The 288,358-nt window shown below is 38.5% G+C and overlaps 5 protein-coding genes across 8 annotated transcripts; 3 read left to right on the top strand and 2 right to left on the bottom strand.

The window, feature by feature from the left end:
* The first annotated feature begins 311 nt into the window (after positions 1 to 311).
* SRP14 (signal recognition particle 14) lies at positions 312 to 4,105 on the top strand. The gene is made up of 5 exons (XM_051622337.1): positions 312 to 387; positions 884 to 956; positions 1,675 to 1,787; positions 2,856 to 2,888; positions 3,227 to 4,105. Exons 1-5 carry the CDS (start codon positions 364 to 366, stop codon positions 3,314 to 3,316), a joined length of 333 nt encoding a protein of 110 aa, XP_051478297.1. The 5' UTR covers positions 312 to 363; the 3' UTR covers positions 3,317 to 4,105.
* Positions 4,106 to 4,936: 831 nt separating this feature from the next.
* Positions 4,937 to 43,235, bottom strand: EIF2AK4 (eukaryotic translation initiation factor 2 alpha kinase 4). Of its 3 annotated transcripts, none has more exons than XM_051622326.1 (39): positions 43,069 to 43,235; positions 41,033 to 41,148; positions 39,740 to 39,842; positions 35,626 to 35,799; positions 34,699 to 34,779; positions 33,376 to 33,524; positions 32,706 to 32,821; positions 32,149 to 32,306; positions 31,202 to 31,737; positions 30,718 to 30,827; positions 30,036 to 30,193; positions 29,276 to 29,691; positions 28,467 to 28,536; positions 27,312 to 27,395; positions 26,940 to 27,062; positions 26,397 to 26,501; positions 26,124 to 26,181; positions 25,361 to 25,440; positions 24,584 to 24,685; positions 23,941 to 23,991; positions 22,750 to 22,986; positions 22,073 to 22,148; positions 20,326 to 20,447; positions 19,181 to 19,230; positions 18,920 to 19,088; positions 18,318 to 18,434; positions 17,606 to 17,671; positions 16,917 to 17,087; positions 16,177 to 16,311; positions 15,944 to 16,051; positions 15,074 to 15,202; positions 13,939 to 14,025; positions 12,571 to 12,683; positions 10,799 to 10,857; positions 9,824 to 9,921; positions 8,500 to 8,568; positions 7,854 to 7,898; positions 6,607 to 6,731; positions 4,937 to 5,437 (listed from the first exon to the last, which is right to left on the bottom strand). In XM_051622326.1, the coding sequence occupies exons 1-39, from the start codon at positions 43,159 to 43,161 to the stop codon at positions 5,383 to 5,385; spliced, it is 4,914 nt and encodes a 1,637-aa protein (XP_051478286.1). In that variant the 5' UTR covers positions 43,162 to 43,235; the 3' UTR covers positions 4,937 to 5,382. The 3 variants fall into 3 exon arrangements, with proteins under 3 accessions (XP_051478286.1, XP_051478285.1, XP_051478287.1); XM_051622325.1 differs by having other exon boundaries at positions 43,009 to 43,235; XM_051622327.1 differs by lacking the exons at positions 4,937 to 5,437; positions 6,607 to 6,731; positions 7,854 to 7,898; ... (1 more) ...; positions 9,824 to 9,921; positions 10,799 to 10,857 and having other exon boundaries at positions 12,571 to 12,704; positions 43,009 to 43,235.
* A 3,551-nt stretch (positions 43,236 to 46,786) lies between these two features.
* Positions 46,787 to 94,903, top strand: GPR176 (G protein-coupled receptor 176). The gene is made up of 4 exons (XM_051622328.1): positions 46,787 to 46,948; positions 47,285 to 47,816; positions 86,670 to 86,922; positions 88,629 to 94,903. Exons 2-4 carry the CDS (start codon positions 47,594 to 47,596, stop codon positions 89,734 to 89,736), a joined length of 1,584 nt encoding a protein of 527 aa, XP_051478288.1. The 5' UTR covers positions 46,787 to 46,948; positions 47,285 to 47,593; the 3' UTR covers positions 89,737 to 94,903.
* Positions 94,904 to 96,827: 1,924 nt separating this feature from the next.
* Positions 96,828 to 178,169, top strand: FSIP1 (fibrous sheath interacting protein 1). 2 transcript variants are annotated; one of them, XM_051621252.1, is made up of 14 exons: positions 96,828 to 96,907; positions 97,652 to 97,776; positions 98,177 to 98,314; positions 99,684 to 99,870; positions 100,720 to 100,818; positions 102,117 to 102,289; positions 103,215 to 103,299; positions 105,405 to 105,503; positions 108,536 to 108,627; positions 109,366 to 109,473; positions 115,674 to 115,835; positions 125,015 to 125,152; positions 174,374 to 174,920; positions 177,893 to 178,169. In XM_051621252.1, the coding sequence occupies exons 3-14, from the start codon at positions 98,189 to 98,191 to the stop codon at positions 177,913 to 177,915; spliced, it is 1,839 nt and encodes a 612-aa protein (XP_051477212.1). In that variant the 5' UTR covers positions 96,828 to 96,907; positions 97,652 to 97,776; positions 98,177 to 98,188; the 3' UTR covers positions 177,916 to 178,169. The 2 variants fall into 2 exon arrangements, with proteins under 2 accessions (XP_051477212.1, XP_051477211.1); XM_051621251.1 differs by lacking the exon at positions 97,652 to 97,776 and having other exon boundaries at positions 96,830 to 96,907.
* A 6,779-nt stretch (positions 178,170 to 184,948) lies between these two features.
* On the bottom strand, positions 184,949 to 200,995 carry THBS1 (thrombospondin 1). The gene is made up of 22 exons (XM_051621807.1): positions 200,824 to 200,995; positions 200,568 to 200,659; positions 199,245 to 199,822; positions 198,617 to 198,692; positions 198,174 to 198,370; positions 197,861 to 197,986; positions 196,254 to 196,347; positions 195,758 to 195,931; positions 195,193 to 195,369; positions 194,704 to 194,877; positions 194,388 to 194,515; positions 194,121 to 194,273; positions 193,373 to 193,591; positions 192,700 to 192,807; positions 192,188 to 192,347; positions 191,667 to 191,785; positions 189,798 to 190,032; positions 189,214 to 189,441; positions 188,781 to 189,052; positions 188,273 to 188,370; positions 188,024 to 188,163; positions 184,949 to 187,327 (listed from the first exon to the last, which is right to left on the bottom strand). Exons 2-22 carry the CDS (start codon positions 200,632 to 200,634, stop codon positions 187,320 to 187,322), a joined length of 3,531 nt encoding a protein of 1,176 aa, XP_051477767.1. The 5' UTR covers positions 200,635 to 200,659; positions 200,824 to 200,995; the 3' UTR covers positions 184,949 to 187,319.
* Positions 200,996 to 288,358: the final 87,363 nt, after the last annotated feature.

Here is a 288,358-nt window from a genome sequence, read left to right on the forward strand (position 1 = left end):
GCGCGCGGCGAGGCGGGGCGCGCGGCGAGGCGGGGCGCGCGGCGAGGCGGGGCGCGCGGCGAGGCGGGGCGCGCGGCGAGGCGGGGCGCGCGGCGAGGCGGGGCGCGCGGCGAGGCGGGGCGCGCGGCGAGGCGGGGCGCGCGGAGCCCCCTCCGCAGCCCCGCCCTGCGGCGCGTGGGGCGGGGCAGCGCGCGGCTGACGTGGCGCTCCCTGCGCGGGGCGGGGCTTCCCGCCCGCCCCGCTTCTCGAGCGTCGCGAGCGGCCGGGGGGCGTGGCCTCGGGCACGGCCCCGCCTGGCGGGGCGGGCGCGCGTGCGCGGGCGGCGCGGCGCGGCGCGGTGCGGTGCGGGGCGCGCGGCGCAGGATGGTGCTGCTGGAGAGCGAGCAGGTGGGGCGGGCCCGGCCGCTCCGCTCCCGCTCCCGCTCCCGCACGGGCCCGGCCCGGGCCGCGGGGCCGCGGCGGCTCGCGGGGCGTGCCCAGGGCCGGCCGCTCCGGGAGGGGGGCCCGGCGGGGCCCGCGCCTGCCCCGGCCGCGGGAAGCGGGGGCGGGGAGCGAGCGGCGCTGCACCCGGAGACGTGGGCGGGAGGGCAGGAGCGCCGGGGCCGCGGTCGGTCTGGGGGGTTAGACCTGGTTTTCCGGGCTCGGAACCTCGGGCTGGGCCGCTCCTGCCTGGGGCCTTGCGTGCTGCAGCCTCGGCGCGGGAGCCCGGGAGTTCTCCCCTCGTGGGCGCTTCTTCCCTCGGGGCCGGGAGGGCCCGGCCTGCGGGAGCGGCGCCGGCGCAGCGAGGCCGGGCGGCGGGCAGGAGAGCGGGGCTGCACGCCGGGCTGGCAGGAACGCCTGGCTGGTGCCCTCCAGCCGAGACCGGGATCTTTCTCTCTTGCAGTTCCTGACAGAACTTACCAGACTCTTTCAAAAGTGCAGAACTTCGGGGAGTGTTTTCATAACGCTGAAAAAATGTAAGTTTTGCGTCTGTTACTGGATGAAGTTTTGATTCCCTTCGTGTAGGCTGAGGGCTTGGCTTGATGATCCAGAGGTTGTTTCCAACCAGAACGGTTCTGATTCTAAAGAGGTGTCCATCCCAGTGGGCGTTGGTAGCATGTGTTTTAAAATATGCAGCTGTAATTCAGAGTATCTGAAAACAAGAGTAGCTTACGGACAAACCGGTCATCTTAGATGCAGTAATAATAACCTTGAGGTTAAGACTGTATTTCAAACTGCAGGAAATATTGAGGCCTTCTAATTATTAAACAAGCATTGGAAATCCATAGATTTCTATACAAGAATTTTAGTATTGGTTTTTTATTTTATGTTTCTCTGGTTCCTGCCTAGCTGGCACTACTTGAGAAGTGTTCTAGGCTGCAGTTGGATGGGCCGCTGAAACATAACTGCTGCTGAAGGAGGCAGTTCCCACAGCATGTCAGGGGAAGGATTTGTATTTTTTTTCCCTGGCAGTTGCAGTTTATGGGACAGATCCTTCTGGGACTACAGAGGAAGGGGTCTGTGAACAATTTGGCAGCAGTGTCAGTTCAGATGTTCTTAAATTCCAAGGTGTTTTACACATCTTCTCATGTGCAATTCTTAACATCTCATGTCAGGAGGCATCCAGTGATTTTAGTGAATAAACACATGTAGTGAATAAACATTTAATGAATAAACCTCTGTCTTTCAATACAGACGATGGCCGAACAAAACCAGTCCCACGCAAAGGCCACGTAGAAACTTTTGAGCCAGCAGACAATAAGTGTCTGCTAAGAGCAACTGATGGAAAGAAGAAAATTAGCACAGTGGTAAGTGGTAACTTTGGGTTAGAAAGATTAGTGGCCCTACTTGTCTTTTGTATAATGCCACATATTTTAAGTGAAGTAACTACCCTCTTAATTCCAGAGAAACCATATGGTAGCTACACACACAGCTGAAGCTGGGCTGTTGGTGTTGCAGTTAGTCTTAAGGCTTATACTCAGTATTAAGGCTTATACTCAGCATTACAAATTAAACCATTGTTCATAATGTTGCTCTGTACACTGGATTTTGCTTCAGAAGGGTATTGCAGGGCAGCAGAAAGGGATCCTGCTGGTTTTCAGCAACCTTGGCTGTTGTGTGTTGAGCCAGGTGGCATTGTTTGGAGGGAAAGGGGAGACGGGCAGAAAGGAAACTTGCAGTATGAGGACAAATGGTGTGGCTCCAAGGAGAATAAAGGTCTTGCAGACTTACACTCAAGCCTCAGGTGACAAAGAGGAGTTTCCTATAGACCACGATGGAATTACTGGAGGTTCTTAAAACCCAGGAAAGAACTGGATGTTCCCAGACTGAAACAGCAGGAAAGGGATCCTTGTTTCCAGGCAAGAACATGTGGAGATTGCTAGACTCTTCTAAGCCTTCCTCTTGCTTAGCATACCTATTGTTTTTTCCTCATTTGCAGAGCTATTTGTATTTCAGAAAATGTTAACTAGAAGTTGAAAACCTGATGTGTGTTTACTTTGAATGAAAGACTGGGAAAGGCTTTAGTTGACTGTGATGTAACCCAAGGAAAAAATGTCAGTTTAAGAAATGGTTGAGAGAATTTGGGCTACAACATATTTTTATGGCCCTACAAGTAAATGAAACCTTCCTTAAAATGTTTTCTTCACATTCTTCCTGTTTGAAAACACTGATTTGGGACAAATGGTGTCCAGAGGATTCTAAATTGGTGAGGTCCTCTGACATGTCAATACAGCCTACCTACCACTGAATGTGACAGGTTGATCAAACTGTTGATAAGTAGACTAGATGGTAACGAGTGAGTAAACACATAAAGATACTTGGTTTTTAAGAAAAGGCAGTGTTTTCTTGATTAACCTCCAGTATTGCTTTTGCAGGTGAGTTCAAAGGAAGTAAATAAATTCCAGATGGTAAGTTTTGTATGCCTTTTATCTTCCTTTTCTGTAGGTATTGGGGAGGGGTCAGGAGGAAGCACTGCACAGCTGTGAATGGGTTGATTCAGTGCTGAACTGCCATACAGATTAACCTAAGACTACCCATATGTGTATTTGTTTTTAAAAAAAATCCCATTGTATTTTATTTAACTTTCTGCATTGCTTTAGGAACAATGGTTTCCCAGAGTAGGGTGTAAAAGCATCTATCTCTGAGAAAATACAGATACCTTTCTGTTAGCATTATTTAAAATGTTACCTCTAGTATATTGATATTTATGAATTCATTCTTTTAATGGTTCCAATTGTTGTTTCAGGCATATTCAAATTTGCTGAGAGCTAACATGGATGGCTTGAAGAAAAAAGACAAAAAAAGCAAAACCAAGAAGAGTAAAGCAACCCAGTGATGGAAGAATGTCCTGCTGTCAATGTAACAGACTTGATCCTTGCTCAAAGCAAAGTCCATTTCTTTTTGAGTTACCACTTGTCTTTGGCTTTCCTTCCAGCAGGATACTGGGATGTGATCAGTACTTTTGTTTAAACTGAAAGCAGGGTGCTTTCTGTGGACTGTTGTATGGCAGAAGTATTTACAGGTTTATACTGAAATAGCTTTTACACTCAGCTACCAACTAATTTTGTACTTAGACTGCTATTTGTTTTGTGTTATACAAGCAGGCAGTGTAAAACCTGTTTGGGGGAAACACAGGGTGAAGGGAAATGCACTGTACCAGGAGCAAAGAAAGACTGGAGCAGAAGTCTGTGATAGATGCCCAGAGTTTTAAAGATAAGCCTCAGCAGTACTAGGGAAAGCGGGTGCCAACATATTGTCAGGAACAGCAGCTTTCCTGTTTCTGTCTTACTTTGAGGGACATGGCTTATGATGCAGTGCAGATACCCCTAAGGCAGCCAGCACAGTGCCTGAGCTCTTGCAGAGCCAGGCAGTGCCTTTACTCCATGCTGATCCAGCTGTGATGAGCCTGGCTCAGGGTGGGGGGAGGGCAAGACTCTCATGTTCCCTTCAGACATGGCTTAAAAATGCTCATGTCACCTAAACTATTTTTTTGTAAAGCTTCATCTTTCAGTATATTCAGAGATCTGAATTTCCCCATACTTCACATCTTAAAGTAGTTCCTTTGTGTGAGCAGATGTAAAAGGTGAATACTTAATTGTTCCTATTAAACACAATGAGAAATGGATTTGGTTGTAATGACTGATGTGACTTGTCTTGGTGAAGGGCCAGGACTGCTACAGGTAACTGTGCCTTTAGGACTGGCTACCTTGATGCTACTGTTTCAGCTTTCACAGTTCTCAGAAGCTCTTGGTTTTGTCTTTCAGGTTACCTCTTTACACACTTTTACTTTAAAGAGGAAGACAAAGTGCAAGGGCAGGAAAAGCACATGTTTTGTAATGCAGTGAGCCTGCAGTGCTAAAGGCCATCATTTGAGTTAGAGAAAGAGACAGGAGTAAGCTATTTAAATAGAAAGTACCAGGTAGAGAAGGTGGGGAGGGATGGTAACCACCACTATACTAGAAATCCCTAACTTTTCTGCATATTCACTCCAGTATAAGAAGTAGTTTGCTGTGAAATACAGTTAACCATAGTAGCTGTAATTCGCCTCCAGACTTGCTCAGCTTCACATTTCCTGATGGAGTTGTGTTATAGTTTAGCTCCAAGATTATAATTACAAGATTCCCCTCATTACTATGACTTCAAACTTAATCTGACAACCCATGTGAAGAATACTGGTTATGGCTCTAGCACGTGCAGGTTAGCGTTTCTCTTAAAAGTCTTAGGTTTAGGTGCTTTTGGTCTGAAACAAGTTTTCCCTGTATCAGGTCTTCTTTCATCTCCCAGGAAGCTGCTGCTTGATTTGACTGCAGAAGTACAGGCAGGACAAGTATAGGCAGCCAGGCTTGCAGCAACTCTCTCAGCTTGAAATCTACCATTTTTATATAGAAATTAAAATACTAGGTTTAAAAAACAACAAAACAAAACATTAAACGTGTAAAACATCTATCAATAAAGCTCAGTAGCCAAACATTTTATTACATAAAAACGCTTCTTCAAAAAGGTTTAAAAATTAGAGTTGAAAAAGAATTCATCCCCTCTAATCCTTGAACTGAGGTTCTCATTTCAGTACTACTGCTGCATGTTGGTATAAAAGGCATTCTAAAACTGTATAAAAAAAACCAAGTAGTTTTACACCTGCTGGTAATCTCTTGTGGCATAAGGGGCAAAAACTACATGCTAATACACATCTGTGGCTGTAGTCAGACTTGCTCCTTAATTGCCTATAAAACATTTATTTCCACTTTTTGACATAAATTTACAGTTTTACCTTACATGAAATTCAGTCTGGACACATAAAAAGGCATTAGTTGTCTGTCTTGCATTATGACCACTTTTTGAAATTCCTTTTGACAAAACACTGTTGCCTGTTACTAAAAGCATTCCAAAAAGATGCTTTAAAGACTAAAACAAAACCTTGTATTCATCTCGGGAACTGTACAGGATAAGTGCAGGAACCCTGGGGAGGGAAGAAAAGAGACTTTTTAATCTTTGAAACTGCAGGTTCAAAAGCTACAATACCTGTGGCAAATCTTAACAATAAGCTAACAGCAAAGACTGACTAGAAAAGCAGTAAGTCTAGTTCCTTTGGCTGTGACTGCAGTGTTCCCTGTCACTCTCTGTCCCATGTTATCTAGCCTGTTTAGTTTTCATTTAGTGACCTGAAGGCTTACTGCCTAAGCAGTGTTCTGCACACAGGCAGCAAATGGGAAGACTTTGTCAGGGACTGCATTACATTCACACCCAACATCATATGAAAGACTGTTTGTCTGTAGTAATTTGGTACATTAGCTCAGAGCCTTGTGAGCCCCATGAATTTAAAAATAAAAAAAAAAAAGTTTTGATTGATACTTAGTTGCCTTAGTAAAAATTAGCAAACCTGAAGCAATTTTGGTGCATCTCTAGGAAAAAGAAATCAAAGTAAATTTTTAGTCTCATTTAAAGGGTAAGTAGTACCTTCAAGCTGAACATTGGTTTAAGAAAACATGTTATAAATGAAACACACAACAGGATATAAATACCCAGGTCTCACTTAACTGTACTAATAATGCAATTAGAGGCTTAAAATTGGATGTGGCCAGACTATCTGTTTCAGCCTTGCCAAAACCCAACAAGGAGACTATGAGTGGAACATAAAATGTTCTTATACTTGGAAAACAGAAACAAGCTTTACTGTACGTGTGGGGAGAGCATGCATCATGTTTGCTTAAAGCTGGGCAGTCTGTTAGCTGTGCCAGATTCCCTCCATTTTCCTTCAAAGCAGGAAGGCAAGCAGAGTTGCTCCCATCAGGGTTATGTAGTAGAATAGCAGTATATCTGAATGTATATAGTTGTTTGCTATTCAGTTTTATGAACAAAGCAGCAAATGGGGTCACTGTGGGAATATATTTTAGAATTTCTTGAAAAGGTGTATAAAAATGAAGAATTTACATTTTACAACAAGTGAGGATTAAATGATCAGCAAACTCTTCCCATAGTACTCAAGGAACTGCATGTCTCCTGAATATTTCCTTTTTTGTTCAGGGAGAGGGAAAGGGGAGGACAAATGAAGAACAGCTTATTTGGTAAAATTTGAATGCAGAAGTAATTGAGATGTTTTGTGTACCTCAAAGAGCTTAATCAATTTACCTCTTTTCCACTTTGATATTGTAAATTTCATCACAAATTGCCTGTAAGTACGAACATCTCTGTTTTGGCCATCGTGACATCAGTTGTCCTACAGTAGCATCAAAGGCTTGTTTATCTCCATCAAACTAAGAAAAAAATAGACAAGGAACAACAGTACAGTCTTACATTCTCTTGTGAAGAAAATACTTCTCCCAGTAAGATTCATTCTTTGGCAGGAACACTGTTTAATGTCAATGCGCCTTGGTTTCAGACAAAATTCATACAAATAACAACATGTCCAACTTGATTTTTAATTTTTTTTAAAGAAAATTTAAGAATTTAGTGCTCAGTTTCTTAACACAGATAGTTTAGCCATAAAAAAAAAGCATAAGCAATTAAAAGGGTTCTACCAGTTTTGCATTGCTGGATAGAATGAGAACTGTGCTGTAGTCAAAAGTGACTGATGCAAGCTGATCAGGTACTTTTATTTTTTAAGTAAAAGGCGATAAACTGTCTTCATGATTTGGACAGACTGGATTAAATTAAGTATTTTGAAAATGTTTTAAAATGTTCCGCTGGGTTCTGATAACCAGCCAAACACTGCTTCAGAGCAGCAGATGTAAGGTACAAAGGTACTAAATCCACTTCCAGGCAGGATGCCATTCTTGAGTTTGTTCTTTTGAAGGGTGGGGAGGCATCCATCCCTCCAGTACTAAGTTCTGACTTTAAAGCTACTGCCATCACTGGAGGAAAGAAAAAAGCTTTGTCTTTGGTGGTTTTTTTCACCTCATCGAGTAGTTTCTGACTTGTTAAAGGTGTCAGTGTAAAGATTTACATATCCCCTTTCTATCTTTGCTTTACTAAAAGATGTTTCAGCTACTCAAAACAATTGCCTCTGCTTTTCGGTCCTCATTCACTAACAGCTTCTAGAAACACCTCGTTGAAACTGCTATTCATTTTCTTAATGGTTTCTGAAAATGAGCAGTAAGACAATTTTTGTTCACTGGTCTTGGGGAAAACCAAACAGAGCTTTGGGTTAGGATTTCCTAATTGTGTCTTTTATTACTTGGGCTTTTGACAAAGACGTTTGTCTAGCCTCAGCCAAGCTCGTTGGGTAAAAAAAAGTCCTTTCAAGTTCTAAAAACTAATTCAAACTCCTGGAAGGAGAGAAAACTACAATGGGGCAATTTTACATTCCACTTCATTAGGATCAGAATTTATCATATCATTTTCCATTAGAGTTTTAATAACAGTACTTAATTGCTTACCTCCAATGATAAGAAGTGTATCAAAGCTGCTTTTGGCAGATCTACCTGTAAAAATATCAAGAAACCAATACTTAACAGAGTTCTATTACCAGTTTGCCAACTAGAGATCACCTATACCAAAGGGAGTTATACTTTCTGATTTCCAAAGCAGCGCTTGTGCTGATAGAACTGGGTATTTACCAAGGTTTTAAGCATGTTACACAAATTCTTAATGAAAGATTCCATTATGAAAGTTCCAAACAGGCATAGGCAAATAGGCATTATGTTTCCTGAAAAGCATATACCATTTTCAAGTCCCTTGTGACATGGTCAGCAAAGTCTAAAAGCTATATACAAACAAATGCTCTGTTGGTTTAAATGTAAGAGCAAATCTTATTAAATCTACCACAGTAATTATCTTAAGTACAGCTTAAGAATTTACAACTAAATACTTGCTAAATTTCCTTCTATGCAACTGTTCAATACACACAATCTGAGACACTCTTCAAGTATTAAAGAAACATGCCATGCGTCTTATTTAACAAGAAGTTAGATTCATTTGGTATCTAAAGTGAAGCTGCTGGCAGTAGTTAATTTCAGATAGCAACTGCATTATCCAATTCAATCAAGAATTTGAAAAGAATTCAGGCTTCTGCCAAATACTTACTGCTAAAATCTCAATCTCACTTGTTTTCTGTTGCAAGCTAGAAACAAATGTCTGAAGTCTTGTTTGCACCTGCCAACAAAAGACGGGCAAAAATAAAATACACTGCTTGTCTGACACAGGTAGGGAACACTTACTTTCTGTTTCATAGATGATGAGAACAGAAGAGGCTGCTTCTAACACAAGATGCAGAACTACATAATATATAAATTAAAATTAATGTTTAATGTAATTTTCGGTAACAATTCTACACTAATCCTTGATGAGTAGACAGGAAGGAGACTGGGGCTGAGACACTCTTGCAGCAATGGGTGAAGACTTGAAAATACTGGTACTGTACTAAAGCAGGTAAGAGTGCACCTCATAATGAGAATTCTCACTTACATAGTTAAAAATGGCCTTTCTGCTTCTGGGTGTTAACTTTTCAGAGCAATGCGAGAACCTGTGACTGGACACAGTGAATCAGCTGTAGAAGGGCGACTGATTTGAAAGCCAAACCAAAGTACAGGTTATACCTTCTAGCACTCTCTCAAGAGCAAGCCAGTGATGCCACAAAGACAAGCACTTCACAAAGGTAGTTGCAGCCTTGCACTATACTGTGTTTTGACCCTTGGAAGATGCTTTTATATATTAAAAACCCAGAAGCAGCAAGTGTGTTTAGCTCAAAGCTCAGAGAATAGCATCCACTTCTTTATTTAGGTTCCAAGAACTATTTATAGGGAGGATTTTTTGTTCCATACCTAAATTTGGACTAAAATCGGGATATGATTACAGTTCTGTTTACCAAGTACTCTAAATATCTCAAAGCCAATAATTCTAAATGAGCAAACTCTGACAATTTGTTTCTATCATAATTTAATCTTTCATAAGTTTATAGAATGCCACAATTCAGGCAGGGTGGGTTGTTTTTTGTTTTGTTTGTTGTTGTGTTTTTTTTTAATAAGCAATTTTTTCTTAGGCCGTTACTTTGAGACAACATAATGAAATACATAGAGTATCTGTTACACACATACTACAAATCAGAAGTATGTTGAACTTGCACCTTTAACACACTTCAGCATTTATTTAAAAAAATAAAAAAGGAAAATTCCAGAACCATGTTTCCTATTAAAGTAAGATTTCTAATATATGTACAATGATGGCTGAGCCAGAACGTCATCTATAATGCCCAAGATCCAAAATGTTAAAAAAAAGGAGGTCTTTTTAGTTCACAGTCTCATTTACAAGTAAAGAACAAACAGGATGTATTTCTGTAAATTAGGTGATGCTATCATTCAAGTAACTTGTAAGAATCACTTCTTGGTTAACAACTTGATGTGTGTGTTACCTGAATTTCTTGACGACGCCTGGCACTGGCAGATAATTTTTCAGGAGCTATAACACTAACATTAGGCACTACAAGAGTCCCATGTGATTCAAATGCACCTAAAATATAAACATACAGTTTTAAATTATACTCTTTCTTTATATAACAAGTAGCCAGAAACCGAAAATTCACAAATACTAGGTAAGCTAATATCTGTATAGGATAGGGTTCAAAAAGTGGCTAAAAAAACCTGGTTGGTCAAGTAGTTGAGAAAGTGAAATGTGCATGTAAAAATACTCAGATGCTCACTTATGACTTTGAAGAACTGGTCAGTAAGACTAAGAGATTTAGTATTTTAAATCAGTGTTCCCTGAAACTACTAAAAGCTTCCCTGTGGTCTGCAGAATTTTGCAGAGGAATGTATCATACCTAACAATAAAAAAAGAAAAGCTATTATAAGGCAGCTATTTAGTGGTCAGTGCCATAGCAGAGGCAATGACAAAACCAAACAATAAATCCCAGGTCCCCCAAGTAACAATAACTGAAATTTGAAATCGCTTATTTAGCAATCCAAATTGCCATTTCTGCTAATCACACACACACAAAACCTAAACCCCAAGTTAAGCATGTCTCACCACTAACAATCACAGGTCACATCATTTTTCATGAAGATGACAATTAATTTCTCCCCAGCTAGGGAAGATGGTTTCCGGCTCCCCCTCTCCCCCGAATCACTGCATCATCAAATGCTTGTATGGGGAATATTCTGACTGTTGGTCTGAGCACTTACTTTGCTAGTTTGGAGAAAATTAAAGTTTCAGATCACTTGGAACAACTTCTGAGATAAGGAGTAAGTGTCTCTAACCAGAGGCACTGCTAGAAAACATTTTCTTGCTCTGACTTTGGCAATACTTTTAAAATTTAAATTCTGGCAATATTTTCTTATAAAACAGTTTTTAAGCAGAATGAGAAACAGTTTGTCTAGAGACTCAATACCTGAAATATTAGTAAATGATCCCTTTTGATTTGGTACTGAAAGATTATCCGAGTTTTCTCTAAAAATAAACAAAGACAGTTAGTGAAACAACTTTACAATAACGCAGAAATACTGTAATAATATATGGTTTCAGACTATCATACAAACATACTTATTTCATTCCAACAGATAAGAAAATTTATGGAGACTTCCCAGCACATATCTGCAGATTAAATTCTATTCTGGAACAGGCAGGAAATAATACAAAATTACATCACAAAAATCAATCTAAATGCAACCTTTCCTTCCTATGGATAAAACAAATGCACTCCCCATCATGCAAGTGTGATTTAGATCCTAATACTAGAATGTATTGTGAGAATATTTTCTCTGAATTGATTCTACAACTTCTTACAGGTTTCAGTGAGATAATACTGAAGTATAAAAGTAATATTTATACTTAAGATCACACATAGTCGAATAATCTTCCCATAATTATCATAGAATGGTTAAGGTTGGAAGGGACCTTAAAGATCATCAAGTTCCAACCTCCCTGCTATGAACAGGGACACCTCACACTAGGCCAGGCTGCACAAAGCCTCATTCATCCAACAGGAACACCTCCAGGGAGGGGGCATCAACAACCTCCCTGGGCAACCTATTCCAGTACCTTACTACCCTCATGGTGAAGAATTTCTTCCTAATGTCTAACCTAAATCTACCCTCTATTGGTTTAGATTACTTTCCATATTCAGGATTCATTAGCAAAGACATTTGACTGTTACGACAATCATGGTCATTCCATTTCTCTGTTTAGTACTGCCAAATAAGGGGTTTTCTATATTGTGTTCTCAGGATCTATAAATAAGGTAACTTTTAGAAATAATTGTTTTCTTTCACAGCTTCTAATAGATGCTGTATATCTGTCACAAACCACATGAGAACTGGGTTATTTGCAGAGTTAAATGCCAAGACTGGCTGAGGCCATAAAAAGAGAATGAAGAGGTGTGTAGCAGATGTCAACCACCTGCACAACTTACTGCTTGAGTTAAGCATTTCTCAGCTTAATCATCTCCTTTAATGTTAAGTCTATTCAGAAATAGTATTCGGAATTCTAGTTTGTATGAATAAACTGTGTCTGTTCCTGCTGCCAGTATAGACATACATAAACACACAGATGTATATAATTATACATCTACAAAGGGGTATGTGTGAGTAACAACTACAGTGCTTACACACACAGGTTTGACTGGTGCCTCTCCTGTGATTTCCACAATAATTTCTATCGGTGACAACAAATAGCAATCTAACAGAGACAGGATGATGTGCTGTTGCTGTGTACCCCAAGTCTCTGCCAGGCATTACTTTCACTAGTGCCAAAGTGTACAGGTGTGCTACAGTTACACGTTCATTGTTACCACGTCAGCACTGCCTCAGAATGGAAGATTTGCTGCTTTAGTTCGTTGACTATACAGTACACAAATGTAACCAACTTCTGGTCAGTAACACGGACTTGCAGGCAGTCCTGCCATACAAGCAATATAGTTGTTCCAGCAGTATTTGAGCTGGATAAGCAGAGGGCCTTTTCATTTATGAAGCACTATGTAACGGCAGCCAGGGAAATCAGTCTCTTAAGCTCAATAAAATTATATAACCAAGCCTTTGCATTCTTTTCCCCTCAAAAGGCTCTTTATCAAATAAAATCAAGGTTTAACTATGTATACCTCAAAATTCTTTCATTAAAACAAACATATTATTTTGACTATTCACATGGCTATGTTATCCTACTTACCTACTACATCTTTCATCACAGATTTTAGTTTTCAGTTTCTGGATCAGGTGATCTACTAAGTCAGATTCTAAAATCCTTTTCTCCGTCTGTCTTTCTTTCTCAAAGGATTTCACCTATGGTGTAGTTCAGTAGTTCTTAAAATTGTTAAAATGGCATATGAATAAACTTCTCAAATTCAATCAAGACCAAACTGGATTATTCACCCAATAAACATGCAGCAGTCAAAGGGAGGAAGCTATCATCATTACCAGTCAATCACTGCCAATTAAATCTTTGATTAGATTTTTTTTTTTCAACTAATTTCCTTTGCATTCCCAAAGTTTAAACTAGCTTGAGCTTGGCTTCTTGTATTTAGTATGAAATAATTTTTACCAGTATGGTTTATAGATGCAAATAGCATATTATTGAAAGTATATTTGGTTTGGGGATTTTTTTATTTTTTTTTATTAGTTAAAGAATGAGGTTGGCATAAGGCTTGCCTTTTAATTTGCAAGAGTTAGACTCAAATGTTCAAAACTGCTCCATCTTTACTGGGAAGAGATTAATCAGTAACACTGTTTGCCTCATTAGCATGTTCTTTTTTAGTTTTGCTCCAATAAAGCCATGTTTACAAGAATGCTCTAGAATAGTCTTGTGGAAGATATATCACATTCTTATCACAAAAATCTACTTGTTCATACAGTTACTGCAGAGTTATTTGCTAACTCTGTTACACTGACAAGGAGAGTAACAAGTGAAAAGTATTTTAGTAATGCACATTGGCTAGGTAACATGGCCATGCAAGATGGTGTCAAATGGTTACTTTTTTTCAGTCAAAGAATGCATCTTTATTCAAACAATAAAGATCTTTTTCCTAATTAATAAGGAATATTTTAAAACTTTCAACTTCTAAAAAGGTACCAGAACTACAGGCTGCAGAGCACAGAGGTGGTAATTCGTGTTGTGACACAGTTGTCTTTCCACCTTAACTTCAGCTTACAGATGAGAAGTGTGGTTCAGACTCTGGCCATTTGAACTTCATGGATTTTTTTCTATTTATGTTTTAGTTTTGTAATGTGGAAAGCTGTCAGCTAATTCATTTTGTAAATTCAAAGAAATCAGAGCCAAAGAAACCTTTTTCCACTTAAAGACACACTGATGACTCAAAGTCAAGCAATGTTTGCACTAGACATCAGACTTGCCTAGATAATGAGGCCAGTGAATAACAATGTTATGGAGGTATGAAAAGCCTTTCTACTACTTAGCAACTGAAACTGTATTCACCCAAATTCCAGCTACTTAGTTTATTGAAAACAACAGTGATCTTAAACAAAACAAAATGAAATGTAGAATATGAAATACAATTGACATCCTCTGGTCCCACATTACCTTCACATGACTTCCTTCTTTATCTGACACGAGAGCCACATACGTAATCCCAGAGCATCTGCAATATTCCTGCAGTTCTTCCTGGGACTAATGTGGGAAGAAGGGAAGGGGAATGGGACAGAAGTTTTAGAGATAAGAAATTAATCACTTAAATAATCAAGAGTATCCTGTCCTTACCTAAAATAACTTGGTATGCAGCAGTTACGCTGGTCATATAAACTTCTGACTGAGGAAAGAGACAGAGAATGCCTAGGCTCTGGGGCTGTGATTCCCACATGGAAGGGTTAGCTGGATCAAGAAGTGCAGGGTCTAGTTAACTGCGAAGGTTTGCAATGTGATGTCAAACGGTTACCACCCCACCGTGCAGCTTCCAGTAATGACTCAGTTTTGCATGACTGGTACCCTGTCACCACAGCTGACACCGGCGTGGTTCCCTGTAAACCCAAGGCTGACTGACATAATTCTCAGTGCTGAGCTTCCTGAAAGGCTTGCTATGCTAACTTAGTGTGCGTGTAGTTGTTTATGTTTGCTTGGGGTCTTTTTCTGTTGATGGTTGGACTCTGTGACCTCAGAGGTCCTTTTCAATGATGACAATTCTGTCATATAAAAGTTGATACTACTGCTCTGTTCCAGATTTGCACTTTATTAAGGATTAACTAATTAAGGGATCCTACTTGCAGCCCTCAATGAAAGGAAAATAAATTGCCTTCACTGGTACAAAATAGGCTTCTGCTTTGAAGCGTCTTCATGTCACTTAAGTGACACTTCAGTTAAGCTGACATGAGTCAACTGACATTAGGTCAGCTAACTGACCTAATTTTAAATCCATTATGCCACTCTCCCCCTTGATTTCAATAGGCCTTGGAATTCAAACTCAGTGTGTAATTGGGGAATACTGTTTAATTCCTCAGTGCTCTGAGGAGTGTATAAAGATCTCCCATGACACCTAAATAGTCTGGGAAGTAGAGAGAAAGAATGCTACAAGGCCAGTGAGACTTTCTTAACGTTATTCTATCTACATAGCACCCTACATGTCATTAGAAACTTGAAAACATTGGAAAAAGATTGTCTCAGTTTCACAGTTTAGCTGCACTCATCTTAGAGAATAGTTAACACGTAGAGACAGAAATTCTACCTGGGACCAATCATACATTATTTCGGCTGGAATTCCTGCAGTCCAGAGCTTCTGAACAATATTGATAGCTCTGCCCATTGACATCTGACCAACACTTACAACCAGCAGGTCACACGAGCTGACAGAAACCTGAAGGAAAAGTAAAAACCAGAGGACAGTATTAGCCACAAGGCCACCTTTTCCCTCTCATAAAGCAGTTAAAGTAACAGAAGAGGGTAAATATACTTATGTTTTTCAAAATACATCAAGCTGAAAATAGGGGTTAGATCCACCTCTTTCTAGAGCCACTATCTACCTAAGCAGGTCTGAAAGTTGCTGAAGCTTAATCTTAGATGAAAAGCATCTGCACAGCCTCAGCTTGCAAAGTACACTAGCCTCCTGTTTTTTCCTTCTCACTCTCCTTAGAAATGTTAATTCATTCATACTAAAAGTTAATAAAGTACATATTCCGCAACCAAGTGAAATTGTGTGACATTGTACAAAGGTGTCCACTTTCTCATGTTTCCTTTGATCTCTACTTTCTATATACTTTTATAAAGGGAGAAATGGTAGGGGCAAAGTCACACTTATTAGATAAATATCTACTGTTGTACTCTTCCATCACAAACAATCCACAGGCTGAGAAAAATGTCTCACTAAAATTAAAAGGGTATTGACCTGAAGATCCTCTCTTCCCCCAGTTCTTATTTTGCAAAGTAATTTTATGTGGAGAAAACCAGAAGAAAACATGACATCTTGATGCTGTCTATTTCAGTACGCTAGTATTTCAGAACACATCTGAATATCTTATTTTTGACCCATCTGTGGCTACAATTAAGTTACGGAGCTGTCAGTAAACAAAAATCCCCACCTCCCAAAATAAAGACTCACAGAATCTTCCACACTGGAAACAGCAGCAGTTATTTTATCTATAGCTATGCTGACTCCAACAGCTGAAGGAACTGGTCCTACGCTCTGCGGGCCTCTGAATTGTGGAATCTCAAAACAAGACAAAAGCAAAATGGAAGTGGTGAGTATTTATTTTTGCCAAATGTCAGAAGGGTTTTTCATTTTTTTCATGTTTTTAAAAAAATCTACATTTATTAAAAGAGATGAGCACATACCAGATGATCATATCTGCCCCCTGCAGCAAGAATTTCAGGCACAGTTCTCTGTCTTCTTTTGATGTATGCTATAAACTGAAAGATAATACCGTTGTGCTGCTGTATTTTGTAAACTAGTCCAAGATTTATGGAAACCTGTAAAATAAAAATGAATTATGTGTACAAGATGTGTACAGATATTATAGGTTAATAGAAATAATTTTGTATTAGCAGTATGGACTGAAAACACTACTCTGACATAAGGAAGACAGACGGTAACACTCATTATCTCAAAAAAGTTAACATTCAAATAAAAATAAGGAAATGTTGCTTTAATCTTAAAGTACTAAAAGAGACCTATAGCACAAAACCCAAACAGCAAGCCTCAAGGAATGGTAGAGAGACCTTTACTAGCAATCAGCCTTTTGTATTTTTAAAATATTGATACTTTGTTTCAACATTTAAAATTCCTATATGCTTTAAACAATGCCTTCAATCTTGGCTGAAAAAAACCCCACAACAAAACCCACAAAAAAACCCCTCTGCCATTAGATAGAAATTAAGCTAGAGACTTCTGACTGGGAGAGGTCTTCAGCCATGTTTTTAAAACATATAAAAATAAACGGCAGTATTACTTGCCACCAAAAGACACTTTGATGTGTTTCTTTCTTTTCTAAAATATCATTACTTTGTTTCTGGGCAAATTACAAGGCCTAGCAGTCTACAAATGCATTCATTTATTGGCAGAGTATTTTACAAACCTGAAGTTTTATTCCAAGTTGCTTTAAGAGACCAGTGATTTCCTCCAAATCCTTCATGCCATGCTTCAAGAGCTGAGTGACACCTGGCTTTTGTTTTATCATTGTGTTTAAAAATGGAAATACATTACTTGCATCTCCCTTCTGCTCAATGAATCTGTAGAGTCGAGAAAGCTAAAAACAAATATAAAATAGAAAACCATAGGTAGTACTAGACAGTGCTCATAAAAGGTCACATCTAAAAACATGAAAAATATTTGACTTGGTGTGAATAAAATATCTGCAGTCTGTTTCAACCTAGTGAGTTGAGGAAAGCAGTGGACAGGTACAACTCTCATCAGTGTGTCCAGAAGTTAAGCTCAACTTCTTATGCACATTCATCAACACTTACAATACGTTGTTTTTTTTAAGTTTCTCTAAGTTTGTTTAATAACCACCACTGCACAGTATTCCATTTACCCTTTAATTGCTTCTACAGTCTGAAAACTACATTTACAAGAAGAGAGAGAGCTGGACAGTCACAAAACTGACATTCAGAGAGAATAGAGAACAAATTTAGACCACTTGCAAAGAAAACAGCAGATGTAACAATTTGGTTTTCTTCCTCTAGTTTATTAAATTGCAAAGTAAATAAACTATTACTGACTTACAACAAGTTAAAGGGAAATTAACACTGAATTAAAATTACTTACACTATGTGAAGTGAGAGAAAGATTACAGAATTTGGCTTCTACTTCTCTTCTTGTTAGTTTTTCAGTCTACAAGAGAAACAGATTCAAATGTATATGACAACTGAGTTACCAAAAAAAAAAAATAATACTATTGCTAAGAGGAATTAAAATACAAATGTCCAAGACTAATTAAAGGTTACATTTATGAACTGCAATAATACTCCAAAAGAAAAATAACAATAAGTAACACATTTTCCACCTATCTTCTCATGAGGTGATATTTGGCTTGGCTTTAAAAAGCAACAAAAAGTGCAAAAAATACCAATTTTTGTTGAAAAGCACTTCTGCATTAAAACAGGTATTTTGATTGGATTTAAGTACTTATTTAAATGAATTTAATCTGTTTTCTTTGCTTATAAGGTAGAAAAGCTCAACATGCTATTAAGATACCTCTTAGTTTTTTTGAATAGCTTATCAGTTCTTCATCATATGGGTGAAGAATTCACTCATAAATACACATTTAAAAATAATTTTGAAACATCACAATCTAAAGTAACAATAAAAAAAAATAATCTAAGTGTACAGGCCAAAGATAACCAGTCTTTTTGTATATCAACATGATATTCCTTGTTATCCTGGCAATGGGCTGTTACTCATTTTTGGAGATAGCTCCACAAAATAAGGTACTCTACAGCAATGACAACAGAGATTAAGTTAGTAACCAGTATCTTACCACAGCATCATAGAGAATGATGTAAACTTGATTGAGTTTATCCTCTGGTATCCCACAGTGCAAAAGTATAGCTTTCAGTAAGGCAGTGTGGTTCAAGTAAATACTGTAATTTCTTTCCTAACGGAGGGGAAAAAAAAATAAAAGAAGCAAAAAGAAAAAAAAAAGAAAAAAAGTTTTACTTTCACTCCATTTTGCTTAAAAATAGAAAGTTTCCTAAACATTTAATAATATTTGAACACCAACTTCAGACCTTTCCTTCCACCACCTCACTTTCCATCTAGTACTGAAGAATGGCAAGGCTTGTCCCATTCTACAATAATCACTTACCTGACAGAAGTAAGACATGATTCCAATGGCATGGTAAGGATTAAATTAATATTTTATTTGCACACAAACTTATGCTTCATTTTATGTTTATCTATGAAACATATTTTTGTTTAAATGACAGTGTTCTATAGCTGACTATCAGTAAAGTATGGAAAGAGTTCTGTATTTGTTAAGGTTAAATGAACTATCTTTTTTAAGCATATTAGACTATAGATTTACTGAGATTAAAATTTCAGGGTGGAAAAGAAAGCAAAAGGGATGAACAGAGAATCTACCTGTAGTACTGAAAACTCTTGAATGATTTCTGAAATGGCATAAATTGTTTCTGCAATAGGCAAAAAGCTATTTCCAGTAGATGTAATAATGTCAAATGCACATTCCAGGAGCTCTTTGGGATGACAACGGTCTAACTTCCGAGGTCTGAAAACTCGCTCTATACAGTATCTAAAGGAAACATTGAAGAATGATCAGCATCTTCAGCGGTTGCTGCCATAAAGCACAGCATCTGTGCAAAACCTCATCTCTATGTCCCTTACCGTTTCAAGTTTGATATGTTATTCCTAGCTACAAATCTCGCAAAAGGAATCTGAAAAATAAAATATAAGCAACTTGTTGAAATAAAACATTGAGTCTGACTAGACTGAAACTGGATACGAGTTACTACAGGGCAGAAATACTTGTACTCTCACACGTGTAAAAATGCCTTAAATATTTGACATAGCCAACTAATATTAATCAAATCATTCTTGCTGCAAATTTTAAATAAAAGCCTCCTGCCCCCCATGTTCCTACAAAAGCTTGGCGAAGGACACAGAGACTCTCCTTAATTACCTGAATGCATGCAAAATGCAAAATAAATTGACTATGAACTTTTACAATGTACAAACAGGTATTCTGCTTTTTATAGAAAGAAGTACTTTAAAATAAATCTTTGGTCAACACATTTTCTAAAACAAGCAATTCTAATGGAAAGATCAATTTTGCAGATCCTGCACAAATCCTTAATTGTGAATCCTATTGCATAGCTTGATGTTATAAATGCAAAGGAAGGATGAGTTATACTCACCTTAAATTAATGAAATGGAATATAAGAAGTCAGGTTCCTTAACCATCAAAAATAAACAAAAAATATCTAACAAAATGTTTTGGTGTTAAATTAAATGCAAGGTAACTAACTGGGCCAACATTGCATATAACTGTGTAGTACTGATAGAAGAATCCCACAGTGAAATTTCACCTGTGTAAACAGCAACTCCTGTCAAGAGAAAAATGATCCTTGACAACATCTGTTTGAGGAACATAAAACTATAACCCGCATTCTCTATAGAGATTCATAAATGAGAAAGGAATAGGAATATTAGAATTTTCACTGGACATTAGGAAAGTCTTTTATTATGCACAAGAAAAAAACCACAGAAAACCTCAGCAGTGACACCTACTGCATTTATAATATGGCATTATTTTCACCTGTGTTAAAAAAAAAAAAAGTACAGTTGTCCTGGTTGGTCTTTCCTAGGTGGTCAGGGCTCCAGCTGTCCAGACCAGGAGTACTGCACAGGACTACAAGAACAGATACCAAAAGACATGCTGCTTCAGCAGTCAGAAGAAACATAAGCCTAAACCAAATTGTGGCTAGTCAATTTTCAAACCCATCTTTGCCTGTAGAGATGATAATACTTACTCTGAGATCATAAGGAAGCATTACCAGCATCCCACTGTGATCCATGAAATACGAAGCTTCATTATGTTCGTACAGTTTTTTATTTCTGGGCATGAGCAGTGGAGTATGCAGTTTGATGGCTCCTACATAACAGCAGTAAAATACTGTTATCTTCAATTTCAGAAGCAGCACCTTTTTACAAGCTCACGAACAACCTTGCAGGGTATGATATCTCAACAGTACCTTCTAAAAATTACATTATTTTAAGCCTTCTTGATAGACTTCCCTCTTCCTCTGTTTAAAGAAGGCTAGAAAACAAACTTTGATTTTCTACCCTGCACACCTTCTGGGCTCATCAGGCAGCCCACAGAGAAACAGAGAAGTGAAAATGCCACAGCGCCAGCAGAATCTTCACTTTGCCCTCCCTCTTTAAATACCACTCTTCACAAAAGCATGCATACCAAACAGATGAGAAACCCCACAGATACCAGTAGTACTGTTTTGGTCTAGAGGCACTTCCATAAAGAACAATTACTGTTCAGACACATATCCTATGTCTCAAAACCGTACTGTAAGTGCTTATTTTTTACTCTAAAATCTCATAAATACCATTTTTGCTGGCTGTATTTTGCAACCATATATCTGTATGAATCCAATGTTCATAGAAAACTTACTATTAACAATAATATCACTAATAATAAAAAAAATATTTTCCTGTTTTAAATCATCTACTGATTCTCAGTTATTTTATTAAATAAACTTTTCTCACATCTTCTATCAGGTTTAAAAATAAACATTTATATCAGGAAAAAAAGCAGTCCCAAATCCAAGGAAATGCTTCTAACCATTACTGGTGGCAGATACAATCTAATGGAAAAAAATATCAAAAAATCTCGCTTTTTTTCCAAGACAGTGAAAATATTTCAGTATGTAAAATGCTGACAGACACTTTCCAAAGTATGTCAAGCTTTAAATGGTGAAGATGGATGTTGGGTGAGTAACTTCTCCTTACTTGACTTTGAATTTCTCAGTTTCTCATCCTTTTGTTTAATCAAACCCTGATCATGCCTAATCAGATTATGATATATTAGGAAGTTTCTCAGTTTCTACTTTAATATTCCGTTTTTATATAAAACAGTATCACAAACACCTATAAACCAAAACCATTTGTAACATTTCAAATGTGACAGTGTGTGCATCAATCTTCTTCCTCTCTTATAAAACTACTTTTAAGCAAAAAATATTACTAATGATTGGGGAGAGTCCTGGAAAGGAAATCCAAAGACTATTAAACACCCTGACACCAGCCCTGGCTCAGGAAGTTCCTGAACAGCACATCCTTGCTATACACTTGCTCTGTTTCCAGACTGCTAAGGCCATTCCCATTCTGGCTATGTCCAGAGAGGGAGTACTGTGCTACATGGATGCTTGGTCTTCCATTACAGAGCTATCCTTCTATTCAGACTTAGCTTTTACATAACACTCTACCTCTAAAAGCTCATACAGACTTACCAGACCAACCAAATAGATTCAAAGATTTAATTAAGATTTTGCTGTTCTCCCTACATAAAATATAAATCATTCAGATTTCAAGTTAATGGCTATTACTAGGATGCCAAAATAACAGCAAAAAACAATGTACAATTTCAAATTATATACAACTATTGAACATACATTCTGACTCATGTGACAGCAGCAAAACCATTTGATTCTCTTAAGTCCATTTGATCACAATAAGGAAATGAATGACTTGTGTAAACACACCCACCGTGTCTTTTAAATATCCGGCTGACAATCTCGCATACATGCTGCTGTATCTTGGCTGCCCAAATAGAAAAATTACCCTGAAACCACCACAAATAAAAGATATGTATATAACTCACATGCCATGAACGCTTCCATGTAATATAGACAGTCATTTCATATATTCAAGACAATAAGCATTCTGATGTCTCATCCCACTATAATAAATTATAACACTTACATAATAAAAAAATAACTACAGCTATACAAATAATTATTGTACTGCTACCTTGTATTTCTTTAGATCTAGAAAGATTTAAGAGCTGAGAAACCAAGAAGGATTACTTTGATCACCACTATTAGAAAGGGAAGAGAACAGTCAGAGACAACACATTCTGTCAGCAATCAGGTGCAAGTACCATTAGTTTGACAAAAATTCAGAGTTAGGAAAGTAATCAAATGGACAGAAGCTTAAAGCTTTAGGCTACTACAATCAAACACTGCTTGTTTCATCAATGAAGGATGAATGTAAGGTATAAATGAGAAGTGGTACAGATTTGTAGCTTTAAATGGGAACTAATGTGAAGGTTACTCTTTAAGAGATAACGCAGTTCTCTTGAGTTCACAAGTATAAACATTTTTAAAAACCCAACAGAGGTAAAGAACCAAACCAACCCATGTATCCCCTAAACACCTACAAACCTTCAGCATATCACTGTCATAGGTGTAGTCTATAGCTGGAGATATACACTGTGAAAATATCTGACTCATCATAGTCCGGTAGGCCTTTCCATCCACGTTTGCCAAGGTATGGTGGAGTACTTCATGGAGTTCAGACTCCTCCATTTGTGGTGGTGGAAGATGTTCACTTTTTAACAGCTCCACAGCTGTTGGTCGTGCTGCAGGATCATGGTTCAGGAGCCATGTAATAACAGACCTCTATAAATTAAATCCAAATTTTATGGTTTAAGAAAACTGTGTATCTTAACAGTAGCTACAACAAATTTCTTTGTGACATTACCTTAATACAAATTATGAGTCTCTACAGGGGATAAAAAAGAAAGCAGGATCTGAATCTTTGGGGTGGATATTCTTTGGTTATTACATTATGTATTTTGTTGTGTTATCTGAATAAAATTTAGTAAAATACAAAAATTATTGGATGACAAAGTATGTAGTGTACTTTGTTATGCTAGCTCTGGCACCTCTTTCTTAACGAAGTTAAGAGAAAACAGAATCACATGCATAACAATGAAGATTTCATAGTTAGAGATACTAAAATAAGAGGGAATCTTCTTGGCATATTTCAGTAAACTGTACAAGATGGAAACACTTTTATGTGACTAGTAATGGGCAGATTGCTGTTCCACAGGCACAACAGGCAAAAAGCTGATGGTAAAGGTCAATGAATGAGTCTACCAGCACAAGAAAAAATTTATCTGGATGGTCCAGGAAAGATTACCCTGCTCCTTATCACTTCATTTCTCTGTCATGAAGGCACCCAGAATAGCTCTTGGCATCATCTTTTCAAACTCAAAGCAGTCAATTTAGCTTGCACACCTCTTTCTGCTTTGTGACACAGACTTCTCTCAACAATTTAAGGGTTAAACAACATAGCTGCCATTGTCTGAGCCTAAAACAATCAAAATTCTCTCTCAGAGCTTAAAAGGTTTGTCAGTGAACTGCATTTCTTTATGACAGCTCAGGGAATCTACTAAGTATATTTCCATGGCAACTTAGTGTATTCTTCTGAGATTATTTTTTTTTCCTTACTTTTTTCTAATGTCATGTAGAAAGAACTTGGAGATTGCTAATTTAAAATTAAGTGGGAAAGTTAATAATTAATATTTCTTGACAGGGAATACTTATTAGTTAAAATGTCCACAAAATTACCTGCTTTGCATGCTTGACTTCATCAAAGTCTTGAGGAAATACAATAGCAGGCTATAAAAAAAACAAACAAAAATCACATTGGAATTACAACAGGAACTTCAACTTGCTCAGGCTAGTCTTATTTTTAAATTCTACACATTTAAACAGATAAACTAAGCAGTTTTGTGGTCCATGAGGAAAAAGCGAACAAAAAAAAAAAAAAAATCCCAAATGGCAAATTTAGGTTGAAGAGCTAACAGAAAAAAGAATGTCACTGAAATGCTTTTATGACATTTTGTAAAATGAAGATACAATCCATAATCCCAGCCATTTATCAACTACAAATACTGACCTGTTCCTGAGACCCTCCAGGTCTAAACTCAGGTGTACTAAAACCATTTCTGAAGTTTGCACCTGTAATGTTCTGCACTATACAAATTAATTTTGCAGACAGTAAGCTGACTGTTGGTAATACCATTAGGAAATCCACAATGCATTAAGAAAATGTCAGTATCAGCTCCTCTTTTATTCTTCACCTTTCACTATATATCTTGTAAACATTTTTAAGCACTTTCTGTGGAAACAATTCTGCTATGTTTTGCATCCTTATCTTAACAAACTGTGTGATACACAGAATTAGCATCTTTTTTATCTCTATACTTACCAGTCTTAGCTGACCAAGAACAAAGATCCTTTCTGATGCAGTATTCATGGGATGGTAAGACATTTCAAAGAATATTATACCCAGACTGAACAAGTCCACCTTCTAAGGAAATAAAAACAGAAACTTAAATATAATAATCATTAATTCCCTGCAGAAAATGATTGCAGAGAAAAATAAAGTTTCAGTTACATTTAATGGTGTGATACAGCTGGAGAGAGCGGTGTTTTTTTTCAGGAGTTTGTTTTTTGGAATTTTTTTTATTTTTTGTTAAATAACACAATCCATTAAGATTTGTTAGGCTCCAGCGCCCTCCATCATCATTGCACTGCCATGACGTAAAGGACGCCCTACCGCTTCAAAAACTTTCTGCATATAAACAGGATCCTCTTTGATGAAAAAAATGCAACCCGACCTCCCAAAATCGCAGTCTAGAAACCCAGGAGAACAATATATACTTGATATTATTACATTTTACCTTTGCTAAAGACTGTGAGATTTCTACCCTATCCTATTAATTTATAAAAGGTTCACCATGACTACCTGCTTTCAAGTTGAAGCCACTTGTACCTAGTCATGGTCACAGCACATGTAGAAAAACTGACTTGCCCATACCCTTCTACCCTTGGTCTCCTCTCAGAGGAATATCCCTTGCTTATTGCAGCAGTCTCAACACACCCTGTTCCACCTCAAATTCATCTCTGTTGAGCACAATGACCTAAACTGTACCTTGTTCCTTAGATCCTAAGCTACCTTTTTATTAATTCTGCTAAATCATACCTGATTGTATGTAGACTTAGTGCTACCTTGGACTTCTGGGCTGACATACAGTGCAGTGCCAACCATCCCTGTTAAATTACCTACATGGAAAAAGATGAGAGTATGAGTTTCAAGAAAGCAGGAGAGAATTGCAGCATCAAAGTAAAGAAAAAACTCACTCCTCTTCTGTCTTCATGTCTTCTAGGTTAGAATGCAGAGAGAGACCTGGTTGAGACCAGTTTGCAAAAGAGACTGTTCTTACCTTCACATGTCAAATATTGTGTCTATCTCTAGTACCTAAACCTATCCATTGCTTTTCAGAATTGTAGGTCAGCACAAAAACAATACAACTAAATTTCACTTCCATTACACTAATCTTAAAATACACAAGTGTACAAAAGTCTTCTCAAAACACAAAATTCAGCCTGTTACAGAAGTTGTAAAAAAAACGACCAACCACCAAAAATCCCTGAAGTCTTGAAATTGTCCTGTACAGGCAAGAGAAGTACAGATGGAACAAATATACAAGAGCTCTATATACCTCACCACAGGAAAAGCACTGATCTGAGGCAGAAGGCTCACAGTGGAAGCAAATTCAGTTTTAGATAAAAGTCAAAACTGCCAGATTATACGTAAATTATCTACCCAAAAGTTGTAGATTGTTTCCCCTCTGCCCACAAACAAAAGGATTTTAGAGAATGAAAGGAAATTCTAACAGAGTATATAACACTGCAAAATAGTGTTTGCTTAAAATAATTTAGAACAAGCTGCTATGTAAACTAACCTGATGGGTCAGACACAGCAAAACTATCCAAGTGATTTTCTTCTTGTTTAGAGACCACCTGAAATGAGGAAGACGGATATTGTAAATGGCACTTGAAATGCTTCTGTTGCCTTTTCTTGCTGCTTTGGTTGGCAGTACGTGGTTTGATTCTAGCATCTTAGAAATAAGGTATAAATTTCAATGAGTTTTTATGTTTTATCTTTCATGTTATTGGAACATCAAATTCAAGGTTTTTTTTTTCATTCATTTGAATTAATTTTCATTTGTACTTACTGCACTGGCTGGATAATCCGTAGCTAAACCAAAGTCACCTATTTTGACGTGATCATCTGAATCTAAAAAAATGTTGACAGGTTTCAAGTCTCTGTGTATCATTCCCTGTTACAGCAGGAGAACAAAATAAAAAAGACCCACAGAACATTAAATTGTAAACATAATTAAAAATAAAACTCTCTTTATAATAGACTAGAAAATCATATTACATACTTTCATTACAGTGGGAAATCTTCTGCATTAAGTCACTGATTATTAATTTTTAAGACTGCTTCTAGCTTCTGGGCTAGAGACTATAGTCTCTGGTGCTACCAGGTACCTAACAAAACATTCTTAAAGGAGTAAAAAATCTGAAGTGGTTCACTATAAAATTCAGATTTATGATAAAATATTTTAAACTCCTAGAAGAGATTAGTAGTGGAAAGGCCAAGGAACAAACCTTGCTAATAAATGCCCCAAAATGTACAGAATATGAAGAAACCCATACAGAAAGAGGCATAACACAGGTACTATAGACAGGTTGTAACTATCTTATTTACTAACCTTTTCATGGATGTAAGCTAACCCATCTAAAATTTCTCGGAAAAGCCTCCAAAGCCGACTGGTGTCTTCATATAATCCCTGGTCAATAGTATCCCTTAACGTGCTCTTCTCACAATACTCCATCTTCCATTGTGCGGACACAGGGGACAGCGGGAAGAAAGAGCAGTTTTGTCAAGAAGAGAGACCAGAAATTTGGGTTTGTGTGCATATTTCACCAAGCAAGCCTTTAAGAAAACCAGTCTGTTGCAAAAACATTGAACCTAGTCTCATTTACATTTTAAAGGTCATTATTTTCTCATTAAAATCAGCAATTAATCTCTGCAGGTTGGAATAAACAGTATCTTTTATCTGAAAATGCAAGCATGTTTGTACCTGAATGTAGAGGTAATGTACTGTCTGAATGACTGCTGCCCCATCTTCTCCTCCATGGCTATTCTCTTCATTGCCTTCTACATCCTTTATCACAAGAAAAGTAATAGAACAGCCAGTTACGGAAAGCCAATCAGAGTATTTCGATACATACTACTATTTTTTAATGGCTAGAACACCTTGATGAGAACTCACCTTTTATGGCTAGCTTTGAACAACAGCAAAATAATATACTGACATTTCTGTAATATCACCACTTCTAAATAAACTAGAAAAACAGGTGGGAATGAACCCTCATTTTCAAAGAACAAGTAACATTTTGCCATCACTAGACAATGGAGGAAAAACAATCCAGAAAATCTGGATGAAACCTAAATCTCTAAAGTGTGTAATGTTTAAAAAATATTACAAAACAGAAACTAAAATATACAAAGCTTACTTAATGCAATTAATAATGCAACTCCTGCCCTCAACCAATTTTCATATAGTGTGTGTATAGCTATCGTGACAAAAAAACCACCGCACTGCATAAGTGCTATAATGAAAGCATTTTCATGCCAGCACATGTTACAACAGAAAGAGGAAGGAGATGAAGCTTTAACAAGAGCATTTTACAAGAATCACACTCTAGTTCTTGTAGAAAACAGTACTTTACTTTCCTGTGATACAGCACAGATGGTTCACAGTAAGTGCTGTGATACAAATAATAAAATCAGCTAAAACCTTACACTTTATTTTGAATTCCTCTCTCTTTTTACTGCTAACAACATGTAATATCACCACTTTTTAAAGGTGGGTAGCATGAGCAAATATGTTGGTTTATATCATCTAAAACCAAAACAATTTTCAACTTTCAGATGATGTAAGGCAATCCATATGACTAACTGATAAATCACAAATTTGCAATAACCAGGCTTGTGTCTATAAAAGTGAAACTCATATTTAGCTCAAGCAACACTATGGAAAACAGAATCTAGATCAGCTTTATCAGACCATGATTTCTTTGGAACGCAGCTCATGATGGGACAGTATTTATTCTGATGGAATGAAACCTCATATGGTTCTGTATTTACTCCAGAAGTGAAACAAAACTTCCCAACCAACCTGTTTGCTTTTTTATTATCTTTTTATTTTCACTAGCTTTATCTTTATACTTACTGGGGAATGAGCTTTACTGTTTTCATCCTCATTATCAAAAATTATTTCACTTTCAGAATCTGTAGTTGGCCTGTTCAAAGAAGAGAAAGAAAAAAACCCCAAATTTTGGTTCTCCTTAAGTAAATGTTATCAATTAATATTAACTAAGAAATCTGGAAACTGTTCATGGAAAAAAAGAAAAACTAAGCTTCTGTTGAACACCTTCTATACACCTTAAGTAAAAAAACCAAAACAAAACTCAAAACAATATTCTTCTTGCAAAGCAACAAGCCTTTGACAGCCCAGTCCCTTCAAGGGAAGGTATATTTCTGCATCAGCAAAATTTAATTTCTACAGTCAATAAGCAACACTGAGATAATTTTGCTTGCTTGCTTGCACAAAAAAAATCCCCACGAGTGAAAGAACCACTCCATACAGAGAAGCAGGCATAGACTGCGCTAACAAAAATCAAAGCACAAAAAAAAATAACAATTTTGCTATTTTTCAGGATTTCTAGTATTTCTCTTCTAGTTTATTAAAAACTTTTACTCTCAAAGTTGGAAAAGACAGTACAATATATATTAAACAGTCATGCATTCCAACACAAATGATTATAAACTTTTATCCCAAACCACAATTTTTCCTTGTACACTTATAGTTTTTAGCTACAGATTTTCCTCTTCTGGGCTATCTGGCTACTGGCAAGTACACTGTTATTAAGCCAGGGAACAAAATGAAAACGCAGTTAGTCACCTCTGATAAAAGTGCTAATGACAAAAGACACAAATTTGCTCACGTTCCCTACAGTGTCAATACTGAAGCCTCCTTACAAAAATGAATGTGAGAAGACTCCATCACCGTCATCATCATCATCATCACTGGACTCCTGATCAGCTCCACTGAATTTGTTGCTGGAGGACCTTTCACATGAAGTGCTCCACTCAACCGAACTTGTCAAAACTGGAGGAGGGGCGTTAGCTTCCACATCATTTGTCTCCTCAGAGGTAAGGATGAAGAGACTGGCTTTGGTGGGCATTCTTTTCTCTTCGGTTGCTTCAGATGACGACACAGTGGGAACAGGACTTTCATGTTTTTCTATCCAAGCATTGTAATACCTCACAATATTCTCATGGTTCAAGCGGGAAAGTAAAGTCACTTCCCCCTTAATCCTCCGAAATTGCTTGCTGGCAGGGTTTACACGGATACGCTTCACAGCATAATAGCAACCATCAAGCTTATTTCTCACCTGCAAGATTCAAGTAAATCCAAAGTCAAATGCTTATAAATACCTTACCAAGTAGAGCTACAAGTAGAAAGACCTTGGAAGACAAAGTTTTCCTTCAACATGGGAAATCACTACAATTCAAATGCAAGCTTCCCTGTACTGACAGGCTTCTCCTCAGATTCCCAGCAACTTCCCACAAAACTTATCAGCCTATTCAATTCCAGATAAACACCATGACACAGCCACAGAACACTAGAAAATAATAAACAGAACCACGAAAACATTGAAGACATTGCTTTGTTTCAGAGGAAACAAATGCATTCCCAAAAAGGATTCCATAGAAGGAAATTATTTGTATACCCTACCTTGATGACTGCTCCAAAAGCCCCTTTACCGAGTAACTTTAGCTCTTCAAACTCATTGTAGTAGCGCGAAAATTGTCGCTGTGTTTCCGTGAAGAACAAAGCGCTGGACATCTGGCTGCTGGGTACAACTGTCTCGATGCAATCTATACCTGCTGAATCTGTCACAAGGACGCCAAAATTAACACTGCTGGTAGTGTGGGGGCATAGGGACAAAGCACAAGGGACTGTCAAAGAGCATCAGGAAAATGGTAACGACCTAACTAAATTCCAGTGTAACTAAACACTAAATTACCAAAGTGCTCTGCTGTGTAGACTTTAGCTCTGGTACAAACCTAAACCTTAACACAGTTTTTTATTACTAACATTAACTACACTGAATAAAGGAACCAATTCTTACAAGACATAACGAGGGAAGAAGTCTCATTGGTACAGCATCTTCCAAAGACAAAGTCTGATGTTTACACCATGTAATATGTGGATTAGTTTACAGGCTTAATTAAAGCATCAGCTTCTTCTACAGATGAGACAACAGTCATCAGTCTTCACCAGCTAGTGATGGATATAAAAATGTGGTCTTTGACTTCTAGGTTAGTTAATGTAAAACATTTGTGCAGTCTTGTGAAGTTCTAGCACAACTTAGCCCACTTATTTAGGAGATTACAGGAAGAACCGAGTTTCTTACCATCTAAATTTTCTTCAGCTACAGGTATTTTCATTCGTGGAATGTTTATAAAACTATGTTGTAACAGCTGCTGAGGTGACCATCTTTCCTTATCTTCCAAGCAAACACATCTGTTAGCAAACCAAGAAGAGAATTGTTTAAAGATCTATTTGGTATCAGGCCTTAAAATTCAAAGAGGTCTCCTCATATTTAAGAGATCATCACCTTTATAATTCAGATGGGCATCAGAAGCAAAGACAGACTAAATAACTTATCCACAGTGACACACACAGTTGGTGGCAGGGCAGAGAAGAGAGCATCAGACATGTTTTTCCAAATCTCAGATTAGCAGCCTGAGCTGTGAGTGAGCAACCCCATCTTCTCTAAAAACTATTTCTAGCGACACGGGGGGATTTAGCTGTTCTTTAAAAAACTGTTCAAGTCTTAAAAAAACCAAACACAAAACAAACAAAGACAAAAAGATACAGGAACACAACAAACATACTTTTCCAGAAAGTCTTGGAAGTCAGCAGGTAAATTGGTAGGAATAGCAACTGGATATTCCTTGATTACTTGGCCCTGGCTGAGTGAAAGCAGAAGCAAGCCCAGACTCCACACATCTCCTTTTTTTCCAGGTTTGCTGGGAAGACCATCCTCACTAAAATGAACTTTGGTTTGCTCAAAAACATCTGCTTTGCAGATATCTGCTAAGCGCTTGGAAATGCTGTAGTCTGTCACCTTGATGTTTCCTTCAGCATCTACCAGGATACTGGAAGCACAAAGAACTTTGTGCACTACTGAATTATTGTGCAAGTAGTCGAGAGCTGACAAGACCTGGGTCACATAATGGCGCAACTGCTCAACTGGAACTGGAGTTTTCTTGTGCAAGTGCGTAGAAAGGTTGCAACCACTTATGTGCTCCACTAAAATGTCCACCACAATTGAATCGTCCCGTTCTTTAAGGTTCATACATTTATAATGTACTATATTTGGATGACTTAGCTTCGTCAGTGAGCTGAACTCTGTTTCTGCACCCTGAAGCTGTTAGAGAAACACAACATAACATGCATGGTGTCATTCATGAACACGCTACTAAAATATATAACATACATGACAGACATAAAATTCTCATCCTTTTCTGAAAAGGAACTACTGTACACAAGGGGCAAGAATAACCTTGGTTTCTGCCAGGATCTGCTTGATTCCCTCTTTATTCAAAATTGTAGCATTATTTTACTTATGCATATTTGCAAATACACTTTATTGCATTTATATTATTGTAAATAGGGTGTATTGTACCACAATACACCCATGTTCTGTGGTGCAGATATGCTAAACACTAGCATTTTCAGTCATCACCACTCTCCCAAGTTCACTATAAAGTAGCAGCCTCAAGAAAAGCACTGAGTCCCACCTAACCTTTACTAAGCCAAAGCAAAACACAGACATTACCTGTTTCTTACACTTCTCAATCTTTTCTACTTCATGTGATGTAAGAAACCTTCCAGTTTTTTTTTGCCAGTGCAGAACCCACTCATACACTAAAACAAAGTCTCCACTGCGAATTTCCAAGGCATTGTAGACTGATTTACCAAGCTGTTCATCCTTTTCTATACATAAAAAGAGAGAAGAGGAACATGGTTTCTTTTGTTTCTAAGGACTTGACAAGAGCTCCTGCATGTAACAAACTAGGCATTTAAATTTAAAAGCCAATAGTTTTCTGAATTATTTTAGTTATGTATTAGAGAAATATTTAGTTATGTTTTGAGAAGGTGTGGCGTTTTTTGGTACAGCTATTCAGTTACGTAACCGTATCTGAAGAAGCAAATTTTTACTTAAAATAGTCCAAAGAATGTATAACATATTTACCACAAAGCAAGTGTTCCTACTACTCTCTCCCACTCTCTCTCCATCCTTGCTCCTTGTACCCATTAAGTTTTCCTTCTCAAAAAAAGCAATAGCCCAATACCCAACCCAATATTTCAAGCTGCAATTGCAATTTTGCTTACCTAGACATTTTCCTTTATGGACAGTAAGTTGCCCAGAACCACTTGTGTTGAAGTTCAAAACCTCATAATTTCCAGGGGACTTCTCATTATCACTAACAGAAAGCTCACGTTCTCGTCTGCAATGTGAACAGAACACTTTTCTCCAACTCAAGAAGATAGCATTGTTATAGTCTCTAGTACCTAAAGATACCAATTCTGCAAGAGGATTAACTTTCAGAGACTGCTACATCCAAATATAATACCCATTATTTTCAAAGAGAATGAGTTAGTGCAAAGATAAGCACCTAATTAGAAATTCAGCATTTTAGCAGCAACATCATGCTGCACTGGGGCTGTGCATTCAAAATGAGGAGTTGAATCCAAAATCTGGAAGTTCTGCATCTTAGAATGACACTTCCAATTTGCAGAGATTATGCAGAATATATTATAAAAAAGTAAACATACCATGGCTGTAAAAGACGTGCAAGTTTGACTTGATTTGCATTCTCTTTCAAAACATCACAAAAATTAACAGAGGGGGAGGAATAGGCAGTGGGAGGGACCAAAATGAACAGCCGGGTAACATGGCACACCACCTTCTTGCCTTCAAATTTCACTTTGAAATCTTGTTTTTGGTTAAAACAACAACAAACAAACCCACAATACCCCAAATACAAACTGACATACTTACTTTGAACGTCCAGCTGAATTTGGTCGGTATTTATTGTTTACTCCTTGTTCCAAACAGCTCCCATTTAAACTGGAAGCAACTCTACATCCTGCAGCATCTCTCCTGGCAGAATTCTCTTGACTTGTCAGAGCAGCTATTTCCAAACGTTCCTATAAATCAGGAAAAGCAAGAAAGTACAGAAACTGCTCCTATCCTCAAAATATGCAAGTGCTTGACTATTACTCTATGAAGTCACCCAGATCACAGAAGAAATACGCTTTCATAAGAAATGTACATATGAATCTGAGGAGGAAGTGCTGAGCTTCGCTAACTACCTTTCAGCACTGTCCACAGGCAATAATGTAAAGACTCTTTACAGTGAAACTGGAAACATTAACATACTAGCTGTTTTCTATGTCTGTTTGAAAATACCCATCTCAGTACACTTAAGATGCTAATATATTACACTATTTTTCCCTTACAGTTGATTTTATTCCAGAAATAAACCCCATTTGATCAAGAACCTGTTTTGACCTAAATCTACTAGAAGCACTGGATGAGAAAAGACATCCAGGATGTTACTGTTCTAAGATAGCTCCCGAAACACAAAGAGACTACATTTAGGAAGGAGACATTGTTATTTATTGCAGGTTTGTGCAAAGCTGAGTGCTTGGAGCCTTCCCACAATCAAGCACATCAAAAGAGATTTTTCATGATGTATTTATAAGCAAAACTACAGTTAGTAAGTTTCCAAGTCCATGCTCCTTATAGTGATTGGTTAACAATGAACATATAGTGACATCACTTTTCCGGCTATCACGCATTCTCAGGGTCTTCACCTGCGCAGGGTCTTTTTGACCTGGGGGTGTGATTTTTAGTATTATAATAACATTATAATGAGCTAAGTTTACCTAAAGAACACAATCTTGCAGATTCTACAGCTTCAACTGCCCAAGACTGGTTTAGCCATCAATCTTCTTGATTCTACATCTTCTTTATCACCTCCTGCATTCCGTAGGTCCAATTATCCATACAGACCTCAAGTCTTCTCTGCCAAGTTGGTGATTTACATGAGACACTCCTTAAACCTCCTGATTAATTGACTTCTTCAAGGCCTAGTTATTGCAGGATGTCCTTGCTCAGTGATAAGTGTGGTACTAATTCTGTGCTTCTCTGACTGCAATTTTAACTTGTACAACACAAAATAACCACATTATTCTACATCTGAGTTATTTTCCAACAAGGACAATTCAGTCATGTAAATATCTCAAATTCTTACAGGCATAGGCTAGAGTAACGGGAAGAAGCTACTGCAATGTTTTTTGCATGCCTAGTTAGAAATACCTGTTTGGCAATCTCTTTCTTTTTTCTTCCTTCTCTTTTCTCTTCCTCCCTTCTCTGAATCTCGTTAAGGATTTCACGTTGCTGAAATGAATTTCAGGGTTGTTAGGGACACAACAGTACATGCAATACAACTGCTATGCTAATCTTAACCCTGGTTAAACAAATAAAAGCTATGATGCTTATTTTTCAAAAGCAGTAAAGAGGACTTGTGGATCTCACAAGAATAAAAAACTCAGCTTTCCTGAGGAAGTTACCAGCCTCAACTGTATGATGGAGAACAGAGTTGTAGACAAAAGAAAAATACTTCTACTGGCAGACCCAACAATAAAGCCTCATACCCAGAAGAGACAGAGGAATAAGCTAAAATATTATTTTTCAAAAAAGAGCTCTTCTATCCATATTCCCAAAATGTGGAGACTCCACACTACTAGTCTCTGTGAGACCTAGAGGAATCAGTCCCCTTGCCTTCTCATGAAGAGTATACGCAGGTCCAGGGTCTCTTTAGTTTGAATTTATTATACTCTAGAGAAGTCTGTAATTGTGAATGTTCCAGTCACCATAAGGGTGGAGGAAGGTATCATCATCCATCTGTCCAGCGAACACTTTCTAGTTTAACATGGAATGCACTTTATATACACACTTGCTTACACTTTTGTATAAGGTCCTCTTTATAAGGGATTTTCATAGGATCAACACTTAGGTTTGCTTCAGGCACAAATATTTCTCTTTTTCTTATGTGTTAAAAACACAGAATTCAAGTATTATAATTGCAGCAGCAGATAGTTCATATAGTACATATTGACTGACTTACACTGACAGGTCTGATAATAATTCACTAAAACCCATTGCTATGCAGGATGACTTGCTGAATCATGATTGGTTATGTTATTTTAAGAATACAGGGTTGTTCACATTTTCATTTCTCACCTCCTGCTCCTCTCTTCTCTTAACTTCTTGTGCCTTACGCAATTCCTCCTGAGCCAGTCTTTCTTTTTCTTTTTGATGATTTTTTAGCATTTCCTCATGAAATGACCTGGACGGTGGTTTATTATGTTCACTGAGAAATGACTGTATGTGGTTGGCAAGTTCAAATATCATCACCTGAAAGAAAATAAATATGAATGACACGCCGAGTTCAAAGAACAAGTAGATCACATAGATATCCCACAAGAAAAAGCAATACACCAGCAGCATGGCTGCTGATTTTGTTACTTATCGGGGAGAATTTACCATATTTTAATATTTTTTGTCAAAACTATTTATTAATAAACTGTAACATGAAAAATTCCTAACAGTAGCAAAGATGGCAAAAATCACTGAAAGACTGGCAATGCCATACGTCTTTAAAAAAACAAACCTGAAAATAAATCCTCCTTCTCATCTTCTTTTAAGTGTATTTTTCTATTCACAAAGATAAGTTTATGACGTACAAGCTACAACAGAATAAACCCTTTGCAATTGTCTATTACTGTAGCTACTGCTATGAAATAGTTACTTGTTTCACTGCTAACACAAAATCCAGTCCATCCTCTGCAAACTGCCCCCCCAGTTAGAACTGTAAAGCCACATATATTCATATAACCACAACTAAAATAAGAACTGCACTGAAAATGCAGCTGAATTCTGCTATGTGGTTTGCAAGGCTGGAATAAATTTACAATTCAGTTACTGTTTACTTGAACTGGGTATGTACTAACAATCTATTGACCTTGTTAGGGCTTAAGCTTTCATCAGTCTAGTAGCATCCCTTTAATAATTCAAGCAATGCATAGTGCTAATAGACCATCATATTTCCAAAATTAACGAACAGTACACGAGAAAGATGCATCCCAGTAGTTAGCTGCAGCCAATGAGCTGGATTTGCATGTATAGGTGGGAGAACAGCCAAACTGAATTGTACCACCTGCCTGTAACAGGCTGACATTTAGAAGACCCTCAAAACACTGAATCCCCTGTTTGAAATAAAGAATGAAGCCAGGAGATAATTCAGAATAGAAGGAATAGGACAATATGCATATACTTGACATGCAAACTAAGATATTTCCCAGGTTACTATTCAGAAGGCAAGGCAATCATGCATGCACACACATTAAAAAAATAAAACATTAAACGTGAGAATTAAACGTGAGAATTAAAACCACAAACACTCTGCTGTTCGGTTTTACAGATAACTGAGGTATTTTCAATTTTTCCGTATTGTAGAATACACTTTATTAAAGATTATCTGTCAAGGCAGGGAGAACAGATATCTCCCTTTCTTGGCAGAGAAAGTAACTCAGGATGGCATTGTGTATGTCATTCCTACATGTAACTCACATCTGTATTTACACATTGCTGGAGCAAGTGTGGTTCTCATTTCAGAAAATTAACATTAAGAAAACCTATGACACATCTGTAGCTCCTTCTAATGAGATCGGAAATCAAACTGGGATTTAAAACGCTACAGGCCAACAACTATCCTGAGGACAGCTGTCAGCAGACAGCATATTAAGCACAGTTTTGTTGTTAATTAGAGAAATAGAACTTTGTCTTTCCTATCAATTGTCCACAGCACAGTAACTACAAAAAAAGAAAAAAAAAAAGAAAATCCAGAATACATTGTTAAAATGCTAATTTCCAAAGATATTGAAAAAGCTGGAGAAATTCTCTATTATTTAATAGAATAAACAAATTAGTATCTGGCTAAACCAGTTATTTTCAAAGTATCTGCATTAAAATTGGCAATCAAAATAGAACTACAGTATAGAAATGAATATATGATGTGGCAAGACTGAACAATGGGCAACCCTGCCAAACCTGCAAAGTTGACAGGGTTAGGAAACTCAAACCAGAACATGATCCCATTTCAGCATGTAACAACTTCCACAGCTGTGCATTTCTCACTTTTAAAAAGGTAAAATGACCAAATGTGTTCACCTGTAACATTTCCAAATAGTGATAAGAAGCATAGCATAAACCTTGCTTTCACCAAGAAGTAAATGTTTGCTAGTCATTCTTTGAATCATTTTAGTCCTCATCAATGAGGGAAAGGTACCGTTAAAACCAAACATACCTGGGGACTTACAAAATCCCTTAAAATTAATACAAGTTCTAAGCTTTGTATATTTTTCCATTTTTGTCTTTTTACCCTGTTCAGGGCGAAGCCAAGTATCACTGTTAATAAACATCACAGAAAAAAAGGTGTTAACAGCCCTGAGTGACTGTGCTACTGCCACAGAAGTCAAGTGTTAAGCTAAGATCTCTTACCCTTCAGTTCAGCATTAGATGAACAAGATCACACCAAAAAACTCTGCAAGTAACCACTGTTTGCTTTAATTTTGCCACTTATGATATTCAAATTAACCCAAAAAGTGCAGAAAGCTCTCAATTTTAGAACTAGTACTGCCCTTCACACTGTGAAATAATTCTGAAATAATATCATAGGATCACAGAATGCCAGGTTGGAAGGGACCTCAAGCATTATCTGGTCCAACCTTTCTAGATACTACTATAGATTGTATGAGATGGCTCAGCACCCAGTCAAGCTGAGACTTAAAAGTGTCCAACGTGGGGAAATCTAGCACTTCCCTTGAGAGACTATTCCAATGTTTGACTGTCCTCATGGTGAAAAATTCACCTCTTATGTCCAATCGGAATCTCCCCAGGAGCAACTTGTGCCCATTAACCCTTGTCTTTTCCCTGTCACTCCTTGTAAAGAGGGAGTCTCCATCTTCTTGGTAACTGCCCTGTAAGTACTGGCACATGGTGATAAGGTCTCCCCAAAGCCTTCTCTTCTCAAGGCTGAACAAACCCAGTTTTCTCAGCCTCTCCTCATATGGCAGGTCCTCCAGTCCCCTGATCATCCTTGTGGCCCTTCTCTGGACCCACTCCAGCTTGTCTGCATCCTTCTTGTAGAGCAGGACCAAAACGGAATGCAATACTCTAGGTGTGATCTGACAAGTTCCAAGTAGAGCGGGATGATGACTTCTTGATCTCTGCAGATGATGCCCTGGTTGATGCAGCCCAGCATCCTGTTGGCTTTCTTTGCTGCTGCAGCACACTGGTCACTCATGTTGGGCCTGTTATGCACCAAGACACCCAGGTCCCTTTCCATAGGGCAGCTCTCCAGCCAGGTGGATCCCAGTCTGAACTGCACTCCTGCATCATGCTTTCCTAGGTGCAGGACCTTACACTTCTCTCCACTGAACTTCATAAGGTTCCTGCTAGCCCACTCCTCCAGCCTGACCCCATCATCCTGCAGGTTGGCTCTCCCTTTTGGAGTGTCTACCTCTCCACTCATCTTGGTGTCATCAGAAAACTTCACCAGGGTGCTCTTGATACCAAAATCCAGGTCACTTATGAAGATGTTAAATAGCATTGGGCCCAAAATTAATCCCTGGGGGACCCCACTGGTGACCAGTTGCCAGTTTGAAGAGAAACTATTGACCCTCTAGCTATGGTCTGTCAGTCAGTTCCCCACCCACTGCACAGACCACTTGTCAAGGCCATAATGAGTCAGTTTCTCTAGGAGGAGGCTGTGGGGGGTGGTATCAAAAGCCTTGGAGAAGTCCAGGTAGACAATGTTCACTGCTTGTCCTGCATCAACTGAGCAGGTTACTTTGTTGTAGAAGGCCATCAGGTTTGTCACGTACAATTTGCCCCAGGTGAATCCATGCTGGCTTTTCCCAATCATGTGCTTCAATTGACTTGTTATGGTTCCCAGGAGGATTTCCTCTATGATTTTCCCACGGACTGAAGTGAGGCTAATGAGTCTATAACTACCCGGTCCTCCTTTGGACCCTTCTTATAGACAGGTCCAAATATGAACCTTTAAATCTGCCTTTAAATAGGTATAAAGCTTGCACTATTTACATATGCCCGGCATTTTAAGAGCGTGCATTGACTAGAAACATACTTAAGAAAGAAGGCAAGTCTCTCCTTCCTTAGCAGCAATGCAACATATACTCCAAATGTGGATGTATTTCATTATATTATACCACACATTTTCTTAGAATTATTCAGGTCCAGAGTGTATTTCTTCAAGGAAATTAAAAGCTCTTACCTCTCCACAGCGCTGTTTCGCCAGTTCAGCTAGTCTGGATTTTAGTTCATTTATTTTCTCATTTGACAAGCCTTTTGAATTTTTCAGTTGTATTTCAGGGACACTGGGGGAACAGCAACAAAAGATTTTAAAAGTCCTAGTTAGAAAAATTGAGTGTAAAAATCAGTTGTGTAAGACAGAGAATGTTGATTAAAATGGTGGGTGAGGGAAAAGGAATGGAGTTCATAGCCACTTGACAATTAAGTCAATGCCCAAATAAGCAGTACATAATTATTACACATATAATATAAAGCCATAAATACTGGTTTACATTCCCTGCCATTGAATTTTCTGGAAGCAGATTATTTATCAGTTATACTTAAGAACTACTAAAGAAAGCCTGCAGACTCCTACAATTCAGCTTTTTATCAATAATCTACATAACAGTCCTTTAAAAATATTACTACCATAACATTTAGGTGTTTAAAATTTATTACCATTATACAGGCTACATAAACTTAAAGAAGCATGTGCAATAAGTAAGTAACAGCTAAATTAATAAAAAATGCTTAGAATGAAGCAAACAAGTAAAACATATGTAGCTATGCTATCTTAAAAAAAAAAATAGTAGAGTAGCTGTTCTGCCCCATGTTACTGGATATAACTGAGCTTTCACTCAGTAAGGAACAACACTTCCTGTTCATGTTGTTCATGCCACAACACAGATGGACAAATGAAGGGGAGTTACGCTGTTGACACAACCAGTGACACAGGGACTGAACAAAACTGTGCTCACAGAGCAACATTTAACCCTGAAATTACTTGCCAATCCAGAATGCTGGGCAGGCTGATCACCTGCAACTCTTTTTACATATTGTCTGTAGAACTCTTCCAAAAGGCTAGCCCATTAGAGAAAAGGAGCAGCAGATACAACTAAGTCAGCAGATTACTTTCCAAGATAATATTCACTCCCTCTCTCAGGAGGTCATAAGATATAAAAGTTTTAAAAGGGCAGTTAGATGCTAGCTTGTACACCTGCATTTACACCTCTTCAAGCTACAAATGGGGGCTGCAGTCTTGCACTGACAAACACATCCCTCTTATTCTCCATTAAACGAGAGACCACACTGAAGTCAGGTGTCAAACTTTATAGTCACCTATTTTAAAATACCACAGGCTTCAAAAATACTGACATGAAGAAAGCACAAGCAAGACTGGTGAATAAAACTACTTGTTTTTTTCAGCTTACACTTTGCTATGGAAAACACACAAAAATATTCAGAGAAAAAAGGTTACATATTAACGTTGACTCACGCATCTGGGTAAGTATGAGGACACTTGACCCACAGATCAACTTTGGCATATACTTCATTATCACCAGTCAATCCCTGAGGACGCAGAACTAAATTAATTTCTGGAGGCTGTCGTACCTGAAACGGAAAATAAAACTCTTGATTCAAAAGGGGTTTTTTGGGTTTGTTTTAATGAAAAGCACAAAACTCACACAACCCATATCATGGCAGAATTGAGGTTACACCATCCAAACCGTGAAAGAAAAGATTATTAATGTATTGACACTGCTCAATGAGAGTGAACTGGTTCACTGATTATCACAGTTTATCCAACATATTTTTAGAACTTCTCTGTATAATTGTAGTTACAGTTATTAGAAACATGATTCAGATTAAGAAAAAAGGGGGGTTTATTATAAAACCCTTGTATTCTGGCAACTATAGCCTAGTATGAGGAAAAAATTAAATAAACATAACACAGGGTATTTATGAAATATCACAGTGTATTTCTCATAAGAGCAATATTGTTTCTTTAATGTTTGTTTTAGAACACTAACAAACATCAGTCAATATTTTATTTTCCGTCACGGCAACATCACATTGATATACATCTTATGTGGCCAAACAAATGTATTGTAATTCTTTTGTACTTATATATTTGGGTTTGGCATAACACAGAATTTTAACAATCATTCCCCCTCATCCTGCTCAAACTGTCTACTCAAACTCCAAGTAAAAAATGCCCATAGACACAGTCTAAACTCTTCAATTAGAATGATTTATTTTTTTTCTTTTTTAAACCCAAACAACTCTGACCTCAGTAACATGACAAACAGGTACGGAAGTAAGACCACATGAAATAATAAACATGAAAACAGGTTAAAAGATGGTCACTATCCCCTCTATTTTCCCTTTGCATTTCCAACAGGGAAAAAACAGGCTAAGTCAAGAGGATATCAGTTATTAATTTAATAGGGAGTAAGATCTGTGACACTCTGAAAACCCAGCAAATGAATTGCATCAAACTCTATACAAGAAACACAAAACAAAACCCAACCAAACCGCCCCCCCAAAAAAAAACCCCAAAAACCAACCAAGAAAAAAAAAGTCATACATTTCTGCAAGAATTCTAAGTTAAAATTTACAGCAGAAAATGACAGCAGGGGCCATGACATTTTGCAAAAACTGAAAGAGCAAAGAATGTAAACAGAGATGACAGAAACAGTGAACCTGGGGAACTGAAAAGAGTGACCAGTACCTCCAAGTCCAGGAAAACAGTGCCACAGATGTAGCTGGGAAAAAAATCCTCTACTAGACATTGTGGACACGAAAGAGGAATGAAAAACAGTAGTGAGTACTAGACCTGAGTATTAATTAGTTATAATTTTTTAAAAGCCAACTGAAAAAATAAAGTGAAAATGTAAGTTTCTCAGGGAAACAGCCAGAGTTTCAGCAAACCCACTCAAGTAATAAATACGCAAAGACCAGCAACATGTTTGCCGATGAGGTGAATTAATTAAGCAAGTATGCAATTAGCTGGTGAAGGGCAATTTAAAAAAGAGCCCTGACAATTAACTGAAACGAAGTGACACGCACAGCACTAATTACAGTGCCAGGGCACCGATCCTGGCGGGCTCATTGCAGCGGCGGGCGGTTACACGGGAAGGACAACGGGAAAGCAGCAAGAGGCAAGATGCGACGGGCAAGAAAGAAAAGGACCTGGACACCAGCGAAGAAGCACCAGCACCGTCCCCACGGCCACCACCTAAACCCCCAGACAGCGGGGACTCGCCCTGCCTCCCCCCGCTCGCTCTTCACCCGGGCTGCAGACCGAGCGGCGCGGCCTCCCAGCGCTCAAGGGGCCCAGCCGCGCCAGGGGAGCCGAGGGACCAAGCCCCCGCGCCCGGGCCCGGGCCCTGCCCGGCGGCCGCCCCGCGCCCCCGCCCCCGCCCGGCTCCACGCAGGCAGCGGGCCGGCCGCAGGGGCCCCACTCGCTACCTTCCAGGCCCGTCTCTGCCGCAAATCCTGGAAGTCCTGCCCGTAAATGGACTCCAGGACCTGGAGCTCGTTCTCCTGCCGCATCTGGTAGCTCTCCGGCGGCTCCGCGGCTCCCTCCGCCCGCAGCTGCTGCTCGCCGCTCGCCCGGGCCATGTCAGCTCCCCGGGCGGGGGCGGGCCGCAGCCATCGCCAGCGGCCGCACGGCGCTGCCACCCTCAGCCGCGCTTCGCAGCGCCCCGGTACCGCCTCCGCCACGGGGGAGGAGGAGCCGGGGCCGCAGGGGGGCCTGGCGGTGGGTCAGGGAGCGGCGGCCCGGGAGAGGCGGGCGCAGGCCCGCAGGGCTCTCCGGAGCCGGGCGCTGCGGTGCGGGGGGCTGGCGGCGGCCTGGGCGCCGCCTTAGCCCGGGACCGTGTAGGGCCTTGGGCCCGACGGCCCCTCTCGGGTCTGCTACCCCGTGCGCGACCGTGGCGTGTTTGCCGTCATGCCCTGCTCAGCCCCTGTGGCCACTGGTGGACCCGCCTGCCTTGTCCCAAACGCCTCGTCCTCACAGCCGTGCAGGCTCAGAGTAGCTTCGCCTCACGGAATCCTAGATCTCGAGTTGGCAGGGACGCACAAGGATCATCGGGTCCAACCCCCTGCTTCTTTCAGGAAGGCTTTAAACAACATCCTGGTAAATTCATAGATACAAGCTTATGTGTTAGGTGTGCAACTCCCAGGCAAAGAAAGATGCTGCAGTAGTTTGTGGCTTGCTACCATGCACCCGTAGACTGTCCTTGGGTGATTTCATTTGTGAGGAAATGCAGGAAACAAGTACGGCCCACTGAAACTGCGTTACCTGAATCGTGGGGGTTTTCCTCCTGCCTTAGTGCTAGTCAAGTTCATAGGAGGGTTCCCTTTAGTTATCTTTCCCCTAAACATCAGATTCTGTCATCTTAAAAACAATTAAAATAAGTTTTAGAGCCATGCTTATATTATTTTAAATCACTACTGTTGTAGTATAATGGACTCAATTTTTCTATACTTTCATAATTGCATGAAAACTCTTCTGATATTTCTCTTTCTTTTACTTAAAAAGTTTGTATCAATAAGTTTTAGTGGTCTTTACTCCCAGACCTTCAAGTACAGACTTTTTTTTAAATAAATAGACCACTTAAAGAGGAACTTCCTCTAATGAGTAGTTTTTATAGCCCTGAATATGTCCTTCTGAAATCGAAAACTTGCTACATGCATGCTTTTGTTGATCTTTCGGTTTCATTCAAACTAAATTATGAGGGTCTCAGCTGAGATTAGAATTTATTTAATAACTGGTAGTTTAATAATGTCATTAGTAGCTATTAAAAACCAAACCCTAAGCTGCATCACTGTTGTGATTCTATACTCAGTTCCTTACCATGTCTGGGAATGTCTGGAATGTGCCGTTAGTGGTAGGGTTTTTGTTTTGTGGTGGTGTTGGGTTTGGGTTTTTTGTGTGGTTTCTTTTTGTTTGGTTGGGGTTTTTTGTGGGAAATAGATGACCCAAGCTGTGTAGTGTTTATCTAATGAGAGATCTCCTGCACAGTCTAGCAGAGTTTCTTGCACCTTCTTAGCAGTAACTGCTATTTTTGACCCATTGGTGCAGTTGGGTATGCTCATCTGATAATTTGTATAAATAGTCTGTGTTAAAGACTAGAAAAAAAAGTTTCTAGGTCATGCATTTGTCTTCTCTTCCACACAAAGACACAGCAAGAATGGCAAATTTGAAGAGATGATGCAGTAAGTAATTAAGAAATGTCAGTAAAATTTGTTTAACAGACATGGGTTTACTGTTTCCAAACATGTTGTGTGCAGGACAAAGCCCAGCACATGGGAAGCTTCTCCTGCGTTCCATTGTGTAAGGATGGGTGGGTCAGATAAAAAAGCATTGTTAAAGCTGCCCGAGTTTTCTTGTCCTTCATTCTTTGCGACTTTGCAAAAATTTAACCAGTTGGAATGCAATGTCGTTGACCACATGTCCACCTCAGGCTACTTTATTTTTTATCTTACTTTCTTCTACAATGATTCATTGTTTCCAAGAAGACAGCCAGAGAAAAAATAACATTGTAATTAAGATACTCTGAGAATTTCTTTTAAAAAGCAGAAGTGTGAAAATTTGATGGGTGAGGGGGAAGTGGCAACCCCTTTTCAGCACTGTGGCTTTGCTAGCTAGCCTTGTGAAAATGCGTGTAAGGTAAACTAAATTATATTGGAGGGGAAGGAAGTATTCACATGCTCCCCACAGATTTACAGGAGTACAATTAACATCACGTAAGAGTCAACCTGCCTTAAACATGTGCCAGACTGCATCTGGACAGGTTTCCTTCCAAAATTTAAAACTCTCACATCCCACAACATTAATTTTAATCACTAGAATTAAATGTTAATGTTGTGGGATGTTAGTGTGGTTTCACTTCCTCCTGTGCATGGTGAGGGGAAGTGAGTGGAGGAGTAGTCGGCTCAGGTGAAGTGCAGGACAGAGGGGGAAGGGTCCCAGAGGGAGAAGCTGAAGAAAGGGGCTGCTGCGTGAGGAAAGGCATCTTGCTTGTTGTGGCTGGGAAGTGGAAGGAGGTTGGAGTCTGGTCACAGAGAATGGCCAAAATGGCCACAGCGGTGTTAGTGGCTGAGAGGAGGCAGAAGCCAATTTGGGAGTCCCAGGAAACAGGAGGGGAAGACACAGTAGAAGCTGCTGACTCTTTCCTGGGGAAGGTGGGGAAAAATGAACTGGCTGGACATGGTGAATGAATTGGGAGTAGGGGTAAGAGGAAAGAGTAGGAGTGTGAGAGAGCATGGGGCCAGGCTGGGAGTGGGGAAGCAGCAAATTACTAGAAAAGGGCCTGGAGCAATAATTTGGGACTACCAGAGAAGTGAGTGGAGGCTGCAACGGGCAGGGCCTGGGCGCAGGAGGCAGAATCAGAGGTCGCACAAACAGCCTCCAGAGCCCAGGTGAGGTGGTGGCCCTGCCTGCTCCGGAACTCACAGCAGGTAACTCAGCTTGTTCCTGTATCGTCCGAGTGCACAGGAGACAGGACACCGATGGCAGAAATGCATTTTGTTGATTCGGGTCCCTGAAAGAGCCGTGCTATGCAGGGGTTATGATGGGTAGCCGTTCTTCTGGGGGCACTTCCAGATTCACTGATCAGCACCTGAAAACCCGTTTTTGGCTTGATTTTTAGCTAGACACCCTCCCAAAATGTTCAAATGAAAGGCAAATGTGCACCTTTTCGCACCTGGAGGCACACGTTTTGCACAGTTAAAAGCCCAACTTACTACCCCTATAGAGGAAATTTCCTGTAAAATTAAGCATTTAAAAAATAAATATTTTAGCAAGTGTATATATAGAAGTTAGCACTGTTTTTTGAAATGCTGTCCTCGAAGTGACAAGCCTCTTCAAAAAACGAAACAGCTTAGCTTCTAGACGGCGCCCGAACCCCGAGGAGGAGCTGCGGGCCCGGCCCGCCCGGCCCTGCCCCCGCAGCCGCGCAAAATGGCGGCGCCAGGCCCCGCGCGGCGCCGCGGCCACGTGACGGCAGCGCGCTCCGGGAGCGGGGCGGCCCCAGAGCCCCGCGGGCCCAGGCTCCGCCGCCCGCCCCGCCCGGCCCCGCCCGGCCCCGCCCCGCTCGGCCCCCGCCTCCCGGGGCTCGGGGCTCTGCGCGGTGCGGAGCGCTGGGGCCGCGGGGCAGCGCCGCTCGGCGGGATGTTGCGGGCGCGGGCAGGGGCAGGCGTGTCGGTGCCAGTGGCAGCCGCAGCCGGTGGTGGTGCCGGGCGCGCTCCGAGCGGGTCGCGCAGGATCGTCCGGAGGCTCTTGGGTTCGTTGGAGGCTCGAGTGGCCCCCGCCTTGGGGTTCAAAACCAAATTAATTTTTCCCGAGGAATAGCTGGAGGGCAGTGGAAGCCGCTGAGCAGTCATTTACTTCTCTGGACGCCGTGTAAGGGTCTCTTGGTGTGGCCAGCGTGGTGCGGGGCACGGGGGAAGCGGGACGGCGCGGTGGATCCCCGCGGGCGGTGGCAGGGGAGGAGAGGAGGCTGGGAGATGTGCCATGGGCAGGGAGATGACTTTCCTCGCTCCGGGTTGTGAGAAAAGCTGAAGTCGAGGCTGAGAGTGGGGTGGGGGTCAGAGTTTGCCGTCCATCAACTTTTCCGAGCGGGCTTTCATGGGCAGGGAGTTCGTGCGCGTGCGAGCGTGGCGGGACAGCGGGGACCCGGCGGGTTGGGAGGATGAGCCAGGGTGTGGATTGTAATTCCCTCCCTCACCTTTATTGCAGTAAACATGCTGAGGAAAAGCTGTGTTGTTGTGGAGCAAGAAATCCGAGACAGCTAATCGCAAGGAGCAGCCTGCGTTGTTTTCTGCTTTCCTTTACTGGCTATCATGGTTTACAAGGTAGAAACGTGAGAAGCCGACCCTGCTTTCTGGGACACAGCAATGTGGTGAAGATGTCTTCGAGTGTCAGAGATGGGGCGTTATCCTCGGAAGTGCCTTTTTTGCCTGTGGGCTTCATTCAGGCAGTAGAGGCAAGGGCTTGGTAGCCTTTGGTTATTGGGCGGCAGCAAGGGAGGAAGGAAGGAGCTTTGCCATGGGGAGCGACAGAAGCTGGGTATCGAGGAACGAGAGCGGCCATGCCCCGTACCAGGCTGTCGGCAGGGCTGTGCTGCTGAGGAACGCCTCGGCGGGGCCGGCGGTGTGGCAGGCGGGGAACGGCAGCGGGGCCGCGGGCAGCCCGGAGCAGAGCCCCGAGCAGACCTACCGGCATTTCACCACCACGGTGCAAATCGTCATCGTCGTGGGCTCTTTGCTGGGTAAGTGAATGTTGCTGGAGCTGTTGGTTGGTGTGGCTTGTTTATCCTTACGGTCGGGGACTGTGCGCCAGACAGTAGCTAGCATCTTTTGCTGCCTTGGTGACTTCTTGCATTTTAGGTCCTCGGGTGAATGATTTCAAGTTTCTTGTGGGTTTTTCGCGTGTAAAAGCTATTGCTGTAGAATGCTATTTCTCACAGTACACGTTACATTATATGTATGCACTACTTAGTAAACTTTTCTGTCTGAATGTAATTGATTACACCCTTGTTTTTAAATGTAATGGGATCTGTTCTCTTTCCCATATAAAAGGGTATGGAGCATTTTAAACAACTTTTGCTGAATTTCTGTTTCACCCTGCAGTAATCCTGTATTTGTGTCCTAGAGATTTTTAATGAGTCCTTTGGAAGTACATTATGCTGTAAATATGTATAAACATATGCAGTCTTGCCTAGCTCTTGCCCTTTAATTAAGAAACATTAACTTTAGATGTATGGTAGTAAACTAGTAATATAACCTTATAAATTTGTGTACATTTGCTTTCTAGGTTTCTTATAGTTTGTTGGTTTTTTTTTTTGTTAGGAATATATGTGCATTTCATACCCCCAAAAAAGGCAAAATAAGCCTTATGGTAAGGCAAGTTAGCACTGTTTTGGAGATCGGAAAGCTGGACTTCAGTAAGGTGTCACTACTGTCTAAATCATTCAAAGCTGCTTACTGGCAATTATGAGGCTTTTCACACAAGGCTTGACTAAGAAAATCTCCAGCCGGCTCACTTACTAGTGTTCAGTAGGACTTCAGTGATAGTATTTGGCTCTTATTATCAAGGATTTATTTTTGGTTTTCCTGATCTTGTATAAGCCTAACATCCATTTCTGCGGTCATGGTAATTAATTCTAATGTTGATTTTTGTCTTTGTAATATTTAATATCACTTAAATAATTTCTAAGAAGATGGTAAGCATAGTCTTGGAACAGCATTGAACTCTGAGCTAAGTGATACACATATTGGTTACTACTGTAAATCACTGAGTCTTTTGGCCTCAATTATTTCTCTCTCTGGTGGGGGTAATACTTACGGTTCTTGCTTTTTTTCTACTTAGCACATAAGTAGCTGGGGAAAGGACTGTCCTTTTTTGTGTGTTGGATAGCACTTGGCACAAAATCATAGCCAGCAAATAGTGTCTAAAAAAATAACAAGATTGGATAAGAAAGTCAGAATTTTAGTTCTTTATCTTTCAAGTTTTGAATTTTAAAAGAGTGTCACATTTGGGTTACGTGTCCAGACTTAATTTAATGAGCCTGAATCCTTCAGTTTCATTTCAAGAAAAAAAAAACCAAAAACTAAAAGGCTCATGTAATCATGCCTTCTGCAGCTTTGAATTTTAAAAACAATCAATCAACAAAAAATATCATAGCTGTAAATTTTGTAAGGCTATCATAAGTCATGGTTTGGTGCTCCTGCAACTTGTTTTCAAGATTTGGACTCTGTGAAAAGATAGGGACCTGTTACAAGGAGTTTATCTGCAGGTGGGATGGCTGGGAGGCTGATGAAACTTTAAGATCAGTAAATTCTCCAGGTCTATTGGAGAGGAAATAATGTGTTGTTTGTTTTTTTAAATGCAAAAGTGCAGTAGTCCAGTGATAAATGATAGTAGCAGGCCTTGTGAATTTGAAGTAATGGAAACCAATTTAAACTATTTTTTGAAATTGCATACTTTTCCAGTGTCCCTGCTGCCCCAAAACACTTTTTAAAGAACATTTATGACATAAACTATTGTAACAGCTGAAAACTTGAGTCTTTAAAAATGTCTTTCTATGTCATCCCTATGAATGTACTCCTGTTCCCTCTTCCTGGAATGGAAGCAAAGCCACAAAGAAGCTGAAGCATTGACCTCCAGAAGGTCTCAGGATTTTTGTGTCTGTACACTCAGCCCTCATATGTGCCAGAAGTTTTGCTGCTCCACATGCTGCACACTATCTCTGCATCAGTATGGGAGAACAACTTGATATTTATCTCACACTTAAGCTTGCACGAATGCCATTAATTAAGTTTTCCTCTTAATTTGTTCTCTGCCATGGTCCTTAGAGCATGGGTGGCATCCAGCTCTTCTCCCTTTTTCCAGCCCCTCAGTTGAGCTGCAGAATAGCAGTTCTTTGATCCAGTGAGTCTCAGGTTCCCCTTTGCAGAGGGGAAACCCGTCAAAGGGAGTTAGGACTATTCCTCCCTCTAAAGCATGAGATGGGCTGCAATCTCCTCAGAGGCAGGGTGTGTAGGTTTGAATCCTTTCTGGTTTGGGTGGATGTGCAACTTGTACATCTCACAATGTCACTGCATGCCCAAGCCACTTTACAATTGGTTAAAAGAGCAATACCCTTTCAAAAAGAAGAAATTCTGCTTCTGGCTTTTAAGAGAACAAACACATATGCCCCAGTCTTGATAATAAATACTATGGTCTCATATAAGCAGCAGCCTACAGATGAAGTCCAGGAGAGGTCCAGGTCCTACAAGAGGAAATAACCACAGTCAGGGAAGTCAATTGAATTTGTGCACATACTAATAGTTGTGAGAGAGATGTACACTGTTTTTTTTTCCCCTGTTTAAGACCCTTATTTGAGACTTGGGGGAGACTTGTAGGAGAAATTCTCCTGTCAGCTTTGCTGTGTTATGTGAAAGGACAGTGCTGTAGTGAGTGTCCCATCATACCTCTTAGGGGCAAGAAAGAGTCAAACTGTTCTTTTTTATGGTTACTTTACAATACATTGAAAGCAGCACATCCTCAATTTTTTTTTATTTATTTGAGGTAGCAATAACAATGATACTAGATTCTATATTTTTTTATTTTTTATTTTTTTTACACTTTAAAAGGGGTTATGTAGTTGTTACAAGCTTGCCAAAGCTTGAACCTGGATGTGTGACCTTAACATGCACGTTGAAGGATCTAACTGGCAGAAACAACCAAAAGTATCAAGAAGAGGATTGCTAACTGGCATTTTTTCCCTATTGTTTTTTGTCCTAATTTGTAGAGAGTTTTCATTGTTTAAAATTTCTGATTTTATAAGTAATCCATTTATTCCATGTTTGGAATGGATAAAACAATTACTAGTCTAAAAATCGCTTATCATTTAGGACAGTTAGAGATGAGAGTTCTTCAGATAACTTGGTCATGAGTTACTGAGTTAATGAAGCTATAATGTGCTGAAATGCTACAGTCTTTAATAGCTATTCATGTGACTTTGACACTGTTTACACAAACTTCCTAGTGCTCTTTCAGTGCTTGTGTGCAAGTTCTCACTTGGCAGACTATGATTTTAAAATTCAAGGACTGAGAAGTAAAGAGAGGGTAAATCTGCCTCTCTCTACTTCAAAGCCAGCTGGTACTACTACCTGTTGTGTGCTCCTTTAGCTGTAGCCTACCACCAGCCTGTGCAGCTCCATCGCTAGCAATGGCAGTCCTTACAGTAATGGCATTTCCCAGCATGTAACCTATTAACTTAGGGCAGAACTGGAATAAAACTGCAAATGCTTGTCACGGGTGTTTCTTGTTCCACTCATTGAACTGTGCTTGGATCAATACAAGCATGGGAAGCATCAGCAGAAGAACTAGGAATAGACACATCCCTCTCACTACCACTTTTCTGATCGGCACAGTACTTGGTACTCCCTGAAATCAAGAGAGTGGGTGCCTCAGGAACCCTGGAATGACAAATACGTGTGTAGAAATGTGTTTCTGGTGCAGGGTCAGCAGGTACACTATGATTAAATCTACTCCTTCTGAGAAAAGTTACTACAGGAGAATAGCAGCAAAAATAATGATGCTGCTTCTGTCAGCCCTCTCGTATGAATGGCTGCTTTTTGGACCCTTCAGTTGACTGTAGTGGGCTTAGAAAAAGAAGAGTCAATGTGTTGAATTTCTGTGTGTAATGCAGCAACTTTCATTATCTTAAATATGAGGAAAGAGAAAGGCACTGGTGGGAAGAACTAGCTCATTTTACTGGCCACTAGAATGATGCAGATGGGAGCAGTGTGACATGAAAAAGCAACACATGCTGTCACTACTGATTCCCTTTGGTTGACTTAATCCTGTATAGTAAAAGGTGTCAAGAGATTTGAGCTTTGCATGTCCTGACTTGTTTTGAAAAGATATAGAAGGCGTCAGTGGAAGAACATGGGTGGCAGAGATTTGCTTTGAGATTGATTGCTTCACTTCCACTGATCCTGCACAGATCTAGCTGCTCTGCCATTCCCTGTGTATTCTGTCTGACTCAGTTTAGAGAATTTTTTACTGTAGGAACTGCTTTGTCTAACCTGTGTTTCAGGCCAGTTTCTTCCACCTGCCAGTAAATGTATGTGGCTCAGATGACAAAGTCAGGATTACTTGTGGAAGTGAATCATTATTTGCAGTCGTGGTAATACTGGCTAGGGTCCTTAGCTCGCAAATTGAAATGGCTGCTATCAAAGGGATGATGTTGTTCATGTGGATTTGATAAAAGGAAGGATAAAATAAAATTTAGGTTTCGAACTACTGCCTTGTCAGTTACTAAAGTTTGCAGATGGAGACCATATTCTCCATCCTTTTTTTTTTTTTTTTTTTTGGCATGTAATCAGTAATACATTCATACCAAAAGCACAGTTTTTCATTCAGTTTCAAGAGTTTCTCTTCTCTGAGCAGGAGTGAAGTTCTGCTTGGTTTGTTGTTTTTGGGTTTTTTTTTTTTTTTTTTTTCCTTCTTTAAATAGAAAACATATGTGATGACTTTTTCTGATTGTGTAAAGGTTTATTTGGAAGAGGACTGACAAGTACCATTGGAATGGCAGAGAAGGAAAATTTGTTCCCATGTCCGTGAGAAGTTGATTCCTCTTGCTGGAGAATAGTTAGGCTTCATCTTTTGTGTGATTTGTTGTGATCATAATGGTCAGCATGTCCTGGAGCAATGCGGGCCACTGATGATTGTGACCATGGCTCTCACTGTGATAGATTGTCTATACCCTTGCTGTGTATGGATAGGACTTGTTCTCACAGGGCAGGTACAGAAATTAAGAAGTTCAGGAGCCTTTCAAGAGAAGGCAAATTTTTGTTGCCTATTACTACAGTGAAGGGAGGACTGTGATTTGACTGACTGAGATCCATGGGCCAGGAAAGTGAGACTCTGCTGGCATCTCCCATAGTGACTGGGAGCTACATCTGGCTGTGCAGACATATCTGCATTGGCTTTAAAGATAAGAGGACTCTAAGGTACAGAAATTTATGCAATTTGAGAAGCATGCTGTGCAGCAATTCTGTTACAGTTACCCTAGGAAAGTGTTCATTGTTTTTTGCTTTCCATTCTCCCTCCTCTGAGGCCTCTGTAAACTGTATGCATTCTAGATTTTCTCTTCTTTGTTCTCTAATCATGAAGACCATATAGTGAGATGGAGCTCATTCTTCCAACTTTTGGGGCATAACTCAGGCTATTTGGGCTTCTAATATACAGAACATGCTGTGTGGATTAACTACAGTGTGGTAGGATTGCAACTGGCCCTGGTGTATGTTCCAGTAATGCACAGCAGAGCAGCCAGGCTGCAAAGTGGGATCATCAATGCTATTGATGTTATTCATCACACACTCACAGTCAGAAGAAACAGAGGGTTCAGATCTTTCACTCTGACGTCAAAGGAATAGAACAAAGTTTATAGGTTGTTTTTTCATTGCAGTTAAGAATTCAAATTTGTAACCTGAAATCTATAGTATGTTTAAATTTACGTAATTTCTTCCCTCCACCCTCTCCTCCAGCATGAAAACAACGAAGAGCTGCAGTATATTCTTGGCTGCTATTAAAAAATGAATTACCAGTTTTTGAAAATAGAATATTTGAGCATGGTAACTGAAAAGATTTTAGATGCCAAAGAATATGGAGTTACTTCTTTTACTCTTGTGTCTGTTACTAGTTTGGAGAAGGATACATGTGGACAAATGACTTTTAAGTAGGCGACAACTGATGAATGGCAAATCGTGAGTACATTTTTAGTAGATTCCTTTTCATCAAAGAAGATTCTTGAGATTTGCAGTGAATAAAGGAATAGAGCAATATTGCTCTACAAATGATTTTTTTCTCTTGCCATTAGAGGGAATCAGTCTGCAGAGGCTAATGATTACTTTAGCACATCAATCAAAACTTTGAAAGGGAGTATTACTTCTGAGCTTTGTTGGGGATAGGTTGCTGGAGGTGGCTGCAGCTACTTTCAGTTGAGTGTCAGCAGTGGGAAGGGGTCTTGGAAATAAAGAGGATCTCCAAAGATGACTTGAAGCCAGCATGCACAGTGAGCTTAGCTTGAAAGGGAGAGAAAATTGATGGGCAAAATGCAATAGACTGTTGCACTTCCCATTATTCTCAGGAGAAGGGAAAGGAAGACCAGGAGTAGGAATTTTGAAAGTGATGAGGATATGGGTTCTGTCACTCCTAATGTGTTTTTTTCACAGTTCACTTATTTACATACCATTATAACTGCAGTTAAACGGGGGAGCTTATATGAACTGTGCTTTTAGTGATCATAGCATGGGTGGAGCTGAATCTTGGTGCCGTGTTAGGTTTAGGTGAGATTATATCCTATTATCATGGTTTGTAATTTCTATTCTTTTAATATTTACCATGTTTGAGAGTCTGCACGTGCTCCTGAGGTTATTTGTGTCTGTTCACAATTTTTGTGTTAGCTGGGTAGATAAAACTGCATGCATTTTTACTTTAAAAAAGTAATCTTTCTTTTCAGATATTTAGGAAGAAGCCTCATGCTAGACAGCTGGTGAAAATTATCATGAGAATGTCCTCAGTGGCAGTGTCTACTCCCTAGGCTGAATGCGAATCTTACAGTTAGTAAAAAATACACTAAAGATATCCCAAATAATCCCAGATCCAGGAAACTTTCTCAAACCTTGTAAATCAGTGCCTTAATTGAAGTTTGGTGAATGAGGCTTTTTGTTACTTGCTCTTTTGTCTTCCCAAGAGTGTCTTGTACAGAAATAAATTTCACTGGAAAAGCTGAGGAGTCTGTGATACAGTTTTAACTGTAATCTAGTGGTTATAGCATGTTTTTGGAAGCTGTAGGTTAGATTGGTTACCTCCTGGTTTCTAAGCACACTGTTATGATATCTAAGGGAGGTGTCCTTTGAAGGAAAAGTGTTCTTTGAAACATCAGAATTCCAAATGAAAAGTGAATCCCTGCTGCCTTCGCAGTGTCTGCAGGCAAGTCTTCAGGCTCATCCCTTTTCCTGAGCATCTCCCATGAGCTGTTTGGCTCCTGCCTCTCTCTGCCCTTGAAACTGATTTTAATCTCCCTGTCTTGATATCTGTGCACAGAGATGTAAAATGGAATTGTTACAGCACTTATTCCTAAAGTAACTGGCAGTCTAGGTAATGTGTTCATAAAGACAAAACGTATACTAGCGTAAGGAATAAATATTTCTATGTTGGAATAGCTACCAATGAAGTTTATCTTCATCTATAAAGGATGAAGGAGGCAATCTTGCATTAAAATACTGCAGGTACATGATTGAAGGCTAGACTGAGAGAATTTTGAAAGAATGAGGGGCACGTCTGCAATAGCTCCAACAAAGGGTTATAGTCCTGCCCTCCAAAAGGGTAGAACCATCTGAAGGAAAAAAAATAAAAATGCACCAAAGGTTTGGGGATGGGTAGAATGGTGTTTTTTTCCTATTGGTGTCACTCTTAGAAAAAGTGGAATTGTTTTAGATTATATCTTCTAAACAGGTGTTTTGCATAGATTAACTTTGTTGCTGATTAGCTGGAATTGTTGAAGTTTGGCAAAGCAAAAAGTGACTGAAAATCAAGTCTACTAAGAAGCATCAGGCCAATGTAGTCGTATCTGTGGTAATATTTGCATGTGATAATAATTGCATAGTAATAACATATTACAGTAGCATAACAGTACGCTGAAGATTTTCCTCTGCATTTTTGTATGGGTGGTTCTCAGCCTCAGGAATAATGGACCCTACAGCAGTAAGCCCAGTTCAGGTTGCACACTAGATGAAATCTGTCTTTTTTTAAAAGCATAGGTATTATGCTTTTGCTTTTTATGTGTTTTCAGGCAAAATACTAAGCAATTCTCTCCAGAAGGAAAATTGAGTTTGGGTGAAGAGGGGTTGTGAGAGCCCCTGCAGTCCCTGTTGCTATGGAGACTTTCCTCCTTCCTGTGCTTCAGCAGAGGCGACTTGTCTGGCTTTGGCTGGGGGGCTACTCTGCTTTTTAAGAGAGAGGTGTGGGGAAAATAACAGTTTAACCAGTCTGGAAACGTGTGAGAGGCAATGATTTATACCTGTAATTCAAGTGTCTGATACTCTGGGAATATGTATGCTAGAGCATTCCTCAGACACATGCAGGGGGGTTAGCTGATGTCTTCAAACATCGTATGTATTGAGGATGTTAAAATGATCTCTATTTAGGGTGAAACTGATTGATACCAGTCATTTTGCTGTCTGTAGTCCCCATGCGAACACTTAAATGACAGCTGTGAACCAGAGCTGTTTAACTAAGTGACTGGAAGTCATGTTTTGCTTTTCATTGTGAGTTAAATTTGCTCAAATGCCAGCTGGTGTGTGTGTGTATATATATATATCACTGACTGTTTTCAACTTCAGTGAAAGTTTTAGATACATCAAGATTTGGTATTGGATATTATGTACAGTAAATTAGTGTTCCAGGCATGAATGAACTGAAGCACTTAGGAAAAATTTTAAGTGGTGTTAGTTCTGTTATTGATCTCATTTATTAGCTTGCTATCGAGCAGGAGCCTTGGGCACTTAAATTAGGTTTTTATTCTCCTCTGTTCATCTTTAATAATTTCTTATTTGTGTGGTGTTGGAAAAAGTAAGTTTACCACTTATTTGGAACATTTGTCAAGTTGTAGGAAATTGTATGCTTTTCTTCCACTCAGAAAACAGGCTGGCAAGTGTTTAAGTGCTGCTGAACCTTGTAGGCTCATTGAGTTGAGTCCGCTGCAGTTCCGTGTTCTCTGGTCCAGCCACAGCAAGGCTGAGCACACATTCCCAAGAGGCACACATAGACACAATACATACGTGTGTATATATGCATAAGCAGCCACACAGACTGACACAGAAAGAAAATACAGCACTCATGCAAACACAAAGAGAGCCTCATCCTCTTCGCCTTGCTGGCTGCTCAGGCTGAAAGTCCGTACATAAGCATTTACATGTACACACATCAATATGGATCCCTCTGTAGTAGCTGGTCTTAGACACCTGGTCTACCCAGTAGCTGGCCCAGGATCCCCTGGTTTCCCAGTTGCCTCACACACAGGTCACAGATGTAGAGGGGTCTGTCTCTCCAGTTGCTAGTCTAGAATTATGACCCTACTAGTAGCTGACCTTAAAATCCTAAGGTCTGTCCAGTAGCTGGCTTGGACCTTCTGGTCCTCCACTAGCCAACTTTCAGAGCCCCTCTTGTCTCTCCTGGTATCTGCCCCAGACTCACAGGCACACCAATATTTGTCTCTAAGCATCTTATCCTACTTGGTGGCTACTCTGGCTTGATGTTCAGTGTTGGTCACACACTGACATACACACCCACACAAACGCACACTCTCCACTCTCCAGTTGTTGCTACCCTGATGCGTGGGCTGTGATGCCCCATGGTGTGCCTCCAGTTACTGCACTTGAATCTCCATATGCACACAGACTGATGGATTAGAGAGCTCCTCACCCAGGAAAAGACTTGTAAATGGAGTCTAATGAGAGGGTGAGATAGACTGTGCTGTTCAGGTACAGGACATAGCCAGACAATCATGCTGACCATCCTACACTTGTTCCTCCCCAAACCACCTTGAAATCTACCTACCATACATACCGCATGATAAGTTTTGTACAATCCCTCAATGCTCATTCCCTGTGTCCTACAAAGACTCCCATACACCTGGGCTAAAATGGCTCAATTTGAAAGGAGACCTGGAGAGCCCCTCCCACAGGTCTGTGGTGCTGAGGCTCCCTGGTGAGAGCCTGGGCAGGGGTTTGGGCAGGACTCTTTGAGTAGGTTATTGAGGCTCCCACACCTGTTGAGCCTTTCTGCTCCTTCATGAAGACAAAACTGTAATCACATTTCCTAATATAAGCTACAAACTGCACTTCTTTTTGATAATTTAGGTATGCTGAGGCTCTGAGGTCATACAGTATGTGTACTAGTATGAATATCTTTGTGAAGAATTTTGCAGAGAAAAACAAAAGTGGATTTTGTACATATCCTGTATGTATTTAAGGAAGAATTCCCAAATGATTATGACAGTGTTTTGTTTTCCTGCAGTACTTTTCATTCCCCTGCCTGCTCCTGCCCAACTACCCCATCACAGATTTGTAAGTGACTCTGCATTCTTGGGTGTCCCATATAGGTGGTCACTTGGGCATTGGGACTGAAGTGGCAGTCCAAAGACTTGAGACTTCTCAGTGTTATGTTTCCTATACTTGCTCTCTCAACATCTGACAAGGAAGGAGTTCACAAAATGTTCTGAGTGGGCCAGGTACTGCTAGAAAGTTTAAAAATGGCAGAAATACCAGTGAAACAACTACTGTGTTGTGCCTTGCATCATTTAAATACTGATTACATGCTATTCCTGTAGGAAGTACAGCCTCTTGCTTTCCAAACAGTACTGTTACATGTAAGCTTTTTTTGTTTGTTTGTTTGTTTTTTAATCATCTTTAAATTAGGTTTAGTAGCTGGAAGCAGGGACAAGAACTGGTGCCTTGTAATCAGCCAGCTTCTATAGAAACACTGCAATAAGGAGAATAACCTGGAATGGAAGACTTGCTGGATAAGAAATCGCATAACCTCTCATGGTAAGGCAGTAGATCAGCCAGACAATGCAAAGGGCAGTTAGAGTAGTAACAAAAACAGTAGTGAAGCTGAAAGGGTGATTTCAGGGAGGGCACTGACTGTCTTATTTCCTGCTCATGGCCTTTGCTGTCATTGGGGATTGCTGGAAAATTGCTGTGGACTGCTGCCTTTTAAAATGTTTTAATAGTTACTATGTTCAATACTGTAATTGACATTCTTCTCCATCATGAATAGTCTGACTTACTTCCTGACTAATGTGGTCCTTTCTTCTGTTCTGCAGATTCTCTTGGGGGGAAGAAAAAGCCTATAATTTGTGGGAGGACAGAGGCTCTGGTTTTAGTCTCCTTTTTTCTACCACCTTTGATTTGTCTATCAAAGCAATTCCATGCAAGAATTCAACAATTTCTTCCAGGAGGCTGATAGAATACAAAGTGATCTTGCTTGTGTAACCTCTGTCTTGTGTAACCTCTTTATCTATCCCTACATACCTTGTGTCACTTAGCTTGTGGACAGACTCCAGCAGACCTTACTTTGGTTGTGTATCTGTATTTCGTATGGCATATATGGATTATTTCTGTGATACTGTAGAAAAAAAGCCAACAAGTCAGTCATACAAGGAGCTAAAATATATTTTCAACTACTATTGCCTGAATTAATTGGTAACAGTGGAAAATATTGAGGTAGGGTGTTTTTTGTTGTTTCTGTTTTTTTGCACCTGTAGTTTTAAGGAGTATCTAGAACAGAGGGTAGTCTGATTCACCTTTTCTGTTTGGAGTATTAGGCTAATTATTTCCCTTAGGGTTTTCAGAGGAACATTAGCTACAACCCCTTTGGGATTGTGTCAGTCTGAATCAGGAGCTCTTTTGTGACTTTTGGCTTTTCCCAGCTTTTAATTTAAATGCTCTTCTGCAGTTTTCATCCAGACTTCAGTTTGGTTAAGGTGCAGTCAGCTTGTCCTTTTTTTGCAGCTCTCTTTTGTCCTAAAACATACCCTATTTCTGAACGTATCAAAAAAGCCCTTCTCAGCATCACCATCTCATTCACACACGGAGTCTACAGATCTCTGCCTGCCCTTAGCCTATAGAGCTCTTAATGATTCTCTGAACGACAGTGGTTATGAAGTGTTCTGGGCTTCAGTATCCTGCTTGGTCACCTGAATTAAAGCTCCTGAACATCTGTCCTGTGTCCTGACACCTCCCTGTGTCACTGGTACTAATGCAGACTGAACATGGCCTCTGTTCTTTGTTGTAAGCTGTTGGGGGATCCCAGGAGGTCCACTCGCTTTGCATCTGAGAGGCAAGTTACCTTGCAGTCCTTCCTCTCTGAGGTCTCAAAGCCAGATAGCTCTGTGCCTTGAAGATCAACCTCCTGCCACTGTTGCCTCCTGTCCTTGAGTCCTTTCTACTGCAGGCACATCCAGTGTGCAAGAGAACACTCTTGTCCAGACGGATACGGGCCGTAGCACTGTCTGTTCCTGGACCTTGACTGGCACCTTGAGCTTAACATGTTTCTACGTTTTATTAGTTTAGCTTATCTTTTGCTTCAGTGATTAATATTGCTCTCATCCTATTGTGCTGTACCCTTTCTAAGATGCTTAGCAGTGAAGTAAGATGTAACCTAGATGAGATAAACTGAGGAGTGCGTGCATGTGTGAGTGAGCATGTGTGGAGCAAGTGCAAGCTCCCAGTGCTCTCTTCCATCTTTGCTGCCCTTGTTCACTATGCTCCTCTGGTTCTTAACCACCTGCCTTTTGTTGTGTTACGCTACCTGCCTCAGGACACTCAGTCCCATTGTCAGGATTGCAGGACCACCTTGCAGACCTTTTCACATTCCACCCTCTCGCATCTTCTACAGCAGTTGCTTGGCAAACACTCAGAGCAGCCATAGCAAACTCCCGCTTAGCCAAAGCATGTGGCCAATGAATGAAGGAGGCCAGCCCCAAACTCACCAATCTTGCTTGCCTTCCCACTGTTCCAGTCTTCCCTGGGCAAAGCAGCTATGCCACCTGCCTTCTTTGATTCCCCTTTGCCACATGTACTCCCACCACAGAGAGATAAGCATTCGTCCTATCTTGTTTGGAGTGCACAAATACCCTGTGGTGGCTCATTGTAGCATCCATCTGTTTTTTGCAGATATGTTATGCTTCCATCTTGTGTAGGTTAAGTCTGAGATGCTACACGTACATGTACAGTGACATTGTATATAATGTGTACAGTAATATTGTATATATGACTATAATAATCAGGAAATTACCATATATGTTTCCCTTTAACATGTCCATATTTTTTGGAGCACATTTTAAAAGATCTTGTTTTGCCAGCTTCACCCAAACATTAATAGAAAAAGGGAACATGGCATAGAACATCATGTACAGGTCAGCAGAATTACAATAATTCTTACAGAAAAAGCTGCAGAACTCAGTAGTGTATTACAGAATGTTCTTTTTCTTCACTTATAATTTTTTATCTATTATCCTTATTTTCATCCAGGTCTCTAGTGTTCATGCTAGATTTGGCTAGGTTCAGTAGTCTGTCTGCAATTTACTTTGAAAAAAGGAATAAACTGCCACCACACTAAAAATTTTCAGACTGTAACAGGCTTCTGTAATAGAACAGCAAAGACATCCTTTTGTTTTATCCAGTTTTTAAAACACTGTCAGCAGATGAAAGGAATCTGGTTAAAGGAGGTACTAAAACATCTGTGCAGTTGGCAAAGGCTGATACTGCATGGTGTGGCACCCGGCTCTGGAGACTTGTTTTTATTATTTTAAGCACTTAGAAAGTAAATTTGCACATCAGGTTCCATAGGAGCTGAAAACCACAGAGGTATTACTTCGATTCTGTTTCTCCAGTGATATGGACAGATGTGAATAAATAGCTGTCTCAGAATACCTTATATTTGCTGGAGCTAGTCCAATGGTCCAGAGGTGGTTGCTTTGTGACCACAAGTGCATTTCTGTATGTTAGGGTCTGATGCGAAGAAATTATGTGTGGAAATGTCGAGGAAGGGCAAATGGAGCCCTAGACCCTCTGGTATTTATATATGCTGCTTAGTAAGTGGTCTTTTCTTCATTTAACCTAGAGAGCTAACAGATATGGTAGGTATTTACATAGCAGTCTGTTAATAATGTTACAATTATATGTATCTTAGCATCATTGATGAAGTGTTGTAACAGTTTCTGTCCATACATTGTACTGTTTTTAGAGAGAAGGTAACTTCTGGGTCCTGAGAATCTGGTATCTGAAAGATAATTTCTTTGATTTTTGTTTGGAGGAGTGGAGGGAGATCTGGTTCAGGTCTGTCCCCAGGTGAAGTAGACTGAGTTAGGCTGCTTGCAGGCTGCCTGCAAGGCTTCCCTATAGACTAGGAGACATGCAGGCTTTGAGTCTGTTTCAGTCTTCTGTCAAGGCTGTCTTCATTTGTTGTGTAGTCTTATCTATTTGATGGTCCTACTCTGAAAGAATGAGACCACTCTTTTTTTACATTGTTGAAAACTGACTCAGTAGGCTTTCTGTGCTGTATATCCAGCTGTAGTCCAACAGTAGGTTATCTGAGTCTGATGTCTGCTTGAGGTGAGGTGGCTGTCTTATGTTGCTGCAGGGTAGAAAGAATGTGTAAACCCAATCGATAAGAATAGCCTGAACATGAACCAAGTCTACACACACCACAAATAAATGGCTCCATGCAGTCTGTTTTGAGGCCTCAGGTGGTGTAAACACTATTACATTTCCATATATTCTCAGTTGCTAGCATAAAGTACAGCATGATCAAGATCAGGTTTCAACAACTCTATAAAGAAAGTATTTTTTTGTCTGTTTGCTTTTAAGCAATACCATTCCTCAAATATATATATTTTTTATTTTAATTTTTTTTAGATATGGACTTTATGTGTTTGGATTTACCACTGACTTATGCAAGCATGCTAAAGAAGAAGTTACTTTTGCTGCACAACAAATTAAATCTATTAATCTAGTCATCCTTTAAAGATGGGGTTTCTGGGAGAAACAGCAAATTATCCCAAGAGGTCAGCCTTCCTGTTTAAAAAGAAACCAAACACAAACCCAAGCAATATCCATCTTTGTGTCCTAAGTGTGTGTGTGGGAAATGAAGCATATTTGAGTGTGTCCCAATGAAAAGTACTATTCTTACAAAGGAAAATCATAGTGAAACTCATCATCAGCCTCATCATCTTCACCATTGTTGTCACCGTTTGACTCAGGTCTGACAACAATGCTCTCGATCCCCTCCCCCCCCCACCCAGGCAGGGAAGGAGAGAGAGAAAAGGAGAGAGACTTGGCTGGATTGAAAACTAAACTACACAGCTTTAATTAAAACACTAATGAATCACACAAGAAAATATATACAATTATATACAGATATATTCAGATGTGGGCAAAAGCCTCTCGCCTCCCCCCACCCCCAGCAACTCCCACAGCACTCCCCTGAACTGGCAAGAGTCCCGAGAAATCCCGGAGCCGCTGCTGGAGAAAGCGGAGAGTTATGAGGGTCAGGAGAGCTCGAGCCTAAGGGTCGGCGGTGATGGATGAGCAGAGTCCTCCCCGGACGCCGGCCATGGACGGAAGAGAAGGGCGAGAAGAAGAAGGAAGCTGTCTTCTAAGATCTCTGTCCTTCCTCTGAGCTTACGTAGATATATGGAATGGAATATCTTTGGCCAATTTTGCTGTCTGTCTAACTCAGCCTCCCACGGGGGGGGTCAGAGATCTCCCCATAGTGTCTGAGCCGGCAGAGTGAAGATGTAACCTTGAAACCTCAGTAGTTAGAAAAATATTCCACTGTCTTATCAGCCTAGCAGAACACACAGTTGCTAGTTACAAGAAAGCTTACTGAAGGAAAAAAAAATCAGTAAAAAGAAAAATTGGCTTAATCCTGGCTCACACCAGGACATTCCACCCCTTATTCCATACCATATATTACGTACAGGCTCTATACATTACCAGCTGTCAAATTAAGGATTCTCTCCCAAAGTCAGATTACTTTGAGGTACATATTGTACTTCACCATCCTCCATCATCACACACCAGGTATGTCCAGGCCCCTGAGCAAAAGCAATACCCCTGACAGGTTTACCTTTGCCTGAAGCAGGATAGACCCAAACACTTTTACCCAGCAGGTTTCTTTCACATACCACAGGGACTTTATCCCCATCTGTAGTATGCAAAAGGTCTGACTGGGCAGGACCAGCCCGATTGATGGATCCCCTGGTATTAACTAACCAGGTGGCCTTTGCCAAATTTTTATCCCAGTTTTTGAAAGTTCCACCACCCATTGCCTTTAGGGTAGCCTTCAACAGACCATTGTACCTTTCAACTTTCCCTGAGGCCTGTGCATAGTATGGGATATGGTAGATCCATTCAATACCATGCTCTTTAGCCCAATCAGTGACAAGACTGTTTTTGAAATGAGTCCCATTGTCTGACTCAATTCTCTCTGGAGTACCATGTCTCCACAAAATTTTCTTTTCAAGACCCAGAATAGTATTCCTGGCTGTGGCATGAGGCACAGGATATGTCTCCAACCATCCTGTACTTGTTTCCACCATTGTAAGCACATAGCGCTTACCCTGGCGGCTCTGAGGAAGTGTGATGTAGTCAATTTGCCAGGCCTCTCCAAATTTGTACTTTGACCACCTCCCCTCATACCACAAAGGTTTCAACCGTTTTGCCTGCTTAATTGCAGCACATGTCTCACAGTCATGGATCACCTGTGCAATAGTGTCCATGGTTAAGTCCACCCCTCGGTCACGAGCCCATTTGTATGTTGCATCTCTGCCCTGATGACCTGAAGCATCATGGGCCCACCGAGCCAGAAAAAGCTCACCCTTGTGTTCCCAGTCTAAGTCTACTTGGAACACTTGAGCAGCCTCATCTGCTCGTTGGTTGTGTCGATGTTCCTCAGTGGCTTGACTCAGAGGCACGTGTGCATCCACATGACGCACTTTTACCTCCAGTTTTTCTATCCGAGCTGCAATGTCTTTCCACAGGTCAGCAACCCAAATAGGTTTACCCTTTCGCTGCCAGTTATTCTGCTGCCACTGTTTTAGCCAACCCCACAAGGCATTTGCTGCCATCCATGAGTCAGTGTAGAGGTAGAGTCTCGGCCACCCCTCTCGCTCAGCAATGTCCAAAGCCAGCTGGATGGCTTTTACCTCTGCAAACTGACTTGATTCACCTTCTCCTTCAGCTGCTTGTGCAACCAGTCGTGTAGGACTCCACACGGCAGCTTTCCACTTCCGGTGGTTCCCTACAAGACGACAGGAGCCATCGGTGAAAAGAGCAAATTGTTTCTCAGTCTCTGGTAGATGATCATATGGTGGAGCTTCTTGAGCTCGTCTCACCACTTCTTGTGGTGGCATTCCAAAGTGGGTGCCTTCTGGCCAGTTTGTAATTGCTTCCACAATACCTGGACGATTAGGTTTCCCTATCCGGGCTCTTTGGGTGATCAAAGCAGTCCATTTACTCCAAGTCACATCGGTGGCATGATGGACAGGAGAAAGGTTATTCTCGAACATGAATCTCAGCACCGGTAGTCTGGGCACCAGAAAGAGCTGTGCTTCAGTGCCAATCACTTCTGAAGCGGCTCTAACTCCTTCATATGCTGCAAGTATCTCCTTCTCAGTTGTTGTGTAGTTGGCCTCGGAACCTCTGTAGCTCCGGCTCCAGAATCCCAGGGGTCGACCTCGAGTTTCCCCTGATGCTTTCTGCCAGAGGCTCCAGTTGGGACCATTGTGTCCGGCTGCAGTGTAGAGCACGTTCTTGATGTCTGGCCCTGTTCGAACCGGTCCAAGGGCCATTGCCTGCGCAATCTCCTTCTTGATCTGCTCAAAGGCTTTCTGTTGGTCAGGACCCCATTTGAAATCATTCTTCTTTCTGGTCACCTCATAGAGAGGTTTCACAATTTCACTGTAACATGGAATATGCATTCTCCAGAAACCAACAGTCCCTAAAAAGGTTTGAGTGTCCTTTTTAGTTGATGGTGGGGCCATAGCTGTTACTTTGTTAATCACATCCATTGGGATCTGGCGACGACCATCTTGCCACTTGATTCCCAGGAACTGGATCTCTCGCGAAGGTCCCTTGACCTTGCTTCTTTTTACAGCAAAACCAGCATCCAGAAGAATTTGGATGATCTTTTTACCTTTCTCAAAAACTTCTTCTGATGTGTCACCCCACACAATGATGTCATCAATGTACTGCAGGTGTTCTGGAGCTCCACCCTTCTCCAGTGCAGCATGGATCAGTCCATGGCAAATGGTTGAGCTGTGTTTCCACCCCTGGGGCAGTCGATTCCAGGTGTACTGGACTCCCCTCCAGGTGAAAGCAAACTGTGGCCTGCACTCTGGTGCTATGGGAATAGAGAAGAACGCATGAGCAATATCAATAGTGGCATACCACCTAGCTGCTTTTGACTCCAACTCATACTGAAGCTCTAGCATGTCCGGTACAGCAGCACTAAGTGGTGGTGTCACCTCATTCAGGCCACGATAGTCCACTGTCAGCCTCCACTCGCCATCAGGTTTTCGCACTGGCCAGATAGGACTATTGAAGGGTGAATGAGTCCTGCTAATCACACCTTGGCTTTCCAATTGCCGAATCAACTTATGAATGGGGATCACAGAGTCTCTGTTGGTGCGATACTGTCGTCTATGCACTGTTGAAGTGGCAATTGGCACCTGTTGGTCTTCAACCTTCAGCAACCCTACTACAGAAGGGTCATCTGAAAGGCCAGACAAAGTACGCAGCTGTTCAGTGTCCTCAGTCTCTACAGCTGCTATACCAAAGGCCCACCGGTACCCTTTCGGGTCACGGAAGTATCCTTTCCTGAGATAGTCTATGCCAAGGATGCACGGAGCACCTGGGCCAGTCACTATAGGGTGCATTTGCCACTCCTTACCAGTGAGGCTTACACCGGCCTCCACAACAGTCAGTTGTTGAGAACCTCCTGTCACTCCAGAGATAGTGACAGGGTTTGTCCCTTTATGATTCGATGGCATTAGAGTGCACTGTGCACCAGTGTCCACCAAAGCTTTATATCTTTGTGGTTCTAATGTGCCAGGCCACCGAATCCACACAGTCCAATAAACTCGGTTGTCCCTCTCCTCCTCCTGGCTGGAGGCAGGGCATCCCTAGGGTTGAGCACTAGAGCTCGATGAACCATCCTGGTTGTTGACTGGTGCAACCTTCCTCTTGGAAGAACCATCTCCTGGCTTTGTTCTGTTTAGAAGCTCTTGCACACGTAACTGGAGCATATCAGTGGGTTTCTTGTCCCAGACTCTCATGTCCTCTCTAAAATGATTTTTCAAGAGAGACCACAGGTGGCGTCGCAGTGAGTCCTGTCTTCCTTGCTGCTGTCTCGTAGCAGGACGTCTCTTCTTAATGGCTGCAACACGTGACCAGTTGTCTCTAGGAAGAGTCTGGAGTTTACTTCCATTTGGCATCTTATACTTCCTGTCAACCATTTTCTTAACGGCTGAGGTTTGGAAGTAAAGGGAATCAGAGAGGATGTCTCCATACTGTCGTGCTTTGACAGTTACTTCACGTACAGTTGGTCTTTCGTAACCTTCAAAACATCCCATAAAGGAGAATATATGGGCATGCGCTGCTGGTACAGCCTGAACAAACTTCCGGAACATTTGTGTGTCACACTCAACATCATCAGGATCTGTGATTCCATCGTTATTATAGATCACTTCTCGCACAGCGATCTCTCTCAAGTAGGTGATGGCTTTCTCGAGAGTGGGTGTTCTGCTTCGGCGCCATCCGATGTCACCCTTGTGGGGATATCTCTCTTTCACAGCTGAAAGAAGTCGGTCCCACAGGGTAGTAGTTCCTGTCTTACTACTAAGTGCTCTGTCAATACCAGCATCTCTGGCCAGGGATCCCAACTGCTTGGCTTCTCTCTCATCCACATTGTAGGTCTCAGCACCACTATCAAAGCATCGGAGCAGCCAAGGAAGGATTCCCTCACCATCAATGCGGGTGAAGTCCTTTCTCATGAGGCGCAGTTCTTTCATAGAGAAAGGGTGGGCAAGGTCATCGTCATCATCTGATTGAGGAGGACCTGCTGTTCTTTTATTTGCTTGAGAGTGGCTTGGTTTTTTATCTGTCTGAGAGGTACCTGCTCCATCATCTGATTTAGAATCCTTCCCTTCCTCACCGTCAGCCTCTGTCTGAGAGGCACCTGCTCCATCAACTGTATTAGGATCCTCTTCTTCCTCACCCTCACTTTCTGCTGCTTTTGTCTTTGCCTTGCTCCTAGTCACAGGGTTAACTAGCTTCATTCGCGATGGATCAGGCTTTTTCTTTGTAGAAGCAGTTGTTTTTGTAGCAGCAGGAGTGGTGGTATTGGCAGCAGTGGTGTTGGCAGCAGCAGTGGCAGCAACATTGCCTGTGGGGGAGTGGCAGTGAGCAGAACAACATCTGGTCCTACGCATCCACAATATATTATAAACATTCAGCAAAAACATCCCCACTGCAACCATGCTATTCACATCAAGAGCTGGGAGATTCAGCTTGAGAGAATATGGAGAGGTAAAATTGAACCAGCTATTGCTGTTACCAACATGGACCGTTCTATTCACTTTAGGAGTTGTACCAATAGGACTAGCAGTGTAACTGTACACATACAGTGACCCCATAGAGAACAGTATCATCATCCCTAGGATCACTAGGCTGGTAATGATACGGTTGACTATGGCTACAGTTCTGTCAATAAACCACAAATGAATCACAAGAGCAGCTACAAAGTGCAGAATGCCCTCGGCTACATACCACATGTACAATTGCAGGTTTGGAAACAGATCCAGTAGATTCATTGCAGCAAGTGTCTGTTCAGTTTTCAATCCGTCAGGACACTCAGCAGAATTATTGCTCATTGCTCTCTGAGGGATTCCTCCCTTCAGAGATGGAATTTTGGACACTCCCAATTGATGAAAATGTGTAATCTGGGCTTAAAATCAAGCCCCACGTTGGGCGCCAATTAAATTGTTGTCACCGTTTGACTCAGGTCTGACAACAATGCTCTCGATCCCCTCCCCCCCCCACCCAGGCAGGGAAGGAGAGAGAGAAAAGGAGAGAGACTTGGCTGGATTGAAAACTAAACTACACAGCTTTAATTAAAACACTAATGAATCACACAAGAAAATATATACAATTATATACAGATATATTCAGATGTGGGCAAAAGCCTCTCGCCTCCCCCCACCCCCAGCAACTCCCACAGCACTCCCCTGAACTGGCAAGAGTCCCGAGAAATCCCGGAGCCGCTGCTGGAGAAAGCGGAGAGTTATGAGGGTCAGGAGAGCTCGAGCCTAAGGGTCGGCGGTGATGGATGAGCAGAGTCCTCCCCGGACGCCGGCCATGGACGGAAGAGAAGGGCGAGAAGAAGAAGGAAGCTGTCTTCTAAGATCTCTGTCCTTCCTCTGAGCTTACGTAGATATATGGAATGGAATATCTTTGGCCAATTTTGCTGTCTGTCTAACTCAGCCTCCCACGGGGGGGGTCAGAGATCTCCCCATAGTGTCTGAGCCGGCAGAGTGAAGATGTAACCTTGAAACCTCAGTAGTTAGAAAAACATTCCACTGTCTTATCAGCCTAGCAGAACACACAGTTGCTAGTTACAAGAAAGCTTACTGAAGGAAAAAAAAATCAGTAAAAAGAAAAATTGGCTTAATCCTGGCTCACACCAGGACAACCATCACCACCTGCTGTACTGGCAAGCACAGGAAGGAGAGAACATCTGTCCTGAGACCCCATTGCTTCCCCTTTCAGTCACCATGGGGCAGAGTTTTTCCTCAGCCATCAGCTGTGGACCTCATTAATAAATTTTTGTATCTTTAAGCCTGTGTCAACATCCTTTAGGCAATGAATGGAAACTGCTCAGACACCACAAAGTTTCTGAACATATTTCTGGTCATTCTGGACAGTGGTCAGGCTCAGACTAGTCAAGTATATGTAATTTTGCTTTTTGCCGTAACAATTTACTTAATTTCTATAATGTTTCTGATTTCTAGAGTGGCTACTTTAGCTATGTCCAGAGCTAATTTACTCTTCTTTTATTCTTCCCTGACTTAATAATTTTAGCCAAGTTTTAAACTTGAGCTTGTATTGTGTATTATGGATCAATATTTGGAGTTGTACTTCCCCGACAGCTGGAAGCCTTAAACATGCCTTTATAAGCCTCTCTTCATTTTGTCTGAAGTTGTCTGAGAAGCTTACAATTTAGATTTCAAAAATCCAAAGAGCAAAGGAAACAGGAAAATAAGCTAGAATAAGTAAAGCTATTAGCAGAAGAAGCAATGGCTATAATGTGCGTATATATACATACAGCTGAAACTGTCAGAAATTGTGAGTTTGTCTTAAGAAACTGTAGAGATGGATGTTCACCAGCTCCTTAGTGCCAGGCTCAGAGTGTCACCAAGCAGATCATTATCTGCTTTTGGAAAACCATAAGTGACTTCCAAAAGTAATGTGGCTACTTAGGAAACCTTTGATCTTATAATACTCCTATTTCTGGTCTCATTCTAGATAATGGCCAGGCTGTACCTTAGAAAGCTCTAAAAATGAATTTTTCATATACTTTTGATTAAAAAAACCAAACCCACAAACACAAACGCACACAAAAACAACTTCTATTTTCCTTCTATTTTAAAAATAAGTTTTGATTTGTGAAACTATTCACTACATTGGAAGGGTCTTAATTAGAAAATCCCTTCTGGCTGCTGAGGGCTTTCTGTTACTCTGATTAATCAGATAATACTATTGTGTGGAATAATTCTGCCATGACTTGGGGAGTCTTTTGAACAATTTGTTGCTCCTCAGGGGTTCCCAGAAGATTGATTATAGACCAAGACGATCACAGGAGCATGCAATAAAAAAAATAATTTTGTGCTTTTTAAATTCTGGCAGTTGAAAAGTCTGTAAAGAACTGTAATAAAGTCTGAAATCTGTCTATAGATAGGGAGATGAGTTACAGAAAATTACTTTGGTCTATGAAGAAGACAGTAGTCAGACCAAAGGGTTTCCTCATATCTCTTTTTTCCTTTGACCTTTTGACTCTGTTTTGTTGCGGAACCTCCTGAGTGCAATCAGAGATATTTTTTTGAGAATTGTTTTTTTTTAGCATGATAGCTACTGCAACAGCAGCATGTAATAGCAGCCATAGATACTAATAGAGTGATAGTAGTCAGCAGGGAGTATTAAATTATAGACTGCTACTGCAGCAGTATTTACCCAAGAAACACTTGGTGGAGAGTGCCGTATGTTTCAGTGAAGCAGTGGGAAACCTTGGTTTGATCTTAAGTGTAAATGAGAGTATTTAGCTTTCTTTCATGTTAGGAAACCAGCCATAGAGATAGCTACCCCAGCTGGGATAGAGAGAGAGAGCTTCTCTGGTCAAGATAAAAAAGAAGCTATGTACAGCTCTAGAGTAGATGCTGTGTGAGGTACTTGCCATCTCTTTAATGTTCTCTCTCCTAAGCAGGAGGAAGAGTCGCAGCACACGAGTGTTAATCTATTTCACTGGAAAATAAAGTGACTTAGGTCTGAGATCCACCCAAGAGACAAGGAGGGAGACAGGAGGGCAGGCACACCTTTAGCGTAGCTGATGCTGGGACTGTGCACAGGCCAGAGCTTTAACACAGCTGCCAGAGCTGTTGGCAGGGGCTGGGGGTCCCAGGTGAGGCCAGTTAGGGCCACCAAGGCCCTCATAGGCAGCCATGGTGAAGTTTGCTTCTGCAGATAATTGTAAAAAGCATGCATGCAAGATTGATGTTAATACATGATATGTCTGTGTGAAGGTTGGTGACAGTGGGTAGTGTTGCTCTGAACATCTTTCTGGCAGATAGAGGATGTCCTGATTTCTGCCTTTCTTGCCCAGTCTTGCCCAGTCTCCATCCCCACTTAAAAGGCAAGTAAAATGAAGGTGCAGTAGTTTGCTATAAACACGTCAGGCAGTGCAACCAGTTCTGTAACATGCTTCCCTCTTCTTGCTCTGGTCTCTCGGGCACAGTAAGGGAAGAAAGCACACTCTGCTCCTGGCAGCATCTGGCACCCGCTGGTAGCTGGTGAGGGAAAGCGACTGGAATCTTGTTGCGGCTGTTGAGCACCGGCTGCACTGCCAGCCCAGGGCTGGCCAGGTGGTGTGGGCACTGATTTCCCTGCAGTGGGCAAGGAGAGCACTGCCTGCTGCCTGGCTTCCTTTCTCGCTGTTTATCATGGTAAGGGCTGAGGGATTTCTGTGCTCTCTTACCTAAGAAGCAAAATCTTACATCGGTAACAAGTGAAAGGCAGTGTTATAATGAGGTGCAGAGGGAAAGGGTGTTGGGGTGGAAGAGGCTCCTTCTGCATAGAAGTATGTTTAGGAGGAGAGCTGGTGGGGTTGTTATCAGAGTCCCAGTATACTGATGATGTTTCAGCAGAAAAGGGGGAGATACCTGTTTTTTGTTTTGTCTGGAAAATAAATACTTTTCTGATTTACAGTCAGCTATTATCTTGAATCACTCTCTTAGGTAAATAAAGCTGCTGGCCTCCCTATTTTATGGGATATGATAGCAGTTCTTATGCTCTTGAATGTGTTGATTTAGTTATAGTTCATGCTAAAGCCTTTGGTTACTTTTCATGAAGGTTTTCATAGGAAGATTTATAGGGAAGTCAGTGACCAGAGCAAAGTATTTTTAAAATAGAATAGAGAAGGTGCTCAAAAGTTACAGATGTGACTTTATAACTGGCTAACCTTTCATTTATTTACTGCTGCTAACAAGGACAGAAGCATGTGTTTGTTTTAACTACTGAGTTCAGAACTGTTGGCAGATCTGAGTTTTAATTTATGGATTGAACTTGGACCTCAAAACTGTAACAAAGTATGGGAGTTTGTTTTCCTTTTTCTTGCACAGATGAGTAGGTGTCAGGGAACTTGATGTCATGCCTCCAGCAGTGGGACTGCTCTGTTCCATCTGTGGACTCAATGTGAAATGCAAGTATGATGAAGTGTTTTATCATCCTTTGCATCCAAAGGTATGAAGTCATGGGTATGATTTGTGCTTGAGGTGTTTTATCATCCTTTGCATCCAAAGGTATGAAGTCATGGGTATGATTTGTGCTTGAGAAACAAGTATTCAGACTCCTCATGGCTGTTTCTTGCTAAAAAAAATTTTGTGGCATGTTGCAGTACTGAGGGGCATAATTTTGGAAGGTTCTTTTGTTCCAGCAGGTTAATAAAGTGTGGGGTGGCCTGAAGCTTCTAAGTAAAAAAATGTTGACCTGCTATTCTAGTGTTTTTAAAACATTTTTCTGCATTTATGTGGGTTTTTCACAATAAAGAAAATTATGCTCCTTATAAAACATTGTTAAAGCTGTAAATTTGTAAATTGGCAGCTTCTTCAGGGTGAAAAAAGAGATTGCCTTTAATAAAGTTAATTTACTTTCAGTGTCTTAATGTTGATTCCATTGAGTTAGCATGATCAGAACTAAGCTTCTCTTGGCCCAGTAAATATATAAAAAATTTATTTTGAAAGGTGCAGAGTGAAGAATATGGGAGATTTCCTTGGCATAGTTGATTATTATGTGCTTTCCTGTGTTTCTTAAATGTATTTTTTGCTAAAGATAAAAAAAGGGTAAAACAATTTTGTACACAAAAGGCAAACTAAAGGACTCCAGATGATTCTGCCACTTGTACCAAGCAAAGAAATAAAAGCAATTACCTGCAGGTTTTACCTCCACCTGCTCTCATTGCAGATCTTGTGAGATTGTGTGGAGCAAGTGCCATAATAATCCAGATAGGTTAAATTAAGCGTAAAGGTACATGAGTAGAGGTCTTCAGGTAAATGTGCTGGAAACTGCTGATGAAGATATTAAGTAGTATTATTGCATCTGAATGAACAGGTGAGCTGTGTACACGCTACAGTGCTAATGCAGTATTTGTCTCAATGACGTGATTAGAGTCACAAAACTTAGCTTTGATGATTACTTAGTATTCACATTTGTCATAAACCCTGCTTTATTTTGCATTTTGTTTACTTGCATTTCAGTATATGTAGGAAATATCCTATGGTGTTTGGCTAAAGCAGAGAAAAAAGAGCTCTCATAAATCATAATACAGATCAAAGAATATGGAACAACTCTTCATGTCCTAGAGAGAAGTCTTTTTTTAGTCTGAAAGCTTCTCTTTCTCTTCCTCCCCAACTTTTGCAATTGGTTTAAAAAAATATATTACCTCCTGTACCATCTTTGCCTTTCATTACTTTGCAGAGCTGTGGTTCTTCTGGGTGTTTGTTGGACTGAAATGGTAACTTGAGATTAGATATTTTTTTTCTGCTTCATCCTCTGAAAAGACACAAAGACCTCACCTGTAGAGCAATCTTATTAAGCATGTGCAAATAGTCCAATATAGCTTTAGTAATGGATATTGGAAATGTTTTTTAAAAAAACCCTCTATCAACCATTTAAATGGGGTAAAAATGGGAAATGAATATGTAACTTGGATTAGTAATGTTTGCAAATAAATCACTTGGCAGAAAGAGGCTACACACCCAGAGAAAGATTACTCACTATTATCTATTGTAGCCAAGAGGTGCAGCATGAGAACAGCCATTGTAAATCTTGTTTTTAAATGTGATAATGAACTCTTACAAACAGAAAATTACCCTTATATGTGGACAAAGAAGAGGAGGCATATTTTCTGATAAGACAGTAAGTTAACAAAACAAAAGCTAGAATAGAGGAAAGACATCAATTTTAGTGCCAGTTGCATTGAATTACGGTTGTTATGTATTTTCAGAGCAGTGTGAATTGGGTAATTGTATTATCAGTATTCATGTAAATGTGATGTTTGAATGAAATAGGAGTTTAACCAGATAATGTCTTCTGGTTCCTCTGATAGGCTGCAGAGAGGAGCACTGGGGAGTGCTAATGCTTATCACACTGAGCTGAAGCTAGATGATATGAGGGGTGAACTGGTGATACAAGAAGAGTCCCCTGGCAGCTTGGATTAACTTCTTTGTTGCAGTGAGAATTAAAAATGATCAGATCAATACAGATAATCAAATGCTCTGGGTTTGTGCCTCTGGGAGGTTTAAGTTATACTTTATAGTCCAAACAGAATTTAAACTTGGCATGTGTGATATGCATACAGAGGGTAGTTGCCTCTCTTTATTTTTCTCTGTATTTCAGAAAAACAACTCTGCCTCCCTCTTGTATGGGTGGCATTACTCTTGCTTATTAACTTGAAGAAAATCTTGGAAGAGTAGAGGGAAACTGTCCATTTTCTCCTCTTCATTCAGATACCTGTAGCAGACAGAATTAGAGATGACGTGCATGTCCTGTGTTCTCCATCACTGCCTCTGTTGTGGTCTTAGCAGGGCTGAGAATGCAGTAGGGTAGCTTTACGTTTATGTTCATCTAAATCATATAAATATTGGGACAGCCAAATTCATTGGCAGTGGCCTGCTTGAAGGATGAAAAGTGGCTTCAGGTCTCAGTTATGCATTTTGTTTTGGTTTTAGCTTTTCTAAGTAAGTTTATTTATTAGTCTTCTTGTGTGTCCTACAGAGACTGCATCATCTCAGCAAAGGAGAGCTGGTTATGAAATATTTTACAACTGTTTCATAAATCAGGCTGCCTGGGATCAGTGGAATGACAAAAAAAAAAGTATATGAAAATGTTTCCCAATTAAGTCTGCACATTTCCAAGGAGTGAAAATAGTCCTTTGGGTCATTCCACAATTCTCTTAGCGTATGGCATTATAAAATTCATTTTTAATTTCAATTTTCTTTGCAGCATATAATTATCAGGTCACATTAAAAACATAGTCTTGAGAGAGTGGTGCGTTCTACTGATGTTTGTAAGGGAGCCCTCTCTGCACACCAGCAGACACGTCTGTAGTATGTGATTTTTGTGTAGTACATGATTTTTGATATTGTAATGAGCCATGTGGCAGAAATCACTGGCTGTGTATTTGTTCTGGGAGAGAATTGGTTTGGTTTTTAAAATCAGAAACCCAGACATTTTGCAAATTAGATACAAAATCATTGATGCATTGTTTGTTTAATTTAACCATTTAAGCTCAGAATAGGCTGTTGATACACTGGCAGTAGTTCCTGCTCTGTACTGCCAGCTTAAGGTTTGTAAGTAGGCTATTAAGCAGCAATTCAATAACAGTAATTACTAATATATACACAATGCAAACATTAAATTACATTAATGGGTTTTGCATTTATGTATACACTAGATGCTTTATGAAATATTTATTTAACCATTGCAGTTGTCAGTTACGTCTATTAGTAAATTTTACCAATAAAGCTTGAAATGGTAAATTAACTTTTTCATCCTTGAAATACCAGGAGTTTTTGATTTATTTGCTATTGGAAAACTAATGTATGAACCAATAATTAATAATCTCCACTAAAAAATAATTTTATAGAAGGCAAGGAAGTGCTCTATTGTTTAAATTCTGCCTTAGGTTACAGATGGGACACCCTTGCCCTCAGTATGCAGGTTCTGCTATGGTCTCTTGAGATACACAATCAGTGGTAGAATGAGTCAGGGTTTAACAACATACCTTTGAATTCCTGTGAAATGATTTTTTTTCTCCATTGTTACAGTGCTGACTTTTGAAGTAAAAATTTTATTGAGTAGACTCCAAAGGTAAATGTAAATTCTCTGTAAAATGCTGGTTGTTTGTTTTTTTGGGTTTTTTTGGTGATTTTTGGTTGTTGTTGTTTAGTTGTTTTGTTTGTTTGGTTTTTTACTTAATTTTGACTGTACATCATCTCCTGTTCCAAAGTACGGTGTTCCAAGTACTGTTGTATTTCCAAGTTTATTACTTTGTTGATGAGATCTTCCTCTCCTCTGCTTTTAGAAAAGAGACTCTGAAGGCATTTCTCCTAAATTAAAGCTTTTAAAGCAGCATCATAGTTTGTGGCACTTCTACAGCGTTAGCACAAAGATCTAAATGGATCATGGATATGGAGCATCCAAAGGTTTCTTCGTATGTTAGAATGGGTTGGCAGGACCAGGCAGAGGGCTGTTATATAGCTTCCCTGTGCTGACTATTTTTCTAGGAGAGCACTGGAGTGTCACAGTCTGCCAGAGCTTTGTATTCCTGAGGAAGTCTCTTTGAGCTTGATTTCCTTTATTAAAGTTTTTCATGGCTGTTCCTGGGAGATTTGATAAATGTGAAACTTCTGCAGCTCCTCCTAGCCTGTGTCTGATTTAGTTCTTTGTACCTTTGTTCTTGCCCAGCTGTGTCAGAGTAATCTAAAATGACCATCACTGTGAAACTCTCTTTTGTTTATATTAAATGTGTCTTTAAAGCTTTTAGAGTGCTTCCCTAGTATCCCCCAATGTGATTTTCCTCAGTACAAATCTGGTAGCAAACTGCTTAAAATAGTTACTTCCAATGAGTTGTCTTCCACTGAAAAGTCAGGAACAGTCAGTGTATACCCTCTGGCAGTAGAATTGTGCTAGTACTTGAACACCTCCTCATTAAGTGTTACTTATGTTTTCGTTGGCACTTTAATGCTTGAACACCTTATTGCAATGTCTCTTAGCAAAAGGGAATTTCTGTAATGCCTTGTTCTTAATGTGTTTCTTAATAAAATGCCCTACTCAAATTGAGTTGACATGAGAAAAACAACTCATATACATATTAATTAGTGTGATTTAAAAAAAGTTAAATTGTCTGATAGCTTCTTAAAGGTTTCTTCTGAAAGACAGCAGAAAGGCTTCAGTGAGGAAGAATTTAGCTATTCATATTCAACAGCTCAAATTGATTAAGACCAGGAAAAGATGCAGAACTGGTTTGGACTGCCTCTATCTGATGGAGTATTTGTTACTTGTCCTGGTTTGAGCCAGGATGAAGCCAATTTTCCTTTTACTGATTTTTTTTCCTTCAGCAAGCTTTCTTTTAACAAGTCACAGTGTGTTGTAACTAAGGCTGATAAGAGTGGAATGTTTTTGTAACTGCTGGGTCTTCAAGGTCACACCTTTACTCTGCCAGCTCAGACACTACGGGGAGATCTGTGACCCCGCGTAGGAGGCTGAGTTAGACAGACAGCAAAATTGGCCAGAGATATTCCATTCCATATATCTAGGTAAGCTCAGAGGAGGGTCAGAGATCACAGAAGACAACTTCCTTCCTGCTTCTTCTTCCCTTCTCTTCCGTCCATGGCTGGTGTCCTCAGCTGAGGAAGGAGATTAAAAAAGCTTGTACCTAAATACAATGTAAATTAATCCAACTGTGCAGGATGTATTAAGCATATTAATTTTTGTCTGAAGACATCTGTGTTTAAAGAATCAAGAGCAAATATGCCCAGCTGGCGACCTTTTAACATGGCAAAACTATATAACAAATACAATTTTTTTTTCTGGTAACCTGGCACTTTGGAGAAAGGGAAGCAGAGTCACATTTAGGCAGAAATCACATCAGGTCTTTCTAAGTTGAATATAGGAAAAAAAAAAAAAAAAAAGAAAAAAAAATAATAATAGGACTGTGGGATAGGCCAGAAAATGATTTCTGCTTTATGGAATAGCTGTTACTATGGTGTCTTTCAGCTACAAACTCTGTAATTTCAGCTGCAACAGAGGTTGCTAATGGGTAGGAATTATTATTATTTTTTTTAATCAAGAGTGTAAGATAGCCTCAATTACCAAGGCAAATATAAGTCTGTCTTCCAACTACTAGTAATTACCACAGGCTTCTTAAATTGTGCTCCTCCATTAAGTATAGTTCATTTTAAATTGTGTGTATTTAGCTTTTTTCCTCGCTAAAAAAAACAGAGAAAAAAGCCAGAGAAAATCAGCTAACCAATAATTTAGACAAATTATCACAATCACAGAATGTCAGGGGTTGCAAGGGACCTCGAAAGATCATCTAGTCCAGCCCCTCAGCCAGAGCAGGATCACCTAAAGTAGGTAATGTATTATATATATATATATATATATGGCATATTTTAGGAAATTGTCTTACTTAACTGCGTGGCAAATACACCTTTGGTGACCTAGTCAACAAAACTTCTCCAGTAAAGGCTTATTAGTGCTTCCATCCCTACTTGAAGTTCATCAGGAGTTTATGAGATCCATCAGATACCTCCTTGTTTTCCCAAAGGGAGATGAACAGTAGCCTTCTCTGCAAGGTGTCAAGACTACAGGCTTGCAAATGCTTCAGCCTGATATTTCACTGTTTGAAGCCTGTGGTCTGCTGATGAAGTTTGAAACTTGTATTAAAGCAGTACTGAATTGGTACTGGGAATGCTGATCTTCCAGAGGAGTGAGGAAAAGTGAGATCTGCTTGCTTTTTTTTTAATGCTTACCTGTCTCTTTTCATTAATACACTAACCTGTCACAATCTGTTTAAGCAATCTTCACTCGAAGTACTGTTCACACAATGAGTCTTGTATTATTATTTTTTTAAATTCCATATGAAACTACCATAATGACTGAAATATTTATTTTCAGGATTCTAGCAATGATTTTGCCATTTGATTGCACTCCATATCAAAGAACATATTAGCGTAATTTTATAACAGACATGAATTAAAAATGTATCTTAAAGCAAAAGCTGGGGCAAAAAATAAGTATATATATGTATACTATTAGGCAGAATAGATCTCATGTACTCACTATACTACAATATGGCACAGCAACTAATTTATGTTTTGTCTTAAATCTTAAGTGAACAACTGAAAAAGTATTAGATACAGAAAAAACAATTTTGCAGAAGCATGATGTTTTTGAACCGTATCTGCACTGTGTGCTGCTCTGGTAGCTTTTTGTATAGATATGAGGGTAGGAGGGAGTAACAGCTCAGGAGGTCTTCAGGTCCCTAGTAGAAGGTGGAAAATTGTTTCTGTCTGCTGTGGATGCTGGAGCAGCTTATAGCCCAAGCTAGATGCTGGACTTTCTCTAAAAGATGTTTTTTCCACAGCCTCACAAGTATAAAACTGTCAGTCTCCTCCTGGATCCCACCTTCGCATGTCATGTAGGAAGGACAGGGGTCCTGCAGGTTTCTCCTGGAAGAACCTAGTAGGGACTGGGGCTGGCTCTGTAAATGAAGCAAAGTTGAACCACATCCCTCATGTGAAAAGTCACATCTTTGTGACCACATCTCCTTAACAGCACCAACCTGCCTGCATATGAATTGCAGGGGCATGTGGGCAAACTCAGACAAAACAGGAGTGTGACAACAGAAGTGCCTACAGGCTCTCTCCAAACAAAGAGTTACTGGCAGATAGCATGGTTATTTAAAAACAAAGTTTAAACGTACTTGCTCCCTGTGTGAAGACGGCTCTTCACAGTTATATTCAGCACAGCGGTCAGGGGAGCTCAAATAAATCGCTGTGTTGCTTGACATCACCTTGTGTACGAAGTGCTACTATTGCATCCCCTCAGTTGTTTCACGATATACAGGTTCAAAATGGCCCGTTTCTGAGTTCTTTATAAAGCAAGGTTCCATATGAAACATTTGGTTGCACGTGTTTGCAAACAGAAAATTAAAGAAATATGTAAGACAACAAATTAAGTTACTGCCCACTCTTTTTAACTGAAGTGCAATTGTTATTTTATCACTGAATTTTGAAGTTGTTAGCTAGAATGTTCAAAGAGGTTGGATTTGGTTTCAAGAAGTATACCTTTTCTTTTATGTTGTTTTTTTTTTTTTCATCTGTAATGGCAATTCTGTCAGTCTGATGACTGTACTTTGTTTAAACTAAAATTTAGAAGAATTATAAAGACTTACAAGAATTTGTCCCTACTTAAGCAGAGGTTTGGTCCGTATGGTCTGCACAGGTCCCATCCAGCCTCAGCCATTCTGTGATTCTGTGATAAAGGCATGCATTTCTTGAAGCTATATGTAAGTCAACATGTGTCCTGATACATGTTCCCTCTGGAGATGCATAAGTAAACAACATACATTTTAACATAGCTCCCTATCGTAGGTTGCCAAAAATGTTTCCAGTGAACTGCTTTTTGAGTGAGGTTTGTCTTTTAACTATGTTGTGCCAAAGCCACTTTCTCAAAATACCTCAGATAATAATAAAAAAGAGAAAGTTTGGGGGTTGGGAATGTACTCATCCTGGTGTTTCAATAAGAGAAGCTTTCCCATTCATCATGTTGACAGATCCTGTAACTTTTTCAGTTAATTGCTTTTAATGGAAGGTTTTAATGGGTAAAGCTCAGTTTCTAACCTTTTTTGTTGCTTTCTGCTTTGTTTTTTTAAAAAGAGGGTTGCTAGCTCCTTCCCTGTAACATTGCACAGTGTGTGGGTGGGTACACAGAGGCTCCCTGCTGGGAAGGATGGCTGGACCCTGAGAATCCCAGTCTGGATGGGAAAGAAATCAGCAAGTAGAGGAAGGCAAGCTGTGAGGAGGAGGATTTTGCTGGAGTATGGACATTGTTTTGATTCAATTAGGCACTGATTAATGTTAACAAAATGTCACATGAATGTCATACCTAGCTAATGGATTTGGTCCTGTGAGTTAATTGTCAAAGAGCAGAATTTCTTTTTTTTTTTCTTTTTTTTAGTGACTGCATGGCAAATGCTTTTGTTTTAGATAATAGTCTCTGGTTTCCATGAGGATCATCCTTCTGCTTGTTAAAGGTGCTGTTAAGAATCTTTCACATTATTTGAATATTGCTAAGAGCTAGTTTTCAAAACTCTCATAGTTTTGTGTCTGGCAGTGAAGTCCAAGGAGAGTACAACTTTGAAGAGGAGCTAAAATATTTTTTTGCTGCTTTGAATCAGACTTATGCACTCTTAGAATGTTATTCCTTGCAGGTACAATGAACTTGAAATACTAGAAGGGTTTGAAGGATGTCTGGGCAGCTTACTGTGTTGGACCCTTGTATTTACTTTCTCAGTGTACTTCTGTGCAACTTCATGTACTATGTGGCTTCTTATCTGTGATATTTGTCAATTAAAAACAAAAAAGTAGAGAATGACTGGAAACAAGCATCCTTTCAATTTGAATAAAGTGGAATTAGTATATAGTACATGGAGATTTTATTGAATGTTGGCAGTTTCAATAGTTGAGGAGGATAAAGCGAACTCTTTTTGACCTTGTTTGGCAGGCTTTATACATGTGTTTGTATCTAATGTGAAAAGAGCTGCTTCTCATGCAGTGGTTGCCTTTCCTATTTCTTGTTTCTCTCTTTTACTTGGAGAAACTTTCAAAGGCACAGACAAAGCTGGATACTTACCTCCTGCTCATTTCGTCTGTGTGCTGACAAGGTTGTCAACTAACAAACCTCTCGGGTAGAAAGGCTTTTATGTAGACATAGCTCATTCTCTGAGAAGATCAAAGATACACTTTTCCTTCTGAAATGAAAACCACTTCATCTTTTTCTTGGAGTGGTGGAATTCTGTGCAACCAGTATGGGATATGCTTTGTCACGTGATCTTTTGTGAGTGACATTCATGTTTGAGGCGGTATTGACTTAAAGGAAGCAAGATGCTGTGTTTTCCAGGTGCTTGTTCACTCCAGCTTTCTCTGGATGCCTCCCAGCTGACCTTACAATCCTTTTATTAAGTTTGAATCCAAGATTATGTAACCCTAGACTGGTAATCAGAAGCTAACCCATGGTATAAAATGACAGCTTTGCCCACTGTGAGAATGTGCAACAGACTAGTACAGTTGTAAGCCAAGGAGAGTACTGGTGTTAGACTACTGTGTTTCATGAGTCCAACAGTGAATGACTAATACTCGCAGAACAGAAAGGTGCTTCTACACATTGTGAGAAAATTCAGAGCACAATTGCTATAATGCTTGTTGAATTACCTTGTTGCCTTGAATATTGTTATTCTCTGCCATGTGAAGGAGTTGCTGGGGAAGGGTCAGGAGCAATGACATGGGAAATGCATGCAGTTTTGTTCTGAAGCTTTTTAATATTTAATGGGGTGCAAAGTTTCTGGGATAATTTTTTCTCTGAGTGGGTGGCTTTGAGATGCATGAAGGGAAAGACTGGATTTGAAGACGTTGGCAGAAAGATCTACCAGTCTGTACTGAAACTGATCTAGTTCATCAGAACAGCTTACTAGTATACGAGTTAGGTATAGTTGCTCATTAGCTTTCCAGTGTCCCAAGTGGACACTTCTGTCTGCTTAGCCTTTCCCCCCTTTCAGGCTATGACTTTATTTTGTCTGTATAAAGAGTTCTTCCTCATCTTAGAATGAATATTTATTATTTGTTTTTATCCTTGATTCTTTCCACTTCCATTTAAGGTCAGTCAGCACCAGAACTGGTTTAATTTCCTTGTGATATTAACAAAAAAACCTCTGGTTTCTTTTATTTTATCATTCTTCATTTATATTCATTCTAATGGAGGTGAAACTTGGTTTGGAAGCAAGGTTATAAAATCAATGCAATTCAAACTAGATGGAAGACTTGAATTAAGCAGCCAACCAAAAATAAAAACCTCTCAGCTTCTCCCCTACTCCAGGGTATTGTCATAATATACTACTACTGTATAAGAAGTACTTATTTAAAAGCTGCAGGATTAGAGGTATTTTTGAAAGCAAGTGGTTTGATTGACTGAGTATCTCCTAGCAACTTAGGAAGCTTTAAACACAACTGGTTGAATGCTGCCTGTGGAATATATTGTCAAGCCCAAAGCACCTGCCAAAACCAGATGATGATTCCATTCTTTGAAGCACATCAGATATTAAATATGGAACTCAATTTTTTGTCAGCTACCAAAAAGGAATTTGCATAAGACACATGACACAATATATAGAAAACTGAATTCCAAATGTTTCAGACTTAATACTTGTGTGAAGTAGGTTTTAAACTTAATTCTGCATGCTTCTATTGAAATGGTGCACTGTTTCATCAAGAAGCTAAACTTGACTCTGGTATTTCTTACTACTTGCCACTTTTTATACACATGGACCATGTGGACAAGAATATGATCTTGCTGGCGTTTGATGGGTACAGCCACAGGAAAATTCTGTTTGGCAAATTAAAGCTTGGGAATTTTTTTTTTACTGGGATTTTTTTATGTGTTTGAGGAAAAATCAAGTCAAAGAGTGGTAGTGTCAACAGAAACAAGGGGGATGGGGCCAGGCAGGGGGAATGGACTACAACTGCTTTTTCATATCTCAATCAGCAGCTTAATAAGCTTTTTTCTCTCATTGTGCATATTTGTAGGTACCCTACAAAACCCCTAACAAATCTGACTGCCTTACAAATCAATTACACTTCATCTCGAAAGAACTTCTGTTAAGTATCAGCAATATATAGTATCAACAATATGGTTGTTGGTACAGTCTGCAGTAAGAACAACTTAACTTTTCTTGAAGGCAGGAAGATGAGCTGTACTTTGCATGCTGTCCAGCTGCAGCGGAGTGAATGGCATTGTCTTGTCAAGCAGTGTTTTTATGCTGGTAGCTATGCTTTCCTTGATGTGGGGGAACTACACAGTATGTCTCAAGGAAGAATAAAATAAAGGAGAATCACAAATGCCTGATGCGCAGTGAACTGGATAACAAAGAATGATTGCAGTATTTCTTCAGTTTGAAAATTTTAACATAGTTTAATCAGTCTCATGCACTGAGCTATTGCATTTTATTTTTTTCTTGGATTTGCTGTCTGGTAAGATGGTTTAATGACTGTCTATTGCTTAGTGTCTTATGGAAAGGTATTTCATAAACTACATTAGTATTTATTAGCTAGGAGACAGTATCATCAAGAGATATGTGCTCCACTAGAGATTTTTATCCATGAAAACCACTGTCAAGAATTACTAGGGGGAGTTTTATAAATTATGTTTGCTTTCATTTCTTTGTCAGATCATTTCCTAAAAGGGTGGATGTTTTCTGGTAATAACTGATGCCTTGTAAGTTTACAGAGTTCTTGTGAAACCACCAAGAAAACTGCGAGTTTTTGTCCTATTTTTATGATGTATATGTGATGAACGTTTAGCTGAAACATTAGGCAATTTTCAGTTTAAATTGGACAACTTACTTAGAAATACATGATCTGCATGTGTCTTTAAAAATGCATGCTTCTAACTTGCTCTGGTCACCTTGCACATTTATCTGCCGCCTTCCAGTTTTAACACACTTTGGAAGTTTCTATTTCCTGCTTGCTGTCAGTAAGTCTTCAAGTGCTCTGTCTGAAGATGGCACTAATATGTTCAAGTGTTAAGTGCTGGAGCCTGAGCCAAAACAGTGTCTGTGAAGGCGTGGATGAAAAGCCAGCACCAGGTTATGTGATGTAGAATGAGTGTGCGCTGCTCAGCTGTGCTAGCAGAGATCATTCTGCCTCCTTAGCTCTGCCCTAGTACATCTCCATCTGCCTGGATACATCTGCCACAGTGTTTGATCATCGTAGGAGTTTGCCCCTTTTCTGACCTGCTCTGGGAGGGTCAAGCTAGAGCCAAGAAGACAGGGGAGCAGGGAAACCAGAGTGCCCTCTCCCACCTTGAACATCGCTCCCCTCTGCCCATGTAGACACTGAGGAAAGAGACTGCTCATTCTGAGCAGACCAAGGCAAAACAAGAAGGAGCTATTGCTGAGACGCCATGTGGTGTAGTTCCATGTATGTCGGGTTGGTGGAGCTGGATGCACTCCAGGCAGCTTGCAGCAAGTGGTGAAGTGCAGATGCTCGATTTCCTTCACCAGCCATCCTGGGCTGACCTGTCTTTGAGAGTCCTTCTGTGAGCATAAAATGCACTTGGGGGAAAATAAGCATTTCTGTGGTCATATAGTGGGTGTTTGCATTTCCTTCCCCTATAGTATCATCTTTTATCTTGTATTGATTGGAAGTGGCCAAAGCTCTGAGAATGATGGGTGTTTTATGACATTCAAGGTAAGACTTTAATATGAAATTAATCTTATCTTTTGCATATTTCTATGAAGCTTTGAAGCTTTTTGTTTCCTGGTAGCACTTTTTTTTTTTTTTTTTTTTTTTTTTTTTTTTTAAAGCAGGAAGGGCAAACATCTTGCTAAAGGCATATTTTTAAAGGAGAGATACATTCCTATATTTTAAGTGTGAGTTGTCTGCCATCCTGATATGCATTAGAAGGGACCCAGGGCTGCATGCAGGAAGAACAGATTGCTTAATTTACTTTTGTGAAGTTACTTTGGGACTTAGGGAAATTTGTGATGGAAATTTTGTTTCTGTGATATGATCTTTCTTCCTGAATCTGGACAGAATAAGAAACAGTGACTGAGCTCATGCTGGTTTCTCTCTGTACTTCTGCTCCACTGCCATCTATTCACTGTATTTGAAAAATATGTGTAGGGCTTGAATATCCAAAACAGTAGGTTGCATTCTGTGTGTACTTTTGTGAAGTTACCTGCATCAAGTATTTTTATTTTTCTTGCCTGTCCCATTTTATTAATTGCCTGTTACTGTTTATGTATAGAATATCCTGAAAAAAAATAAAGACACAGTTCTGGTTGTGGCTTCACACAGGCCTGTCCATGCCATTGAAGTGGCCAGTGGAAAGAAAAGCAAGCTGCTTTGATCCACTTATGCACAAACAGATTGAAACCATATGTTTATGTTGATATTTACCTGCAGTATATTTTTATCTTTAAAAAAACAACAACAACAATTCCCCACTAGCTATTAAAATATGAGCACTATAGTAAATTTCTGTATTTTAATACTCAGGATGGCTCATTCAATGCAGGAGTCAATATAAGCAGCTAAAAACATTGTTTGGATATCCTACTTAGGGAATTTCAGAGGCCAATACCTAATTTATTTGTTACTACATGCTGGGAGGAGATAGCTGGGGTGTAATTGTTTCCGCTTGAACAAGATGATCTTTAAGGTCCCTTCCAACCCAAACCAATCCATGATCATGTGATTCTATGATCTGATTTCTAAAGCTTCGAGCTGTTACACAGACTTTTTAGTGTGGGCAGTGGGGTTGTTCAAATCCGTGACTTCTGGCAAACTCTAAGCATTCAAATATTCAAATTATTGTTGTTGGGTTTTGGGGGTGGTTTTGCTTGTTTGGGTTGGTTTTTTTGCTTTGTTTATCCTTCCTGTTTCTACTCACAGGTAACATCATGGTGCTGTGGTCAACTTGTAGAACATCGGTACTTAAATCTGTAACAAATCGGTTCATTAAGAATTTGGCCTGCTCGGGGATCTGTGCCAGCCTAGTCTGTGTGCCTTTTGACATTGCTCTTAGTGCCAGTCCACACTGCTGCTGGTGGGTCTATACAATGCTCTTCTGCAGAATTGCTAAGTTTCTGCACAAAGTTTTCTGCTCAGTGACTATCCTTAGTTTTCCAGCCATAGCACTTGACAGGTAAGAGATCAAATTTGCCAAGATCCTTCATTTATTTTTAGTTTTTCTCCCTTTGAAACCCTTTTCTTCCTTTTGTATTAATCTTGTATATGCTATTTAGTGTTGCTTTATGCCATTACATTAACTGCTCTTGTTCCAGTGCTTTGCTCACAGCATACAGCTTCTTTGCAGAAGGTCCTGGGTTAAATATTCTTCTCTGTAACCTTTATTTTTCAGTTCATCCTGATATCTCTGGGCATTGATAAAAGGACTTTGAGTCTATAGAATTGTCTTCAGAGAAATTTTAATCCTTTCTTTCTTCCTGTTAATAATCCTTGTTCAGTAGTGGAACTTAAAGACTTAATGTCTGCAGCATCAGGCTACAGACAAGGTGCCCATTTTTAACTGTGGAAGTTGAAAGCCATTGGCCATTGGAAGAATTTACCAATGCCTGAGGCAGATTGTCCATCAACTTGAAATTTCAAACTTTATTAATACAACTAAAATTAATTCAGAGAAGTTTTCTATGTAGAAAATCAGTCTAAAACAGAAGTGGCCTTCCAGACTGTCTAAGGTTTGGGGTTTTTTTCCCATTAATTTTGTTTGTTATTATTACTGATGCCACCTACATGCATAGGCAGTAAGTTAGATATTTTTAAGGAAAGGTGGGTACTAGTTTAATACAGTTTACTAAAACAGTGGATTTATACATGTTAGATAAAATTATTGTTGATCTGTTATCTCTTCTCACCACAGAATACATTAGCTCTACAAGAACAAACTGTATACCTAATAAAGTCATATGTCTCTTACTTAATGTCTTCATAACTGCAGTATCACTACCTGTAATGCACACCAGTGTTGCCACTGGAACAGTGTATCATTTGCCCTTCACCAGTAAAACTTGGGATCTTCCCAACAAAAAGCACAAATTGCTACCACATATAATGACATGTAAAAGAACAGATCCCTCCTGAAAAGTCTTAGAAGTCCACAGCAGTAAGCAAACAATGAATCAGTGACTGAAATTTGAAGTGCATGTCAGAGATGCACTATTTTTAATGTACACAGACTGTTCAGTGTTTGACTACTCTTTTGCTTAGGGCCTTGCTAACCAGAGCTTGTGCAAAACAAAACCTCATTGTACTTCCAGTACATGAGTACAAGTAATTTGTGACCAACAGCTTTTTCCAAATGTCCAGAGAAAAGAAATATGTCACAAAGCAGCTTCTCAAGTTAATTCTGAGTGCAGTTACTTAGAAGAGACTTAACTGAAAAGTATAATTACAAAAAAGAAAGTTGGTTTTGGCTCAAACCAGGACACTTTGCAATGTGAGATATCTCTGCCTCCATTATGTTTTCTGAAGTTTTGTGCTGTGTGTGATATGTAGTCCAGTTTACAAGAGATTAAATCTTCAAATTAATATTCATGCACATCAGCCAAATGATATAGTCCCAATTATTGAATCATTAATCACCGATGAATTAATTCTGAAGTTTGAATATTCAACTTTTTTTCTATAGATAGATCTGCATAGGTAGACCCTTGGGATTTTTTTTTCCTCTCAGAAGCAGGTAGTCAGCTGGTAGCCCATTTAGGGATTTGTGACATTATGCTGAAATAGCTCCTGAGAGGCTTCTCATATGTGCTATGCGTATTATAGACTTCGCCCTTTGCATTGTACTAGTTATAATTTTAACTTTTTTTTTTTTTTTTTTTTTGACAGGTACTACTCTGTTTTATACCCTCTGGAAAGAAAAATATCTGATGCAAAGTCCCGAGACCTGGTTATCTATATCTGGGCCCATGCAATAGTGGCCAGCATTCCAGTATTTGCTGTGACTAATGTGTCAGATATTTATGCCATGTCTACCTGCTCTGAATCTTGGAGTTACTCCCTTGGCCACCTGATATATGTCATCATCTATAACGTCACCACTGTGATTGTACCAGTGGCTGTGGTATTTCTCTTTATGATTCTTATTCGCAGGGCACTGAGTGCCAGCCAAAAGAAAAAAGTCATCATAGCTGCCTTAAGGACCCCTCAGAATACAATTTCGATCCCTTATGCCTCCCAGCGAGAAGCTGAGCTTCATGCCATGCTGCTTTCCATGGTCATGGTATTTATTTTCTGCAGTGTCCCCTACGTGACTCTGGTGATTTACCGCACCATACTCAATATATCAGATATTTCAGTCTTCTTGTTCCTCACTGCCATTTGGTTGCCCAAGGTCTCTTTGCTGGCCAATCCTTTGTTATTTTTAACTGTTAACAAATCTGTACGGAAGTGCTTAGTGGGGACAATAGTACAGCTGCACCAGAGGTATAGCAGGAGAAACATGGTCAGCTCGAGTGGTGTTGCAGATGCTAATCTGGAGCCCAGTGTCCGTTCAGGGAGCCAGCTTCTGGAGATGTTTCATATTGGGCAACAACAAATCTTCAAGCCAACAGAAGATGAGGAGAATGAGACTAAATCCATTGGCTCTGGTGACTTTCAGCAGAAAGAAATTCCTACCACCAGTTTAGAGGTTGGAGAGACTTTGGCTCACAAATTTGTACCACAGACAATTGCAGATTCTGCAGCTCAGATGGCATCAGCTGTGCCCACAGAAGCTGATACAGTAAATGATAAGTATTCCATGCAGTTTGGTTTCGGACCCTTTGAGCTGCCTCCACAGTGGCTCTCAGAAAGCCGAAGCAGCAAGAAGCGGCTCCTGCCTCCTTTGGGGAATACCCCTGAGGAGTTAATCCAAACAAAACAGCCTAAGTGTAAAGCAGAAAGAAAAATCAGCAGAAACAATAAAGTCAGTATCTTTCCCAAGGTGGATTCTTAGTCATAGCAGGAGCTTTAATTGACAAAGGAAGGTCACCTTCTATTAAATGTGTGATCCCATGGATCTTTGTTATGCTGAAATACGTTACAGACTGATTTTTCCGTGCCAAATATAATTTAAACAAACAAAAGGGAAATGTATATAGAAGTGTTTCTTACTAATATGTTTTCATGAAAATAATATATAAAAATATGGTGATTCTTAGCTTTATCTGTGCAATCCCTACAACGACACCTGCCTGATTCACTTTCAAAAAGTCCATGTGGCTTTGGGAACACTTTGTGCGGCTGAAGTATGCCAATACAGCAGTCAGTTTGCTGGGAAACCCCATGTTGTATTGAAATGGACTGGGTGTCAAAGTAACGTAATAGGAAAGGCTGTAGGGAGAAGATGAGACCTAACCTCATGTAAATGGACACAGTAAGATTCTGCACATTTTGTTAATTAAGTAGGATGGGCTATTAAATACATTCATTTTCTGTTAAGCCCATTTCTTGAATTAGTGTTAAAATTAAACCTTGCTGGAGTTTTTGCACAAATTGGTTACCAAGCATCTGCCAAACATCTAAACTTTTTTAAAACCTGAACTGCTATTTTTTGGCTTGAAAACTTCAGCAAAGCCAAGGATACCCAAACTGTTATGTGTGTCAAACCTGAGAATGACTTTTTTTTTTTTTTTAATAAAATAAATTATTTTAGTTTTAAGTAAAAATGGGATTGAAGACCTTGCAGGGCAAATCCTTACTCCAGTAAACAAGTATGTATGTGCCAAGGTCATAAATAGGTCACTTTGATCCCATGATAAAGAACATATACAAAGGTCCCAACAGTGTAATATATGTATTTTGCAGGTAAGCAAGGGGTCAACCTTAAAATAGACTCCTCTGCTGGTGCTGTTTTTTATGGGGAAGCTAGCAAATGAAAGAAAAGAGTCAGAAATGCTAGTTGCCTTGTAGTGAACTGCAGAGGAAGCTTATAACAGATCCCAAAAGGCAAGGTTTGTTAATGCTGTTGTTCTGCTATTGTCAGAGGTATGGAGGTTTTCCTTCTACCTTCACAGATAGAGATGCCAACCATCCTACTTGGCTTGTCTCACAGAGTGAACTATCCCGGGTATGAACATGAGTTAATACAGGAATCTAGTTCATACAGGAATCTCATGTTCATACAGGAATCTGGTGCCCAATTCCTGAGTGGATCAGAGTCATGCCATCCCTGGTATCAGCACACCAGCCTTTCTGTAAGAGTTCAGGCATTGTACTGCAGGTTGCACCCATGCATCATCACAGGCATCTTGTCTTGTTTATACCGAGTGTAAATTTTAAACTATATCAGTCTGTTAGATGACCTGAAATTATTGTAACCTTGGCATTTTAATCCTTGTTCAGGTGCAAGTAGTCTTTCCTCCTTCTGTATCTGCATTCACTGTTGTCTCTGTGGGTAGTTTCTTAAAAGCACAGTCTTGTAACATCTGTGTACTCTGTGTGGTTCTCCTGTACTTTAGCCCTTCAGTGCATGCTGAACCTGTATCTGTAGTTACTGCCTGTTTATGAAAGCATAGTTTGACAAGGACACGGTGAAGAATCTTGCCAAGTTAACAGTAACTTACTAAATCCAACCAGTTAGTGTTAAAAGTGAGAAAAAATTCTGCTGAAGCAGAATTTGGAGGTGTTCTTCCTTTGCCATGTTTGAAGAAAGTCAGCAGCTTCTGATGGCTCCAAGGTGGTTGATTTCTACAAGGCATTACAAGCAAACGTTTTAATAAAAATGTATTTTAAAAAAAGTTTATAAATTACTGTGTAAATTATGTTTTTCTCTATTTCCTCTTTGGTTTCAGTTCACTTCTTGATAGTTCAAGAATTTCTCAGCTTGGGAGTGAGGAGCAGTATTTGAGGGGTCCAGATGGGTGGTGCAAAACCCACCTGCCCTGCTTCTTAGATAAAGACATGAGAAGGCAGACATAGCTTGCCTGAAACCAGACAGAAGAAATATTCTGGGAAAAAGTGTTCCTTCCCTGGCAGAGGTAGAGAAATACCACAGCAGACATTTTTTTCATGTGCTGATAAGTAATTTAATGACATGTTTGTTTTTCCAAAGTTAGTGAAAGAACAGATGTTAGTAAAAAAATCTGGAACACCTTAAAAGCAAAGTAAGAGTTACAGTTTCCTTATGAATTGTGGTTAAATTTAATATTTATGGCTACTTACATACATATACTGGTTAAAGTCTCTGTGATTAATGAGTGCACATAAATGGTTACTCAGATCTGAACTCCTTTGAGGAAAGCAAATTTAGTCTTAGCTTTGTCCCTTTCAAATGTCATGTTGAATGAAATGCCAATGATAAATTCAAAGAGACAAATTGCATACATTTAGTTTTATCATATCTGGAAACCAAGAAGTTTGTGAGGGTTTGTTGACTGTTGAGACAAATGTATCTTTTTCTTTCAAAGTGGACATGTAAAAACTTGCTTGTATATTTTTAGCAGATTGTATCTGAAGACATTGAAACTTTTTAGCAATAAATTAACTGAGGTGGTTTTCCATACTTGAAGAATTATTTGGGAATGTTGTATTTCAGTCCCTCTTTCAAGTTTATCCAAGCAAATGCTTAAGCAAAAGCATATCTTTGCATATAAGAAAAAATCTATGTAAAATTCATGATCCAGCTTCTGTGCTAGAATTGTCATCAGAAAACACTAATTCAGGAGACTCTTATGCAAGTTGGAATATTTGACTTGTAGAGTATGATTTTTAACTTAGATGCATCTAAGACAGTGGTAACTTTGAGTAATTTCTGCTGTCTGATGGCTTGTTCAAATGATTTCTGCTGGGCAAAATGTTCTCCAGCATCCAATATGAAAAAAAAGAAAAATCAAGACTTGTTTTCTTATGTACCTTCACAGTAAAGATAAGCAAAATTTGTGGGTTTTTTGGTTTTTTTTTTTTGTTATTATAGTTGGTTTTAACCACCACAGGTGTTCACTAGATAATTTTTTCTCTCCGGATTATTGATGAAAGAAAGTGAAGTACAAAAAGTGAAGTACTAAGCAAAGCTGTGGGAATTGAGGAAGTGAAAGCCTGAGGTTATTTGGCCTGTGCAAATAGATTTAAAGGCTAAAACTTACTACTGGGGAATAAACCCGGAGGAAGAAAAGTTTAAAATCACTGTTTTCAAATTTGCTCTCTTTTTGCTGGGAAAATGTTCCTGTATCAGTGTACTATATCTTGAAGAATGGAAAGTCAGGCTGTGTTTTCTGATTAGTAGGACTGGGACTTGGCAGCTCGTTTCAGCTAAACAGGAGCTGTCTCATAAGCTGCTGTGAAGGTAACCAGCTCTGCAGGTGATTACATGTCCAGCAAAACTCAGGTAGTTCCTATCATTCATGTCACCTAACCTTGCACTGCATAATTAGATAAAGAATGTAAACATAAAAAAAGCAAAATCCCCTGCCTTCTAGTCTTGTTTGATGTAGGTTACTGTGTAATTGTGCTTTAACCTATGTAGAAGTCAGTAGGAGATAATCAGTAGTTTGTTTGGTTAGTTGTTCGTTTGTTGTTTTTTCTTTTGGCTGTGAAGGACTTACCCTCCCCAAAAGATAGGAAGTCATTGCTGTCGAACTGAAAACATTACCTCTTAAAAAGACTGCTTTTTATTTGTGACTTTCTCTGTGCCAAAGTAAAGATATTAGCAGGATTTCTAAACAATTGATGTCTTAACTATCAAACTGGGGCCACAAGGTCAATCACTGCAATCTTCAGTAATCTGTAATTCAAGGACATTTTATGAAAACAAAACACAACACAACAAAACACATCTTGTAGAAAATTGCAGAACTCCAGATGCAGATCCTTGCACTCCTAAGCAAGTTGATTGCTCCCCTCCTCTGGAGGACACAGAGGGGTCACAGCAGGAACCTATCTAAAGTCATCTTTGTTCCAGACCTGGTTTTAAGCTTCTAAACCAGCCAGAGGTGGTCAAGAGTGCGCAGAGGCTGATTTTTCTGATTGCTTCGCTCAGGGACAACAATACAAGACCGGGATGCAGAAGCTTTCTTCATCTCAGTGAAAGCCCTTTGCATGTGCACAGGAGCAGTTTCTTCTCTGTGTGGAGGAAGTGGACTGTTTTTTAAAGAAAGCCTAAGAAATACCAGGTTAGATCCAATTCCTAAATACACATTTGTTAATGCAAATCAGGATTTCTCTACATAGTTTTCTTTTGCATCCTCAGGTTTCCTGTGGCTAAACATAAGGCACTGAGATGCTGATTTACTCCAAAAACCCCTTTGTGCATAGTACTTACCTGAGCAGTGGTCTATCTTCTTTACCTCCCTTTTCTGTAAAACTAAACCCTCTGCTCTTTGCCTGGATCATATCCTAAGCCATGAAGAAGATCCTTAGACACTTAGAGGATCTCATTCTTTTGTTCCCCTTGCACCTATCCAGTAGCAATCTCCCAACACACTGCACGCCACAGCACTAAGACATTCCAGCACAACACAATCTGGTTTAAGCTCTGGCTTCCTCAGCTCTGCTGTTTGCCAGCAGAAGGTGTGGCAGCATGGAAGACAGTCTTGTCAAGGCAGGACTTTTCCCAGTGCAAGTCAAAGAATGAAAACCTGGCTTTATTAAATGCAATGGAAGTTTTACCATTGACTCTAGACTTCATGTTTTAGTTCACCTTTTCCTCCTCAGCTTCTAGGTTACTACTGTGCTGTATCACTATTGCTGTTGGAGCATACTGCAGAACTCAACTCATCCTCACCAAGGGTTTCTGGAAAAGCTGGAATATGGCCCAAAATTCCTGGCACACACCAAACAACAGATATTAATACCTTATATATTTGTCCTCTGTGAGAAAAGGGTCTGTTTGTTCCCCTAATATTTAGGGGAAAAAATGTCAGGAAAATTAAATGTGCTCGTCTTGATCAGTGTACTGGAACTGTTACAGTCTACCTTTAAACTTCTGCATGTTGTGAAGAAAAGCTACGTCAAGTGAGTACACAAACTAATACTGATAACTAATAGGCATTAGTCAAATCCTTGTAATTTGCCTTCCAACCTATATGAGACCATGAAAGTTTTTTCGCTACCTATTTGTGTATTAAAACGCTGTTCAGAAGAGGAGTATAAATAAAAGCAGTAGTAATGGGAACAAGTTCCCTGTGTTTTTCCCCCTCACTTGTTTCTTCTTAATTGGATTAGGGAGAAAAGGATAAATTAATTGTTATTGTGGTGGCTTGTCTAAATGTGTCTTCATCATGTAACAGCTTTTAGAATTAAAAGCACATCTTGGAGTGCTTTTCTTGCTGCGCCCTTCCTAGACACAAGAGTTTTCTCCAGTTCAATGCTTTTCCCCTTTGTCCTCATCCTACTTCAGGTAAGTAAATTTATCACAGAACAAAACTGACTTATTGTCAGAAAGGCAAAAATAAAAAATTATACCCTTTGTATTGCTTTTTTAGTACAAACTTCATTATAAATACACCTGCCACCTGTAAAAATACTTTAGATTCTATAATAGGTAATGATGTCTATATAAAGTTCAGCCCTCTTATTGAAGACTCAAATGGCCAGATTTTCAGAATTTAAGGTGAACTCTATGAACCTCTTATTTTCCTCTCTGGGTCTTCTAGAACACATACTCATAGATCATAAGATAACTGTGAGATAGCCCTGCCAAGCCATTTTATTATTGACTCTCAGGTGTGTCATTGAAAACCTTCACTGATCCTATGTGGACAAGCAGCAGTAAGGAGCACCATTTCCAGAGGAGATTTATGTCAGTTTGTTATGAAGCACAAATCTGGACATTCTTATATGCTCTTCTGAGGTTGTAGGCAGTCTGTAACTTGGGAAGCTGTTAGCAAGTCAGAGTCTATGAGCTGTGAGAATAGTTTGGGTTGGATGGTACCTTAAAGATTACCTAGTTCCAAGCCCCTGCCACGGGCAGAGACACTAGACCATGTTGCTCAGAGGCACACCCAACCTCACCTTGAACACCTCCAGGGATGAGGCACTTGTATTGAGATTAGATACTACAACGAAATTCTTCACTGTGAGGGTAGTGAGACACTGAAGAGGTGGCCCAGGAAAGTTGTGGCTGCTCCCTCCCTGTTAATCAGAACATAGGAAAAAACTGTCACATCCTATTTAAATGTAGAAAAGAAATAAGGAGAGGATTAGGAAGGTAATTACACTGCCCTTATTAATGAAAATTCATTATTAACAATGAATATTCAGGTAAACAACAGTGACCACAGTATTAATGAGTTTATTTAAAACATTCAACTCTCCTTGTTTACACAGTTTATGCAGGAAACTAGAAAGGTTACCAGAAGAAACAACGTTATTTCACAGCATAGACATATTATTTAAAAGGCTCAATGCAGTAACTTCTTGTGTTAAACACTTCAACATTCGTTCTTTCACTGACGTGGGACGGACAACAGCTGCGTGTACTCTGCGCCCATGGAAACGGCGGCAACTCACGTCTGCAGCGCCCTGGCTGGCAGGTTTTACGGCTGACTTTAAAGCGAGCCGCCCTTGCTCAGCCCCGCACACCCTTCCCGAGCGGGGCAGCCCGGGCCCGGCCGCCGGGCGGGGGGCCGAGCCCAGGCCCGTGCCCGGGACGGGCGGTACCCGCCGCTGCCCGCCGGGCCCGGCGCAGCTCTCAGCTCCGCCCGCCGCTGCCGGCACCGCACGCTGAGGGCGGCCCATCGCCGCAGGGGCCGCTCCCGCCACCGGCGCTCGGCGGCACCGGCGCAAGGGAAGGACGAGCCTCCCCGGGCTGCCGACCCCGCCGCCGGGACCTCCTCGGCCGCCCTGCCTTCCGCTGACAGCGTCCGCCGGGCTCGCAGACCGGCGCTCCCTCTCCCGGGACGCGGCCTCCCACGCCTGGGCGCTGCCCGGCTCAGGCCCACCAGGCGGACGCGGACCCCGGCCCCGCACAGCCCTGCCGCCTGCGGGGCGAGGGGCAGGGAGGGACGCTCTCCGTGCAGCTTCTCTCTCTGTCAGCGCGGAAGAGACGGGCTGCGGTGCGGCTGTCTGTCGCTCAGACTCCGGGAGCGAGGGAGAGCGCCACGGCCGCCGCTTCCCGAGACACCTGCTGAGGCCCGGCCCGGCGGCGGTGCCGCCCCGGCGGAAGGTGGAGCCCCCAGGCCTCCCGAGAGGTGGGTGCGGTGGGCGGGTGCGGGCCGGGGAGCGGGGCCGGGCCGGGCCGGGCCGCCGGGTGCCGCTGGCGGGCGCTGCCGGCCGGGAAAGGCCCCGCCCGGCCGGGAAGGGCTCGGCCCGCCCGGCGGCTCCGGGGCCGGGCAGCGGTGCCGTCCTCGTGCGAGCCCGGGGAAGGGCTTCCCGTCCTCTGCGGTTGCCTGTGCGCCTGGCGTTTCGTTCCGCAGCCCTCGGGGGCGCGGCTGTCGCTTGCCTTGGTTGCTTCACTTACGTTAGTTTGCGTCTCTGGCGCTTGCTTCTCCGCTGCCCCCGGGGCGCGGAGAAGCCCTGGGAAGTTGCGGAGGCGCGGGCGGACACCTGCTGTGGGCGGGGGCCTGGGGCGGCCAGACGGGCCGCGGGGTTTCCAGGCGGTTGCTGCGGGCGGTTCCGTCAGGGTGGGAGCCCGTTCTGGGGCGCCCGGCCCCGGCTGCGCCCCCGGCCCGCCCCGCGTCCTGCGGCTGCGGGTACCGCTGTGCGGGGCCTCTGCAGTGCGGGAGCCTCAGCTGCATCGGCTGAAATAAATTAATATCAACTACGCTGTTTTTTCCTCTGCCCTCTTCTTTCAGCCGTGTCGTGTTACGCACCTGTATACGCGACTCGGTGTATGCTGTTCCTGTTGTACCCGCCTGAGCTTTCTGGAAATGGCCCCTGCGTGGTCACATTCTCGGATACCTAGTTCTTGTGAATTATTGCAGGTTTTTTTGCAGAGAACCATGCATTTCTGTTGCTTAAACTCAAAATTGAATTAGGACTGGGAATGTGATCGTTTGGATTTGGGAGCTCCCTCCGTTTACACCTACTGAATAAAAAAAGCTCCTGACTGCTTTATTTGGTATGTGTGAGATATCTGTAAAGTACCCTCATTCTTGTTTGATGCTAACTTTGCCAATCCCCCTTTTAAAGAAAAAAGAAAAAAAGCCATGACATTTTCTTTGCTGTCAGATTGCTTTTTTAAGATTTGAGCCATTTAAAGTTTATCTGCCAGTAAGAATATTTGAATACTTTGGCTGGCATGGTGATGTATATTTGTACATATTTTTTAAAAATGTGTACTTCAGTGGCAAACAAGTTATACTGGGAACACCACTCAACATTGAATTGCTTGAAAGGATTTGAAACTTAGTTTAATATACATCTGAAATATTACTGGGCTTGTGTTGCTTTATTATGAACCTGATGGTTTGGAAAGTTTTTGTTTGTTTGTTGTGGTGTTTTTTTTTTTTTTATTCCAGTTTTAGGTCACAATGAATATCAGAAGGGGGAGCTTGGATAAAATTTCAAGGCTTGCTTCTGTCTCAAGAGCTTACCCTAATTATAGATCTTTAAATACATGTATGGAGTTATTAGCACCAGAGCCAGATTTGCCAAAGGTAATTCTTTTCACTTTCAGTGGGTCGGAAATGCTATGCTTAATTCATCTTAGTAGGATGCAAAAAAAAAAAAAAAAAAAGATTTTGCTTTTTTAGATTTATACATAGTTCTGGTGTCTGCAGTTGTGCTAAGGGGTTATGTGAAAGTTCATGAATGTGGGCTGCTCCTTGTGCATGCATGAAATGCTGTTCAGTTTCATTTTTCTGAATGTATGTTACATGAAAATATGTTGCATTTTCCACAAAGAGGTCTCTTCAGCAGTACAGCCTGGAAAACTTGGTTGCCTTCTCTTTAGACTTAGTTGGATTAGTAAATAAATACTATGTTAAGGAAAAGCATTTGAAATTCTGGCAGTAATTTGTAGAAAATTGGTATAGGCTCTTGAGGCTTGAGCCGGTATGTACATAATTTTACTTCCATCCCATTTGTGCTTTTAAATTTAAGTTGGAATACATGTTATTTTGCTTATAAGAAGCAAACATTTGAGCGGTTCTCACAAGTTAATTTTTTGACTGAAAAGCTCTCTCCGGATATGTTTGAATCAGATTTAAAAACGAACAAAAATAGTCTTCCAATAAATATGTCAGCTCCAGACAATCAGTGATCTGTTGGAAGTAGGTGTTCATCCATCCTCCGAGTAAATGAGTATTGGAGATTAACTTAATTTTGGGAATGGGTTGTGTGATATGGTTGTTGGGATGTAGGAACTGGGACTTGGTAATTAGAAATATAGACTGATTTACTTAGATTGGTCCAATTGCCCCCCTGTCTGTAGAAAGGGATTATACCTAGATGCTTCATAGAAGTGTTAAAGTATCTTTTTATAGGTTCGCAGTTGAGTATTAAGGTTACATCAGATAACTCTGAGTCTATGTTCTGACCTAAAGATCCTAGGCTATTGCATGACAATTCCAGTCTCCTGAGGCTGATAAATTAGGGGTAAGCTTTTCAGCACTTCAAAGACTATAAAAAACTCTATGGTATGAGTGAGAAATTGGGATCCTGCCTGCTGCAGAGCACCTGCAGTATCAGGAAATGGATGAGGCCGTTGTACACACAGACTCTTAACTGGTTGACTGTACCCTCTGCTGCAGAAGAAATGGCATAAACTTTGGAATAATTTCCTGGCCTGGCAATCCCAAATCCACAGTCTGTGGAATGATGAGTTAGAGAATCAATTTGATGTCTAAGAAACAGAACTCTTAACCATTCTGAAAATGGTTTTTTTATTGAAGAAGTACTCTGCAGTCTTATATAGATTATTGTTAGTCTTTGCGATAGTATGTGATTATCGTGATCATCTTTTTTCTTCCCCTTTGTGATTAGCTTTTTCTGGCTTTATGGTAGTAATTAAATTGCATTTTGTAGGTTGATCCACCTGTCAGTTTGGCTGGTAGTCATCAAAGAGGCAGTCTGGAACACTGCTGTCCACAAGAAAACAAAGGTGATGACAGAAAGAAACCTGACATCAAGGAAGTAAGAACTGATCAGCAAACCACAGTGGAGAGTATGACCTTTCTTCAGAAGTGTGAACTGAATCCCAGTGAATTGTCAGGTATGGGAACAACTAACACGCTGGTATTGTGGCTAGACGAGCATCGTGTTTGTATAGATGCATAAAATTCTACTGGTAGAGGAAAGAGAGAATGCAAATGGTTAAAATTCTGGAAGAGAGGGAGGTGTCAAAATTCGTAACTTCCCTATTTAGGATCCATCTTTGAGGGAAATATGTTATCACTGCCATTATCACTACAACATTTGTTTTGTGGTATCCAAGCTGTTACCTGCACCTTGGTGATGTCCTAAAAGATGAAGAGAAACCATCTGTGTGTTCCACGGGACCACATTAGAAAGAGTTTTCAGCAAGGTGTTTTTATTAAAATTGTCACAGACATCATGATAATTTGTTAGAAATTTTGTGTCCATATAATGGTCCACCAGTACAAGAAATTGGTTTTAATAGTATTTAACAACTGAACAATGCTAATACTAATACTTCAGACATAAATATGTAATATCTCATTTTAATGAAACCACTTGAAGAGAAGTGCTTCAAATGGTGTTCTTTTGACATTCTATAAATAGTAATAAATTAACTTTCTAGAGCTTCTGATTGTTTAAAAATTGAGAAGCAAAGGCTGGTTTGGATACCTTATTCAAATTTAGATAAAATTTCATTACAAATTTGGATCAAGAGAAATCCGTTGACTCCTGCTCTTGTGTTTAATATGAGTCCTGGTATACTAGTACATCTAATTTTTTAAATGGCCGTCCACTGCAGAGGCTCTGAAGTGATCCCTAACTGACAAAAATGTATTTTGTTCAAGTGTTAACATTTTAAACAGTATCTTCAAAGTTTCTTTCACATTTATTTTATTGTGAAAGGCTTTTTCTTATTTTTCAGGATGTATCTCTAATTCAGATTCTGGAGATGATAGCACTGAAACACAGACTTTGAAATTCTGTGAACCTTCCCAAGGAAAACAAAGTAATGCAAAAGCAGGTATTACTTTTCAGGTGTATAAAGTGAAAAGTGCAATAAAACATTTTTTTTTCTTCCCTCATTAATGCTTCTAGGAGGGTTTGGCCCCATACTGTATGTATGTGTATGTTAGATATTTAAAAAGGAATACTGCAAATTGAAAATGTATATGTGATATGGTATTCAAGAGGCATTGGATTAATTCTTTATTGGAGATTGTTTTATTAAAGGATATTCAGTTTCTTTAATGATATCATAGCATTTGAGTTTTACATAAATCTAATAGGGCAGAATCTGTGGCAATTCTATCTAGTGCAGCAGTGCTGGTCATCTGACAATATTTCCTCAGAACATGAATGGGATAGAACTCAACTTCAAAGCTTCACTCAGTAGTTTTAGGTTAAAATCCATCTGCTGGATTCAAGCCAGTTGAAATCTTTTGTCCTTGGTATTTCCCTGATACTCACCTAGATTTTAATAGTTGTCCCCTTTTTGTACCACTCATCTCTTTTTATGACATAAAGTAGCCAACACATCACAGTAAATGCTTGGGATCAATGAATGTGTAAAGTAGTTGACCTCAAAAGATTAGCAAATGGAAAAGGATTGTAGGACTACAAAACTTGGAAGTCTGGAATAGACACAGTGCTACAAGTGTTTCTTTTACTCTTCCTATAGAAGCTAAGTTTGACCAGGAAAGAGAGCAAAGCACGAGGATGCTATACTAAGGGGGAAAGCTAAAAGTGATCAGAAATTGTAATCTGCATGTTTAGGAAAAAGAGACAAAACAGAAATCTATTTTAATTAAATAATGGTAGTTTCTCTAATGTTAACAGCATTTCTGTTTTTGAAAACAAGATTTTTTCTAGAACCAGTATCAGGATCTGGTTTGACTGAGGTGTAAGTCAAGACTGAAACTTCTGTAACATTCAAAGTAGAGATATCACAGAGTCTCTCTTAGCCCCAGAGTTAATTCATTTTAATGAATGACATTTCAACTTGTATTCCACTAGTCAGGCTGAAGTGATTATTTTTTTATCTGTGATTTTTTAATTGATTGACTTGCCCAAAATGAGGGGACTCTTCCTCCCCTCTACCCCCATATCCAGCTGCTACAGCTCAGAGTTTGATTCAGTGTTCTGTTACAAAGACTTCTGTATTTTCCCTGTTACTAAGAGGTTTAGAAGTAAGCATGATACATATGCTTAAGAATATTTGTACTTATGTCTGTGGTTGTTACCAACTTATTTTTACTGCTTTTCAATTTTTTTTTAATTGAAATGCTTCAAGCTAACATTAATTTAAAATGTATTCTACAGCAAACTCTTCCTATTTGGAATATTCTAGAGGAACAAATGTAGATTCTCAGATTCAAGAAGCTATAAAGAAAATGAATAAACTTGACACAATACTGGCAAAAAAACATTCTAAGGAGAGAACAATTAAAAAACAAGGAAAAGAAATGAGGGCAAAGCTCTGGGAAGAACTTCAGGTTAGAAGTGTTTTGCTTATTTTGTAAATAAGTACTGTCTTACAGAATTGCCATATTTCGCAGATGCATAGTTTTACTAAATAACTCACAGTTGGCTGATTATAGCGAAGAAATGGATCTTTAAAAGTAACTTTGAGTAGTTTGGGATATATATTGGCTAGGCAGGCTTTGAAAGAAGACCGTGGTCCTTAAGAGTTAATATGACCAACAGCCAAATACAGAGCTGTCTAGGTGTGGCTTATTAGCATAGTCTTATGCTTGAGTTTGCTACTTGCAGGAATGATGTGACCTTACCTGTTTGAGGTAATGTCTGTGAACCCAGACCTTCAAGTGTTTATTCTGCTCTAGTATGACTTCTTAGGCCCATCTATTTCAGTACTATTATTGAAGAAATTAGAGATGCCCCTTGAAGAAGGTATAAGAATGCTACAGCACAAATTCTTTTACATTATTCCTGTTCTGGTCCTTTAGCAGTTGAGTGTCACTTTAAGCCTTGAAACATGCGAGTTAGTATTTCCCCTGAGGTTAAGTATTGTGTAATTTACATGAATACAAATGCCAGTTGCTTAAAATACAGTATTGCAGTTGGTTTGACTGCATCTTGTAATTTCAGTGTATTTGGATTCACAGCTATATGTACATTATGGAACTTCTTTGTCTTGGTAATGTATTTGTATGTTAGAGACAACATATAACAGAGGCTTTGAAGTTCCACTGTGTCTTTACTGTAACTTTAGGAGATGTTCGGAAAGTCTCAAGAATAAAATACAACAGTAAGTAAATGTCACAGAACACGGAATTTTTAATAGTGTCTGAAGTTCATTAGACATGATAAGCAGACAACATTTTTTTTCTTTAAAGTATTAACTTTTAAAGTAAATTTATGCATGTATCTTTGTATGTAAGCTTTATTTCTTTTGAGTAGTCTATTGGAACCACTGGAGGCCATGAGGAGATAGAAAACACAAAACATTTTTTAGCTTTGATCTCATCATGGCAGGATGCATCTGGTAAGTAAGAATTAAATACCTTGATACAATTATCCTACATTTCTATTAATATTAATATTTTTGTTGGATATGATAAAAAAATAAAGCTTTCAAACCTTTACAGTAAGATAATACTTGCATGTAAAAGTAAATCAAGGGAAAAAAATAAAGAGGAATGCGATACATAACAGAAAAATACAAACTATGCTAAGAATTACAGTGAATACCAGCAATGTAAAACTATATGTGGAACAGGGAAAGAAAAGTTAACTATTTAGAAATGTTTTCCCTATTGAGTCAGGACACAATTCTGTTGGAGTTATAAAGCAAGTGATTGAAGCATGTTCTAAAGGATTGGTAGTTTTCTTCCAAGAATGCACAGAGGATGTCCATGCTTGCAGGGACCTGGAAAAGAATATGTTCGGTATTTTAAAATGTTCTTTTTCTGTGGCTCAGTTCTTACTGGGGGAGGCACTGGTCCAAACTGTAGGCATTCTGGTCATGGTGTCCTTATTGGGAGGAGCAGGGGGAGCAAAAACTGAATTTGTCAAGAACAAACCATGTCAAAACTGCTGAAGAGTGGTTTTAAAAAATATGCTATTTGAATACTCTCAGTGCTGAAGTTCTCAGAGGTGTGTCAATCCTATGCACATCTTGTAACCTGTCAGTCTGTATGCCTTGGTTGAAAGGGTTTCTTGGTTGAAAGGAAGCAGAATTATGGTGAAACCTCTATTTTTTTCTTGTTGGGGGAAGAACAAGGATTTGAGGTCTGACTGGTTATTGCTTAGCAAAAATCTCAGCTTGAATTTGGAAAGATGTGCATAATAATGGTGGCAATGTGTGGCTAAGCATTTCAGCAAAACTTGTTATTACAAGGTAACCTGCTTTTATTTCTAAGTTTGGGCATTAAGGAAGGAACACAGTTTGGTACGGGTGATATTTAGAAAGCCTCCAGTAGATGTCAGTAAAGAAACAGTAGACAAGCAAGACTATATGGTTGCTCATGTTCCTCTTTTATTTCAAAGGTAACTCCTTGATGATCATGTACATCATATGGGTGCTGGTGTTCTGGCAAAATTCTGCAGAGTTTAGGTTTATACTTATCTTCCAGTTTGATTTTTATCTTGAATTTTCTGTGATATGCTACTGCCTTACTTTTCAGGTCTTACTTATTTAAATGAGTAACCTGATAGCTGCCCTGGTTGATACTGAAATGGAATACAATTCCTATATTTTGCTTTTCAGAGCTTGAACTTTGAAATAAATTGTATAAGGGAGCTATTTAATTAGAGTGGCTGTGAGATCAAACACAAGGTCCAGGTACAAAATAATTAATAACTTGTGTCCCAGCCTCTCAGGCACAAAAAAACCTCTTGAGACACTTATGGCAGAAATGTAAATCAGGAGTTAATGAAACAACCTTAATTTCATTCCCCTGTGCTCTGTGTAACAAAATCATACTTTCAGTTGAGTCCATTAAACTTCATTATTACAGGATATTGTTTGATTTTTCACTAAGGAAAACACACTTTTCCTGTGTGATATCTCTGGTTCTTTGCAATACAAGTCCTTTTCTGTAAGTTTGAAGTGTATAGGCTGCAAGTTAATGCTCTAACTTATACTTCCAGTCCATGTATGTCAATACCATGACTGAACTTTTTCTTTGAGTAACTGAAGCAACTCTGGCATGCTAGGATATTGGAACACATTTTCTAGACTATACCCTTGACCTAAGCCACTTGGACGTCTAATAATTCAGGCACAGGCAAACACCAGCTGTGAAAACCTGGGCACTTTATTCTCATTCAGACTTCTAGATGACTTGCCATATGGTGTCTGCAGGGGCTTTTGAACTTTAGGACCTTGGGCTGTATCTTTTGGAATGTAATTATTTGTATGGGCAGTACTTGTTAAAAACAAAACCATAGCCATATGAAACAGCATAATTATTAATGAGACACACTTTACCCTTTCCTCCTTTATGTCTTGAGAAGTATGGTGGCTATGTAATCTATCCACATGAATTTATTCAGATTTCAATGGTAAGATTTTATAATATGGTACACGTAAGACTAGATCTTCTTTGATGCATTTCAATTAAATTTTACTGAAACAAATCCTTGCAGATTTCTCCCAGACTAAAGAAGATGAAACCTGTACTTCGATATTTCACACACAAATTAATCCAGAAGATTATGATTGCCATAAACCCCAACATATTCAGGGTAAGCTTTATTAATCGTATAGTTGGTATTTCTAGAAATGGCAAAACAACATACACATTGGGTAGGTAATGAAGACTTGGCCCTTGAGGCTGGGCCAACGAAATCAGGAAAAGCAAGATGGCTTAGTGGAATTGCAGCAGTTCTTAATACTTTTTTTTTACAAATTATAAAAGAGAATTATTTTGTTTGTGGCCTATCTCAAACATTTTGCTTAACATGCTAAGAAAATGTTTACTGTTGAGTTTGTAAACCTCTTTTCTTTCATTGTAAAATGATGAGGTGTGTAACTGATTAATTGTAAAATGTAAAATTGGTTCTTCATGGAAATATTTAAAAATTTTCTTTGCTGTTTGTTATTCTAAGGTACTGTAATTTTCACAAATAGGCTTATATTCAAGAAATCATCTAAAAATGAAGTTGGTGCTGCACAGTTTCAACTGTTCTGTAATGTTTTTGCTTTCAGGAAAAATTGTATGGATGTTGTGACAAACAAATCTTCAGACAACTCATTTTATATTTTGTTAGGCTGATGATTTAAAAGGCTGCATTGCTTTTCTGGATTAAATTCTTTCTTGTAAAAATCAAACGTCTGTCCTGATTCTTTCAGACATGACTTGTTTATATGCACTGTATAGATGTTTGAAATGCTGGTAGCAGTGTAATGTGTCCAACACTTCAAAATGAATTGAATTGTGCTTTTTGTGCCTCTATTCTTTCCCTATTTGAAATTCAAATTTATATGGTTGAATAACTTCACATGTGTTGTGACATAAGAAAAATAACTTCAGCTGCCACTGCAATCAGCTGCAATTTTTTATTTCTTTGTCATCTACCATTCTATGTAAACAGAATGAATCTTATCTTCCTGGTGACTGGTTAAGATGACAAGGACATAATAAGTATTGTGTTTCTCAAGGCTGAGCCATTGATGGCAGGAGAATTTCTGCACTTTTTAGAATATGACAGCATATTTTAATTTTTAAACCTGCACCTCAGCTCACTTATTTTATCACTTGTCTTAGTCCATCAGTATGTGACCTTAACTTTGTGTTATTAAATGTTTCTTCACACTGGGGTGGAGGAATACTGTGTTTGTGATTTCTCTGTCTTCCTACCGTGTGTCTATGTTCCTCCCTTAAAAGGAAGCTTGTCATTCAGCTTCCACCTTCACAATTTCCAAGTGTGCTGGAGTGTCCTTGAGTTGCAGAGGTAGGTTTCATTATCAGTATTTAGGACAGCAATGACTTTTGAAGTTCCCAGTACAGGCATGGTTGGGAGTTGCTGTTACTTGCACTGTTTTGAGATGTTCTATGTTACGCCACTTTGGGAATGTCTACAATTGAGATCACTTAAAACTAATGAGCAATAAATTCCTTAAATCACTTTTCCTATTTCTGCTGGAGGCTTTAATATGGTTTCTGAATAGCTAAGACTTAGTGTTTTGATTGCTTTTGGGTTTCTGGGTAACAGTTGTCATAAAGGCATACCCTGAGCAGAAAGAGCTTAATTTGTGAAGTAGGATGTATGTATGAGCTTAATAATATTACTTTAACAATCTCATCAAGATTGGTAGTAAATTCTTGAAATTTGTACCAAATCTACTGAAACTTGTGCAAAATTTGTTGAGCTGCAGTCTCTCTTTTACTTACCCTGGGCAATCTTCAGTGTTATTTGTGTCCTAGTGATACCCATGGGCTCCTTCTTGAATATTCTGACATAGCCTGTATGACAGTTCCCTCTCAAAAACACTGATTCTCTAGGTAGAGATAGGTGTACTTTCAAAGTAATATTTCATATATGTTGCATATTGAGGTTTGGTATGTTTTGCTTATTTCAGGATATAACTTGTCATGTTTATATTGATTGTGAAATTCTTATGATTCTGTTCCTTGATAAGTTCAAGATGTTACCTGTAGTGTTAAAGATAGTCTGGGATGCTTTCAGGAAACAGTTGTGCATTTGATTGAACTGTGACAGGGTGTCCTTGGTCAGATCCAACACCTCAGTCCTTTAAGGTCTAATTGCAATTTGAGAGTAAGTCTGATAGGTGATAATGCTGCACAGTATTTTGTCCATACTCTGTGAAAAGGTGCATGTAATTTATTTCATATCTTGGGAGTTTGCTTTCCATCTGCTGGCTCTGAAAAAGAATTAATTTCATGTAAACTTCTGTAGTCTATTTTCTATTATCTAACACATTAAATTGTTTTGTTTTGTTTTTTTTTTTGTAGGCAAATAGCCTGTCTGGTTTTCAAATCTTTACTTTCTAGAAAAGGAAAAAGTACCATGCCTACTTTTGAAGTAGTTTTGGAGACTTAGAAGTTGGTTGTATTTGGTTAAATTTGTTATTTGATATGATACATTGTTGGTAAAGGAATTGTTGTTTTAAAACTGGTAAAAGTATCTGAAAAATAGAGTATGTGCCCATTTTTGTATTACAGATAGAAACCTATTGTTGAAAAAATATACATGTGATATTGTCAGAATAACATGTGGCTGTTTAATACATTTACAGCTCTATGAAAAGTTTTGTTTTTAAAAAAAACTTGTTTTATAAGCTGTGTTATAATAATACCAACTATATCATCTGTTCTTCAGCTGCTTTATTTAAAAAAAAATGTACTTGATATGTCTCCAAACAGTTCTGTGGTTTTAAAAAAAAATGGTCTGGTTTTGTACTGATGATAAAACTGAACCAATGATAGGGTTCAAAGGAATGCTGTGGTTTTTAAAGCCTCCATATTTAACATTTTTGAGGTCAGAAATTCAGAAGTATTGCAGCCTTTGCAACATGGAATGATCTCACATAATAAAAGCTTAAAAATGAGATTAGATTTTGACAGTAGTTTTGTTTTAAATGTAGCAATATAGTTCATATAAATAATGAAAACAGGATATAAAAAGTTTTTCTATTTACTTTGTGTGTATGTTAAAGATTTAAATGGGATTACTCTTATTGCAGCTCTCACTGAATCAGAAAAAAAACAATCATAACTTTGCAACTTTTTTTCCTCAAACTTCACATTATCCAGGTGAATTAGAAACAGATGAATTCCTTAATCAAGCAGAAAAAATGCATAGCAAAGGTAAAAACAATCAGGATTTCATTAAAAAGAACATTGAGGTAAGCATTAAAGCATAAAAATCATTAATATTTTGTTAAATGTTAAGTAAAAAACCAGCATATAAGTACTTCTGGAGTCAGTTGGGTTTTTATGAGGGACACAAAAAGCTAATTAAGTATAACTGAAAAAAATATTGGTGTTTAAAAAGTTGTTTATGACAGAGTAATGTATAAGAAAGTTCTTGTCTTGGATGCTCATTGGTGGGGAATGATGCTACTTCTATGTATTTGCTAAAGAGTATTGAAAACTGAATTGTTCTGTTTATGCCTGGACATAGCTTGTTTTGAGGGCAAATACTTAATAAGACTTTGTTTAAATGTATTTACTGTTAAGTTAAAGGAAGATGTTCTTATGCATAGATAAGGAATAGCTATGCAGGTTGTTAATGTATAGCCTGCATGGTACCCTTATTTACAGAATAATTATTTGTCAGAAAACAGATGCTTTGATTTTCATGCTTATTTTTTTTTGTGAAGGCCTAATAGCTATAATGACTTCAGTGAAATGAAAAACAGTGCAGTGAAAAACATCTGCCCCCTGCAATCTGAAAGACTGTTACAAGATTATCAAGTCATTGTATGTAGGGTGCTAGATCTTTCTGTCAAGTTGATAAATTGTACTATGGCAATAAACAAGATTTGGATGCTGATTTCATGGAGATTAAAAACTTTGTTTTGGTGCTGTTTGAATTGGTTGAGTTCTAAAGTTTATTTTTTGTTTGTCTTTAAATATTTCAGTTAGCAAAGAATTCAGGAAACCATATTGCTATGGTTGAGAGAGAAAAGAAAAGGCTAATAGAACTGTTGAAAGATATAGAAGATGGAGTTGACCTGGAAGGTCTTGAGGTATGGCAACTTTAATTTGTACTGTCCTGTTGTATTTGCCTTGTTTTTATGGCAAATCTGAATTTAATTTGGTTTTAGTCCTTCCATGAAGTAACCTACTGAGATATGAGTGAAAAGCTGGACAAATCCAATTGTCTTTGTCTCCAAGAATGAATTTTCATTGGCTTCTTTGTTCATTTTACTAACACTTGGACACACCTGGCCTCAGAAAATGAGCAGAACTTAAAAGAACAGTTAGACAAAGATGGAAGGAGCCTTAGAATCATAGTCGGAGAAGGTAACCTGTTTTCTCTGCCCAAGTAAGGGGCTGTGGCCTATCTAAGTGGCTAGTGCTGTAGTCTCTGGTAGAAGGGCCAGGAACCACTCCAAGAGTTTTTTGAGGATGTGAACTTCAGAACGCAGCAACTGGGGCAATATACGTTGATTAAGCTTATGTGTCCATTTAGAAAGGTAACATGACATCTTTGTGTGGCTTCAAACTCACTCTGTCTTGAAGGCATTTATGCTTTAACATAATATTCTTAAAGGGCGTGCTGTCTGCATACTGCAGTGGATAGTAAGAGGTGAAGTAGACAGAAATCGTTTCTTGATGGAGAGTAAGGAGAGTGTTTGATTGTCCCACCAATCACCTCTTCTAGGACAGTCTGTACCACAAAATGATTCCCAGTAATGTGAAGACATCAAATGGTCTTTTGATCTCCTAGTTATTGGGAGGTGGCCTTTATTTCTTTCTGCTTTGAGGAGAATGTCACAGTGAAGGAGCGAGTACTCAGGGACACTTGTTCTACAGAAGGAATCATAAGGCTGCCAGGATGGAAGGATAACGTTTGGTTTGAAAAATGAATCATACTAGAAAGTTAGAGTACTTTTCAACTATATATTGCATTAAACATGCTAAAGATACATTTTTGTGGAACGAACATCCTCAAACTATTTAAACGTGATGTAAAATTTAAGAAACTTGCATTTTCATAAATAAGAAGAAATATTGGGAAAAAGCTTGGTATGTTTTACATTTAAATGCACATTGTTAAGTTGACAGTAAGGTTATGAACTTTTTCATAACATCTGTAAGTATACACTGACTCTCAGTACCTAAGAAGACAGGTGTGAACTTTGTGTAGAATGAACAAAGTAAATCCAAGCTCCAGTTTCTCTTTGATTTATACAGCTAGAAGTCATCTGGAGTAAATTACTTTTCAGTCAGTGAAATAGTAACTCAGGTGTGAGAGAAAGAAATGAAAGTAAATGCAAGGTGCTGAAGACATCCAAGAGATGATGCTCTTGATTACTCTTTTCTAAAATGTGTCTATATCAGTAATTATAAATTACTGTTTCAGGATATGGGCTAGGGAGGTGAGCTCAGGATTTTCTTTATCTGAATCCAGACTGGTAATGGAAACAGAGAACTAACCTACCCATCTAAAACTTTCCTCTTTACTCCAGGGAATCTGTTAAATATATACTATGCTTAGGCATTGTCAGAGCTTTGTGGGGCAAATATAAGCAAAGGAGTTTGTTTCAGTTATGTAAACCTAATGGACTAATTAAGTTGTATAAATGTGCTGTATTTTAGTAGTAGCTGTTCTTTCACAGTTAGTAAACTAAAGTAGAAGCACAGAAAACATAGCCCTTTGTGATCATACTGTATGTAAAGGTTTAAAACTGTCAGCAGCACTTGGTTCTTGTATTCATGAGATTAAAAATTTTTACTTCTGTAAAATTGCACCAGTCTTCCTGCTGACCTGACATTTGTTCCTCTCTTGGCATAGAAAGCTTATTTAATTTTACTGGACACGAACACCAATCTTGGAAAATTGACTTATTTAGCTGTGTAAAATACTCATCAGATAATGGTGTTATACAGAGGTGTTTGACTTAGCTGACAAAGTTTAGCATTAAAGAAAAAAGCACTGGAAGTCTGTTTGGTCTAATATTGATTTGCTGGTTAGGGGAGTTGATTTTTATTGTACTTTTAATTTGTTGCATATTAGAAGAACAAAGCGAACACCTACTGGATCATTAATTGATCTTTTGTCTGTAAATTTAGGAAAAGATTCAAGGTATTCTATTAGATATACTTGCAACAGATTTGGCATTATAATCCCACGTAAGGGTGACAAAATGTTAAGCTGAAACAGCACATCCAGTGTTTGGATAGGAAGAAATGCTAGGGACATGGTTATGGAAGTTTTGTTTAGTTGTTTTTTTCTCCTCGTTGGAAAGGTTGGCATTTAATTAACAATACTGCCTCTTCTTTCTGATCAAGAACATGTTTTCAATTTGTGGAGAAGGTCCTTAATTTGATAAATGCCAGCATTTAAAGGTGTGAGGATAATATAAACAGCCTTTTGTTAGTGAGTATCATAGGTTTCTGTTATAGACAATAATTATTTTTATTTTTTTTTAGAATTTAGTATTTTACTGGTCGTAAAAGTCTCTCACAGTATGCAATTATTGGCTTTTTATTTAAGCTAGTGTCCTTCACAAAATTTAGAGACATTGATGCAGAATAGCTAATCCAAATTCTGACTAGCTATGTGTCTTTTTTTTTTTTTTTTTTTCACCAATTGTTAAGACGTCAGGGCAATGGAGAAGTATAACATTTATTGAAATTTTGGGTTTGGTGGTTTTGATACATGTCACTATCACATGGACACTTGTCTTTAGAAGTTTTACTATTTGTATCAGATTTTAAGTAGATAGCTACACAGAATGTGTGTTGCTTTGTATTCTTGAATCAATGGACAAGAATATGAAGGGTAATTTGTGGATTAGTCTAGTCTGTTCTAGATCATCTGTTTTAAGAAAACAGCTCCTAAATCTACTGCCAAAGCAGAATAAAAGGAAGGGTAATACTTAGTTACTTAAACTTGTCTAGTCTGGAGATGGAGTCTTCCTCTCATACATTTGAATTATATTATGGGTGAGGCGTTTCCTGTGGCTGCTTTATAAAAAAGATCATGAGGAAATTATCAGCTAATGAGTAATCTAGACTATTTCAAGCTGGTCCAGGTAACTGTCCAGCTGATGGCCGCTTTCATCTTACTTCATTCTTACTTTTAAAAAGCTGGTGCAATCATATTGGAAATGTTTTGGAGGTTATCAATCAAGGTAGAGCTGGCTATTCTGTATGAATTCCTCGGTATAATGTAATGTGATAATTTGAGTCATACTACTAAATATGTCAAATGTCCAAACTGCACTTCTCACTTAAACAACAACAACTGTTTTATGAGTATTTAAAATACTTTAGAAGTACATATTCATGCTAATCTAATTGTCAGAGCTGCAGGGATATAATTTTTTTCAGATGTTACACAGTAATAAGCACTGACTGTGCTGTTATAAAAGTATTATTAACACACAGGAAACATTAACAGAACAGAAGCTTGTTTTCCAAGCAAAGCATCTTGAAAATAAAAAATAGAATGTGTGAATCCATTTAACCCTTGAGTAAAGCAACTGCTGGAGTTACTTGGATACCTTGAGCATGGGATATGAAAGCATGGGAAATAAACACTGACCTGTAGCTAACGAACCCAGTTGCAGCTTAACTGACTCCTGTAGGTATTTTTGTGTGTTTGCACTGTGCCCTTCAGTGTCTGATTAGGAGGGGGTTAACATGGCACAAGCTTAGTACCACATTACTTATGTTGTGATGGTCACTGTCTCACCTGAACAGGTGCTTCCACAAAGCTGGCAAGCTTCTAGGCACATTTGAGTGGCTCTTCTTGAGTCAGGTCATGTCTGGTCAGACTTAGTAATAGTGTTATCTTACTTGTATGAGAAAGCATTTGAATGACTGGTTTTGTTTCACAACATTAATTACTCTTTTTTTTTTTTTTTTAAACTTAATATGGAAGTAATTTATGACAGGTGTTTGGGGTATGCTTTTTTCTTTTTGCAGCCAGTGTGATTTGAGTAATGGGGTTGAACCAGGAATGACCTCATAGCAGTGATGTTGTAATTGGAAGCTGTTATTTCCTTCTCTTGAGTGGATGTGGCTGCTTGAATAGCCAGAGGACTAATACGAAGTTGTAAAGGAGTGGTGGACATGAGTGCCTTGAAAGACAGATGTTGAAGTCTTAGAGCAAGATGCTGGCCCTCTTCTGTTAGGAAAAAGAAAGGAAACCAACAGTACACTCATATCCTCCCCCACGTCCCTGCCTAGCCCTTGTAAGATCCTGCCTGGTGTTTCTTTGCAGTCAGGACAGAGATGTCATCTGCTAGCATCATTCCCAGTGTGTGGTGGTTGTGCAGACTTGCTTCCCTGAGTGTGAGACAGGAGTGCCAGGTTGCTGTGGAGAACCTGCATCTGTTTGTGAATATGCTCATTTGTTTGGGTGTTTGGGTGAAGTAGGCCAAGGTCAGTCAGCATGCAACTATCTGTATTAGGAGTACATATTCACATCGGTTAGTCAGGTGTTCCAGCTATCAGGAGGGAAAAGTCATATAAATCGTGATCTCTGCTCTCTGTCTCTCCCAGTGTTTCTGTAATAGCATACTCAGGCTCTAGAAGGGCTGCAGCTACTCACCTCAGAGCACTTATTTTGCTTTCTTATGAATGCCTTATTTTCTTCATTGGTGGTACATTGCGAGTGTCACATTGTATCTCATACCCTCATTTTGAGAGTTGGCTCTAGGTGATTTCTACCATAGTAGCAACCTCTGTGTTTCCATAAAAAGCCCAATTTTGGTCAGGGTTTCTCTCTTGGTTCCTTATTGGATGGAAAATGGTTGTCCTTTTGGACATAACTCTTCTTTGACTTGCACAGGAGTCTGTTGCTTCCTTCTTTCAGAGGACAATACATAATGGTGTATTGTGTTCCACTTTATTTGGACTTCTAATGTGCCGCTGTACAGGTGTGATTGGATCTGTACCAGAATAGATGTTTCTCTGCATTTGCTGCCAGACTTTGAGGTGCAAGTTCATTGAGGGAGTTTGACAAGATCTGTTCAGCATAGTTGAAAACATCTCATTTTTATGCCTGTTGACTTGCTTTTGTCTTTTTAAAAAGCAAATGATGTCTTGGTGTCTCAAGTTTGCTATATGGTAAACTCTGTACAGTGGCTTGGACTTAAGCTGTAATGTGGTGTCTTCAGAATAAGAGTACAAAGAGTGCTAAGATGCAAGGCACAACAGAAATTTAGGATAATGTTGAGGACAGTTCTAGTGCTGTTCTGAAGGCTGTGCTTTTCCACTTCAATCTCGGCATTGAAAATATGAGCTTATCGCATGTTCTTTGTGTTTTTTGTCTTAGGACTGGTGGGTCTGTGTCTGCCAGATGCTTTCCTCTTCATTTCTACCCTCTGTACTGTCTTGCAAAGGAGAACAACACTCCTAAAATTGATTTTCCTGTTAGTGGCATCATAAAGTGATGTTTACTGTGCAACACTGGACAGCAAGATCTATTTGCAAGTTTGACCATGACATGCAATTATTCCTTCAAAAGTGAGCTGGGGCTGCTATATTAAACAAATACAGAAACTGCAACAAGGGAAGAGTTTGCATCCCTGGAAGGACACTGATAGGCATGAGACAGTTTTAAAGTTTTGACTAACATGGCCAAGAGGCTATGAAGTGAGATGTGTCATTAAGGAAAAGGAGCAAGCTATCCCAACCCCTTCTCTTAGGGATAAAGATAAGTTGATCAAGGGAGTTGTATTACCTTCTCAAGAATGGATGGAGACCTTCAGAGCTGTTTGATTGCACTTTGGCCAGCTGGCATGGAGGTAAGGCATTTGGCTTTAAGCTGTTTTATTTCAGGGCTTCTGACTGGCTAGTTAGTGAGGACACAGACTTTGGATTTTTACAGAAAAAAGTAAAATAAAAGCAGAGGTTTGTTTAGGTTAACACAACACCTCTTCTGCTATTACATTTTAACAATGCATGTGGATGCATGTGCTTTCTAAAACTAAAATTAATTAATTTTTTTTTCATGTCCATTTACGTTCCTGCCCGGCTGTATCTAAAAATGACAGATGTATGCCTCTGAATGTTGTGTCCGTATCTGCTTTTGAGTGTGCTTGGTATGTGAATATTGGCATAATTCAGCTGTATCTACTCCGATGGATGAAAACTTACATTTTATTCATAAGTATTGTTTATTTGTAAAATAAATACACTTAATGTATAATTGCCTTCAAAGTCCGTTTCCTTTGGGAACGAGGATTAAATATTTTTTGTCTTTCAACAGGAGGATGTATCTGGCTGGCTAGTACCAGGGGAAGGGTACACACCTGAACCAATGGAATTGAATCATCTGAAGGAGATAGACATGAAGCTTCAAGTACTACTATCTGATGGGAATTCTGCAATTGCCAGCTATTGCTCAAAACCTCTGGGCCAAAGTCATCAGGTATATTACAGAAGAGGGCTTATGTTGTGGATTCCTGGTTTGTAGTGTGTGTTGAGATCTGATGTAAATGAAAATACAGCATACATCTGTATTTGTATTTTTTGCATTTTTCTTTGGTTATTTTGTAATTGTTCTTTAAAATATACGTGTTAAAGAATAAAGTAAAATCTTGAGCTATAGAAATCATACAGAAAAATAATATGTTGTTGTTTGGAGCGGTAGATAATTCAAGGACTGGCTTTATTCTTAACATTTGTTGATTCCACACTTTCAAAAAGAAATTTCATATGCAGGAATTGGGAACTCAGATGTTTTTAACTGTGTGAGAGCCTCAGTGATTCTCTCAGCATAGTAACACGTTACCCATGGTAATTCATCTTTGGGGATCAGAGTGAGGTTTCTATCTTATCTCAGGATTCCAACAGTGCCTTTTCACTTACAATGTGAAAGATAAAACAATTACCAATAAGCAATGTTATAGACTGTAGGAAGTCAATTGAAATTGTACGTCCCTTGTTTTTAATGGCCTTTGTCTTTTTCCCTTGCCAGAATATTAATAACCTTTGGGGCCTCAGCCTTGAGAAATGATTGCTTGAATTTTGTACATAGAAGAGTCCAATTTATGTCATGCCCTAGTAATGTTGCTCCTGATATAATAGGGGAAATAAAACATAAAATACTGTGATTGCACTAATTTTCCTGGAGCTTGTTTACTTCTGTAAAGTTTACAGTTTAAGGCCAGAACAGGTGTATCAGAGGCTGTGTAGGAGTGTACATTGGCAAAACTGTTTTGTTACTTGTGTGAGAAACATCTCTTTGAATGTGGGTTTTTTTGCCTTTTTCTAGAGAGAACTTCAGTGTAATTTTTTGCATTGGCTTATTTCTGAAATTCAGGTTTTGTTTTACCTGCAGTAGTATTTGCTGCTGCCCTGACAACTCCAGAGGAGTCATATTTCGATGTTGATAGTTACCAACTGGAATTGAATGTGTGAAACTGTGACTCCCTCTAGTGGTTAGTCGCTTACGCAAGTGCAGTTGTTACCAGTAACTTCAGGTTCATAGACGTGAGTTTGCCAGTGACTGGTGGATCTTGTATCACTATTTTGAGACATCAGCTTGAAGTTAGTGTCACTGCCTATGACAATGAACACTCCTTTTGGGAACGTTTCTCCAAGCAGTTGCTGTTGCTTCCTTTTTATGTAGAAGCTCAAAAGTATTTGAAGAGAAGCTTGCATTTATGCGTAAACTTACTGAAGAGTAATGAATTATCTTTCTGAATGATATTAAGATTAACAACCAAAAAGATATAGTTAATTCTATACATTACGCTTCATTAGGAAAAAGCAGTTGCCCTTCAACTTTGTTTTGCAGCTCATAGAAAACTTTCAGACATTGTGATTGTAGGGAACACAGGATTCCATTTTTCTTTTGTTCAGATAAACATATGAGTCATTTTATGAAAGCTATCAAAGCGTAGGACTAAAAGGTAGTTTAATACATTTGGAAAGGGAGTTCCTAAATCTCATGTCTTAATTTCTGCTTCTCTGGATGTCCACAGCTGCTTCTGTCAGCAGAGGACAGGGTGTCTAGTGATTGCCTTAGTTTCACAAAAACCCAGGCTTTGCTCAAGTCAGTGTTAAGTTCTTCATAAAGCCTGATTTTATAAGTGCAGTCTGATTATATCTGGCACTGTGACATGACTGGACTTGTTTATATTTACGTCAAATTTCAGCTGCTAATTTTTTTAATTTTTTTTTTAATGACAAGCAGAGGAGAAAATAGTCTCAACTTTCAGGACCTTAACTGCTTACTGTGAAAGTTTCTTATTGGGTCTACCCTTCAGTCCTATGTTCTTGGTTATGGTTTTTTTGTTTAGGTAAAAAAAAATCACTTCTCATATATAGAAGTAAAAACAGTCAGGCTCTGAATTTGGTTATGCAAGTTAATTCTCAACACCTTTTGTTTTCAAAATCTTTTAACAGTTGCTTTTTCAAAAAAACAGGAACTAACATGCATCAGTAGCTGAGAAGTGAGTGACTAGTTTGAGATTACAGAGCTTCCTATCAAAAGGCGTGAAAAAGTACTAAAGTACTTTTTTTTTTTTACACAATAGTTTTTCTAAGTTCACTGCTGCTCATGGTCTTTTTAAAACAGCCTTGTTTTAAATATCAGTATCCCCTAATATTGCTATAAACTGAAAGTTTTAATGACTTGGCTTATTTTTGAAGCATCAGTTCTGATATCAGAAAATAGGTGGGTCACAGAGAAACATCCACATTATTTGTACTGAATGTCTTTTGGAACCTGATCAAAAGCAACTGATAGCTACCCAGAAATGGTCTGAAAAAATAATTGAATTATGCTTTTGCTGAAAGAAGATCTTGTTTTGTGATTTGTTAGGATGAATGCCACATGCCAGACAAAGCCAATAAGAATTCTGGTTGTCTGCCCCTTGTTGGATTTCAAGTGTTTAATGACAAGATGTTCAGTTGAATCATAGAACACCAGGTTGGAAGGGACCTCAAGGATCAGCTGGTCTAACCTTTCTTGGCAAAAACATGTTCTAGACAAGATGGCCCAGCACCCTGTCCAACCGAATCTTAAAAGTGTCCAAAGTTGGGTAATCCACCACTTCCATGTGAAGAGTATTTCAATGGCTGATTGTTCTCATTGTGACAATTTTTCCCCTTGTGTTCAATCATAATCTCCCTAGGCGTAACTTATACCCAATGCCCCTTGTCTTTTCCATGTGACTCCTTGTGAAAAGGGAATCTCCATGTTTTTTGTTGCCACTCTTTAAGTACTATAACATAGTGCTGAGGTCTCCCCTAAGCCTTCTCTTCTCAAGGCTGAACAAATCGGATTGTCTCAGCTTTTCCTCGTGTGGCAGACTTCCCAGTCCTCTGATCATCTTTCTGCTCTTCTATGGACCCTCTCCAGCCTGTCTGCATCCTTTTTGTAGAGCAGGGACCAAAACTGAATGCAGTATTCCAGGTGTGGTCTGATAAGTGCCGAGTAGAGTGGTATGATTACTTCTTTATCTCTAGTGATGCCCTGGTTGATGCAGCCCAGCATCCTGATGGCTTTCTTTGCCTCTGCAGCACACTGGTCACTCATGTTGAGCTTGTCCACCAGGACCCCTGGATTCCTTTCCACACAGCTGCTTTTCAGCCAAGTAAATATCAGCCTGTGCTTCACTCCTAGATTGTTTTCCCAGTTACAAAACCTTGCATCTGTCCTTGTTGAACTTCACAAGGTTCTTAGCCCACTCTTCCAGCCTATCCCGGTCTTCCTGCAGGCTGTCCCTTCCAAAGTGTCTGTTTCCCCACTCACTTTTGTATCATCTGCAAACTTCTTCATGATACGCTTGATACCGTCATCCAGATCACTTACGAAGATACTAAACAGTGTTGGGCCCAATAATGATCCCTGGGGAACCCCACTTGTGATAGATTGCCCATTTGAAAAGGAGCTATTTCCTACCATCTTCTGGGTGCAGCCTGTCAGCCAGTTTCATACCCACTGCACAAACCACTGGTCTAGACCTTTACACATCAGTTTCACTAGGGATAGGCTGTGGGGAACCATATTGAAAGCCTTGGAGAAATCTAGGTAGACAATGTCCACCACTCATCCCACATCAACTGAACAGGTTACTTTATCATAGGAGGTGATTTGGTTAGTCAAGCATGGTTTGTCCTTGGTGAATCCATGGTGACTTTTCCCAATCATATACTTCATTTGACTTGTGATAGTGCCTAGGAGGAATTGTTCCATAGCTTTTGAGGGCTTGAAGTAAGACTGATGTGCCTATAATTTCCTAGATCCTTCTGTAAGCCCTTCTTGTAGATGGGGGCGATATTAGCCCATTTCCAGTCTTCTGGGACATCCTGTGATCTCCACAGATTCTCAAAGATTGTGGAGAGTGGCCTCCTAATTGACATCAGCCAGCTCTCTTTAACACCCTTTGGTGGATGGCATCTGGGCCCATTCATTTGTAGGGGTCAAGCTCCTGTTATTACAGGAGTAATAACTGTCTAGCAACTCTTCCTTCACTGATGGTGGGTCTGTGTTTGCATCAACCTGGTATTTTGTTCCCAAGGCCTGGGGCCCAACAGTGCTGGTAAAGACAGAGGTGAAGAACGTGTTGAGAACTTCTGCTTTTTTTGGCATTTTTGGTGACTGATTCACCTCTCCTGTTTGACTGTCAAATGTGGGCCAGCATTTTCCTTCTGTTTCTTCTTGTTTAGGCGCCCAAGGAACCCTTTCTTGTATTTTTTGACATCTCTGGCCAGTCTCAATTTGAGCTGAGCTTTTGCTTTTTTAACTGCATTTCTGTATGTCCTGGCAATCCCCTTGTAGTTCATAATGGGTGTTCTTCTGCCTTTCCATCTCTGGTACACTTCTCTTTTCATTTTGAGCAGACTCAGAAGCTCATGGTTAAGCCAAGGGAGTCTTTTGCTGTGCCTCCTTACCTTTAAAGGGAATGAACTTGTTTTGTGCTCCCAGGAGTTTCTTGAAAAATTCCCAGCACTTGTGTCCTGGTTTGAGCCAGGACAGAACTAATTATCTTTTTTAGTAGTTTCAGTTACTGTGACTGTACTTTTGGAAATTAACAGTATGTTTTTCAGTCAGTGTCTGCTTGTAGGACTGATAACACTGAATGTGTGTAGTTATTTGCAGATTTAACTGTATGAGTGGTATGGAGAAAGGCTCTTCCTTATTCCTATAGAAACCAAGGTCACAGCTTCATTTTGCCAAACTACTTCTGTGCCAGAAATGAAAGGCAGGAGAAAGGGTCACACCTGTAACCCTCCTGTGGGGAGGAGCGGACTGAACAGGTGACTCAAAATTGACCAAACTAAGTATTTCATCCAGTGTGCATCATACTCAGTACAAATCTGAGGGATCGTGAGGGTCAAGCTGTCTTCGTCCATGGCTGGTGTCCTGGGAGGACTCTGTTGTTCTTCCTTTGATCCCAATCTGTGCTTTCCTGAATCCATGCATTCCTGAATCCAGTCCTTGTCTACTGGTGAGTCTGGGCGTCAGTTCTTTTGGGGAAGAGGCTGATTTCACTGACGCTAATATTTATTCTTAAAATTATTGCTGAAATTCTTTCTGATTTCTGTGAGTTGTGGATTTAATCTTTTGTGGTTGAGTAGAGTATAATGCGTTAGTGATGGGGAACATTGGGAAAAATCGTTAGTGTGTAAATCATCTGCTTGGATTTTCATTTAGAATTTTAGAAGTAATTAAAAAAATGTGCTTAGAGTTCTATATCATAAAGCTGCATGTTCTTTTCTTCCAAGAATTGCATTAGATATAGCTTTCAAAATACAACCACTTAATCATCACTGGCTCAATGGGAGAGCTGCTTCCTGCCACTGATAAATACTTTGGCAGGATATAGGAACTATGCTCTGGCTCTGATATCTTTAACAACTGGCTTTAATTATCCTACAGTACCATAGCTGAGCTGTTACAAAGGAGCATGCAGATTCATCTTTTTGTGTGATGAGTCCAGCTGGATTCAGAATGCTTTTCCATGACTAATGTTCCCTTTTTTGTGGAAATGTTTCTTATCAGAAGTGTATTTCTCTGAAACATTTCTTTGTTGTGGTGCCAACTTAATTAAATATTTAAAAAATAGTTCTGTCTTAATATTTTTGGGGAAGAACAAATTAATGTAATCCTGAAAGAGATAGGAAAATGGTAGGATGAAGAATATGAAGTGTACCCTGTATGCAAAGAGTACAGTTACCAGCTTGAAAAACTGAAAGACTACCTGAAAATAAAAGAAAATGGCCATAGTGTTTGAAGAAACAATAATACCTGTGTGCTTGGTTGTCTTATAAGAATGATTAATGTTGTATGTTACCTTGATGAGTTCTTTCATACCCGATTTAGTTTCTTTTATCAGAAAAATGTTTTTCAATTAGAGCAGTGGAGAGTTAACAAGTCTGAAATTTTCAAAATTATACAAAATTCTGAATGCACAGGAATGTTTAAATTAATGAACTCTTGATATCCTGTATTCTATACCTGCACTTCACCAAAACAGATGATTTTGAAAGGAATCTCTATTTCAGGGCATGGTTAGAAGCAGGTTAATAAGCTGATCAGCCAGTTTTGTGGCTCAAGATTTTATGACACTAATAGCTTTTGTTAGGTGGGATTTTGGATTTTGTTTCTGTTTATTTGTAGAATTTTGGGGAGAAGAGAGTGCAACAAATAATTCTGGCCATTTCTAATACTGGATATTTGCTTTGCATTGATTGTTACAGCTTTCGCTGTTGCCAAGTACTTCTATCTATCCTCCTGTAATATATTTAACGCTTTTATTTTTCTACCTCATCTTCCAAGTTTTTTGGATCTTGTCGTGATTTAATGCTGGGCCGGCAATTAAATGAACAACAGATTGCTCTCTGTTAACCCCCCTCCCTCCCCTTAAAGGGAAAAGGGTGGAAATAAAGGAGAGAGACTCTTACGGGTTAGAAACTAAACTACACAGCTTTAATGAGACAGTAGTGATGAAAAGGAAAAGTAATGAAATACACACAAATATACATGAAAGCAGTGTTGTGCTTTCCCCCTGGCCCCCAGGATGCTGGCCATGGATGAAGACAGCGAGCTCCTCGTGATCCCTCAAATATATACCCAGTATGACACGTATGGGGTGGGACACTTTGGTTAATTTTGGTCACCTGTCTGGTCTGCTCCTCCCCAAAAGAGGGTCTCAGGTGTGACCCCTTACTTCCTACTGGTTCTGGAGCATAAGATGTTTTCTTCAGAACCAAGCAGTGGCCTTGGTTCTGCATTCCAGCCTCCCGTAGTAGCTATAAACATCAAGTGTTACCAGTCCTAGAGGCAGACACTGACTGGAAAACATGCTGTTAATTTCAGCAACTGCAGCCCCTTAGAAGGGGCTTAACTACAGAGTAAGATCACAAAAAGGAAATTATTTATATCTTGGCTCAAACCAGGACGGATCTTTATCTCAAATGGACTTCCACTACCTCCATGTGCTGTATAATTGAAACATAGAATGTTTTGAAGCCTTTGAAACATAAACAATAAAATGTTTTCCATTATATAATACTTGCTACATTTGTTTCATGTTATCTTAATAGAAATACTTAAAATTAAAAAGTGAGGAAAAGTCTTAACTTTTCTAATATGATGTTGAGTTCTGGTCAGTTACTATTGAGGGATGAAACTGCAGCAATAATACTACTAGAGATGCTGTTTGCAATTTGAGCTCTTCATCTGATGAAAATATCAACTAGTAGTCCATGCATATGACCCCTAAAATGAAATACTGGGAACTATAATATAATAGTTAGTGACTTCTCAGTACCACAAGTTGCAGATTCTTGTAGGTTGATCCATAATACTGCTTTTTAAAACAAATCATAACTGCAGCTCTGATCCATTCTGAGCACTAACTGCTTATGTAGTAGTGTCTGTCTGTATGCATTAATCAAAATATTTGATTTAGAAATGCACTTGCAGAAACAGCTGTAACTTTTTGCTAAAAAGAAATATGATGCCATCATCAAAGAAAAATATGATGCCATCATCTTCCTCCCTGCCCTTAATGAAACATTTCACTTGTATTAAATTCACTGGAAGCACAAAGCCATGTACAGGCAATTCCTCTTGTTAGAGGGAGCTTCAGTTGTTATAATGCCAGTTGCTTTGCCAGCTCTGTGTTTAAATTGGAGATATAAAGATCATATACTTGTTTCATGCATTAATAAAGACAATCTTAAATAAGTCCTTTGGTTTTTTTTATGTTCTGTATAGATTCAGGCATGCAGATTTCTTGCCATCAGGCATCATACAAAGTTAAAAAAAAAAAAAAAGTATCTATTTAGAAGCCTGGCTTTAGACACTCCATGCTAAGAATGTGGCTTTAGGTGGCCACCATTAAGCTTCAGTTCAGTTTGGAGAGATTCTAGTAATTAACAGATGGTGCTGGTTATATCTCTGTTAGAGGAAAATTACTGGCATTGTGGTACTGCCAACTATTGCTGATTGTAAATACATATTCAACAATTTGTACTGTGTCTAAGTAAGTTTATTTTCAGGCAACTCGTAGTTTGTTTTAAATATCAAAACTCATAGATTTGTTTGCTTAGAAAAAGTTTACAGATGTCTGCGATTTTTTGTGTATTGTAGTTGAGAAATTTTCCACTGAAGGTTAAATTGCAAAGGTTGTTTTACTTTGCGATTAGACACGGTGCCTGAAATTATTTTCCTTGTGTTTATGAAGATTACTTGAGCTGCTTCTGAAAAAAAAGAATGAATAGAGTATGTTTTTATTAAATGGTTGCTCAAGTTGCTTTGCTTTGAATTGACTAACAGCGGGGTTTTTTGGTTATTTCTTTTTTCCCCTCTGCCATTATTTGGATTCCTTGGGTTCTTTTCTAGAATCTTTTGATTTGCAAGAGGAAGCCCTGTTTTTTTCCAGTTACAACATAGCTTTTTTGTTTTGCCAATACTTGTAGTTCTTAATAATTTAAATTACACGTAACCTTGAACCTTGAATGTATTCAGGACTGAAACAAACTTCAGAATTTGATCTGAAGCTACTGAAGGATGTGAGAATGTGTAACCCGAACCTTTAGTAGTGGCTGTGCTTTTAACTCCAACTTAGAGAGGGTTGTTTGCCTTTTACCATGATATCCAGTAAACAAAACCTACTGTTAGTTCAGTTCAGTTCTTCCTTTCCTTTCTGGCCTAATTCTGATCCCAGTATGGTTAATAGGAGCAAGCTTCCAACTCTTCATTCAGTTTCTGACTCTCAGTGTATTTTTATTTTCTTAGTAGCATTTAAACTTTGAAGTGAGCTCTGCAGACTTAAGAAATTTCTCTTAAAATGTGAAGGGGAAGAATTCTTTTGTTGAAAGAAGTCCAGCTGTATGTGTAGGTATTGTATTGGAAAATGTGCATAATTAAAACTATGCATTTGCAGCATTTGACACATTATTCTTTATTTTCTCATCTAAACCATGTTCCTGCATAGAAAGCTTGGACCTTGATGTCCCTTCCAACCTGGCATCTTATGATTCTAAACAATTCCATGTTTTCCTGATAGAAATCAAAAGAATACTCACCTGGCTTTGTAGCAATATAAAGTCTTATGTTTAATTTCTGTCTATTCTTCTTTTTGTCAGGAGTCTCTGGTTTATGCAAACAGAACCCTAGAAGCAGTTCCAGGTGAAAAGGTTCTGCGAGACCATAAGGAACAACGTGATCAACAAAATCGTTTGAAAGAAATAGATCATCAGCTGAAAACCCTAGAGAAAAGTCTTGTAAGTCTCCTACTTTATTGTATTTTTCCCCTCAGTCTGAAAACTTTCGAGTTTATCATTCCACATGTCTTAAAATAAAATCACATGTTGCAACTTTTGTAAATTCCTGGAGGAATTCCCAAAGAAATGTACACACACAAGTCTCATAATTTTTATTTAGCTGGGAAACCTGTTTTTTACTTTTTCCCATTAATATAGTGTCTTTCAAAGTGAAAAAAATTATTCTCCTCTCTTCCTTCCCAGAAGGGGATAGCATAAACAGTCATACATAAATACATCCTAAAAGGATTTTTTTTTTTGGCTCATGTAATGCATTGTTCTTTGAAAGACCTATACAGATGAGAATTAGGAAGAAATTATATAAACCATTCAAAAACAGATGATTGAAAAGAAGAATCCTAAGATAATACAGTTGTCAGTTGGCCTGAATACCAATGTTGATATTTGTTTTGATGTTGAATGTCTCATAGGTCTTCTGTAGAGCACAGGAAGAAAATCTCTTTCCATTCTTATTATTTTTAATAAGTCTGTACAAAACTTTTGAATATTTGCCTTGCTTAGGTGAAGTTAGGAATGAAACTGCTGAAGACTCAATCATATTTCTGCATTACTGAACTGGCAGTAGTGATTAAAAGCTGGATACATATACATATTTGTAAGACTTGAACATCTTTGTTTAGTGTTATGTTTCCTTGAGATAATAAAGCTTTTGTTTCTCCATATATTGTTCTATGTGGGGAAGATGGACTAGTACAGTAATGACTGAGGTGAGATGAAAGCTGGCATGGGTGACCTGATGAAGCAGAATTTTTACTAGGAAACCCCAAGTGTTTTGGTACATTAGCAAGAGGCATCAGTATAGATAATTGACATAAAAGAACTGTGCAAATGAAAGTGTTGGTGGTTGGTAATAGTAAGCATGGATTTACTGATGGTAAGTCATGTTTCACCAACCTCATTGTTGCCTTTGAAATGACTAGATGTGCTCTGTAAGCTGGAAGTCAGCGCTGCCGCTCACTGACAGTTAGGTTGGAGTAGTGGGCTGACAGGAGCTGTATGAAATTTGTCAAGGACAAATGCAGTTTGCTGCACTAGAGAGGAGTAACTCTCTAGCTGTGCAATATAATAAGTTTAGTAGAGGGCCACCAAGATGATTTGGGGCTAAAGCACATGATCTGTGAGGCTGGGTAGATTTGATTTGTATAACCTGAAGAAGAGATGGCTCAGGCAGACTTAACAGTAGCTTTCCAACAGCAAATAAGATGTTACAGAGAAGACAGAGCTGTACTATCTTTACTGAGTTACATAGAGGAAGAACAAGAGACAACATTAATTAATGTAAACAGGGAGTTTCCAGCTAGATGTAAAGAAAAAAAAAAACCACCACAAACAACCTCTGAGAGTAATTAAGAATTGGAAGCAGGTTGTGTGGAGAGACTATGAAATCTCCACCTTGAAAATTTTGCTGACCTGGCTGGACAAAGCATTAGATCTGATCTTGTTGTGGACTTTGCTTTTGGAGCAAGACTGGACTAGAGGCCTCCTGACATGTCCGCTCCCCAGTTTGATGATTTTTCGATTCTACAAGGCAATGGATAAAAAGTTTTTGTGCATTTCTTTACTATCACTACATTGAAGGCAAAAGAGTAATTTTTCATGGCTGTGCATTGTAAAAAATTGCTTCTTTTGTGTAGTTGATTTTAGTGTTTGTCAAGAAGTCATAAAAACATTAGTATACGAGTTTGTTGTGTCAGACAAAAAAAAATCACTGTAATCTATCTTTGGCTTATGGAGGTCTTTATTCAGCAGCAGGCTTACCTTCTGCAGTAATCAGCTAGGACAAATACTGTTCCAGTCAATCTTTTGTTGCCCTCAAAAAGGGATCTCCAGTGCAAATCAAAAGCTTTGTGATTCGGATAGCACCAACAGTGTTATAATCTCAATTACTATTAGCACTGTTGCTACAGTTGCAAAAAACTTCGGCAACTATCTACATATGCAGGGTTTATGCTGGCAGTGCTGGAACTGCCTAGCCAATATGATTAGACTTCTAGCAGGTTTAAAACTAATTTAGATGTAACTACATGCAGTCTAGTCTTTGTTTTGGGGGGTGGGAGGAAAGATAATTGACACATTCTTCCTAGTGTCAGTTAATTTTACATACTTATGGAGTATGGGAACAAAATCTTCAGACAGGGAGACTTGATAGCTTTACAGGCTGTTCACTTGTGTTTGTGTTGCTAGAGTAAGGCAGCATATTTAGATCTTATCTGTTCATAATACCAAAACAATAGGAGACCTTCATTTTAATACACTGCTGTATTATGTTAGACAGTCAAGAGACAGGAGGCAAATATGTGGAGAGAGTCTGTGGAACTTCAGTACATTTCATAGGTTAATGGGTAAACAGATAAAGTATGTTTGCTTATTGTCATATTTTCCTAGTCATTGACCTTTATATTACTTTTTGTCACTACTGACCTTGTTCATGAGGCAAACACAATTTGAGGAAGTGTGTCTGGGAACTGTATGATAGTCTGCAGCAGGCCTGGGAAATGCAGTGGACTGCTGACTCATGCACATGTTTTGTATATAAATGAGTCAGTTCCAAGTCTTGCTTGAGCTATAGCAGTATTGTTTGGTATCACATTGCACACACTCTTGCAACATGACACACGTTTTTCCTTGGCTAGATACTGTGTGCGTTTAGAACTCTGAATGTGTAACTCATGGCCAGGCAACACCTGGTAAGGCTTCTTCACGGGGACATACTGTGTCTTTTTATCAGTTGCTGCTCTGTAGCATGACTCTGAGATTACAGCATATGGAAATGAAGTATTTGTGTATTAGTTCTTCTGTGAGATACTTTGGTTGCCAGTATAAAGAAACATTTAAGTCTGAATGAAAGTAGGCTTTTCTTTCTAACAGTGAAGTAAATTATAAAATGTACACTTTTTTGTGTGAACAGAGAATAGCCTTCAGAAAATACTGCTTTTTAAAAATTATTATTATTTGTGTCCTTGATACCTTCTAATCTTAATTCTGGAAAATACAGTTATTGCTAGAGAAAATTGGACAAAATGGCATGGTATGCCTCCCAGTGCAAGATGCACAATTGACTAACACTGTTCTTATTTGGTGTGGGAATGTCTAAAAATTTGATAACTTCAGCAGTGTTGATTTGGTGCCTTGTTTCTGTACAAATCTGGCCATCAATTCTGTAACAATGTTAGCAACAAAACTGATCTCTGCCAGGGAACTGCATGATGAGCAGCTAAACTGAATGCTTGGTTTGAGCAGCAGGAGTATGTAGATTACATGTGCTGTAGGCAATCCTTCTTTAGCGGAGAGGGTGGACTAGATGATTTCTAGAGGTTCCTTCCAACTCTGACAATTCTGTGACATGTTCCCAGAATAATGTAATTATTTCTGGAAATACTGTTAGTTATTCAATAGGTGGCACTCTTCACTGTATGTCAGAAGAAGAATGCCTAGGCACAGTTCTAGGGAATATAATTACTGGTGAAAATGTCATCTCTGTGGTACAAAATACAAGTTGTGAGAGATTGCACACCTGGAATCTCGCTAAAAATGAGAAGCAGTTTTAAATGTATAGCTATTTTTCTAGCTTACTAATTAAACTATTTAAAATTCACATTGTGTTTAAATTTCTCCTTTACACTTTCGTAAACCGCTGTAATTCACTGCGTAAAACTGAAAATAAATTCTCTGCTCTGAGTAGAGGAGATGCTTTATCAGCAGTTAGGGATGTTATTTCTAAATGCATGGTTATACTGGGGGTTGTAATTTTAAAATATAGTGTTCTACATATTTAATGTCTGAGACATCAGTTTCAATGCTGAATTTCTTTTAGGTTTTAGTTTGACCTTAGTTCACTTGGTCTTCATTTGAAACCATGGCTGACTCTCTCCACATTCTTTCATCTTTCAGTTTCCTGGAAACCGTTGAGCTTATCTTTGTTTTGTGAATTGTATTGTTAATGGCTGCTTCAAAAAACATGTTCAGCTGCCAAATGTGTGTTGCTGAGCTTTAATGAAAGGAATTTTATATAGAAAGTATAATAGAAATAGTTGGTTTTCAATTGTGTCTTCTACTAGTTGGTTATTTTTGATAATCAAATAGCGTGTTTGTGTAGAATTTCTTGATGGTGGATAGTAGGTTTAAATGCACACCCAAGCAAGCTGTTAAGTAAGATAGTTTCACCTTTGCTGGCTATATGTGTATTTACTTCAAGTGTCTTACACTGAAAACTCAGTCTTTCGTGCCAAAATCTAGCCACAGATGCCTGCATTGGAGTTTTGGTTAAATATAGAAATATTTAAAATGCATATTTAATAGATATGCATATAGTTGTGTATATACACATATACTGAGTGTGACTGAGATATTGATACTTACTTGAAAAAAAAAGGCTGGTTACTTGCAGTAAGTACTTTTAAAACACAAGCTAAGTCTAGTTTGCCTAGTCTTATATTTAAATTTGTCATCAGATTTCTGTACATCTCCAAGAATATTTTTGTGTAAGTTAATGCAATTTAGTGGCCAAATGTGGCCACATAATTGTTAATTATTTGTTAATTATTATGTTAATTATTGTTAATTATTGAGGTCTTTTTTAAAATATGAAATAGTATAAAAATGCACATTCTGTTAGCTGAATAGCTGAACTTTGCAGGAAGGCAAGCAATTTATGTGGATGGTGCAGGGCAAAAATACAAAAATAGTAAATATATTAATGCTGTCAAGGGCTTTGATTACTGGCAGGAGCTTATTGCAAAAGGCATAATTCTTATCTTCTTGATGCAGGATAATGTGTATCTGTGGGGAAGGAAACCTCAAAATAAAATTAATTATGGTTTAGTACTGGAGAAAGTTTTGCAAGCCATTTTCGTGATTTATGCTGTGTTAGGATGATGATGGTGTGTGTTGTGATATATATTTTTATTACAGCTTTTTCTCTGAAGCTGAATTAATTCAGTGCATCTGATCCTGAGCTGGTATTAGGCACCTTTGAGAAAAGGAGAATAATTTGTTCTTGACTTCTACCATAGTTCTTTCTGTCCCCTTTAAACAGAAGAAGTGAGCAAGCTAAAATCCTGCCATATATTTGAAGAGTAATTTGTCAATTTGACAATCCTGTAGTATGGTTTTCAATCACAGCATTTGCAGAAATTAATTGCTAATACTTTTGACCAGGGGAACAGAGCTACTTTACCTTGTGCATTGGTAGTCCTTCTAGGTTCTTCTGATATCTGTGCAGTAATATGTAAATAGCAAACATCCTTATTTCAATTCACATAATACTATGGAATGGCTGGTTTCTGAATAAGCATGTTGGTTCATAAAAGCCAAACTTGTTTAATAAAATATTTTTATAACATATTTAATTGCACCAAATAAAGGGGAAAAGGACAGCCTATCTAAAGAGGGTTGAGATGTACTACTTTCCACATCAACCTTTCAGAAAGCATCTACCAGGTCCTAAAGTTGCTTGCCAATTTATTGGCAAGCTTCAAACAGATCTTGCTTATTCAAGTTTTACAAGAATTTGTTCGCATTATGTGATTGTACCAAAATGCTTTAGAATTAAATGTGGTAGTATTTCCACCTGGGAGAAAATCTTATTTTCTTTAACACCTACTACACACAAGAAGAGAGCAATATTTCACTCACCATTAAAATGTTTCCTATTAATTGATGGTGGACAAAGAGGAAGCAGCTGCTAAAAGTAATTATAAAAAAATATTTGAAAATGATAAATTAAGATAAATTAAATTATAAATTAAGATTTAATAGAACTCAATATTTTTGTATAAATGCTAAATTTTGAATACTAAATTATATTAAAATATTAATTGGTCAAAATTATGGAAGAGAGTTGAGCTTTCTTACATTTTTTATGAGATGAACACCTATATATAATATGGCATTTGACATCTTCAAATAACAAACAAACCATCTTTGACTACCCACCCATCTCTAAATGTAGTGCTATTTATAGTCATTTTTCAGTCTCCATCAGTGTTGTATTTTTAACACATTTTAAATTTAACTGTAACTGCACTACTTTCTTAACTGTCTTTATTTATAAAAGGCATTTGACACCATCAAATAGGTTGTAATTGGTAATGTTTTGTCTTAGATGACAGAATTATTGAAAACTGAAATGCTTCTGTGCTCTTATATTGTTATTTTAGTATACTATCATAGAATAGAATCAGTAGGGTTGGAAGAGAACTCCCAAGATCATCAAGTCCAATCATATATACTTTGTAACACCCTCTGTCCTCAACAAATATGGTATAAGGGTGTTCTTATGTTTACTTTTTTTCCTGTTCCTTCCATTTTTCTGTCCCCTGACCTCTCCCGCCATCATGTCTAAACAAGGTTGCACGTATCCACTCACAAGGCCCTTTTTCGTTTCTTCTTAACTCCACTTTCTCTCAACCTGTCATCTTTAGAACATGACTTCAAGCATGTACTTTGGTGTGTTTTATCCTTTATGAGTGAGTATTAACATTTTCTTCTTTTGATAAGTAGCATGTAAGTGCATCCTTTTATCTTAGGGTTGATGGTTATGTAATTAGAGTCTGTGGTAAATGTCAACATAGAATTTTTTTTGCTGTAAATTTATCTACATGCATGTCTGCATGTGTATACAAACTGTGTAATAGAGCTTTCATTTTTTTCTTGAAATGCTTTAATGTGTTAGACCAGGATGGAGTCTCTCACAGTGCAGGATGGAGAGCACATGGCAGATGCACAGGGTGCTGATACTCTTGTAAATGACACTAAACTATTTGACAGCCACGTGGGGTTTTGAAGACAAAAACATCTTAAATGTCCCAGCAGTATGTAACTTATATTATAAATAGTTGTAATACTGGTGTTTATATCTCATGTATTTTGGTTTAAGCTATGTCATCTTTTATGTTATTTTTTGGTACGACTCTTAAGAGTATACAAATTCTATTAAATCTACAGAATAAGAGGGATTTTACAATAATATTAAACTCAAACTGATGGCATAATGTAATAAATCGGATAATTGGAGTTTTATGACAAAAGTTAGTTGAAAGTCACAAGTATTTCTTTTGGATTTTTGGCTTTTAGAAACAGTTTCCTGAGGTGACAACAGCAGTGTTTCTAGCATGACTGCAATTATTTTCTTTTGAGAAACACTATAATCCTGTTTACAGAGTCAAACAAAGTTGGTTTGAGAAAAGCTTTGAAAGTTTTGTCTCATTGATCTAAATAGCCTAATTACACAGCATGTTTTTTTAGTTATGCTGCACAGTGCAGGCCAGTATCAAAAAATACCGAGGAAGTTGGGATGTCGCTTTTCCAGAAAAACTTCACTTATAATATTCCTTCTTATTAGGAATCTGAGGAGCTAAGGGCATATGAACTTCTGATGGAAAAATCACATAGATAGCTAACAGTCTGGTAGTGAGAATTCATACTGGTTGCCAGTTTGGCAGAGTTGGGCATCTCGTGGCCTATCTCATGGTTAAGTCTGTTTTTTGATTCCCAGACCGAGCATTCCTTTGTCTGTGGGCTCTGCTTGCTAGACAAGCTCAGAGCATGCCAATACACCCAAGCAGCCGTAAGTACAAAGCTCGTTACCAGTCATGATCAAGATTATGCTAATTTTCTTTCTGAAACACAACCTAGGAAGCTAGTGTCTGTCTTGGAGTACTCCTCCACTTCCTTCAACCTCAGCAATTTCATATTGGTAGCGTTGTCTCAATTTTTCTTCCTACAGGAGAGTAACCTAACCCCTTCATTTTTGTTTTGGTTTTTTTTTGTAAGTTTGAGAGGAGGAAAGACATCATCTTTCCAATGGTGAGATTAAGGTATTCATGCAGGAACACAAAATCCAGGGCCAAGCCAGCATAAATCAGAAGGACAATATTTCTCTTGCCCAGTGATGGCCAGGATGCTCCTCTGGAGCACTGTTTTTACAGGCTTTGATTCTCTCATGCAAAATGCAGAAACAGATTATTTTGTGGGGACTAGGAACTTCCTTGTTGCAGATGGCAGTCTCACTGTTCATCTAGATTAATATTTTATAACACCACAAATTCTGTTTTTCCTAGTGCTGTAGTGAAGAGACTCTTTGTGCCTACTTCTCTATATCCTTGCCACAGAGGTCTCATAAAAAGAGGAAGAAGATTAAAACTTAAAAATCCCTTTCTGGGCATGTACTTCTGTAATTATGAAGGGCATACGTAATAGTTGTCACACAAACTGATTGTGTGTGCGTAAGAGGCATGGCTGCGTGCTTTGTGATAATCCCTAATATTTAACACAGTCCTCTGATTCTGAAAGAAGCGAGGTTGTAGGTTCTTCTCTTTGGCTCTTTTCTGTTTGATTTGGTTTTGATTTCCGCTTTGCCATTATCTCTTCATTTTGGCACTGTTCTGCTTACAAATATTGAGAAATGTACATAATTCTGCATGATAGCATTCATTCTTTATAAGGTTTTACTTGTAGTAAAAGTACTACAGCACTTATTTATGAAAAGATGCTTTCCATGCTAAGAATCTCCCTTTGTATGCCTTCTATGAGTGCCTTTTTAAATTTATTTTTTTTTTTTTTTTTTTTTTACCAGTTCCACATTCCTCATGTGGTTGTCTTCATTTCCTGACATGTAGGGGGCTCCCCAACCCTTTCTGGTGGGACCTCATAATTGTTCATATCTTGCCAATCTAGTCTTTTTTGCCTGGAGTATTGATAGTCTTTGTTTGGAGGGTATATACTTGTATATACTTTTCTTCTGAGTGAATTTATCTTCTCTAATGGCTTATTGCAAAGTAATTATACTGTGGTGTATATATATGTCTATAGGCCTTGAGTACTAAACAATATTTGTTGCTGAGAAGAATATTTAAGTGTTCTGAAAGGTTTCATTTTCTGTGATGTTCATGGAGAAAAATACTAAAACTGGCTAACTGCTTATATAAACAGCATTTGGTTGTAACAAACTTTTTTTCTGCCCAGCTGCTTTTGTTTCTGTAAGTTAAAGCTTTCCTTCAAAGAAATCTCAAGGCAAAGTGGCATCTTTCAGCAGGCAGTTTTCATTCTAGAGGAAACAAACATTTTTTACCTGTCCTCTGCTATAGGCTTAAGTGTAATAGAAGCTTATCAAGAGCATGCTGGAAGCTCTGGTATGTGAGGAGCTGGCTACAGGTCTTTGCCCTTTTTGTTGAAGCCAAGTGTATCCCTTTCTCAATTTCATAGTCTTATTGAAGAAGCTCTTGCCAATGCAGTCTTTTGCAAATAGTGCTCTTTCTATTAAAAGAAGTTCAAAGATTCATGTGTTAGGATGAGGTGGTTTGCATATAAATATAGCACATCTTTAAAGTTTTTGGTTTTATCATATATTTAATGGGTATAACTGTGTAATTGGAAGAGTCAAGTTGTATATTGCTAAAATTGTCACTCATGCAATATTTTGTACTAATTTTTCTTTTAAGATGAAAAATAATCCAATGTAAATACTGAGGTGTTTTCATTACTAGCACTTTAAGGGACAAAGCTAGAAAGCAGTAATGAAAGTGACTTCAAAGTGATTGCAACAAGCAGCAAAGAATCTTTAGTGTAACAAAGCAGCAAAACAGTGACCTTTTTGGTATTGTATACAGAGAAAGGCATTATATTATATATATTATATTTGTAAGAGTAATTTCAAGTGTGGTGTGATAATAGATTCAGGGTACTTTCTCAAAGGTACGTCTCTAACTTGAACTTAATAAAAAACATGAATTATGTGAATTCAAGAAATGACACAACTAGATCTTGTATCAAACGTAGAGAATATGGACTGATTTGTGGAGAAAGATCAGAAAGAACAATTATACATATGTGAAATTATTTATCAATGATACCCATGGAATGTAACCTGTAAGTTGATTGAGTATACAAATGAAGCATGGAGAAATAAGTGGTGCAGAATGAATTTGTGCAGTCATCATGCACAGAAATGTCTTTCCAGTGATGAATACTGAGAAAACTCAATTATCAGTGTTTGAAATTATTGTATTTTAATTAAATTATTGAAAATTTTGGTAGCTGATTTATTCTTTTTCTCATTACCACGTCACTTTCAGTGACTGTCTAGTTTCTGAAGGTGAAACAGTGCTGCTTAGTTTTGAATGGATACACATCAAATAAGTTTTGGTTGGAGGAAGATGAGGGAGGATTTGTGCCATGTGAACTAAGCTTTTAGTATAAATTCTGATATAGAAATGGCCTCTTGTTTTGTTTTGGTTTTTTTGTACTCTTTAGTTTTTGAATACCCATACTTGCTTATTTAAAAATTTGTGGTTTTTTCAGCCTTTGGAATGCTTCTTGTTTATTTATGAAGCTTTTAGTACTGAAGCTAGGCATTTCAGGTAGAATATATTAAAGCTAAAAAGGTAAAGCACAGTGTTGGAAACTGAAATGGTAAAATCACCAGGAAAATCAACCGCAAATTTGAATTATTTTCATTAATGGTATGTACAGAAGATAAATTAGATTCAGTTTGTTCTATTATTACATGCTATAGAAATTACATTGTTTTTAATGCAAGTGTTGCTTGGTAAGAGGATGTTCTTAGTAGGAAAAGTATTATCTGTATCTTGCTTGTTTTAATACCACTGTTCACAAAAGCATTTAGCTACAGAGAAAAGTGAGTGAGCACAGATTTTAATTAACCTCCATGATTATGCATCATGCCCTCTTCATTAAATAGATCTAACAGGGAGAAAAGCCAGTTGTTTCTAATAATTTTCTAGTGCTTTTGTGGTTTGTATACTCCAGTGTTCTGAAGGTCTGATAGAACTACCAGACCATAAAATCCAGCCAGCGAGAGATCTGGAGCTAAGAGAGCTCAAGGATTTATTAAGTGATGTGAAACTCTATTGTTTTGTGCATGTGTTACATAATTGCTGTCAATGCAAGGCTGTTAAAATTCCCTGCTAGTAATAACACGAATACCGTTTTATAGCTTCAAGAGGAGATAAAAGAAGTTTCTTAGTCAGCACTTCAACAATATCACAGCACATGTCAGTTTTATTATTCTGGGGCCTTCAGTTTTGGCAGATGCTCTCCTTTCTGGCTGTGGTGTGGTAATTACCATATAAATTAAGTTAGTGAATTAAGCTGAGTGCAGCCTTATCCCTGCTGCCTGTAACCAGGTTGCAAGTACTGCAGTGTGAAACAGGCATAATTCAGGCTGATTATATTTAGAAGGCCACATTTTGAAATGCGGGGCCTTTATCTCTATTCAAGTCAATTTTAAAATTAAATTGAAGCTGTTTAGTTGCTGTGCAAACAGAAGGATCATTCTTTCTCCCCAAGGTACTCTCCATAATAGCATTCCAGGAATTAGTTTAATCCATCCAGGTTTGATTCATAGCCACTAATTATATTTCAGTGTACATTCTAATGCTTCAAATTATGTGTGTCCTTACTTTAATGAGTTGTAACTAGTCCTTAAATTTGGAGCTTTGCACTTGTCCTTTTATAAGTAACAGGCTTTACTTTGAATTTTTATGAGATTAAACTAGTATGGAAAATCTAGGCAAGTGAGGTGATGGATTTGTTTTCTTTTGCTTTGTTTTTTTTCCTAATTCAGTTAATTCTCATCATTTAGGAAGTCTTGGAAAGTTTTAAATAAAGAGTTCAAATGCAAATTCCTCAGATGATTTTGATAAACCAGACATTTTAGTCCATGTGATAAGTAACTGCATGTGTCAAGAATGGGCAAAGAAAATAAAGGTGATGTGAGCAACTGATGCTTTTTAAAATCAGAAAAATTGTGTTGGAAAATAAAAGCTTCCAAGAAAAAAAAAGTGTTACATAGTATTTTTTTCTTAGTTTTTTGTTTATTTCTGGTATCGCATTGCAGAAGTTGAACTGTTTAGATATGTTATGAATTATGTAGTGGACACAGAGTAACATGGCCAGAATTTCCGTGAGCTGGTGACAAGGCTGATGATGTAACTACAATCTTTTCATTTAAACTATTTTTTTTAAACTTGGTTTAATGCAGATAACTATAGCAGAAGCTTGTGCCATCAGTGTTAGGCTTCATTTAGTTACCCTTTGCTTTACTAGACTGTCACTTTCTCTTTGCTTTACTAAACTATTTTCGTATAAAATGTGAATCTGCAGAGCTCCTGCTTCAGAGATAACTTCTGATGTTTTAATAAGATGGAAAGTACATTTAGGGGTTTTGAGTCTTGTGTTGCTTTTCACCTCTGAGGTATTACTTACAAGACATTATATGAAGTTATTACATTCATAAAAAGTTTATTATATTCAAAATAGAAAAAAAATAGAGTTTGTATCTTCTCAATTTGCAAGGTACTTCTTGGAATAAAACATGATTTGTCTATTTTTGTGATTCAAGTGGAGCATTTGGGTTTCCATTAACATTCTTTGCATGAAACTGGCAGTGTAAGTAGTGAAACAATTGAAATAGTAGGATTTTAAATGTTTATATATCAGAATTGTACTTAAGTATAGTAGAAATAAACACCAATGCCAGAACTGATTCCAGCTCAGCTAATTTTATAATTCCTATTTAAACTCCTCTTTGGTATCGTGTATTCAGGCTTCTGCCAGCTGTATGTTTTTTTTTTGTTGGGAGGGTTTTTTTGTTTGTGTGTTTGTTTTTGTTTTGTTTTGGTTTTTTTTTCCTTTTTTTCTAGTATGTATTGCTCAACAGCTGACATTCTTCTGACAATTTAGGTGGTTTCATTCGGCACTTCAGTGTCCTTTAGAAGCACAGGTGCTACATAAAAGTAAGTTGTTATTTGAATAGCTTGATTTTGAGTTGTTAAATATTTGAAGTGTTAAATATTAGCGTAATCTTTATGTGAGCATATTTAATACAGTTGAAGAAAAAGCTGAGGCATCACTAATCTACCAGACAAATGGTACATGACATTAAATGACTTTTTCTGCTTTGGAGAATCCTGTATTTTTCTCATTTTTGGAAGTCCTTTCTGAGAAGAAAAAATTAGATAAACTGTTTAATTATTTTCTATCTACTTTATAGATTGTTATTCATTCTTACTATATAGTTACCTTCATTAGGACTCTTTTAGTTTTGCGTTTTCTTAGAGATTAAATCAATTAACACATGTTGAACAGAATCATTAGAGATTTCATGGAGAAGTATATGTGGTCATAGACACCTGCTTCGGCAGATTCATTTGAAAATTTACTGCAGAATTTACTACTTGGTTTTGATACTGAGACTTTTTGGTAAATGCTTAGTTTAGCAGCCATGTTTGGAATGTGTGGTCTGGTAAGACCTTCGAAAATGTATTTTCTGTGCTTGACAAAAATTATATGAGAACACAGGTCACAATGGAATATAGAAGAATATAGAAGGAAAGACAGCGGTTAACCATTAGAGGTGTGTCACAGTTTGATACACTGTCGAGCTTGCTTCAGAAGCAAATACCTACAATGAAACAACTCCAAGCTACTAATTATATTCTACTACTTGATGACTTATTTGGACTTCGGCCAAGTAGAAAATGATTAGGCTAAGTTCTTTCACAGTTGACTTCCCTCTGATCCCATGGAGGTGAAAAAAAAAGCCAAATCCACAAAACATGGGGAATAATACTTCATGGGGAAATATGTGTTTGAGTATTGGCAAGCTTAATACTGCTTGCTGGAAAACAGTATCCCACCACCATTCTCACTATTAAATTTGATTAACTCATAGCTTAATTTGTCATTACCAACAGTACTTGTGAGTACAAGTAAAATACTTGTTACACCTGACACTGTGGCACTGAGTATTTTATATAGGTAACCAAGACATTGGTAGAACCTTTTACTTTAACTCCATGGACTGGATTATTTGGAAGGGGCTCTTTACAGCTTTACCTGTTACTTTTCCATTTCTACTCTCTTTTAGGCTGTCTGTTTATTATTGTTTGCAGTACTTCTCTTTGCCTCTCACAGTGGACTAACTATACTTAGCAGGACACTGGTAGATCTCAAAACCTACTGGTACAGTTAGAACGGTACCACTTATGGTCTGTGCTGTTCCTCTTACGTCTAGTCAGTTTTTAGCATGAGGTAATATTTTTACTTTTATAAATTTCATTTGACTTGTAAATAACTGAAAACAAATTTCACTGTGAGAACAACAGATTTTCATGTTCCATTTTAATCTGGACTGTGGTGGGTTCATTGTGACTGGATGCCTGTAGCCCCTGCTACCAAAACCTTGCCATTCAAACCTGATACATTGATGTATAATTTCCCCTCCTTTTGTATTTAGAACACAGCATGCAGCAAACACTTTCTTAATAAATTTGTTCTCAATCTTCATGATTTTAAACTATTCCTGTGGTTCACCTAGTAATAACTTACTTGAAACTGAGCTGCCACCTGATTTGCAAATTTGCTAACTATATAAACTTTAAGGTTAGGTTATATTAAGTAGTGTTGATACACACTTTTGGTATGGATACCAGAATGCCACACAGAAATACAGAGAACTCATTTATGTTTTGATGAAAGCTAGAAGGAACAGTTAAGTTACAGGTTAATTTGTCTCCATACATATTTATTTGGTAATTTTTCACTAAAAAAGATAATCTGCTGCCTTGAAGTGTACACTCCTCTTCTAAATGTGACCAAATGTGATGTAGACAAAAGGAAAGAAACTGTACAAAGTGAAAATGAGCTCTTACGTACCATGAAAGTGCTCATGTCTCAAATAAAAGTTTTAAAAAAGGGTAGGACCAAGTGAAACAACATATTGTAAGAACAATATAGTATGAGAGACTGAAAAATTATGCCTGTTCTTGGGTTTGTGGTATAGCAGACTAAATTTTGAATGTGGGGATTTTAACAATTGGGTCTGGCTGAACTAGCTAAACATTGTCTATAGGACAGCATTTCAAGTGCAGTCCAATTAATCATTAACACAACTTTGAGAAATGAATGCCCCCTGCAATGCGTTTGCTTCATCTACACAACAGCCTGTTGTCAGCCACAGCTGAAAACTGTAGGTATTTTCAGTTGGAAACAAAGCATTCAGTTCTTGGTGGCTTGTTATTGAAAGAAAAAAAAAAAGAGAAAAAACTTAAAATAAAAAATATTAATTTGGACTTAAATTGCAGGAATGTTCTCTGAATTATTCTTGCATAGCCATCTAGTGTAAAATGCTCTAAAGTTGTTAGCATGCATATTTCAGCTTGGTGAACTAGTATTACATTGGCACAAAAAATGCAGTCTGCAAATAATTAAACAATAATTAAAGCAAGAATAAACTAGATTTCTTTTAGTACTGAGATCATACTTTTGAAAGTTGATGTTCTCAGCCTTTTGAGTTTTTTGTTTTTTTTTTTCTTTTGTAAGGAAAGGGAAATTCTCCCCAAAGTTCTCTGTACTGCCAGATCTTTCACAGAATCTCTGTGTACAGAAAGCAAAGTGGCTTAGGCATTTTGCTCTTCTCTGAAGGTTTTAACTGTAGATGTAGAGTTAGGCAGGTGTCTGTTAAGCTCAGAGAGGGAGATTCCTTGCATGAGATAATGTATGAGTACATATATTAATGTTTTTTTCCATAGGTGATTAAGATTTTTTTAATTATTTTTTTTTCCCTAAGTAGTCTAGGAATCCGTATTCTATTAAAACACTACATCTGTTTCAGGTAAGATATATATAAGCACTTAAATAATTACAAGAATGATAGCTATACAAGACCATAGTGCTATATAAATAAGTGCACAATGTAAGAGAGTGAAATTCATTTAGTTTAATGTAGCCATAGTCCTGCATGTGCATTCATGTGCTGTCAGCAAATGTTGTTTGTGCTTGGGCATCATATTACCTAAAAGGTATACAAAAACCTCATGCAGTTTTGTAGTTTGTACTTGGAATGCTTAAAGGGACCTGCTAAAGTTAGTCAGTTTGAGGTTCTAAGCTAAAGCTAGTAATAATCTATGCTCTTGACTGCCATTAGTAACATTAAAAAGTCTGTTACAATAATTTTTACCAATTTACCTTCTGAAGAAGTAGAAAGCAGAGAACAGAATACTATTACTCAATATATTGAATACAGGATCAGTATTATTGATGGAAAAATAACTCTTTCGTTCTCAGGCCCATCTAGTTTCAAGGAATGTAATTTATGTGGTAATTTCCTTCGACATTTATTGCCTGTCTAAATCTTGAATGAAGCAAAGGGAATATATTACCTGTGGCATAGATTTGAAAATAATATCTTGAATATCTCCTTGGTGGTGGTGGGGGATAGCCTGATGATCTGCTGCTTCACATGTTTTTTTTTTTACAATTAGTGTCCTGGTTTGAGCCAGGATGAAGCCAATCTTCCTTTTGCTGATTTTTTTTTTTTTTTTTTTTTTCCTTCAGCAAGCTTTCTTTTGACTGGTACCAGAGTGTTCCAACTAAGACTGGTAAGAGAGGAACATTTTTCTAACTGCCGGGTCTTCAAGGTCACCCCTTTACTCTGCTGGCTCAGACACTACAGGGAGATCTGTGACCCCCCCGTAGGAGGCTGAGTTAGACAGACAGCAAAATTGGCCAGAGATATTCCATTCCATATATCTAAGTAAGCTCAGAGGAAGGTCGGAGATCACAGAAGACAACTTCCTTCCTGCTTCTTCTTCCCCTCTCTTCCATCCATGGCCGGCGTCCAGGGAGGACTTTGTCCATCCATCACCACTGACCCCCAGGCTTGAGCTCTCCTGACCCTCATCACTCTCTGCTCTCTCCAGCAGCAGCTCCAGGATTTTTTGGGACTGTCCCAGCTCAGGAGATGCTGTGGGAGTTGCTGGGGGTGGGGGGAGGCAAGAGGCTTTTTGCACATACCTGAACACATTTATATATAGTTGTATATATTTTCTTACATCATTAGTGTTTAATAAAAGCTGTGTATAGTTCAGTTTTCAATCCAGCAAAGTCTCTCTATTTCTCTCTCTCCTTCCCTACCAGGGTGGGAGGGGATTGAGAGCATTGTTGTCAAACCTGAGTCAAATGGTGACAATTAGTCATTCAGAATTGCTGCTTTCTTTGAACATGGATAATTTTATTTAGATATAGACAAACATGCATGGTATTCTTTACAGATGAAGTAGCTAATTGTTTAATGAGCTATAATCTTCCTGGGTTTTGGAACAGAGTTTATAATAAATTTTCAAGCTGGAGAATCAAGAGCCGTATTCTTTGTTACGTCTTGTTATTGCTGTGTCAGAGGAGGAGTGGAATATCTTTCTGAAAAAGAAGATTCCCAACCAAATTAATTTTCTTGAAGCCCTTTGTCTTCTTCCACTGTAAATATTTTGTTTTTCAAACGTGGTAGTCTTCACTATGAATTTGGGAATAGAAAACTGGCAATAATAGTCAACTTGTATCTTGGGCTTGTTTGGTGAGCTGCTAATGTACAAGTTGTTCAAAACATTTATCTAAACATAACAAGTATTTTAGTTTGATATAGAAAATATCAGATACATAGTTTTGAAATAAATGGAAATATTTCTTTTTTAAAAAAAAATTGGTTCTTCTATATTACGGTTACTGTTTTGACTAAAAAAGGTTTTAATAGGGTCATAGAATCATTTTACTTTGGAAAGACCCCAAGGATCATCAAGACCAACTGTTAACCTAGCATTGCCAAATCCACCACTAAACCATGTCCCCAAGCACCACATGTCTTTTAAATTCCTCCAGTTAAGGTGACTCAAACACTTTCCTGGGCAGCCTGCTCCAGTGCTTGCCAACCCCTTTGGTGAAGAAATTTTTCCTAATACTTAGTCTTATCTTTTCACTTTTTACTTGGGAAAAGAGACTGACCCTCACCTCACTACACCTTCCTTTCACGTAATTGTAGAGAGTGGTAAGGTCTCCCCTCAGCCTGCTTTTCTCCAGACTAAACAACCTCAGTTTCCTCAGCCCCTTCTTGTGAGACCTGTGGTCTTCACCCTTTACCAGCTTAGTACCCTTCTTTGATTCTGAATGATTTCTCTCAAATATTGAAATTATCAGTAACATAAAATACTCTGATAAATCAAAAGGTATATGTAGTGTGTGAACACTAATAGTACCTCATTCATGGAAAGCAGTAAGGCAAAATAACTAGCCATTTAGAACACAGCACTTAGCCTGAAACACAATGACAAATTTAGCTCAGTACAGCTTCCATTTTGTATCTTTCAATTTTTTTCAGTGTTTGGTTGGAAAAGGGAATATTGGTCACAAAACCATTAATGCTATTATTAAATAAAAGATTTTACAGTTTTCCTTTTGAGTTACCATGATTCTCTTTGTTTTGACAGATACATTGGGACCATTCTTATAATAAAGTAGTAGGAAATGTCTTAGGCTTATTTTCTGTGAAATAAGTAACAATGCATACAAGTCACAAAGGTCTTACCGTTTATAAAAGCAGGATGATAGTTGGGCTTGGGGTGTCTGAAATGTCAATAGTTCATCTCTAGCTTTTGGCATCTTTTGATTATGGCTGTGGTTTGTTTACATCTATCGGCACAGCAGAGTCTTTAATAAAATGGGAAACCTTGCTTTAAGTGAGGTTTTGTTAGTGTGACAAGTAGACTAAACAGTGAAGGTGGTTAAATGTTAAGAATTCATGTTAGATTTCAAAGTGTTTTACTTCAGGGTAATGTTACTGAGTTTTCTTTCATATCATATGTGAAAGATATATAATAGTTCTTCTAGGTCTTACTTTTTTATCACTGTTTTCAATCGTTTTCCTTCTCCAGAGCAAACTTAAGTCTGTTCAAAATACGTGGTCAGTATTTGTCTATTTGGATGCTTCTGTGGTGTAGATTAAGTTTCATAGATGTTTCCATGAAGTATTTACATTTAACTGTAATGTGGTAAAACAACTGGTTCTTTTTGTCAAAATTATCTGCACGTGTTCAAGATTGTTCAAGTACACAAAGAAAGCTTTACTTATTTCATATTTTGAGTTTCTCTTTCTGTCTTCACTACTTAAATCAGAATGACAAAGCCTGATCCTTCATGTCCATACTTGTAATAAGAATTCAAGGAAATATTTGTAATTTAATTTTGTCCTGTATTTGCAATTAGACCTGTTATTTGCATTACTGGATATACAGAAAAATAACACAGTTCATTATTGTGCCTCATGCCTAGGAGAAAATTTATAAAATAATTCAACAAAACGTTAAGACTATTTCAGATATTTTTAAACATAGCAAAAATGCATTCTTCTAGGAGAAAAATGCCATTTTCTGGTTGCATGTAGTAAGTGGAAAACTTTGGTGTTTACATTTTCTTTATGACAAATTAATTGTGAGCTTGCTCCTGTTACACTGAAAACTGGGCAGGAACATTATGACTGTCCTTTGTGTGAAGTTTGAGTTCTGTGTGATTTTTAAGTTATCCTTAGATGAGTTTTGTGGAGCTCTTTAGATGTGATTGCTTGCTTAGAAATGCTGTCTTGGCGACAGAAACCAGGGCTACATTTTCAAAACGCTGTATCACTGAATTGTGCTTAGCTGGGTATAGAGGCATTTTCTCATGCAAATTAATGTTTGCATATGTAGTTACTGCTTTTAACACAGTTACTGGAGATTTGCTTTCACAATGGGAAAATGCCTATTCTGTATACATAATAAATTAGGTGTATAACTCTAATCATGTGAAAAGAGTTTTTGCATGACTAGATGGGACATTGCAAGGTGACTATAGTCCCTTGAGATGGCTGACTGAAAAAAGCAATTGAAAACTGAAAAAGAGTGAAAACAGGATATATATTCCTTTGTTTCTGTTGTGAAAGTTGTGTGTTATATTCAATAATTTTGTTAATCTGACTTTAAAATGTTTATTTCATCTCTTTACTGGTCATGAAATGTAACTTTTCTGATACATAAATCATGTCATTGGTTAAGTGATGGTTCAAATGCATTAATTTTGTATAAAGGAATTAGAAGCTTTTTTGCTGTAAGTGTCTTGTTTGGCTGGATGTGGTTTCTACCTACACTGTTTACATGTATTATTACTGATCTACTTTAATACCAACTATTTTCTACTTTTATGGGAAACAGACGGAATGTCTGGAATTCCACTTACAAAAAGGAATCTGTATCCTGCTGAGTAACAGCAAGACTGTTGTCTTTTTTTTTTTCCCTAACTGCAGATGTAAAATTCAATAGGAAAGGCATGCAAAATATTAAAGGTGATTTACTGCAAAGATTTAATATTGTGTATTAAATTACATAGCTATAAGGTGTATATCTCTGGCAGCAGGATTAATTTCAAGAGATGTAGCTTAAACTTTTGTTGGAGAAATACATTTCAGAGAAGAAGAAATACAAGTCATGCATTTAAATCTTTTATTTGCTCCTATTAGCATTTTTGCTTTAGTATTTATTGCTGTTTGTATGCATCCTGTGACTTCACCAAGTTTAGTTACATAGCGCAAACGAAATCACAGCATGTTGCTGAATGCTTATGTTGATGGCAGTGGAAACTGGAGATGCTCAGAAACTTGTTGAAAGATGTAGGGTTATCATATTCTTAAGAAACGCATTATTCTAAAGACATGTATCAGATACTTATGAAAACAGTAGTGAGCCAGAAAGGTAGGTCTGCTTGCATCACTAGCTGTAACCTAAATAAGCAGTGCATATAATCTCTGCTTATGAACTAGACACATATCATTATTTTAAGGAGATTATATTTTACCCAGCAAATTCCCTGGATCTTTTTAATTTTGATAGCATTTTGCTGGTATACTTTCCTAGTTTTCAGCGTTCTTTCAGAGGAAAAATGTAGTAAGATGAAGATGCTGAAAACACTGCATTGTAAGATCTTCAAGCCATTACTCAGTGTGAAGCAGAAATGCTGTGGTGAAATAGCAATTACCTTGTTCCCCCTATACTTAATCATGTTTTTAAAGTCATGTAGACTTTTGATAAAATTAGTAGGAACTCTGTGATTATATTTGCTGGATTTGAAAATTGCAGCAAATAATTATTTTTATAATGAATTTAACTATTGATTTTCTTATTAAATAAAATACTTGGATTGGCAGGTGAAGTGATGTGACCAGTTTTTACATTCTAACATAAATAAGATTTAATTTTAACACCATTTCTATATTAGCACATAGCCCATTTTATATTTGAAATCCTATATAGAAACCTTTGAGCATTTTTCAAAATATTAATGACAAATACAGACAAAAAATATGACGGATGAGTTGTTGACGGTGGTTCAGAAGTGCAAATATACACAATCCATGAAGATATTTTTTGATTCAGAAGGGAATCTGTAGAAGTAGTTTAGGTTTTAGATAAGGACAGGATAATCTCTCATCATTCTGCAAGCCTGTAGTTGTAGAAGTCTCAGTGCTAATCTCTTGAGGACATACAATCATAGAATCATTTTGGTTGGAAAAGACCTTAAAGATTGTGGAGTCAACCATTAATCTAGCACTGCCAAGTCCACCACTAGACGATGTCCATAAGCACCACATTTACACTTTTAAATGTGTCTTTCAAATACCTCCAGGGATGGTGACTCAGCTGCTTCCCTGGGCAGCCTGCTCCAGTGCCTAATTTTGGTGAAGAATTTTTTCCTATTATCTAATAGAACCCTCCCCTGGCGCGATTGGAGGCTGTTTCCTTTTGTTCTGTTGCTTGTTACTGGGAGAAGAGTCCCACTCCCCTGCTCGATACATCCTCTTTTTGCAGAAAGTGATAAGGTCTCCCCTCATCCTCCTTTTCTCTAGGGTAAACAACCCCAGTTTCCTCAACTACTCCTTTTAAGACCTGAGCTCTAGACCCTTCACCAACTTCATTGCCCTTCTCTGGGCACACTCCAGCCCCTCAGTCTAGCAGCTGGAAAAATCTCAGGTATGGGAGAACTATCAAATTTACAATATTCTGCTTCTAAGTTTTGGGTACAAAGTACAAGTACAGGATCATGATAACACTAGAATACATATTGTGTCAGATTTCTAGTAGCATTTGTGTACATAAAGCCTATGTCTTCTCTTATTGTTTATATTTTTAAGAATACTTTTAAGAAGGTGAAATTTTTGCAAGCAGGAGGATTAAAAGTGTTGGAGATCAATACATAGACATAACAATTATATTTCTAAAGCCAAGCACTTCATGACTCTGAAGAAGCAGCAGTGAGATGTATGCACTATTTCAAAGGTGGAAACATGATTTCTGGGGCTGGAGATTTTTTAGAGTAATTAAAACACACAGCTCATTCTGAAGTTGGTGGAATTTATTTGCATAATTAATTTTTATAAATCTCATTATATGGGGTTAAAATACTTGGTGGCTAAACCTGTTTCTTTCTGGAATTGATAACTGATTCTATTAGGACTGAGAAATATTAGGATTACAGAATCATTTAGATCCCTAGACTCCAGTCAGAACATGGGTACTTCACTGGTTACCAGTTTGTCTCCTTTGTACAATTTGATTTATCCTCCTTCAATTGCTTCCATAGATTTTGGGTTTTGACTTTTTTTACTGTTTCAGGGAAATAAATTTATTTTACTAATTTATTTCTGTCTTTAAAGCATTTACTGCTGTCTTTGAAGCAGTAAATCATGCTCAATAAATTCATGTGGTCAAGTCCAGATGGAGGAGTATTGTGTTGGTGCCCTTAAATAAAGAATGAGAGTTCTGGAGAGAATGCTGCCACATTGGGAAAAAAACCCATGCATCCCAAGCAGTACACCGCATTTTCTGTGGACTAGTTCTCTGTGTCTGATGGCACACTCTTACTTGAACATTTTAGAAGTCATTCTAGGTATGAAATATCTATCTGAAGTTTGTGATTTGAAGTCATCTAAGAAACACTGTGCCATAAAGGAAGCCATAATAAATAGAATTGTACTAGTGACTCTGATTGTCAAATAGAACATTAGGATGTTAAAAGCATTGTAAAACAAGCCAGAGTGAAAGGGTTGTAAACGCATCCCTATCCATTTATCATTTATTTCTTATCCTAGGTAGAGCATACCAGTAACTACAAACTAGCAGATTTCATTTGGTGTAGATCAGACTGTAAGAGGGACCATTTAGCATTCATAGTGTTTTTTGAAAGTTTGTTATTTGCTTTTATAGCATGAATTGCCCTTAGTTTTTAGTGCAGTGTTACCTCAGGTGGTGTGTCTTTTTTCTCCATGGGTGCTTTCAGGTCGTAAAGTAGCAGGGTAATTGATAAGGTCAGCAGGGCGGTGGCTTCCGATTCATGGCTCTTAGTTGTCACTGAGATTGGAGATCTCTATATTAATTTGAAATTATAAATGATGGCACATTTGTGGGTGTTGTAAAAGTGGGCGAGAGTTAACTGAAAGCTTGAAAGAAAAACATCTGTGTAAAAGTAGAAGTTGATTATTGAATCCTTTAACAAGGTATAAAAGTGTTCATGTCTAATACATCAGATATAGATATGATTATTATTTATTACAACAGTGTTTTCTATAATTGGTTTTCTACCAGATTTCTAAGGAGAATACTCTTTCTGCAATTCTGCAAATTTAAAAACCTCCCTCAGGTCAAGGGCATATTCCACGCCTCTTTAAAACACAGCACAAATCCCTGTTTGGTTAAAGCTCCACTGAGGCTGTATACATTTATTCTACTTGTAGTCTGTACAGCTTTAAAATTCAAGAAGCTTTTAGTTACCATTAGTGAGACTGGATTCAAAACCAGGTGGCAGAGATGAATAGACAGTGTGAACAATGTTTTGTTGAATTCCGCATCACAATACCTATCCTGAGGAGATTCTTTTCATATTGAAAGAAGAATTAAGTAGTGCACAGTGGATCACTGAATAATGCTTTAAGAAATATTAAAAAAAAATATGTGAAGTTATTCTTTTGGCATCTTTGTCTGTTTCTTTGCTGTCTAAATTCAAACTCTTTTTAATCCTTCAACCCCTGTTGTTTCTTGCATTATTGCTCTCAGTGCACCACATATGGTTATTTCTGCCCAAGTTCCCTTCAATGAGAAAAGCTTGGTCCATTGTCACTTCTAACTTTGTATCATGGGGAAGTATCGTGAGTATGAGCTGCAGTTATTTTTTTTTATTTGGAGTACTACTGTGATTATTAATATAGCTGTATTTTTTTCTTACTTCTCTTCAGTCTTTATCAGCATGAACCTGCAGTTGGGTACTGAATTTGATATTTGTGGTGAATGCTTGCCTCTAGAATATGGGACTCCAGGGAAGGAAAATTCCTCTTCTGTGACATCAATTAATGGTATTGTGTTGTATAGTAAGCATGAATGGCAGAAATCCAGTCAGTCAGTGGAGGCATGTAACTTCAGATTCTTTTGTTGTAATAGTCAGAATTGCTTAAAGCTGGATATAAAGTTTTGGTTAGTGCATAAAACTCCATTACTTTAGAAAATTAAACATGATTTAGCTACTAACTGGAGATGGGAGAGGACATGCACACTTTCTTGAGAGCATAAACTTTACTTAGTTGTGGGCTTCTTATCTTGGACAATGTATTTCCAGAGAATAGGATGGAACTAGGAAGCATTATTTATGTAAGTGAACTACTTTTGTTCATGGTAATTATAAAGTGCAGTATAAAAAGCATTCTTGTCAAGTTTGAAGATGATGCCAAATTTGGGGAGGGTGCAACACTAGTAAGTATACTTGAGAGCAGGGCTGCCATCCAGAGAAACTTCAGCAAGCTGGATGAATGGGCCAACAGAAACTAGGAAATTCAGCAAGGGTGAAAGCAAAGTCCTTTACCTTGGAAACAACTACTGACAACAGCACAGACTGGGGACCTATGGGCTGAGAAGTAGCTCCACTGAAAGGGTCCTAGGCATCCTGGTGAACAGGGGAGTCAAGCTGCATGGAAGCCAGCAGTGTGCATTGGCTGCAAAGAAGTCCAACAGCATCTTGGACTGTGTTCACAGGAACAGAGCCAGGGGAGTGAGAGAAGTGGTTAACATGTCGGCTGAACACTTGTTAGACTGTATCTAGGTTTTCTGTACAGTTCTGGAAGTCCCAGTTCAGGAAAGACATCACTAAACTATAACACAGAGACATCTGGGGGCTGGAGCCCTTGCTTTATGAGGAAATGCTGAGATAACTGGTCTTGTTCAGCCTCTAAAGAAGAGGCAGCTACTGTTAGCAGCCTTCCAACACCTGTGAGAATTCAGGCTTTTCATTCTCGTTCTAGTGCATAGTGGTTGGACAAGAGACCACAGACATAATGCAAAACGAGGTTCATACTGGATGAAATAATGAGATTAGTCAGGCCGCGGAACACCTTGCATACAAGGTTCCATCTCCATCCTTAGAGGTTTTCAAGACCCAACTGGGTAAAATCCTGAGTAACCTGGTCAAAATTTTCATTTCAGCAATAGCAAATAAGAAAGATGGTTTTGGATATCTTCAGGAGTAACTGAGGGCTAACAGACCACTTATGTTAGCTAGATGAAGATCAAGCCAAATTGAGAGTCCCTCTAATATGACAAAGCTCAACTCAGAAGCAAGAGATGAGGCGTCTGAGTGTATATTAGATGTCAACTAAGGAGATGAACAACCACTTCTGTAATTGTTACAGATTTGTCTTTTGGAATATTCAGTTCTCCATGTTTTCACAGCATCTTAATATGAATAAATGGGTAGTCTTAAAACCTGTTTAATAACTAGACATTTGATGTTCTTAAACTTATTGCTGAAATGAAAGTTTATTCCTTTATCTATATATTTGGAGGTTTAATTCTATATGAAAGTAATTTTAACATCACATTATTTTACAATAATTGTTATATTCTCTACCTGTGATTACTTCATATTTTCTTGTTTAAAGTTATTTATCTTCATTTTCTATCTTGTTTTTGTATTTACAAACACTGAGAGCATTGTTTACTACCACTTAAGTGACTGCCTACTTTACAGATTTTTGAATCTCCAACTATGGGCAAGTTTCCTTCTTTTTTGAGAGCAAACTTGTGTATGTATGAAATTTATTGCTGCATTTCAGCATGTTCACTGGGAGTTGTGAATACTTCACTTGCACTTGTTGTCTTTCAGACAACTATTCCTGTTATTCTAAAATTCTACATCTTGATTAGGGGAAGATGTGTTTACAAGGTGTCAGTCGAGTGTGGTACTTCATGTTGTATATTGCAAAGAGAAAGCTTTGTATTTGAATGCTTGCCCTTTATCTCTCAGGTAGTTGCTGAGGATTGCTGGAAGGCTCTGCAGGTGTTATTTAAAAGAGGAAAAGATTATACAGGTAGTTGAAACCTGTATTGGGTACTCTCCAATTATAATCAACTCTTAATCTTACTTAAACTCAAATCAAAGTCGCCCTGCTAGTGAAGGTCAGCCTAGGGCATTCTGAAGGTATATACATAGCAGATCCAAGCCAAGTCGGATAGGAGTGGCTTTCCTCATAATTCTGCATTTGTATGTTTATCAGTTTTCTTTTATATAGAAGATTTACCCCCTCCTTTTGATTTATAATGCTTCTAAGCCTTACTGACCTCCATTTTCCTTAGGCTTAATGCCTGGCACTTTTAAATAAATTTTACTGCCACTTACCATATTTAACAAAAAACCCCAACAAAAAAGCCACTAAAAGTTAACCCTTCACAGATGTTAGCAGTGTTATAGTGAAGTTGTAATAGGGCACAGCAACAGCTTTGTTGCAGGAAATGAGGGTAAATATGTCTTACAGTGGAAGCTATGGGAAAAATTTAAATAGAAATAATATTACCTAAACTGGAATTTGTTTTTTTTTTAAAACCCATATGCTTAAAGTGCCAAGGGATCTCTCTAGCACAGTCGTTAAAACCCCCAATTTTAGGTGTCTTTCCAAAGAAGGCTAGTGATATTATAGAACCTCCATGTATTTCTGTAGGACAAAGATCCATTATTTGTTCTAAAAGTCAGCTAAGTCATGAACTAGGAGTTAATAAGATATAACTTGTACAAATTCTAAACTGAAGCTGATTGTACTTAAAACACGCACGGATGATAGGTTTATTAATTTGCTGTATTATATCAAGTGATACAAAATCTTTGTATTTTAATATTCTCTCTGGTAGTACCCTCAGGTTTCTGATATCTATGTTTAACTTACTTTAGGAAAAAAAAAATGCGAGTATAATTTACTATCACTTTATTTAGTCTTTTTAACCATTTTGGCATCTTCCTCATAGGTAATGGATGATGTGTTAGCACAGAAAAAGCTAAAATATGCCTAATGTTATAAAAAGAAGTTTAAATTACCAAATTTTAAGCCATCTGGAATGTGACAGAGTGGTACATTTGTTGAATTAGTAATTCAGATTTATCCTGTATTCCTACTAGTTAGTGAGAGAGCTAGAAGGGGAATCAGTCAGGTTACAAGATAGCCGTGAGTGCATCCATGGCACAGTGTATTCAAAGAACAAACATTCCAGCTGGTTAGAAAAGTTTGCAGTATCAGCATTAACAGGTGCAACTACCCATTGCTATTGCTGATCTCATCAGAAGGCAGATTGTATTCCATCTCTAACCACCTGTTGAGATTAAGAATAGGTGTGCTGTCCAGGCAGGAAGTGAAGATGAAAACCCAGCATTTGGGCAAGCAGAGTAATACTTCACCAAACACTATGAAGATCTTGAGTCTGCATTGCAGAGGCACCAAATCGTATTATTGTTGGTTCATGGTTCCATCTTGAGAACAGTCAGGAGACTCACCAGCCTAAAGTATTTGTCTGGCAGGTGAACTGGGAGGTGCCTTTCTGTAAAGGTGTTGCTGAAAGGCTGTTGAGAGTCATCAGGTGACTCTTGCTCTGTGCTTATCCATATAGGTTGCTGTTGTCAAGACTGCTTTTAATTTTTGACCATAGGATAATGTTTCACAAACTATGCAAAAAGTAAAAAGTAATGAGAGGCAGAAGAATGAGTGATGGATATCCACAGGTAAATAGAAATAGCAACTGGGGGATTGATAAGTGTACTGTTGCAAGAATTAGGCTGAATAAATCATACAGTTGGAAGTTTTACCGTAAGATCTTTTACGTAATTGATGTGATTTATTGAGAACTCATATAAGTGGAATATTACTATAATGGGGTGTAGCTTTTTCAAAGATAGATCAAAGAATCAGGAGGAAAAAGCATACCTATCAAATATGTAGGGAAACCTAGAGTTATTGCATGATCTTGAATAGTCTGAAGGGAAAATAAGATAAAGTCAAAGTGAGCAGACCACTAGATAAGATGAATAAATGAATACAGCATTTTTTAAGCATTTGGCAAACCAAACTAGAATTTGATGCTGTGAAGAAATTTTTAATTTCCCATATATCCTCTGAGAAAAGTATAATAGAGTAAGTTAGGAAGCATTCACCGATTATTTATTTATTTTTATTTAGTAATGTCATAAATAAGGAAAAAGAAAGCAACTTGCTGGCAAGTTTCTATAGTCGTAATTTCATGTAGTGAAACCAGCTAGGAATGGGTGAGTGAAAGGCAACTTGATTGATGTGACAATGAAGTGATGGTACTCACAATGTTTAGCAAAGAAAACAAAATAGAAACGGTGGATGTCAAGAAGCAGAGTCTGAGAACTAATGGGACTGAAGATCTCAGGGGAATAAAGATTGAAAGGAAAGCTTTTTAAAAACAACAACCCTCCCACCCCTCTTAACTTTCAAATTCATTTGAGAATGGAAAGGTCACAAGTGAAGGTAATCCAGTTGCAAAGGGAGGATTGGGACTCATTTGTTGACTTCAAACACACTAAGGTAGCATATAAAAAGGGCTAACAGTGTTGCATTAATATGGGTGAATATAAAAATCCACCATCAGTTTTGATATATACTTTTAAAAAGGCTAAGGCTTTTATGAGCTAAAATAAGCAAGATATTTCAAGCTAAGTAGCATTTGTGTTAGAAAGTATTCATAGTAAAAGGAGGACCAAAAATCCACCATTCATTAAAGATCTCTTTTAAGCCATGCTAAGCACAAAGTTTGTAATACTCGGGGTTTTTTTTAATCTATATTTGCTAAAAAAAATTGTCTACAAATGTTGACCTTACTAATTGTAGTATCTGTGGAATAAAATCTCTATCCATAACAAAAAAATAAATCAGGTAGATTCTGTACATAGACTTGGTGTTTTCAAATTATCTGTTTGATGGACCTGAACAAACTTAAATGACTGCATTAAGAAATCTCAATAACATGAATAATCAAAAGTAAAGATGGCCTCAGGAGTGCTTACTGAGAGACTGGAAATGGTAAAAGAAGTGCTTATTTTTAAAAAATAAGGAAAAAATGACAAGGATGCAGGAGCAAATAGATTTGTCAAGAAAAATAGGGTCAAGAGAAAGAGCTTTTCCTGTGACAGGGTAGCAGACACATACCATTTAAATGGAAACAATAGATTGAAGTTGGGTTTGAATCTGTTTACATGTGCACACTAGAATTATTAAGCATTCACTGTCAAAATATCAGTGAAATGAGGCTCTGGAGGGATTGGTCCCTGGCTTGGTTTTGTTCTGAATTTTCATTCTTGACCTGGAAATTTAAGTAAGCAGTATGCTTATTAATATTTAATAGCGTGAAGTTGACAGACATGTCAGTATCTTAAAAAACGAGGATTGTAGGGAAATGGTCTAAAAATCATTAGGATGCAGTTCATTAAGTTGCTACAGTTAGAAAGAATACCACAAATACAAAGGAGAGTAACTGCTTAGGTGGAAAGTTTCACAGGTTTATGGCAGATCGTGAACGGCATGAGTCATGTTGCAAAAAATGTAAAATATCGTACTGTGATGTATAAAAATTAAGATTTATTTTTGCTCTGTGCAGGTTTGTTAGGTCTCAGTTAGAATCCCACATTCTGTTCTATGAACCTTAGTAAAAGAGCTGCAGACCATTTGGCGAGAGTGCAGAGGACAGCATTAGTGTCTAGATGACTAGATCACAGACCTAGAAAATACCTAAATGAACATGGAAGGAATTGGAGTGAGTCAGAATGAATGAGAGAACTCTTGGGAGGATGTGGTAACAGCCTTCAAGTATGCACTTCTGCAAAGTGGAAGAGAAGAAATTATTTCCATAGTGGAAAACAAAGGAACAGTTGTGCTTGATTTGAAGAAGAAAAAAATCCAGATTAGTACATAAGAAGATAAATAGCTAGGGTTGTTACGTAACTTCCATCCCGTAGAGGCCTGAAATGAGATTAGACTAAAGCTGTATTGGAAATGTCATGAGGATGGTTACATATTTATGGAGGGCTTGGAATCACTCTTGCAGTGATTTTTCATGTTTGTTTTCAAAATGACTAATTTTCTATACGGGTAAAAGGCAACGTCACAAAATGTCTTGTGAGTTAGAGCTGGATTCACTCACACCATGGCAGATGATAGTAACAGGGAAACTGCAATCCTCAGAGGAATTTATTATTAGACCTGGAGTGGACATGCCACAGAAGACTTATTTTGGGGATGCTACGGATTCCTTAGATTGTCAGTACAGCTGTACCTGTAAAAAGCTGGATGCAAACTACTGTACATCAAAGGCAATCCAATGAGAGTAATCTGTGAAGTGTGTGTAGAACATCCTTGGGTAGCAGAGAAGAAAAAAGCACTCCTTCACTAAAATAACATAGATCAGCAGGTACTGTGCAATGGACTTTATTTTTCATGATGTGTTAAGACTATGTAACATGGCCAATTAAATGTTTTCTTTATGTATTTTACCTTCTGTTCAATTTCAAATTATGTTGCATTTGAAAGCGTTAAGCATGAATTTGATTCTTTGAGCAGTCATGAAGCATCAATAAAAGTGAAAAATGCTTTTCATCTCAAGTTATGTAGTATTAACTTTACCTGAGACCTGGAATTTGTTTTTCATTTTTGTACTAATATATGACAAAGGAGATAGGGAGAAAAGCAATAGGGACAATGACTTTGAAGAAGACAACTGAGTGGTAGTATTAATTTATAGTTTCATGAATAAAATAAGAACTTTCAGCCAAGGCTGAGAGGTTTAAAATAATCTTGGATCTATGTGATTCACTTGGATTTCATGATGGGATAGAGCAAGCATCAATTTATTTTATTGTGCAGATGTTATATGTCTAGACTCTAACTCCAGAAGTCTCTGGAGTCTTTCCTAACTTGCAGTCTGGGGCTTGTTCTTTGTGGTTGAAGAAAGAAACACTGTACTGGAGGAGGTTGCGGCTCTTAAGTCACTTGCCTGTATACTGTGGGAACAGACATGATATTTAGCACAAATCCAGTAAGCGCTTGGTAAATCAGCTGTCCTTAAAACCATCTGTAGAAAAAAAACAGTGTATTTGAGGGTAGTGATCAGCAAGACCAGTGGAGAGGACTCATTGTGCAAGAAGATTGAGAGATAGAGCAGAAATATGCAATTTCTGTATGAATTAATGCAACATGAAGCATATGGGTATTGTATCACTCTGTGCTATTTCTCACTCTAGAGTCCAGAAGTATCACTGCAGCAGTGGTGCTTGTACTCATCCTAGAGTGGCATTAGAACGGATTCACCATGTAAATGCTGAAGAGAGATCCTGAACGGATTCCATAATAGCTGGCCTGGGTTGAGTTCTCTGTGGCCATGGCTTTCTTCCTAACAGCTGTTTTCCAGATAATCTGTACATGGTTTGACACAGAGCAGCCATCCTGCTGGATGGCAACCCAGGCACAACTTTAGGCTTGTGTATGTATTTGATATACTTGATACAGAGCAGTTTTGTACCAGAAAGTTCTGTAAAAAATAATAAAAATAAATAAATAAATAAATTTGCAGTGTAAATCTCAGATTAATTGAATTCATTTTTTCATATACTTAGGATCTAAGATGTCTTTTTTTTGAAGCTTTGTTTTGCTAGCCGTCTTATATAACCCAACAATTGGCTGCTGATTTTGGTTTTTTAGAGTAGACGAGCAAATGGAAACTTTAGCAAGCCCAGAAAAGGATGTAAATGTTTGTGAACAATGTGTTGTTAAAATGTTATGATGATTTACAGAGAGTGTTAAATGAAAATTAATTAACTTGGTGTAGAAGATGAAATGTGAGATAGTGAGTCTTCCTTGTACTTTTTGATGGTGGCACATATTGTTTTAGTTTTTTAAGAAAGAGCTTTAAAATCTCGTGTTGGTTAAGGGTATTAAATTCCTAGCATTGTGTGAATTTTTTTCAGACACTCCTTTGTAAGCAATTCAAGTTTATTGTAGTTTAACTTGAATCGGAATGCAGCTGGTGGAAACTATCTCACAAATCATATTTTGCAAACATTATTTTCATATTTTTTGAGAAAAAAAGATATGGGTACAAATTGAAATACAGTATGTTCCTTTTAAGCATAAGTGGAAACAAAAAAAATAACCTGTAATAATGACTGAACACTGGAACAGGTGGCTAAGAGGTTGTGGAGTCTTCATCCTCAAAGAGGGTCAGAACCTGACTGAACACAGCCCTGAGCAGCCTCCCCTAGTTGACTGCTTTGAGCTGAGTGTTTGGACATGGCAACTTTCAGAGGTCTCTTCCAACCTCAATTATGATTCTGTGACTCCGTGTCTGATAAAATGTGTTCATATCTTTGAAGAAATCTGTCTAAATATTTGATATCTTCTTACATGAGCTTATTTGAAACAAATGATTGCTGTATTTATCTATTTTTTATACTTTATTTTATTTGACATACTGTATTGGTTGACTGTTTCATGCTGAATAAAAACATTTGAACCCAGTGTTCTTAATGTTTATCAAGAAAGGAGGAAATGCCTTAAAAGTATGAATATGAGGCTTTTGGTGTGAATGGCATACTTCACATCTTATTTCTACAAATTACTTCATGACAGTGCCTAAGGATGACAATCCTTGACTTTTGGCAAGGTTGGGATAAGGTGCATGTATGAAAATAATGAGTGGAATTTTGTCTAAATATGTTAATATTTTTTTTTTTTTTAAAATACTCTGGTAGAAGTGCTAAAGAATATATAGGAACCTTAAAAGTCTTTTATTTTACAAGAAAAAAAAATAATTCTGTCAAGCAGGGAAATAGAAGTAGGTATGCTTTCCAATAATTTCTCTTCTATGTAGATGTGAAGGGAGGTAATGAGAAGGAGGGTGAAACTACAGTGGGCCAGTCTGTAATGATTCTGAAGAACCTTGCCCCTGAGCAAACCCTTGAAAGGAAACAAAGGTGTTTTTGCCCCTTGTTTTCTGTAGTCTTTGAATTCCCTGATGCTATTAAGATGTCCATAATATAGTCACACATCTGGATATTGTCTGTGACTCAGCTCAGTCTCCTTGTAGTTATATGACAAGAATACTGAAATACAAAGGTGCAAAAAGCATATCAATATTCCAGAAATTCTTCATATGTTCCAAATGTAGTCTCCTCTTCAGGTAATACTGCAAAATGTGCAAGCTAATTGCATTTAGAAAGCTATCTTTGGCACTCATCCTCAGGAACGGTTTTAGTATGTTCAGTGATGCTGTTATTTTAATTACAGTTCTGTCCTTCTACGGTGTGAGACATACTGTGCAATAGGGGCTGTGTAGATAGTTGGCAATGATAGGATATACAGCAGTCAGGATTAAACAGCAATAAAGGATTCACTGAACTGCACTAACAAATCAGACGTGATTACAGTCTGTGTCAATGCATATGCAGAGATTAGAAGATGTGTGCTGATGAATAGGCTGTAGTCCATTTGCTTATGTTATTTTTCTTTGTGTGAGGTCAGTGAAGAGAAAATTATACTATAAGTACATGATCGTAAATTATATGAAATATTTTTCAAGGCAGTAATAATTGAGGAGGTTGAATTAAACATTCCTTCATTTTTATGGTATGTCACTTCTTGTTTTTAACTCTGTTAATCAATGTTTTCTTCTTTCTGTTATTTTTGATATTCTTATCATTGTATGGTTCTCAACAAAATACTTTCATATTCAGATACTGTAACATTTAATCATTTGCAGTATCCTGATGTTTCTAATTTCTGTTTTTAGAAGTAGTATAGAATGCAGTTTTCTCTTCATTGTTTGACTTTTTTGTGCTTACATTTCACAAACTCTTATTTTTTTCCTGTGATCTCATTTTTACAATCACTTGTATGAATAAAAATACAGCATTGTATTAAGTGCTTTGTAGGTCTGAGTTCTCATTCTGAGCATATACAATATTGCATAGCTTGCTCATATTAGAATTCTTCCTTGCCATTATACAATACTTTTTATTCAAGAAACTCGGACCTCTGCAGCTTTTTGACTGAACCATTTTGTCCCTTAACTAGCAACTTTTTTTTTTTTTTTTTTTTTTCAGCTAAATAAACTGAGATAGTGTAAGTGGGTGAACAGAAAAGCCAGGAATAGAAATTTGATGGTAAATTATCATTTTATGAGTACAGTATCTTTGGTCTTGATTTCATGCCTGATAGAAACTGTAATACAGGACTTGTAGTAGCAGTTGAAGTTTAGCAAATTAAACTCCTCTTGTTTCATTTGCAGCAGCTTCAGGATAGCCACAGATGTTTCTTAAATTTAGGATCAGGTTCAATTTTGTGTTAGCATAAGAGATCAAATGATACAGTTCATTAGTTCCCTGACCCTCAAACTGTTCCTGGTCCCATGGTCCCAACATCTGTTGGCACCCTCTATGCAGTGCTCTAACTTCAGACAGGCACGGTTTTATACTGTAGCTGTAACCAGGCATAAACGCTTGGAGCAGAGCAAGGCTTTCTCTCCCCTCTTTGTTACAGTATGCCCCTTTTTGCATAGGCAGGAGAGTACTTGGCCCTTGGGGCTGTCCAGAAGCCAGGAAAGTCCTTCCTGGTAGAATTCTCAACCAAGTTCTGCTCATAGGAAATAAAGAGGGCTCACTTGGAGAAGGGAACCTGTCCTTTTAGTTCTTACCTCATTATATTTATTGAATTATCAAATATCCACCACTCCTTGCCTCCTCCCTGCCCCCACCCCATCTCCCCTCCAAGTAACCTTTTAGTTTTCAGCATGAACTTTTCTCCTGTGTCATGAGAAAAATAAATCTGAAGTTCCTCATTATATGAATTATTAGAATTCTTTAAGTCTTGTTATTATTCCTGGATATTTTTAAAATATGGATTGTTTTCCATATGGTTAATTTCATGACCATATGGGTCTGTTTTGTGATTTTGGGAGATAAAGTGATCCAGATTTTTTCTGCATGTCCTAGATTAAAATACTGGGATTTTTTTTTAATTATTTAATTGACTCCCAAGTACTACAGAGTAGAATTTTGGCTTATACGCATCCACTTCACCTACTAATTTTAAATATTTTATTATTTTGTAGACTTTTCATTTGCAGCCTCCTTCTGTGCCCATCCTGGTAATTCTGGTTTTATGAATAAGCCAGTAAATAAATTACAGTGCATGGTGGGTATATGCATACATAGTTGCACCCCCTTAGCCCCACTCCACATACATAGATATAAATCAAGCAAATGAGATAAACTTAAATTACTGATTCCTTTTCATTAGTGAGACTTTGTTTATTTTTTAAACAAGATGTGAATTTCTAGCAAGTATGCCCTGGGAACATCATGAGAGGAAGGTGAGTACAGTGGCTGAGCTAACTCTGCTCCCTAATCTTGGGCACGTCAGTTGAAGCTGTATTGAGTGAACTTATGTTGATTCCTGAGGGTTATGTGGTTTAGAATAACATTCAGAGCAGCTAGTTTACTGAGCTGGAAACAACCTTAAGGCTAACTTAAAAGAGCAAAAAAAAACCCCAAGCTCAAACCTGTCTGGTCTCTCACCCTTTCTGGAGCTTAGGTATTTTGTGTGGTTTCCAGTCAGGTGCCTTTGTTGTCTGAAGGTTTAATAACTAGAGGAACTTTATAAAGGCAGACACATTTAAAACATTTTTGTTTCAAACAAAGAAGAGCTCTTTTAATTACTCCATATATCTGATGTTTCAAACATTTGCCTAGTACTGGTAGAATTAAATTTAGTTATTTGTAAGCCTGCTGTTTCAAACTGCATCTGTGATCTTCTAAGAGAAAACCATCCATTGTCAATAAGCTGTGGAACAGATGCAGTGCAGTACTATTCATGGCTGTCCTTCAAACTGGGCTCTATTATGTGAAGGAAGTCAAGCCAAAGAGAGCATGCCTGACAAGGTGCAAGGTGTTATGACCTTGGGATTAGCACATCCAGCTCTGAGTAGTGAGACTGAAGTGCCTTAAGCCCCTTTCCCAAGAGTCATTTGGGAAAAAATACCTGTCATGTCCCTCCTGTTATTCTCTCTGTATTCCATTTATGGCTTTCTGGTGCAAGGACTCAGAGCCTATTTCTCTGTGTAGCCAATATTAACCTGGCTGACGTAAAACTACGAGTGAATGACCCATATAAGGAATATGCTTCCATTAATACAAAGTAAAACACAGACTGCATCAAATGCATCAGTTTCATTAAAAGAATTTCTGTATCAAGTGGTGTGTAGTACCATAAGTGGTACATGTGGGAGCAGATTCCACAAGGCAGGAACAAGTTGGTTGTGTCTCCTGCCAGGCAGCCCAGTGAGACCAAAAAAATTCATTCTTAAAATTCCAGGAGGATTGTATTTCTGATGTCTCTGAAGAGGATAGAATGTCACTGTGTGGCTCAGAACCATGATGCATCTGTATTAGTTAAAACTCATTCATTTTAGCAAATAGATATAGCTTAAATTATGGCAGCCAGGCTGGTATACACACACGTAATCACACTGTAGAGGCTATACTACTCCATAGCATCAGCCTTCCAGATTGAAGCTGTATCCAGTCTCAGTATTTATATAGATTTTTGTGTCTCTAGCAACAAGTTAGATGTTTATGTATGTTTTTATTAGCATTAGTATTAAAAAAGCAGATACTTAGAACTTCCATCTGTTCTAGTATGCCCTCATTCCATCTTATGCAGCATGCTAGATCCTGCTGCTAACCCATGTGTTTTCAGATGTGTGTATCTTTCTGTGAACATCTGTTATACTTAGTTTGATATATGAACTGTGTTTCGAATCAGATCCTTGGTACATTCAACTTGAATGATTTGCCCATCTATCCTGAAACTCCTTTAAAAGTTTGAAATATCCAGCTGAATGGAAAAGCTTAATGGAGAAGCATGTTAACCTAGGTAGTGAGCGTCCTTTGTTAAAGAAGTTATGACTTTTGAATATTTATCATCTACCCTAAGCTTCTACTTTTTCTTTCAAAAAATACGATATGTTCTTTTATCAGTGTATTTCAACAGGATTTCTCTGTCTGAATTAGCCAACTGAGTAAGTTGCTTTCTTCTAACTGCCTGGAAGGTGCACACAAAACACTTGACTCTGTCATTGCCTGCTGATTCAGTAACTGTGATTCCATGGAATTGAGAGTAGTGTAGTGTCCTCTAAAAGCAACAATGTCATCATTAATTCATCAGAAACACAGCTATGAACATTGGTTGTTGTTTTTACCAAAGCAACTGGGCAAAAACATACCAATGTGCAGTAGAGAAAGTTCCAAGCAACTGGGGTGCACAGCGCTTTGTGTTTAAGCTATTGACCTTGTAATGCGATCACACAAGACTTTTTGTAAATTAAAGTTTCAGATCTTATGAGTGACATGTGAACTTTGACTTCATGGGCAAAAGACAGGCTCCAGCTCCAGCGGAATCACCTGTATCCCACATGTATGAGACATTTACATATATTTATTTTGAAAAACATGAGTCTTTTGGTGCTTTCATGTCTTTTACAAAGGGAAATCTTAGACTTTCTTTTTCCTTTTTGTGCAGTGGTGTACATAATTGAGTATAAATGGGATTGTGCCAAGCTTTGTTGCTATATATATTTTAGCTATTCCTATAGCAATTACACATTTCAAACTGCAAAACGTTAACTTTTCGGAGCTACATACAGCTGTACTGTTTCAGATTTTGGTAATTTGTATATTGTTTCTAAACTTGCATTAATTTCCCTAGAAGTAAAATTTCTTAGAATCAGTGTTTACACAGCTGTTTTGAAATAAATTTGATATTCAAACATGTTTGGCTTAAAAAAATTTCAAACACTAAAATATTCCTGGATCATCAATACATTATTTTTTAAACTGAGTCTTTTTGCTATAAAGCCTTTCAATTTCTGCATGAACATAATTATTTTTTGCCCCTGCTGCAGGAAAGCCAGTATGCCTATGCTTAGTAGATGCTATTTGGGCTATCTGATTTCCTGTACATCTGTAACTAAGCTTGTGGCATTCTCTTTGAGGAGGAGTAAGTACAGGAGCTTGCCTAGTGTAGTTTTGTGACCTGTTGAATGCCATCGTTGCTTCTGGTTACAAATATGTAGCAGTCTCTTACTTACCAGACAAGGTTTTACCAGGAGATGAGTAAGTGGAGGGAAGGAAACACACATGTTACAACACTGTTAGTCCATGGCTGGCCCATGGCTTCCATAATCTATATGCAGATACATAGACCTGTGCTGCTGGTTACACAAAATAAGATAATAACATTAAAGAACTGCAACATTTGGAATGCATCTGCTTTTCTAAATGTTCTGGGACATGAGAAAGGGTCTGTGACTGAGAAAAATAATAGCAGAAGATGCTGAGAGGTTTTTTTTAAATTATTATTTCTAAGGCCTAGAAGATTAAAAACTATCATAAGTTTAATAACAGAAAGTAACAGTTTTTCTTTGTCCCTCCAAAAGAAAAAGGAGGAGATTGGCTCTTCTACTCAGTCTTACAATGCTTATACTGCTCCAAGTTTGGCAAGGACATAAAATACATGGATTTTAGTTATAGTGATAGAGGAAATTTATCATGCCAGCAGGAAAATGGACATTGGTACTGCTGCATATTTACTATATGTGTTAGACAAGCCTGAGGAAAAGCCATAATGATTTTAATAAACAATCAAAACTAAGGTTTACTTTAACAACTACTGAAGATTGACCTTTGCAGTTAGACAAAAATAAATATTATCCTTTTCTAATTCTTTTTAATACAGCTGTCAAATAACTATTGTAACAATAATTGTTTCAATAATAAGTTGTTTTATCTCAGTCTTGGCTTTTCTTATTGTTACGTGGTAAATGTAAATTTTCTGGTAGTGTATATTTTAATATTTTAAGGTTTAACTCCTGTTCTTGTACTTACTGAAAGACCCACTCCCCTTTCCTCAAAATCAGGAATGGCTGGAGGCAGGCTTGAACCCAAGTAAAATGTTTTCCCTCTGGCAATATCGTTCATCATATTCTTCCTAAAGGCTTTTGTTTTTTCTTTTTGAATGGAAATAGAAAAGCCAGATGCAGGTATCTCATTTCAAAATATCCTTCCATTCTTCACTAAATAAAATGTTCTTTATTATTCCTTTCTTTTTAAAAAATGTTTTTTGAGCACTTCATAAAATGTATGTCCTCATCAACAAGCACAGCTGCAACCTCCCCATACAAACTTTGCACTTGCCCTGAGACAACAAGCCCCACCAAACACAAAAAGAATATCAAAGTATTTATCAGTCTTTCTCTGCCCTCTCATAAGCAGAGACTGAGATGTGGCAAAACTATCTCTACGCTTGTTCATGCATCTCTATTAATGTACAGAGATTTTTCTCTAAAAGGCAATAACAATGTAATAGGATGTTCCTTAGTGAGTGTAAATGTTGATGTTGTGAATTGAAAGGGTCAGAAACATTTCGTGAGCAGTAAGTGAGAACTTGATTTCTTTCTTTTTGTAAGTGGTTTAGTAGTCCTGCCATTGTGAGGTAGGATTCTGAATTTGCAATTCATATAACTACAAATACTGCAAACTTCACTTTCTTCTTCCCACAAGCTATCTCATTTTTGGTACTGTTTAAACTCTAGATTTTTGCAGTGCCGTAATTGCACTAGGACCTTTACTGTTATTTAAATAGTGAAGCAAGGAAAGTCTTTATTTCAAACTGTAACAAAGAAAAAAAATATGGTCTCAGATGTACTAGACTTGGTATTTTTGAAGATGTCTTGGCTCTGTTTTTGAGTGCTTGCATTTGCCAGTACATGGCAATATTGTGCATACTTTTATCGACCTTGTGAGATTAACTAGAAAAAGACAAAGCTAAGCCAGTGGGATACATTATGGGACTCGTTATTTAAAACTAGGTTTCTTTACAACTCTGTACTTCAACATACTCTTGAAAACAAATATCTGAAAAGTAGTGTCTTATATACTTTTTCTAGCCCTCTGATTTACCAAATCGCTGTTGTAATATTGATCTCTGCTTCCTCCCATTTATTTTCTTTTTTATAATTATCACAGAATCATAGGGGTTGGAAGGGACCTCTTGAGATCGAGTCGAACCCCCCTGCTGCAGGAAGAACACCTAGGACAGATCAGACAGGAATGCATCCAGATGGGTGTTGAAAGTCTCCAGAGAAGGACACTCCACAACCTCTCTGGGCAGCCTGTTCCTCTGAGTTGTATTGTCAGAAAGGTTTCAGTTTCGAAGCAACAATTTGTAAGCAAAACTGTCAAGTATTCTTTTATTTAGATTTTAGCTGGGTTGGATTACCATCCGAGGTGCTGGTATCTCTCCTGCTGCTTGTGAGTACCTTAAGGAACTGCAGTCAACATCAGTTCTCAGCTGAAGCGATTGATTTAGGTGGCATGAGTTCAAAACAGAGAGGGGAATGCTGTCACTTGTCTTTAATACAGAGTCAAAAAGTGCATAAGAAGTTCCCATCTATAAGAGAAACTACGTGCTTCTTTCCTTAACTTGTATAATTGAGATTGCACACTGCCTGTATTACTTCGCTAGGGAACACTGCAGGTTTTGGTGTCTTGTTGTTCTGCATACAGCAGAACTTCCTTCACAACAGAGTTCTTCTATTGGAAGATAATATTTTCATCTCCAAAATATGTATCACAGGCCAGGTTTACCATGTACATATATATGTTATATAGAAAAAGTCAGTATTCAGAGGTGCCTAATGCTGTTGCTAAACAGTGCCGATAAAAAAGATTCGCTTTAAAAGATATCCCTAAGGAGTATCAGGAAATATGATCTGAACTCATAAAATACATAAACTATGATTTTGTTCTTTTTTTAAGCTTTTGCCTGTAGCTGCTTTTGGTGAGTCTTTGTGGCTTACTGCTTCTTGGACCAGTCCTTATTTTCAGTGAGACAAAACTACACCTAATCACACAGGTCCTTTAGATCGTGTGTTTGTGGCTTCCCTGTTTTCCTTCGTATTGGATGGAGTTAGTTTTATTGGTGTTTTAGCACTTGCAGTAAAGTTAGCTATGTGACAAAGAAACAAATGTCTGACTCCTTAGTTCTGTTGCTATATGTATTTTCTGTTTCATCAACAGATTATAGACCTGTAGGTAGTCTTAAAATCTCAAGGTATTTTGTTGCAGTTTTAAAGCTGCTATAATAAAATGCTATGGTACCATTATGCTACGCTGTATTTCCATTTATTGGAAAAATAAAAAGCCAACATGACCAAAAAAAGAAAAATAAATGGGATTTTGTAACAGAAAGCAGCTGCAGCCACATCAAGGCATTTTTGTCTACTCTGCTGGCTTTGCTGAAAATTAAAGCCACAACTTAATAATATTCAAGGAAGATAGTTCTATGGGATGAAATTGTTAAATGCTTAATAACAAACAGTTAAAAACACAGAACGGGATGTTCAGGAAACTCTTTTTGAATGCTAAATTGGCTAGATTGCAGAAGTTCTGCTTCTTCAGTAGAGGCTAGAAATTAAAGTCATATTCAGAATTATGGCTTGCAAATACCAGTTTAGGAATCTGTGCCTTATGTTTTTGCACATGTGTTCAGTGTGTTCAAATAAAACCAGCTTGCTTTCTAACCTAAGAGTACTTGAAAGTGTATGAAATTAGTGCTCTAAAACCAGGGAGCTATCCATTGGTTGAGGAAGACTTTAGAAATGAGAGAAGAAATTATACAGTAATAATTTATAGTACTGTGCTTCATTTTTTCTATCTAAAAATAGTACTTAAAACAAGGGGGGATTACATAATGATTTATGCAACATTTGTCTTTTTTAAACTTTTAAATTATTTTTCTAAAGAACAGCTGAGTCTTCTTGCTTAGTATATGTTCATTTTCAATTAACTATACCCATTACATCAAGTCAGTACTTCGGCTCTAGCCAGGAAGATATACTCTATGTACTTAGAGTATAATTACACTTAATTACACAGTTTAATGAATATTTACTTCAAATTGTAGTTCTTACTTTTTCTTCTATTAACGATACTGAATACAATTTCTTCCTTTGTTGATTCCTGCTTACTAGAAATTTGTACCCTGCTTATGATGGAAGCTGGAGCCAGGAAACAGTGTTTAAAAACTGTTGAAACTTAACTAATAAATTTTTAAAATTATATAATATATACAAAAGTCAAATATGCAGGATTTGGATCTTGGGACAAGGAGTAGGAGAACACTACAAACACTGATTGCAGTTAGGGAGGAGAATAGAGTAACATTATAACTTTTTAGGATGTCTCTTGGACAGAACCAGATTTTGTTATGATGTTGGAAATGTTAAAAAAAAACACGAGGAAACAGTCAACAACCTCTGTTTAAAGCTACTTGCTTTCTAGTTAAAAGGAAGTATTACCTGCAGTTAGTGGATTGAATCCTATTGCTTGATAAGTCTCCATGATTTTAGAATACTAGATCTCTTCTTGCATTTGTTTTTATTCAAAAAACTAGATTCTAAGTTGTTGCTTGCTCTTCCAGCTCTCATTTGTTTTCTCAAATTCAGATAAAACAGTATTAAACTAAAAGAAAACAGTACATTCAAATGCATAAAATATCTCTTAGTACCTCTGAAAGAGACTATAATTATCAAAATATGGCTAAATTCATGTCATTCAGCAGACTTAGCTGCTTAGGCAGCAACAATTCACAGCCACTAATAAAACAGTCTTTATAACTGTTATTGTTTGAATGCAACTTTTTTATTTAATGTATAAATAGTTCATGTTTTAGGAAGGTCAGACTTTACCAGGTTTAGCTGTTGTTTCACACTATTTTAGGAAAGATCAGTTAAATAGGAAAATTGCTCTAATTTAATTTAAACGCAGTTTCAGTTACCTTTTATTTGCTTTTGTGTTTAGGTATTATTATACAATATAATCAGAATTTCCTTTTATGTTTCTTTGTCAACCATTTGTTTTGCTGAGTAAAACCTACTATTCATAAATAAATTAGGTAATAAAATATAGGTATTTTTATAGCAGTTGTATTGTTTTGTTGGACTGAATCAAAAGTCACTTAGCTTTCCTTTTTAAAATAATGCATAAGTCTTATACTAGCTTCTAACATGACAGAAAAAGTCAGCATGCTAATGGCAATACAGATTTTAATGAGTTATATTTGGTATTTTAACTGCTTAGGTTTGAATCCAGTACTGTTGAGATTCTAAACGTTACAAATAGTATATTTGGTTCAGTTAATGAAAATGGAGCTTCAAAGGCATAATCTTCCTCTAATGCAAATATGCATATGCCTTATATCTAGGCAATGTTATATATAATAATATTAAATCTATATAGATGATTGAGAAACTTTAGACCTGTGTGACATTTGCAAATTTTATTTCCTGAAGTTACTGTCTTAAAACTTTGGTGAGGACATACAGGTTTAGATTTTGGTGTCTCTGGGTGAAAACTTCACTGCTAATTTTCAGGCACCTAGAAAATATTATACAAACTGTGGCTTAAAAGCTGCAATGAAGATAAAATTGACAGTAAGCTTCAGGAAATGAAGGGTAAAAGGTACGACTTGTAGCAATTCTGAAAAAAAGATTTTTTTAATCTTTAAAATTATTCCCATATGCTTCCAAGAAGAAATTCACACTTAGCCACTAAAACCTCTTCATTATATCCTAGTATAGTACTCTGTAAACTCTGCAGCTGTGAGTAATGTAGCTTAGTGTTTATGGTATCAAATGAAAAGAAAATTATTGTAAATTATATTTTAGCTTTTTTTTTTTTTTTCCTGTTTCTGTCACCTCTGGCTTTCTCATTCTAAAGTCTATAGGGTGTGGCATAGATGATGCAGCACAGACTTTGATAATTTGCACATTCAAACCACAAGCAATTGACTGGATATTTTTGAGAAAGATAAAATAAAAACTAGTATTATGCCTCTTTGTAATGACTAAAATATGCATATTTAAATTAGTTTTGCCTGCATTAACTTGTCATATCTGTTTTTACTTGTATAACCATTAGGCTCTCTTAAAAATCACAAAATAAAATTAACTGCTTCAATTACCATGTTGCTTATTCACAATTTTCATCTACTTTTTCTTTGTAAAAATGTGGGTCTGTGTGCTGGGTCTGCCTGGGATGGAGTTAATTTCCTCTATAGCAGCTGGTATGGTGCTGTGTTTTGAATTTGTGACCAAAACAATGCTGGTAACACACCCATGCATGTTTCAGCTGTAGCTGAGCAGTGTTTGCACGGTGTCAGGGCCCCCAGTGAGCAGACTGGGGATGTGCAATAGGCTGGGAGGAGACACAACGAGGCAGATGACCCACACTAATCAAAAGATATTCCACAGCATTTAATATCATGCTCAGAAATGAAAAGGGAAATGAGAGAGTTCTAGGGAGTTACCCATCTTTTGCTCAGGAGCTGCCTGGGCACTGGTTTGCCCTTGGGAGATGGTGAATGTTTGCCTTTGCATCACTTGCTTTGGTTTCTTTCTCTCTTCTTTCTCTTCTCCTTCGCTTATTAAACAATTTTTATCTTAATCCACCATTTTTGTTGCTTTTACTCTTCCTTTCATCTTCCCTTGTCCCTCTGGGCAGCGTGGGGGAGCAGGGAGCAAGCAAGCAACTGTGTGATGCTTAGCTGCCTGTTGGGGTTAACCCACAACAGTCTCCAAAGGACGTATTCCCATAATGTGAATTAGTTTACAAGTTATGGATGCCAGTCCTGACTTCTGTGTTGCAAAAGAACTTTGGGCTTTTAGCATTTCTGGAAATTGTAAGGAGCTCTTTCACAGTGACATGATGTGTTTTGGTTTTGTATGCAGTGTATTAATAATACTCCATAGACCCAAGAGTAAAAACATAAGTAAATTATAGGATCCAAGTAAAGTATTGCAAGTAAAGTATCATGAGAACTGTTGATTGTAATACTTTCAGATCAAACAACACAATATATGCTTACACATATGCCAGATACATGAGTCCTTAAATAGTGCTGGCCTCTCCATTTAGTATTTGCCATTTTTTAATTATTTACTATAATTAGAAGTAATCATGAAGTGTTAACTTTCTCCCCATGCTAAAATCTGATAAGGCCTTTCAGTGTTAGTCTGTCTCTCTTGCTGTGTAGATGTGGAAAACAATCCTAAAGCTGTGAACTTAAGAGCCTGTAGTCACAGTGGGTCTGTCCACAGTGATCTACACATTTGCATTCCTACTAGATGCAGTAAGGTTTTCGCTATAGACCCGTGTCACCGAGGAATTCAGCAAGGAACAAGAAATCTTCAGTCAGAGAAGGGCCACAAGTGTGTGAAAAACTAGCCACACATAAACAGTAAAGGTCATTAACAGGCTCCTAAATTCCTGGCTAGGAATTGGTTTTTTGGATCATTAACGGTAAAAGGCCTAGGAAATGAATAGGACTCAGTGTCCTATTAAAAATTAGCCAGAACAATTAAAAGGTTTTCCGATTTCTAATGGGAACCAGACCTAATAGCTTGTTTTCCCTTGTGTAGTGTGCTTTTTCTCCCTTTTGAGTTACATTAATTTTATGTCCTGGTATTTTTAAAGAAATATCTTGAAGTATTTTTTCTATATAGGAGTTGTAAATTATTTACAGTGAGGGCAGAGAAAGCTTGGGAGAAGTTTAATCTAATGTCTCCCTAAGACTGTGTTACTGATTCTACATCTTGTGACTCTTAGCTGTGACAGGAATTCTTCTGGTGTGTGCAAATGAAGACTTTGCAGACTCCTCATACAGTTACTGTATTATGTGAGCCCATGAGTTGAAGTGCTCATTTGTTTGCAAATGCACAGCCTTTTTTGGTGTGAGTTGTCTCTCTTTAGGGTATTACATGTTTCCCTAAACACAGTTTTCTGATTTCAACAGCAGCCTTACTGCTTTCATTTCAAGATTAATTTCTTGCTGCTGAGTGCATGACTGAGGGCTATTTAAGAGCTATCTTCTCATCTACTTTATAATTTTCCTTAACCCTGAAATGACTTTCGCACAACACAAATGCCAAGAGTGAACCTTTATTATATGCAAACGTAATTTTTGGAGAGGTATGTTAAATACTTTCTGTTTCCTTATCTTTGCATCCTTGCAAGCCACTCTTATAAATCAATCCAAAGATAGCAAGATACAAAGAAAGAACAAAAATTACTCATCTTTTTATGTTGTATGCTTTGCCTGCAGGAGGAAAACAAGTCCACAAATTATCAATTTTTTTCACTCTATAGCTGTTATTCTTCTTTCCCTCATTCACCTCAGGCTTCAGATCTCCCCACCTAGCCCTTAGGTAATAATCAAGGTAATCTATAAGCTAATTGTCAGTAATTTTTTTCTGAAAGGAAAAAAAGGAAAAATTAAATTTGGACAAGGAAAAGAAGATTGCAGATAAATGGAGTGGGGATAGGCAGAATAAGAGGACAAAAGAAAAGCAGGACAAGATGATCTTCTTCACAAGGTTAATTTGTACTCAGTTGTTCATTTACACCAGATGCAGAATTCCTTTCTGCAGAGAGTGATTTGCCCTGTCGTTAACATAAAATTAGCTCCAAATAATCTTGGCCAAGAGTTTTGAAATATGTTCATATAGAACCACACACTTAAAAACATGTGGGAATCCATGTGGTTTTGCAGATGTGAGAATCTTCTGTGGTACAAATATAGTTATGTTAATGTAGCACAATATTCTCTCTGTGGATATGGTCTGGATGCAGCTGTGCTTCCAGAAGTGGTATAACTGTGCTACTGCGGTGCTCTGCCTGAGTGAATGCATCTTGTTACAGCAAGTCCATCCTAATAACGACTACTTGTAAACAGACATTGTCTTGCAATTTAAAATACTCCTTCAAGAAATGTAAAGAATTAAGCAGGGAATAGTAGATTAGGTTGAGAGTGAAAATTTGAAAAATTCCATGCTTCCTTTTTGATCAGTCATGTGTTTTGCTACTAATTGTTTTTCACTGTCTGACTTATTTTTCACCAGTGAGTACTTTCTGCAGTAGGATTAAAATATAAAAGCTTGAGAAAAGTTTGAAGAGGTAGTAATTTTTACTTTGTCATCTAAGTGCTTAAGATTGTGGTTTGATTTTAATTATAGTATCAAACATACACTGATACCAAGATTAGCTGAGCCTCAATATAATTAACTGACTTTAGGTTCATCTAAATAAAGCTCTTTACACATAATGATAATCTGTTGATGCTCTTTTTTGTTTGTTTAAAAACCCCTAATGCCTCAATTTCTTTAATACAATTGTCTTTGTACACTCAAAGTGTCTTTGGGAAGGAAAACGGTCTGTGCAGGGAAAGACTAGTGAAAAAAAGGTTCAATAAATCTATAAAATTGAGTTTAAGTATGTCAGCTAGTGCCAGAACAGTGAGCTAATTAGTCTGTAGTAGCAGTTATTAGCTTTTATCAATGTTTGACCATATAAATATATAATGGTTACTGAAAGTAACCTGAAATGTCTTTCTTTGTCACTTGTAGTGTTACCTTGTAATTTTTAATAGCCACAACAAGTTTTACAAAGAAACACTATTTTCTTCCTGACTGAAAACTGTCCCCATTCATAAACATGAATAATCAGTTTTCAGGCATAATCCACACACCATGTACTACTTAAGTTGTGATTTCATCATGTCACATACAACAAACAGAGTCATACCATGCTTGTAGGAAAAAAAAATCAGCAAGCCATGTGATACTGATCTTTCCTCCGAAATGACTGTATCTCCACGCTCTAGCACAATATAAATTCTGTATAATAGCCATTACATAGTGAATGAAACTGACATAAATCACTCCAGCCTTAGAGAGCTCATCAAAATTGCCAACTGATCCTTTTGTGTCTTGGAGGTTGGGTAAACCCAGAGTTTTGATTGTAGAAAGCATATTTTTCCATAAAAGTTGTGTAGTATCTGTAACATTTTAAATACATATTATGATGTATTCTATATCTCATATTTCATGGGTATCTGTATTACACATATCTAAAATTTGTCTAGTACTTTTCATTATAATCTTTACATTGTCAGGAGTATTGTACTTCTCTCTTACCTAGCAACACAAAGGATTATAAAGGCTGGAAGTAACTCACCATTGCAAACTTCTCTAAGCAAAATGTCTTTTGCTGTTCGTCACCATTACCAGCTAATGTCAGTCATTATTGTTGATATCAAATTTTATGAAATGTCCAATAAAGGAAACCTGCATGATAAAAATGCAGTGAGTGTGCTACTGCCTGAATAAGAAATTGACTGGAAATATGCATCTGTGAGCTATCCAAGCAGTGACAGCTTGTAGAAAGCTGTAAAACTGTCATACAGATGATGGGGCTTTCTCCTGTCACATGCCATGAGACATACTTGACATGATAGGTCCTATAGATGAGTAACTGATGAGCTTTTTGTTACATGGCTGGGAGAGGCTATGCTGCATTTCTACAGTGAGCAGCTGGGAATGCTTCTGTCAATATGTGGCCAGTCTTTGTGGGCTGGTGCTGTCCAAGACCATTTTTGACCCCAGTCACATCACTCCAACAGCTGAAAGTCATTTAGCAATGTGCTGTTTTGCATTCAGAAATTAAAATCTTAAAGTGTTTGTGTGTGTCTGTATGTAGACAATACAACCAAGCTACATCAAAAAGTATGTGCTTTGCTAATTAAAAAGCAGTGATATCTAATGGAAGACTAAGCAAAATCAAAGGTCTCTCAGTGGGCATCAAAATTCTTTCCTAACTTGCAGCATCTAATATATCTAGAACCTAGTGAAGATTTTACATAAATTATGTTATTACATAAATTTAGATTTAAATTCAGTCTGAATTGAATAGCTTTTGTATCAGTTTAAGAGTTCTGCTTTTATATCTTTCAAGCTGTCGCATGGCACTGCTTTTCATTAATTATATTTTGACAGAAGAAATTCTTGCCTTTTTTTTTTTCAGACTGAAGAAAAAATGGGCCTCTCTGAAGAGCAGCTTAAGACCCTTCTGGAAGAATGTATGCAGTCTCAGAGAACAATGAGCAACGTTACCATGCCAAAGTCTCAGGAATCTCTTTCTTGTGGATTAAGTCCCCCTTGTTACACAAGTCAAGACTCCACTCTTCACTCCACATCTACTCTTTCCAAAATGTTTGTTGAAGACCATATTGTAGGGATGTTAACGGCTCAGGAAAAGACTGAAGTCGAAGACAAAAGCTTATGTGTTAAGGCAGAGAGTGAAATCCCTGGCTACTATCTCAGCAAAGCATTGGCTGGTAGTCGCTTATCAAAGGATTCACTGGCCCAAACAGAGGAACCTGATGACCTAGAAGGTTTACAGAAGATGGGAGATAAGACTATTACTGAAGGTTACTTTATGTCAAGAGCACTCAACAGAAAAAGGTTGAAGAAACCTTCTTTCTTGGGTGAACCATTATATTGCATCAGCATGAACAATGAGCCATCCAGTGAGGCTGACATTCTCAGCATACCACTGCAAACCAAAGGAGGTGAGACTCTTAACAACCCTTTAGAATAGCCTTTTGATTATGATGAAAAAAAACAAGCAGGTTCTCACCAAAGGTATGCAGCAATACACACTGATTATTATGGTGGGGCAAAGATGTGCTTTTCTAAAACATAAAACTGTGCCAAAGATAATACACACAAAATAACGGAATGTTTATTAAAATTCTTGCCCTGACATAACTGACTGTAAGACTACGACTTATGAAAGATAAGATTGATGTTGATTAATTCTGTCAACTGAAACATAGTGTTGACAACACATATGGATTATCTTTTTGGTAGTAGAAAGTTGTATTCACTGTTCTGCGGAGAGCAAATATTCTCTGTAGTTGGTATAACATGTCACACAAAAATCCAAGTGTTTCTGGGATGTTTTTAATAAGGTAAACTTGGTAGTATAAACACAAACATGACCTAACTGTATTAAAAATAAAAAATCACTTTCTGAGAGTTCAATTTTATGCAGAGAATATAACAAAACAAAGACATAATGTATAATTTCTATAAATTACTTTTAGATCAGTAAAAGAAAGAAAATACTTTATCCAGCAAAAAATTAAACTCACTCTATCTGGTATTATAAAAAGATTTTGGAAATGTCTCTAATTTTTATGTCGTTTACTTCAAAGCAATTATATAATGATATTGCAGTCTAAGTCTACATTTAGATTTTTAGTCTAAGACCACTTCTCTTTCTGGAAAGCAAACTGTAAAATAATTCAGATTTTAGGTTCAGTACATCTACATCTTTCATTTCTTTCATAAAAGTGTTAACAGTATGAAGTTGTTTGTGATTGAAGTGCTATAGCTGAATAGGATTAGAAATCAGAAAGTTTTGCTAGATTTGTCAAGGTAGGTATTTATTATACTGGTAGTTAATTGTGAATTTGGATAAACATGTTTTGCATACATTGGAAATTTAGAAGGACATTTGAATACCTCATAACTATGTTAGCATTTTGTATGTTCACAACCATTTATTTGATTGTTTGTAGTTACTCTTTCTGCAGTAAAGGGACTGTAAATATTTTTTTAAGTGATTCCACCTATCAGAAATCAAGAAGACTTATTATTACTGTTTTTATGCTGCCAAACTTGGTATCCAGACTCACCTGCCATATTAGCTCATTATGAGATTCAGGTCATATCTGCAAGAGGAAGAAAATAGAAATACAATAGCTGTGGAAAAGGTTGGGTTTTGTTGTGGGGTTTTTTTTGGTAGGTTAATTTTCAGTTAACTTCACATGCCAGCTTTGCCCTTCGTATAGCTACAAGCGTCAGAAGAGTGAAGCAAAGGAAGAAGGAGGTGGTTGGCCCCAGAGGAGAGTGGGGTGGTAGCGGTGGTGATGGAGAACACCACAGGGAACCAACTCTGCCAGGGGCAACCTGATCTCAGGAAGTACTAACATGGCTACATACTACACTACCAGTCTTCTTCAGCACCCGCCACTGAGAAATACTCGTTTCACTTGCTGCCTTCACATGAATTTTAAGTTCTTCTTTAGTTTGTGTATGTGTAGTACAGTCAGAGTCAAGTGTGACACAGCCACAACTACCATCTCCCTTTATTAGTGTACTTTAAGGTGGGTTGTGTTAAATCAAGCAGAACACCATGTGCTGGAACCACTATGTAGTGAAGTGAGCAGACAACTGTTTATACCTGTTGCGGTAGACATAGTTACTATGAGGTAATTTTATTGCCCAAGAGAGAACAAAGCTTTCAGCTATTACATAAATTTCCATATGGGACATCTCATGGTAAAAGTCTTTAAATGTTGAATTATTAATTTAAATATCTTTGAGTCATAATCATGTGTCGTGTCAGAGCAATGCAACAGAGTGTTTTGATTATCTATTTTCAGTAATGGCCAAGTAATCTTCACCCATGTAGCCCTCAAATCTGTATAGTTAATAAGCATCTTGGTTTTATGGTAATTTTGCTTACCAAATTTTTTTGGGAGAGGGAAAGTGTTCTGAATTTACAGAGTCTCTGCATCTTTTAATTTTACTTAAAAACTAAAACTGAAACCAAGGGTATCATTACAGATACCTTAACCCATCAGTCTTTGAGTCTTTGTGTCTAATTTTTAAAAATGGTGTGAACAGGTCATCATTAGACACAATAAAAATAAGTGCAAAATGTACAGTGTAAACCAGAAAACCCTGATACTTTCCATGAAATTAGTTTGTTTCTCCCAAAGGTAACTCAGTTCTATCTTAAGCAGTTATTCCTGGCCATAAGCAAAAGGTTCTGATTTTTATCAAATTTGTGAAGTTGCCTAATGTATTCTGTAGGTAAGCTTGTTTGTTCAGACATGAGTAGATCTGCTATTTAGTTGAGCTTTGTTACAGTCTTTGTTTTAGAGGACATTTAAGCATACATGTATAATCTGTAAACAGTTTGATTTTCTGCTACATGTATTTAAACTCTTTGTAGTGCTGCGTAAGCAAGCCAAACTGGGTTTGTGTGAAACTGGTTTAGCAGAATTTTGGTTTCACAGTCATTATGGGACTCTATTCTGTCATACAGATTTGCTGTAATACATTATTTAAGGAAAGCATAATTATTAATATAATTAATATATGTATTTTATATTAATTCATATATATATGTATATATATATATATGAAGGAAACTTGTCTGCTTCCAGAGAGAAGTAATGCCTTCTTCTTGAAAGAAGCAGTAATTCGCATCAGTCAAATGCATGTAAAATATAGGTGTTGTTTACTGAGATAAACAGAATCCAGACTTACCCACATACAGATATAAAAAGGTTGTTATTTCTCAGTTGTATGAGCCAATTGGTAATTATTTCCAGCTCTTTTTTTTTCTTTTTCTTTGCTATATGAGGTTTTAAGTAGAAGTTCTATCACAAACCACTGTTGCTTTTTCCTCTTGCAAGGAACACTCTGCTTGCAGCAGTTCAATGTTTGCTTCTTTTCTATTTTACAGACAATCTGAAGACTGAAAGTTGAGAAGAGATTGATATGTGCCTCCTTATACAACACTTTTTTTCTGAAAGTCTGGTTTTCAGACCCTCTGAAGGCAATGAATTATAATTGAAAACTATTCCATGAGATGTTTTGTTCTCAGGATATAATTGTTATTATCATTATAATATATTGTTGCATTTTGATTTCAAAATAAAATCTTGCACTTCACTAAATTTCCTGGGAGTGTTCTATCTAATTAATAAATGTACCTACACTTTTGTGTAGCTGGGTGTCTGATAGACATGCATGTATTTGTTCATGAAAAATATAAAATACAACTTTCAAAGTTCCATTTCTACTGATGAGATTTTATTAGAAAGGCTGTGACATGTATGTAACCATTTTATCTTTTCTCCTTTATGTGCAATCTACTTTTGTAATGAACTTAGCAAGACCCTGGCCTCTGGCATCCCAGTACACTGTGCTGGGGGTTGCAGCCTGTCTGACTGCTGAGCCCTGACTCAGTGAAGGACCCAAATAGGCACCAGGTTTTCTCTCCCCATGCTGTCTGCTGAACTGCTAGTTGGATTGAAGGTTAAGACTTGCACAAGTCCTCTGCTGGATCAGAACATCAGCACCAGTCTGCTCAGCCGTGTCCAATTCCTGATCCTGCACAGAGTATAGCAAACAATCTTACTCTCTGGCTGAGACGTGGAACTGAGTGATGGAAGGTGGCAGTCCCTCCTGAAGGCTTGGTGTGAATAAAAGGGAAGGGGTTCAGAAGTTTGCCCTTGGAGTTACTGGATTGTGAAACCTTATAGTAATGGCTAGCTGGGGGGAGGGTAATACAGCTGGTTTGTATTGGAAAGAATCATAAAAAATAGTTACAAGCTTTTGCTTGTCTACTCTTTAACTACTAAGTCTCCTCAATTTTCTACTTACTAAGAAGATGGTTAGTTTTTAATTTCATGCACTCTAGTGTCAGAATAAGAAGACATTATTAAAAGAATATGGTTCTTTTCAAGTTTCTGGAAGAGGTATTCCAGCAAAGAAAACTCAATAGATTTCCACTGACAAGCTCTCATTTGCAAATTATTTCTCAGAGGCTATATACTACCCATTTAACATTCAACAAGAAAAGTAGTATGGATACAATCTTGACTGTACAATGGCTGTGTTATGGCATAGGGCCTACTTGAACTCATCTGAATGTTTAAGTTAATGCACAGTTTGGCCCAGATTTTATTCTTCTTTACAGAGTTGCCAGTCTGAGTGGATGTACCCTCCTGAGGAAGCAGTAACTGTATGGATGTAATGGAGATCAGAATCTAACCTAATTTTGTTTCACCAAAACTGTAAACAGGACATTATATTTGTGAAAAGCAAGTGCCATTTATTGTTTTGTTATCTGATATTTTTACTTATTTTGAAACAACAACAAACAACCCATGGATACTGGGCATTCTGCATAGTCCGTTGCTCTGTATAGGATTGCTGTGAGCACATTTCATGGAGCTTTGCAAATCTCACCTGGATGTATTTCTTAAAAATGTTAAGCCTGTGTAATAGTTTCTTTACCATAAAGATAATCAAAGCAATACTGGTAAGTTTTTTCAAGAGTGGTTTCTGTATATGTATGTTATTCATACAGGACTGTGCACTGGCTGTAATCCTTCCACAGTCCAGTTATTTTCAAATGCAATTAATGTTTTATAGAGTCCTTCTCAGAAACAGTGTAAAATTGCTCAGTTTTTGAGGAAAACTAAGTTCTGTTTCAAGTTTTATGTAGACTGTCTAAAACGTATATGAAGACAAATACTTAATTCTTACTTTTCTGGTAGATTTAGTTATCTTAAATCTCTCCCTTGAGAGGTTTTTTAAAAAAGCTCATTTTAATAAAAAGCTTTTCCTAGCACCCTCAAGGAAGAGCCTGTCACTAACTAAGCCTTATAACATTCCTGAAGCCTCGAACACAAGTTTTTATTCACATCTGGTGTGTCAGGGATAAGCAGGCAAGTTAGAATGACTACTGACTTGAAGTGTATATTCAAATAGGAACTCTTATTAGTTCACTTGAGATCTGGGGAAGGTGCTCAGCACCAGTTGGAGTCACTGCCAACCACAGAGACCTAGTGCTTGTGAAATGCTGTTCCAAAGTTGTGGAGGGTCATTACACAAACTCAAAGTCTGTGTCAAAAATTATTGACCTAATGTTTATCTGTGCTTGGTTTCTATTACATTACATTAAGTGGCAGGTTATTTGGGAAGATTTTATTTCTTGCTTGATGTTATGGGTGAAATATCCCTTCAAGCCCTGTTTTATTTTTTTTAGTCAAGTAAAACCATAGGAAATATAATTATTTGATAAAACAAAGTTACTGGTATGAGGTACAGAATGATGGAGATATTACTATATACAATATAGTGGAAAAGTAATTTGCTGAAATGTCATCAGTATCAGGGTAAAAGGAAAGTTGAGCCCAGGAGGATTAATGGTTTTTTCTTTGTTTTTCTAGTGTCTCTTGGCTGTGACCTGCAATAACCCCTCTGTTGAGCTTGCCACTGGAATTCCAGCTGCACTGGAATGCGACAGCTTCTCCTCAGGGAGTGATGCAGCAGTGATGATTAATTTTCTTTTGCAGCTTAACTCAGGTTTGGGAAACAGGTTTTCCAAAATGCGTACATTCAGTGTAAGTTGTATTTGGTAAAAAATTCTGACAAGCTCCTTCTTTGCAGTCTTTCCTAGCTCCATGAATCCCAAAACACAGCAGAGCCCAGGAGTCTGATTTTTAAAGTTATTCTTCTGACTGTCTGGGCTGTGAGATCTGTTTTTTATTGAGGAATAAGAAATTTCATCTCTCTTTGTAGGTTTGTGCTGTTTTGTGCTCCTTGTTTTACAGCACCAGATAGATAATTTTGTTGTAAAAATGTAATATTGGTGAAAGCAACATACCTGTGAGGAGAAGATTTTGGAGTGCTTGCATTTATTTGCTGAGCGATATATGACTGAACCATTCAGCTGTTGTCACTGAGACTCCTCAGTAATACACACACAGTGCGGCTCTTCTTGGTGGCTGGTGCTCAGTTGCTGATACTGTTTTATTTTAGTGTGAATGTTTCAGTGCTGCATGGTTTGCCCTTTGAAATGACAAAATTCATAGTGTTTTCTTCTGAAAAAGGAAAATAAGGGAGGTTCAAGAATTTTCATGAACAATATGTGTGTGTGTATATAAATAAGTATATATAAATTAACTGCATTAATATTGATTGTATATAGTATATACTGTAAATCCATATATATGAGTAGGATGATTTAAAGAACTATAGTGTTGATTTCAGTATACTGTAATGGTACAAGACGTTCAGTTCAGATTTACACTTATGATACAGATTTAGAGCAGTTAAAGGTTTTTTCGCATTTCAAAGAGAAGTGACAGAATATATATATTCTGATTAACAAAAAAAGGAGAACATTTGGTGACTATAGACAGCAATGATAAAAGGAGCAAAGCTGTTCTTATGTGTCCAAAATTCACTTTTCAATTAAAGTAATTCTATCAAGGGGTGAAAAAACTTCCAGTTTCATCATAAAAAAAAAAGGAAAGAAAAGAAGACAGAGCCCCACAAAGGTTCTCAGCCAAATACTTTTTTCCAAGCCAGATGATGGCTAGAATCTACTTTGTGGCTCTGCAGTGCTTGCCTTCCCCCTCACTTCCTGAGCAGAACTCCTGCAGAGCCAGGGAACGTGCTGAGCACGGAGTGAAAACAGGCTGTGCAGAAATCGTCTGCTGCACAGAGCAGAGAGGAAAGGGCTGCTTAAACGTGTCAGTAGAGTAGCAAGGACTCATCTAGAAGTGCGAAAATTTATGCCAGTAATTCATGGGCTAGCAAGAGTGCAACTTTACCTCTGAATTAGGGAGGGATACATGAGATGCTGTTGTTTGCAGCTCAGTTTCTGTCATTTCAATAGACAAGAATTTTTATATTTTATTTAAAAAACCCCACCCTATTTTCTTGGTTGAATTCTAACAAATAATACAAGACTGCACTTCTTCTCTTTGTATCCCTTCTTAGAAAGGCTTGCTAACCACAGCTTGAAATGAGATCTCCGTCCTACACTGATTGCACTTCCAAGAGTGCTTCCACCCCCAGTTACAAAAATAGAGCCCCACCTCTGGGAATTTCACAGTCTCAAGGACAGACACAGGAGACAAGGTGGTTTGGCAGATGCTTGGGAAGTTGTTAAATTAGCAGAGTTTTTGAAATCTAGGAAATACAATGACAGTGGTAGTTTTTTCCTTTTTTCTTTTTTAAATTTGATTTTCAACAGATTTATTTATTGAGACATAATTGTTCTTTTATTTGTAGCTAGATTTAAAGGTCAGGAAAACTGTTTCCTTTTCAAATAGAACAGAGGAACTTGAATACTACTAATGCTATAACCTACAGTTATCCAATTATACGTTTCATTGAGGGATTGGCTGGAATCCAGGTGCAGTGGTTAGAATAAAAGACTCCCTGTCATTTAAGTCTATGTGAAATAATTCACTGCTTGCAACTGAATCTGCAGTACCTTATCTATTATGATAAAAAAAGGCAAACTTTAATTCTCACAAGTGTGTATTAATTTCTAGAGTGCTCAAGTACATGAATAATTTTGATTTACAGACAGATATTCTGCATTTACAACTTTTTTTCCCACTTAAAAATTTGCTGCTTTCTTGTAGGAATGTTGTTCTGTGCCATTATTTTTCTATTGTTTGCTTTGTGTATTTGGCATGCATAGTTTTGGTGGGAAGCATATTGCCAGAGGCATTCTGCCCTAATTTTACAATAGCACTAAAATTAGTCTCCTCCATATGCATTTTTTGAGTGGAGTCATCAAGGGAGACTGACACAACATCTAAGCAGCACTCAGTTTAGCTCTTGCATGTGTTGCCTAGGCTAGCAGTTCCTGGATTTGAAAAGATGGCTGGGCTTCTTGAGATTTGTCTAAATTTGAAAATTCAGGTTTCTCTTTGATACTTGTCTAATTTTGTGGATTTCCTGTGGAAGATTTTATCTGTAAGAGTTTTGCTTGCCAAACACTTTTCTCTAATGTGTTCTCTGCCTCTTGTCAGAACCCTGATTAAATGTAAGAGCTAGAAATCCTCTTGTGGTTATATTGAGATACTGTCTTCTCTAATCTCAGCAATCCTTTCCCAACTGAATTTATGCTGAAAAACAACCAATTACCACAATAAAGGCTTAACTTCAATATCATGGCAGTATCGGTAAAAAAGTGCACATGGTGCGGCTCTTGCTACAGTTACCTTGGTCTTTATCTCCACAGGTTATCAATATTTGCAGGTTAAACTACTACATCTCTTGAACGTAGGTTTGATGCAGATGACCACTTGAAAACTTAAGCTACTGTATTTGCATGGGCTCTGAGAAGAAAGTGCTATGATAAGAAAACATTGCACTCTCTGCAGTAGCATGAAACTCAAAGATTGTTTTTGCAAAACAGTTGGCCAAGTACCCAGTGACACGAGTGGCGTGCAGTAGTTGGTATGCTTATGTCTCCCACTGAGGAGGCTCCAGGGAGCTGGGAACAGTGTATTTCCCATATTCTTTACCTGTGGAGTTTTTGTCCTGTGGAGTGTGGCCATTTTCCATGCTCTTCCTGTTTAGTTTGTCTTTGAAAGTTGTTTCTTTGGGCAAGTACAGGCATGATTTACCTCATCTGTATCTCTTTGTGTCCTGTTGTAATTCCCATTCCCCAAGCCACAAGTGGGTGAACTTAACCTATGGGTTAACTCAAGGCACATGGCTTGCCTTTATTCGTCTAAGGTGTTCATTATCCCCAGTTCAGATACCACACTGATAAAAGCCACATAACTGCGTGCAATAAATTAGCATGAAAGTTTGGCTTGTGCTCATACAAGGGCATTGGAATAGGCTGTCAGGGCTGGCTTCTTCCACATCAGCAACAGGGCTCTTTTTTAAACTTATATCTACATATATCCATACATAGGTATGGATATATATCTGTTCATACATCTAATAGGCTTTCTAGATCCAGAATACCTCATACTTTCTCCAAGTACAGTAAAGAGATTTTTCCAGGTAGGTGTAGTAGCTCTGGCTCTTGGTGCCCCTGGGAGCAAGAAGAGAGTTTGAGACCAGGACTGTAAGACATCTGGTACAGCAGGCCCAGGTAAGATCAGATGGGTTACACTGATGGTGCCCTCCCATGAGGCTACGATGTCTCACTCCAGAGAAGTGAAGCAGACAATCTTGTAACTAGCGAGGACGGAAATTCAGCAGCCACTCATATTTTGGAAGCAATAGATTAGCAGTTCTTTGTCTTTTTTCTCCTTGTTCTCAGTGAAATAAAATACGCAGGACTGTCCTCAAAAGTTTAGTGACAGAAAAATAGGAAAAAAACCTTCATAAAACAGGACTCTTCATTCTCAGGAAAAGGAGATGTAAAAATTAATCTTGTGTACCTGCAGGAGCCCTTGAATACACTTATGGGTATCTAGCACCTGGCTTTGCTAAAGGGCTCATGAGACAAACTGCTGCTGTAAGTAGATTGAGCAATTAGTCCTAACAACTCTTACTTTTAGCAGCATGTTTCAACAATTGATACAGTGCCACATCATCAGCTTTTTGATTGCACAAGCAGTCTTAGTCCAGAAGAGATAGTAGCAGATACTCATCTGCCCCTGCAAATACTCATTCTGCTGCCTCTTCGTGTGAGAGAAAGAAATAGGGGCCAGGTCTGGCTGGGGCCAATTGACATCCCCCCAAAGAGGGCTTTGCCTTGAGGCTTCAGCAATGGCAGCATGGCTGTGTCTACACTTATCACAAGTCTTCAGTGAAGCCTTCAGAATCAAATGTGCCTTCAGGGGGACAAGCTGTGATACATGGGGTGAAAGCTCAGCTGCATCTGCTCTTGTCATAATTTTAATGTAAATATTTTAGAGAGGTTGTGCTTTGAAGACCATTTTGACATGAACAACAGAGGTAGATGTTAGCATTAACAACAAAAGTCTTAAAAGACATGAATAAAAAACACAGCACAAAGGTGTAAATATAAATGTCCTTGTTGGTTTATTGTTCTTTGTATGTAAGAAGCTTTATTGTACAACTTACAAACCTTTAAAATGGAAAATGGTTAAAAATGTTTACAAAAAAAGCATGTCCTTAGAAAATTATGCTAGCAAAAACATCGGGAGGAGGGAAGAAAAAAAAAAAAAAAAAAAAAGAGTCCTCAGTTCAGTGTGCAAACATTTTATAAAAATAGAAATACTAACTCTACAGGTAGCATTTCATGATAAATTATTTAAATAGCATATCTACACAATTATGTGATTAACTATTACAATGGCAATGAGAAAAATAATTTATAAAAATACAAGCAATGGTATACAAGATGACAAGAAAAAAATATAACACAACATTAGAAATTGTATTTGACATTTTTTTTTCCAATGCCATTTCCTTACTGGGAATACATTTTCTGCAAAGAAATTTTGACTATGTACAGCATTAACTTTTTAGTACTACAGTAGCTTTAAAGTTTGTTAGACATTTGAACTCTACTTAATCCAAAGGTTTTTCTCAGTCACACAACAATGAGGTAATATTTGTACGTAAAACTTTCACTGTGTTAATTTCTTTTCCTTTTTTGAAAAGACAAGGAAAAATTATAAGGATGCTGCCACTTCTGTTGGGGAAAACAGTCTGTGTATGTTCCTCAAGTCCTCTCCCTCCTTTGCAACGAGCTCCTGAAATTCTTTGAAGAATTCCTTTTGTAGCTGCACATTGCTGGTTGCAACAATTAGTGTGCAGCAGCACAAATACCCTGTTTGAATGGTTCCTAACTGCAGTCATTGTGCCTCTCTGCAGCCTCCTCAGGGCCAGTATTCTGTTTTTGTGTCAGGCCACTGAGCAGTTGTCAAGCACTGCAGATGTGCCTAGCACTAAATAACCGCTACGATGGGAAATGGCATTCCCAGATCTCTAGCACTATGGATGGGAGACAGGAACTGCTCTAAACCAGCTAAAGGGACTTGAGTTTTAGCACTGCAGAACAGTTGCCTGCCAGGCTACCAACTGCCTTGCACAAAGAAAGGAAAAGCCAACACTGAGCTCCGACTGAGAAAAACAAACATCCCATTCCCCACCCCACCACTTTTCCCTGCACCTCAAATCCTTTATGGGAAAATTGCTCTTTATAACATACACATCACCACTATCTGCTCCAGACAAGATTTTCTTTTTCCTCAACTAAAACCCCTCTAGTTTCAATATAGAACAGAGTTAATAAATAATCTGTATTTACAATCTTACAGTCATGAAGACTTGTAACAATTATCAGGTGGATAGTCTTGACGCATTTCTTGTTGTTTTAATCAATAATCCCTCAGTCATAACATCAAGGATAGATAAAAATAAATATTTTACAATTTTAGTATGTTATCTACAGGCCCCTTCCCCTCCCTTCCCAAGAAGCAAGGGGGTTAAAGCCTCTATGGCATGTAGAAAAGGAATGTTTTCATTACTATTGTTTTTGTGCCTTTTTAACCATAAAAAGTGAAGCACATGCTGGTTTCCTTAAAGGCAGCACAGTGCTAGTTGAGATGGCGGTGCTTTCTGGCACCCTATCTGAAAGAAAACATTTAAAGGTAAGAAAGATCTGCATCTAATCAGGAAAAAAACAGAATCCAATTGTAAATCCCAGTTCTCCCAAAGCTGCTGTGATCCAGTGTGCCAGTTTTTATCCTCTTTCCCCCTCGCATAATGGAAATCAGTTTTAGGATATCTGTTTTGCCCTTTTTAGTAGAGCAGCTGATCTAGCTCACCCCAAATAGAGCAAAAGGCTGTGTTTTCATCTGAAAAATACGACATATAAAACAATAATCATTTATCCAAGTTAAATGGATGTAAACCAAGGCTGTGCAGCCCTCATTAAAAAAATTCCTCTCCCCCATGAAGAAAAAAGACTTGGAGTTCACCCTCCCACCCAAACCCCCTTTTCCCCACACAATGAAAGGTCTTCAGTTTAAGTAGTCCACAGCACATCCAAAGATGGTCTTTTTACAAAATGCTACTCCATGGGACCTCCAGTTAAGAGAGGCAGTGACACTGCACTGTGATAAACAGCAAACAAATGTCTTTCCTACTGAAAGAAGTGTGCTTTGTTCAGTGAAGACAATTCTCATTTGAAAGACACAATTGTTTCCTTCCACTCAGCAGAGGTCAGATACCAAGTATGTTCTCACTTTCATTCTCTCAAAAGCATTCTCTTGAGGCAGGTCATGTGTTTCGAGTCCACATTTACGCAGAAAGAAGAAAGGAAGGAATAATATAATGGTCCCAGGATTTGTAAGGCTAAATGTTTCAGAAGGTGCAATACCAGCATTTTTAAATAGTCTCTGGATCCAATAACCTTGTGATTATGGATCTGTGAAAAGGAAAAAAGTTATTTAAGTATTTTTGCATATTGTCTATGATTATGTCCAAGACATTAATGCCTGAAGACCTTTGTAAGTAACATATTGGTAAAGAAAACTAAAAGTGCTTAGGTACTTTGAGTTAGACTTCAGAACTTAGTCTATGTGACCATTCTGTGAGGAAGTACTAACAATTAAGAAATTACAGTTTAAGACTAGGGCACCTGGAACTAGTCATATGCACCTATCTCTACTGAACTACAAGAGTGCGATGCATGGACAACCTTCTATGTTGCCTGTTTTTAAGCAAGTAAATTTTCTGCATGTCAGACACTACTTTCTTGCTTGCTGAAGTTAGTATTTTGCATTTTCACCTTGGGCTGTCAGCTGTGTTGATTTATTCTAGTCTGCATTTTAAAGGAGATTCAAGATATGTTTCATATCTGGATCTTAACATGAATTTCTGGTACTTGGAAATAAGACAGAAATATACTTAGATTTTCCATATTTAAACTTTTAACTATGAAGAGTTCATCAAGAAGGTATCCTTTTTCTGCCTGCAGAGCTCTTGAGATGAAGCCATGAAAAATTAAGAGCTCAGAGGGAAAGTTCACCCATATTTCTTGATCCAGTCTATTTTTCTTAGGGGCAGCTGTCTTGAATCAATTCCTTTACATAGGATCTCTTAAATACAATGTCTTTCTTACCTCTGCATTCATATTTAAGGTCTGAGAAGAACACCATTTCTTGAGAGAAAACAAATAATCCTAGCCGACCACCAGCATACGTTTTATCATAGATGGGTCCCGAGTCTGCCATGATTTTCTTCCCTTCATACATTACAACTCTACAAAAAGACAGTAGGTCAGCCATCTTTTCAAGATTCTTTTAGGTTCATCTTTACAGACATCCACTTTCCTTGTGATCATTACACCAGATAAATGGATGATGCTCACCTGATGTAACCAGTCTTTGGTCTATGGCTAAGACGCCATCTGTATGCAGTGAAATCTTTCCAGCCTATGTGACGAGGGTCATGCCACAAAGTTCTCACCTACAAAAGAATGTTTTTTCTGTTAACCAGAGGCCTGAGATAACATAGCCATTATTTTGACATATCAAGTGCCTTGATGACCATCATTATGACTAGTAAAGGCTTAAAGTAAGTCATTAGGCTCAGTAATGGGGTCCTTTGAAATCAACTTTTAGATGTGTAGATAGGAAGGTACTCCACAATTCCAGAAACAGTTGGCCACATCTGATGGAAAGCCTGTCTGCAGCATGTTACCCTGTTAGTTTTATGCAGTATTTTGCTTGACGGGGGATAATTAAAGTCACCAGTTTTGCAAAGATGACAATGCCTTTCTAATCAGCATGTGCAGACTCCCTGTAAGCATCCACCTTACTGGAAGAACAGCCTGCCTTACAGTGCAGAAGAGCAGATTATCAAAGTGTCACTCTTACCTGGCCAGGAGTGTTTCCTGTGTGCCACAGAGCATTACGAAGGTGTTCTCCTGGACCAGTGGTGGAATTCACAACTTTGATGGAGAGACCTGAGTAGCCTTGAGCTTTGGTTGGTGTGGAGTCCCAGTAAGACTGGGTGATCTGCTTCCACATGACAACATAGAAACGACTGCTAGATTGGTAACCGAATACAAAACCAGCATAATCATCATCCCTTTCTGTATTGATGAAGAAGGTGCCACTGAAGTCCACAGCATTGAATTCATCAAAACCTAAGGGAGTATTAAAGGAGAAAGTTATCGGTGCTGTTCTTTTGCAATTCTTAAGCAATTCCTTCATAGTTTCTCAGGTTCTCCTCTCCCCTTTGCCTCCCCCCGCCCCCCCAACCAACCAACAGTGTAATGTCTGTGAAGAGTTAAAATTTTCCCCTTACCGACTGCAAGGCCAGGGTCACAGTTGACTGTCTGAAGCAGTTCTTTACCCTGGTGACGAACAACCCAGTTTGGATCATTCTGGGATGTTCCTTTGGGATCCAGGGGAATCATCTGGAATCTTCGGAAGTCAGTCTCACTAATATCTACGTTTTCAGGGCAGATATCATCAATGTCTGGCACACTGTCTTGGTCAAAGTCATCTTTGCAAGCATCTCCACGTCCATCACCTGCAGGACAAGTAATTTCACCATTATATCACCATTGTTGTTTGTTTCCAAGTCATACAATTAGGAGTTGAAATTTTGATTGGAGATCTCTGACTGCCCAGGTAGTGCTGACAGACACACTACAGAAGCCACAACAACTACTGTATAAATGCTCTTTCAGTCCAGCCTGAAGGTGACTTAGGAATAAGTAGCCATTTTTACATTGCTTCTTTGTCCTGAGGACCACTATAAAAATTGTACAAACATTCTTTTTGTTACTTGTAAGTTTTGTCCACTCTAAATAGTGGGGGAGGAAAGCATCAAACTATTGCACAGTACTCTTAAAATGTCACTGTCATACTGGTCACTGGTCTTACCATCAGAATCAGCTTGATCTGGGTTGGCAACCAATCTGCAGTTATCTTTGTCATCAGGGATACCATCATTGTCATCATCATGGTCACAGGCATCACCTTTTCCATCCTTGTCATGGTCAGCTTGATTGGCATTGGGCACATAGGGGCAGTTATCAAGATTATTTTGATGGCCATCTTCATCGATGTCCTGGTTGTTGTCACACTGATCACCTATGAGGTCAGAATCAGTGTCTTCCTAAGAAAGGGAAAAAAAAGAACATTTTTAAAAGACACTTTTTAAAAAGGCTGAAATAGGAGGCTTAATAGCTAGAATTAATTGGAATTTCTGCCTGCTCTAGCAAGAGCTAACATAGATGTAGTGAGGTATTCGGATTAAAGCAGCTTTTGGACTGAGTTAGTATTGCCCTGGTTTTAATCTGAATCTACAGCAGCAGAAAGCTGTGTTGTCATCAGCTTCTCCTCCCTTCTGCCATGTGACTCTTTTGTCGCTGGTCTACCACACCAGACACAGGGTACTTCACTTCCCACCTTCTCTGGCAGCTCTTTGGTTCCAAGGGCTAGGTAAGGGTAACACTAATCTGTACATAGCCAGTAGAGACTGTAACATTAACACAGTCTACCAAGTCTTGGCTTTACAGCTTCCTCACCAGATCATAATTTTATCATAAAAGTCTATGACATTCTTCTGCCCCTTGGCTGATCAGTCAAGACAACTACTCCCTTAGCAATCAAAGATTGCATGAACTGCTGTGCTGGCTGATTGCATATTTTAACCAGTCATTTGCTTAGTCAGCTTCTGAAATAAGAAAAAACAATCCAGTCATCCCTGAGGCTGCCTCAAGGTTTGGTCTTGTAGTCTTGTCAACACTGGTGGATGACCCTGGTGCTAGCATGGACAGAAAACATATCACACAGTGTGAACAGTCTGCCATTTGAAAGGTAATACCCCTGCTTCTAGAACTTTATTAGAAAAGTGCTGTAAAAACCTTTAGAGACTTATGTTAAAATTTCAAAGCTTTTAAAGAAACATTGGCTGTAAGTCATGGAGAAGAAAGTAGAAAAGATTTTCAGTCACTTTCCACCCTAGGGTAGAGAAGTGGTAAAGCAAGTGACAAAGAGTAAGAAGTTTTATATTATCTGTTTAAATCCTTCAAGTAACACTGCTTTTAGGCTACACGACCATACTAGACTAGATTCCACTGATTTGCAACAGCTTTTCTAACCCTTCAAACATTCCAGTTATGGCCCTGAAACCATTAAACTTATGGCCTTGTACTTGACAGGATGGCATAGGCTTTACAAACTCCTGCCTTCAAAAGTTTTTGAACTAGGAAGTTGTAAGAGAAGCTGGATTCCCTCTGGATTTTTGAAGGAGAATTTTGAAAGTGTCAGAATACACCTTTTCCTTAGAGAAAAGCAGTCAGTGCTACCTTCAACTTCCTGGTTGAAAAGTTACAATTTTAAATGCAGCTGTTTCAGAATTAAGGACAAAGATTAAATAGCAACTTTGTGTTTCAGTGAACACAGCACTATAGGCTACAAAGAGGGTAGTTCCTACCTACCTAGACTTCATACAAGCTCCCAGGAATTTCATATCCTTATTATGAGAATTCCCATAACTGACAAACCTAAGAAGTACCTGCAGTAGTCTCGGAGAATCTCCACTGGAGTTAGTTTTCAGAAAATACCTAGTAGCAATTTGAATTGTGAGAGCACTTTATTTGATAGAGGCACTATTTGGCAAATGGGTAAGAATGATTTGTGACAAGTCAAATAAAAGCTGTAACCTGTTCAAATATTTTCTACAATATACATAATACTATAGAATTATAATATCAGTTTTCTATATACACAGTGCAAATTCCTTACCTGGTCAGGATTGTGTTCCAATGGACAGTTATCACACTGATCTCCAACACCATCCAAGTCTGTATCCCTCTGGTCTACATTGTAGACATATTGGCAGTTGTCTATTTCATTAAGGACCCCTGTAAAATTACAGAGCATTGATGAATGAAAGTCAAACATGTAAATGCAGCAAAGAAGCCACAAAAAAGCCATCACTAACTTCTTAGTAAATTTCTGGAAGCATTTTGAACAGCATTTGAAAGCTTTGAAACTTGACTGATCACTAGCTCTGTCACATGCTTCTGTTCCTACTGCTTGTGAGAGCAAAGCTAGAACTTAATTGTGCCAAAACACATATATTTCAAAGTGAATTTCCATTAACTGTAACTGTTACTTTCTTTTTCTTTATGTCTTGAAATCACCAGAGAACATTTGTCTGTTCAGGGATGAAATTCTGGTAGGAAGTTAATGGTACACATTGGGTACATTTGATCAATCTGTGACTAGAAAACCACCTAAGGGAGCAATTAGAGGCCACCTACCATCTCCATCAATATCTACTGCACATGCATCTCCTTCTCCATTGTTGTCAGTGTCTGTTTGATCAGGGTTGTGATTGTAGGGGCAGTTATCACAGCGGTCACCAACCTCATCCCTGTCATAGTCATACTGCTGTGGGTTGTAGATGAATGGACAGTTGTCCTGCAAGAAAGAAGTCAAACTTTAAAAAGAGTAAAATTAAAGCTTTAACCAAATTCTGCTTATGCTTGTACTGCTATATGAAAGGAGAAATGAAAGGCATGGAAACAGTTAAACCTTGAATGCTTCTACCTCAAAACCCTATTGCCTGCATGAGTGTAGGAACAGCTAATTAAAAACCCAAAGATTTACTTTCAAAGCTCAACCAGCTGCAGAAAGTTTGTCTGCATAGTTATGCATATCTAAAGGTTTCTAGGGTGGCTGTCAGTGCCAGCAATTCCCTATGGTCCTCTCTTAAGATTAAGATCAGAAGCTAGATGCCAGTCCCAAAGGCCATTCTTTTGTGTTGTCTTACCCTGTCATCAGGAATACCATCATCATCATCATCACTGTCACAGGCATCACCAATCCCATCCTTATCATAGTCTTCTTGTCCAGAGTTGGGCAGATTTGGGCAGTTATCCTAGAAAGGACAAAGTACACAGATCTGTTTACTTCTGGAATGATTACAATAGGGCCTCTAAGCAGGAAAGATCTAATAATTAGGCAAAATCATACTTCAATCAGGTAGGTGTTATCTCACCATAGTTCTCTCAATTTTAGACAATCATCATTGTGAGGGTAAGTATTAGAGAGCCATAAATTAAGTAATTTTTAAAACAAAGATTTGGCTACTTTTGAGAATCTCACCCTCTTCTGCTTCTCCTGGAGATACTGCTAGAGCAAAGCTAGTACAGGCATAGCCTAAACTAGATTCTTCCTAGCACATTTATAGAAAACATGTATAATCGTGTCAGGCTTAATTTTTTCTGATATTGCAGGAATATCTAAAGCAACAGCCTCCTAGCAACACCTTGACAATGGTATCCCTACACAGATGAGTATTTTACCAGTTTTATTTGCAGAGAAAATGGTTTAATAGCTCTAATTAGACAGAGACGTGCTTTACACATCAAGCCTAACATATTTTGTATATTTCTCAGATACAGGTTGTTATAAGGGTAGATGTGAGAACAGGACAAACTTACTTTTTTACAGTGGTAAGTGGCATTGGCAACACAAACAAGGTTCTCATTTGGCCATCCATCCAAGTCAGTATCTTCTCCGCAGATTATGCCATTGCCGGCATAGCCTGGTTTACATTCACAGCGGTACATGGGGTCACTGAAGTGGCCAAGGTAATTGCATTTGGCATTCTTGTTGCAATCATGTGTTCCATCTGTGCATGGATTACGTGGCTTGCAGACCTAGAAGACCACACAAAAATTAAATCTACTCTTATCTTTTTATCCCTCATTTTTGCCCAGAGATTCAAACAAAACCTGGAGAGTACATGCTTGTTTTGATCACACATCCTTAAATGGGGGGAAAAAAAATAATAGAAAAGCCTCATACATTACTTTCTTCCACTCCCCAACTCCAGTAACAATCTTAGCACTGATTATTACTTTTCTTGTTCAAACCTTATTTATTTTCAAATGGGACCAAACAGTAAAATATGTAAGGCATGTATTGTTGGATTGTAAATTAACACAGGTTAAGTTACGCTCCTAGAACTACGTATAACATCTGAACCCTCCATGGCTGAGGAGAGTATTTTTAAAACCAACTTTGAACTCCAATAGAAACTGCTTAATGTTCCTCCTGTTCTGAATCACAGAGGATGGTGTTTTATTCAATTTACCAAGTTCTTCTTCCCTGAAATGCGTAGGTGCTTTCTGCTCTTTAGAAACTGTGAGATTTCATAACCCAGAAAAGTTCTCAGGTTGACAATACCTGTTTGTTAGACATGGCATCCTCAACACTGCGACCAAATGGCTGGGTCCCAGTGAAACGTGGTGGACAAGGCAGACAGTTGTACCCAGGTTCAGTATTCTCACACCTGTGCACTCCATTGAAGACAAAGCAGGCATCAGGAACCTCTTTGCACTGAAATACAGGAGTTTAAGATAAAGGACAAAAATGAGTCTTATGAAACACTGGAATTTTATTCTCCCCGTTTTCTTTCACTCCCTTTCAAGGAGTGAACTGTAGTCTTCTTACCTCATCAATATCTTGGCAGTGGATACCATCACCATGGTAGCCAGCAGGACAGGCACCACACTTCCAGGAGCCATCAGGGGAGCTGGTACACGTAGTCCCTGCAAAGCAGGGATTGGACAGACACCCATCTGAGAAACAAAGGAGACCATGTTAGGATGAGGGACACTTACCATGATGCAGTACTGTAAGCTGGCCCATATGCCAGTTTAAAATTCTGGTACTTGTCTTTTATAATAAGACTTATGACAAAATTTTTAATCAATATTTTCAAGATTGTTCACAACCTTCAGATGTTTATAGGAAAAGGGATACTTGCCAATTGGGCAGTCCTGTTTGTTGCAGACCTGAGTCCCTCTAGCTTCACCTACGCAAGTCTTCCCACCATACTGAGGCTCAGGATTATTGCAGAGACGGCTACGTTTTTGAAGTCCTCCTCCACATGTCACTGTGCAAGCATCCCATGGAGACCATGGTCCCCAGTTGCCATTAACTAAAGGGAGATAGAAATTAGAAGACCGGTATAGCTTTAAATTCAGTGGTACAACTATTTTCTACCTTACTAACAACTATTATTTTGTAGTGAGAGTACTTCCAACATTGTTCAGACATAAATGACAGAATAAATAGACTCCATAAAAGAGCCACAGAAAAAGATCAGTTTCTTCTGAAACTGATTTGTGAGGTTTTACCTAGCCTAGCACTATGTTTAAAGAGATAAGATTACTAGAAATAGATTATCTAAGAACTACTCAGGAAGTTCACAGTTTAAGCTACCAAATAGCAGTTACCACCTGGACACACTTACTTGGGCAAGGATCTTTCTGGCAGGATTTGTTTTCTCTTGCCTCACCCTCACAAGGTTTGCCATTCAGCTGTGGTACTGGAGAGTTGCAGAGACGAATTCTAGTGATAATGCCAGTGCCACAAGTGACAGAACATGATGACCATGGCGACCAGTGACTCCAGCCTCCATCCTGTTTAACTACAACAGAGAGATGTCTGTCATTAACTGAGTTTCTGGATAACAGACTTCAGCTGCACAGCACCTAGGACACAGCCAGTACCAGAACTCTACCAAAGACTCCATATATATTGGATAGCCTCAGCACCATCACAGATCAAGTTGTTTTGTCACTAGACAAACTGCATACATAAACAGGCCTCAAGTTTTGTTCTGAGAGCACTGCCCAAACATACCTATTTACTGCATTAACTATCTGCTCCCCTTTACCCGACTGATTTAAGTGCTGAAAGCTAAAAACCAATGCTCCATCTCAGTGACAGAGCTACAGGGTCATCTTTGCTGTTAACATTAAGCCAGTAAAAGTAGCCTGTGTTTTATTACCAGTGTGGGCAGGTTAAGTACTTACATCTCTTATCGCACTCCTGAAGGTGACAAGTCCGAGTCTGCACAGAAGACCCTTCACAGCGGTTATTGAGACTGTCACAGGATCGCCCTCTCTGCTGAATCCCATTGCCACAGGTCACAGAACATGAAGTCCATTCAGACCAAGGAGACCATCCATCATCTGCATAATCGCTGGCTGCAGGGGGATATACATCTGAATAAGACTCCAAGTATTTATTTCCCATAGTCTTTTCTCCCACCACTCTCCCCACAGAAACAGGCAGAACTGTCCTCAAAAGCCACATGTACTTTCCTTTCTTGTACAAGATAAAGGCCATGAACTCAAATGTTGCAGTGTTCACATCCATCACTTAAGTGATTAACCTCAAAGAGGCATGAGGCTAACCTCACTCCAGTGGTGCAAGGTTCTATCCAGTTGTGGTATACTGCAGAGCAGCATGTGGCTAGCTAGATGAAGCCAACTGCTATAGAAATGTCAATGTATTACCAGTACTTACGCCAGCATCGTGGGCAGCACTCCCCATCAGGCACAGTGGCATTGGAACATGGCATGAGAGGACAGGACACTTTCCGGCATATGGTGGCAGAGTTCTATAAAGAATTGAGAATGGCAATAAGCCACTGGAATATAAACAATGCCCAAGTCTGGTTAAGTGATAAAGAGATTTTCTGCAGCATTTAAAGACTCAATAGCACATACCAAAGCAGAGACCCTTTTATTTGGAGCTAATACAACCCAAGGATAGCCCCAGGTATTTTTAATCAAATTTCATCTCTGTCCCATTCTCAGCCATTATTTTTCAGTCAGGAGCAGAAGTATTTTGGTTTTGCAGAAGTTGATCAAGAGTAGGTGCCAGATGCTGGCTTGAGTAAGAGACTATCACGTGATATCTAAAGTATAAGGTCACACTTCAGGGAAATGAAACAAGAACAAGAAGCCAGCTTTCTTTTCTGTTAATATGGATTTATGTGGATTATATGGTAAAGATAAAATTAGTTTAGTGGACTGCTCAAGAGCCATGAAATCTATAACTTGTACTTAGAAGTCTTTGATCTTTAAGCCAAGGAGGCAGGGTAAACACACCCACCTCCAATCTCAATGAGAACTAATGGGCAGCTTGTAGTTTTGCTTCTAAAAGGTAACAGCTTGGTCAGAAGAATGCTCTTGTGACTACTATTTTAATCTCCCCAGGCAAATGAATACATTAAGGCAATTAAGGCTGACATTGAGTAAGAGGGTTGGCAGAAGAAAGTCAAATGCATAAGTCACAGTATCATTAGCTGACTACAAGACAAAGGTATAGAGACCCACAGAAGCAGATGCCTTGGATTGCACATGTATAAATATTCAGCCTTTAGCTTCTAAACAGAGGCAGGCTAGTTAACCCACTCTTTGGTAGACTTGAACACCAAGGTATTTTTGCTAAGGTACACTTAAAGGGAGCAAGCAATGAGTTTGAAGATACTCCAAAACTATGTATTTGTGTAATTTTACAACATTCCAGAGAAGCAGAACACAAAGCATAAAGTATCTTGCCAGATGATGCTGGGATTGAAATAGCTAAACTGAAATCTGTAAAGGAATGCTCTTCCATATAATCTGTAAACAGCTAATAGGACACAGCATTTGTCAGATAAAGAAAAAGCTCATAGGTGTGATAAAACCATTACCAAGTATTGAAGTTTTTTTGGTACTAAGCCAGTGGGAGGTTCAGTAAGGACTGAAGGTGAATCTAAAGTATTACAGGGAACAAAGTTGATAGTACTATAAATTTGTTCTATTGATGCTGACCTTTAATTTCTCATGGACTTAGGTAAACAATACAAGCATTCTCCAAATTAAGGAACTAAAAGTATGTTAACAGCTGTATCAGAGCAATGCTTTGTATAATTTTCTAAAATACTGCTGTTATACTGTATGAAAGCTGCATTTATACCAGACATCTATTAGGCTGCAATAAATGGAATGATTCTCTGGCTACTTTAGTACATCCAGTTCTGTGTAGGATTCACTATTTCTAACAAAGCATGTCATTTAGAAATACTCAGAAAGTTCAACTCATTAATTTCTATGCAGAGGATTTATGAATGTGAGGAATCTTACCTGGCAGGTACATTCAGTGCAGCTGTCAATAGTCCACTCTTCTTTATTTTTGTGCAAGATTCCATTATGAATGCATACTCCAGGAGTGATCTGGACCACTTTGGCAATCAGTTCATTTTCTTCAGTCTTAAAAGCAGGGCAGGGAAGGGGAGCAAAGCAGAAAGAAGGTATTTAGAAGTTAATACAGAAGACACCCTTTTCCACAAAAAGTCATGAAGTTATTACTGTTGATGTAGGCTCTTAAGGGGCAGGTTATGGCTCATTCACCCAGTGCCAGTTAATGCAAGGTACTATGAATTTAACCAACACTCACCACTTTGCGAACTCTGTCTTGAAGTGTTGTCACCATGGATCGGAGCCCTTGGAGTTCCACAAACATATTTGTTAATTCATCACAGGAAAAACCACAGACTGCTTGGATATCCTTGGTTTTATGGCCAATATAATTAGTGCGGATAGCTGGACTGGAGCCATTGATGGGGTTGTCCAAAGTAATGATTGCACTAGTGGCTAAAAGACAAAACCACACATAATGTAAATGCATTTTTTACCACGTGTATTAATCATTCCAGGGTAACACCTGCTAAACAGCTGCCACCAGATTCACTAGGGTGCCTGCAGAAATCTAATCTTATTTCTTATGCAACATGGACTTGCATGTCAGCATACTTCTGAGTCCTGCTTCAACTTGTCTTTCTAGAGTAATGAAGAATCTTATTTTTAATAGGTCATTGGATTCAAAGATTGCAAACTTACAGCTTGAGCAGCCTTTGTTCCTCAAGATAGTTTCCAGAGTTGTTCCAAACACAAACCTCACGTTCTGCAGCAGTCCCTGTGGACAGAGGAAGAATTACAACTACTTGATGTGACTGCAAGGGAAAAAAGTACAACTTGCAAGGAGACAGCTTGTAGGCACTTAAGGCCACATAAGATCATTAAGAGTAATTCCATGACAGATGGCATAGTGAAACAAGTTACTTTATTCTCCTCATTGACAACAAGTCTTGCTTCCTAATGTTCTCATTCTTGACCACAAGGACCTGGCAACTTTCCAAGCAGGAAGTTAAAAACCCATGAATTTCTGAATCTCATATAGGAAGCTGAACAATGAAGCTATAGCTACCTGTTTGGAAACTTCAGTGCCTTCTTATTGCTGCAGAAAGTTGTATTCCTGCAAATCTAATGCTTCACCCTTCAAATTCCATTATTAAAATTTACTAGATTTAGAGGTGGTCCATATCAGATGTACACAAATCAGACAGTGGTGGAACCCTCTCTCCCTGTAATTCATATTTTTGTAGCTATTTAGGCTGTTTGAGTAGCTCATGCACCTTCAAGGCAGATGACTGAAAATACTAGGCAAAAATAGAAGTGAAAGTCTTACCTGGAAGTTGTCATTGACTCCCCCTTTGGCAATGCGGAGCCTGGCACTGCTGGCCAGGTCCCTAGTGAAGATGTTCTGGATGGGGATGTCCAGTTCAGCATTCTCCATTTTCTCGCACCCCACATAGAGCTGAGCCCGATCCTCCTGCACAAACAGGGTGATATTCTTCCAATGTCCTGTAGCTAGCAAGGCATCCTCTACTGACACTAACTGCTGCTTGCCATCACTAGAAAGGTTCAGGTCCAGGGTGCCTGCCTTGCCATTTGATACGAGACTGAAGACATGACCAGAACCATCTTTTTGTTCCACGGACAGCAGTGTGCCTCTACTCTTCTTGGCTTGCCGGAGAGTGGCCAGGAGGATGAAGCCCTTCTCAGCATGGATGGCATCTAGTAAGTCTTGGAACTTGGAGTCAGGGACAGCAGGGATGCGACTGGCATCTTCAATGCGGTAAGCAGGGCTGGAGGATTCTGGCCCCTTCACCAGGTGCACCCCAGGTGCCCGGCGCCCAGCTCCCTTCCGAATGTAGCCAATGAGTTCAAAGAGATCAAAGACACTGTTATCATCACTCCGGGACTCTGTGGAGAGGTCAGAACAAACATCATGAGCAAGGGACAAGAGGAGGCTAAGTAGCTGTACATCTCACAGGCTTGCTTAACACACTGGCTTGCAGTGCACATCGTGCAAGGTACAGTGCCTCACATTAGAGCACAGACAGTAGCTCCAATGCCGTGGCAGTCCCACCTGGAGCTGCTGCGCGGCAGTACGTGTGCATTCTTGTACGGGAGCCAGCCAGCACAGGAGTGCCAGGTACCTGCTGACTGACACGCCAAGGCAGCAGCCGTTCTGGCACCTCATTAGGCTCTAGCAGAGGAGCAATACACAGCAGAAGCACTGACTGCAATATTCCTGTGCTAGGATACTGCAAAGTGAGTTGCTTAGTCTGGCTGGGTGGCAGCAAGCACAGCAGCCGCCGCAGTACAGCACCACGATGGCAGCCTACTGCCCCACTTCTCTCTTCAGCCAGTTCTTACATCACGTTCCCCTTTCCTCTGCCCAACACAGAGGTGGACAAGCTATGTGCCCGAGTCCTGGAGACGCTGTGTTTCTATTGCTGATTGTTACACTGATTCCACACCTGAGAAATTTCCTGTTCCCAAATAGCTGATGCTCGGGTTAACATGCTTTTTGCTCATTGAAACTTCGGAGCTTTTCACCACCGAGCACAATTTCAGCTGCCTGTACAGCCACCGAGAAGTGTTTTGCTTTTTTCCTTTCCCCCTTTCCTGACTGCTCCGAGTACCTGCAGAGAGCTGCTCTTACCTGCAGTGCGCTTGGCCTCCGAGACGCCGAGCATGAGGAGGAGGAAGAGAACGGTCGTTGGCCCCATGGCAAAAGTCTCTCTCCGAACCGGCCTGGGGACAGGCGCAAGGAAGAAGGTCACGGCGCTGCCGTCGCACCGGGACTTACCGCCCAGCTCACCGGCACCAGGGCGCCCCGACGCTCGGCGGGAGGGCTGCGGGGCCGGGGCGCCCCGGGAGGGGGCAGCGAGCGCGGCGGGAGCCGCTTCAGCACTTACCTGCGGGGAGAGCGATCCGAGCGAGCGGCGCCGGCTTCCCGCACCTCCGGATACCGGCGGCTAATATCCTAGGGCAGCCCTCGGCTGTCCCGGCGAGGGAGGGCGAACAGCAGCTCTTGGTCGCGGCAGGCGGAGCGGCGGGTCCCGGCTCGGGCCGCAGGAGGCAGCGGGATCGGCGCTGCCGCGGCTCTGCGGGCGCCGGGCGCCGCGCGCCCCTTTAAAGGGCGGCTCGCATTCCTGGGCGCGCGGCGGGCCAATCGGCGGCGGCGGGGCAGGAAGCGGGAGGCGGGAGCCGGGTGGCCCCGCGGCCAGAGACAACTTTCCACAGGGCCGGGGGGCGGGGACGGGCCCGCTGCCGCCGCCGAGCCCCGCCGCCCCGGGGAGCGGTGCCCCCCGCGCCCCCTCAGCCGCGCCCGGCCGCGCCGCTTGGGGGCGCCCCGCGAGCGCCCGGCGCCGCGGCCGCCGCGTCGCGTTCCCCGCCAGCGGCGGGGGCCGTCGGGGGTCCTTGTCCCCCGAACCGGCCGTGAGCCGCGTCTTGCAGCTCTTTCCCGCCGCTCAGCGTCTGTCCCGCTGTCCGCCCGGCGCCTCGGCCTGCCCCAGTCGGGCCTCTTGGCTGCCGGGCTTTCGCCCCGGCCTTCGCCCCGCGCTCCGGGATGCGGGGTTCGGCCCCGTGCCCCGCAGCCGGCCCCGTGCCCCGCAGCCGGCCCCCTGCGCAAGCGGGGCTCTCCCGCCCCAGGTGTGTGCCCGGAGAGGTGTGCCTGAAGGCCGCTACCTCCGGCTGCCTTGAGTCACTTCATGCTTCTTAATTAACTTAATTCACTTAACGAAGAGTTTCTCTTCCTGCCCAGTGGTCACAATGCACAGCGTACGGGACATCGGGCCCACAAAAGAGGGAATAATGTAAACTTCTTATATTCTGAATAATGTCAGCTCGTTCTGCCTGCCCTTGCAAGGGACGTGGGGCCGGGTGGTGTAGGGGAAGGGAGCGACGACGGGGAGGCAGGGAGAATGTAGGAAGAGGGACGCCTGGCACCTTCTGCCACTCCACTGCTTGCCACTGCGCCTGGGGATGACCCTCAGCCAGTGAGTTCCCTCAAGGAATGAAATGACTAACGCTGTGCTGCAGATGGGAATCTACCGTAGCAGTCTTCTTTAGTGGACTAAATGACTAATGCTACTTCAGCCAAGAATTCCCCACGTCATATGGATTTCAGGTAAAAGGAAAGCTTTTAAAGGTTAAAAAGGCAGGTTCTCTATGTCATGTTGTATGCTGTATGACCAAAAGTGCACTGGAGTGTGTGAAGTGGCTTTGAAGTAATCAAGTTCCAAAAATGGTTACTTCCTCTGCATTCCCTGGCCTTTGTATGCTTGGCATGCGCTCCTGTGGAAAGCTGTGTCAGTGAACGAGCAGGATCTCGTCAGGCGATTGCGTGTGTGGTGAGGGAAGATCAGAGTGAGCTTGGCAACCCTGAGCAGTGGCTGAGTTGGACTGTAAACTGAACTGTGTGAAATGCATCAGACAATCAGACTGGCAAATGTATGAGGAGGCATTACTGCTCTACATACTATCCCAGGAAATGCCTTGGAAAATTCTTGTCCCAAGGAATGAGATAGCTGTAGCATTGTGTATATTAGGGTAATGCCAAAATGATTGTCTACCCCTTTAATCTAAGAGATAGTATAAGATCTGAAGGACGCCTCTTTATTGTATAATGATTAATAAAAGAAAAACCTTGAGTGCCTCAAGACAAAAAACAGAGAGGAGAGATGATGGTGATCAGGAGAGCTTCACCAGGAAAAAAAACAAACGACAAACAGCAGGAGAGCAAGAAAGAGACATTGACTGGTCCTAACTGGACAAATTTAACTGACAGGCTGGTGTAATTCTTAGTTGTCAGCTCACTAAGCCCTTTACATACCAGTGAGGTGATCTGACGGATTGTCCCATGGAAGCCAAAGGAGATGCTGCTCATGTGATCTTGTCTTAGAGCCTGTGGTGTTATCTTCAAGTGTTTCTTCATGTGGCAGTAAGTCAAGCCAAGTTTAGATTTGAAAGGAAGTGAGAGAACCTCAAAAGTGTTTTCACATTAAGTAGGGAGACTGGGGGAGGCAACCAGGAACTATTCACTTCAAAATGAAAAATAATGTCCAAAATAAATACCTTATTTTATCCAAAGGTGTGTGGATGAATCTGTACTCTTTTGTCAGAATATTCTTGCTTGATGTGTATTGTGAGATTTGTAGTTTGGACTGATCTTTAAATTTTAAATAGTGCCTTTAAAACATCAATTCAACTTTAAACTATCTAATTACACCAGAAATACACCACAATGATTTGGGTCAAAATCTGAGCACGTCCTATGCTTCTAGCTTCAAATTGTTACCACAGTTTGTAAAGCTAGCTTTCTTGACTTCTGTGGAGCTTATACCATTTTGCACTTTTATAGCTGATGCTGGAATTTGACACTTAGCTCTGCTCTGGTAGGCAAGAGACAACTGACTTGTTGAAACAGTTTTAGTGGAATGTACCTGTTGTCATTTGGATGTGTTCAAGAATGTGAGCTCTGTTAAAACTGGTAGCCAGGTCTTGGGAGTGCATGGACGTTTTAAAAGATTAATCCATCGTTCACTCTCTTGCCATGAATCCTGGTGTCACATCCTATTCCTGACTTTCTCTCCAGTTCAGAATCCTTTTATATTTTCACTTAATATTAGTTACAGAATGTATTTATAAGCCCAAAACTTCTTAGTATTGTTTAATTTGAGACTGTAAAAAAAAGTAGTTGGAAAAAAGCAATGTATATACAGTAAGTACCTGGGAGAACATTGACAGTGATATCACTTATGTGAGTCTAAATGTGGTTTCACTCCATTGTAGCAATTGACTCAGACTTAGTTACTGTGTCCAGATATCCTCAGAACTGGAATAATAGATTCTGTTGCAGTACCATTAATTTAATTGGTGAATATGCAGAATTAATTTGGACTCTTGCAGTTATTGGCCACAGAATAATTTTCCTTACTGTGTGACACCTTCAGTGAAAAATGTCAGAGCTTTTAATAAATTCTTTATTGACTTGAACAAACAGATTAATTGTCATTGGAAGGGGTGGGACTGAAGTATCGATAAGTGTGGTTTCTGGAGTGTCAATGTTGGAAACAAAAACTGAGGAGATGTAGAGCTGGATCTTCAGTTTGTCTGATCTCTATCATAGCTCATATTTCATGCTAGTTGAGATTATTTTGGTCCCTTGAAGTCATAGCCTCCTTCTCAACAAAAGTCAAAGAGTAGAATGAACCTGGTATCATATCAAGTCACAGCATATAATATTATGGAATGTTTCACATCCATAAGTGTAATTACAAGGTACAAGAAGGCATAGCAAATATGCTATGATAAAAATATGCAAATTTTTAAAAAAAGAAGCAATCAGCATGTTTTCAAGTATGGTTTGATTCTAGGGCAAGCTACAAAAAAACACAAAGTCCCTAGAATAGAAGGGAACTTTTCTCTAGATAAGACCTTCTGTCTAGAATCTCATTGTAATTTTATCCCCTACCAGACAGAAGGTTTTTTTTTTTTTCCATTTAAAGTTACATAAATAGAAAATTATTCTCAAAAACCTATGCTGAAACTAATTTAAAGATAATATGTCAGACAACGTACATTGGAATGATGCTACGGAAATGTACAATATTAAAACAGTTCACACCAGTTTATCTGTTATGTTTTAGTCACATTGAAGGAAACCTTTAAAAATATAGAAGGCATGTTTTTATACAGGTATAAAGTATATTAATGTAAAAAATATAAGCATATAAAATATCAAGTTATGGCACAGCATTAAAGATACAAAGAGTTTGGTTTATTATTACTATCATTATTATTATTTTGCAGTTTAGAAAAATCTAAAAAGTTTCTATGATGCAGAAAAGTCTTTTGACTTGTTTTGGGTGTTTTCCCCACCATCTGAAGTATAGACTTGTAGTCCAGGTTTGCTGGTTAGGTCCTTTCTCTGTTAACCAGAGTCTTCAGATGATCTCATTTATTTTAGGATGATAGGAAGTAAGGAAGGTAGTGGTTAGCTCCCTGAGGAGATAGATACCTGTTGAAGTGCAGATTTGAATGCAAGGCGTAACCCTTCCCCTCTGGGGTGGAATCCAGGGCACGGTTGCTCAGCAAGTCTATGTCCTGTCAGTGAAACAGTTGCTCTATATAAATTACAGTTAAAAAATATGTTGGTGCATATGTGCTCGATAAAGGATACCCTGCTTATCAGTGTGCTTTCTTTGCAGGGATATTCCTTAGGCAAACCACAGCTGTAAGCTGCCTGCATACAAAAATCAGAATGGATACTTTTTGTCTTTGAAGTTCTTGCATCAAATACAGACCTGTTTCCACATATAAAAATGTGGGAAGTTGATTGACAGATAGTTAGCTTGGTGAGCTGAGCCCTAAACCCTTAGTAAGCAGAGACATTTGTAGCTGAACTTCTTCCAAATTTTAATGGGTACACAGCACATTTGTTTAGTTTTAGTCCGATTTTGTTGTTGGCAAAAAGTGTTGCAGTTGGACGAGAAGATTATGCTTTAAAGGAATTAGCTGTTATAGAATTTTTTTATAGGAGTTGCATACAGTTTTGTTCTACTGTAGTAGCAGAGAAAAGGTGAAGTAATTATTTTTAAGCCTTTTTCCTCCCTAGAAGGAAAAAGCATTTAATTTCAATAAATAAATAGAATTTGCTGTATAAAGCAAAAAATACTCCCCCATTCTATTCCTGAAACGAAAAATCTTTACTGTGCTTCAAAGTTCAAGTAGGTTTCCTTTGTCTGTGAAGGAATAAAGAGGAAAAAAACTAGTATTCCCTATCAAAAGACTTTTTCATGTATTTTCTTTGTCAGTGGTGGATCAAAGGTAACCTTAGATATAGGCACCTTGTCTCTGCCTCAGTTAAGTATTTCTAGTCAGTGAACTATTAGGTCATGTATTCAAATTCAGGCACGTGATAGAGTTTCCTCGTTTTCACTAGAATTCAGAGCATACTTGTGGGCATGCGTTTTCAAATGTTTTGCTCAGCAGAGCTGAGCATAAGTACATATGTTTGTACTTTTATATACTGGGACCTTTGATCCCATGAAGTGAATAAAGCTGCTCATGTCCCAGTGTGTTTCTGCGGGCTGTAAACAACCACCTGCAGAGCTTATATTCCTCTCAAGATGTATAGACAAACCTTGACACTATTTTTTTCTTTTAATTAGGCAGAAGCAATCAATTAATCACGGGGTCAATACAGCACTCTTAATATTGCCATTACTTAATATTGCATAATCTCTTTTAAGCATCAGGGAAAAAGGCATTGAAAGATCTGTGCAGTACATAGCTGGGTGTTGCTGGCAGTCATGTGGTAGAGAAAGTGAATAACACGTATATTAAAAAAGGACTGTGCTGTCATTACACAACTTGAAAGATATGTATTTAAAATAACTAAGAGAAGTGATGAATAAACAGTAATGTGTTCCTGAGAAGGAAGATTAACTTTGTGCTAGGAAGTGATGTTACTGCATGTTTCTTAAACACCAGTTGCTTAAAATGTCCTGTCTAGAAGGGACTGATATATATAAATATATAAAGCCTGCTTTGTAATTTCCAAAGTCCTCTCCATGTTATCACAACTTAGGTAGTGGTCTGCTTTTTTCTGCTTTCCCAGCAACTGATAGGGCATCCTATATTACAGTTTATCTGTGTTATAAACTTGGCCTAGATTAACAAGATAAGGCAAATGCTGAACTTCACTGTTGAGCTCTAAAATAAAAGGTGCTAGCATTTATTCTGCACAAGTATTCAATGCAGCAGCTGTTGCAGAATGTGCACATGCAAAGTAAGAGCAGACACTTTAGGAAGAACACAGATGGGAAGAGATTCTGTTTCATGTTGAGGAAGGAGACTGAATAACAAGATTGCCTGGTATAGTTATTTGCAGGCTTTAATTACAAACAATGCCTCAGAGGCAGGGAAGTAAGATGTCTTGCCAAGAGATTATTTTGAGCAAATAAAATGATCTACGAAGTTTATGACTAAGAATCCTTGACACACCCCAGTTGAAATTCTCATGCAGTCAGCTACCTAATGGAACTGCAAGCTGCATAATGTACATACATAAGATGGAAAGTGCATAGAAAACATGGGCACATTTCTTGCAATTGCAGGGTGTGTCTAGCCTTTTCTTCATCCCAGAGATCGTAACAGGAGCGTTGAATCCTGCAAAGTTTTCTCATTCCTGTAATTTTTACATACATTGTTACCCCTTTGACTTGCTTACCTGAACAAGGCCTGCTGGCATGAATAAAATCCTTCAGGGTCTGGTCCTTACACTGCTTTATTAGAAGTGCAACCTGCTGCATAATATCTATAGCAATTATAGTAATCTCTGAAATAGTGTCACATTACTTGCTATTGGGAATGAGAGGAAATTTTGAGAAAGTTGTCTTTGCAGTTTGATACCATAGTGTTGTCTAGTTGCACAGCATGTGGAGTAAGCTGTTCTGAATAGAGTCATCCAGGAGATAAATCAGTGTGATGTGTAATGCATACCTCCCTCTCTCTCCTGAAAAAGTACAACTAATCTTTCCCACTATTCAGCCACCTCTACATTCACTGAAACAGAACTCCTTAGAATATCTGAAATAGGAAAATCTGGCTGCTCCCACTAACATTAGAGAAGCCAAATAATTTCATCTTTAGTGAAGAAAACTTCTTGTGGCCCTTTTGAGGCTAAAGGCTTGGTCTACGAGAAAGAACTAAAGCACAAGCACTGCTCTGCTACAGTTCTGCCTACAGATGCTTTTACTCAATATTAGAGAAGTCCTCTAGGAAATTTCTGTGGGATGTGGGCCTTAAGTTCACAGCCTAGCATTTTCTTTCATAGCCTCCCTTTGTTAGCAAGCACCCCAGTCTAACGAACATGGTAGTGAAAATAGTTGCTAGAACCTGAGAATGTAGACATCCAAATGATTTTGTCATTTATTTGAGTGAAGTGGAGTTAATAAGGGTAGATTTTTTTTTTTTGCCTATTTTTGTCAGAAAATAAGGTATATGTGATCTCACTCTGTTTGTTTGGCTGTATCTGTGTAACAGAGGACTCTCTGCCTCCCCACCCACTAATTTTAAACCTGTTTTCAAACACAATCAAACAGAAATTTGACAGAGGAGCAGACATCTTAAAAAAGTTCTCATAAATCACATAAAAATTGGCAGCTTGATAAAGAAAGACAACCTGAGTTACACAGCTAAAGGTGTTGATCAGCTGCTTCTGTGAACCAGTCAGCTGCTGGATGACCAGCCAACTGCTCCATCCATGCTTTTCATTTGCAAACACTCTTAAACAGGCCCAAAGTTTGCTTCTTTAATCCCAGACAATATGCAGAAGAAGTAAGCAGGGAACTGAGGACATAGAGGTATAGATGAGGTTGTCAATATGAGAAGGAAATTGGGGTGTCAAATGGCATCTCAGAGCACAGAGAGCCAGGTGAAATTAGAAGATACACAGCATGGCATACAAGTACAAAGGAACTCAAACTACTACTTGTTTTTGTAAAAATTCTGTGTTGTAGACAGCATAGAATGATAGCAGCAATGTGATAATAAATCTGTGATTCTGTGATTTTGTAATGTTAATGAAAAGAATAGAAAAATCAGATTATTATCTGTTGAATCCAGTCTTCTACAATAAACCAGGCTCAAGTATAGCTGTCCATCCCAAAGGTGTAATTGCCCCACCTGTTTTTATACCTTTTTGTACTTTTTCGAATTCCACAGCTCCCGCATGCAGTTTGTTTACACCTCTCTCCTTGTAGAGGTACTTTTATAATATGGTTTTCTTTACTGCAAATTGCTCTAATTTCTCCTTGTCCTTCCTTCAGTGGATGTGGAGAGAAATTGGTTACTGTTCCTGTACAAACAATGTCATGCATGAAAGCCTGCTAACATGTCTGCCCTCAGTTTTCCAGACTAAAAAAGCCAATTTCTTCAATCTCTCTTCATTGGTCATATTTTATGAAGCTTTTCTCTGCTTTGGACCTTATCTGTCTTTTCTTTAGCTTTTTAAAAAGCATTGTAACCAAAATGATGTTCCAGCTGAAGCCTTAATAAGACTTAGTGAAGAAAAATAATTACTGTCTTTTATATAGCATATTCCTGTAGGCATACACTGCCATGACAGTGTTCTACATTTTCTTTGCTTTAATATTAGTTTTGCAGCAGTGTCATATCATTAATCTGTACTCTGCCTGTGGCTTAATACAGGCCTCATGTCTTGTCAGTTATTTTCACAGTGTATTTGATTTTTGTTCTTAAGTACAGGACTTGGTCTTCACTGTGATGGATTTCACTCTAGCTATTTGCATACAAGACTATTTATAGGGTAGAGCTCTTCATATCTGAAAATGGTTTTAGCCAGCTTTGCCAAGGTAAGTGGAGACCAAGCATCTAATACACCTGCACAGAGCAAGCCAGGAAAGCTTATCTGTGGTTTGAAATGCATTATCAATATTGCAGCATTTATTACAGAAGTATTGAAGAATATCCTCTAAATATTTGTAGAGCATTGTATTATTCCAGTTGCAGGGATGGAAATTAGAGGCATGAAGGTTTTGACAGCAACATTTTTAACATTTTCAGTTCAAGTTTTGTGTTCCTAGGAACATCACTCCTCCTTACACGTGTCATCCAAATGTAAGCAATTTGCTTCCTAGGAATAAGCCTGATTTCCTGCAATCGTGAAGGCATCCAAACTTGAAGGCTGTTTGGAAAATGTTGACCAAAGGAACTTATCTGAAACATCAAGCAAAGGCAGAAACTGGAATGTAATTTGAGTGTCTGCATATAGGTGTACACAGTATCTTATGTCTTAGCAGAGTCTGAAAACAAATATACAGCCTTGGAGCTATGCTTATTAACTCAGGCAGTGCAGTAACTGGCAGTGTCACCAAGCGTCAGCTGGTGTATGTCTTGCTGTCTCACTCTGTGGGTGGAGTTAACACAAGACTCTCTCCATGGTCTGTTTAGGAAAACACTGGATCTTTGTTTTCAGTCTTGCCCTCAGTGGGTAGATGAAGGCCTGCACTGCCTCACACTGGCAGCTTAACATTTTCCATGGGCAGTAAATGCCAAGATTTGAGGACACCAACTGCAGTTTTCTCTTAGGAGCTTTTATCTGTCTGAAGCTTCCCAGTGCAGAGCAGTGCTAAATATACTCTTTAGAAGAGCTGATTCACCAACGCAGAGATACTCCTATAGACTGCTAAATGTTGCATGCATGTGTGCACATCCAGTATCCATGCCCAGATTCCAGGCATGTAGAGATTTAAAAGACATCACTCTTGATCCAAAGTACCAATCCTTTTTGGACATTTAAAAATTCTGTCGTTCTGGTTTTTTCACTTGTCACTGAAATTACATTTTGAAAAGCAACTGTGAGCACTGTGTGAATTCCAATATATGTATTTTTGTCTTGCAGCTCTTCCTACAAATATACTGCATGTGCAAAGAACCCTAACAAAACCAAATACTGGCTTTTTGGCTGAACAATTTTTTAAAATTTATTTTATTTTTTGCCATGCTAAAGAGAATATTATTTTACATACAGATGCAAGAAGAACAGAACTGACAGAACATATTTCATAACATGAACAATAGTCACAAGCCAGTATTAAAGTACAGCCTTCAATTCACCTGCAGAAACATAAGCAGAGAAAGTATGTATATATTGTGTTAAATAAAATATATACCCTCAGGGACAGCTAGACAGAGTATATTTTTAGTTAAAAAAGGACAAAAAGAGATTAAAGTTGAGAAGACGTTTAGTTTCTGGGGTTAATAAATCTACATGTAGCTTTTCAGTTTGTCATATGCTAGAAACTCCCCCTATATTGCTGAATAAATCAGTCTGTGTTGCTTTGTGTTTGGCAAGGTGTTTATTTCTGAGCCAGTGTTACTCTGTACAAAATAACCACTCTACAAACAAATAGGAAGTCATACTTAATCAGATCTTTCAGGAGAAACAAACCAAAAAAGGCGTTAGAATGTATAAAATGATTGGCATTAAAAAGTAGGCCTTTTTTCTTCACACCTTCATTTTTTCTGTGTTGGAAGATGTTATTTGAGGTCAGGTAGGCCATGTAGGCTGAAGGAAAGAAACCCAAACAAATCCAAACCCCATTGCTTATGATATGAAAGAAAAGGCATACTTGTTGAGAGATTCTCTGAGCAGCAAAGTTCTCTGGATTTTGGAAGCAAGCAACTAAAGATATGAAACTTGAAACAGGGAATTCTGCATACCTTTTTTCACCCCAACATGCTTGAGCATAAGGTTGTGAGAGGATTAACTTTAACAGATTAGAATGTGATAGTAGTCAGATATTCCTCTACCACTTACGACCATGATTTTGGGACTTGGCCCTGAACAAGGTAGCTGCTATTGACTGCATCACAGTTTGCATGTTTTTCATGCGTAGTGGATTGTCAGTCAAAACCATTTTTCTTCTTTAATGACATCCTTATTAAGGGGAACAGATTGCTAGCCATATCTTATTCCGATGGAAGGGAAACACTAGAAGTTTTCTTCATTCAAAAGGCATTCTGTGTCTTCAACTTCATATATAAACAAGATGTTGAGTATATTAATAGGTTAAAGGGGACCATATAACTGAATACATAGAGCTGAAATGCAGAAAGTATGTTTGTAAAGGTTACAGGGTTTTTAATTGGCATACCGCTTGTAACCACAAAAGGGAAATTTTGACAGTATTTATAATGCATGCATTGATACATTTATGGGGGGAATGTTAAGTCATGTATAGCTAGAGCTTTTTGGATTATTAATTTCTCCTTGTAAATGATGCTTTAAGAACACTAGTTTGCAGTTGTTTCATCACACAAGGATGTCAGCGACACCAAGAGTATTTTCAGTTATTTTCTTTTCCTAGTAAAATATTTTTATAGTTGCAAAACTTCTCTTTAAAAACCATTGTTATTTTGCAGTGGGAAGCTCACCCTGTTTTGGAATGTTGGTTTTGAACTTAGTTATTTGCTTTCCTAGATTGTGGAAATCTGCATAGGCTATTACTAAAACGTAAACTTGTCTAGCAGCAAAATGACCACAGAAATTTCCACATTAAGTCGAGTAACTGTAGAATCAGGTAGAAAGTGAAAAATTTGCACTTGTGTGGGAAAAAGGAAGAGAAAGGAACATGCACGGGAACATCTGGTGGGAATACAAAGCCTACACTTCTGGCCTTTGCCATTTACTTGCTGTACTTGTCATGGGGCAAGCCAGATCAGTTTTCCATACCTGAGATCACCTATCTCTTCAGTGAAAACCATAGCAGAAGCAATAGTCATGAAATACATATAGTATATCAAAGATATGATGCTGTTGTGAATTCAAAGAATTAAAAAATATGTATATCTTTGTCAATAATACATTGCTCTTACAGATTTCACCATACTTCTATTTAACCATAAAAAAAGCCAGCAGGAAAAAGAGGGTAATAACTTAAAGTAGTTCTATACAAAACTGCTTTAAAAAACAGTGCTGTTGGCATTGGAAGGGGTAATGAGTCTTCAACTGGAACTGCATTAGCAAAGTTTAAACTTTGTGCAGGTGTGTGGGGTAAGGCAATGAGACAACTGAGAACTGAAGGCTCAGGGAGGTTTCTGGAGGGTAGGATAGTAAAAGAAGACTCTTAGAGAGCAGGAGTAGGTGGAAAGGGGCTTGTCCTTTTAATCTATCTATCTATCTATCTATCTATCTATCTATCTATCTATCTATCTATCTATCTATCTATCTATCTATCTATCTATCTATCATCTGTAAGATCTTTTGTGCTTTGAAATGCTTTCTATCTCTCACAGTAAAACCTTGCAAAAGGAAATACTTTTGATTAAGGATTTGACAATAGAGACAGGCCTGCTGTCTTTGCATGCTTCCTATTTTGAAGCCAAAATTTGATTGCTGTCTTTGGTCCAAATTCTAACTGGACTCTGATCCTGAATGACAACCTGAATCACAGTGCAATTCCTTGTCTCCTCCTTTCTGAGTGTTCCTATAGGATATGATGCCAAGAAAATCACAGGGAATGATACTGGAGTGTTAGTCTAGTATGACTAGAAAGCCGGTATATGTGGGTATAGTGAATTTTTTTGCCTGATGATCAAGTGACAGAATTCACTTTTTTCCTGTCATTTGTATTTTGCTTTAGCTTATGTTGTCTTTCCAAGTTTTCAGTGAGAAAAATATTAGCTCCTCAGAGCTTAGTTTTTGGCTAGAGATGAAATTCATTATTGACACTTTAGCAAAGAGTATTGATAGATGTATGATGTGAAACTATAGCCCTTGGTGTTACCAATTGATCTGAAAAACTTATCACAGAACAGTGAATAATGTACAGTCTGGACTTGAGTGAGATACAGTATACCCTAAATTCATAAAATGCTGTAACGTTCTCATGAATCTGTTAATTAGGTAAAAAGAGTATCTACAGCCATGTGGTAGGACATTATCTAAGTCTATAGTGTAAAGAAATGCACAAGGAAAATGTGGTAATTTTTTTTCTGAAGGATAAGTTTTGCACATACTGTTAGAGCTATATTATTGCTCTCTTCTAGTCTGTTCATGCCTACAGTCATAGGCTCTATTTAATTTATTGAAGCTGTGAGCAAATACACATGTTTTCTCAGGATTTGCAACCAAACTGAATGCATTCCCCAGAGTTCCCAAGAGGTTTCAAGTCTAAAATGTTCAGATAAATCTCCAGTCATAAGAATGCTTAACCAAAATACTGTAAAGGTCATTTTACTAAGGAAAAAAACAAAATAAACACCTTTAGTGTACTGGAGATTCCTCACAGTGGTGAGAGTTGCCACGTGCAATGGCTTTAGGAAGCAAAACAAGCGTGCACAATATAAAGTACTTAGAATGACTAGGCTTTTAATTTTGTTTATAATTTCAAAGATTAGCTCATCTTGATACAGAGAGGAAAAAGAAGGAAAAGCTACAGTTTTATTATAAAATTATTTTGAAAAAAACAACAACTGACTTGAGTTTATTTCTGTGCATGAGTACAAATAAATGCCTGGCTGGGTAGATAGCCTGGTACAAGTACAGCATGGGCTTGTAGGGTGTTTGTGGTAGAAATGCACTTTAAAAACTGTCTGTGGACACAGTATTAATTTAACGAATACTGTCAACTAGAGTGTTAAGTGCAGTCTGCTTACTGAAACATTTGGAATCTGTGCTGCTGAGAATGTGACCTAAAAAAAGTTGTCTTTAGACTTTTATATAACCTCATCTTGACCTGGCTCCATTTCAGCTGAAGTTTTCAACAGTCAGTAACTTACACTCTTTCATGTGAGCAGCAGGGAAGACTTCAGACTGAGGGACAGCAAGGAGAAAAATTAATTGTCTAAAAAAGGGAGGAGAAAAAGGATGGAATGAGGAAAACATGAGAATAGAATTGCTGTGAAACTTGGTGACAATGACAGTATGATTATTCTTATTGTTTGGTTTTACCCTGGGCCCCATAAAACTTTAATCCTGTCATGTGGGGAAAGGAAAGTAGATTACTGTAGAAATTATTAATACAAAAGAATATACACTAGAACATGCTTTCCTAGCAAAAGAGTTTAGGATCAGCGCTCAGGATGTGCAGAATGGGAGCAAATATTTGTTTTTGAAAAGACCTCAGAAAGAAAGACAAAATAATCCTCTTGAGATGGGAGGAGTATCACTGACAGTATGAGTGTGTCATATCATATGAAGAGTAGTTACTTGTGTGTTGCAATGGCCAGGAGAATGATCAGTTGCTATGTTGCTAGAGAACAATACTGGTTATTTTTCATCTCTTGGTGATTTTTTGGTTTTTATCCTTTTTTTAAAAAAATATATATTTTTTTCTTCTGTCAGGTTTAGAATCTGATACTATCTCTGATAATTTGTTTTGCTGCAAAGAGCAAGACTCTTTGCAGTTGTACAACATTCTTAACAAGTTTTTCTACAAAAAAACTCAACCAACACAGCTTTTAATTTTGGCACAGATTCAATAATTAATTGGGTTTTGTTGCTGTTAGTAAATTGAACAAGATAATATTATACTTTCTGAGACAAGGTTATTGTTCCAAATAAAAGTCTGTTTTGAAGTTCCATTTGGGTCAGAAGTTGGTATTAATTCAAAGGAGATGGGAACACACAAAATGAGGAAAGCTAGAAAAATTTCTTTAAAATGCTTGAAGCTGCTTAGGCTCACAAAGGGTTTGTGTAAGTCAAAACTCTATTTTTTACCTGTACTTTTTGGTATAAGAAAACTATAAACATTGCTCAACCTTGTGTTTTGGTGGCATTTTGCTGTAGCATCGATGGTCTAATGTGACTTACAGTTATAATTGTGAAAGCATGTAGAAACTGAAGGTCAAAATATTTTTGGATATGGGATTTTTGTCTCTGAAGTCCTTCTAGGTAGTTTTTACAAATGTTCCCTTTGGTCCAGAGGGCCACACTTATGTGTTATTTTAATGTTCTGGACAGAAATTACCAGACTTCTATACCGTTCCCAAAGGAGACCTTTGCCATGTCTTTTACAATGTCGTTGACCTTGCTTAGCTAGAAGTAAACTGACAAATACACACTGACACTTGTAGTTCTTTCAGATGACAGGAATTATCACTCAATGTTGCAAAGAGAAATAGTTAGCCTTTTAATTTTCTCTCCAACCCTGTACTTTTTGATAACCTTGTGATGTGATAATCAATGGCCAAAATGCCATCCTTCAATTCAGTCATCATATTGACACTGTAAAATCTCCTTGCAGTAAAGAATTATTCTGAACTGCTGCTCACTCTGAAACTTCTTAATGTGTTAACACCAGCAAGTGGTGCTAAGTATTTTCTGTGTGTGAATTGACAAGATATCTTAGTCTCTTTCCTAGACTGGATTTTAGAGAAGGGGCCCATGTGGCACTCTGAACCAGCTGAGATTTATGGTTTAATAGTCTGAAAATGACATGTAGCTTTTGTCTTTGGCCAGCAAAGAAACTTGGCTTTTATCCCTGTTAAAGGAAGTAATATATTCTGATGGTAGACTAAAAGGACATATGACCTCAGCTAGGTATTTGCTATTTACATAGACAGGGAAGACTGATGCATGATCTTACACTGGTCAAAATTAGGTTTAAAAAATTACGATTACAAAAAGCCATGCAACATGTAAAGATTTTCATGGTGAGGTACCAAAGATTTCATAGCTGAGATTTCCAGAGAAAGACTAAATTCAGTCCTGTGGCATTTTGTTCTGTTTTCAATGTATACAGATTTTATGATGAAAATTCTGGGGCCATAAAGTTTCTTCACGATGTGTGCATTCTCTCACACACACCTACGCACACACACATACTCAGAAGAATCAACACAGCATGTCACATCAGTCTGGCAGGATTGCTTTCATTAGTTGTTCATTTTTCCTCCTGACCTCTACCCACCCCTTTTCTTCTAATTTTCATTGTGAAGCAACAGCTCTAATAGCTGGATTATTCCTGGATTAATTGAGCTATTTAGCATATTGTCTATGGCCTTGTTTACCTTGCAAGAATCATTGAGCCTGAGCTGAGTCCCATGGCAATGTCACAGAGCACAATGGCCTGGCATGAGCAGTAGGCACAAAAACTCCGGGCTGTTAGGCTGGCATAAGGAATGGCAATGGTGAAATGCTGCTGGCAGGTTATTTGAGCTGGCAAGAGATCGAAAGCTACTGCCAAAAAACCAGCAGAGGCCAATTTCTGCAAAAGATCAGAGTGGCCTGCCTGAGGAAACTACTGTGTCCATCTATTCTGTGACAGATACTGGGAGTGATCTCAAAGTCTAGTCCAATTTGTTTTGAAGAGCAGAAGAAAACTGTTCTTAAGGTTGCACTGTCCGATCGTGGACCTGGGTAATGGGAGAAATGATCTTCAGCACAACACAAATCAATATAAAGCTCTTTGCTTAGGCAAACACCCTCCTATTCTGCCAGTTCTCAGCTCCTGGGCCTGGAAGATGTAACTGAAAATTGAAATAACAGAGAGTTTTCACTGTGGAAACCTTGGTATGGAGTGTGGTTGATGTTTTAAGTTCTGATAGCAACTGCAGAAATATGGATGTCTGTTTGGCACATTTATCCTATTCCTGTTCTGGTCTGCAGTATAAATTTATCCTTGGGCTGAAGGAGTACATAGTGTGTACTCGGGTATTCATAGTGTGGTTCTGGATTTTCCCCCCCCCCCCCCTTGTTTTCTTCACCAGGAGCTGTGCAAAAGGTCTACAGTTCAGAGTCAGGATCTTGCATCTTTCCTAATGTCCTTGAATGCTTACTCTGAGGCTTATGATTTGTGAGCTACTTTAAAGTTAGTTTTTAATGTTTAAACTCACAACCAATCTCCTCCTCAAAGCAGCCACTTGGAGTCATGAGTAGGAGCCTCCTATCAGCCTCTTGCTTTTTATCTTGGGAAGTGAAAATACCAATTCCTAGCATTGCAGATGGCAATTGTTAGTTATGCACTGAATTATCTTTCACTCTTCTCCCTCCAAATGTCATAGAAACCAAACTTATTTCATTTTATCCCAATGTGGATTTTTTCCTGAGAGACTATTTGGATTTGACTGTGACCACAGTACTCTTGGCAGGCTCGTAATAGACCTATAAACTCTTCAGTTGTGAGCGGCTGTTTAAAGTTTAAAGAATAGTTTCAGGGTATTTGTAGAAAATTCTGAAAGTCATCTTACCCAGCGGATTTTCACACAGTGGGTTTTGCGTTGCTGTCACAGTTTCCCCCATGATTTCCCCATATAATCCATTTGAGTATGAATCTTATTAACATATCTTTCTTCATAATTGTCTTAAAGGCAAAAATGTGGAAGGTTTGCAATTCCAGAATGTTTTAAATCCAAATAACATGACCAAAGAAAGACTGGAAAACAGGGTGGGGAATCAACACTGAGGAAAGAAGGCAGGCTGCTAGCAACATGAGCAAAGGAACTGGACCCTCCCAGAGCTTTTGCTGAGCCCCACCAGTCCCAGCCTGCTCCTCTGTAGTTCTCCATCATGTCTCCTTGCTGATATACAAGTCTGGAGCGAGAGTGAGGAGCATTGAAAGCAAAATGTATTTGGATTCAAAGCCACTCACAGCCACTGGAACTCTCCCATAGGCTCTGATGAGCTGTTGATTAGGACCCTGCTCTACTGCAGGCTCCTGAATGAACCTCCACTTCCAGAGTATGCAGCTATGGTTTAGGCCAGCACAATGCAGTGAATCACTCATTCATTTGTTGTAGTGTGTACAGCAGAACTCTTTGTTCCAGAAATAAGCCTATATGCCAGATCCATATTCAGTTTTCCTGAAGTTCAGGGGTCTTCCTCTCCGGCAGCTGCACTAAATCCCTTCCCTTTTGCCATAACAACTATCTGTCCCTGTCTGTCTCTGGAGGAGCAATGCTATTGACTAGCAGTGCCATTGTGCATATCACAGGGAAAGCTAACATACTTGGAAGTAAAATTTTAAAAAGTTTTCATTTTGCCCAAGAGAATGAAACCAAGAACCATATTTGCCTCTTCCTTCCCCTGCCAAAAAAATCTAATTATGAACTGCTGTCTCAAATTGATTACAGTCTTGTGTGAGAGACTGTAGCAGGCAGAACTTTGGGGTGATTTCAGTTTGCAAGCTAATTGTTTACAAAATCTTACACTGGGAATGAACTAAAGCTTGGAGTGTGAGTGTGCTGGAAGATTTAGTGCATCTGGCAGCTGCAAAATAATTATTTTCAGCCAATGTGTTTATGAAAGAACAGGGCAAATAAAAAGTTACAAAGTATGTAGTAATAAACAGTGTGGTTCCTTTTCCAAGCAACTCCTACAGTATATGGCATTTGTGAACAAACCTAAGATTGCTATTAAACTTTTGCAAAAGTTTTACCAGGGCTTAGTCTCTTCTTGCACTCTCTGACCTGATGCGTAGATTCATGTCTTGCTCATTTGTGATTTCCCTCTGTGAGATCAACATTTTTTATAATCAGCAACAAGCTCACAAATTTTATTTCAGTGAAATCTGCTAATTTTGCTTCTTGGCAAAGTAACATAAACTTGGCCTCAGAATTTGTGAAGAACTGGAAGAGATAAAATTTTTGCATGACAGGATGAGGACACATTGTCCCTTTGAGCTGTCATTCAGTGGTAGAAATACAGCCTGACCCATCTGCACCAACACCTCTTCTGTGCCAATTCTGTATGCTGGTACCGAAGTCAAAGGAAAAGCTTGATTTCCAAACAAAACCAAAGAAAACTTTCTACAGACAGCATCTTGTAAACCTCCAGTGAGCCACTGGCATCTTCCAGGCACTTCCAGCTGGGCTCTGAGGGGAACCAGGTCCTTCTGGCTTCAGGCATTTCTCCCACAGCTTCCCTTTCTTCACTCATCAGTCAGACAGACTTCCCTAAGTTTTCACAAAAGGAAGCTCATACATCCCTAGGAAGAGGACCTGGAATAAAGCAGTAATACATAATGATCAGTTGGTAATTTAGTCCCTGAGGTGGTGTAGGGACAAAAAATGATGCTATTGACAATGGCATGTGATAGAATATATTTTTTCATTTAGTTTTCATTTACACAATGTAGCTGGATGGAGCTAGGACAGGTCCCTTGCAAATAATCAGTAAGTTAATGTCTACAGCAAACACTGTCTGAGTGTTTAAATAATCTAGCACACTGCTCTGAAATGTTGCTTATCATGTTTTTCTTTCACAGCTTTTGTGGTACCCTTTCAGATTAGATTACTCACTGAGGATATTTTTTGTTTCCCAATCTGTGGGTAGGTGTCTGCTTACCTTTAAATAAATGCTACAGCTGTTAATGATCGGTCAGATGCCAGTGCAAAAGTTCAAGACCTGAAATGTCTGTTTCTTTCTCTCTGTCTATTGTCACTTTAAGTGGACTGAGGAAGTCCATAGTTTGTTACTGTTGTTTCTCAAGTGAGGCTTTAAAAGCCTGAATGCATGAAGCTGTGTTGAGTGAGACTCAGAAGAAATGTCCTGACAGTATTTTAGATGGAAGCTATTTTAAAGGTTACTTCCTTTCAGTATCTTTGGTTTGTTAAGGTTAAATGTTTATACAATGACATATACGAAATGGGATTGTTGTATTCCTGCAGTTTCATCCAGAACTGAAATGATCATATGCATCAGCTGTAGCATTATGCCCACGTACTAGCCATGTACGTTGGTACAGAAAGGTTTATTGGGAAATGGTGAATTCATTGCAAAATCTCTGCAGGTGTAAGAAGGAAAAGAAATCTATGAAATATTAATTAATATTATTTCATTTTGATATACATAGTTTAACTAACATTGGTTTATATCCTGGAGGCAAAAATGTTTTCCTTTTTGTGCCATATAAAAGACCTTCCAGAATGGATTAATTGCAAGTCTTCAGTACATATTTATGAATCCTTGCTCTCCAAAGACCTAATTAACTTATTTCTAGTTTACATTCTCTCTGCATGCCAGCAACATTTGAACTACATCACATTGAAAATGCAAGACTCCTAGAAATGACAGATGGGAATGAGGTACTAGATCTCTGAGATCTTCCATTAGTGTTGCAGAGGATCATCCTTCAACATGTCACCATAATGCTGAGATAATTAATTTTCTTCCCTTTAGGATACTATATGAAAAGAAAATAAATAAAAAAATCAGACAATGAGTTCAACAGGTGTCCCTGAAGTTTGGTACTCACTTTGAGCAGGGACAAGCCTTTGGAAAACCAAATGAACACAACAAAACTAACCTTTCCTAAACCCCCAAGGATCTCCCTGTCTCAACTTCCCGCAAACTTAAAGTAGCAAATAATTTAAATTTTGTTTTCCATAAGATACTTCTCTGATTTACTTAAATGTTGCAGAATTGAATGTTATCCCAATGTAAGGATCTTTCGGACGGATGCATGAAAATGTTTTCTGATAAAGATCCATGCTAAATGGATTGTTATGCCTGCTGCCCAGCACAATGCAAACTCTTACCTCCTTCTGTCATTACTTTTAAACTTCCTAATTCTATAAAATTTGAAAATTCAAGACAATTATTAATTATATGTCTGGGACTGAAAATGTGTGTCACTTTGCCTTTGAATACAGTATGATTTAAAGCAAATGTTCTAAAATTAATTTAACTTTGCCCCCTGAAAATTGTTAATGACCTTCAATTCCAAATGAGTGATTGAGTTAGCAAATTTGGAGACCGCAGGTATGAAAGCAAAATGGAGTGGGAATCCAGCAGGTGCTGCCCTGTCCATTAACTCTGCCTTATAACAGTGCCTCTTGCAGGGCTAACACATTTTTCCTTCAGTGCTAAAACATTTATTCTTCTGATTTTAGGCAAAAGTATGATCTCAATTATTTGGCAAGTCCTTAGAGATGTTATCCAGCACTTAATAAGGAGAGGCTAATAATTCTGGTCATTTTTCTTCCAGAGTTTACCATGACTAACTTCTGAGCATAATCCCTGCATGAAATGGTAAGGCTCAGTAGAATGCATTATTTTTCAGTATGAATGTGTCCTGGAAGATGCCATTACTGTGCATTGTTAAGTCAGTGCTACCATCTTCCATACCATCTTTTCTGCATCTCTGAGATTAATGAATCAATTCCTGAATGATTTAAAGATACTTTATAGAAGACTCTCTGCCACCATAAAATAAATGTAAATTGATACTATCAGCACAGTTATTTTGTCATAGTTGCTTGATATGCTCAAAAATTATTTTAGAAAATTGAAAAAAACCCTATTTGTAGATCTTGACTACTCCACTCAGATATAATTTCAGAAACATTTTCTAAATGTTATCCACAACAATTTTGAGCAAGCGAAGAATCGCTGAAATCAGCATGATAAATGCTGTTGGAAAATGAAAGTGTTTTGAGCTTAACCAGATTTTTTTTTCCCCCTGAAGGACATAATGCAAGGAAGCAAGGCTGTTTGCCTGCTTAGCATTCCATCGTCTGTAGACCGTGGCAGTAATCTGATATACAGCTGCCCTAGTCCCATGCTACCGTATAGGGCTTGGTGGAACTGCAGTTCAAGGCTCTGGTCTTTGCTCCCAGCCTGGCTTTGTGCTTGGTCTCTTGGTGCTCTGTGTTACATCCTTAGCCAATTCAGCAGCAGCATTACACATGCTCACGAGGGAACCTCTGTGCAGCCTTTCTTGCTAGGCAGGATATGCTGCCACATATGACAGCTCGCATGTGGGAGGAGTGCAAAAGAATAGGGTGATTCAGAGTCCTTAGAGAAGCAAAATGTAGCAGCAGGCTGATTGTTGGAGCTCTGTCTGGGCAAACTGGATTTGATTCCTGGTATGTCAGTGCGAAACTTTAGCCAGCTTGTTGATGTTCTTCCCATCAGACCTGCATTTGACTTCCAGCCTTTACAGTTCTAAGAGGCTGTAGGGCTGTCTTTGTTGGAGGGCAGCAGATGAAAACAAGCAAGCCAGTTCCAAGTTTTGGTTCAGCCCAATTGCCATAGCAGCTGCTTGTTTTTGTGTTTAAAGGTTTGGCTTGGTAGTGTCTTTCTTTCTTCCATTATTTATTTCTTTATATATTTATTTAAAAATAAGTACTAATAGGGCATGTAAATATTTCCATGTACTGCTGTGGCATTTGCAGTTCAAGCTCAACCCATGTGTCGGTTTACACTTCCAAGACACGAATATCTGCACTATCATAAAAAGAGGATGATAATGTAGCTTTCCTTGAGGACTCTCAACATGAAGAGGTTCGTGAAAAGTTCTCACAGGGGTTTCAAGAAATCCCACCATTTTTCTGGCTCAGTAAATTCCTATATGTGCTTGAGTCATCTCCCAGTCTTTTCTAAGGCCTCATATTTCTGGAAAAGCTGTCAGTGAACAATATCTGCTTGCACCAGTGCACATATTCTGTAAAGAACTTCTGGTTGTTGTTTTATGGCTTCCCCATATATATCCCATGTCTAAAGCAGAAGGATGACTAGAGATACCCCAGGGTCTGTCACACAGTATGTTAACACCAGAAGGCTACATGATTTTGAAAGAAGAGATATAAGAACTTAAGATCAATTTTTGTGTCTGGAGTAACCATGTTAGATGTAATGACTGTTTTCATAGATGTATAGAAGAATTAAATGGAGATACATTTTTCTGTAATTATCACAATTCATTCCTTTAATCAGGCTGTAGCCTCAGGCAAGCCAATATTTCATCATTATATCATTATTTTAATGAGAAGATGTTCATATAAATAAATAACCCAAGATGTTCTTTCTCTTGCAGTGGATCTAGGTTCCTGCAATTTCCATTGAGACTCCAGTTGAGTCAGTTGAAAGTCAAACATGCACCAGCAGTATTACAGTTTTGCATATGGATTTAATTTTGAAGCTTAATATGAATGGTGAATTATATGACTTATCAGTCTTTTCTGAGGTGGTAATGTATTTAAGGCAGGAGGTGCTTTCTGTGTTCCCTGAAGTAGTAATTGCATTGTGATTCACTAATTTTTTTAAAAAAGATAAAGTAATTTAAGGTTTTATGTTATGTGATGCTGGAGCCTCTTAGTTTAATCTTATTTTTGTGTGAATATTCCTCATAGTGAGACAAGATGTTTTAGGGGGTCCGATCAGATCCAAAGGTCTGGATCTACATTAATTAAATACTCCTAGTCACAAATGAAAAAATATGAAAAAAACTATTTAAAAAATAAGAAAGTGACAACTTAGACAATAGTTGAACCAACATCGCTTTTAACATGTGAGTAAATTTTTGCTGAAGAGAACATCCTCTGCATTTCTTGTTGTTGATCTTTGCCAGTTTTAAGCCACAGACTTAGGGTCCAGTAGCTTTGATCTTTGCTGTATCACAGACTTTTGGTGTTACTAATTCCTTGGGAAAGTACCTGCTTGTCAGAGATGGATTTTTACCTGCAATGTGGGAGTCTTCAGGGTATGTTTTGGGCTGCCTCAGGTATCCTGAACCAGCTCTTTTCTGAAGAGAATGCATCAAGAGAAACAAAAACCTTTTAACTCAGGTATCTTCTAGAATATCAGCTTTTATCTGATATGATTTGGAGATTTCACATATGGAATCTTTGAATAAGCAGAAGCAAATTCTAATAAAGGAAGATATTTAATGGACTTCATGCTCTGTTATCACCAAATAGTAGAAGTGAGACTAGTCATTGGTCTGTCTAAAGATGGCTGCACAAGCCCTCATTTGAATGGATTCAATATGCTGGGAGGTGATGTGATCCTGAACTGCCTGGAGTTGTTGCAAATGTGTTAAATAGGAGGGTGAACAGGCCAATACTAGTACTTTTTTTTCCCCCCAAGGTTCAAAATCTAAGAGAAGCAAAATACAACTGTAGCCAATGACTGGCTGGCTGCAGAAGAAGCCCTCAGAGTCTGTAACATCAGCACCATTGCACTGTCAGCAGCCAGAACTCCAATTTGAGAACCAGGTGTAGCACAAGGTCAAGAAGGCAACACTTGGGACAATGCCTGAAGCAGTGTGTAGGGTGGTGTCAATGAGTTGATTCATCAACTCAAGGGATAGTAAAGGAATTCTACAAGGAATTCTACAAGGAGGTCAGCCTGTTCCTGCCTGCTACCCCAGAGATTTGCTTGCAAGGAGTGCAGTCAGCTTTGCATGTTCTTTGCTGCATTATGGACTTGAAGAGATATGAAGATAGTGAATTCAAACTCAGTGTCATTGTGTTTTTTTGGCAAGTCTTTTCTTAATCAGTATAAATTATTTCCATCTACAGCAGAATTGAATCCAGACCAGAACAGAGGATCTCAGTTTGCTCATTCTGTGGGAGGGCTCAGATTGGAATATGGCTCCAGCCTTTTTGGCTTAAACCCATTTCTTGTCTGTGTTGTGGTTTTATGAGTTGATATAGCAAATATGTGACATTTGCTCTCCTTTTTCTTCTCTTGGATTTTTTAGAGACATGAGCATTCCTGCTCTAGTATAAGGCAGAAAACAGCAGAAGACACTAAAGAATAAGGGTCATTCTGTGCAGAAATGTCCATGCTGGGAGAACAACAATTATTTGCAGCCTTCTAAAGGTTAAGGATGTCATGGATGTTAATTCGTAGACACTTGTGGTTGTTTATGAAACAGTCCATTTTGAGGAAGAGAAGAGACACAAACATCATTTTCCTCAGTGGATGTTAGCAAGCTAAGAAGTCCCTGTCTATGTATTAGTAGTTTCCAAAGGGACAACATTACTAGCATAAAGAAGCAGTCATACTAAAGGATATCAGTACAGTAATATGAAAGATCAGATTGAGTGCAGACAAATTCTTTCTGGTAGTTATTTGGAACATGAAAACATAATCTAAAAGAAGTTTAGAGAACCTTTATTGGACACACAATCCTGGTGTTTTTAGTCAGATGGAGATCTGACTTTGATATTATGAGTTTAGTGCTCAGAGACCAGTGATAGATCTCTCCATCTGGGTTGGCACGGCCTGTTTAAAAATACATTTCCTAGGCAACATATCCATCTGCTCACAACCGCAGAGAGGAAATAGTTTGGATTCTGGAGAAAAGCTAAAAATACAAAAAAAAGTAGCAGGTTGTCTACTGATGCATTGGGAAATTGCCAGAAGTGCATTGTAAGTGGGATTCATCACATCTAGTTTCAGGCAACTGTAAGTTAGACATCTAATCTAATCTATTTGCCTTGGCATCTTTTCTATACAGTAGAGAGAGGTGGACACTTCCAGCAAGTGACTCATCTCGTTGTAAGAATGATGCCTAAGACAGCTAGGATTCACTTTCTGGGTGGTCCTGTGTCTTTCCAGTGGCTACAGAGATAACATTGAAGACTAATATGGGCTAGACACCTAGATTTTAGATGTCACTCCCTGTATTTCTTCCCACTGTGGTATGGAGGGGCAATGCCTCAATTGATACAGAAGCTTTTGAAGGTATTAAGTTGAGCCAAGCTAGTGAGGAGCAGGTGGTCTAAATGTTTGTGCATCGAAGTCTACAACACCGTATATTTCACTTAGAAAGTCAGAACAGGTAAGCAAACACTGCCATACTGAAGTATGAAACACACTCCTGTCTGAGCACCGGGAACATTATCCGACCACTTAAAATTCCTCAGAGCTGTGTAGCTGTTATGAGTGTAATGGTTAAAAGCAGTCCCACGTCATTTAAGGCTAACTAGCAGTTTTAGATATCTTGATTTCTAAAACTGCCTTGCAATACTTTTGTGTTATACTTTTTTTTTTTTTCTCTCTTTCAGTTTGTAATATTGTCATCCATGTCCCCTGGGTGGATAGTAATTGTCATAAATCACCAGCTTCAGGGCCTGTTCGCAAAGTGTCTCAATAAGCTGGGCATTTATGCAGCTTTGCAGAGCCTTTGTGCAGCTTTGGAGTGTAAGAAGCAAGAAAAGATGGATACTGAAGAGACTTATTTTTTTTTACTTTTTTGTATTTCTTGGTAATAAGCAACAGGTGAGAATTCATCCCTCCCTTTATCCCCAGAGTATTTGAAATATAAACAGAATCAACTTTTTTTTTTCTTCTTCTCCCCAGAATACTTTTCACTGTTGTTTTATTTCCTTCATGAGATGTCAGAAGCAATTAAAAAGAAGCTGGAACAGTTCTCTTTTGACCAGAGCCAACTTCACTTATGCTACAGTGACCTGGCTCTGACTGATATTTTTTTTTGCTTCCAAATATTCAAGATAGCCATCTAAGTTCAGCAAAAAAGTACTGCAATGTGTGTATAGGCCTCTTATATCTTTTGGTGCATCTGCTCTGTTCTACCTGCCTAAAAATGACAGCAGCATTGAACGGCAGTTGAAAGGCTTTGTCAGTGTTGTAGCAGTCAGAACCTGTCTTACAAAGATATGCAAAATGCAAAGAAATAATGTTCAGCTACGTATTTTAACCTTCAAACCTCTACCTGTCTTCATACATATTGCCTCTGTCTCCTTCATCCACATGCATCTTCTGAGAATGGAGTTGAGCTGTGCTGTAAATTTTATGTTAAGCTAAGGAAACAATTTTCCCCTCCTTTTGGTTGCCTTTGTTCTTAGAACAGGGTTTGAAAGGCTGTGGGTAAATACAGTGATACTTTTGCACTTAAATTTATGAGTGTGCAGAATCCTGTCTGCACATCCTGCTGTCCTTGCCATATATGAATTAAATACTATCTGCTGGGCTTAGGCAAGTAAGGTTTCCTGCTTGCAAAGGTAGGAATTTAAGATAGGAAGTAAAATTTCTTAGGTAAAACTGAGGGTAATTTTGGTGACTGCTTTTGAAGTCTCTTTGCAAGTACTGCAGGAGGTGTCACACAAACATACAGAGTTTGTTACATCCAAATGCCCAGTATCATAGCATTAAAACTGAGAAAGAAATATTTCCCGCTTTAAAACGAACAGATTATTCTAAATTAGATTAAAAAGCTCACCAGTGCCAAGGGAAAGCTTTCAAATTTAAAATATGCAGCTGGGAAAGGTAGGAAATTACAGGAATACATTGTCATGTTACCGATTTTTTCCCTAGAAAATACTTTGCATTTCCTCCTGTGAGGTTGATTATATAGCTTGGCCTTCACCAAAGAGATTACTTTTAGACACTAGTTTTGTCTATATGGAGAAAATACTGATGTGACCAACCCATCAGGCTGAATCTAACTAAACTTTCCAGTACGAATATCAACATGCCTTATCTTCACACCAGCAGAAGACATGGCTCACTCTTGAGAATATCCTTTCTTTATTTATCTTTTTATCCAGAAGCCTAAATGCTGGATCAGGTTGCTGGAAGCAATCTAAAGAGTTCTTACATCTTCAGGTATGATACAGAGCTCACTTGGGACCTTTACTATAGACTAGCCAAAAGACAGACAGGTCTGTACTAGTGTTGTGCACTTCCCCCTCAACACGTTAATCTTAATGTTTCTTCTGTGAAGACCAGGACTAGGTAAATGCTGGCATGTGGCATGTTCTGTATCTGGATCTGAACTGCCACCTCTGTGCTACGTCTCCATGATTCATACCTCAACTATTGTATCATAGGTGTGTGATAGGCAGAATTTCAAGGCAGAAAGGTGTGCATGCAGAGGTCTGAGGCAAGATGGGAATGCACTGCTCACTGTGACTGATGAGTTCTCAGTCTTACATACGTATTTCAGAGTTAGGAACTTCCCTTTAGAGAATTGTAGAGCATCCTACAATTATTGCTGTGTTTGATTTATTATTTAAACAAGTGTTTCCAATGCAGATGTAATTTCTCAGTTTGAAATTTATTATTTCACCTGCCTTTAAATAAGAATGCCAGCACATTGCCACTGGGAGAAGTGAGGTGTCTTGTTTCATTTCAACTTGTACAATATGCTAGTTTTGGTAGCTTTGACTTAAAGTGGCATGGGTTTCCACAGTAATATTTTTTCATAACTACCAGGCACACCTATGTCTCTATAGGAACTGGAATTTAGGAACAGCAGTACTTTTCCCCTTCTCTAGTGGCACAGATGGTATTTTTTCCTATTCTGAATGTTTACATTTAGTACTGAAACTGAGCACCTCTTCATGCCCACTTGCCCCTTAAAATAAGGCTTATGATGAAGATTTCCATGATGAACAAGTGAGGGCATTCTGAAAGTGGTTTATTTTCATGCCTGGAAGAACATGATGCATCCACAGGTTAGCTACTAATCTACTGATTTTTATGCATAGCTCCCTGTTACCCATATCTCAACACTGTTAGAGTTGTGAAGTTGAATTCCTGTTAGGAAACATCAGAGCTTAGGTTGGCTCTTTAGTCCTAATTTGTACTTTCTTTGGCATATTAATTTCTGAAGTTTGTCATAATTGCTGATTATCCTTTAATTTAACTGATAGCAAAGCAGTAAATAAAAAATAATTAAATAGCATTGCAGAGAAGAAAATATCCAACGCTATTTCTGCATTTCAAGCAAATGTCAGTAGATATTACCTTAGCACAGAGTATACTTTTCCAGTAGCTGAAAAATAACAAAATTTTCCTCCTTTCCATAATGAGAAAAAAAATGGTTTTAGCTCTGAATTTTGTCAGAGCAAGTTTTATATTTTCTTATTAAAATGAGCATTAAATATAATTTTATAAAACTATAAATTCTGATTTTGATTAAATGGGAGCTGTTCTTTTTTCGATTTAGTTTTTACTTTTTAGGTTTCACAACAAAAAATATTTCCTTAGTTTCTCACATAATTTCAAGGAAAATCGCCTTTTCTAGACAGATGTTTTGAGGGCTCCAGAGATAAAAAAATGACCAGAATGTTCATTAAAGTGTTTGGATTCCAAAATGATGCCACACAATTACTATGCCGTTATGACTTTACAAAAATATAGTATTTGTTGAAAATTGCTCCTGTGTAGTATTTTAAAGCCATTAGATTTGCAGATTTAGTATAAAATAAAGGGTGTATCTACATATGTTGATCCAAACGAGGGAATTAACAGAGTTACACAAGTATACAAAAAAGCAAGAGTACCATTTAATGTAAATTGAATAAATAGATCAAGAGTGTCTTGTCCAAATTTTCACTTTAAAGTGTGATAGTCAAAGGATAGGGACACAGTAAAAGAATATTTATATATCAAAAGTACTTTTGGCATCTGTTCTTTATTGATGAAAATAATATTTACTGCCATCTGGATTTCCTAATTTATTTTTCTGATACTGCTTATCTGGGGTTGCCATAGGACACAAACAGCTGGATGAAATTCCATCATGTTGTGTCACTGTGACTCATTTATTTTTGCTTATCTATGAAAATTTCTTGTTGTAAATAATGTCTCACTCTTTCCCCTTCTGAAGTATTTTGCTGTCTTACAGAAGCAGTGTGTTCTGTCTTCCTGTTTTTTGTTGTTTGGTTTTTTTTGGTTGTGTTTTTTTTGTTTGTTGTTTATTTGTTTGTTTTCTCTTGCTCTCTCTCTCTCCTTTATCTGTTCCTTCTTTTTGTTATTTTCCTCTCTCTCACTCCGATTCCTGCTCCCTTTTTCTCTTTTTCTCTCCTGTTTGTTTGCTAAGTAGCTCTATAGATACGTTTTAGCCTCATCTATGGGATCCAAGCATATGTTTAATATTGCCTGAATAATAACAAGGGCATTTTAGAATGCAAGAGGTTAGCTAGACTTCATTTAAGCTTCCCAACTGAGATTTCACTCCCTTCAGAAACTTCAACATAATTACACTGGGACAGGGCTTTGTGGATGATTCCCTGCACCTGTGTAGCTATATGAATATATATGGGACGGATCAATTAATATTTATTAGGATGCCTCCTGTATTGGCTGTCTTCAATTTTTTGTAAAGTGTCTGAAGCCCAGTAGCCCTGTATGAGATTGTAGTACCTACATGCAAAAGAAGTAATTGCAGAAATATGATTTATTGGTTAAATACAAAAAGCTATAAGGAGTGTTATCTTGACTGTATTTCTTCTCTACTGGGCCAATATCAATGGCTGCTGTTTTAAAAAAACGTCTTGTTCTAGAACTAAATTGTACACACAGCACTTCCTTTGAAACAGTGGTAGGTTTTTTTGCAAACTGGTATTTTAGGAGTATCAATTCAGATGTAGCTGGATGACTTTCAAAAATGTAGATTCAGATCTGCCTCAGATTTTGGTTCAGACCACAGTGTGGCCATTTTGTGCATATTTGTTAGAAAAATGCAATTTTTTCATTGCCAATGGCAAAAGCTAAAAGGAGATTCCTTGTTTGTTTCATGAGAGAAGACTTCTGGCAATGAAACTAGTTATTGTTGCACCGCAGAATCATAGTGTTGCACAGATATTTTGCTTTCAAAAATTTTTCTTAAATACTATATTTATATTTTTAATCTTTCAAAGCAGAATGCAATGTCTTGCAGCAAACATCATAGATGAGATAGACCACTCAGGACTGATTTTTTAATATAAGATGGAGTAAAGAGACATTCCTTTAGGTCAGCTGCTACAAAACAGGGGGGAAGCCTGAATTTGGGTCAGAAATCCTTGACTCTTGTCCATACCTGAAGAAGTCAATCTCTTTTGTGATGCTCTAAACTCCATTTGAATCTCATCTAACCTTCCCTGTAGCTGTCCCAAAGGTATGTCTCTGGAAATGACCCATACAGGCAGAAGGGATCGACAGCCTTATATTGGGAGAGAGAGCAGTTGCTGTGGCCTAGGTGCAAGCCAGGAAGGGTATTTCTTGTGAACAAATAAATGTAAGCATGCATGCAAGAGCTGGAATTAGTGTAGTCTACTACATGTTTGGAAAACTGGTATTAAAGAGAAAAACTAAATTGTGTTACCAGCTGTGGAAGAGGAGAGGAAAACAAGAGGGCTTGTAAAAATACATGCATGCCACTGTGCTGCTTCTGAATTTAGCACTAGCATTACAGTGTTTTCAGAAGCAGTCAGCAATTTAAAAAAAAATACCACTGGCCTAGGAAATATTCCCTGCATGGGCTGTGAAAATATTTAGCCCAGAGAAATTTCAAAGCCCATTGAAAATATGGGTCCAGCACCTGGCTGCCATGGATGGAAAAGGGGAAGGAGTGTTGCAAAAACACATCAATGGTGATTCTATGCAGCTTCATCCTAGTTCAGCATCCTGTGTATACTGGCTTGAATTTTACTCCACTCCTTGGTAATAGTGCTAGAGAAGATCTTGAGCTCAGGAAGTTCCACCTTGACATGAGGAAGAACTTCTCTACTGTGAGGGTTACAGAGCACTGGAACAGGCTCCCCAGAGAGGTTTAAAGACCTGTATGGATGCCTTTATGAGTGATCTGCCCTAGTTTTTTTGGTCCTGCTCTGGCAGGGGTTTGGACTCAATGATTTTGGAGGTCCCTTCCAACCCCTAATATTCTGTGATTCTCTAAACAGGGACTTGAATAACTCTGTCAGGTTTCTCAGGACTGTAAGCATCCCCTTTGTTGTGCTCTCACTGGCTGCTTACTATCCCCTTCAGTCATTAATCCCCTTGTAATCACAAGATGATGAAGCAGCTTGCCATAGAATGATGCTTTCATACTGGCCGTTTTGTTCTCTTTGGCTCTCTGACAGGTGATGTTGCATGAGGAGAATCTGGAACTGGAAAATCTAAATAAAATCTGTAATAGTGCTTCATTAGGAAAACAACTGGATTGAGCTAAGGTTGTTAAATGGTATAAACTGAGCTACAATCTGCAATATACATTCTTCTCCTGTGTATACAAGCTATTGTATACAAGACCTTTTTTGTTTTGTTGCTCCACTCAGATATTAATGATAATCATCCCATTGACCATAGGCATGCACGCATTTGTGAACCTGAAAACCATGCTGATTTGATGATTTTTTTTTTAGTTGTTGGGTTTTGGTTTTGGTTTGTATTTGTGGTTTTTTTTGTATTAGTTTTTTGTTTGTTTGTTTTGTGTGTGTGTTGAGGTTTGGGCTTTTTTGGAGTGGTTTTGTGCTAACTGAAAGATCAGATATTTCCTCTAACTAAAATCCATAAACTTTTGAGACTAGAAGAAAACATTTTCTGATAGTCAGTCAGACATGGGGCTTCCCAGGTTCTTTGAAAACAAAATTTCATTTCCCCAAAAGATATACACATATAAACAGTGGAAGGAACAGTGACTGGCCCAACCAGGTGCACGCACAGATTTTATCTTTATGGTATATTTTAAGAGATACTGAAATACGTGTTTATCACTGTGGTTACAAAGATGAGGGGAAGGTTTTTTATATGTTAGGGTTACTTTTGACTATTTCTGAGAGTCAGCAATGTAAACAGAAAGGATGTTTAATATGGTCCCATAAGAAGTTTACTGCATAAGGCCACAGCAATGATTCACCGTCACTTCTTAGACAGATGTACATTGCAAGCATTGTAAGCCAAGCAATAGCCATTCAATATTGTAGTCAATGGTATATGTTATTTATCCTTCCCTGACATCCTTCCCCACCAGCTCATTGTATTTGTTAACCCTAATACTGATCTTATTTGCATTGAATTTTTTGAGATCCAAGGGGTTTTATGTGTTTGTACTGATCCTTTTATTTTTGGTGCTACTTTGTGAACTCCTCTATGGCAAATGAAAAATATTCAAATGAAATAAAGGAATGAATCTTTTTCCTGGATAATCATTGCAGGTGCAGTTATAGTCAGAGACCAGTCCACCTGCAGCCTCTCGAATCATGGGACAAGACTGCTGAGAGGATCCCACAATGGAGGTAGAGCTGGGATGCCGAGGGGAGCAACCATGCTTTGGCTACATTGGGTCATGCTTGACATGAGAACACACATAGCACGGGGTAAGAATTTTACTCAGGAGCTGCATAGATCTGTAGTTAATACAAGCATTTGTATGTACTGAGGAGTGCCTATCTGCATGAGGGATGGAACAGGGACGTCAGCATTTCTTCAGTTTGGCAGAGAAGTAAGCATAACATCTTATTTCTTTGATTTCAAAAAGAGAGAAATATATTCTGAAGGCTTCTAAGCTCTACATGCTGCTACATTTAAGCTCTGCATTCAGTGTTAAATGCTCCTTGTCTTTACAGTCTTCAATACAACCCTTAAACTAAGCTTGAATACATCCTTCTCTTCAAGCATCAGGTGCGCTGGTCCCTAGCTAAGCAAGGACTGGAAGAGCATGCAGCACAAACAGAGGGAAATGCCACTGAGCAGACTGGTATAATATTTCTTTTAAGTCTTACTTAATAAGAAAACTTGTCTCACAAATTAAGCTTTGAGGAAAAGCAAGAATTAAACCTTTCTTCTAGCTTTATGACATGTCCTAGTAAAATAAGCACAAAAGTAAGTCTTCAGTTGACTTTAGAATTTCTTTTATTGTTTATGAATGTATAATTTCCCATCCTGTATCATGTCACAAAACAAAGCCAGGATCAGATAAGGAGTTATTAAACATTAATTTTTCCTCCTATTAAAATCTGAGCAGATTGAATTACAAGGGACTTTCCATAATGACAGGCTAAGGACATGTTCTCAACTTGGCAGAGACTTTCTAGGAGTACTTCTGTAGAGTAACTCTGTTCTGCCGTGAGAGTACATAGGATCAGGAAAGGAAATGTGCAAGAGTCGATTGTGTGAAAAATAGCAATGGAGGCTGTTGCAAATAAGATTTCTTCCCTAGTGTCGGTATATTAGAACTGCACTCGAGGTGCCAGATTTATTCCTGATGGATCTTAGTTGGACTATGCTGGCAGACCATTTTAGTGTCAAGTCACATAGGGATTTAGTATAAAATCCTAAAGTGCTCAAAGACTTTAGGAAGAAGGGTACTGTATCTGCCAAACACCAACTGCTTGTACTATTTTGAGTTAATTTCAGAATTCTTGTTAGAGCCTTAGTCATGAAAACCTCACCTTGGGTTCCACTTGCAGGATAACCCCAAGGCAAGACCAGCAGCAGTACTTTCTGAAACAGCATCCAACATAAGACCTGACACCCCTCCTACCCCCACATAAAAAAAAGAAAAAAAAGAAAAAAGAAAAAAAAGCTGCTTTTCCCCAAGGCTTTCAAAAGCATAATTGACCTTCTTTTGTTTTCTTTTCAAATGGAATGATTAGGTGTGCTGAGCTAGCATGAAAACATTGTTTCTAATGTTGTTTCTAGCTTGGCTTTGCAAGGTTCCTGTCTCAAGAAACGCCAGTATTATCACATTGGATTTGTTAGGCTCTGCTTGGAACTCCCAGCCATGAACCAGACACAAAGATCTTCCAATGTATTTCAGACATCAGCAAATAGAAGAAGATAAAAATTACCCTAGCTTTGGGTAGCAAACTGTACTTCGGAGTTCAAAGCTCCAGTAGGATTTTCTATCTGCTTGTTGCAGTTCAGACATTCCCCTTCTACCAGTGTATTGCAATGTGTGCTTGTCCCCGTACTGTTGCTCCTGCTTGCCCTGTGTCTGCTTGTTTTGGCAGTTTTGAGGGCAGAGAACTCCGAGTCTCTTTCATGTGGTTTGTGTCACATGTGCTGCTGCGCGAGACACGCGCGGCTCTTGGGGAGCATTTGCTGCTTGCAGCTTCATATGCTCCCTTGTGTGCTTCCTCTGCAGATGGCTTTCCTGGCTCCCATGGACCATATGTTTTTTCCATTTCTTTTAATGTGTGTACACCCAACTCATGCAGTTCCAATGAAGTATGTGTTGTTTATTTCCTCTACTGCCCAGCTCTGAAGGTTTAGATCTAGGGCTGCCATCACTGACACTAAGTGCAGGAATGATCCTGCTCTTTTTCTGGAATGCTTATTCTTCTTCCTCTTGAAGTGTGGAAGTCTCCACTTTTTCTGTTTTTAACCCTCTAGTGACTAATTTTAGCTATCCATGGAGGGAAGTGGATGAGATACTCTCCTAAGGCAGGTGTCTAGGATTGGTGGACAAATTTGCCTCTCTCAGCTGATTTTCATTTCTCTGCCCATTGACAGAGAGGAAGCAGATGACAAACCTAGGCTAATTGAGCCGCTTTGAGATAGTGTATCTAGGTGAGATATATCCCTCTTCAGGGACCCAGCCTTCATGGTGGTATGCATGAATGCTCTATGCTTGCAAAATGCTGGCTGGGATTTTTTTTTCATCAGTTAATCCCCTTATCAGCACTCTCTGTGCTGCATTACCCACGAGGATAGAGGAGAGAGCTGAGTGTCAGCAGAGGGGCAAGTGGGTATAAAAGATAAGGACTAAGAGCTTCCTGACAAGTGGGTCAGTCCCAGACACACGCAAGGTATTTCTTTTCTGTATGAAACACAATAACACACTGGCCTAGGTAAGAAGGGCAGGGTTTTGGTGAGTAATTAGCGCAAAAAACCTCAAACCTGACAAACAGCAGAGCCCTGAAACAGTAGGAGGACAAACTTCTGATGCAGAATATTTCAAACACAGGTGAGAGATTCAGCAAATCCCTATAGTGAGGACTAGCAGTGGAAGGTGCGGAAGGTCAGGCTTTCCATAATGTTAATGGTCATAATGTTAATGTTAATGGTCATAATGTTAGTGGTCTCCTTGACTTCCTGAAAAAGGTGGAAGTCTGCCATATGCTTTATTTATACCAAGAGCTATTAATTCCTTATTGAGACTGATGTTTTTATTAACAACTCTGCTGTTTTCATTCAAGAACAAAGCTGTCAGAACCCGGATACCAATGGTAAGTTTAAAGCATTCTATTGATTAGTGAGATTTCTCCACAAATGCTTTTCAGAAGTTCTACAACTGTATTTAAGGATGTGCATTATGTAAACTTACCAGCCACATCTGTTAAAAAAGAAAGCTTTCTCACATTGGAAGCAAAAATTTTCTTTTGGTAGAGCTGTTAAAATACTGCAGATTTTTGTATCCTGAAATAGTATTGAATAGATCAAATACAACAGTACCAGGAGCAAGATTTTTATTTTGGCTCTTGTCCAGCAGTAAGGAAAGTCACGTAGATACAGACTATTTCTCATTTTCCTTAGGATTAGCAAGCTGATACTGTGTATGAACTATGTGTGACAGTCCCTATAATGCCAATGGGAGCTCTGCACATGGAGCAGATCCACAGTCTGTTCCCATACGTATGATACAAGGGCTATAGTGAAGAAAATTTTAAAACAGCAACATTTATACCTGGAAAAAAACTGGCATTGCCCTAGCTCTGCAAATCCTAAAGAGCTGCAACATAAGGCAAAGAGCACAAGGCAGCAGATTTGGATCTATGAGATGCAAGAGAAATGGCAGGCATGGAAAAGTGGTTTCTATCATTGCTCTGATAAGAGAGCAATACTAGTAAATGAGGTGTTATATGTAAGAGCAGGCATATTGCTTAATTTCCAGTTTGTTTTTTACTCATCTCTTAGGAGCTTTCTGCAAGAAGTTATTGAAAAAAAATTTCTGCTTAGTGTGAAGTATATGTAAGAGTCCAGTCCTATGGTGATGCAGTATCCTTTTGTAGTTATTGGAAGTCAAGCCTGTAATAAAGCCAAGACTGGGCATGTAATTTCCCTGTAAAAAATTCTCTTTCTTTCCCTGAAAACTGATTAAAAATAAGCCCCCCTAATGTTCCTTGCTACTGGCACCGTCTTTACAGGGTATCAAAGTGACTAACTGTCTGTAATCTGCAGACATTTCCTGACAGACTGCAAAGGTCATCTTGGAGTGAGCTGGGGAAACTGAAAAAGAGTTATCTGAAGGCCAAATAAGGTTAAAGTTGCAGTGGCTAAAGTTCAAGTTTATTTACACAGAATAAAATGAGAAGAAAAACATTTGCTGACTTATTTACTTTCATTTTAGGAAGCTTTGGAGCAGTCTGTGTAAAAAGGAATCAAAGGCGAAAAAAAGGAAGTGGAATGTATAGTGATATAGTAGTTATAGAAGTTAATGTCTCTTGTGATCTTTACGTGTTATTTATCTCGTTCTAACCCTTACAGCAGTATCTGTGATACTGCTGTTATTTTCTAGCTTAAGAAATCTCTGAGGTTGGGACCTTCTTTTTTTTTTTCTTTTATTTTTTTTTTTCCCTCTTGGAAAAATGGTTTAGCACAGTCTTGCCACTGTGGAAGGAGTATAAAAGCTCTACAAGCAGTGACATTAAGGAAGTACAGTTTCATATAGGTTTATGTTCTAGTTTACATTTATTACCTAATCCTCAACACCAAAATAATCTTAGATTATTCTGCATTCCTTACAGCATCCCATAGACTAGAGACAGCAAGTGTGCTGGATATCTTGTTCTCAAACCATCTGCTGACCAGCTCATTATCTGCTGCCAAGAGGAATAAAAAAATGGCTTAATTCTGCTTCCTGGTCTCTCTCAGAGCATTCATTTGGTCTCTCTTTTTTTACCCACTTTAATGAATTTTTTAGAAGTTCATCTGTCTTTAAGATGTCCACTCCATGTTCAAACTTGGCTAAAGATGGCCAGAAGGATCTAAAGTTCCTGGGGCAAGTGCAGACAGACATTGAAATATCTTGATTACTGAATTGTTTCTTCTCTAGAAAAGTGGACCATAGATAATGACAAGTTATTGTTCACTCTGGAGATTATTGGTTAGCTGTGGTTAATGACAGAAAACAATTTGTGAGCATTCATCAATCTGTCATAAATGCTAAGCAAGATGGAATAAATAGATTGGTTTAAATATCAAAATAATAAATTTAATTTTTGATACTTATGCTTGCATCCACAGATGCCCAATATTCCCTTGCTATTAGCTTGTTAATCATAGCTTGGTCTATGCTTGTTGGAAGCAATATGTTCTAGTGAATGAGATGCTGGAAGGGACCCACCTCTGGATTAGATTTCCAATTGTCTCCTGTGATGACTCTTCATCTGTTTGCCTTCTGTTGACTATTAAAATCACCATGTTTGTGTCATACATAAGGGACCTCCAGTCTCACCTTGAGCCTTCTTGTATCACACTTATATTGCAAACTAGCAGGTGATCTTGACCATGGGTTTCAGGGAATTTCAGTAGATAGTGCTAATGAGCTTGAATATTCTGTCAGTCATTCTTGGGCCACAAATCCATCCAGTCTTACTGTTCAGAGACTCCTGTTCTCTGCAGTGAGAGAATTGGCTTTATATGAAAAAAAAAATAATAAAAATAGTGTCCCAAGATGATACAAAAATGATTAAACACAAATAAAACCAAACCATTCCAAAGTCTGTTCACTTTCACTGGATTATTGTGGTTTTGTTATGTTTTATTAGATGATAAAGAACAAAAGATTTTTTGCATTGAAACATATGTGATAATGTAAATGAGAATGGTAACATTTATGTATTTTATTGATGATTTGTTTTTTAATGCGGCTCAGCTATAAAAGAGTCCAGGACTCCAGTGTTCCTGTATGTTTGTTTTGACTACTGTGACAATAACAATTTAAACTGTCACCACAGGAAAAAAACCTGTTTTGAGTCTTCAGGGAACCAAAGTTCAGTAGTTTGTTTTAATACAGGAAATTACCATTTTAAGGGATAATATTAAGTATCAAGAACCCTAATTGCTGGATAATTCCTTATTTCATTATGACTTAATTTGTAGGTTTTGGAATTCTGTCTGGAAGTAATCCTCAAATTTGATGGGGATTTGGAGGCAGAACTGATAAAAAAGGACACCAAAGATTGTTCAGATAAGGTGAGCTGGTGAAAACAGTGTTCTCTGTAGTGCATCGGCACACACCAATCACAGCAAAGCTTCCAGGAGCATACAATGAATATTAAAAAACCCTAGTTGTATTGTAGGTGGGGCACATTAATATCTTAGGACTGAACTTATAGCATCAGATATTTGAAAGTCTTGTTCAGCTTATTTATGTTAATTGATTGATACTGCACTCCTACAGCAGTGTTCGAGTAAAAAAACAAGTCTTAAGAATTGTGTGAAGGTGATTGTAACAGAGAATATAACACACTACTATGCTACAGGCTTCACAAAACTGCTAAGATCTGGCACCACCTGGGTTCCTGCTTTATTAAATATTTTACAAACAATGAGAAATTAAAGAGTTGATGTCTAAAAAGCCTTCTAATCTAAGCAGTTACACTGCTGTGGCTGGCATTCTTCCTGGAGTGCAAGATGGCTTGGTAGCTCAAGTCTGTAACATAGCTCTTTCCTACACATACGCTTATACTCTGTTGAGACACTAGTGTTGGCAGAAAAGAAACTGTAAAGGACACAAAAGACAGTTTTTCTTGCCAGACATCCTTAGTTTGTCTCCAACCACTTCCAACCCCGTTTCTGTTCAGTGAGATAAAACAGTGGTAGGTGATATCTTCACACAAATGTAACAGGTGACTGGATGTTGCTAAGAACTTAAATGCTACAAGTCAAATCAGAGTTGAACAAAAGGGTTGGGTTTTTTGTTTGCTTGTTTCATTGTTTTTTAAAAAAATCTTTATAAAAAGAAAGCAAAATTTTTCTTCCTGTGCGTTTAAATGAATTAGCAAGAGAAGGATCAAAGAAACCTCTGTCATCCAGGATTCCTGTCTTATGTAAGTTCTCATTGGTAAGCAGCTGGTAGAAAAGAGAAGGCTATGAGAAAGTAGTGAATAAGGGAATGGAGAGAGAGAGAGTTTGAAAGGCTAAAAAAAGGAGAGGAGGGGATTAAAAGACAGGTGAAAAAGATGGATCAAAAGGAACAGAGGGAGCCCCAGCAGCACTGGTCTGCCAAAGCACCCGCTGTTTTCATCAATGTGTCAAGCTTGCATTTTTTCTGTGGGATCTTAACAGCTTTTCAGATTGTTTCTTGGGGACTTAGAGGTTTTCTATAGAACTCAGTGGAGCCATGGGGATGGACAGCAACTGAAGACTCCTCTCATGAATTCTCAAACATCTAATCACTAGGATTTAATTCTGAGAGGCCATTACAACATGAAAGCATGCTTCAGAATCCGCTGGTTCCTTACAGGAACCAGGTGATGTGTGTGGGCAGAACTCAAGACAGAAACATGTCTTACCTGTAGGAGGTATTTATTTGTATATGTCCTCACTTAAGCTTGTAGGATGCTGTTGCAAAATTGCATGTAACCTGGTGAGAAAAGTACATTGCAGTAGTAGTGCACATAGTAACAGCAGGCCAACAAACAGCATAAACAATCCATGCGGCAAAGCCCTAACCCTGGTTCTTGTTAAAGATGCTCAGTGCCCCAAAAGCAGGATGGCTGTACCAATTGTCCATATCTGTGACATATTAAGTAATTTTGGGGAAACAAATAACATCTCTGTAACAGGTACAGATGCAAACGCATGCAAAAATGTCTCTTAGATCTGAGCCCTCCCCTCACTCTTTCTCAGGGCCCCTTTTGCCCTCTGAATTGGTGAAAATGGCTTTTCCTTTTGGTTTAATACAGTGAATGCCAAAGAGGTGGCAATCATGAGCCCAGTCTCTTACTATGATTTCTCTATTTTACATTCATGAGTGGCTTGCACAAATTTTGTCCAAGTACTTTTTTTTATTATATAAAGTGATAAATAAGGACAAATCACAGCAGGGAGAAAAATTTGCCTGATTTAAGGATAATTTTTCTATACCAAACATGGAAATAACAGAATTTAATACATACTGGTGATTTCACATGAGCCCTTGTCTCTGACTAAGTTTGTGTGACTGGCTGTTGCCCAGGTGTTGTACATGCAGTGATTAGCGAGGGAAGGGTGAAGTGGTGAGTCCTGAGGGTCCCCAGGTGGCTACTATGATTGCTGAGGTGGGGGCCGAGCTTGGTGGGAGCAGCTGTGGCTCTGCTTATAGAGATGAGTCATTGCCTTCTGCAGCAGTGACCACATCCAGTGCTTAGGAGAGCCCCTCTGAGCTGAAGTGGGACCTTATTTCTGGAAGAAACAGGAAGCTTGGTCACACCTGGAGGTCTCTGAGAACATCTGTATCTTCTGGGGTCCTATCCTGCAGCACAGGGTGAGTGGAAAGGCTGCAGCAATGCTTTCCCTGGGCCATAGGTAGACTGGGGTAGCTTTGTTCATCCATTTTGTTTCCTGGTTGTGGGAAAGTGAAATGTGACATAGCAATTTTGACTCTCATGGTAGGAATGAGGTGGACTTGTGTGTAGAAGTGGAGGAATCCAAGCAGTTGCAATCAGCCCAACTAGTTGAACAGAACCCACCTTTTGAGGAAATGTGGGACTCCTGTGTTGGGTACCGTGCTGGAGCTGGGCTGTAGTAGCTGCAGGTTATGTGTCTCTCAACTGTAGTGATCAGGCAGTGGCTGGCTGACCAGTTACCGCTTGCAGATACAACTAGTTCAGGCTTTGCAATGTAGCCTGTTAGGGGCTCAGCAGAGCTGGACATAGCTGGATTCTGCTTTGCCAGGTAGGTGTGTGGGGCAAGGAGTCCCAGTCCTGGTTTCAACTTGGATTCTGGGAGGTGGGACAACAGCAAACTACTTTAGAAGAAAAAAAAGAAGATTACTGGTATTAAACTTAATGGCCTGTTGTTGTCTGAGGGTTGACCTGTGCACATTTGGCTGTGAATCCACAGGTTTATAGCAGGGTGTTAGGAGCTGGTACTTGGAATACAAAGAATGTGACTCTCTGTTTGACCAATATGAATCTTGTTGCTTATCACTGAGGGCTTTTTGTTTTGGAGTCTTTGCAATGAGTATTTTATCAGGGTAAAGGACACAGAGTGTTACCTGTATTTCCAAGACACTCTGGTATAATTTGTTGTCTTAGATATTCCCCCTCAGTCATGTAGCAGAGAGCAGAATGACTGCTGTATAGCAGAGAAGCATTGCTGCATCTGCAGAGATGTCGTAGTTCTCACTTTTACTCTAAATGCTTATATGTATTGGTAGCTAACAGCACTTCTTACTTCCTCCCCCGGCAGGCTGGTGTTTGGTCCTCCCAAAGCCATCTCTTGTGCAGGCTGAACAAGCCACCTTCCCTCAGCCTGTCCTCAGTGGGCACATGCTCTAGCCCTCAGCCATCTTGGTGATCCCCCACTAAACTCACTGCAGTTTATTGATGTCTTTCGTATACTGGGGGGGTGGGCATAACTGAATGCAACATCTAGGTATGGTCTAATAAGTGCTGAGTTGAGGGGTGATGACTTCCTTTGCTCTTTAGAGCAGTAGGCTGTGAACAAAACATTAAAGAAAGTTTGGATTTGGGATACAAGCAGAGTCAAGTGCTAGATAACATTCTGGCAGGGTGCTTCTGAAAGCAATGTTTTGATAGGGCATTTGTGTTTGTTTCTTTCTTTCTTTTTTTTTTTTTTTTAAGAGTGGAAACAACTCCTCTTTAACATGTGAAAGAAAGTTTTAGTGTTTTCAGGGAAACAGTGTGTAAGTGCATGTGAGAGAGTTTTCCTTATGCTGTTGCATAACCTGACAAGCTTTGTGGTTAGATACCCTATTTCTAGTCATTATTAGACTGAAATGTGATGTGCTAACCAGAAGGTAATAATCTGCCCAAAGATTTTATGGGAGTTTGAACTGTGCCAATTTACTTCCTCCAGCGTTCTCTTCATTTGATTATCTGTGTGCAAAGTGTAGGAAATAGACACTTCATAGTTTTGGAAGGTCCTTTTTCCATTCAGCATAAATCCTTGAAACTGTGATTCACTAAACAAAAGAGTACACAGTGACATGCACTGAATGGCATCCAAACAAGGTGGTTCTTGCTTTACAGAAAAGTGCATGAACACAAGTTAATGTGTCTAAGTCCTTATAAAGCAATAGGAATGCCAAAAAGCGGAAAGGGGAGTACTTCAGGGACAAAACTATGATCTATCTAGGTTTGGGATGTGTATGCAAAATAATCTGTCATGTGCCATGGGCCCTGAAGCAGCCCTGCAGTGTTTTTTCTCTAACTAGTGCTTTATTAAAATTGTCTTGTGCTTTCAGCTTTGTGCTTGCCACCTTGTTTCCTCTTCCCAAGCATTAGCTTCTGACAGCTTTTCTGTCTCTGCACAAAGGCTTCAGCAACTTTGATTCCATGTCCTTGAGCATGGTCTCTCCCTTCAGCATCCAGCCTGAAGGAACTCATGGAGGAACTGGCATAATAAACAATTACCTTTCCATTAATTCTCTCTCCCTTGTGTTTTCTGGAAGTTGCATGGCTTCTCTGGATCATGTTTTGTAGTAGATCTTTTGTGGTCTTCTTCCTCTTCCTTCTAGTTCTTTCCCACCTAAAAACAGGAAGCAAAAGGCACCCTGTTGCTTACTTTTAATGAATTTTTTTATCTTACTGGATGTCACTTGCTGTAGATAAAGAGAAAGGAGCAAGGTGAAGCAACAAGGACTTGTAAGGACAAAACTCAAGTGTTTCCTGGGTTGTAAGAACCAAGTTGATGCAGCTCCCTAGTGAGCCCTCGCTGTGAAGAAGAAACTGCAAAAAATCAATGGTTGCAGTCAAGGAAGCCTGAAGCTTCAATCTAGAATTCTCTCAAGTGCTAATTGACTTTATTTTTTTTATATAGATAGCACCTCTTGAAGTCAAAATACACACAATAGAACCTGCCAGCCTTCAATGGCTGCGTATTACCTACAAATGATAAATATAATCTAAAATTTTAGAAATGAAATAGTTTTAAATCAAAATGCAAGTCCACTCCTTCTATCTTTAACAAGTGAACTCTGAAAACTTTTCATCATAAGATTGGTATTTTCATTTATTAAAAAGTGTTTTAATTGCAAAAAAGTAAAAGGGCTTTGGTCTTGGATTATGTTATGAAAAACAGCAAGAAGAAAAAGTTAAAAATATTATGACTAGTTGACTTTTTATTATTGGCTTTCCTGTGGCCTGCCTAAAAAGAAAAAAAAAACAACTTGTATCAAATCAGCCAGAGAGGTACATCCTAGATTTGAAGACAAAGTCCTGACTTTGTTCCCTGCTGCTTGAGTATGAAGGTACTAGTGAGAGTCTAAAGAGTGTGGACACGTTGAAATGCTTCACATGTGATAACTGGATGAGACTCTAATCTTATCTTGAATATACAGCAGATGCCAATAAAGGTCATAATGTTGTTCAGACAGGCTTAAAGATGAGCAAAAAAATGTCTATCAAGAATTTATTTAGATATTTATCTACTTTTCTACTCCACATCTTGTTTGCTGCCTCTTGTTTTTGAGTTCATCTGTAGTCAGGTGTGGTGTGGTTTTTTTGGTTTTTTTTTTTTTTCCCCCACATTAAGGCCCTGGAGACAGGAAGATTTGTGACAATAAGTAATAACTATTAGATACTACTTGATAATAATTACTACTTAACAAGCAATAGTTACATTTGCAGTAAAACAGTAAGTTTTGGTACTTTGGTTTTCTTCACTTTGCCTCTGACAAATGACTGGATCAAATAGAGAGACAGACTGATTTGTTGCATTGATTAATGCCTCCCCCACTTTTGGGACAAAAAACAAAGCTGTATTTGCTTCTTTCTTTCACCTTTTTGTAATTGGAGGGACTCTGCTCCTCTAATCTGCTTAATGAAGCTGCGGTAGACTTTCAGAAGTAATTATTGGGCATTGTGTTTTCACAGTTCATTCTCGGCACTTGAGAGGCTGCCCTGTTTTTAGAATGATAAATACATTACGAAATTATACCTGTCTTTTAGTTTTGTTTTGCTCATGTGGAATAAAAGAACCAATAGAAGTCACAGGACAAAAAAACAAATTAAGAAAATCAGGTTAAAGAATGCTGATATAAAAAAAATACCTGAGCTAAAGAGCTGAATTGTGAAATATAGTTTGAGAACTACCATTACCCTACACTAAGATTCCAGGGAGGCTGCACAGTTCTGAAGTCTGTAACTTCTCAGTTATCCCCTGCTGTATGAATAGCTGAGGTATCACACTGTAATGAAGTGTTATGGGCTTATTTACTTTGTTTTTAAATAGGTAACAGTTGCATATTAGATGAATATTCAGCATGGGTTGATTGTGTCTGCATTGTATTAAAGCAGCAAGCCACTGGAATATATTATTCGAATGTCCTTTTTAGTATTTACCAAGGGAGAATACAATGAAATATTGTATGTATTATTATAATAAACACTGTACTACAAATTGCAAGCTCTTTTTTTTTATTTTTGAGAGCTTTTGTAATTTGTTCTCTTTGGGAATAATTTCATAATGATAGATATACCCTGAGCTTCCTTGCTTCATTATTTGAAGTGTAGCATAGTAAAGATGATGCCTTCAGAGACACATACACTCTCAAACAGCGTATTTAAGAATCTTAAGACATCACCTCTTTAAAAAAATTTCCCCTGGCCCAAATCCATGGCAATATTTGCCCTGCAGTACACACAGAAGTGTTAGCCTTTGTACGTGTGAAATTTGGTGAGGTCTCAAGGACTGGAATGAATTAGTGTAGTATGCATAGTGACATTCCTTTCATTAAAGAGTGGGCAGCAGCCTGGAAAACTTGGTGAGTTAAAGGGAAAGCATGTGTGGAGCATGTTGGACGTCATAGGAAGTTACAGCCCAGGTTTCTACATATAAGGCCACAATTCCGGTTGAAGCAGAGTATCTGCAAAAACACATCACAAAAAAATAGCACATAGTTGAATCTTTGAGCATTTCCAGATTATATCTGTACATTTTCCAACAACCAATTGTCCTACATGTCTCCCTGAAATATCGAGATTCTTTGGTTGTGCAGTCATACCTTGGCTGATAGGAGGCTTCCTGTGAAATCTGTAAATCATCAGCACTGAGATAAGAAAAAAAAAAGCCACACTAAAAAGATTGTTTAAGTTAGCTATGTAAAATATGTGTTCTCACAAACAAGACATCTCCCTAGAGCATTAATGTTTTTATATACAATATTACAGCTGTTCTCTTGGATGGGAAATGGTTAGTGACTGAGTAACTGGCAAGAGCAAAAGGAGAACAGTAACGGTTTGATGGCTGCTTGTCATTTACAAGTAGCAGCTGCATTTCCTTTTCCATCAGTTAGATGTGTTGTTTTCTAGAAGACCTAGTGAAATCCCATCTAACTGCAGTCTGATCATCTTAGTGTTTTTTTTTTTTTTTTTGCTAGAGCTAAGCTATTAAACTGATGACCTCTGCCTAGCTCTCAGTCTACTCTCAGCTGGAAGTCATTGCTATCCCTCACATTAGGTTCAGAAGAAGGGGATGACCAAACATTTGTTACTCTTACCCCAGAGGCAAACCCTGTCTTCTTAGAGATGATAAATGTACAGAGATGTCATCATGCTGCAGTGATAGTGTTCTAGAACCTTTAATTAAGAATCAATTAAGTAAGAGATTACTCATGTAAATCAGAAGAAAATATTAGTTGTGAGTCCTTTGGATTTTGGTATTTTAGCTTAAGCTAAGTGAATGGACTAGCAGTGGAAATAGGCTGCAGTAAATTCTTGGCCACCACATTTGTCACTTCAAATGTCACAGGAATAAGTGTGTTGACAGATGAGCTGCAGAAAATCCTTCTTGGTGGTTTGAAAAATTAAAGTCTTAGTGCTCCCATTGACTGCTGGAAGTTGCTGTGTCTGTAATAAGGTCAGTGGGAGAAAATTATCTAGTTTGAAAGTTTGGAGGAAGCAGTCAGGCTTTATACTGGGAAGGCTGAAGCAAGTGCTCATGTTCTGTCCCACTGCTTGCTGTGGAAAGAGTACTGCCAGGGGGCTGGAACTCCACTTGTCCGAGCTCACCTCCCTATTGAGACTAAGAAACCCTTACTGAGATTATTTGAATGTTTGTATTTCTGTGTTAAAGTCTGATTCAGCAAAGCACTCCTGATTAAAATGACACTCCAGCTAGCACCCCATCCTGTTTGAATCATTTTGGGTGGTATTGTGTATTTAATCAAAGTCAGGCTTAATTGCTTTTCTGACAACCTAAAATTTACCATTGTATGTTAGTAATACCAGTGACTAAATGAAGTTAAATTCTTCTCTGAGTAGCACAGCTGCATCGTTTAACAGTTTCATTGATGTTTTACAATGCAACTTTGATGGGAAATTACCCTCTTGAAATAGAAGTCTTACCAAGCATCCTAGAAGATAATTCTGTTGGGAAATTGAAAAAGACTTGAATGAACTAAAGTGTACCAATGTACAGCAAGCAGCTCAAGGTTTAGTATGACCTTAAATAGTAAAACTTTCCACTGGCTGTTTCAAGTTTCAAAATCTCTCTCTCTATCAACCTGGGTCTGAGCAAAACATGCTGTTTTATGTAGTTATGAGATGGTGAAGAATTTGAACCTTCAGGCTGTGTTTATATTTTGTTCATTAGTATCCAATGCCTGTGATTTCTGTATTTTAGATTTGAATTGTGAACAGAATCTACTAGTCATAGCAGTTTATTAAAACATTACTTAATAGTGGTAAAATGCTGTGATAAATAAAAAGAATATCTTACTGGAGAAAGCTGTAAGCAAAAAGGCCTGATTTACGTGATATGTATGACACCATGACTCAGTGAATGCTAGGGTCTGGATTTTTACAGCCGTGATTTTAAAGAAACAAAAACCAAAACCTCAAGAAATCCCGAGGCTAAAATAATGTTGTGCAGACAGCATGAACTCAAGCAACCTCTGTTTAATAAATAAATAAAAAGACAAGGCAGTGAATTGTCACAAATATTTTTTCCCTTGGTTCTGCTTATCAGGGCTGACTAATGTTACTCATTAATGAACAGGAAGAACTTTGCCCATACATGGTTTAAGCTGTTGAATATGTTGACTCATCTGTGTTGAATGCATCATGCCATGACTTATCCATGTTATATACAGACGTATATTTGAGATTCCTGATGCATGAATAATTCATTGAACTCCTTGTAACTGAGGGTTGTAGCTGTGGAAAGGAAATGTCCCAGTTATTGTCTGTAGTACCTGGACTTCACCTGTGAATCACGGAATCATTCTGGTTGCAAAAGACCTTTAAGATCATTGTGTCCAACCATTAACCTAACTCTATTGAGACCATCCAGTGCTAAATCATGTCCCAAAGCACTGCATCTACACGTCTTGTAAATACCTCCAGGGATGGTGCTTCTACCATCTCTCTAGGAAACCTGTTCCAATGTTTGATAACACTTCCAGTGAAGTTTTTCTTAACATCCAACCTAAACCTCCTCTGGTGTAACTGGAAGCCATTTCCTCTCATTCTACCACTAGCTACAAATAAGAAGAGACTGACTTCCCCTTTACTACAACTTCCTTTCAAGGAGTTGTAAAGAGTGAGGTCTCCCCTCAACCTCCTTTTCTCCAAGCTAAACATCCCCAGTTCCCTCAGACCCTTTGCCAGCTTTGTTACCCTTCTCTGGACTCACTCCAGCACCTTGATGTCTTTCTTGTAGTGATGGGCCCCAAACTGAACACAGTACTTGAGATGCGGCTTCACCAGTGTACAGGGGACAATCACTTGCCTAGACCTGCTGGCCACGCTATTCCTGATACAAGCCAGGATGCTGTTGGCCTTAGCCTCCTGGCACATTGCTGGCTCATATTCAGCCAGCTGTTGATCAAAAACCCCAGGTCCTTTTCCACTGGGCAGCTTTCTAGCCACTCTTCCCCAGGCCTGTAGCACTGCATGGAGTGATTGTGACCCAAGAGCAGGATGCAGCACTGTGCCTTGTTGAACCTCGAACAGTTGGCCTTGGTCCATGGATTCAGTCTGTCCATTTGCTTCTTTAGAGTCTTCCTAGCTCGGGCAGATTAACACTCCCTCCCAACTTAGTGTTGTCTGCAAAAGTGTCCAGATCATTGAGAAAGATATTGAAGAGAATTGGCCCCAGCACTGAGCCCTGGGGAACACCAATTGTGCCTGCCCATCAACTGGATTTTACTCCATTCACCACAACTCCTTGGACCCAGCCATCCAGGCATTTCTTAACCAAGTGAAGTGCACACCAGTCTGGGCCATAAGCAGCCAGTTTCTCCAGGAAATTGCTGTGGGAATGCCCACATCATAAAAATTTGAATATACATAGCATATAAAAAACCAACAAAACAAGTTTGCTTCTTTTTATTAATCAAAAGAGCCAAAAGGCTGCAGTTACCTTTTTTTTATTTTAGTGAGATTAACTGCTAGCAGTGTCCACAAGACTCCAGAATCACTATTTTCTTGCGTCTGAAAAGCATTAGTGAGACTTCTTGAAGTTTCTGTGTTTCAGAAAGACCTTGTGTGGTAATATGGTTATGAAAAATGGCTCAGTCTGCAGCCAGCTATGTCTATACATCTTCTACTTCATGCTCTAACAGTTATTGTTTTCAGTTCCCTTTTCTTACATACCTCACTTGCTGACTTGCAGCTCACAGCTTCATTACTGGTAACTTCTCCCTCCGCTAACTATACCAATCTTGTTTAACTTTATATCAGATGGATGTGATGACATTTAAGGTGACTTGCCTTTGAATGGTGGTTCTTGCTTTTGCACCAGAACATGTTTGGTTTTAGTATGTTGTTTAATTTTCTGTCAATAAGATTTACTGAAAAACCTTCAGAAGATACAGACAAATGCCAAAATACTTACAGGAATTTCAGTATACTATAAATTCCTTTTTGTCACATAGGAAATTAGCCTGTCTAACCAGGTGAAGGATGGCTAAAACCACTCAGTCTTCTGTCTGTGACCTGCAGTAAACTGAGGGTGTGATAAATAAGTCAAGTGTTTTCCAGTATCCTACTCATCCTTTTTTCTTGCCTAACCAAAGAATAAAATATTTGTTTCCCAGAAGTGAAATATTCTTTAATCCAGTTGTGTGAACAACATTATTATTCCATTGCCTTGTTTAAAAAAAATTAAATTCCAGGAGCAACTCATTAAAGAAGGTTGTCAAAGGAACAGTGCCTTAGCACATTCACTGGAGGACTTGCAGTCCTTCCCTGTTTGTGGTTTGGTGCAGCTGGAGGAGTCTGGCACGCAGATGGTGTGGTGCAGAGCTTTGTCAGACAGAGATAGTGAGGAGGCCAAGAGAGTCTAGAAAGAATGACTGAGCAGGATGAGCAGACCAAACATCTTAAAGATGTCTTACACATGCTCTCGCCATATGAGATTGTGTCAGATGTTGTCTTCTGTGCCTTTATAAATAATTTGATGAAACAAATGATTTGGAGAGACATTAGGGGAAAGGTTTTACTCTATGAAAAGATTTTGAAACTTTCTTCTCAACTCTACTTCACTCCTTTCTTTTTCTGTGAGTTTAGCTCTTGTGTGTTAAGAGTTCTGACTAAAGGTGATGTGAATATTATTCTTGCAAAAGAGTCCGGTCTTTCGGAAGGAGTCATGAAAGTCATATATGCTTTGGTAGCAACAGGCCTGGGCTGTGTTTAGTTGAAGTGTTTATCATTTTGCAGTGTGAAGGAGAAGTCTTCGTTTTGCCAGGATTGTAACTGAAACCACTGATTGATAGCCAAGATATATGTGGCCTGCTGTCTAAGGGGCCATGAAAAATTGGTAACAATATCGATCTGGTAGGAAACCACTGTGATCTGTTTTTGTATAAGGCCACGTATTTTAGTAAATTGGTGATTAAAAGGCATAAAACTGGAAGAAGGATTCAGATATCTGCAGAAAGCAGAAAGTTAACTTTTTATTGTACTGCATTTTTTATTTAGAAGAAATAACAATATGTTTCTCTGAATTCAGTGATAAACTCGAGTGCCTTGCTGTCCGCTAGCTGGATAGTCTATGATTTAGTGCTTGTTTGAATTGTTGACTGTTGTGTAAAAATAAAGACAAGATATTTGGTCCAAAATTTTCTTTTGCCAGAGGCATAGGTATTCAGCCTCTTAATGTTTTTCTCTTTCCTTTTGTGATCTTAAGAATGATAAGAAATCAGAAAACTGAGGCCTATTACAGTTTCCCTCAGTGTTCTATCAGTCTAATGACCTAAACACAGATTCAAGAGAAAATTTTGGCTTTCCAAATTCCATGGTAGCAAATGTCTAATAGAAATCTGGAAAAAATCACTGTCTTCCTCCTTTGGAGAACAAACCCAATTATCTGGCATATGCCTGGTACATATTTGGGCAATACTGAATGTGTTGCTGGTGCCTTACAATAGCAGCCAGAAATGTCCTAGGTGCATCTGTCATTTATTGTGTGGCTTAGTTAAAGGATACTAGAGAATAAGTCAAGTGGTGCTATAAGCTGTTTTCTGGTACAGTGCTCTTCATGCTTTCTGTTGTGCTGCATCCTGTAGCTGGGAGGAGTGTCCCATTCTGGTTACCTGGCTTTGTTTTTCCATAACACACTCAACTTCCCTTCCACACACTGCCCTGATAACCTTTCAACCTCTGGTTTGCTAAGACTTATTTATTTCACATTTACTACTCTTACTGCTTTATTTTATTCCTCTTTTCCAGCTCCACTTGTGCTGTCTGCACACTCTGTAGCAATTATTAAGAAGATATCTTATATAAAACTACTCCACTGATGACTAACATATGGGAAAACACAAATCTTGAGTTCCTTTCCATATCTTTTGGTTTTCCCATCACTTTTGGTTTTCCTTCAGGAGATACTAAAACAATTTGTTAGCTGAAGTGTTTCAGAAATTTATACCTCTGAACACTGTGACATCATACAGATCCTATGAAAAGCAAATACCACTGTAAATCTGGAAGGAGCTCCTCTTCTTCTATTCTAGATTCGAATTGTTTTTTTGTTTGTTTGTTTTAATTTTGTGTGTTGGTTTTGGTTTTTTATTTGAATTTTATGTACTTGCAGTGCCATCACAAAGCACAGCTGAATTATTCAAGGCAATCCTTGTCACAATTAGCATGATCTTTTTGATTGCTTTCTAAACTTTTAGTTTCTCAGGTAATATACAAAAAGCCTGCTATATTACTTTAAAGTCTTTCTGTTCTCATGTTGTTCTCAGTCTTTTCCTCTTCTTAGATAAATATGAAATCTCTCTGATTGTGTTGAAATCTGAGTCTTTTGTCTCTTCTAAAGTGATGTTTGTCAGATTATTTAAATGATGTTTCTTATAGTTATGAAATTGCTTTAATTCCTTGAAAAGAATTAGATGTCTAAAAATAAGTGTCATTCAAATGTTATCATGTTACTGTCCAATAAAGAAAAGCACTTTGCCAAAACTGTTAATACAAATTGGTATAAGCTTTGAGTAGTGTTTGTGCAGAATGTACAGGAGCTTAGAATACTAGTGCTGTCAAGTGAAGATGGTCGTAGTCTGAAAACATCATCCAATTTAAATAGCTTAAGAATTGTGCTTGTGACTCAAGATGGCTAGAAAACCAGAGGTTATTAACTGTCATTATTTCATTGCCTTCAGTGACTACACCAGCTTACACCATAGGTCAATCACCTCCAGCTATCTTCGTCTATACCTTAACTCACTAACTAAAAAAGCAAGGACATTACCTATGAGTCTTCATACAAAAGAAGTGAAAGGGAACAGCTTAATGTTGATGCAATTTATGTTGCATTTAATCAGATGTCAGAGCATTCATCAAATAATTTATCCATGTTTACTGTTTCCTCAGTACTCTGTAATACATAATGAGTTTTTGGAGTGTCCAAGTGTTCCAAAGTATGTTCCTCAAATAACCATAAAGGAACTCCAGCATTCTTAAAGTAACGGCAGCTGCCAGCTCCAGTGGATATAAAACTAAGCATTTCAGTAGTCTTTTGGCTTTCCTTGGTGTTAGAGATCTGAGATTGCTTTACAACAATCCATATCAGGTACATTGCTATTTTTGTTCACATTCTACAAATTGTACATGGCACAATGTTAACTGATTCTCTCCAAGCCATCTATTGAAAACCCAACTATGCTAATTTCAAGTCTGAGTGGTCCCATTCTGACAGTATTTGCAGGATCAAATGTTCTTCAACTTCTGTAAGGTGGATAGGATTTTGGCAAACTACAGCAACTTCAGAACGAGGCACCATTGGCCTAATTTCTAGAAATGTAAATCAAAATTAACAGCCATACTGTATGCATAGCATTTGGCTGCTTAATCTGTTTTGTAGCATCTGACCACTTTGTTTTGAGGAATTTCAGGGAAAAGAAGCCCTGACAGGTGATCTGAAATAAAGAAAGAAGAAAATAAGAAAAATCTAGAGCTTTTAAGAAATATTTCATTCTACTAGAAGCTGGCCAATTAACCTTCTTATCAAATTATTATCTTTAGCCTGTTGTTTCTTATATTAATCTCAGCATCCCACTCTGCAAAAAGAGTTTAGTCTGTGCACGTCCTGTTTCTTTTTAGATAGATGAATCTCAACTAGCAGCTTTATTTCTTCTTCGTTTATTTTTTTCCTTTTTTTTTTTTTTGGCAGTGAGATTGGAAGCTGGACCTGGATTCCAAGTAAATATTATCTCTTTCATATCAAGCCCTCTATAGAGAGTCATATCAAAACTGCTCGGTGTGTGGGGCAGATGGGAGGAAATGCACTGAAGGAAGTTGCAGTCCCGTGTGGGAGTTGGGTCAGACGGCTAGATGATTGTTTACCCTTTCTCCTCTTGCTGGGGGGAATTTTGAAGTCCTCATCTAAAGCTGAAGGTTTGGCTGTATTCTCTTTTTGCTACCATTAGCAGCTTATTTGTTGCTAAGGGCAAATACCTTACTGATTAATGTATTTTTTTTATTCAAAAGACATGTAGAAAGGGAGGTTCTAATGAGAAGGGAAGCTAATGGGAGAGAAAAAACCAGCCTCATGTTCTGCTTAGCTAATTTATTTAATTTTTCCTACATTAATCTCCAAAACCAACTGCTTTCATAGGTCAAAGGGGAAGTTTGACTCAATTTCACATTTTTGAAACCCAAGTTCCATCCATGTGCTCAACAGGGTTTTGATAGACAGAGCATGTGGTCGTGAGTAACCTGAGGGCATAGCTTGGGAGAAACAGCAAAAGCTGGGGAAAAATCCACAAACATACCCAAAGGCAGAATGGACTCTGTTTTTTCTTTTTTCATGGAAAGAAGTTTCAGTCTTTTGGAGAACAAGTGGCTGGAACATTCAAATCTAGTTTAAGTAGCAATGTAAGAGGTAGCTACTATGTAGATTTTGAAAGATGTCAGAAAAGACAGTCCTTATAAAGTAATTATTCTTTTTGGGAGATATTAGTTATTATAAAAATGTAACGTTAATATAGAAAATTTGATTAATGTAAAATACTTTGTTTATGCAAATTTCTTAAAAATTATTACCTTAGATTTTGCTTCTGCAGTATGGATAGCTGTGTTGTGTGTAGATGTTCAATGTTTAATCACACACAGGAAACTGAAAGTTGAAGATGCCAGTGTTCTGTAAGGATGTGCACACCAATAAATAGCTCTATTTTTTTCAGCATTCTCCCATTGCCAGAAATAGTTTTAGGGCACTCCAGAAATATTTAATTTCCCCTTTCTCTCAATCTGCAGGATCCACACAAGTTACCTGTCCTTTGCTTGTAACTTTTTACCTGTTATAGCATCTTACTGCTGTTGCTCATGTCTTGCACTCTTCGCTAACCAGCAGTAATGGGAAAACCTTTGTGGGAATTGAATAATCTCTCACCTTTGTCAGCCAGGGAACAAGTCTGTCCTCAGTTTCTACATGTGAATCATGCATGTGATGGCGTATAAAAAAGTCTGACTGTGGACTGGGACCAGCTTTCTGATCCTGCTCAAAGCAGAAAGCAGCCAATCAACCCTGGCTCATCAAGTGCACTTGCACTCTGGAGAAGATGCCTCTAAAGCTTGGAGTTGGCTTCCTTGGAAACCTAAATGCTTGTCTCTAAAGATGTCACTACCTCACATTTCCCCACACCTAGTTGCTTAACTGCTGTTAGAAGGCTTAAATTTACTGTAAAATTAACTTTTTCCTTTGCTGAAAAAGTGTCTAGACACTGAAAAAGGCTTAAGAGCAAAAGAGTTATATTCATATAAAAGTATAATACAAAATCTTGCACACTTGGGTTTCATAAGAGACTTGGCCTGGAATGAGTTGTTTTTGCATACTAAATGTAAGCTAATAACTGAGTATTTTACTGCTGCTGTGACCTTGCTTGACTTGATCTAATACACTATACTTTAGTTGGGGTTTTTTGTGATGTAAAAAAGAGTATGAATATTTCAGTAATGCTGTTATTCAGAAACTTCATGCCTTTATAAGCCATTCCCTATTTTTGGCTAAGGGTTATGTGGAGGGTGGGTGACACATCAGAACTTGATGATCTACCCAGTACATTCTGTTCTTTGAACAAAAACTGCAGAAACCCTTTCTCTGAGTTCGGTTTGAATTATTTCACGCAGCTATCAACATAGATTAAAACTGTAGTACGGACACACTGAAGCATCAACAATTGTTACACTTTGAACTAATGCATTTTTAACAAGCAATGCACAATGCAGAAGATATGGAAGTGCTTTTGAATTGAGATCCCCAAAATTTCAGCATACCGTTGTCCATAAATACTACCTTTAAGATTTGGAAAGTGTTCCTTATGGTGCTCTCCATTACTTTTTTTGGCATGGGGGAGATGCTGATGTCAAACTGAGAGGCTGAAAAGGCCTTCTGAGTTGAACTAGAAATGGTTAGGCTGATGTCCTCTGTCCAGTCTTGAAGCACCAGTCTACAATACTGACATTTCAGCTGACGCTCTTGACAAACTTAATGGGCAAGAATACAGACTGTAGGCTGCTTTCCCTTTGAGATAGTCCCTCTAGGATTGCGCCAGCACTGAAAAGGACCTAGTTCAGTAGGAGGTTAGCAATGGCTTGTCATCTAATACAGTGGTAGCTTATGGAGGCTTGCTTTTCTACTGCTTGCAAAACATAGTTTTGTGGAACAATGGCTTTTCTACATTATTATTATTTTTTTAATGTGTGTTACCATGTTTCTTTGGGAGGTTTAATAGTGTTTGAGATTTAACTGTGCTTCAGTGTTACAGTATGAATGTTGCCCTTTAGAGACAGATGCAAGAGAAGCAGTTCCTGGCAGCTTTCCAGCCCAAAACCAGAGCCATTGAGAAACTCTTGTTGCTATCAGCTAGACTGTCTGGAGTGCTTTCACCCTCAGCTACTGAGGGTAAAATACAGGAAATTTGGTCCAGATACTGCAGAGGAAAAAAAGAGGGCATACCTAAAAAAATAAAGTTCTTCTGTGAGTCTTATCCCCCTGTGCTGAAAAATGCAACTCATAATTTGATCTTTGAACTTACAGACCTTTGGCTCTATGGCAGCAATAGTTTACCATAACTTACATAAAGGCTTCAGAGTCTTCGTTTCTCCTTACTGAGAGCCTGTTATTCATCATCTCAATAAAAGGACAAGAACAGCACTAACAAGTAACTGAAAAAAGGAAGGTACTGAGAGTAAAAAGGAGCCAAAAGTCTAATTTGCACAGAGGTTTTGTGATTCCTTGCAAAATACATAAACATTATGAATCCATAAATTTAATTCAGATTTACCTTTTCTATTTCTGGTCTCAGCAATACTACAGAATTGACAAAATCCCTAATTCACAGCTTCAGAATGCATAGTATCACATGGTAAAAGAGTAAAAATTTTAACATTTTCGAAGTGCTGTAAGTGAAAAGCTGATTAAAGGTATCTGCCTTCTTCAGAGAAAGAATGCTAACCCTAAGCATGCAATAGTCATTGTAAGAGAATAATTTGTGACCACCTACCTGTACCAATTAAGAAATGGCAGGAGGAAAAAGATATTCCACCAAGATAGTATAAATTACTGCAGAGTACACAGACAGTATGGAATTACTGGTCTGGAAAAAATTAGAAGAAGCTCAAATTTACTTTTCCAATGAAGTCTCTTAAACTAGAGAGAACTAAATGTTTCTTTGCTCTACTCTAGTTTCCTCCTTTCCAGGAATGCCCTGTATGATAGAATCCAACAGGAAAGAGGGATTGATCATTTATTTATTTATCTGTTTATTTCCCCCACCTTGAGAATTCAGACAATTGTATATGGAAAGTATTTTAAATATTTAAAAAAAAGAGAATGGACATTAATCTAGAATTCATGACATAAGTCTCTGAATACTGCAGTTTCACTTAGCCCTTCTGAAGAAATGTCTCATTTATTTTAAAAAGACTTCTAGGCCTCTCTTTTAAGAGCTGATTTGTCATAAAAATGCAAATTAATATGACAAATGGCTGACACACTGAGAGAGGCTTTGTTTGAATCACTGATGAAGAAAAAAAATTTCCAAAACCTCTTAGGCATCTCTGTAGAAAGCTGTACCTGTTGAATTTTCTAGGTCTAGGGAATTCTATCAACTATCTGCTTGCAAACAATGGAAAATTCTGGAAATACTTTACTCATGGGGATTTTTGTACAATTTAAGGTGACTGTTGAGCTGAACAAGGATAGTATGGATAACGCAGGTTTAATCAGGTCTTTAAATCCATGTACGATGGCTTAAGAATACATTAATTTCCGATAATCACTCTATAAACTTCTGAAAACACCTATTCATTTTTGTGCTCCTTACAAGTGATCAGTATATTTGTCACTGTCTACCTTCTCCTTCGTGTAATGTTTTTCATTATTTAGATTTCATCTTTAGACTACTCTCCCTTCCGTTCCTTTAAAATCATCCCATGCTTGTAGTACTCCTAGAAATATGAGCTCTTTTTTTTTGTCATCTTGGCCTTTGTATTTCACAAGTTACCTCTTCTCCATTGTTTTTGAATACAGTTTGAATACATGTGGCTATCTTTATTTAACATTATCTTTAGCTTATTACAAAGTATGATCATTAAGAACATTTTTATTAATTTTACAGCATTATCAATTACAGCTACACTTTTCTATGACTCTTCATTAGTTATTTTTGTAGAGCTTGCTTATTGAACCCTAGGCATTGTTTTCTGTTCTGTCTCTAAATAAAAGTAGATCTCACGTAGTGTTAAAACACCTCTGAGCAAAATGATTAATTTAAGAACAAAAGATTTACAGGTTTCAATACAGTCTTCTATGTGGGACTAAATGTAATGCCACATCTGTCAAGAAGACTGTGAAAGCACTACTTTCTGCTTTGCACCTTTGCTTCTTGCATGACCTCTGTGGGAATGCTCCTCTACAACTTTAACTTCTGACTTCAAGAAATGTTGTCAGGGAGCAGCTTATATGGTACAAAAATAGCTTCCTTACATGTTTAGGTTTTCTAGGCTATAATCTTGCAAGCATAATTCTACAAGGCTACTGGTCTGCTAACTCACCTAGCCTTTTAATCTCTCTTTGTAGATATGGATTGGCAAAATTGCCTCAATAGGTATTTCAGTTGCTTATGTGCCTTGGAAAAAAATTGAGATCAAATCTAGGCAAATTTCCTATGAGATGTAAAGACTGGTTGTAAGTGAATTTTAATGTATATCTTCAGTAAGTACTGCAGAATTTAGTACTCAGTTGCTTTTGAGTAGGAAATATTTAACACAAGTATCTTGTAAAAACAGAGGCAAATATTTACAATGAAAATACTATTAGAAGTTTGATTTTAAAAAAAATATTTTTAAAAGAAAACCATGCAAAGGTTTGGAAAAAAATCCAGAAATGCAGTACAAGAAGTGATGGTAAGGGCAAAGTATTTTTGAAATTGTATAAAATACACCTGAACTCACAGTTAATGTTGTTTATTTTCCCTGTGTTTTGTCAGGATGAATTCAGAATGAATTGCGGAGGTGTAGGTTGGTCTTCTAGTATATATAAAAATCACATTTTCAGTTTATCTGGAGGTGTACTTGTGCTAAGCCCTAGTGTTTTCAGTAGAAACCCTATTATTTGGAGAGAATTTGAAGTGCTTTCCCTGTTCTTACTAGGCTATGAATCAAATTAGCTGAAAACTTTTAAACTGCTGAGCTGTGGTCTAGGCCTTCTTATGGAAATTTTGGCAAGAAAAATTGGAAAATAAGTGAGGTTAAAAGAATATGGGAAATAAAAATTTGGTATCTTAAATTGCATTGATAGAAAAGTACAAAGCATTAGACATATATCTCTTTGGAATTAATACATCTCTTCAGGTCTCATGCTTAAAAGCTTTGCAGGGATGGAAATGTAATGTTGGGAGAGAGGCTCTAGCTGAGAGGCTGTGTGCAGACTCAGTAAAAAACTTGATTAAATTATCATATTGTTTAAACCATAGAAACCCTTCTCTTGGAAGTAGTTTATGTATCATGGAAATGGCTATAATACCTTTGCTTCTTCATGCAGAAAAGGCAAGAACACAATTGCATAAAAGAAGAGGAAAAGATTAGGATATATGTTTCAGAACTGCTAAAAAATACATAACCGTATTGAAATGTTACACTGCATGTAGAATGATACTTGCTTATGTCAACGTTTGACTCAGGTCCGACAACAATGCTCTTGATCCCCTCCCCCCCCCCCCCAGGTAGGGAAGGAGAGAGAGAAAAAGAGAGAGACTTGGCTGGATTGAAAACTAAACTACACAGCTTTAATTAAAACACTAATGAATCATACAAGAAAATATATACAATTATATACAGATATATTCAGATATGGGCAAAAGCCTCTCGCCTCCCCCCACCCCCAGCAACTCCCACAGCACTCCCCTGAACTGGGAAGAGTCCCGAGGAATCCCGGAGCTGCTGCTGGAGAAAGCTGAGAGTTATGAGGGTCAGGAGAGCTCGAGCCTAAGGGTCGATGGTGATGGATGAGCAGAGTCCTCCCTGGACGCCGGCCATGGACGGAAGAGAAGAACGAGAAGAAGAAGGAAGCTGTCTTCTATGATCTCTGACCTTCCTTTGAGCTTATGTAGATATATGGAATGGAATATCTTTGGCCAATTTTGCTGTCTGTCTAACTCGGCCTCCCACGGGGGGGGGTCAGAGATCTCCCCATAGTGTCTGAGCCGGCAGAGTGAAGGTGAAACCTTGAAACCTCAGTAGTTAGAAAAACATTCCACTGTCTTATCAGCCTAGCAGAACACACAGTTGCTAGTTAAAAGAAAGCTTACTGAAGAAAAAAAAATCAGTGAAAAGAAAAATTGGCTTAATCCTGGCTCAAACCAGGACAGCTTACCAGTGTAAGTCTTCCTGCACTTAGAATGACACTAAAAGTTTAATGAGTAGGATAGGGGGAAAAATGGAAGGGAACTATAAACTAAATATAGATCACTGATTTTCAGCGATAGAAACAGTATCAGACAGGTTTCCCTTGGAATCATATTAAATATGATTCTCTTTTTTCCCTAAAAATCAAATGTATCTGTGACCTAAGGCAGGATTAAATGTCTTCTGATACTGTACAAGGATTTTTCAGGAATTACTTTTCTAACCCACAGATAGAAAACATGGCTTTCCTTTTAAAAGAACAAACTATTTTTATTTCCTTTGTGGATTATGGCTTTGGGACTATCCAAGTCACCTTGGTCTTCAACACTGCTTTATAAAAAGATTCCACTCTGTGCTTGAGAAAACACGAGCTAAATATCTCCCTAGTTCGAAGATTGTTATTTGAATGAAGGGAAGGCATAATGAAGACAACAGTAGTTAACTGGGCTTGTTAGTTTATTGTTATAATTCATTTAGAATGTTCATTTAGTCTGGCATGAGTTCCATTGATGAAAGGAAGGCATCACAAAGCATGCTAGTATAAGAATGTCCTATGAACCTTCCACTCTGGATCCCAAATCTGAGTGTAAATCATAGTTCAAGAATGATAAATTGTTTCTGGAGAGCACAGACTTAGGTATTTCCCTATACTTTTTTCATTGTCTGCTGAAATTTTAGTTGTACCAGGATTAGCTGTTAATAGTTAAGGTATATATGGGCCTTCCTCTACCTATGAATTTTTAAAACAATGAATGTTTTATGTAATTCCAGCCTGCTTCCCCAAACTCTGGCAGAAGTTGTGGCTATTCAGGTGCATGGCTTAACCTTAACTGTTTCCAGCCTGTGTTACCTCTCCACTACACTTACTTAGCATTTTGTACCAGATTGTCAAACTAATGCAGGTTAAAATAACCTGTAGGAATAGGGAAGCACAGGAGCGGTTGGTTTTCACCTGGAAAAAGAGTAAGTGAAGTAATCTAGATGTCCATACTCATGTCAATGACATGAGTTGCATGTGGAGCAGAGTTATAAGCACTGCCAAAATGAGCTGCAGCAAGTTGTATAATAATGGCCTTGAATCTTGTGGAAACTCAATGCCTAATGTTTCTATATCTCATCCCATCTTGACATTGGCTTCTGGAGTATTTTCTTCAATCTCTTATAAAGTAGTTTACTTCTGCTAGATGACATCTCCAAGGAGCCCTTAGCATTGCAGACTCCTGGGGCTACTGGCATAACTCTTGGATTAGGAAGATAAGTGTTTTGAGAAAGCCAAAAGCTACAGTAAAAGCAAGCCTAGCCCATAAGTTGAAACTCAGACCATGGGCACCATAAGCATAGAAGGTATTCGGGTTCTAAAGTGATGAGACAGATAAATAATTATGTAAATATAGTTGAACACTGACACTAGTGGGGAAAAAAAAAAAGCAAAACAAAAGAATGTGCATGAAACTGAATGTACATCAAGAAATTATCATGTTGAATTATGTCTGACAGCAAGGAACAAATGAAAAAAATTCTCCACAGATGATGAAATTTGGAGTTATTGGTGTAAACTGTTACAGCTCCACTGACTTCACTAAACTTACTCCACATTATACTCACAGGCTTTCCAAACAACTGTTACAAAATGTTACTAGCATAATTAAAATCGAAGTACACTGCCAAGGGAAAATCTTAACAGCTTTTTTGTTGTCCTCTCTCTCCTTCTCTTCCTTCAAAATGTTAGCATCTGAAGTCATCTTGCTCCAAAGAAAAATTGAGTACCATATTTAATTTTTGAACTGTCTGTGTATTAAAACCATTAACTAAATGTGTGAAGCCCTGCAGAGGCCCTGAGATCAATAGCAGTCAGGGGCTGCAGCTTCAGAGATGGAGTTGCTGAGGAGCTCTTCAGCCCTTTGTCTTCAGATATGGCGGCTTCGATATCCATCAGCCATTTGCTGTAAATACTGGCATGTATCTCAGTGCTCTGAGTGGTCTGCAGTTCTTAGAGCTGGAACTCTCACAAAAGCATTGCTTCCAGTATAAAAAGATCACAACGTGTATTAAGTGTTCTTGGATGTGGCTGTATTCTCAACCTTTAAGTGACTTGGGAGAACATTATACCCAAATCAGGCGTGGCGCCTGCATAGTCCTTGGAAAAAGGACACTGTAGAAGCTACTGATAGTGATTTATAGAGGGATTTTATTGAAGTGTTTTCATAACTTCTTTGTAAAATTGTTATAATTAAAATTTAAAACAATCCTCCTGTACCACTTAAATGCTGTTCCTCTGTGTTTCTGTAAATGTTACAATAACATCAGGGTAGTTCAGGTAGTGTTTTTTTCTCAGACCAATTTTTTTTTTTTATAACAAAGGGTGCTTTCCTAATGTTCACAGACATGGAGAACTAAAAGTGAAGAGCCCTTGTTTCATTACCATTAAATGCAGTTTCTTGTAACCTGACTTTTCCTTATCACACAGAGAAATTTCATCTAAAGAATGAAAAAAAAAGAGTGCATAGAGTATTTTATGAACCCACATGTGAAGTAAACATAGAAAAATCCCAGAGTGACAAACAACAGTTAGTAGCTAATAACACTATTGCTAAAATCTTATGGAGACCACTTGCTCTTCTTACAGGTTTATGCCTGATTGAACAGTAGAATATGATGTGAGAAGCATAGTGAGTGTGCACACTAAACCACTGTGATCTGACATGAAGAATTGCAGGACAAAATGACACTGACATTTTATGAATAGGATAGCCCCAAGCTGATTAACATTTTATGTCAGGATAGCCCCAAGCCCTGTTTCAATGCACGTGCCTGCAGAAATGGTAGTCTTGCCTTGGTTTTGAGAGCTGTCAAGTGTGATTTATACAGTTGCAAAATAAGCAACGATATATACATGAGAGCTCCATCATGCCGTAGTGCATCCAGTACATGACTGGGCCTGTATTCCTGGCTGCACTTCAGGGTAAAAGGATCACTGATAAATCAAGACGTGCAGCATTTCCTTGTTAACTTTTCCAGGTGACAAACTGAATGGGCTGTGCATATCACAGATGTGCTTGATGCTGAGATGACACCTCTGAAACTGAAAGCAGCTTAGAGTCACAAAAATTCTTTCTCCCCACTCCACCTGTTAGCATAGTGGAGATGTGCTCTAATAACCTTGACAAGCTGCTATTGATATCAAATTCTTTTTAACAGAACTTTCTGATTCCTATATTGAGCAGGGGGGGTAACAGTAATAGAATACAACATCTCTGTAATATGTCTCTGTGTATATATATCAGTAACAGTAATGTATAATAAAATATCCTAGGAACTCAACATGCATTTTTAGACAAAATTCAGAGTAGATCCAAAGGTTCTCTCCAGTGGAATCTGAGGTGTCTTATGCTTTGGGGGGTTGCTTTTGATCATTAGAATTTAACAAGAATTAACATAGCAGCATCTGTGCTACTAGTAACTATAATTTAACTTCTGGAAGAAATAAAACATTTTAGAGAAGTAGAAATTGAAAAGCAGAGGGTTCTATTTTTTTCTGTGGTCAAGAAGTTGCTTATGCCAGTAGCCTTTGAATTAAGTATCACCATTTTCTCATTCAGGACTTTTGGAGGGTCATCTTTCTTTGAAAATATGGGCCAAAAAACTCCAGACACCACCCAAGGGTGAGTAGTAGCAAGCAAAAAAATTAGTTGGGAGCCACTGAACCATTAGAGTGTTTGGAGTATCTTGTTTCAGGTATTGGGCTCGCCAGCTGTAAAAATGATTGAACTATACTGTAATACTCTTCCTGGTTTATTTTCCTCTTTCTATGAAAACATTGAAAGAAAAATATACATCCAAATGATTGCTCAGACCCAGCAAAAGGAGTTAGACTTTTTCCTGGAAATGGGCATCTCCTAATGTGGCTGTTACAGGTGACTTCTCCCCGCACACCCCAAGGGCTGTCTCAAAGACTCCTTCATAGAGAAGACCACAAGTAATACTGCTAAATATTCCTGCTCTCCTGTTTTACAGTCTCTGTAAACAAACATTAGCTTAGATCAGAGAGTGTGGACACAAGATAACCCCTTCTGCAAACAGTATATGACTTCTAAAGCTAACACAGCAAATATGTTGTCTCTCTCCCTGGACCTTTCACTAAGGAGAGGGGAGTTTCCTCCTAACCCAGCAGTCAAAGGGTTCTTTGACGTGTTTGAATCTCTGTGCTGAGATCCCGGCTCAGTGACACAGGAATGTTTAGAAACTCCAGCTTTGGGAGGTTAAAGTGTCAGGTCAGGCTGAGACACGACTTGCAAAGTTTGCCAAGACCATGTCTGATCCCAGAGTGCCCATGGAACAACCAAAATAGTGCATCTGACGTACTGATGTGCATGTAACACTGGAAGGGTGAGTGTCTGATTGCATAAAGGGGTACTTTGCAGACTCCTGTGCCTGTGACTCAGAGCAGATACTTTCCAAATGTCTGGGGCCTATTCTTTTAGGAAGAATAAAACGCAAAGCATTTTCCTTTTATAAGTCCAAAGGAACATTTCACAATAAAAATACTTTTTTTAAACCAATTCACACTGATATTTTTAACGTGTGTCTGAGCTCCTGATGAAGAGCCTAATCCAACTCTTATTGAAGTAAGAGGAGTCTTTGTTTTGAACATAAATAGGTAAAGCTCAGAAAATGCAGAATTCTTGAATGGGGTGTATTGCTAAAAGGACCTTTGTGCTTTATTTTTATACACCCTTCCTGCATTTTGCTTCATGGTAGTTCTCTTTACTTGCCTTGTATACAAGAATCCTTTAGTTCTTTGCTCTTTACTTTCATTCTTAACTATGATTTTAAATTGTGAGGGGATTATGAAAAACTTACTCTCTAAGTATGAATCTGAAGTTTGGTACTTTTATCAATGTATAAGTTACTTATATAGTTCAGGAATGTCCTGGTTTTCCCTGTCTGCTAGTGCTGCAGAAAATAACTGAAATTATGGGGATAAATTGAGATTTTAAGCCAATTAAAAAATAATCTACTTGTTTAAGTAGGCAGCTAGGCAACAGTTGTTCTTGTCTCAGGCTTTTTAAAACCACTGTAAAGAAAAGATACTGTGGACTAACAGAAGATCTTAAATTTTCTTAGTGGCATCTTCAGAATCCTCTACCTCTGAGTTAGTCCGGTTGGTACAGCCAAGGCTCCAACACCATTTTCTGCTTCCTCATGCTCTAAGTTCACCAGAGCTTGGCACTTCCAGAGCTCAGGGCCCCCATCATCTAATGATGTTTTTAAAGGGGAAATAAAACAAGCTATTTCTTCTTTTAAATTGAGTGAAATGTGGTTTGATGTTTGTGAATTTGTCAGTTATTTTTATCCTCACATAACCACCTAGTCTTTCTATCAGCTACTGCTCTGACATTCCATCCCAAGCATTGTAAGCTTATTTTCACTAAACAGTGAGGTTTTAATAAAAATACAAAGATATAATCTATCTTATTTTTTTTCAGAAGGGTCCATGAATTTTCAGAACTGAAAATAGAGCATGGCACACATAAAACCCTGGTGTGGCTGGATGTTAGCGTTCATGAACTTAGAATTCCTAAACCAGGATTAATACAGTTCTTGCAGTGCCTTGCTTTGGAACATATTTCTACAATCATATGATCTTCATTAGCCAGGTCTTTTGTAACACATGTTGAGGTAGATACAAGAGTTTCAAGGCTGCCAGCCAAAGAGCAGCATTCAAAATGTCAAGAAGATGTCTCTGCTCAGAGACTTCATGCTGCAAAAGCAGGCAATCCTGTGAAACTGAAATACTGATACTTACTATGTACTATTACATGTGTTTATTTCTCAGAGCCGATAATCTTCTTAACCCTCAAATAATATAAAATCTGAGATTAAATCAATGCAATCTGGAGGCTGGGGGGGAGAATGGCTAGAGAGCAGTCCTGAGGAGAAGGACTTGGGCATGGTAGCTGATGAGAAGCTCGACATGAGCTCCCACTGTGCACTCATAGCCCAGAGGGCCAACTGCATCCTGGGCTGCATCAAAAGAAGTGTGGCCAGCAGGGCCAGGGAGGTGATTCTGCCCCTCTGGTCTTCTCTGGTGAGACCCCACCTGGAGTACTGTGTACAGTTAGGGTGCCCTCAGCACAAGAAAGATATAGACCTGTTGGAGAGGGTCCGGAGAGGGTCCACCAAGATGATCAAAGGCCTGGAGCACCTCTGCTATGAAGACAGGCTGAGAGAGTTGGGATTGTTCAGCCTGGAGAAGAGAAGGCTCTGGGAAGACCTTATAGTGGCCTTCCAGTACCTGAAGGGGCTACAGGAAAGCTGGGGAGGGGCTTTTCATCAGGGCAGTGACAGGACAAGGGGTAATAGTTTAAAACTGAAAGAGGATAGATTTAGGTGAGACATCTGAAAGAAATTCTTCACCATTAGGGTACTAAGGCATTGGAATAGGTAGCCCAGGGAGATTGTTGATGTCCCCTCCCTGGAGGTATTTAAGGCCAGGTTAGATGAAGCCTTGTGCAGCCTCATCTAGTGTGAGGTGTCCCTGCTCATAGCAGGGAGGTTGGAACCTGATGATCTTTAAAGTCACTTCCAACCTTAACTATTCTATGATTCTATCCTAGTAGTACTGCAAACTACTGAGACTAGCTATGCAGCTTTGATTTTTTTAATTAGAAAACTGCACAGATTTTTTTTATTTGACAACTCTTCCAGGTGAGCTGAGCTCATTCACTTCAGCTCTGTGCAGCAGGTAGGAGAATGCCTAGCTTAAACATCTTGGAAATTGATACATACATCTGTTTTAGCTTTGTTTTCTTTATCTCACTTCCAGCATAAAGACAAATGTAAGAAGCTGTACACAAGGCACATTTCAGGATGTATCCCCAACAGCTGCTGTTATTTCAGTAGAAGCTTTTAGTTAAAGGCAGTATCACTTAGACAAAAAAAGTCAGTCTGCTTTTTCTTTCAAAAAAATAAACTCTAAAAAATTTAAAAACATGAAATCTGACCCAAACTAACAAAAACTAAGTAATTCAGAGATAAGGAGAATTGGACCGGAGCAACTTTTCTCAATTCATGCCGGTCAGAAGTACACAGGGGTATCACCAGGCAGCCAGAATTAACTCAGACTTGAAAGGCAGAACTTTGCTTTTCTCTTAATGTCTCCTTTTTATTTTTCTTTTGATACCCTTGCTCTCTTGAGATCCAGAGCTTTTGATTTTTCGGGGTAAAGGTGTTACGATTAATGGGAAGCCATTCACATACAATCAGCTGCAGCATGAACAGTTAGCTTCTATGATTCTAAAGGCTAATGAGGTCTCTGTGCATATCCGTTATTAAGAATTTCAAATGTCTTCAGCAGTTATTTTCTACACCTGCAGTGGTGAGGACAGCACCAGGGCTGTTTACTTTCACCCTTGTGCTTTTCAGACTATTGTCTCTGAGGTTGAGATACCATGCTCTGCAGCATGTCCAGCACAGATTGTTTTCTTGGAATTTTAGCCTAATTTTCAAACAACCATAAACTGGTAAGAGGACAGAGGCATGCAATGCCTCAGCAATGTTTGGGATATAGAATTGGTCTAATTAACCAGCAGTGAGGATCCAAACTGGGATAAACTGGAGACTGCAGCATCTGCAGCTTGCAGATGTGTGAAGATGGGTGAAGCCAGAGCAAAGTGAGCCACCCCAGTGGCTGCACCTCCTTTTGAAGATGGGCTATTCAGCCCACCCTGAGAACAGTGTGCAGGTGTGTTCTAAATAATTGTCAGGTTCTAAATCAGAGAATGATCCATTTCCTGTTCTTTTAAATTGAATTGAAAATTCAGAATTTGAAAATTTAAATGTAATCAGAAAATGGGTGGTCTGATTTCTGCGTGCTAGTCACCTGTTTAAATGGTCCAATGATAACGCTTCAATAAGCAGCTGAATTAAAGTACCAGTAACTAGGTAAGAACCAATGGAGTGAAGTACTAGTACTTGAAACTGAAGCTCATAATTAAAACTTTGTGTGGAATAATGAAATGGAATTTTGTTCAAGCAAGACACTTACAGACTAGAAATACTGTCGTGCAACCTATGGGTCCCACTGTATGAAAGAGAGGACATATACAGAAATCCACAGAAGCCATTACTTATATCGTTCAAATTAGAGACTAAGGAAATAGTACAGGCACAGCTGATGGATTATACAGTAACAAAGGCTGGAATAGTCCTAATAAATTTGTTATTAAAATAAGCAATTTAATGACCATATCCTGGTTGATGGGTGGAACATGGCCTACAGATTTTTATTTTATGGGACAACTATTACTGATTTCAGCAGAGTCCTGACAGGGTGCACTACAAGCAAAACATTCAGGCAGGTATGGTCACCTGCCTGGCAGATGTCAGCCATGCAGAATCTCAGGGGGATCAACAAACAGAGATACTTGTGAGGAAGGAGCTTGAATAACTTCAGTTTTAATTTCATTTTTCACAGTTGCCAAAACTTTTTTTGTTTTCCCTGTAGATGACGTAGTATTTTTTTTCTTTACAAAGCTAAATCAATTACTTGTTTAAGCATTGTTTTACTGAGAAATTCAGCTAGATTGCTGGAATGCACTCAGGATAACAATGTGTTTTAAACATTAAGAAAACAGCGGTCCTTTTTATTTGAATTATCTTAATATAGAAGGTGAAACAGCAATTCTTATTTAGAGGTTTGGAAGATAGCTGGTGTAATAGTTATATACTGGTAAGAAGTGGGAAAGGACAGAGAACATTATGCAAAGAGAAAAATAGATTTTATTTTGAAGATGCTGATGCTTGAGCTTTGTATTTTCAGTTAAAAAGAATAGGAGTAAGTACATAGCATGTCGTTAGCACAAGTGGAACCTTCAGTGAAGAATGAATTGTTTGTGAATCATGCAGATATAACTTTCTTTGCAATAGAAAAGTACATATTTATGCTGTGTTTTCTGAGTGGAAATTGTTATATTTTTCTGCCTAAGAAAGATGCCACTGGTTACATCCTGTTTGAAAATGTATTTATGGTCAGACCCTGGAGGATTTGAAACCACTGATGTGAGGTGCAGACAGCATAGATCAATGCTGCAGCAGTGGGCTTGGATTAGATGATATTTGGAGGTCCTTTCCAACCCCTATGATTCTATGATAGCTTCTACACTGATGTGTATAAAAGAAGAGGAGAACACTGGGTGTTCCATGTTGCACCTGAGTGGGAAAAAAATAATTTAAAAAAAAATCAAAGAAAGGCTAACATCTGCTTTTTATCTCAATCTGTCACTATCTCTTGCTTCTCCTTTTTTTTTCTCAGAGATGAGGCCATGCAAGCAAGCATGACTGTGAGCTTGCAATTTTCACTTCCATTTGACAAAAAGTCATGTGGAGCCAGATTTTAATACTGTTTATATGCCTGTCTTCTTTTTAAATATCTAAATAATGTTAAGCTGTCTTCCCTCCCCTCCCCCCCCCCCTGCTTCCATATGCCTTGTTTTTTTGTCTGGAAACTGCAGACAAGTATATGTCCCTATGACAGAGCAGCAAATCAGAAACTATGAGAAGCAACTTTTACCAAAATAGAAAATTTTCTCTGATTCCACTTTTTGTACTCCATCCTGTTCTGAAATGAAAACCTTGTCAAAATACTTATTCACTCTAGTGCCAAGATTTAATCTCATTACTTAAAGTCTTGAAATTTAAAAAAATTTCTAACTGGATTTGTTAGAAGTTTTATCTCACAACAATCTGAGTACAATTTTCAGGATATAATCCATTATTTAAATATCTTGAGGGTACTTTGCTCTTAAATGCATGTTTGTTTTAATACACTAATACCGCAGGAGGGCTTATTTTAACAATATTTTAAGACTGTTTGATTTTTAATGTTTAAGACTTCTAATTAATTTAGAGTTGTAAATCTTTCACCCCTTTGAACCAGTCACTTTGAAAAAGATAGGCTTTCATTAGGAAGGTCTTAGGCTCATCCTATCCATGCTAATTTTATTTGGGAAGATAACTTCTCAACTCTGAAAAGCCAGGCTCTTCGGGCCTTCTCAAGTCGATTAAAGTCAATTTATTGAGCTCTGAAACCAAAGGTCTTAGTGCTTATCCTGCAACAATTACAGAGAAGTCATCCTATCCCACGGGTTGCAGTCTGTATTAAATATTTATCTTCCAAATTTTTATTTTTTGTATTTGAATTTGACAGATGTTCAGTTTGCTTTTGAGAGAGACCTTTGTAAGAAATTTGAGCAAAAATTTCTTGTTTTACTTTCAGTGTATTAAGCACATTCCTCCTGCCTCATTTTCCTCCTTTTGCTTATTGCACTGCCTCCTGTAGAGTGTGTCTCATGATACTTCTGTAGTATTTTGCTTCTACTTTTCCTCTTTGTGGACCAATTAGTGTCCTCACACTCTGTCTCTACACTCTGCTGCGCTGAACTAGCATTTTTGAAGGGGATTTTTCTAATAAATCACAACACTTTTATAATATTTGCTTGGAAAATGGTACATTCTGAAAGTTGTTTGTGCTGTTATTGAAATTATTATTATTTTTACTTTTTTTTTAATTCTTGAGACTTTGGAAGAAATAAATGTTAGCCTGGCCATAATATTTAATAATTCTTGTTATGTTCACACTTTTTTTTTTGCCAATTTTCATTAGAAAAAGCAGAATGAAGCTTGTGATTTTTATATTTACAGGTGTAATAAAACTGGCAGACATGAACGTCCTAATTATGACATCTCATTTCTACACTGAATTCCCAGATTTATACCTGAATTATGGATTTTAAAAAGCTTGATGGACTAGACATATATTTTATTCTCCAGCTAGATAAGTACAGTTACTGCATAGCTTTCTCTATACGTGCCTAGATGAGATGGCAGCTTTTTAAACAAGACTGAGCTAGCACTAGGTTTAGAACCACAAGGTATTTAGCAATGAACTGTAAACTCCTTCAATAATTTAGTAGACAATATCTCCTGAGTAGTTGCCACACCTTTTGTTAATTCAGATAGTGGAAAGTGCTTGTCATTTAAACTTGTGAATGAGGTTTGTTTTCTAATGGGCTGTGATTCCTGGTTGAAAAAGAACCCCAGTGAAACCAAAGAGAATTTCTTTTCATTTGAAGTGATTGTAATGATTTTCTAATGGAAATGAACTCTTACGGAAAACTCAGTTTTCTTCTCAGATTGGAAAATGAGGATCTTATTGTAATTTACCCTTGGATGATTTCCTCTTACTCTAGGGGTCTAAAGAACTCTGTGTATGGATAGGAAAGAAGGCTTCTTAAGATTGTAAAGAATATTAATACTATACAAAGCAAAAGAAAACAAAAATTCAAAGTATATATTAAGCAAAATTATGAGTATCAAAATAAAGAAAACACCGTGCTTTCCTGAAACAGGAACTCATTTCAGAGCAACAAAAAATTGAGTTAGAATAGATGTGCCTTTGCTATACCTAATTAGGGAGAACATAAGTAAAATCAAGGACTCTTGGAAAATTCTCCAGTTTCATCTTTGGCAAGGCACTAGAGCATTAAAAGTATTCTAAAAAACCCTAAAAGCTCCTTCTTAGACTATCTATATTCTTGGGATGAATGTCCAAGCCTAAAGATCAATAGAAGCAAAACAAAAACCTGATTGATAAATGAGCTAACTAAAGTAAAACCTCACTAAAAAAGCTTTTTTATTAAAAAAAAAAATCTTTGACATCCAGTGACTTGATTTCCCCCCCATAATCTAAACCTCCTTTTTCTTCTATCACAAAGTGGCATCATAGATCTCTAGATCTTTAAGACTAAATATTGCTCAGTGTTGACATCAGGCCAGGGTTATTTTCTGAGAGAAATTTTGTATGTAGGGGGAAAATAGAAAGCATTTTTGTGGCATGCTGATATTTGGAAAACAGTGGTTGTTTAGAATTGCTCAGAGGACTGGAATGTCAGAAGTAGTCTGAGAGAAAATGGGTTTGTTGGCAGAAGGCAGACAAAGTGCTTAAAGCTGTGTGCTAAGTGCAGTTTGTGAGATGGCCTTTTGATTTGCCCTCTACCTAGTACTGCCACACCTGGTTGCACATCTAGTTAACATGCAACAATATGTAGCTGTATCCATAGGCTGTAGAATTTCAAAATATATGTCTTAAATCTACACTGTCACAGCCAGCAGCCACATGTTTAATTCCTGTTAACATTATCAGCGTATCTAGAAAAGACTATTTTTTGGCTAACAGAAAATTCAAATTGTTAGTAAACTTGATTTGCAGAATGCTTTTCCAACACTTTTTCCAAATTCTTGCTCACAATGAAATTTTTAAATAAATAATATACAAGATGGCTCTAGTTTAAACAATGCTGAAAGTTCCAGCCTGCAGGATTCTTGGTGGGGCTTCAGTGAATGATCTGATTGGAAGTAGATTAGTTCCATATACCTAAATTTGGAAAGAGGAAGAATCATACTAATTGCAACCAGATCGTGAAAGTAAAAATCCAACCACAATTATATGAGGGCAACACTGGACAAGTGTCATTTGTTTTTCACTTACAAGTGAAAAATCCAAGCAAATCCTCAACTGTTACAGAAAAAAATTGGGGCTTTCAAACCGGAAGACTGTTGATAAGGGGAGCAGGTTGGGGCGCTTCGCTCTTGGGTAAAATACTCAGATGTTTTCTTCAATTAGAATGGTGTTTTGCATAAAGAATAAGATTGCTCAAGAAGATCTTTGCTTTGTTGCTTCATATCAGACATGAGAAAAGCAATCACACACAAAATTGGAAAGTAGCTGAGATTCAACCTGTTTTTGATATAATTAAAAGCTCCACTCTGAGTTTTGGTGGGGATCTGTGACTTTCCTCTTACCGCCCAGCAAAAAAGGAAGAGATAACTTTTTGTTTCTCATACTTTTAAATTTGATTGAATCTCAGACTAAAGATAGTACTTAGAAAATGCGATAATATCTTGGGAAAAGCAAGAGTAAGTTTTACATTAACTCTTGGAAAATTAAAAAAAAGTTCTACCAGATTGCTCTGCTATGTTAACCAGGATCTGCTACATTGGAGTAGGTGGATGAATATTGCAGAACATTATACTCATCTAGGGCTTTGGGGGTGCTCAGCTCTTGTTTGTTAACTTGCAAAAAATGTATCTGTGTCAACTTTCTTTGTCCATTCTTTATGCAGCTGCAGTTCTCAAGGAAAGATGATACTACTGTGGAGAACCGGGCTGCATCATTATCCTGACTCTTTGTTCATCTAGTTTTTCTCACCGGGTGACAGAGAGAAACAGGCATGTGTGTGGCATACAGTAGGAAAGAAGCAAATGATCTAATATGAACACTATTGTGAAGTGGTTGCTCAGGCTATTTTATACCCAGGGGTTTCCTGGCTCTCAAGTGCCTATTTCTAGGCACATTTCCTTCATTTTTGTAAAGGTCAGACTGGATCACTCCCTCCTTATCTTTTGAAGGCTTTGGAATCATAGTGAAGTCAGTATTTTTACTTCTGGGATAGAAACTTATAAAAGTTATTTAAACTTCTCTCCAAAAGAGATAAACATATCTTTGCTACGATGACTGATGACACTGGTCACTACCCAGGACAACATGTACAAACTGAGCAAATATATGTAGACTGCTGCAATCTCTTACAGTTGCCTTCAGAAGCAGATTAATGTTTTGTAGGTGAAACCTGTTGTCAGAAACTTATCTGCTTTATGGTTCTTTGGAAAATTATATATGCCGTTTACAATGTGGACTGTAATTGGATTGCAATTTAAAATTGGAAGTGTAATTCATCTAGATTTGATCTGAAGTGGAATGGATGTACAATCAGAATAGACTGAAGAGGCAGACCTGTCTTAAAAAGTTTGCCTCAGTGTTTTTCCATATTCTATAGAGCAGATTGCAAGTACAGCTTCAAATGAGAGCATTTTCAGTGTTATTATTTTTTAAAAAGTCCTCAGCAAAATAAAGCAATATATTTCTCAGAAATTAAGACCAAATATATTATTGAAGAATTCAAGGAATTAAAAGTATATTGTGTAAGTCGGTGACAGGGAACTGATAAGATTTTATTTATCTCCTGCTTCATCTGTTACTTAGTAACAGAGGGCCAAAATTCCTTCATTGGTGGTACCAGGGATTATTTTATTGTTATTAATTATTATTATTATTGTTATTGTTCTCTCTAGAAATAAATCCACCCATAAACAGAATTTATTCTGGTTCTCCAGGAGGGACATGCCCTTTAAAGCCAAGGAAATACTTGATACTGCAAGACAGTTCATAGCCAATGAAAATACGTGAAAGTAAGTAATCTCTCAGCAAGAAAAAAATATAGAGGATAATAATACAGAAGGTGATACTACTGTTGTTATCAGTGCACTCTAATAGTAGCAACTGATAAATGGAATGAGATTGCCTTTGTATGAAGAAGTAGTGTACAATAGTCAGAGATGAACCATGGTTATTGTAAAAGCTGTGATAATGCCACTGAAACAAGGCATCCTCCAAGATTATGCACAAAGAGATTGGCAAAGGTGCTGAAGGTCGACTAAGTCGATTTAGCAGTACTGAAAGAAGTTGATGTATCATCTATTACTATCTGCCAAAAGCTTGCATTGCCAGAACTCTGCAGGTGCTTCCCTGCCTACAGAAATAGAAAGGAACTACTGGTTATATGGTAGCTCTCAGGGTGCTGCTCTCTATGAATTGGAAGCTGGGAGCTGCAGTGCATCCTCAGGGGGCAGTAGGGCCTGGCAGCCAGGGCTGTTCTACAGCCTCAGCCAGGAGCAGGACCATGGGGGCAGCCCCATGCTTTGGGTACTTCACTGGGGACAGGGATGGGCCGAGGCTGGGACAGGACATCAGCATGAGGTTGGGGTGAGATCTACGTCAGTGAGCTACATGCTACCAGGCTGGAGCATGGCTGTGGCACAGCTGGAGTGGCAGCTTTGGGACAGCTCAGCACTTAACTGGGCTTTTACAGTAACTGTTTTACAAAGATTAAGAGCACAATTCTCTTTCTTTTTGATGGGATTGTTTGAGAACACAGAATATAAAGTTACTCCAGCCCTCTCCCCCTGGCTGACTTTCAAGAGTGTGCCTCAACTCCTCCACCTGTAAGTGGTTGTAACAGTCCCCATAGGACTATCCCTAAATTAAAATTCTGTTATGAGTATTATGTATTATGTATTTAACTCAAATGTAGTTAAAGACTTTGTCTGTGACATTTTAGATCTGAAGTGTTTGAACGAGTGCACTGTCAATAAAAAGTGCAGATCGATTTTAAAACAATGTTATACGTTATATCAACATTGTAGGATGCTATACAGATACATTTAGAATACTTCATATACTGTTCTGGCTGAACAGCTTCTCTAAGACATTGTTAGTCAAAAATGTTGCATTGCAGGAGTGATGTTTAAACCAGGTGCAAGAATTTCTTTAATAAATGTTATTTTTCCCTCTACTAAAAATGTTGAAATACTTTGTTTTTTCAAGGTTGATGACCTTAGAATATTTTGAAGTTTAATGTACAAGAAACTGTTCTGAGTTTACTGGTACCTCTCAACATAGTCATTTGTTCTTCCCTTGTTATCACATCAGACTACTGTCCTTGCCTCATATTTTTGGTGCACATAAACCCCCATTCCGTTTATCTTTCTTGATACGCATCTGGTTGCACTGCCTAAAATGAGCTGTTTTCCACTAAAAATAACTCCTGGCTTATAGGTATTTTTATTCTTCAGCAATAGTTAATATTTTTCTTTGGTAAATAAATCCTTGTCTCCAAGATTACTTTTTCCTAACTCTCTGCAGATCACTATGACATGCTAAAACCACAGACTGTTTGAACATCCAGCAGAAGTGCTTCTGATTAAAGGTTACTTATTTTCTAGCAAATAGAGGTCACTTGGTTCCTACAAGTATTACAAACATCTTAGTATCTGCTTAGAAGCATAACTTTTTCAGTATTGTGCATTTTCTTGACAATTTAAGGCAGTTGGTCTTTATGGGGTGGTGTTTTTTGTTTGTTTGTTTTGGTTTTGTTTTTTCCTTTTTTCGGATGTCCATAACTGTAGTCCTGGAATGCTGTGTTGTTTTGCACAATATCTTGGTAAGGGCAGGGGGAGGGGATTGTTAGAGAAAGGAAATTGAAATGTGGAAGCATTAAGATCAGAAGTTTCTACTCGATTTGGACACATTTGCCTCACCTTACAGGGACTAGTGAAAGTAATTTCATTTCTTGGAAATACAGAAATGTCACATGCAGTAATCTTGATACTTTGTCTATTTTTAGCCATATCCAGGGCTAACCTACAGCAGTTATTCTATCACCCAATGTTCCCTCCCCAGCTAAGAAGGGGAATTGGTAAAAATAGAGGAGATCCGTGGGTTGAAATTAAAAGTCCCAGTCTCTGCTTTCTAGTTTCTTCATTTCAGTCTCATTCTTGTAATTGTCTTGTTGTAGATCTCATGCAACCTCAAGTCTGGTCCCAGCCCTTTCCTTGTCCCTACTGTCTGATTTAATCTGGTCAGGTATCAGCTCCACCTGGACCACCCATCTCAGTTTAATCTCACTTCCAGATTCTCGCCCTGGGTTTTTCGCCCAGTTTTAATGTTGACCTTTCTTGCCATCGTTCAGATAGCATTCGGGAACTATCCACCTTTGCAATGTCCGGTCTCACTAGGGGTGAAGATGTCCAGAGCACTGAGATGAGAGCACTGTATCTGGGAGTGTGTCTGCTGAGCTATGCATTCCCACTCAGAACATGTGAAATATGGGGGTTTATTTTGTCCAAATTTGAAAAGGTTCTTAGCAGAACTGCAGTTGTAAGTCACTATAAAAGGGTCTTATACAAGAAACTTTGATAAACGCAAGTGCTTTCCGTTTTCTGGCTCTGCCTTTCCAAGAGCCCCTGGGCAGAATGGTTTAACTGGACTTTGCCTGGGCTTTGAAGGGAAGCTGAGGGAATCAAATGCCTCCTGTGTCTCATGGCTACCAGAGCAGGCTGTAGTGGACAAAACACTGTAGTAGGAGGAGCTGGAAGTCACCTCTGCGTAAGCCTTGCCTCCCAGGTTGGTGTCCTCTGCAGCAGCCTCCCCTGGCTGGAGCCTGTGAGGAGTGTTGAGAAGTGTTCCTCAGCTTGTGCAGGGGCTACAGGCCTGTGAGGAGCCTGGTGGGGGGAGTGACTGGGAGAGAAATACAGTTTGGGTGGGAGGGGCTGGAGCACCTCACTCTCAACCCGGCCCCCAGGGGCCTTGGCCCCCTCCTTTCTCTCCTCCCTGCTCCCACCACCAGCCGTTGTTGCCCTGCTGCTGCCAGACCCTTGAGCTGGTGGCAGGACAACAGTGCTGCTGCCATCAGGTGCCGCTGCATCAGGGTGCCCCTGCAGAGAGGACAGCCTTTCTGCAAGCTGTCATTTCAAACCTAAGAGGTTCTGAATCTGATATTACAAAGAGAAGAAAGCTTCAAAGCTCTAAATGAAAGCAGAAGTCAGGTAATAACTACAGGGAAGGGGAGAATAATTCCCTGGTTAGGAAAGCAGACCAAATTGATAAACTATTATTTGTATTTCCCACAGTGTGTGGATAAAAGATATAAAAACTTCAGTAATTACCAGCATGCAAGCACCTAAGGAGGTGTCTCAGAAGGAAGTTTCAGGTGTCCTGCTTTAATCCATCATGCAATGTGACAGCCTTCTTAGAGATATCTCAGTGATTCTTTTACTGCCAGGCCACTTAGTCATGTGTACTTGCTTGGCTTTCTGAGTGATACAGGTCAAGGGCAAAGTGCCATGCAACAGTTTAAAATCTAGTGGTTCCTAAAACACACTTCTGTTGATGAGGTATCCAGCATAATGCTGACCTTTGTCACTTTGTAGAGTAATTAAAAAAAAAATAAAATTAAAAACAAAATTTGGAAGAGGCAGTGAGACATGAATGCTTGGCAGGAATTTCCTAGATCAAGCAGTTAGGCAAGCAGACTAATTAATTTTGTTTCCAAGGGAGTTTTGTTTTGTTTTGTACTCTTGTTAAGTGCTGCTGAAATCTCCTAGATTAACAGAATTTTAAAAACTGAAGTTCTTTATTATTGAAAATACATAGTATCATTCAAGACCCAACGTTATAGGTAGGTTTTTCTTTATTGGACTCTAAGAAACTGCCTGCAGTTTCACAAACTTGAGGCATTGACCTCTGGGGCATTAAATAAATAAATAAATAAACTATTGCTAAGGTTACCAAACACTCTATTTGAGTAAACAGATGCGTCCAACTCACACACACTTTAAAAGAAGCAATATTGCTCAAATCATGTGAGTACTTGATAATCTGACATTCCTGTTTCAAGTTAAGTGCTGTGATAGACAGATTTTTTCTATTTCATATTTTCACTGATTAGTGTTTTATTAATAAATTAAAGTCTGAAAAATTGGTCTGTTTGAGATTAAACTGTTGCCCAATACTCACAAAGAGAAACAATATAAATCACAAAATACATTATTTTCTCAAACGAGAGCTTGGCATATACAGGCATGCAGCTTCTTTTGGAATGAATCACACATAGAAGCTGAACTGCTCACTTCTGTAGTGACTCATTTCTAATGTACTTCTTTGTTATACCTCAGATCATGAAACAAACTTACCAGCACAAGTTTGTCCCATCCCCAGAGTTCATTTCAATCATTCTTGTCATGTTGTATTTTGTGTGATGGAGAACCCCAGATGCCTGAAAATTGGAATAAAAAAAAATATAGTATGAATGTGATTAAATATTTGCTCCTTTTAATGAAGTGCAAAGGACACTGAAGCGCAAAACACTTCTTATGGGTTGAAAACTTCAATAAAATGTTTGATCTTGCTTGGTAAATGGAGTATCAACTGCCCTGTTGATATAAGCACAAATTGTTTTGACTCTTGAGTTCAAAGGTCATTTGGTATCTGAAAAAATCTACATAATGTGGTCAGATGTAACATGATTTCTTTTCCACTTCAGTATCAGGAAAAAGGGGGGAATAACACCATGAGGTTACTGACAACAGCTCTCACTGTTAATACATTCTGATGCTGAAATTTGCAAAGCTTGTAGATGGTATCTATTCAGATATTACTATAATCCCAAAAATGAGAGATTAAGTTAAATATCCAGTCATCTTTTAAACCCTTTCTAAAGCAGTCTGGTGTCTGAGATGCTGCTGTTGTTTTCTATTCTGTGTAAGCAGCAGAGTGAGGGAATCCAGGTTTGAATTGCTATTTACATTTACCATGTCATTCTCTGATCTTATATTTAAGTCTGATCCGGATGCGTAAGAAACAATAAAGAGATCTCAAAAGGCTATGTTTTTGAAGTATTTCATCTCTAGGGTCATTCCTTCTTCTTAGACAGCTGCCAGAAAGTAGTGGAATTACCAGTAATTTCATGTATTTTAGGGAATCAATGAAAAACATTATAGTCTTTAAAATGGAATAATACTTAATATTCTTTGTATTTCTCCCATATCTTTCACTGAAATAACCCCAAGTGTACTGTTTCTAGCATTTCTGTATATAGAGGCTTACATGATGTTGCGAACTGCACTGTAGTGGGATACAGAAGTTGTATAAGAGAGTAATTTAATATAATGGTATGCCTGTTAACACTCTGTAGAAGTGTACTTTGTATAAATTTATCATATTTACTCTTTTTTTGTCCACATTGTAAGCTACCAGTTGTCCATTCTTTCAGTGTTTCCCTATGGAGATATATTTACTCTAAATCTGTCTTTCCTGCCCCATATAACGAATAACTACAAGAGAGGCTGTAGGAACAGCTGCTCAAAGAGATGGGAGGAAATAGGGACTCTGGGATGACTGATTTCCATGCCAAAGGATTACAGCACAATTTTCTTTTCTACTTCAAATAAGGTGCCTTACACAGGAGTATTGGATCATGCTTGCTTTGCAATTGGATTGTGTCCCTTTCATTGGGCAGTATGCAAATCTCCAAATAGCAACAATACCTGCAATAAATGTCTAGATATAGGGCCTTAAGTTTTGCATAATTGCATAGTTGGAAATGCTCAAAAGAATCTCTAGCAAGACTTGCTCATGTTTTTGGGTAGTCTGCTGAAAAATCTATTCAATTTAAAGGTTAGTTTTTCCGCTTCCAGGCTACAAGGAAGACACAATAACTTGCAAGGGGTGGGTAATGAACACAGACATAAGGATTAAACTCTACAATCAAAAGACAAAGTGATTTTTATAGTACTATAGCTTGATCCTCTTGTATATTCCTTGTCAGCTCACCAACTCTGACTTGGTAACCCTTGGCATAGCTCACAACTATCTCAATTAAAAATGCACTTGTGATTTTGGGGGAGGTATTGAAGATTAAATAACCCTGAGAAAGAAGCCCACTCTCTTTTTCCAAGATGGCATTTTGCCATATTGTGATGTAGACATATTTTCAGGCATATCTGTATTACAGAGTGCTGGCCAAATACAGCTCCCCATAAAGGTACTGCTTGTATATACTGACAATAGTGAAGACGATATGGACGATAAAGATGAAGCACTGAAGGGGCAGTGCTGTCAAAGCGTATGTGTCCAGGTGTCCCCATAATCTTCAGTCTTCCCGACGTGCTGATACATATTCCAAACTTTCATTCAACCTGATGTGTCATTTTACTGTATCATTGTACTCTCAGTCTGTGAAGAAATTATGATAGCGAAGCGGATGTTTGTTTTTCTGATTAGCAAGAGACAGACAAAAGTGATTTCTTTGACTTTTGCTTGTTAATTTGTCACTCTTTGCTCAAGCTGGCCAGACTTGGCATGACTGAATGTGACCTGATTTTCATCGCTGCCAAATTCTGTTGACTGTGATAGAAGGAAGTGCTGCAGGATACGTGTAGTTGTGTGGTGGAACTTCATTACTCTAGCCACGCAAGCTAGTTATGTGCAATGTTGCATCTGAAAGATAACACAGTTGTTGACTTTATTTAGTAATTTATTTTCTGCAAGGTTTCAGACTCCTAGTGGGATGATTCATCCCATGCAGTAGAAGTTGCACAGACTACACAGGAGTGAGTCTTTTCCTGTTTCAAAGTGTAATTCCACATCCTGTCTAGCCATAGTTGTTAAGGTCTTAATTTGAGAAGATTAATACTAAAAGGCTGTTAATCAGGTATCTGAAGGATACACACTTTTAAAATGACATCTGATGTACTGACTAAGGGGACTGTCTGATTGTAACAGAGAGATACATTTTTGTTCCTGGTCCAGAATCAGCCTGCTGTGAAAAGGAACTGACAATAATTAATTGGTTAGAAGAACGTTAAAAAGAACTTTTTCTAAAATGTGCACTCACTGAAGACTATTTAATTTACAGTAACTTTCCAAACATTCAGACAAGTTACCTGCCACGCTGTTTTGCTCAAATGGTATGGTTCTGCTTTAAAAAGTGACTGTAAAAGTGGTATAATTGCACCCATTGCATGGTTTCCACTGCCCTTTTGTTTTGAGTGTGCTCAGTTTACAGTCTTTGTCCCTAAAAATATGCAAATTACTAATATTTTTGATTACTGCTAACATTTAACAAATACATAGAAATTATACAAATATTTCTAATTCTATAATATGAAATAATAACTAATTCAGAACTCTGAGGATCACTGTAACTTTGGAATTCATGCATCGTGTTCTGTAGGAAACCCAAATTTTGACACCCAAAGTGCAAACATCTAAAAAAATCTCCTAGGTTACTCTGCTGCCTCTTCTAACTGTGGTTTGTGAGAAATGGTTAACGTGCATTTTAATTCCAAGAAAAAACCCCTCAAAATTCCAGGAAAAATCTTGAAAACTGTGAACTGTATTCTTCTCTCAGGAAAAAGATGCCTCTGTCCTGGAGAAGGGTTGTAACTTAAGGAAGCATTTTCTTGTTTTTTTAAATGCCTTCCAAATGATGGGCTGTTTTTGTGGAATTCCTTTTTAGTTGCCTAACTCTGCAATGCCTTGAAACAGGAACTGAACTGTCTTGTTCACAGCTCTCAGTTCACTGAGGTGGTGAAAAGGTAGATGTTGTGACAATGATGCTAACCTCCCTCTGTGGATGTTTTCCATAGTAAATTATGTGGGACATTGTACAGGGAATCCTAGTCTTCCTCCAACTCTTTTCAACCTTCTGGCATGTGGTCTAATTCTGTAAGTACAGCAATGTTTGTTCTTGCCCCTTGAGGCAGGTTTCCTAAAATTCTTCATTCTAGGAAGCTGTATGCCTTGCTTTTACACTTAGCACCTAGTTGTAATCTGAAACGCCCAACAGGTTCTTTATCTGAGTCATCCTGTTCCTTTCTATCCTGTGTTTCAGTTTTTTCTGTGCTCAGGAGACTTTTTATTACAAATACCGTAGTGGAAAAGAAAAAAAAGAAGCGGTTGAAAAATATGTTGCATTCTCCTGCCAGAATTTGGCTCAAATCAGTGGTTAAAAAATAAGTTCCTTCCAAGCTCTTGATGCAGGCTGGTCACTCATCAATGAAACTTTTCATTTTCAACATATTTTTAAAATGTATAACATAGAGGGTGAGGAGGGGTTGTCAACTTTGTACCAGAGGTCTAGGTGCTTCACAGTTTAAAGTTCAGTCTTAATCAGGACCGGAGACCACATGTAGCAGATTACAGTCTTTCAGTCTGATAAGGTTATGTGCAAGTGCTTTCATTGAAACAGAGTGATTTAAGCCCATGCTAAAAATAAAGCATGTCTGCACATGTTTTACTGGATCATGAGCGGTTTGCTGTCAGATAACCCCAGTACAGTTTTATTACTGCTATGCAAGTGTTCAGTAGTAGTTAGAAGAGCTCAGAACTGTTACTTGTTTCATTTGCAGCCAGATGAAAACTTTTCTTTTCAGCTGGAGATTATTTCAGCTGTACTTTTTTATAGGTCGAATTAGTTACAGATCTCTCCTCTGTAGCTTCCTGCTGATAGTTCTTCCTTTTTATCATGAGGGTACATGGTTTTGGCCATTTCTAATTTTACAGGTGCCAGAGGTTACTACAATTAATAAATTGTCCCATATTGTGATTGTTTTTTAAACCAAGTAAATATTGTTTAATTCTGCAGAATTTTAATTGTATACTGTACTCTTGTAACAGTCATGCTGTGTTCACATTCATTTCTGGAAAAAGAAAACAGCTTTAAAATGCTGCAGCAAAACAGATTGCTTTACATAATTGTAATGAAATTGAAGTGGTCAAGCCTGTCAGAAGAATAGCTAATATGTAACTCAAGAGTTTAGATTATGCTAGAGTGAAATAATTTTCAGATCTCACCAAATAGAATAAGATAAGATGTGGCTGAGAAAATAGAACAGTTACAAGTACCATTTCCCTTGAGAAGGATTTTAAAATGTATTTATTTTTTCACAATAGATGTATGTTTTGGCTGTCTCCTGGGAAATTGCTTAAATAATTACAGGCAGAATAGAGTTAATTTCCAGAAAGTGCTGAAGTAATCTTCATCATGCATATATATATATATATGTGTGTGTGTGTTTAAAATAATAAATTATTTTTTAAATTAATCTCAAGAGTTTGCTTCAGACTTAAAGTGATCATATAGAGTTAATGTTCTGGTTGTATTTATTCTTCCAGATTATGCAGAATAAGATGTTAAATGATTTTAAATTAAAGATTGGGAAGAAAAAGTGAGGGGTTTTTTTTGTTACTTAAATGATAAAAAATAGTTAAAAAGTATCTGCATAATGCCTTTACACATGTTTTCCCTGCAAGTCAGTGTTATGTATCTCAATTTTGATTTACTCTTAAACCCCATAAGGCAGAATGGAAGATCAAAAGTAACAGTAGCAACATGGAGTTTTTCATAGTGCATAGATATAAGCATGGTAGAAAACTTACCAAAAGGATTAAAAAAAAAGAAAAGTAGATGTAGTTGACTCTAGCTCACTAGTGTAAATTACTCTTCCTGCCCTTGAATCCATCTATACTATTATGTGTGCAACAGAAAAACACTAGGTGATAGGCCGTTCCTATAATTCAGAAAACTACAGGTCAGCTATCTTTTTCAAAACAGTAATTTATTTTAATAAAGTAACTGCCAATAGTTACATATTTGTCCCTTGTTGCTTAAGGTATTTCACAGGTTAAAAAAAGATAAAAAATAATTTAGAATTTTTATACTTTTTTTTTTTAAGTTTCAAAATCATAGCCAGAGAGATCAAAGGTAGTATTTATCCTTAATCTTTTTATCCTAGCATTCTTAATGGTTTGTTTATCACACCACTGCTCACTCATTAGTTACCCTAAAATCATGTTACTGTGGTGGCAAGTAGTACTTTCACAAAACAGCAGGCAAGACCTTCTTCTATACTTCTATTGTTCATGTTCATTCAGCAGGTAGTCTTTTAGTCACATTAAAAGAAATAATAAAAAAAAACCACCAGCACAAAAAACTCTAAAAAAATTGGACACTAGTCTTCATATGTATCAAAACTGAGAGTAGGAAATAAAATACCTGGTCCCAGCCTGGGACTGAGTGGTACACAACCTCCAGCAGAGGTACTGAAGGCAGAACTCAATTTTGGATGAATAGCAGTACTAGTGGGGAGACAGTGTCTGGGTGTCATCAACTTGTGGGAAGCAGCAGGTCCTAGAAAATTGGGTTACAGTAACTCAGAGCCCCAAAGATATCACAAACTCACAGAGTGACAGTTCACCATCAATAGCTGCTTGTACAGGCATCTTTGTGAAGGTCTCAGAAGCATGCCACGCCTTTCCTTTGGTAAGAAAAATGCATGTCTGCTAAGGCCCAGAAGGTTGAAGCAGCTGAAGGAATTGCTCTTCCAGTGTTGGGGCAAGGGATCATTTACAGAGACCTCCCATCCCTCCCTTTCCATGCTACAGCTCCCAGTCTGCCAGAAGGATGCTCTTAGGAGCAAATCCTTAGAGTGAGATATTGGAGTTTGTGCTTTTCTCTGCTTACTTCATCTGATACTTGTCCAGAAGATCACACAGTGAAGTGAAGCATGTTATGGTCTCTTTATAAGAAAGGACACCACTCCAGCTCCCTTCCCCTGAGTGATAAATATACATTTTTCTGAAGCCTTTGGTAACAATTTATGCATTTTGAGTGCAAATAATGCCTTTTTTTTTTTTTTTTTTTTTTTTTTTTTTTTTTTTTCAGATGTGGTTTAATCAAAACAGATCTATTTCTGCAGCTGGTCCCAGGATTTTACAAGGTTCATGTTTCTTCTTTCCAGATTTTGGGGAATCATTACATAGTTGAGGTGCTGGAGATGACCTCAAAGACACTAATTAATATTCGAGAATGTTAATGGCATAGCATGAGGAGGAAAGTGTGTTGCTAAGGAATGGCAGTAATCGCTCAGTAACTGAAGTTGTACCACAACTCCTATACATTTGAATTTTGGCACTATATCACCTTTGCACCCACAATATCCTGTTGAGGAGAAATCTTGGCATTCCTGAAATCTGTCACACTCCATCTCATCCAATAGAGGATTGGTAAATACCAGGAAAATGGGTTTAAAAGTAAAAGAAAGGAAGGATATAAAGTCTCATTTGCTTTAGATTTGGCACAATTTGAATTGTGTATTAGAAAACTTTGGTTCCATTTGGTTTTCTTTTCCTCACCCCCCAGTGGAAACTGACTGCAAGTGTGGGAAATCTAGCAAATTAATTAAAAGTTGAAACAGAGTATATTGGCCTGTGCAATAATTCAGCTCTGTGGGGACTGAGCATGCCCAGTGAAGATTAAATCCCCAGGAAAGGTTCTATTGTATTATCACATTTTTCTCTTCAGCATCAGAGAAGTAATATTTTTCAGAGGTTAGACTGGCCTTATTCAAATGTTTTGCAGACATCACAATCTCTCAGAAGGTAAAAAATTAATAATCCTGAAGCAGGCATCCAAAATTTCAGCTAGAATTGTGTTTTCCTAATTCTGGAAGAATTAAAGAAGTGTGAAATGCTGGGGAATGTTAATTTCAAGAAGTAACTCAAAACTTGACAATTGTAAAAGGACATAAATACATTTATCTTAGTAATTTCATTCATTAAATGATTACCACAGTACAATAATTTCATTTTTACTTCAGTTTATACCTTTTTCTTACCGTGTGTGTGTTTGTGTACTTCACTAGGTCCTGGATGTCTCAACTGATATTGTAAACCTTCTGTGCTAGACATAACTGTCATATAAAATAATAATGAGGGCCAAAACCTGAAGTGATGAAGGTGATCTCTTGTTTTCCTTGTTCTACAGATTGGAAAGGTTGATGACCCATAAAACTGACATCTTTATGTCTGGAGGATCTTTATGACTGGAGGATCATGATAGGTGGCTATAAGCTACCTTGTAAAGACAGGCAGGGCAGAAGAAGTGGAGGAGTATGTTAAGGAAAACCTTGAATGTATAGAAGTCAACTGTCGTTATTGTGGTAGCCCTATTAAATGCCTTTGGGTAAAAATCAGAGGGGTGCTCTCCAAGGGAGACCTTACAGTAAATATCTGTTACTGACCCCCAAAGCAAGACAATGTGACCAATGAAGCGATACTCGAGTCACTCAGGCAAGCTTTGGGTCAAGAAAGCCTGGTCCTTACAGGAGACTTTAACCAGATATTTTTGCTGGAGAAACAACACTGTAGTTCACCTGACATCCATCAAGTTCCTGGACTGTGTGGAAGACTGCTTCCTCACACAAATGTTGTATGTGCCAAGCAGGAATGGGGCACAGCTGGACTTACTACTAACCAAGAAAACCTGCTCTGTAGTATCTTGCTTAAGTGACAGACTTGGCTGCAGTGACCACAATATTGTGGAGTTTGGGATACTGCTGAAAATGATAAAGGTTAATTCCAGGACAAAGGTTTTAGATTTTAGAAGAGCAGACTTCAGCTTGCTCAGGGCTCAGCTGGAGAGATCCTGTGGGAAGCTCCCATGGAGGGTAAAGGAGCTAGTGAACCAAAAAGGAAATGTACCAGAGGTGAAAAAGTTGAAATTACCTGTTGAAAATTACAAGGGCATTTCCAGGGCATGCAGAGATGTAATTAGGAAAGCAAAAGCTCTGCTTGAGCTGACGTTGGCCAGAGATGTAAAGACTTCAATAAAGGATTCTTCAGATACATTAACAACAAGCAGAAGCAGAGGAATAATATTGGCTCACTGTTAAGCAGGAGAGGTGAACTAGTCACCAATGATGCTGAAAAGGCAGAGGTCCTCAACACCTTCTTCACCTCTGTTTTTACCAATGCTGTTGGGTCCTAGGCCATAGGAAGAAAAATCCAGGTTGATCCAGACACTGACCTGCTGTCAGAAAGGAAGAGCTGGTGTGTCAACTGTTACTGGAGCTTGACCTGTACAAATCGATGGGCCTAGATGCCATCCACCCTAAGCTGTTGAGAGAGCTGGCTGATATAATTGCAAAGCTGCTCTCCATGAGAAGTCATGGAGATCAAGAGATGTCCCTGAGGACTGGAGGAAGGCTAATGTCACCCCCATCTATAAGAAGTGTCCAAAGGAGAACCCAGGTAATTACACACCTATTAGTCTCACTTCAAGTCCCTGGAAAAGTCATGAAGCAAATCCTCCCGGGGACAGTCACAAATCATTTGAAGCACATGATTGGGAAAAGCCAACATGGATTCACCAGAGGGAAATCATGCCTGACAAACCTCATCACCTTCTACAACAAAGTAACCTGCTCAGTTGATGCAGGACGAGCAGTGAACATTGTCTACCTTAACTTCTCCGAGGGTTTTCATATGGTCCCCCACAGCCTCCTTCTGGAGAAACGGACACATTACGACAGTGGTCTGTGCGGTGGGGGGGCAACTGGCTGATAGACTGTGCACAGAGGTGATAGGAAATAGTTCCTCCTCAAACTGGCAACTGGTCCCAAGTGGGATCCCCCAGGGATCAATATTGGGCCCAATGCTGTTTAACATCTTCATAAGTGACCACGCTGATGAAGTTT

This window comes from Apus apus, chromosome 5, assembly GCF_020740795.1.
Source record: "Apus apus isolate bApuApu2 chromosome 5, bApuApu2.pri.cur, whole genome shotgun sequence".
Lineage (NCBI taxonomy): Eukaryota > Metazoa > Chordata > Aves > Apodiformes > Apodidae > Apus > Apus apus.

Coding starts and splice junctions, on each gene's coding strand:
- SRP14 (XM_051622337.1), top strand. CDS start 364: ATGGTGCTGCTGGAGAGCGAGCAG. Junction 388..883: donor TGCTGCTGGAGAGCGAGCAG/GTGGGGCGGGCC, acceptor TCTCTCTTGCAG/TTCCTGACAGAACTTACCAG. Junction 1,788..2,855: donor AGAAGAAAATTAGCACAGTG/GTAAGTGGTAAC, acceptor TTGCTTTTGCAG/GTGAGTTCAAAGGAAGTAAA.
- EIF2AK4 (XM_051622325.1), bottom strand. CDS start 43,161: ATGGCCCGGGCGAGCGGCGAGCAGCAGCTGCGGGCGGAGGGAGCCGCG. Junction 25,441..26,123: donor TGCTGTGTCTGACCCATCAG/GTTAGTTTACAT, acceptor TTTTCCATGTAG/GTAATTTAACAGGGATGGTT. Junction 12,684..13,938: donor AAGAAGGAAGTCATGTGAAG/GTAATGTGGGAC, acceptor ACTACACCATAG/GTGAAATCCTTTGAGAAAGA.
- GPR176 (XM_051622328.1), top strand. CDS start 47,594: ATGGGGAGCGACAGAAGCTGGGTATCGAGGAACGAGAGCGGCCATGCC. Junction 47,817..86,669: donor CGTCGTGGGCTCTTTGCTGG/GTAAGTGAATGT, acceptor TTCTACTCACAG/GTAACATCATGGTGCTGTGG. Junction 86,923..88,628: donor CCAGCCATAGCACTTGACAG/GTAAGAGATCAA, acceptor TTTTTTTGACAG/GTACTACTCTGTTTTATACC.
- FSIP1 (XM_051621252.1), top strand. CDS start 98,189: ATGAATATCAGAAGGGGGAGCTTGGATAAAATTTCAAGGCTTGCTTCT. Junction 125,153..174,373: donor AAACCCTAGAGAAAAGTCTT/GTAAGTCTCCTA, acceptor TTTTTTTTTCAG/ACTGAAGAAAAAATGGGCCT. Junction 174,921..177,892: donor ACCACTGCAAACCAAAGGAG/GTGAGACTCTTA, acceptor TCTATTTTACAG/ACAATCTGAAGACTGAAAGT.
- THBS1 (XM_051621807.1), bottom strand. CDS start 200,634: ATGGGGCCAACGACCGTTCTCTTCCTCCTCCTCATGCTCGGCGTCTCG. Junction 197,987..198,173: donor AAGACAGAGTTCGCAAAGTG/GTGAGTGTTGGT, acceptor CCTGCTTTTAAG/ACTGAAGAAAATGAACTGAT. Junction 190,033..191,666: donor TGGAACACAATCCTGACCAG/GTAAGGAATTTG, acceptor TCCCTTTCTTAG/GAAGACACTGATTCTGACCT.